This window comes from Nesoenas mayeri, assembly GCF_963082525.1.
Source record: "Nesoenas mayeri genome assembly, chromosome: 20".
Lineage (NCBI taxonomy): Eukaryota > Metazoa > Chordata > Aves > Columbiformes > Columbidae > Nesoenas > Nesoenas mayeri.
This window is the reverse complement of record NC_137569.1, coordinates 2,774,456-2,998,229: the sequence shown is the minus strand read 5'-3', so window position 1 is coordinate 2,998,229 and position 223,774 is coordinate 2,774,456. Positions and strand designations below refer to the sequence as shown.

The 223,774-nt window shown below is 44.0% G+C and overlaps 9 protein-coding genes across 12 annotated transcripts; 6 read left to right on the top strand and 3 right to left on the bottom strand.

Annotated features, from left to right (window-relative positions):
* Positions 1–1,002: 1,002 nt before the first annotated feature.
* On the bottom strand, positions 1,003–26,299 carry TEX14 (testis expressed 14, intercellular bridge forming factor; the record flags this gene model as incomplete). Its single annotated transcript, XM_080356825.1, has 30 exons — positions 1,003–1,036; positions 1,285–1,344; positions 2,549–2,671; positions 3,541–3,636; positions 3,832–3,949; positions 5,477–5,554; positions 6,352–6,423; positions 6,804–6,855; positions 7,696–7,883; positions 8,243–8,367; positions 8,878–8,940; positions 9,989–10,079; positions 10,779–10,872; positions 11,401–11,501; positions 12,073–12,333; positions 12,888–12,967; positions 13,468–13,571; positions 14,290–15,260; positions 15,556–15,706; positions 15,931–16,121; positions 16,930–17,081; positions 17,901–18,079; positions 18,407–18,530; positions 18,955–19,068; positions 19,174–19,304; positions 19,767–19,848; positions 20,535–20,671; positions 20,954–21,119; positions 21,433–21,547; positions 26,164–26,299. 30 exons carry the CDS (start codon positions 26,297–26,299, stop codon positions 1,003–1,005), a joined length of 4,389 nt encoding a protein of 1,462 aa, XP_080212951.1.
* A 1,035-nt stretch (positions 26,300–27,334) lies between these two features.
* Positions 27,335–44,764, top strand: RAD51C (RAD51 paralog C). The gene is made up of 9 exons (XM_080357029.1): positions 27,335–27,466; positions 28,731–28,989; positions 29,246–29,412; positions 30,381–30,514; positions 32,937–33,068; positions 35,320–35,386; positions 38,424–38,484; positions 40,913–40,973; positions 44,562–44,764. The coding sequence occupies exons 1-9, from the start codon at positions 27,349–27,351 to the stop codon at positions 44,661–44,663; spliced, it is 1,101 nt and encodes a 366-aa protein (XP_080213155.1). The 5' UTR covers positions 27,335–27,348; the 3' UTR covers positions 44,664–44,764.
* An 8,991-nt stretch (positions 44,765–53,755) lies between these two features.
* On the top strand, positions 53,756–106,525 carry PPM1E (protein phosphatase, Mg2+/Mn2+ dependent 1E; the record flags this gene model as incomplete). The annotated part of the gene is made up of 7 exons (XM_080357278.1): positions 53,756–54,126; positions 98,656–98,774; positions 102,389–102,588; positions 103,883–104,071; positions 104,651–104,794; positions 105,096–105,189; positions 105,450–106,525. 7 exons carry the CDS (start codon positions 53,756–53,758, stop codon positions 106,523–106,525), a joined length of 2,193 nt encoding a protein of 730 aa, XP_080213404.1.
* Positions 106,526–111,143: 4,618 nt separating this feature from the next.
* TRIM37 (tripartite motif containing 37) lies at positions 111,144–134,008 on the bottom strand. Of its 2 annotated transcripts, none has more exons than XM_080356946.1 (25): positions 133,962–134,008; positions 132,304–132,405; positions 130,988–131,028; positions 130,180–130,296; positions 129,471–129,558; positions 128,891–129,013; positions 128,115–128,238; positions 127,166–127,233; positions 126,745–126,869; positions 125,873–125,923; positions 125,388–125,469; positions 123,883–123,959; positions 123,254–123,433; positions 122,417–122,531; positions 121,981–122,187; positions 121,383–121,519; positions 120,575–120,672; positions 119,229–119,432; positions 116,904–117,215; positions 116,595–116,723; positions 115,474–115,666; positions 114,654–114,772; positions 112,919–113,032; positions 112,069–112,153; positions 111,144–111,712 (listed from the first exon to the last, which is right to left on the bottom strand). In XM_080356946.1, the coding sequence occupies exons 1-25, from the start codon at positions 133,980–133,982 to the stop codon at positions 111,706–111,708; spliced, it is 2,919 nt and encodes a 972-aa protein (XP_080213072.1). In that variant the 5' UTR covers positions 133,983–134,008; the 3' UTR covers positions 111,144–111,705. The 2 variants fall into 2 exon arrangements, with proteins under 2 accessions (XP_080213072.1, XP_080213073.1); XM_080356947.1 differs by having other exon boundaries at positions 111,144–111,709.
* A 1,742-nt stretch (positions 134,009–135,750) lies between these two features.
* Positions 135,751–143,893, bottom strand: SKA2 (spindle and kinetochore associated complex subunit 2). Its single transcript, XM_080357338.1, has 7 exons — positions 143,629–143,893; positions 140,562–140,651; positions 139,060–139,236; positions 137,963–138,049; positions 137,715–137,754; positions 136,711–136,843; positions 135,751–136,234 (listed from the first exon to the last, which is right to left on the bottom strand). The coding sequence occupies exons 1-7, from the start codon at positions 143,659–143,661 to the stop codon at positions 136,108–136,110; spliced, it is 687 nt and encodes a 228-aa protein (XP_080213464.1). The 5' UTR covers positions 143,662–143,893; the 3' UTR covers positions 135,751–136,107.
* A 409-nt stretch (positions 143,894–144,302) lies between these two features.
* On the top strand, positions 144,303–148,473 carry PRR11 (proline rich 11; the record flags this gene model as incomplete). The annotated part of the gene is made up of 10 exons (XM_080357028.1): positions 144,303–144,333; positions 144,941–145,055; positions 145,444–145,597; positions 146,123–146,245; positions 146,545–146,805; positions 146,929–147,027; positions 147,503–147,612; positions 147,720–147,779; positions 147,865–147,961; positions 148,405–148,473. Exons 2-10 carry the CDS (start codon positions 144,943–144,945, stop codon positions 148,471–148,473), a joined length of 1,086 nt encoding a protein of 361 aa, XP_080213154.1. The 5' UTR covers positions 144,303–144,333; positions 144,941–144,942.
* A 1,022-nt stretch (positions 148,474–149,495) lies between these two features.
* SMG8 (SMG8 nonsense mediated mRNA decay factor) lies at positions 149,496–154,948 on the top strand. Its single transcript, XM_080357351.1, has 4 exons — positions 149,496–151,169; positions 151,778–151,923; positions 152,271–153,146; positions 154,013–154,948. Exons 1-4 carry the CDS (start codon positions 149,501–149,503, stop codon positions 154,208–154,210), a joined length of 2,889 nt encoding a protein of 962 aa, XP_080213477.1. The 5' UTR covers positions 149,496–149,500; the 3' UTR covers positions 154,211–154,948.
* Positions 154,949–155,825: 877 nt separating this feature from the next.
* On the top strand, positions 155,826–168,200 carry GDPD1 (glycerophosphodiester phosphodiesterase domain containing 1; the record flags this gene model as incomplete). Its single annotated transcript, XM_080357277.1, has 10 exons — positions 155,826–155,961; positions 160,121–160,163; positions 163,305–163,440; positions 164,074–164,119; positions 164,432–164,550; positions 165,178–165,267; positions 165,832–165,965; positions 166,593–166,652; positions 167,489–167,540; positions 168,078–168,200. 10 exons carry the CDS (start codon positions 155,826–155,828, stop codon positions 168,198–168,200), a joined length of 939 nt encoding a protein of 312 aa, XP_080213403.1.
* Positions 168,201–174,723: 6,523 nt separating this feature from the next.
* On the top strand, positions 174,724–209,180 carry YPEL2 (yippee like 2). 3 transcript variants are annotated; one of them, XM_080356909.1, is made up of 6 exons: positions 174,769–174,834; positions 179,549–179,771; positions 186,643–186,955; positions 201,768–201,811; positions 202,596–202,704; positions 203,853–209,180. In XM_080356909.1, exons 3-6 carry the CDS (start codon positions 186,839–186,841, stop codon positions 203,940–203,942), a joined length of 360 nt encoding a protein of 119 aa, XP_080213035.1. In that variant the 5' UTR covers positions 174,769–174,834; positions 179,549–179,771; positions 186,643–186,838; the 3' UTR covers positions 203,943–209,180. The 3 variants fall into 3 exon arrangements, with proteins under 3 accessions (XP_080213034.1, XP_080213035.1, XP_080213036.1); XM_080356910.1 differs by lacking the exon at positions 179,549–179,771 and adding an exon at positions 184,059–184,191 and having other exon boundaries at positions 174,777–174,834; XM_080356908.1 differs by lacking the exon at positions 179,549–179,771 and having other exon boundaries at positions 174,724–174,834.
* Positions 209,181–223,774: the final 14,594 nt, after the last annotated feature.

Genomic DNA, 223,774 nt, shown 5'->3' with positions numbered 1-223,774 from the left:
ACCAGAAAAATAACCACATAGCACAATAACCTTGAAAACTTTTATTAGTATCATTAAACTGAATTAACTAACAGTTACAGACAGGTGGAATTTCCCTTCACGTGGTTAACACCCAGCTGTACAAAGGCACTAAAATCAGTGTCTGTTAAATAGGGACAAGGACAAACTTCACACCTCCTGCACCTGAGCAGTATCTATCACAAGAAAAGTTAAATGTGAAATTGCTGTGCCCATCCAGATCCTGACCCAAAGCTCAATTATATCCACATACTTTGGTTTTTGTTTTGGATGCGGCTGACCAAAAGTGTGGTTTAAATGAACAACAGGTATCTTTGTAATACTAATGAGGTTTTCTCACATTCTTGTCTAATGCTGGCAGGGAATTTATTGCTGCACTTGCAATCTCTGGAGAACACTGTCTTTTTCTCATTAGCTTTCTGCACAGCAATTAATCCCCTTAATCAGTCAAATCAGTTCAACACTAGATCACAAAAGCACTAAGAAAAGAGAAAACAAGAAATTACCTTGTTAAATTTAATGAGCAAGGAAAAACAGACACTACATGGGCTGTCGCAGCGCTCTGCACTCCAGCATGGAAAAATTTAACAAGAGCCTGAGCAGAAACCGCAGCCCACAGAATTACAATCATTTTGTCTGTAACACTGAAAACTGCATAACGCAACAGAGCAAGAAATTATTTTGCTTATGAAAGCGTGCATGCGCAGAACAAAACCCCACCGGCCAGTGTCGTATCCAGCAAACAGTTCAATTCTGCAACATTACTGATGCTGCCTTCACACGCAATGATGGTGTAAAACCAGTTCAGACTGTGTGACAGAGTCAGTCATTGGATTTTCTTCCGTACTCGCTGCTGCAGTCCAAGGAAATCTGAGCATCACAATTTTTACGTGGTCAGAAAGGGCTGCAATCCACAGGCTGCATATACTGTAGAAGCAGCAGTAAGCAGGTGCTGCATTAGAACTTATTCACTATCCATGTTAATCAGGCAGGAGAGCTCTGGTCCAAAACAATTATCCTGCAGGGTAAAAAGAAGGAAGAAAAATGATACATTTGTTGTTGTGGTGGTTTTGTTGTTGTTGTTTTCTTTTCTCATCTCTTTTTTTTTTCTTCTATCAAACTACGAGTTGAAGGGAACAGGATTTCATATCAATTTCATATCACCCCTTTTGCCTCCCGAGGATGCAAAACAACAATGTATCTCACACAGCCAGAGAATACACACATTTCTGCCAAAAGCCCAATATAATTCACCGAGAGGCTCACCTGAACGGTGAAGATGAAGTCAGCTGTTTCTGTAAGTGAGATTTCTGATCTTCAGGATGCCTGTCTAAAGAAACACGTAAATTCAGCTCAGAACCAAGAAGAACATATCCAGCCACTCAGCACTTCAAAGGGAAACCTCTGGTTTTGTCGGCGTGTTGAACCAGGCACCACAGACCTCTCTGATAGATCATGATGTTGCACCGGTAATCAGAGATCACTCTGTTTTCAAAATCTGAAACCCAATCCCTACCAGCCCAGTTCTTCCAACATCTGACAGAAAGCAGGGTCATACATGCTAACGCTGTGCAAATAACAAGCACGACGTTACCTCCGGATTTCTCGGTTTAAAAGTTACCATCAACATTTCCAAAAGTAACTAGTGATTTGGGATGCTTCAAACTCCGGGTGCCTTTCTGGAAAAGTGAAACGTGTTGCAGAGCTGACTGCTGCACGAGTGTTAAAAACCCACCACACTGATGATCAGTTTCTTTTAAGACATCCTGTGCTCCACACTGAGAAATCAAAGCTTCTCTCCAGAAAGGCAAGGCTGCTGCCTTTTTCTTTGCAGAAAAAAATGCCAGTTGATATTTTTTGCATAGCACTAAATGCACATTAACTTAATAGAAGCATGTCAGCCTTCTTCCTGTAACAAGAAGCATCTTTAATGGAGAAATGCTGAAAACTGCAACCTTTTACTTTAGCTGTGGAATACCAGTCAGCTTTGACAGTTCCTAATGGAGATCTGGACTTTTATCTCAAGCCTTCCTCCTAACTTCTAATTCCTATTAGCGGAAAGCCAGGGGGAATGAAACCAGAAGACAGATGTTTAAGGGATTTGATGGCACTAGCACACACAAATCACAGGTACGCATCAAACCTCACTGATAGTAACCAAAGTCCTTACAGTGTGAAGCATTTCGGTGCCTCAGCCAGAGAGGTTGAGCACTGATCATGACACAGACACGGTATTATCAGTTGTCTTTTCGGTGCTTTTGAGTAGAGGAAATTGCACTCTCACTGTGAGAGAGGCACTCTGCAGCTCCAGCAAACGGTGCACAAAGCCATCAGTCTCCACTCACCAAAATTATTAGAAAAGAGTTTAAGACTAGAGCAGTTTCTTCTCCTTTCAAAGCACAGGGTAGAAACAGTACCCAGATGGCAGAAATCAAGAAAAGCAAAAAACTAGTCTGTGCGAGCCTGACAAATTCAGTGCTAACAATAAGATAAAGGTGATACTGCCCAGCACAGCACCCAGCAGCTTTACAGATGGAGAGGACCTTCTGAACTCCCTGTGCAGCTTTCCGGCGCTCCGCCTCGTGCCCCGGCTCCACCTTCCTCTGCTCCCTTCTTCCTTCTAGCATCTTCTGGATCTCGCTGGCTTGCAGCCCTGAATGACAGAGTTTTGTGTATCACCCCATTTTTTGTGTTTTCTGTTAGACAGGATGAATACCGAGCACTAAACCAGGAGCCTCTGGAGATATCAGACACCTTTCTGTTTTTACCCTGACCTATAATGGGCATCTTTCCCGTCCAACCCCCAAACCGCCTCTTCCCTCCAAGACTGCAGATGTGCTTTAGCTTTACATCCATACGGAGACTCCAACGGTTCTGTACATTAACGGCATTAAATGCAGCCTGACTATGAGTGTGAATGGGCTTTGGATTGAGCCATTTATGAACGTGGCGGTTCATACACTGCAGGAATTGGTTTGTCCTGTTGGCAAGATCCTCCCAGTTATCGTAACATTTGCCTTCTGTGTTCAATGGAGAAAAAAATCCTGATGCCCAACACAATAATATCTTGTGTTCCTTAGTAAGATGCACGTTAGGAATTACTTAGGACTGGCATTTACTGTGGAGTTGTTCAGAGTCACTAGGCTCTGATCATTGGTTGTAAGAGGAAAAAATTATTTGGGCTATTAATCTTTTCCTTAAAGTGACGTATATATGAATTCTGCCATTTTCTTCATTTCCTCCTATATGGCCATGACAATATAACCATCTTCCCAAACTCTTCTTTGAAGTCTTTGCTAAAGAGCTTTCAGGATTCTGTTTTTATAACACACATTCTTCTCTATCTCAAAAAACCCACCATTCCAGTTTAGCTGGAGAGTTCACATTGATGTCTCCAGGCAAGTCCTCTGACACAGTCCTGCCTCAAGAGTGGCAGCACATTTTCTGACAAGTCCTGCATAGGTCTGTACACAGAATATAAACAAAACAAACTAATGAACAAAGCAGAAATGATCAGCTAACCCAAGAGTGTGTCCCTGAGGTTGTTCTTGGATATCCTCATCTCCAGGAACTGAGCGGAGCATTCGTTCTAAAACATCATCAAGAGTGGAGTGAGCCCTGTTAAATAAAAGATTTCAAATACATGCTGGCAAGTTTAATACTAAACATTTAAAAATAAAACAGTCATATTATCAGGGTTCTTAAAAAGTTTGGCTTACTGTAGGCACTGAATCCTGTTAAAATATACTGGAACCATTATTCTAAATATTTGTAAATCAAAGCCAAACATGCCTTTTTGTACTTTTTTCATACCTTTCTGTTTCCTCTGCTAGATGAAATGACTCCTTTGTCCATAAACTCTCATTTCTCTTCTCATTTCTCTCAGATTCTTTTTTTGACTCTCTGTCTTCCATTTGCATTTGATTGGGAACTATTGACATAAACACAAAGATTTTAATACGAAAGTTATGAGGGAAGATATTAAAGAAATTAAAATGTGCTTTTATTTACTGCGCTTGGGAAACTTCCAGTTGTTCACTTCTCAATTATTCTTTCCTCCGTAATCTGATTCTCTGCCAGTTAAGCAAATTCACATTATCTACAGTCAAAGGTGGCCAGTAGCAAGACCTAGATAAATATTTTACTGTTACACATTTTTAGATTCACAGGACCGAACAGTTTGCTTCACACTGAAATGAAAAATTCATGTGGAAATTAATCTTTAATCTCTCCCCTTACAATCCCAGATATGGGAGAAAAATCAAAAGAAAACCTGTGGATGTTCGCTTTGTTACTCTACTTAGCAAAATCCAATGATATTCCCCCTCCAAGACTTATCTCGCTAAGTTCTGTTCCCTACATCATGTGAATATATTCAGCCACCTTCTGCTAAGCTATGATAAGCAGGAAGCAGTAGGCTGTCACAAAAATGGAGTCTGAAATAGCTGTACTTTATGCAAATACAACAAAACCACAGCGACGGAACAGCCAGCAATACAGGCTGCTGCATTCCCAACCACCTAAAAACAAGATACTCCTATGAATAAACTCACAGTAGTTTCTGTCCTTTGGGTAACAATTTTAAATGGGAAAAGATCTAACAAAGCTGTAGGATTAACACAAACAAGTGCCAGTATCATATTCCCAAGTCATTCTGCTATTTAGCTTTTTTACAGACTAACTCATGTTCTGCCTTTTTAAAAAAATCTTTCTTTTTTAAAACTGCACTTTGGTTTCTGACTCACTGGAAACAATTGCAAAGCTGATAAAGATTTACATTTTCTGTTCTTCTGACATTACTTGCTGTACACCTAAAAATTATTCCCACTTATTACTATTTGCAGTTTCAGAAGCACAAAGATTCACTACCGCTATCTTTGGTATCTTTGTAAGAGAACACGAAATATCTACTGCGTACCCCAGCGGATGCTCTTTTCTTACACCATGAAATCAGAGGCATTATTTCGTTACGGTGAAAAGAAACATGAGCCACTAATGAGCACCAGCCACTTTCTCAACTGAACCACCTTCCCAGAATGGAAACTTCAGCTCTGTTTTCCATCAGCTACCCACCATCCACACTGCTGTGGGTTTTGTCACTTAGGTTTGCACACAGCATACATGACAGCGGCATAATACAAGTAGAGGATTAATTCTGATGGTTCGGACCTGCAAGCCCTCCAGAGCAGATCCCTGTAGACTTTAGACAGTGAGTACACAACCAGCAAACACTGGTGCAGGGGGTACTATGTGCAAAACCACGGCACATAACCTTACCAAGAAAGGGAGAATCCTGTCAAACTTCTGCTGAACCACAAATACCAAAAAAAAAACCAACAAAAAAATGAAGTTTATAATATAACCGAACAAACAGTGATAAGTATTCAGAGTTATTTTGCAGCAATGCGAAAGTAATTTTCTATTTGCGATCTCTATGGTAGGACTATGATTAACTAACCATTTATTTGCACCCCGCAGTCATACATTTCCGTCTCTTTAAAGTCTCGAGCGATGGATTCTTGCTGCTTTAAATATTCTGTTAAAAACAGAATATTTCCTTATTGATCTGAATATTCTTTCTAAATTGACTCTATACAATCTGAAATACCATATTACTTTATCCATCTAAATTCAGATGAAAACCTTTACATAATCTATAATTGGTTCATATAGTACATCCTACAAATTGTCTCTGGCCATTATTTATTCACTTGATGCCAGTGTCCGCATGTCCTTGTTTTGGTGAATGAGGAAATAGAAAGATCAGAATAAGAACACAGAACCTACATACATTTAATTATCCCAGCCCCTGGTGTTAGTTAGGAAGAGTTTATAGCTGAATAACCAAAGGAAATTCTTCTGTAATACACACACCAGTAAAAATAACGCAGCATTTTTACACAGTGTTCTGTCTGAAGATGTATGTGATTACAAAAAGAAACATAAATCACTGGGACTAAACTCTGCAAAAATACCTAAGGGATGTGGCCGCCTGGCTTGCATTTGTTTTAATGGAGAATGCGCGTTGCTCTGGGACACCTTTGCAAAATTCAGTCTACACAAAGTTCACCGCAGTGTTAAATGCCATCTGTGCTCGATGGGTTAGCGGCTGGCAGCAGCAGCAGCTACCCATTACGTGCAATGCAGAAACTTCCAGGACTAACTCAAATAATTGCCAGTTATTTAAGCTGTTGATGCCTAACTTCCTAATCATTGACTTGACTGCAACTAATTTGGAAGCTCTTGGGTATTTTAGCAGTGGATGATTTGGGAGAAATCCTGACTGAACGCAGCTGGCAAGCCTCATACCATTGTGGGTGAAGTGCCTCTTACCAATTTCATCCAGCAGCTCTTGGGCTGGTGGAGGCAGCTCATCAGTGCAGTGCTTGGATGCCTGCGAGAGCGCTGGGATAGAAAAAAATAAAGTCTAGTTAATTAGCAGTGATTAATCCTTAATAACTGTGATATAGACTTATATTATGACAGCATCTTGCTGACATTTTTCATTTATCAACCTGCACGAGCAGGCTCGTTCATGTTTTATCAAATATCCTTAAATGATTTCATAACGGAGAAATCATTTAGAGCTAGACTTTCACAGTCAGTTCTCACTCTTGTGTTGCAAAGCCAGTAATATTTACACTTCAGATGTAGGCGGATGAGAGCTCAGAGTTCTTAGTCTGCAGGTACAAACACAAAATCTTTAACAGCAAAATTTATTTTCAAATCTATTTGTCCATTTATTGATTATTCTATTCAGGCTGCGTCTGGGTTAAGAGACTTACCAGATGCCTTCCTGGTGCTTCTCAAGGTTGGAGCAACTACTGGCAACCCCTCCTGTGTAAGACCATGAAACACGAGAAGGTAAATTGAAGAACTGCTGGTCTTCGATCCTCCCCTTCAACATACTAAATCCCAAATAAGGTAAGGCCTTGATTAAAGCCTTAGTTGACCATTAAGTTTTTAAATAAGCTCTTCCATCAGTTCAGAATATGAAAACAGGGGTAGCATCCAGGTAAGCCAGATGTATCAAAAATTCTGCTTAGGCATCTTTTAGCCACCCATAAGATACCGTCAGCGATGAAATCTTTATCCAGTTCAACACTCTGTACGGACAATTGGACAGGAATTCTCTGAAACTACAGTTCCAACATCCCATTCTCTGTTTCGAATCTTTATTATTAAAGCCAGGCACACTTATTTACCCCAAATCAAGAATTTATATTCACAGGCAAGTCCTCACTGTCCTCAAAATGGAAACAGGTACTTCATGCACTTAACCCTAGGGAAAGATTTTAGACAAGAAAGTGACAAAATAAATATCTCCACAGAGCCAGTCAAGGCAGTGCTGCGCTCTTAATGAGCTTAATGAACTCCAACCGCCTGCTACGCAAGCAGAAAGCCACAGACCTGACCTAATGACAATGAACACAGTCACTACTGTTCTGGTTGCACAAACTCTAACTTAATCTTTAAATGACAACTCCGTCAATGAATAACAATAAGAAAGGCATAAAGGCTACTATTTTATATATCATTATCTGAAAAGGTCACTAAAGTGACCTTGGAAATTGTTAACTCCAAAGAGAGAGGATTTTTTGATAACAGTTGATAACATTGTGCCACATCTGTGCAGAAAAAGGACAAACTGGCATAAGGTAAATTTTCTAGACTTACTGGCTTATTCAATTCAGATGAGCAAACTCCTGAAGCAGAGGAGAGTTCAGTGTTCCTTTCTTCTTCATAGGCTGTAGCAAATGTCCTGGATGCTGCAGAGGAAAGTTCTGGAGAACCACAAAAGGAATAATCTGAAGCTACTTCATGGAGGTGTTTGCGTTTCTCAAAGGCTATTGGAATTTTTCCTTCTAGGAAAAAAAATAAGTACATTTACTTTTCTATATTGGTGACATTTCAAGAGAAGCAGAAATAAAAATTCTTGTATTTAACAGGCATCTGCACAAGGAACTCTGAGAAACGACTGTCCATACATGATCTCTAAGCAGAAGTCCAACCTGACTACCTAGTTCTACCTCAGACATTATTTATGCAAAACCTGGCCAACTGAGAAACTTTGATTACTTTATTGCACCAAATTACTGAAAGTACGAAGCAAATGATAATTCATTGCTCTTAAACAACAGTAAATTCAACGAACATTGAGATCAATTTATCAACACTCAAAATATACTGATTACTTATTACACGATCTGTCCTCCCGGGGTACCTGAGCTGAGCGGGGTGCTGACGCTCGGTGCGCGACTCACTCGGGGCGTTTTACAATCCGTATCTCCGTAGTAGTTCTCCTGCTCGTAGGGGATACTCGACAAATCCTGAATGTCTGTCACTGATCTGAAGCATTGAAAGATGTTCTGACAGTTAGAACAGCCACTGCTTATACTTGGGAATCACTAAATTCTGCTATTTTCAGATTCTTTGAAGTTTCATTGTGTTCAGTCTTATCTAGTTTTCCAAAAGGGAGATATTCCATTGCAAAACTCACAGAATTCTTGGAAGTCTAAAGATCGCTATCTTCAATGATGTTGCAGAGACACAAAAGGTTAATTATTTACTTTCCCTTCCTTTACAGGATTCATTTTAATAATTCTCCTATAAATGCAGTCTCAGGAAACTGCCCCCGGAAAAGGCACGAACTTCAAATGTGAGCCACACTGCAGAAAACTCTCTTTTATACCAATCTCCCAACTTATCACAAGAAAATATTCCTTCGATACTTCAGATAGTTCTCCCTGTCTCTGCTTTGGTCTGTCCCATCTTCCTGCTTTGCATCAACACAAAACTTTTACAACAATAATAACCAACTTGCTGAAGTTTTGCTATAAAATGGTCTGTGGCTCTTACACATCTTTTTCTTTGCGATCTTCCCGCGGCTCCCACAGTGTCCCTTCTTGTGCTGCTTCAATACTGCAGTGGGGGAAGAAAGGTCACATTCATTGATGCTCTCAGAGAATTATGAAGATAAATGTATTTAGTTTCCTCTCTCTCTAAAAGTTTAAAGGACTACCTTCCCTTGGGGGCAGACTGCAGCTCATAAAAACCTTTTGCATAAAACCTTAGAAGATGGAGCGTGCTAGGAGAAAAAGAGTGAAGAGCGCAACCAAAACCATTACCTTTTACAGTAAAGCCGAGTATTTACACACTTGCTCCCTGCCTCTGGTAACTCAGTTCCTCCAGAGAGGGAGGGAGCGCAGCACTGACAGTGGTACCAGCAGCTCTCGCTCCCACGCTTGGGAAACGTGAAGAAAGGCTGGAGTACACACAGAAAGCTGAGCTACAAGCTGGGGGCTCTTCAGACCCCCAAAAATCACGGTCAGGAGACCTGTAGGGCGAGGACTGTTCCTCTAAGCAGAAGCACCCCATGCAGCAGGAGCTGGTGATGCCAGACAACATCTCTGCACTCTAGTAGAATATTAAATTGACAAAAATATTGGATATAAATGCCTCATGTTTGACAGATGAGACTGTAAATCTCCAAGCACAGGCTAATGTTACCTCCAGGGAAGATAAGATGTGGTGAGCGTACTCACATCGCACTGATCCCACGGGAGGGGACAAGGCATGGGCTCCATGCCACTTGAGCTCCAAACCCAAAGCACAACAAAACTAAATCAGACGACTGAAGCCTTAATTTGAATTATCTCTGCTCTGTTTAAGACCGTAGTTTAACAGTGTAAAAGGAACTGTAATAGATACATGACTTATGTTTCCTATTTGAGCTCCCTCGTTAAGCAAAAAAAATAAAAATACTGAATGCTGTAAAAAACAAAACTCATGAGACTTGTGAAAGCCCTTTTAGTATTTTCTTGGCAAGGAACTAGGATATGTAGATAATAATTAAAAACCACCATTGGCATCTTATTTGAATATTAGATATATAAGCATAATTAATAAAGAGAACACACTTTGTAAACTAATTTATGCTTGAAGTAACAATGCAAATAAGACTATCTACCTTGCTACAGGCACATGGATAAGTTGATTCAGTCCTTGTGTGTTATTGCCAGAGTTCTGTGCTGTTGTGCTGCAGAATAGCATTTTTTCTCCTGAATACAAATAACAAATGTTCCCTGTTATTGGGTTTTGCAAGTGCAAAAGAAAATGACACAACTCATTGAACAGGAAATTGCAACTTTATTAAATTTTTTAGTTCTTGTGACCTTTGTTGTTGTCAAGAGACAAATGTGTTCTAAAGATGAATTTTCATAAACATATCACAGCTGCCAGACAGTCAACCACTGAAGCACTGGGGAATATGGCAACGTTTACAAATCTGAGCTGAGGAAACAGGCTAGAGAAACAGCGATGATCCTTCCATCATTCTGCACACAATGTCAGCTCTTACAGTCTTTAAGCTCAAGACCCTTCTAGCAATAATGTATAAATAATGAGTAATGTGTAAATACAACTGTAATTCAGTTTCCCACACCATAGAAAGTTGCATAAAAACATTAAACTTAGCCCTAGGGTGTAAAACCAGAAGACTGCAAACAAGTTTCGTTTTTTTTAACTGAAACACAGCAAGTACACAATCACTGTTCTCAACAATATTTCAGTGATTGCGATGCCCATACCTCATCTTCCAAAGTCCTGAACTCTCACTAAAATAATGAGGAATAAGAGATCAAGTGACACTGAAGAATCAAGCTCCAGCCTTCTGACAGGAGTGCTGCTGACAAAATACAGCGGAACAAGACTCTGTCTCCCTGAGTCAAAAGTACCTTCAGAAGAAAGAGCACATTTACCTGAACCCTGAACACCTGATCCTGCATCTTCAGGGAACTGTTTCTGTAAAAATCCTTCACAAGCTTCCTCTAATTTGCCCTGAGCATTCAAGGTCTGAAGGGGGGAAAAAGGGAGCAAATTCAGTTTCTCGCAGGCAAGTTGTGGAGGGCAGGACGACTCTCAGAGGATGATGCTCACAATAATCAGAACGGACAGACAAACTTTTCAAGAGCTTATCAGCAAACAGCATGGATTGGATTTAATAGTCCATACAATAGTTTTGAAATCTTCAAGAAATGAAGATTGTTCTGAGACAATTGAGTACTAAAATTGATAGAGCTGTGAAGAAAAAGCTGAGATTATATACATTTTACTCAATGATGTTAAACAATACCGCAGTGAATCAAAATTGTATTTAATTCGATCACTCTAAGTTTCAACCTACCTCCTGCTCCTTACGTTATTTTGATGGTTTATAGAACCAAACCAAAAAAAAGGGGAAGCAGAAGGAGGGAATGTTAGTCAGATCATAACTAAAAAGATCAGCTGCCTTGGTGGTTCGGTGTACAACACGGAGATGCCAGGCTGAACTGGTTTACAGATAACTAGCGGCAACTACATTTCTTGGATTACTTTACATACTCTGGATGGATTCTCAAGTTGATGAGGAAAGACTGAATTCTCATGACTGACTATTCCAGACTCTGCTTGTTCATCTTGTGATGGTGACTGGCAGCTTCTCCCTACGATGCCAGAATGGAACAAAATTATTAGGCAAAAAATAATAAGTGAGTGATCTGAACCACCGATGTAGCATCAGTGAGAGCAGACAGTAAAACAACAGTGTCTGTCAGGAATATTGAGAAATAATGACATTTAAATGCTCACATTGTTAATCTAGGCATGTGAAGCATTCCTGGTTCCTTTATCTGTAACTATTACAAAAGCACTACCCACTATGCTGCTACAGAAAGAACATCTCTGTAGTCCGGCTGAAAGAAATAAAGTGTGAAAGCATACTCCTGGATTGGAAAGTTTTGGGCCTCCCATGCTGATACACAGGAATCAAGGATGATGAAGGGTCTCCGAGCTCACTGGACATTACCTCCACCTATTAACATGCAATACTCATCCTAGTCTATTATTTATGTTCACCTATGACTGAGTGATTGACCTTCTCCGGGTACAAGATTCTGGAAGATAAAATTGAAAATTATTGTAACAATAAAACAAAACAATCCGTGAAGCTGAAATCTGCTGGGAAACGGAGAGACACAGAAATAGAAGAAATTATTTTTTGGTTCTCATCCTTACCTCCAGGACTTCTGAATGCAGACTCCAGATCACTCTCCTCGTATTCAGATATATCCTCACTGCCCAGATCCCAAAGCTCAACATTATCACCTGTCTGCCATCTATAGCTTTGTTGGTGTTGACTTTTTTGGACCCTGACATGTTGAAAGGCTTCCTTTATACTCTCTGCTTCACTCTCGGATGTACATTCACCAGCTGGATAGGGAGAGCTGAGCTCTAGTTGTCCTGAGGCCACTCTTCTGGCCATTTGCTTTACCTCAGCTACACAAAAAGAATACAATTACCAATTCAGACAACAGAAACTGGACCTTCAAACCATTCCTGAGTTTCACTGTGTTTGCAGACTTGGAAATGCTGAAGTTACACCCTGTAAACTCCTTTATCATGAAAAGAGCTAAACACTTCCTTCTATTTTAAGGAAAGCTAAGAACCTGCATAAATTAGTACGGTCTTTACATGAATAATTGTTGTTAGTTCGCATTCTCCGTTATTCATGGCTGTACTGCCATCCACTGGTCATTGCTATACTAGCCTTTTTAAATTAATATGCTGCTCCTCCCTTATATCCTCCAGAACAAGGCCAGAAATTCCCTGGATTTTATAACCAACCCATCTCACTGCGGTTGTGATTATTCCATGCTCTGAATGTGCAAGACACAGGATCCTACTCATTTGGTTTTCATCCAAGAACTGTCTAATAGAGCTTCAGAAACTCAGCCTTACAGACCCTTCATAGGCTACAAAGTATGTTAAGTTTTAATGCACTGCAGTAAGACTCACTAACGTTAATGCTGAGTTAACACAGACGTACTCACTCCTCCATTCCGATTGCATCAGCCTTCCCTCCTCACTTATTTTTGTACTGTAAATTTCAGATCTTGATTTCGGACAGTACCTATAAGAAACCATTATGAGATCCATCAAACTCTGTTAATGCACAAGTGTATCATGTTAGGTATTCCCCAGTCAGTAAAAGACCAGAAGTTGTTATAATGCTAATTAAAAGGCTGAGAGCACACATTCTCTAAGAACCTAAGACAAGCAGGAAATTGGGCTACCGGAAGCTCAGAAAGCACAGACAGATATTTAAATCTATTACAGATCAACCAACCAAGCTGTAAACTAAAATCTAGATTTCAAAAGCTGTCAACTGCCTCCACATGACCTATCTGTATAAACACTGGCAGACAAAGAACACTAAGTAATTTGTTTTATTCAGGTCAGTAAGATCAATGGACAACTGAATATACTCAGAACTTCAGATATGGATAACAACAACCCAGTTCCAATCCAGAGTTTGTTCACAGGACCATCTAAACCCAGCTCCAGCATCTGACATATTTATATCCTAACCTACTAGAATTAACTCTTGAGAATACACTCAAAACTCACCACTTCTCTTCTTCACCTCCACTCACTGCAGAATGTGAATCACCTCCTCTCTGACACTGCAAGTTGAACTTTTTTTTGCATCTTCCAGATACGCGTGGGAGTAAATGCTGAAATGAGTCCAACAAGCCATGATTCAGCACACATTTGGCATTCTGGTAATTACTAGCTGAGTTGTCTATGAGATACACTAAGAACTGGGTCATGCAAACTTTAGCCCTAGGTTATATTTCAGTAGCACTGCTTGTGAGGAAGCATGACAACTCCAGGCCTTAGCCTAGGAAAAGCTCTGCCCTGGATTTATAGCAGGTTTCGCATGTATGTAGGCAGAATATCATAACACGTAGTTCCCGGGAGAATGAGCTGATCTAAATGACTCAAGGTTATTCCCACAGCAAATCAGTACATTAATTTCTTTCTCTTTGGGCTAAGCATGTCAGCAACTTATATTTAATAATGATCTGGAAGCCCTTACTAATGACAGCTTAGACCTCCACAACTAAGCATGCAAACATGTAATAAAAAACCAAAATCTTTCTCTGCTCATCCCTTTCCCTGACAGTCCCATCTCCATTTTAGTACAGGATTTTATTCCCTCCTGAGCCACAGGACCAGTATTTTGCTGGGGGGGCAGTGCGGAGAAAGAATAAATAATACTATCGCACTGCTGAGCTGACAATTTTAATTCCTATATACAATGCATATGGTATGCACGTGTATTTTGAAAGACAGATTCATCCCTCCTCTTGGACACCATCCAGAACTACGTCTCTCTACCTGCTAAGGAACACAGATGTGATGAACACAGTCACCTGCTCAACACTTTACCTCATGGTCTAGGCTCACTTGATCATCCAGGCTTTTCACCACACTGAAACTGAGATCATGATGGTTGTTTTCATTATTACTCGTCCTCATCTCATGAAAACACTTCCACTTTTCCTTTTTTATTGCCTCCATCTCCTTTGCTGCCTCTGAAGCAGCCTGGAAACTGTCCGCACACAGTGTTCCTTGCACCTGACGTGTTACCAGTGGTGGAATATAGACACTTGATGGTGGCCTTATAGCCTTCCATAAAACAGTATTGACTCCAGAAAAAGGGTTATTCGTATTTTGGGAAGCATCATCAGATCTGTTCCAGTGTCTGTCTTGAACAATTTGGTTAGAAAGCTGATTCATTCCAATTTCCTGGAGTAGCTTCTTTTGCTTTTCAGTGGCCTCTAATTTGTCCAGTTTCTCCTCTGTTCTGCGCAGGGAATCTGCTGCCTGCTGCACCATGCTTTGCATTATCTTTAAATCGAGGACACATTTGCTGATGTATTGCTCATTTTGGGACAGACTACTCATTCTTCTCACCTGAGCCAGCGTGCACAGGTCAGAGATCTCACTTATCCTCTCCTCCTCTTCCGTAGCGTACTCTGTACCCGACGCCAAAAACTCATCTTCCTCATCAAGTGGCTTTTCCTCACCGTGCACTCCAGACAATGCACAGAGGTCTCTGAGAGCAGCCTCATCTTCTTCCTTTCGCTGCCCTTTTTCACCCTTTAGAGTTTCACCCAATCCAGCTCCTTCTTCCAGGAAGTCTTTGTGAAGTTCTGGAAAACTGGCAAAGATTTCATTGATTTCAAAGCTACAGAGGCTGTCATCCACATCACTGACACTGAGGGTCACTGGGAGTTCAGAAGCTACATCAGGACTCTTGTTGTGTGCAACTGGCTGTGGACTGGTTGGTGCCTCATGGTCCACTACAGCACTATTCTCCTCCGGAAAATTAGAGTGTCTTGGGGCAGCAGAGCTGTCTGAAAGATTTAAGTGTTAAGCTATTTCTCCAAATGTCCATCAAACACACTATTTTCACACACTTAGGAGTTAATGTCTGATAGAGGTTACATGAGCATTTAACACCTCTGCTGAAAACAGCGTGCCTGAACTTAAAATATTAATCAGACTTACAGTCTTGAGTTTACATCAGCAATTAGGGTGGTAGCTGGAATCCAAAGCTAAGTGCTCACATTTAATTATTTATATTAGACCTTTTTGGAGTGAGGAGCTTGTTAAGTGAAGGACAGTGATATCTTGCTAAAAGAAACTCACCGGCCTTGGTTATCTCTTCTCCCTGCAGTTCTTGTGTTCTCTTCTGATAGCTAAAAGCTGATGTCAAACAGATGTTCACATCTGCAAAAACAGTAGGCCCTTGTGCTTTTGAGAGTCTGTCAGCGTGACCAGTTTGAAACTTAGTTAAGTCCTGTAATACAAAAAAAATGCTATAAAAGACAACTATAGTAGCAGTTCTATGTCTCTGCGTTCTTTTTTAAGATGGTTTGCCTGCATGATCAGGAAAGGATACTCGGTGCTCAGATTACACACAAAAAAGCCTCCCACCCAGATTTAAGTAGAAGAACTTGAATTTGAATGAACACAGAACTCTGCCATTTTAAATACATGAAAGGCTACAATCCCGCAGGTCACCTTTAAGTCATTTTTCAGTATATACTGAATATCCTGAAGTTTCACAGAACGGTTCTTCTGTTTAGGTTCCAGCCCTGAGTTTATGATATTGTAATAGGGCATAGGAAGCCTGACGTCTGTTTCTAACCGTTGTCCTGAAATTATGAGCTGTTCAATAGATGAGTCTTCAAGACCTTTCCAGGGAGGCGTCTCTGCAAGACATAAATATAGACTTTATGTCACAAGCTGTATATCAATGTTAATGAAAGTAGAAAAGAAGATGAAAGAATCAGAGATACTGAAGCATTATTGTTCTTGTCTGCACAGTCCCTAATTTACAACTACTGTCATGAACCAAACATGCACTCAATCCAGTCTGCCATCTCCTACTTATCTTATTTCAGCCACGGACGCTTTAATGAGAGCTGACAGCAATCTCTAGAGGACAGTTACACTGGAACCCATGCTCTGGATCCTTCATTACCTATGAGCTAATAGAGGGCTTAATTTTTAGGGTAATTGTTTATCCCATTTCACTGCCAAAATAGCCAAAGTCAATACGTAACATACATAACATTGTCTGTAAGAACTTACAGATAATGTATTGTTATTGTTATCTTAGTGATCAAGAAGACTAAAGCTGCGCAGGCTTGTTTTACACAACTCAAAGACTTAACTGAAAGTTTTGCTGTGCTTGTGTGAAAAGATAACCAGCAGAAAAACACTGGACACAAGATGGTATCTCGCTAATACCAACCATTAATCTCATCATTTAGTTATGCAGTTTTAAGTCTTCTGATTACATTTTGCAAAAGTAACTGGTAGTCTTTGCTACTGCCACTAACATTTGTGGTTTTTTGCCTGGAGGTTCCTTGTCCAAGTTAAGTCTGTACGAGCCATCACAGCAAGGTCTGATCCAGTCACAGAGACGAATTAAACAGACATGTGGGGGCTTAGGGTCTGCACTGAAAACAGTCAGTGGGATATTCTAGTGACAAAAGCCTAAACCTAAAGATATACCTGTCAAGGCCTCCTGCACTACCGTACAGAAGCTATAAATATCCGATTTGACCGTGACAACTTTTTCAAGGATTACTTCAGGAGAGCACCACTTATACAGCTGCACTGGGACAGGAATACGTGTCAGATCACTGTGTTCTCCATGATCTTTGCTGTATAAAGGGAAAAAAGTTGTAAATTGGGACATACAGCACACTCAACTAGCATGTATATATTCTGGAATTAGACATTTGAGTTTGTTCTATCTGCTTTTGGTTTAAATAACTAAAAGGTCCAGAGTACACCTGAAAATAAAAATGGGTAATATTTTCACACCAATGAATGTGTTTTGGCACACTGCAGCAAAGACCTGGCGAAAGTAACACCTCCGTTAACAAATTTACACTCAAAAAGAAATGGGAGAAAGCCAAAAGTTTCCCAATGGGAATTTTACAAACAAACCCTTAGCTCTGGCCAGCGCACTCTGACCATGGACACAATACAAGACAGTGCCACCTAGCCTGTCAACGTTTATTTTGCAATGTATACTTACATCCAGAAGGTGGAATCTTCAACCATTTCAGGTAAGCCTCCATAAGCCCAAGTTTAGTGTAACAAGAGGAGACTTAAGTTATTTCCAACGCAGCAGCAGAATTAGTGACTCAAAAAGGAATTTCACCTCTGTTCTGTAAATTAGGTTCTGTTTCTCTATGATGGTATTTTTATACTCTGCTAAAGACCTGCTTCTCTTACTAGTTTCTATTTTCAGATACTTATTACACATAAACTACGTCCACCTGAAATATGCCATACTGCCTGTGGCAAAGGTAACGGACCTGAGCAGGAATAATTTGGAGTTCTTTACTCCTGTAATGGTTGTCTGACTCAGAGACAGGAGACCTCAGTCATTAAGAGAGGCATTTCAGCAGTGTTAGCACTAAATCTGACTTTGTGTTTGTCCCTTTCGCAGAAACAGTGAGGAGGTTTCTTACCTCTCTATCATGTATTCCAAGTTGCACAACTTTGCCTCACCAGAAGAAACAATTTGAATGGCATAGGAGCTAAGTGAACGGTGGATAAACCCACGGGAGTGTAGAAAACGCAGAGCGTCACTAATTTGAAGCAGCACGTGTAAAATCGTCTCCATGTGCAGTACTGGGAACTCTGTACGCTGAAAAATAAACCAAACAGAAGTACCACATTCATATTGAAGGTCTTTAAGGCTTGATGCAGGGAAAAACTATTATTGTACAGAATAAGGTAAAGAAAGCAAACATGAAACGTACTGTAGTAAAAGTCAGACAAATTGCGCTTGCTAAATAACGTTTGTTCTCAAAATCAAATCAACTAATAATACCTTAAAAAATAATTCAAAGATAGACTATGCCAATATTCACTCTGAAGCAGAATGAACTCTTAGAATTTCTTGCCTTTGACTGCAGTTCCTCTGATAAATTAGACAGATGTATGCTATTTAAAAAACAAGTATTCCAATTACCCTTTCATGAAGGATGCTGTAGAGAGAACCAAAGTTAACCCTTTCATATACTAAACGGGTTTTCTCCAAATCACTGGACAGACAAACAGACATCAACTGTAGCAAATGAGGATGACGGAGTTTACTGCAAAGCAAGAGGAAAAAGCATTGTAAGGTAAATCTGAGACTAAAAGTCCTGGCCTTTTAGGCGTTTTTATCAATATGTGAGCACTTCTAACTTCTCAGTAAATTCCCAAGACTTTAAAACAACTGTAGATGAGGAGGCATTAAGGAAACAGCACTTACTGTCAGACTAGGAGAATCTATAAATAAGCCATCCAAGAAATACTCAATGAAGCATTAATCCAGACATACAAGAAGCGAGTATCATCTTCTGCTGTTTTATCCACTGGGGAGCAAATGGAGTGGGAAGAGAAAGGAGGAGACACAGAGACCTGTATTTCTCGTTTGGAGCTCAACAGTCCTCCCGAGCCTCAGCACATCTCCTCACATCACTGGAGACACCCAGACCCCAGGAGCACTTGTAGCTACTGCACATTCTTTCTTACCTACTATGCTCCTGCTCTGCAATGAGAAGATCAGCCAAGCGGAGCTTACTACAGTTCTGGTGGGGCTCAAAGCTGAGTTCCTTCACTGTAACTCTGCTGCCTCCCCACATTAAGCTACAAGAAAAAGAAAAGGAATTTGTATGAGATGCTTTCTGCAGTACTTTTTCCAGTTGTGGGATTACTTACAAATAAAAAAAAAATCCCTTTGATTCCACTTACTTTGTCATCATCATGTACGGTCCAACATGGTAAGAAAATGTTGGTTCATCATCTGCCTGAACCACATCTTTTTCGCCAATAATGGGGAGAGATGCCAAGTACCCCGGATGCCCGCTGCCTGCAAGGTAAAACTGAAACACCACCAGGGTGTAACCAACAGGAACATGAACAGTTCCCAAGATGTGTCACATCTGCCACAAGCCCATGGAAAACTCAAGTGCAATCACTGCGATGGGAGCATCAGCCAAAGTATCAAAATGAAAGGTTAAGAAAGCTATATAAAAGCTTAACTTTCTAGTGAAGCTGAAACAGGGAGAGCAGAAACAGTCATTAACATCTCCCACAGATGACGTTTCACATGATAGCTTATAGTTTATATTGCCTGTTCCAAAACAGCTTCCTTTGAGAGGGCCCACTAACAACTAAAGGCCCCAATATTTGTGCTTTCCACAGTTTTTTCCCCACCATTCTGATAGAAATAAGAGTGCACTAAAAATGAAAAATAACACAGGTGGGGTAATTACTGTGAAGAATATGTGACTCTGAAAAACTGTCCTGATATTATCAGGACACCACCATCCATAGCATCTTACCTTCCCGAAACCAAAGCTGAAAATGTTCTTGGCTGCATTAGCTCCACCTTTTAGAAATCTATCCAGAGGACTGTCAGCATTCCTAAGCATCAAAAACATAAACAGTAACTAATATGCCAAGGCTTTAAGTAAAATACAAAAGAGACAGAGAAAAATGCAGAAATTCTGTAACCACCATGTATTTAAAACGTAGCATTTGAGTGATGCCACACAGTGTAATGCAGATGCTGAAATTCCAACTCATTAAACTTTTACGTACACTGTTGTGATACGCATTTATTTAAAGCAAGATACCAAATTTATATATATATATATATATATATATGCAGGCATCCTGCGTCTCTTTTTATTCACAAGTACATATTTTTCTTAACAAGTATCTGACATAAAAGCTCTTGAAATGGTTGGAAACACATCCCCAAAAGATTTACAGTGGCCTTAAAAGATCAAGAAACAAACTACTTCATGTTACTGTCATTTTAATACTACTAAAATCCAGGATTTCACATTGCTGGTTTCAAGAGTATACAGATAATATACAGATATATACAATATAATATACATATATATAATATCTTAATATACAGATATCTACAACTATCAAGTTTCTGTGTGGAACTCTAAGCACAGAAATAAGAAGTATCATCATTCCTAGGAGCGGTTTTAAATCTGATATTGTCAAAAAGACACAAGAACATGTTAAGATAAGAGAATAGGGAAGCAGAAGTCTTTGTAGGTCAATCCCTCAGTGCTTGAGAACATTCTTACCCCTGAACCAGCCCCCCAAACCTGGAGGGGCTGCAGACCAGCGCCTTTGATGAGCCAGCCTTCCGGAGCAGATCAGCGGGGAAGTTTTGAACGGCAGCCTGCATGTGCAGCGTACAACGCTGGATGAATTCCAGCATCTAGAGAGGAGGTGGAAGGGAAAAACAACAACAACAACAACTTCAGAACTGTAAGATCCACCATTTAAAATGAATAGATCACAACTACTGAAAAATAATTCATTACTTGCACTATTTAAATAGGCATTGCAAGAAATGGATATATGGAAAAGCTTGAAGAAAATAAATTACATTAAAATGTAAGAGAAAAAGCCAGGAGTTTCTCCCTGGAATGTTGGAGTTTCTTCACTTTAAGATGCGAGCATATACCAATCACTTATTCAACACACGTTACACACGTACCTGCGCACTGCTTTCTTTTCCAGCTGACATCGCCCAGCACTGCGGATTTCTTCCATCTTTATCGTGTACTCTCAGATCACCCCCTTCATCCAATAACTTGCTAAGAATCCACTGATTTCCTGAGAAAGCAGCTGCATGGACCGGGGTGCTTCCATCGTGACAGCGACTGAGGAACAGTAAAGCAGAAATGTTTCAAGCTACCCCTCCTGCACTCCGCCAGCTGTGTTTCTGGGGGAGAAAGCAGCGCCCCTGGAATGTCTGTGTATATCTATGTACACCCAAACAACAACACAGAACACGAAATAAGGAAAATTAGGCACCTACTGACCTCTGAGCATCTTTGTCTAAAACAGCAACAAGCATCTTAAGCACTTCTGTGTTTGTATATAGAGAATATTGTGTACTACATTGACTAAAACCACTTGAAGATTACAGATTAGTCTCACTTTAAGAATAAAAAAGTTATTTTTCTACTTAACTGATTAGCATCAGAGCCATAATCCAACAGCACATCCACTATTTTACCAAGACCCAGCAACGCAGCAGTGAAGAGAGAAGTTTGGCCCATGGAATTTACAGCATCAACAAAAACACCTACAAGGAAACAAATTATTATGAGAGTGTTTATTCCCCACCATCCTGAATAAAAGACAGTGGATTGTTAAGAGCAAAACTGACTGTCATATTAACTCCGAAATACTGGAAATATGAAAACATAATGATATTAACAGAAACTGCAAAAAGAAACATATGGTCCTCCAGATGTCTTTCTACATGCAGCATTGTTCCACAAGGTTTATACATCAAGGATCTATAAATATCACAGACAAAGTATTAAACTGGATAAGCACAGATAACACGAGGGCTGCGTTAATAAGAAACTAATTTATTCTAAAGTAGTAATTAAGAGATAAATAACTTGTTGCTACAACCATTGCTATTTAGTAGAATTAATGTAATTTTCTGCAACTAAAACGAAAAAAATAGAAGTGCCCTAAAAGGAATGTGGATCCAGATCCACAACAAGTGTTAGAAACAAATGCTTATTCAAGGCTCATCTGTTTTTAGAACCGCATTAAAAAAAGGGGGGCACAAACCACTCAGCTCGTGTTCTCTCCCTCCCGGCTCCCACCAGGAGAACCGGGAACGGTCATCAATGGCGAGCGGCTCCTGCCCAAGCAGCACCGCTCGCCCGCTTCGCGCTCAGAAGAGAACACCTCGCTCCTCCTCGTGGCTTGTGACGCCGATCACGTTAGATCACTCTCCTCTAGTGACCAACTACAGAAATGATCCCTGAAAGTATAGTCTTAACCCCACAACGCCGCCGCGCCCGGCCCCACCGACACGCACCGCCCTGTAGCACATGGAGACCCCCACACAACCACCCGCCGGAACCCATGACGAGCCCCCCGCGTGTTGCCACCGAGCCCCCACTCCTGGGGAACCGCGGCCCGTGACCCCAGTGCCGCTCCGCGCCCCACTGTTTCTCCCCATGATGCCACACGCGGGACACGCTCCCTCATTTGCATGGAGTAGCGCAGAGGCCCAATCAGACGCTCGCGGCTCCGCCCCCGCGACACGTGACGCCGTAGCCGCGCCCAAACTGGCCCGGGGCCGCACGGAAAACGTTCGGCGCTGGGGGAACACACACCGAGATTGGGCTGGACAGCTGCAATGGCAACCCGCTCGTGTCCCGAGGCAGACGGGGGACGCTGGTGGCAGCGCAGCACGGCACTCCCAGTCTCGGGTGACTGCAGCTCTCTCAGCTACTGCTGAATGTCATCGCTCAAATGGTGACTTCTGGAGGCCAAAAAGACTCCAGGTCCCAGGGACTGCAGAGCCACGGATGTTAGAGCTAATACAAAAGCCTACACGTTCTTCAAAGTCACCCGGAGACTGTGAAAAACCTCCTTCTGACTATTGTTAAGAAAATCTCATTTCCTAACTAGCTTACCTATTAGTTTTATTAAATTGTATGAACTTTCCTAGGATATGTAATGGCATTCTGCATTGTCGTGGTGGAGTGGGCATGACTGAAGGATCCCAGCTCATTGCAAGAAGGATAGCCCCCACTCTGAAGATAATTACCTGTTTCTCAGAGTCTTAAAATCTGTCCAGGAAGAACAGAAGATGCTCCTGGACCACCAAGATGAGGCCAGGACCCCGGCCTCCCTAACACTTCGGTGAAACACGCCCCCATTATTTGGCATCATAGGTAAAGAACTGCAGCAAGACCGATGCCAGGGACACCCAGATCCAGAAAGAAACAAATGGATAATGACACCATAGAATTATATTTGCTTTGCAAAATAGTTTTGTGTGTGTTAAGCAGTGATTGGTCAAACCACCTCGTACATGAAGGCCTGACAGATGTAAGAACCATGTGGAAAACAGCATCTGGGGTGCCCCAGTTTGAACGAGACACCTCATGTGCATGAATAGAGGATTACTCTTGTAATTCTACACTTTGCATAACAGCTTCTCGCCTTGGATGGCACGGACCACTTGCAAAGTTTTCATGGCACAGACAACAACTGTCTCAGCCCGTGCTCCCTCTGCTCTGCACCACCAGATAAGAGGCCCAGGCACCAACACCAGGCAGTACTGCATGGCTCCCGCTGGTGCTCTGAAGGGGATGATGCATCGGGTTTGTCACTGTGCCATACAGAACTGACAGCTTGAGAACACCATTGCGTGCCTTGTGCGCCCAGGTACCAACAAACTGTCAAAGCGCTCTCGGCATTGAACAATCCACGGAACACAGACATTAACACCTAAACCTGCCCGGCTGATTGCCTGCCCTGCCCCACCCGTGGAAAGCCCACGCTGCCACTGCAATCAAAATTCTACCGAAGGGCTTGAGACACAGTAACCAGCTGAGCGTTCCACTAGGAGCTGCTGTTCACACGCTCATAGATAACCGCAGCTTGCAGAGAACACTCCACTCCTTCCACACCAAATCATCTGTTTTTAGAACCACTCAAATAAAAAAAGAGGCACAAACCACTCAGCTCGTGTTCTCTCCCTCCCGGCTCCCACCAGGAGAGCCGGGAACGGTCATCAATGGCGAGCGGCTCCTGCCCAAGCAGCACCGCTCGCCCGCTTCACGCTCAGAAGAGAACACCTCGCTCCTCCTCGTGGCTTGTGACGCCGATCACGTTAGATCACTCTCCTCTAGTGACCAACTACAGAAATGATCCCTGAAAGTATAGTCTTAACCTCACACCGCCGCCGCGCCCGGCCCCACCGACATGCACCGCCCTGGAGGACACGGAGACCCCCACACAACCACCCGCCGGAACCCTTAACGAGCCCCCCGCATGTTGCCACCGAGCCCCACTCCTGGGGAACCGCGGCCCGTGCCCCCAGTGCCGCTCCGCGCCCCACTGTTTCTCCCCATGGTGCCACACGCGGGGCATGCCCCCTCATTTGCATGGAGTAGAGCAGACGCCCAATCAGAAGCACCGTTCAGCCACGCATGCGCGCGGGCACCGCCCGCTCCCCACCGCGCTACGCACCAAGGGGCCGTGTCGCCTGATTGCGGCTTCGGGCAACGCTTCGGTCGCACTGCCCGGGCACCCCTTGCAGTCACCCCACAAACCGCCCTCTGCACCCCGCTCCCTCAGCCACCAGGCGCAGGCCGCGTCCGGGGCGCTGTGGCACGAGTGACACACCGCCAACGGAAGCGCACACACGGCTTCGGGCGGGGCTGGGGCGGCCCCGAAGCCGCTCTCACCCGCTGCTCCACGCTAAGAGCGAGCGGCTACCGCCTGACCCTCTCCAATGAGCGACACTCGCATCTCCAAAGCCACCCGACTTTTTAGGGACAGCGTGACATGATGGGGAAGGCAGCAGGGTCTCCCTGGCCCCAACAAGCTCTCCACCCCTTTCCGGCAGTACTAGAACGCCTTCGCAGCGCCCGCACAGCCCGACAGCGACCCCCGAATCTGCTGCAGCAGAACATCGGAACCCTCCTCGGCGGGCAGAAAGCGCCTCGCAGGTCAGGTCGAACCGTCAGCTACCAGTTAAAACATTCATCTGTTTTTAGAACCGCATTAAAAATAGGGGGGCACAAACCACTCAGCTCGTGTTCTCTCCCTCCCGGCTCCCACCAGGAGAGCCGGGAACGGTCATCAATGGCAAGCGGCTCCTGCCCAAGCAGCACCGCTCGCCCGCTTCGCGCTCAGAAGAGAACACCTCGCTCCTCCTCGTGGCTTGTGACGCCGATCACGTTAGATCACTCTCCTCTAGTGACCAACTACAGAAATGATCCCTGAAAGTATAGTCTTAACCTCACACCGCCGCCGCGCCCGGCCCCACCGACACGCACCGCCCTGCAGCACACGGAGACCCCCACACACCCACTCGCCGGAACCCTTAACGAGCCCCCCGCGTGTTGCCACCGAGCCCCCACTCCTGGGGAACCGCGGCCCGTGCCCCCAGTGCCGCTCCGCGCCCCACTGTTTCTCCCCATGATGCCACACGGGGGACACGCCCCCTCATTTGCATGGAGCAGGGCAGAGACCCAATCAGACGCGCCGCCCTCACGCACGCAGGCGCGGCCCCGCCCCACGCAGGGAGGCCGCCCCGCCCCGAGCCGCCAGCGCCGCCCGCAGCGGCTCCAGCGGGGTCCAGCGCCCGCCCGTGCGCCGGAACCGGCACCGCATCTCCGCACGCAGCGCCCGGGCAGCGCCCCGCTGCACAGCCAGGCACCGGTGCGATAGAGACGTCACATCTCCGGGAACAGCACCTGCTACTGACGTTCTCCGTAGTCAAAATGAAATAGAACTGCATCAAATACTGGGATTCATTTACAGTTTCCTGTTCCCATGTAGTTAAAACCCTAGGTGCCAAAAATACCAGTATCTAAACCATACCCTAAGCATTTTGCAATCAGAATTAAGTTAAAATTCCATTTAAATAATGTATTTCTAAGGTAGACTTTCAGGCCTTTAGTGTTACCTCATTTCCTTATGAGCATCTTACAACTAAGAGCTTGGTTTTCAATTTACTTATTTTCATACATTATTTTTTGATTCGATGATTAGTGCCACTTACCAGGAAAGGCCATCTATAATACACTTTGTATACATATTTCACTCACAACTGAATTGTACAGATAGGACACTATTTTTTTTTTAACCACAAATATAAACATGTAGGAAAAGCTAAAACGCTCCTGCCAGCACTTGTTCACACTTCGCTTTTACCTTTCTTCAGCAGTTTCTTCACTTTCACATAGTTTCCTTGCCTGACATACTCGTGCAGTTCAGCTTCCACAGAGTCGCCTCTGACACTTCCAAGCTGGACTGGGCAGGGAACTGGAAGAGGCAGCGCATGAGCCATCTTCTTTCCTCAACAAAATAAGGAAAAAAGTGGAAATCTAATGACACTGTGAAATATCATAGCTCAGAGAACTTCTTTTTGACTGCAAAAACTACACTTCAGTAGCTGACACAATCAGTTATGGCTGTTTCCTCCAGATTAACCCCAAAAAGGAGGGCGACTGCAACCTCTCCCCCTACTTGAGGAAGGTCTGGGTGCAAGGAGCCATTGGAGGAGGAATGTTGTTTATACAAAACTGAGGACCTGGTGCCTGACCCCAGCTTGGGGGAAGGACTGAGAGACATCACACTATGAATACTTAACGTAAAACAAAGTCTGTTCGAATTAGTCCCAGAATGCAACCTGATTACTGTATTAAAAAAAAATTAATCTAGTGGGGAGGGTAACCAAATAGCCAGGAATCCATATTTTAAATAAATCAATAAGGATGGAGGGGTTGTTAGAATTAGATGAATGAGATGGGTAAACCCTCAGGTACCCAACCGATGGGGAACAGAGGAATTTGCATCTGGGATTTGAGGGGGGGATATAAGCAGGGGCTTTTTGCCCTATTCCATGTACCTCCCTTTAGGTAGGGCACCCAGTTTTGCAAAATTGTTAATAAAATACGCTTCGCTGAGAGACCCTGCCTGTTATTACACTGGCAAGGTGACCGTTTCCTAAAGGGGGATCACAGAACCACCCAAACACCTGCTGGGTGTGCAGGCCTCTCTGGCTGGACGAAGGCCAGACAAAGCCAGCACCGCTCCCGGGCCACAGGAGTCACTCCAGCTGCCCTTTGGCTGTTTCTGCCCCCTTCTCACGACCGGTGCCCCCCCCTCACACACCGCCGGTCCCCGCCGGTCCCCGCCGGTCCCCGCCGCCTCACCCGCCTCAGCGCCGCCGCCTCCGCAACGGCCGCGCCACGTGCCCGCCCCCTCCCCTCCCGCCTAGATGCGCAGCCAGTGATTGGCCCCTCAGCGTCACGTGGCTCCCGGCCGGCGCGCGCTGTGGGGGCGGTCCCATGCCCGCGGCGGGGAGCGGCCTATGGCGGCCTCGGCGGCCCCGGGATGCAGCGGGACGTGGGCGGGCTCCCCCTGGCCCCCGCGCTGCGGGCCCGGCTCGTCGCCGCCGGCTTCCAGACGGCGCAGGAGCTGCTGGAGACCGGCCCCTGCGGGCTGAGCAAAGGTACCGGCGGGGGAACGGGCGCCCCCGCTGCCCGGCGGTTCTTGGTCCCTCCGCGGAGCGGCCGGGGGGCTCGGTGGCGCGGGCGGGTGAGCAGGGATCGCAGGGATCGCAGGGATCGCTTGCTTCCATGGTTGGTGCACGTTAAGCAGCTCGGGCAGATGAGGTGCTTGGTCCACGGTGAAGTGGCGGCTCCTCTCAGTGAGGCCTTGAGTGAGGGCAGAGAAATGGGCAAAGTTAATATTGGATTACTGCAAACAAACAGAGATAGAAGATCTTACACCGAGTGATAGATGTAAAGGGTACAGAAAAGGAAGAACCAGAGGATTCTGTCTCTCTCATGCCTTTCTTTCCCCAAGGGTACGTGCTTTAAACAAAATAAACTTAAATGTAGTCAGAAAGTTGCCTTTTTCACAAAGCTGTTATGATTCTGTAAGAACCCCTATGGAAATGAGGAAATGTACAAACATGAGGAGTAACAACATAAAATCAAATCAGTACCAATTCATTTTTCTCCTTCCAGTTGTTACCTGCATTATTTAAAAGCTGATAACTACTTGCAAACAGGCTAAACCTGCCAGTCTTGCTGTGGTTATGTACACTAGACCAAACTCTATTTGCTTTTAAAATTTGCACAGACATCGTAAGAATAAAAATTATTTCTATTAACTGTGCTAATCTGTGCTAATAGTTTTGCATTGAAGATCGCAGTGAAGTAGCCAGATCTGACAGACGGATACGTGTAATAAAGATGAACACACAGGTATTGGCAGGTACCTCGTCTCTGTTGTGAGGTCTGTGTGTCAGACCCAGAAATGATGCACAAGGTGCTCAGCCCTGCAACACCCTGAGAATTCAGAGCACGATCAGCAGGTGTCACTGTCAGAGTCTGCAACCCGACTGCTTTTATGGGACATTATTTGCTTCAAATGAGTTTATATGATAGTACATTCAGTGCAGAATAAGTGAATTACTCTGCTGGATCTCATACCTGTCTGTGAACAACAGGTTTTAATTTCTATTTGCAGGTAGCTAACTGTCACCTGAATTCTGAACGCGGGGCATTGTTGCTCTCTTTTGAAAACCACATCATTAATTCCAGAGGTGTTGGCAAGCTGTGTGCATCCTTATACTAAAAGGATTCATATTTTTGTGTTACACTGCAGAATGATCAGGTTTCTGACAAAACAAGTTGAATTATCCCTACGTAAATAATTCTGTGTTTAAAAAAATTAAGATAGTGTTTTCGTAATTCTGACTCTTCTAGAAATTGGAATCTCCAAAGAAGAGGCGCTGGAAGCGTTACAGGTGGTGAGGCAGGCGTGTCAGGGGGATGCAGCGAGGACGACGGGGGGACCAGGCACCACCAGGAACTGCACAGCGCTGGAACTGCTGGAGGAAGAGCAGGCCCAGGGCTTCATCATCACCTTCTGCTCAGCACTAGACAACATCCTGGGAGGCGGCGTGCAGCTGACAAAAATCACCGAGATCTGCGGAGCTCCTGGTGTTGGGAAGACACAGCTGTGGTATTTTATTTTGAGATTACTTCTGTGCAACTGCTGATCACTTTTCCTTGTTTAATTTAACTATAAGGATAGTTCATTTTCTTGTTGTCATGACTGCAATCTGATTCTTATACAGCATTATAAGTCTGATCACGATAATGGTGGTACTGCTTCCCGCTCCAGGTATTCCCCAGCAGAAAGGTCACTTTAGGAGTGAGCTGGAAGGGGAGAGCTCTGGGATATAAGTACTTTCTCTCTTTTCCGTTTCCCATGGCAGTATGCAGTTGGCTGTAGACGTACAGATCCCAGAGTGTTTTGGGGGCGTCGCTGGAGAAGCCGTGTTCATTGACACCGAAGGAAGTTTTATGGTGGACAGAGCAGCGGATATCGCAGCTGCCTGCGTGCAGCATTGCCAGCTCATTGCCCACGCTCAGCAAGAAGAAGGTACGTTGCCAAGTCCTTTTTTTCTGCCTTGTACGCTGGGATTTGAGTTGAACCAGTGTCTCTTAGGCTGCAGTTTTACCATTTGAGGGTTTGAGCAGCCGTGCTGGCTTAAGGGGTTCTTGCTGCCAACCTTTTATTTCCACCTGTATGTATTATACCCTGAAGTGCATCAGTACGTGGAGCCATGCTGCAGACTGAGCTGAACTACTTTAAGAATAATTCTTTTTCTACATGATAATTTCTGGGTTTTAGGTATGTGGGTTATTTGGCTCTTTTGTTGTTGTTGTTGTTTAGCACATTAATGATGAAATTTACAGCAAAACCCAAAGACAACTCTGTCAGCAAAACTGAGGGGTAATGTGCAGCAATGCAGGGACAAGAAGAGCAGCTGCAGAATTTCTTAAGACAGTGTTGCTACTGAAGCCCCATATTGTAGAACCATAGCTGGAATTTGGCTCCTTCATAAGGCCAATATAGCCAGGTTGTAGTTAATGAAGGTTTTATTCTATAAGTCATTGGTGTGTTGGGTATACTGACACAACTTTTTTGGAGTATTTTATGCGGCAAAGTTCTGTTTGAAAAGAGGTAAAAGGACACCATATTAAATGAGCTACTGCCTGCGCATTAAACAATGGATGATTAATAGTCACTATTCTCCTCTGGCAGTGCTCTGGCTTGAAAATAATTTACTAGGAAAGTTATTTTTTCAGAAAGAATGTTTTCATTTTTGGAGCGCTCCCTTGGAGCCTCCGGTGTACCTGTGTGCAAATGCTGAGATCGCATCTGCTCACCACCACCTTGACTTTCAAGCCAGATGGAAAGTACGTTTCCCACACTCTTTACCTGGACTGTTTCTGGGGGTTTTGCTGTTGCTATATGTGGAAGGCGTAGTTTGATAGAATGATCAAAGTCACAGTATGCTAGTACAGACGTCTGACTCATTTACTCATCTATTTATTTGTTCTCAGATCATCTAAAAGCTTTGGAGACTTTCTCTCTGGAAAGTATCCTTTCTCACATATATTACTTCCGTTGTCGTGACTACATAGAGCTGCTTGCACAGGTTTACCTCCTCCCAGACTTTCTTTCAGAGCATTCCAAGGTAAGGGTTATTGCAGACTTAGCAGACGATACCACTTGTCTTCACACTAAAGATTTTCAGGGATGTTCATCTGTTATAGTAACATGAGTAACACTTTGGTACCTCATCAGCTTGACTGTAATGTATTGGCTGATGCCAGAGTACAAATGTAAAGCTTGATTGCTTTTTCATTCCCATCCCGATTACTCTTGAGAGTCATTTGCTTTTGCTACGACTGCTGCTCGCATCCTGGATTTTCACTTTGAGGCAAAGATACTGGATCTGTGTTGCCACATGTTGCTACATTTCTGTGAGCACTGAGTTGTGAATCCACACGAAACTGCCTTAGAAAAGAGTCTCTGAGCCAGGTGTGCATGTGTTGACCGTCATGCAGGGGGATCAGAAAGGCTTAGTGCTGTTTTTCGGTCCTAGAAGATCCCTGAGGACCAGAAGCATCCTGCACCATGTTGGCATCCAGAAAGTGACTCTTCTTCTTCCCAATACATCTGTTGCTACAAGCAACCAGAGCCTGCAGCTTGACTCTCGGGTGGACCACAGCCAAAAAGTTTCCTAATACCCAGTGTCTCAGTGAAATGCTATTGTAAGGCAGATTTTCACCACCTCCCTTCCAGATTTCTAGATTATGCACAGCAGATCACTCCCCAGCAAGATTTGGGGAAGACGACTTGTGCCTCATTCTAGCAGAGCACAAATCAGTGTTGTTTAGTTAGATTGTCTCTCGCATATCATTCCCATTTTTGGAAGCTGTTATGTTCTTGAAAGCGCAGATGGGAGCTTTACTTTTGCTTAGCGTAGTCTGGTATTTCCCTTTCTCTGCCAGGTCCTAACGGTGCCCTGTTGTGTTTGCTCTTGTGGAAAGTACATGGCTTCATTAGCACAGTTACACTGGGCTGCAGTTCTCTGGTACCATCTGTGCCGATTTATCTGTGCTTGGCCTGGAGCCTGAAGCGCTGAAGGTTGCAGGAGAACCATAAGACCTTCTGGTGATTCCTTGGATGGGCTGTCAGTGACTTGACAGATGCTCATTGCAGTCCCGCTCTCGTTAAAATGAGTCTGGGCCCCCTGCGCAGAGCTGGAGCTGGGGCTGGGACCACAGGAAACCTCCAGGTTTTAGGGGTTTTGTAGAGAGTGTTATTTGGAAATATGAATTAGTTTGAGGCCTTGTTAATAACATGAGAAAGACCAATAATATGAAAAAGACTATGTTAGAAAATACTCTTGTCATAATAAACATAATTAAGGTCTAGTAGAGACAGACATGGAGAAGGCAAATGTTTCCAAGTTTTCTCTGTACAGCCTACTTTTGAATACTTTAAATCTACTTGTTTGCAGTTTTGTAAGTGCAACTGAGAGAAAATAAACTAAACTGCATCCTACCAGGACATGTTAATCTGATAGGCAAGTTATATAACTATATATACATTCCTTTGTAGCATGACTCGTGTTTATACTGTTACGCTGATTGTTCTGAAAGTCAAAAAGAACTTGTAGACACCTAGGAGCTGAGTGACATCCAAACATGTGAACACTGGAAGAATATCCATCTCCCTTCTGTATTTCAGACAAATACAACCAACAATCAAATCAAAACAGCTACAACAAATGAAGTTGGAATAAATCAAAATCTCAGACTAATATTTATATAGTGTCTTGAGGGTGATGGGCCAGCAGAGCATTGTGCTCTAGCTTCAGCTAATGAATGCTACCAATGAAATAATTCAGCAAAGCAAACATCTTCAGGCAAGATAGATACTCAGCTCCTTGCACAGCGCGTGGAATACCTTTAAGCGTCTGTTAAAATCTGTGTTTCTAAGATAGATCACTGATACGAGCCTTAGAATCAGATGGGTTGTCAGTGACTGCAGGCAGCATGCATTCTAGTTTTGATTTGCATTTCATTTTTTGAGGGAGAAGGTGAAATAGTGGAGCATTGATTGAAGTACAATTCTGATGTTTAACAACTTATTTTTTTCTGCAAGGCTTTAAGTCCAGCTTTGTTATTTTCTATTCAGTACCAGGTTCTTCAGGGTGAAGTCAGCGAAGGAAGCGAGCGAGGTCTGAAACAGGCGGAAGGGCAGCTCTGTGCTGAGTTAACTAATGCAGAGCTTAGTGCAGCGCTTTGTTTAAGCTGGTGCAGCTACAGCCTGAGCTCCTATCCATGCGTAATGCAGAACTGCACTTGGTGTATTAGCCTGTTTGGAGCTGGAGGCTCTTTTCCCTGCACTTGTGTGAAATACTGGTTATCTCTGATATATAGAGATAGACAATAGGTGTTATACTGTTGTGCACATCCGAGTATGAAATAAAATATTGCCGTTGCCTTACGTAAAACATTCCAATGTGCTTAAAAAGACATCTTACTGCTTTTTGTCTCTGGTTTGCGGGATAGTAATGGTAGTTTTTTGTTTTGTTCCATGTCGAGGTCCGACTGGTGGTAGTTGATGGAATTGCATTTCCTTTTCGCCATGACTTCGAGGACCTCTCACTTCGGACGAGGCTCTTGAACGGTCTGGCACAGCAGCTGATCATCGTAGCAAATGATCATAAATCAGCGGTAAGCCTGGGGAAGGTTTAAATCACAAAAGGTGCAAAGAATTACATGTGATTTGTGATTGTGAACAGCAAAATACAACTTCAAGAATGTCCCCTATGTTCATGTTTGCCAGTTTGGTCAGTAAATACAGATGGATCACGCAGGCAAAACTGTTTAGGTGGAAAATTCCTAGATTTGCCAAAATAAGTAAAATTTGCATTAAAAGCATCCTGTAGATCCTAATTAAATGGTAGCATATCAATTTGTTGTGCTGTTTCACATCATCTTTAATTATTTGCTCGGACAAGCAATGCTCCCTTGGCGACTTCTACCTACAAAGCGCATGCATTAAAATACATCAGAGTACGTTGCAGTTCCAACGTAATTTTCCACTCCTCATTTGAAAATAAACTACTGTCTTAGCAGAGGAACTGTTCTTAGGGAGAAAAACCACTTTATCTGCTAGTTTGGCTTGCTCTTCTGGCATCCATGGAAACCCAGGGCTCCCTTCCTGGGCATTGTTTCCATGTCATTTACGCCAATATGGAGGCCAGCAAATCTTGAGCCGCGCAGCCAGCAGATGGCACTCGGAAGCTACTTCTGTTCCAGGAATTGTTTGGGCAAGTCTTTTCCAGCCCAGAAAAGCATTGTTCGGGAATTAGAGCTTACACAGGTTCAAAATGGTGCTTGTGCCTGTCACCGTTTCCAGGTGACTTGTAACCTTGTCACCCGCAACCCGCTCAATAGGCTTTTGTTCGTAAGTGCTAAAAACAAACCTCGCCTTGCGCTTCCTCTGACGGGGAAGGGAAGGGAAGGGAAGGGAAGGGAAGGGAAGGGAAGGGAAGGGAAGGGAAGGGAAGGGAAGGGAAGGGAAGGGAAGGGAAGGGAAGGGGCGCAGCTTGATGTGCCGCCCAGGTCGGGCGATGGGTTTGCACCCTCTGCCCTTGCCCTGACATGGGTTATGAAGCTTCTTCCTGCTGGTGTGGACACCAAGGGAGATGAATGTTCTACAGCTGCTTGATTTGCACAGCCTCCCGTTTACCAAGTGCTTTCCCTCTGAAACTGGGTACCTGGTGACCTTGAGCAGGAGCAGTTGTCATTGTACAGTCTATTTTTTTTCTCTGATCAAGGGAACCATATAAAACTTATTTCTATTGAACAAGTGAGGAGCTTAGTACAAACACTTGCTAAATACTTGTGATCAGTCACAGAGCTTCAGAAATTAACTCAGAGTGGCCCTCCTGTTCGTTTTTGAGTTAGTTCCAGTCTAAATTCAGCTCGTGTGCCAGAGATTGCTTGTTGGGTGGATGCTGGGTGGTCTGGAAGCTCTCATATGGTAGGAAATACATTCCTTTAGTTTCTAAACCCTGGCTGGGTTGTGCTGGGATACCCAGACCAGCCCCTCTCTAGCAGGGTGATGGGGAGCCTATTTGGGGCTGTTATCATCCATTTATGATTAGTTACTTCTCTAAAATACACGATGTATGTCTTGGGGCTTTCAGCTCTGTAAAGTTTTGCTGTGTTCAGTGGAACTGCTCGCTTTAACACACTTCTCTTAACTGTTCAAGCAAGAATCATACAAGCATGTCAAACAATGAAAACCCCCAGGGTGTAAGATAGGTACATTTTTTTTAATTTTTCATTTTTAATGAACTTGACAATTAATATTCCTGGCTCTTTTCTGTCTCACCCACCCCCACTTCTACCAGGGATCTAACCTAGACTGTCTGTGAACCTCCTACGAGTGATTCGTGCTGCGAAAACACTCCCCCGCTCTGTCTGTTCACTTTCATTCTGCTTTGTATTGTACCCACTTGTGCATTTTTAGACTAAAAGGTGCAGAAATTCTGTTAATCACTGGGCTCATGCTTGGAGCAGCACCACCAAGTTCATTTATGCCTCAGTGGCTGGAATCTCTCTCTTCCTAGAGGGCTAGTACAAGTCATGAGCATCCATCTCATTACAGATCCAAACAGTTCTTAGCACAGATACGGTGGGATATACAAGTTATGCAGAGTTTGCATCCCTTGGGAAGGAAGAAATGTAGGTTTCTTGAAAGTCTTGAGTGAAGGAAATCTACCTGCCATGCAAACTGAAAATACATTTTGCAAGGTTATCTTATTTTGGTTTGGTTCTTGGGAAAAGATGAGGCAGTTCTACAGATTCTTTTGTTAACGTAAAAGCTTCATTACAGTAAGCAAGAGTTTTGCCTGAGTAACTACTGATAAAAGCCTTTGAAAAATCCCTCTCTTGCTTCTGTTTCCTCTTCTAGGTAGTTCTGACAAACCAAATGACAACGAGGTTTGGACAAAGCCAGTCCATGTTGGTACCTGCTTTAGGTAGGTGTTTAGCTGGTGAGTGGAAAACTGAGTTAATCTTCCAATCTGTGATTTCCTTTCTTTTGGCATCATGTACAAAGAAAATGGAATTGTTTGTTGAGCCCATCAGACCCATCTGGAACTGCCAGCATTGTGGAACTCTGCCGCATCCTATGTGCTGGCTGAGCTGTTGATGTGATTGTCTTCCAATCTGTTTCTGCTAAAAGCAGACCAGGTATACTTCAGCTTTTTAAATAATAAGTAAACCTCTGATAAATCAGGTAATTTACACTGAAACTGGCTCATCAATGATCGTGCAAAAAATGTAGGGATGGACTTGGGTGCAGTAAAGCTCTAGCGGGAATGTGGTGATGAACAGGTTAAAGCACTAAGAGGAGAACGCAGCCTAACAATTGCACACCTCAAACTAAGCTGTGATTTCCTAAGCTCCCTGAGAATTCACTGCCTCTCCAAACAGTTCTAATTGTTTATTTTGCTATTGCACTTGAATGCATTCCGGTAACAATTTGCAAAGGTGTTTTCATGTTTGCTGCATAGCTGGAACTCTCCGCCTGGTGCTCTCTATAGTAATGATGTAGAGGGAGGTTCTGCATGTGATCCTCAGCCACACAGTGACTTTAAGTGGTTTTTTGCTCCATTTTTTTCCTAAAATGACCAGAATACCCCACATAGACTCTTCTCCTGCAGTCACAGTGGAAAATAGAACAGTTCTTCTTCATTTTGACAAATGAAGAAAAAGCACAGCGTTTAAATCTTATTTCAGGTTGTAACTTTGTAGTATTTTATGATGTACTTAAAGGGCACAAGTTCTCTGCTTCAATTTCTGTGCACTAAGTAATGATTCCCTTGTTCTGGAGGGGACAGTACAAAGGCAGAGATGTTCTCGGTGTCCGTACAGCACTGAACCATTTGGCACAGATGTAAGATAAAATGAACAATACTGACCAGCTCCTCCAAGACTGTGAAGAATGTGGAATTTTGAGCTGTGCATGCAGATAAAGACCCAGCTTCCAGTATTTGACCCTTTTTGTCATTTTTGCCTCTTGCTCTCTGATGTATCATTTTTGGCAGCCTTTCTGGCTACAAACTCCATTAAAGATAATAGATTCTGTCTTTTTTCAATGGCCAGTGTTGTTTGAGAGCTGTTGTGTTTATTGAGTCATAGGGACAGTAAAGAATGTGAAGACATTCAGAGTAGGTTATAATTCAAAGATATCACGTATTGTCTTGCACATATTTTCTTTTACAAACATTTAGCTTGGCATAACCTCATATTGACCATAAACTGATTGTGAGTCTCACCAGAATGTGTGTAACCACACAGTACTGTTAAACTGAGTCCTGTGTACTCCTGCAAAAATGAAACTTGGTACCAGTTGGTAAAATATTTAAGCTAAGAGATATTCCCCTGATCCTAAACCGCGATATCTCAAGTTGAGCATTTCAGAGTGGTACAAAGATGTGAATTTACTCCATAGACTCGGTGCAAGTATTGAGCTGCTGGATTCCAAGGTGATTTTTATGACCCTCTCTAAAGGGATGCTATTTCAACAGTCCCATCGTAAAAGCTAAAGCAGCTCCTACTCCTGCATGGCTGGTTGTAGCCAAAGGAACTATTGAGGGAGGCATCGGCAGCAAAACCCCAAGAAAAATCAATCCTGTTGCCTCCCCTAAATATATATTCTTTTTCCCCATTGATTGGTAAGCCTTAGAAACAGTCTGCTCTAAGATTTCAGAAGAGCATTAATCTCTAAACTCGTATTTAGCTTCCAAGCAGAAGGGAAGTTCTTATTTATGAAAAAAAAAGCACAGATGCTGCAAGGTATTAAGCCAAGAGCTTTATGAAGGGGACAGCTTTCTTTCCCTCTAGTGATAGCTAAGCTGGATGTTCCTAGACATTTCTACTGGATATATTTAGAAAGAAGGTCAAATATTAATCTACAGCCAGTTTAACACAGAAATATCTTATTTTACAGTAGCATTTTTCTCTCATATTAGATACAGTTGGAAACATTCTGGTGTGGAATTTGTACCCATTGTAAAATGCGTTTTGATCTCTGTCTCGGAACCGTGTCTGATAGCCAAAATCTTTAATCTCAGCTTGGATATCGTGGAGCAAGCTCTGGCAAGATGCCGAGAGGGTCTAGGTCTTCATTACAGTTGAATCATTGTTTTCTTTCTCCGTGCTGTAATGAATACCAGAGCACATGGGGCACGTGGGGCTGACCTGATGGAGACCAGCAAGTCAGCGATTCCGAGGTCACAGGGCTGCGCGCAGGTGAGCGGGAGAGCCTTGCAGCGCTTCACCAAAACGACTGTTTTAAAGTGCAATCCATCTCTGGAGTCTCCTGGGAGAAACAGAGGAAAACATCCAATAAAACTGTCTATAAATGGACTGAGCTTGTGGTCAGGTGTGAACTGAAACAGTAGTTTCCTCTGAAACAGGATGACAATCCAAACTTCTCTTCCTCCCACCACACTCCCCACCGCTTGCTTGCGGTTGTGTTCTTTTGCATCTTGCTGTCAGAAGCAGCAGACTGCTTCAGGGGCCATTAATACTTTAATAATCATTTACTTTCTCCCAAAGCTTACGTCCCAGAGGGAGCGATGTTTGCTCATAATTATGCCTGAGAGACAGAATATCGCATTTTTGAAGTAGGATTTAGACATACTCGCTAGACTTCTTCAGTAGTAATTAGAGCAATTGTTTCTTCATGCTGCCTCTTTTTGCAAGATTTGTCTGTATTTGTCCTTTATTGGCCATCTATAAAATCTCTCTATAAATATGGAAGTATTGCATCAAGCTTTCTATAAAACATGGTGAGCACAGAGGTTATTCCTTGTCTCTGTATATTTAATAATCTAGTTGTGAAATCCTTGCACGTATAAAAAAGATGTAGTTCATTACTGCGAGAAGGGTGTATATGTTTTAATCATGGGGTTTTTTTGGAAGACTGGTCTAATTTCAGTTCAGTTTACTGATGATGCTGCTATTACAGGAGATAAATAAAATAGCCTGTCATTTTGTGTCACGCAGGAGAAAGCTGGGGACATGCTGCTACTGTCCGTTTAATCTTGCATTGGGACAACAGTCAGAGGTAAGAGAAAAGGCAGGCAAGGGAGGTATGTAATAATAATGACAAATGTGACATTTGAGAGTCTTTTCCACACTGGCTTTTGTGGCCTGGTAGGTATTTGAATGTGACTCCTGGCCATGTCCCAGGCTGCTGAGGCTCAAGAGCTTTCTAGTTCAGCCTAAGACAGCGTTGGCCCAACTGTCAGGCTCATCCTCCGCACCACGGTCAGCTTGCTGTGCTGCTGTCCGTGCTTTCTGACAAGACACCGTGTCTCATCAAAACAGAACATCCTAACGGCAGTTGCTCAGACACAAAAGTTTAGGATCTGGTGGCTGAGTTGAATTTTTTTGTTGTTATCTGCAGTTTGTAAGCAGGGAGAGGAATTTCTGTGCTTCAGACTTTTAGGCCCCAGGCAGTACAAAGCCAAAGATGCTGAAGAAGGCTTTGCACCTACCCAGGGGTGCTGGGGAGGATGGACCACGGGCCTGCTGAGCCGCGGTGGCAGCGTTTGGACCTTTTGGCTTTTAAACGCAGCAGGATGGTTCTGCAAAAGCGGACAGCTATGCAGAAACCAAGTGCCAGTGAGCTGCAGGGAGGGAGGAGGAGAGCTGCATGGCCTCCAGTGCAGAGCTGACCTGTGGAAGATGGTTTTTAAAAGGCCAAAGGAATGAGGATGACCTTTCTAAAACCTGTGTCTGTTGCGATGAGATCTGTTTCCTGGCCTTTCTCCCCTCTTCAGGATATTGCAAGCTCATTTTGCTTTCCCGGTCAGTTAAATTTGTCTTGTATATAGTATCACAATGCAGCAATTTGAGATTAAGAAGCCTTGCTTCAATTCCCTAATCTTCTGCAAACAACGAATAAAAATGCCACTAGAATGTTGTGCATAGTTTTACTTGTTAAACTTGAACGAGAAACGCAGTGTCGCTTCCTCGTGGAGTTTTGCTTTAAATTCTGAGTTTGAAGGCAATGCAGAATGATTACAGCAGGCTTTTTAATTTGGAATTAAATTAACATCACTGATTAGTTAACAGCCTTTATAAGAGAGAAGTTGCATCAACATGATTGCAGAGTGAACAAAAGTTAATTTTATATATCAAAAGTAAAGAGCTTTTTTCTTCTTCTGCAGCACAGCCAGGAAGGCTGCAGATACAGGTTGCAGAGAGCAAGCCAAGGACAGACAAATGTGGTTTATTTACTGTTCTAAATATGCAGCTAATACAGGGTGGGGCCTGCAGAAGCACAGCAATTCCAGTTACAACTGCCTATCTGTGAAAAGCAGAAGTAGCTACATTCTGTTGCATTTTAACACAAACTACCTGATGATCCATTGTGATTTTGTTCTTGGTTTTATATTAAGTTACTGAGACACAAAGATGACCATTTGAGAATCCATTTGCCTTTTGGCCATATATGATACCTGTCTCTTAATACTGTTGCAAATGTCAGAGTTTAATTATAAGGGTTCTCGTTGCTGTGAGGAAGGATCCTGTTGAGTCAGAGGCACACAGCAGAGCTCCAGCTGAGCGCTTGGAAAAGCACGGCTCCTGCACCTTCAGATTCAAGCTGTTTTGTGGAGTATAACACCGCTTAAATGTTCCGAGGAATTCCCTGTGCAGCTAATACAAAGTGGCAGTGTTCCTCAGGCTGTAATTACGTGCTCTCTAATAGAATGGTACCTCAGGGAGGTGAAAAACCCCCCGAAATAAATAACAGGACCTTTGGCAGGGTGTCTTGATACAGAGAGTGAAACGCTTTCTATACCAGCTTTACGTAAGTTTTGGGGGTGTTTTCAGCCCTGGGACTGGCTGAGAAAGCCCTTGCTTTGAGGAGCTTTGCAATTTTCTCTCTAGATCATGCAAGCATCTCTTGGGCTGTGCGCTGTGTAAGTACAAATCAGGATGCATTGCTTAGAGTCTAAATACACAAAATCGAAGTGTTAGAGAAGCACAAGGGAAATGATTTTCTCAAGGTGATGCTGTATGTCAGTGGCAAGGTCAGGCTTAGAAATGGAGCGTCTTATTCTCATTCTCCATTCGCTAGGTTGTATTGACAGGCTTGTGAAATCCCTAGAAAAAACCTCCCTAGAAGTATTTGAATTCTTGAGGGTGTCTCCCAACTTTGAGAGGTCAGTGAACAAATGATTGGTAAATGCAGCAGGAAAGAGTTGTGCTCAAACCCCTTTTTTGTTTGCATTTTAAGAAAATGGCATTTGGAATTAACTCATAATTAATATTATTCCAAAAACGTGACTACTATGATGAAATAAGGCTAATTAATCAGTCACTCATTTGGCATCCACGGTTTAAATGACCTATATGACAGTATATAAGAATTGGACTCGTCACCTGCCCCATGACTGGGGGAAAACTTGGTTTGGTCATTTGATGACTTGCAATTTTTATTATTGTATTCACTAATCATAATTATCTGGTTTTTGTTTAACCAGGTTGGCAACGTTGTACAAGTCGCCGAGTCAGAAGGAGTCAACCATACCCTACTGCATTACAGTTAGTATTTCTTTTGGGATGGAAATGCAGCGATGGGGGAAAATTGTTACCCATAAAAGAATTTTCAGACACATGAACAAATCTAAGAATGATGTTCGCTTTCTTAGTGTTGCCTTTCAGTTGCCTTCTGACGGTGACCAGTAATACTGCCATGTCTTCAGGTTGATGAGTATTTTGCACCTTTTCCCTTTAGAAAAATGACCCAGCATGTTAGTCTTAGAGTGAAAGCATTTTGATTTCCAGATCACATTTACAGCCAGCCTGTTCCCGTCTGTTCTTGTGTCAGTATTGCTGATTTTATCTGCCCTTGATGTTAAGTTTTGGCCTAAGTGCAATTACAGAGAACAATCGTGCTCTCTGAACCTTCATTTTGGGAGACTGGAACAAGCTGTTTTCTCCCTTGGCAGGTAGGTGGTTGTTTCCCCAGTTGCTCCTCTCTGCATCTGCTCCAGTTGAGTTTATCTTTTTAGGACAAGGGTGACCAGAATCGTATGTGGTATTCCAGAGGTCTCAGTAGTGCTATGTGCTGTACATATTTCCACATCTCTGCTTTAAGTGCATTGCCTGATGTAACTGAGGTTGTATTTATCTCTTTCATAGCTCCGTCCTACCAGTGACCCTACGACCAGCCGATCTGTAGAGATTTTTCTCCTCTGTCTGTATCATATGAAGAGCTTTCAGCTTATGGCTGGAGTTCTTATTCATCCCGAGTTAAATCCTGTGATTATTTTCTTTCGTGGAGTGCTCAGATACACATTAATGAGAATGCATACTGCCTAAGCTGTATTTAGGTTTTAAAAAAACCCCACCGCTCGACTCGTATCTTCACATATCAGATACATAGGTACATGCCACAACTATTTGCTATGTGTCCTCATGGAAACACGTTGCCATAGCATTTCCTGCAGATTTTAATGTTGCCCTAAGATGAGGCCTTCGAGCTATCAAACATAAATCACTTTTTTTTTAACTCTGGATGTATTCACCTGGACAGAAGAAATACTGCAAATATACATATAGTTCTTAACTCTGTAAAGACTGGAAGGGTAAGTGTGATGATGTCCCAAGGTTGTTTGGCTCATGTGATGTGAGTGCGCGGCCCTTACCAGCTGACAAACAGATGGATTTTGTCTTAGACAGTTCAATTGCCTTTTTCTTTCAGTTTTATATGCATTATAAACCAGCTATGCTCTCTTCTGTGTGAATGCACACAATCTTGACATACAGTTGAGAGTGTATCCTAATCAAAGATTTGTTAAAACTTAAGATTATTCCTGTGTTTTTTCTCTTAATCCTGTTGAGCTGCTTCAGCAGATGGTTTCTGTAAGTAAAAAAATAATGTATTCTCCATTTCTTTCATGAAATTCAGGTCTGACGGTAACAGTCTGCTGTTATCATTTCTCATTCCCATCTCCGTAGTTAAGCTGGAAGATGTAAATACACATTCAGTGTTTCCAAATCTGATCTAGCACATCTATGTATAACCAGCACACAGAAAATTATAATTAAAAAAATAATAATAAATTCCTGAAGCCTAGATCCTCGAAGATGTTTAGGCTTATGCAGATTAGATGCTTTAGTACCATTGACAAAGCAGCTGCTCCGTGCCTGTAAGCTGAGGGAGAAGTGTGTAACTTAGTGACCGAGCTCTAGTTCCTTCTCAGCGTGTCCTTCCCATCATGCTGGCAAGTTGGCAAGTTGGTCACCGCTCTGGGCAAGCGTGGAAGCTGTGGAACACCTATCAAATTAAGTGGAGTTTCTTTCACAGGATTCATTCTTAAGTGCAGAGTATAGAAATGTAAATTGATTTATGCACAAGGGAGTAAGTAGATCATCCAATCCACCTACATTTCCCAGGTAACATGACCTGATTATTTAATCATGAAACACAGAGACCCAGGACCTATATTCTGGGTAGGAATTGTCAGTATTTCCCTGAGCTGTGAAGGGTCTGCCAGACCAGGAGTGAGAATACGGCTCAAGTAATAAAGCCATCTACCTTTGTCAATCTTGATGCAGTCTGTAAATGCCAGAAGGTTAAAGAACAATTCAAAATGACTGCAGACTATCTCAACTTTGTACGTCCTTGGCTCCATTAGCCACGTTCTTGCCATCTAAAAACCAGTAACAACTTCACAAATATACACAAAACTCTTGGATTTTTCAAGGCGCTATGCCCAGAAGGTACGTGCCTTTAAATGCAAAACATCCATACTAAGCAGCCTACTTTATGGTGTTCTGGCCTTTATAACCATTGGAATGCTTTCACTGGGAGTCTAGCATGCTGGATTAAGTGGATTCTTGGCTACAGATCCACCTTTGTGCCTGAGGGGAATGGCAGAGATTAGATGCAAGCAGCAGTGAAACACTAAACTTAAAGATACCCCATTATGCTATTTAGAATAACACTTGAGTTGCTTATAATAGCAGAGGGACTGCACAAATTCTGCCCTTGTGGCACCTCTTGCTGTTTGTTCCTTTGAAAACAGCAGGCTGCGTGAGGTGAGGCATTGAGAAACAGAAATATAGAAATGGGAGACTTACACAAACCATTCGGACTGGCTTGTGTTTTGGTTTGGGTTGATCTTGGTGTGGGGGACACTGGCATTTTAGAAGAGTCAGGTCTGATGGTAATTCTACCTGCTTTTTCACTCTGCACCAGCCTAAAATGTCAGCTTTCCCGAAATGCTCTCATCCCCACGCTGTCTCTACCTGAGCAGTTCGGATCCCCAAAGCAATTTTTCAGATTAAACCCTTTTCCTCCCGAAGTCGTCACTGAGCTGGCAGCGCTCCCTGCACAGCGTTTGTCTGGAGATGGGAAGACAGTTGCAGGCTTCACGTAACATCTCAGCATTTCCATCTGCATCGGTGACACTGATTTTCCAGATCTTTCATATTTTAAAGTCTTTTAAAATCATTTAATTGCGACCTAAGGTAACAGAAAATAGGAATGGTACTAAGGCAAAGAGATCACTTCAAGCTCTCTGCGTAGCAGCATCTAGTTTTCACTTCAACATTTATTAATAGTTTTTGGCAGCTAAAGGTTCTCATCCCATTGTGTCCCATAAATTACTATGCTGGGGCAGTCTTTGCAGTCTAGAGACCAATTCAGATATGCTGCTGTCTTACAATGTCTCATTGATGTTTTCAGTTCATTAAGTAGCTACATAAAAATATCCGAGGTTGTAGAAGTGCAGAGTTTTGTTTCTGAAAATGATTGAGGCAATTAATCCAGTCATTGTGCTTCTGCGGGAGCTTGAAAAAGGGCTGGAGGCTTTGGCTTTTAATTTATTTAAATAGGCAACATAATTTAGAGAGAAGCAGTGCTTCATAGTCATAGGAGTTGTTAGTGATAAAATGAAGAGGGAACCTGGTTGGTGAAAATGAAGTATCTTTAAAAAACAGACACAGTTATTAGTTGTCATGTGTGTTGAAAATCATGCAGTTCTGAGCTTGGCCTGGTCTATCAACGTTCTGTGGCCGCTCATCTAAAATAAATGACAGCATTATACCTGATCTTCTGGGAAGCAGTTACCCACGCAGTATATCCATAAAGTGTTATCACATGATGTTGCTTATATGTTACAGTCTCATGGTTTCCGAGATGTGCAGCTTCCAGCTGTCACTCAAAATGCAGAAGATACTGAAATGAACCCTCGCAAACGGCCACGGCGAGAAGAGGAAAAGTAACAGCGATTCCAAAGTTGAAGGTTAAAACATGTGTGGTGCCTGAGAACAGTTGCATAGTGAACATGCAACCAAAGGCAGCCTGAGAGACTCTCATCTAAACTCCTGCCCTGGGTATTATTTTAACATTAAGACTGCAATATGCAAATTTCCTTTGTGTATGGCATAATTTTACTTTTATAATAAAATTCTATGTTTTCTATAACAAGGGGTTTCAGGGTTTTTTTGGGAGATGGAGAATACAACTACTTTGGGGAAAAAAAAATGAAATGCAAGCGTCTAATACATTACATTAATGATACATGTCTTGATCAATCATCTGGTTTTGTGTGTATCTGAATTTTAACAAGGTTTCCTGCAGCAATCTGCTCACATGCCTCAGAGCGGGGCAGAAGGCAGTGGAGCTGCTGATGGATGCTCTAAGATAAATAGAAACCTAAATGCTGTGCCAGACCGGGGCATCAGCCCTTACCTGCTGCAAAGTCCTTGATCAAGGACAACCGAAGCCGCGGGTTCAACTTCTCATTTATCTTATGGTAACAACAGAGAGGAAAGACTAGATCTGAAGGGCAAAAGATTTAATCCAGCACGGTAATGTCTTAGTAAGACTATTTTACCATCGCTTGAGCTTGAACCAAACTGCTGCACAGCCCTCGGCCTCCATGTTCTTTTCATAGCAAAGGATTCAGAATGAAGATGCTGTAATTAGGATCTGTTTTGTTTGTTGCTTTAATAAAGAAGAAACCCAGGTTTCTTAGGCACCAGCAATATATTAGCAGCTCCAGAATCTAAACCAAATGAAAGAATGAATGTACACTGAAAATAAAGCAGGGATTTGTCCTCTTTTTATTAAGAGAAAACAAATCAATAAGATTATTAGAGGAGAAGAAAGGTACCGCAGTACAAAATAGTAATTACTTCAATTATGCGAAGTATTTGTCTGTACACATGCACACATACAACCCCTTTCTGGCATAGCGCTGGATAATGTTATAGCTGAGGAAACTCAGCCAGCAGGCTAAATGGAGAACTCAAGTTGTGGGAGTCACTATCTTCAATTTTTAATTTAGTAACACTAAACTGACTTTGCTTTGAAACAAAATTCTGTGCTGCATCTGAGTCACAAAACTTCTTTATTCAAAAAGCTGCAAAAAAAGTGGCAGTGATTTTTTTTGGATCATTATAGTGTTTAGATATAAATTACATAATAAAATATTAAAAGGAAAAGTATTCCATTGCTATGCAGCAAACTGGGCTGTGTGAAAACTTAAAAACTGTGAGTCAGGGAGAAGCGAGGGTGACATAGAGAAAGAACGGCGGCAGGATTGTGACTCAGACAAACATTTCAATGCAGGAGACACAGGCAAACAAAAGGATCCTACCGCATGTGATGTCAGCAAACGCTCCGCTTGGGAACGGCGGCTTCCTACGTATTGCAGCGCAAGAGGAGGGGGAGCCAGCGCGGTGCACATGCCTACGTAGCCACAAGGAAAACCATCCGTTAGGAGTGTTGTAACAATATTTTAAGAAGCACTGCTGGTTACAACTGATAGCTATTTAACACGTTTGGTATTTATGGAAAAATCCGTTTCTCTCCATTTATTGTGTTGTGATTGAATATCCTCAACACGCGCTTCTGTGTGTGAGGAGAGTAAGGATGTGTCTCCAATACTATTGATTTCAGTTGACAGGGGTTTTTTATTTTGTTGGTAGTAGAGTAGCACCCAGAAGCCCCAGCTGAGATGCTGATCTTGTTATACCAAGATAAATCGTTTTGTCTGAGTAAATACTAGATCTTCCAGTATTCCAGGCATCATTATCAAAATAAAAAAATTGCAGAGTTACTGGTTAACAGTGGGAGTTACAAAACATGCAAAGGAAGCATTGGAGCCTCTCTATGCTGAGATTTTCATTCTTTGGTTTTCATATTGAAGCTATTATAAAAATCAGCTCTGCAGACCAGAACTACAGAGAAGAATCTGTTGGCGGAGGCAAAATTAGATGAAATGAGGCAGATTTTGTTCTATCTGCTGGAGAGAAGGAAGCTGTTCCAGGCTTAGAATTGCATATAAAGAAAGAATTTGACCGTTGCCTCACCAATAAATCTTCCATGACAAGTTGATATTTTCTTACATGCCCCTAGAATTCTCTTGCTTGTCACAGCATCACTGTGCAACAGTGAGTGGCATGAGAGAACTTCATGACTGCACAAAAAGGTTCTAACTAGCCAATGTCATGGCACTGAATCAAAAATAAAACAGGTTATTTGATTTGCTTTTTAAGTCCCAGTTTTCTGAAAGGCAAAAGCTTTAACTATCATGCTGAGTTTTGAATGATTCCATTTTGTAGGGATGACATTTACTTGTGGTGTAGGAACCTACTTCATCACTGCAACAAGAATAAGAGTTTCTACCACAGGGCTTGGCAACAGGAAAACACTGTGGTCACACTGTACTCCTTCTCAAGCCCAAATCCTGCTTTGAAATTCTAGTTTGGACAGAGAAAATAACAATTTATTTCTTCCTGATTTTATGTGTTCTGCACCTCTTTCCCTTATGAAACCCTGAGAAATGAACTAGCTACCAAAGAGAATAAAATTAAGAAAATATGAAGAATAAATAGCTCATCTGAAGGTGAGAATGTGTAGCCAAGTTCAAACAGTCTCATGTTGAAATCAATTACGAACTGGTTGACTAAGGTGGAAGGAGACTCAGCTGCTAATCTGAATGCTGAATGCACTGCTGAGAAAAGTACATTTAAAATATAACAGCTATTTTTCTGTTGAATTTCAGCTACTGTTCCTTTAGTTATTTGGGGGGACTGAAATTAAATTTATTCTAAGGCATTTAATGGATGAACAAAGGCGAAGTCCCTACCGCCTGCCTTTTTAACCCCACCCTTTTCCTGGACAAAAGATATGCAAGTTGAAGGACAAGTCATTGTGTTCCAGCTTCTCAGAAGAGATTGTCTTTACCACGCTTGGGATCACAGTTATTTAGAAAGGCACATTAAGCTGTATTATACTGTTTTAACACATTCTAATCCTGTATGAAATATATTTGATTAAGTTTTGAAGTACGGTTTGATGCTTTCTTGCCCAAAGACAGAGTACCTGGAGGGATATGGAATAAATAGAGTGCTTACATTGCAGTAACAACAGAGTACATACGGGAAATAATACTCTTTGTACAGGATGAGAAACAGGGATGGTAACTGGTGATTCCCAACCAGTTTGAGCCCACAGCCCGGCTGCAGGGGAGCGTGAGGCAGGGGGTGCCGGAGCTGGCAGCGTCCTGGGGCCATGGACCAGCCTGTCCCGTCCTCCTCCGCACCAGTCGCCCCGCGCTGCAGAACCAGAGCCAGCTGGTACCTGCTCCTGGGCTTCCCCTCTCCCCAGGCCACGTATTCAACATCGTGTGGCTTCCAGCCACAGCGTCATTTGGGATGACTGGGGACAGGGGAGTTGGCTTCCCTCGGTGAGGGCGAGACTTCTGTGTTCATGTTCTAGACTCAAGAATGAAATCAGCGGGAACTGGCCCCCTTCCCAGCGCTGAATTTCACCCACAAATGCACCCTCTGTTAAACTGTAAGATACTGTCTTGCTTCCTGCAAGCAATAAATATTCGTACAATATGCACTATCGATTTATTAGAGAGTTTAAGCTCTGCACAGTTAACTACATCTATAGAAATAATAAATGGTATTATAAGCAATAGCTCAGTCACTACATAAGCAGTAAAAAGGTTAGATTGTATGCTGAAAGGATGCATAGAAAAGCATGTATTTTACTAAGTCATTCTTCAAGAATTATAACTAATACTGTTCATTTTGTTACAAAAATAACTTACCATTTATTTAAATGGAGCCAGAGAAGAATCAGGACATTAAAAGAAAAAAAATCACATTTCAGCTTCAGACAATGGGAAGACGGAATGTTTAAAATGTAAAATATCTAGTCATGTATAAAGGAAAGTAAAGAGGGAACTCTACAGACCTCAATAAATGGTTCTAATTTGATCTAGGTGCTTTTCTCAAAGCCTCCCAACACACTGTTTGAATACTTGCTCAGTTTGGCGTCTCACATTGCATTCTTTTGGAGTTTAAAATTTCTGATGTATACTTCTAATACTCTAATTTATTTAGTGTGAACCACCACCATTTTAGCAACATGGTTACAACTACACTTGCTTAGTGATTCTTTCCATATTGTGACTGGAACAGAGTATCACAGAGTCAGGTATCTATTCTACAGTGAGATGATGAACAAGTCATTTAAAGTAAGTCTGTGGAAGAACCAACATAATTTTTTAAATCCCACTAAGCACCTGCCTTAAACTTTGCTCTCATTTTAGGCTGAACTTCACCCTCCACTCCAAAAAGGCAGAATATGCACAGACCGTTAAATCCCTAGAACAGATTATAAATAGGATTTAAGTGGTATGGCATTTTGTATTGCCTCCTCTGAGCAGAAGTGAGCTTCAGACTCAGGAATTCCAGTAGTGCTCTATTCTCACAGCATGGTACTGTGGGACGTCAGCCTCTGATGAAATGTGTTGCAAAAATGGAAAGTACAGAGGAAGGGCCTGGCACGGAACCACTGCCTGCAGGCTCTGTCGGCTGCTGATATCCAGGAGGTCTGCGCCCCTCATCTCCGCTTAGCAGCAAAAGGAAATTATGATAATGAAGAGTGACTGATTGCTGAAGTGGATCAACCTTAACAAGAAGATATTGGATCCTGATGTGCTCCTGCCTGCAGGATGATCTCACGGTTTGACAAAATCCAGGCCACGCTACCAAGCATTCTGTGGTCAGTGCGTTTTGCTGCGGCAATCCCGTGGGCGCTCATCTATGGTCACACTTCAAACAGTCAATCAAAGGTTTTATGACGTAACAAATTTGGTATTAGTCTTTGCCTTTGTTAATGGGAAACAAGGCACATTGTGCTATATCTGCTTCGACACTGTTCCAGACCTGTTTAGTCATGGCAAAGGGCTTGGCTTTTCGTTATTCTTTCTTCCATATACTTTTCTCCAACAGATTTCCAAATCTAACTAAATAGGCACGGACTAATACCCCGTTTCTCACTACTACTATACAAAGGACCCCCTTTCCTAAAATGGGATCTGAATGGAAGGATGAAAAGTGGAATTTTCCATTGGAATGGGATTGGAAATTTCCATGACAGCTTTGGAAGTGGGATTCAAGCCTGAAATGCTGTGTTTTGCAGCGGATATGGATATTTCAGAATCACCTTCGACTATTAAACTGGAAAAGCTGATTTGACCTCAGAAACTTAAAAGAAAAAAAAGTGAGAGAAAGAAATAGAGATAAGTACTTCAGTACTTATGAATATCCTAATACAGTACTTATTACAGTAAAGGAGCCAGAAAAACAGTGGTAACAGGAGTTACTGGGTTTTTTAAACCCGCAGTTCAACACAGATTGAACCTAGGAAAATGAACTGGAGCTCAAAGCAGCTCGTCACCAAGAGCCTTCTCCCTGTATTCCTTTCGAATTCTTCCTGTCTTTACTCTTAACCAATTTAAATTATTTTAGTGAATTGAACAATAGAGTTTGAAGAGCTATAAAAAGACTTATACATATTCACATTCACAAGGTGACCGATATTGATCATATGAATACATATCAAGAATTTGAATCTCTTCCAGCAGCATCTTGCAAGCATCATTTCATATATCATCCCATGTACAACAGTCCATTCAACAGTAGATGTGCCTTCAAAATGAGAACAGCCAAAGGCTTGGAAATACTTGTTTTTCTGGTGGTTTCATGTGGCCAGGAAAACAGACTATAGCTTCCAAAATTACTTCTGATTTACTGCAAAAGCCCTACTTTTTTTAAGTATTACTTTGGAAAGGCAATTTATTTACCATTGCATTTTCCCATTATATCCTTTTGTACGGTGTTAAAGTGTATACCATAGATTTATTAAATACTGTCAAAGCGTTCTTAATGCCTCTTCAGTTTTTCTACTTGTCAGTGTACAGGAATCACTTCCAAAGGTTACAAAAAAAATAAAAAGGACTTCTTTTTGCACTCCATACAATTCAGGTCACCTCCCCACGGCCTGCTCAAATCCTGCTTATTTCTCACCAGTAAAATAAGAAAGAGGAAGACACCATTTTAAGGCTAAAATTAAACAGATTTCTTCCAACGTAACAGTGTAAGACCTTCTTTTAAAAAAATGCAACATGATGAAGCTGCAAAGGACACAAACATCTGTATTTCCTTATCAAGTCAGGTGCAAGTCCTATCCTCTGATAATATGTTGCAAATCAATTACTTCAGACTTGAAATGTTATTAATTGTGCATTTATTCCATCCACCTAACCTCATCACACAGGAACCACTCATACTGCTGCTGCCCGGCAAGCCAGGGTGCACCGAGCCATTCTAAATTTAGCTTCCAGAGTTACCAAACACTAAAAACATTTCTTAATTGTACCAAACACGCCTCTCATAGATTAGTGCTTTACTTGATAATGCACTGTATTCTGAGCGTCCTTTTCTGGGCAGCAGTAGCAGCGTGGCTGCCTTGTGCGGTAATTGCCCACCTCGGTGTCTGCGCAGAGCGAAGCGATAGCAGGTTCCTGGCTGCCCAACTCAGCCACACCACCCACAGCTGCCATATGTTCCACACCGCGGGTTAATAAGAATGGTTTTTCACCTTCCCTCCCAGAAACAAATGTCAGCATGGCGCTGAGCCATAAGCTCTTTATTTAATATTGAAGCAAAACAATGCTAACTTGACCACAGTGCCAAAACTTGACAAAGTATCCTGAGTACAAAGTTCTACTCCATTTCATTTTAATTAGTGTCCTCTGCAATTAGACAAATGATGAAAAGCACATGGGGACTGCCAAGATGAATCAAGGACATCTGGTAACTTTAACATTTCAACATGATACAGATAGGTATTACTCTCAAATATTCTTCGTGCTGTTTGAAACAACTAAAAAAAATATACAATTAACAAGAATTTAAGAAAAATACTATTAAATGCTTTTGAACCTCTTCTTGGATAGCTTTAATTGCTGTTTGTCATGCAACATGAATCTGATCATACATCTTGTAGAACTAGCTGATATTTCCCTAAGACATACTATAATATGAATTTTTAGAATTGACATCATAATACACTAAGATTATCTGGATTACAGTTTCTTAGAAACCACAACTGCCTCTGAACTACTAGTGAAAAACAACTAACCATGCATTTAAAAGGGCTTTTTTGATACTTGCATTGATATGCATTCTCTTGAGGCTTGTGACTCACTGATGATGCAGTATCCAGAAACCTAGAAAAAAACAAAAACAAAATCCAGCAATGACATCAGCAGCTGCAACTGTGGGCTCTCTCTTCATAAAGAACTATGATGTTTTTTACCCCTCAAACCCACAGGGCATTCCTAAATAAATGAATGTTAAATTGAAAAATATATCAATGGTATGCTGAAAAAAAATGCTAAGAGGTATCTTTCAGGAGAAGCTATGCAATTTTCTGTAACTTTAGTAGCTTTTGGCTGTGAAAGACTAAGACTAACTGTGACAATCACATTTTTAACTCTCATGGCTTTTACATATTCACAAGATTGCAATATGATCAGTCAATGCAGTTGCCGGAAATATTCTAAAATTAGTTAGGTTCTGAAATAACAATTCACCAAACAGAAGACAGATTTACAGCAGCACCTGACATGCAGAGGTAATTACTCCAATGCAGAGAACAACAGGTTACAGCAAGCTCCTGTCCTTGTTATAATCCATTACAATTTGAGAATATTTTTGCATACGAGGCTCATGATTTGGCCATTTTTCAAGGTATATCTGACATTAAGGATATCATTCCCTCCCATGTGTACAAACTATTTTAAATGTGTGACAATTATACCTGTTCGCTGATGGCATTTATGGATCTGACAGCTCTGAAAATAGCTTTTCAGCAGCAAGGAATCAAACAAGGCAAAACGCCTTTCACAAAAGAAAGACATTTATTAAACAGCAGTGGAATACCATAGATAGAATCATTTAGGTTAGAAAAGACCCTTAAGATCATCAAGTCCAACTGTTACCTGGCACTGCCAAGTCCTCCACTGAACCACGTCCCTCAGAACAACACCTACACAGTATTTGTATAGTTATAACCACTGACTGGCTATAACTTTTACATTTTAGTCAGTGTTTTATCTTCAGCCACTTATGAACTCTGCTGTGCCAGGACATCGAATGTGCAGGCATCATAGAACGTATCATTGATAAACCCACTTGGCTATACATATGCCAATCTTGCACATAAACTGGTGTTCGGATTTTTGTTGGGAATGGGTAAATCTGACCCCCAAGCTCTCCTGGGAACACGGGGAGTATTTGGGCGGTTGGGGGGCGCGGGCCCCACACGGACCCGCCACAGGGTCACCAGAGGGGACACTTTCACCGAAATACCAGCCGTTTCCCTCACGCTGACCCACTCTGGTTTTAAAACCGCCGTTCAGAGGCTGCTCCGGGCAGCCGGCCCGGGGCTGCCGATGCCCCCACACCGGGGGGTGAGGCCGGGCCGCCCCCGGCCCCGCTTACCCTGCGGCCCCGTCCTGGCTGCGAGCCCGCGGAGGCGACACCGGCGCCGGAAACGATGAGCGCAGGGAAATCCTGAGGCAGAGATTAGGTAACAGGGAACGCGCTCTCAGGTTTCCTTCGGGTTCCTGTGAGGAACCTACGCGTCTGGCTGCCTTCGCATGACTCATCGCAACGGCGCGGCTGTCAGCGCGCCTGCCCCCCCTCCACCTGCCTCCCCCGGGCCGCTCTCCGCCCGCTCGGCCTCCCGCCCTTTCCCGCCCCCTCAGGCCGCGGCCCCTCGGCCCCCTCAGGGCGGCCCCGCTCCCGCCGCGGAGCCGCGCACCCCTCGTCCCCCCCCCCCCCCCCCCCCCCGCCTCCACCCGCGGCGTGCGCGCCCCCGCGGGTCCGGCTCGGGAGCGCGCGCGCAGGCGGGCGGGCAGGAGGCGGCTGCCGGCGGCGGGCAGGGAGCTCTCTGCGGGCGCAGTGCTGATCCGCCGGCGGGCGGCCGGGAATGCGAAGCAATGGCCGCGGGCGGCTCGGGCAGCGGCAGCGGCGGCACCAGCGCGGAGGAGAAGAGCTACCGCCGCTTCCTCGAGCTGTTCTTGGGCGAGTTCCGCGGGCCCTTCGGGGCAGAGCCGGAGCCGGCGCCGGCTCCCCCCCCAACTGACAACGCCACGGCCCCCGCTGACGAGGACCCCGGGGCAGAGGGAGAAGCGGGAACGGCCGCCGAGGCGGAGGAGGGAGAGGGCGACGCCGGCGACCCTCAGCCGCCTGCCCCACCGCCGCCTCCCCCGCCGCTGCCCCCGCTGCCCCGGCCGCTCTCGGAGTACATCACGGAGGAGGAGGTGGAGGGCGAGTGCCTGGACCTCTGCCTGCAGCAGCTCTACAAGTAGTGAGTGCCGGGCTGAGGGGAGAGGGAGCCCCCGGCGCGCTGAGGGGAGGTCGCGGGGCTGAGGGGAGAACCCCCGGGGCAGGGTGTGGGGCTGAGGGGGTCCCCTCAGTGTGTGGGGCTGAGAGGATCCCTCTGTGTGTGGGGACTCTCCATGTGGGGCTGAGAGGATCCCCTCAGTGTGTGGGGACCCTTCATGTGGAGCTCTGTGTGTGGGAAGGCATGAGGCGGTGGAGCCCCCATGCTGGGGGTGTGGGGCTGAGGGAGACCCGCCATGCTGGGGGGCGAGGGGAAGGTCCCCGAGGCAAAGAGTTACGGACTTGGGTGGTGCTGAGTTGCTCAGGATCAAAGCTCTGTCCGGTTCCCCCCTGTCCAAAAGACGCCTCTGCTCTCTGACCCTCCTTCCCTCTCGCCGGGACAGGGAGCGAAGAGGCGAAGGGAACAGACAAGGGAAAGCCACGACCATCCATCTGGAGAGCAGCTTGCTTGGGGAGGGAGGGTGGCGGGGAAATGTCTCACGCTTTGGTGCCAAAGCAGGAAGGGGGGTTGCCTGTGGTTGATTGTACTGAGGCTTGAAGTCGAAATGTTCCCTGCATGCGGGTTTGTAAATGGGGAAACCTCTGCCAAGAAAGAAGGAAGGAGGTAGAACAAGGGGGCAAGGAAAGAGAGGCAGTCCGCCTCCTTCCCCCCTCCAAAATTAAAAAAGAAATCACATTGAGAAAACCACACCGTGCATTTACAGATCAGGGAGAAAAGAGAAGTAGGAAGAAAGCCTTAGGAGAAAGCTATCCATAATCATGGGGCTTTTTCTACCGTCAGCTGGGGAAAGCCAGCTCTCCTCTGTTCTGTACGGAGGCAGTTTCCAGATCTGTGCTTTCTAAAGGCTGGTGCATAAAAAGGAAACAGATGGGATCTATTCCCAGTGTGAAGTCTGTGGACTGAAACCTAAAGATCGGTTACCAGTGCCTTGCATTGTGCTCAGCTTTGGCTTTGAAGGCTCGAAATAGAAATGGTTGTTAGTGGCATTTCTTTAGGAACCTTTTCAAACTGATGCCACAGGAGGAGACAAATGAACCTGTGAAAATATGCACAGCACACCGGAGAGCTTTCTGCCATTGAGCTGGTAATTGTAACGAGAGGTGTTACTCGGTCACAAAATAAATAAATAAAGAACCAGGTTTTACAACTGCATGGTCTGTTTCTATTCAATTCTCATCTGCCCTCTGCATTTGTGGATGATAGGAACAACACAATGATAGCTGCAGAGGACAAAGCTCTCCTATTCACATACGCTCACCCTGACACCTTTGGAAAGTCTTTCTCTGGAACACAGCAGCACATTCATACAATGTGATAGAGAGAAGAGGGGCAAGTCCCTTTTACGTATTTGGTACATGTTTTTTGTTGGGTTTTTTTAATTATTTTTTTAAGACTTGTGAAATGAAAAGTCAGATTAGTTCGAAGAAAGTTTTAGACATAGAGAAGATTATAGTATTTTTTTAAAGTGTATCTATGAAATGATTTTGAACTTCAATTCCACCACCCCCCTTCTTTCTCTGAGTGTCCCCATGCCAGGCAGACTTAGATTCCTCTGTTTCTGAGGCCCATATTCATGGATGAAATTATTAAGCAAAAAAAGACCTTTTGAGAAGATTCTTTATGTAGGAATAACTCTTGCCTTGCCAGGTTATGGGGTTTTGTGTTTTGTTTCATTTTCCTGGCCTTTGTATAAATCTTTTTGATGGCTACTGAATGAAGCATCTCCTTTGGCTTTGTTTATGATGAAGTCAATGCAGGCTTCCTCCTATAGGCACCCACATTATGAAGCAAAAAGCAATATCTGCCTCAAAATTAAGGGAACGGGGGATCGTGTTATACAAAAATTATTTTCCAAAGGCTTCAGTATTTTGACAATGTATAGGAAATACATTTTCAGATAGTTAATTAATATTTTTAACGGAAGATTGGTAGACGTTGGCTTATATCTGTCTAGCTAAGATAACTGCAAAATGTAATTCTTTAAAACATTTAAAGATATTATAAGACAAACCTAATAACTTAATACAGAGAACTAAACAGAAATAGCTTTTTCTTGAGTGATGATGGAATCTGAGGTAAGTGCAACCACACAAAACTGTTTTTCAGGTAAAGTATTGTATTTTGGTACACAGTCCAGTCACCAGAGAAACTTCAAACTGTCACAAGAGTATAAAGCAGGCAAAAGTAGAACATCTTCCCCCATTACAGCCAAGGGTTCAACTAGTCAGATGATGCCACAGATGGGAAACTTCACGGATATGAGTAAAGCTACTCTTGTGCCAAATGGTTGTTATAGTGTTAAAAAGAAAAAAGGCACATGGAAACTCATGTGAAGGGGAATATTTTATTGGTATGTCATTAGCAAGAAAGACTATTGTGAAGGCATGTTTTCCGTAACTGTAACTATATATTAGTCAAATGACTGGTTTGCATTATATGTAGCATGAGGATAAAACCCATTACTGTGAAAAATCCAACAGCTGTTTGCTGGCTATTTTAAGCACACTGCTTTAGTTCTTTTTGAGGGAAGTAAGACCATCTCAGAAATGAGAACATATTGCCAATCATGAAAAGTATAATAGTTTTCTGTCACTGTGTAGAACAGTACCAAAGAGCTCCTATTTAGGCGATTTTCCTGCTCTTTTCCAAAAGACTCATATTCCCCTTTGAGTTTTCCAGTTCCCTGTTTCTTTCTAGACACAGCACATGCTTGGAAAATTAGGTTAATGTAATCTTTATATCTGTCTAAATGCCACAAAATGTGTACTGTGTGCTTTCTTAGTGGTGCTCAACAGAATGAAACTGCCTGGCAGGAGGTATGTTAGATGAAGAAAAAAAGTCAAGAAAGAATAACATTTTAGGAATTGCATCGGAACATTGGTTGATAGCGTGAAAGTACATTTTGTGATTATCTTCTAGAACATCTTAATCAAGAGAAAGTGATATGATTTATAGGTTCTATGTCGAAACAAATATACTAAGGACTTAATCTTACATCTGCTAAATATGAGACCCCCATTGCTTGCTTCCATTGATTCAGGAGTAGATCTCATTTCTCGTTTATTTTAAAGGAAGAAGTTACTAACTTGATGTAACAAAGTTATGTATCATGCTCTGATCTTTTCCTCTTCCCACTGATGCTTCTATTAAATCTAATGGATTTAAAAAGCTGGTTCTTGACAAGACATCTGAAAAACTCATCAACAAAGATGTGGTTGCTGAGAGAAGGCCAGACTGAGTTAAACAGTGCAACCTTACAACTTGTGTTGCTAGGAAGAACAACTTTATCTTGCTCTTACATTTTTTTCCTGTACAAATGAAGTAATTTGAAAAATTCTGCCTGCTGTCTCCATCCCTGATGAGTGAAGAGACTGTGTTTTCTCTCTTTAAAAAGCAGATGTAGATGATTTTAACTTGCTTTCTTAACTCCCATCACATGAAAGCTGGCATTGTCATCGCTATCTGTAAGGTGAAATTTCTATCGTATGCTACATTGACTTTCTTAACATCATATTAAATGAACTGTTTTACTCTTTTACAGTTTGTCTTTTAACACCTGTTCTATTGATTACAATCTCAAAGCCCTTTTAGAAAATGTAATTAATTAATTGCCATCTCTAATACTAGTCCTATGGACCAACAGAAAATAAATACCATCCTTTTAAAGATGGTACTTGTTTCCTCTTTTGTGAGGTTTTACAATGGAAATGATGAAAATACTGGCCTATGTTCAAAATAAATGGCTGGAGTAGATATTAGTTGGGGAATTTTCTAATGGTTGATGAGGAGGTTTGACAGAGACCGTTAAATTTCCCACCTCTAACTGATGATTTTGTTTTTCACCTCAGCTTGCTCCTGGGTGGTCTGTGGTATGGCCTGAGGGAGGGGAAGGGAGGCAAGGTGCGTTGTAGCTGTGTTAATGTTTCACTGGTGCCCCCTCTAAAATCAGGAATCTCTTCCTGAGGGTAGTTGTTGAGCTACAGAACAAGTGACAACCCCACAGTTCACACCATCTATCAACAGTGACAGCCAATGATAGGACATGGGGTAATGGGTTCAAACTGGAACACAAAAGGTTCCACTTAAATTTGAGAAGAAACTTCTTCCCAGTGAGGGTGATAGAGCCTCAACAGGCTGCCCAGGCGGGTTGTGGAGTCTCCTACTCTGGAGACATTCAAAACCCGCCTGGACACCTTCCTGTGTAACCTCATCTGGGTGTTCCTGCTCCATGCGGGGATTGCACTGGATGAGCTTTTGAGGTCCCTTCCAATCCCTGACATTCTGGGATTCTGTGATCTGATAGAAGTGTATGGAGAAAGTTGAGAGAACTTTGGTATTGTTGTTAATGCCTTACTACTCTTTAAAAGACCCTACTATGACATTCAGTCCATATATTGGATGATGGTGATGTTGCAGCATACAGAGACGGGCACATTTCATACAGTTCAGACTGGAAGTCATCATATTCTGCAAATAGGTGGTATTTAGTGACAGTCACTTTCAAAACACAGCTAATGGTCTACACAGTGAGAGTTTCTTTAAGTTGGTTTTAAGGAATCTTCAGCTCATGCTCCCACGCATTTGAAAATACTGAATCAAATCAGATATTTTTATACTCCTTTAAAAAAAAAAAAAAGAGTATCAGCTAAAATGAGCTATTTAAATTTCAGATTTACATTTGTAATGGTTAACATATATGGTGACATTTCAAAACTTACTAATTTATTATTAAAAGGGTGCTGAGTTTTTCAAGTGCAATGGTGACTATACTTGGAAGTTGCTTTATATAGTATTGAAAAAATTGATTCTTAGTGAACAGATTATAGGAATATATGCATTCCAGTGCTTTTATTTCAATGAATGTTGCGAGTATTACAACAAATTGACTTGAGTAAGGCATTTGACACAGTCTCCCACAGCATCCTTACAGCTAAACTGAGGGAGTGCGGTCTGGATGAGCGGGTAGTGAGGTGACTGTGAACTGGCTGAAGGGAAGAAGCCAGAAAGTCGTGGTCAATGAGGCACAGTCCAGTTGAGGCCTGTATCTAGTGCAGTGCTCAGGGGTCAGTGCTGAGGCCGGTGTTATTCAATATATTCATCAACGTTTTGGACAAGGGAATAGAGTGCACTATCAGCAAGTTGGCTGATGACACCAATCTGGGAGGAGTGGCTGACACGCCAGAGGCTGTGCTGCCATCAGAGACCTGGACAGGCTGGAGAGTTGGGCAGGGAAAAATTTAATGAAATATAACAAGGGCAAGTGTAGAGTCTTGTATCTGGGTAGGAACAACCCCAGGTTCCAGTATCAATTGGGGAATGACCTATTAGAGAGCAGCGCAGGGGAAAGCGACCTGGGGGTCCTGGTGGACAGCAGGATGACCATGAGCCAGCACTGGGCCCTTGTGGCCAGGAAGGCCAATGGTACCTGGGGTCGATTAGAAGGGGGGCGGTCAGTAGGTCAGAGAGGTTCTCCTGCCCCTCTACTCTGCCCTGGTGAGACCACATCTGCTTACATGATCCCATTAAAAGCAAAAGCAACAGGGCATGTAGTACACAGATAATGACAGTACTGTTTATTCCTATATTTGATGTCACTCTGAAATAATCTCTGTCTGTTCTGCATAATTTTCTTTCTTCATGTTGTTTTGTGTGTGTTGGTTTTGGGTTTGTTTCCTCCTAGGAAGAATTTGCAGTGGCTGGGAAAGATATGTGATAAATGAGATGAAATGGAGTTAGCGCTTTAAAACATTAGATGTTCTTTGAGCCAGGCTGCAAGACTGTCTTATGCAATGCAACCGTGATTACGTAAGGCAAATGGTTATAAAAATAAAGATGTCCTGGGCAATATGTGTCCATGACATGTTAGTAACCTATGACATGCTACTAAACTGTAACTGGTCATTGCTGCATATTATAACGTAGGTCCTCATCTTTGGTGTAGCTGAAATCAACCACTAAACAAATATTCTAGATTTCTTTTGTTACAACATATTAGTCATTAGATAAAATGAATGCAGATTTTGGACTTGTTTTACAGAAATGTTTCTGCTGTGTCTTTGTACTTCATTAGGAAGAAACAACATTACCCACCTTTAATAAGACACTTTATAAAGAAGTAATCATCAGAGTCATAAATTAGAACTGCAAGGGAAATAGCTGCCCTTGGGTACTTCAATAATTAATACAGAAGTTAAACGAGTTAACTAGATTGCAGGATTACCTCTGTTTGTGTTTATATTGGATGGAAAACAGCTAAAGGCAACTAATGATTGAGTAACTGAACCAACATTTAAGCTGTAGTACTGCTCACCAGTTCTGAACTCTGCATGCAATCCATTGAAAAGTTTGATATTTTTTGTTGGTAGAACAGGATTAAAAAGTTGTCTGCTAAACTTTGCTCATGGGAAAATGCGCTTGGAGCACACTAGTCTGAATTGGGAAACATTTGCACTTTCTTGTAGCTATGATTACAATAAAAGGAATATTTGAATAATTGGGTAAAATTGTGGATAGCTCCTTAATTTTCTCAGAGGATGTGATTTTGAAGCTATTTTTGCTGGACTTCTATGGTCCAGTAAAGTCTGTTAAATTGCACCAATACTTTTCCAAGGTTAGTTTCTTTTGCTCTTCATTTACAATACAGAATTTGAGTACTTTCTCTCATTTGAGCATATGATTTTTTCATAGGCTCTGTACTTCCATCATGATGTAACTAAAAATAGAAGCAGCGTATAAAAATAGGCCTTGGCATTTTAACTTCTTGGCACTGTCTCTAGGGCTGTTCCTTTCACCTCAGGCTATGACCTTCTTAGGGAGGTTCAAAGATCTGAAATGCATGTGGTAAGTTATTCCTCATTAGTGTTGTGAACACTGCACTCTGCATGTTATATTAATTAGCTTCTCAAATGATTCTTTTACTTTCAGTTCTAACTTGAAGTTATGGAAGGCTGAAACCCCCGTGCTCTAGTTGAGAATTGAACAAATAGTTATGTGTTTTCTTTTTCTGTGGAGAAAAGCTGTTTCCAGGAGCATCTGGCAGAGGATGGTTCAGGCTGCAGGGCTGGAGAGGAGAAATAAGCCTGTAGTGAGTAACAGGATCCTCTTCCCCAGTGCATTGTTCATTGGAGAATGAATTTTAAGTGGTTTAAACTTTCCTCATTGGTGCTAACCTTCGGTTTGACTGATTATGCATGACCCAAATGATTGTATAGAATACTTAAAGTCTTGCTAATTATCATTGTGTACTAATTTTAGAATAACATTTTTGGATATTAGATGCTTATGTTTTTGGTGTCATCAGTAAACTTGCTGATAGTACACTCTATTCCCTCGTCCAAATTGTTGATGAATATATTGAATAATATCGGCCCCAGCACTGCCCCCTGAGGCACTGCACTGGATACAGGACTCCAACTGGACTGTGCCCCATTGACCATGACTCTCTGGCTTCTTCCCTTCAGCCAGTTGGCAGGCTACCTCACTACCCGATCATGTTTGAAAGCTATTTCGTTTAATTTATTGTCCTCTGAAAGCTGATGAAGTAATGCAATTTCTGTGTCCATGCTGCGTCTGTGCATCTTAACAGGAATAAAGACAAAGGTTATAACAGCTCGAGAAATGTTATACTAAGAAACATGTGTTTGTATGTATATATATATATACTTACCTGTCTAAGCTCTCTTAAACACCAAATTTTGGTCAGGCCCTTTATGAACAAAAAATATCTGGCCAGGCAAAAATTGGGAGGAGGAAGGGAGTTCCAGGCTGTCTTACAGTCTCATCCTCTTTATTTTGGAGGGGAGAAAAATATTAAATCTGGAAGTAACACCTTGCGGGGGGGAGTGGGGGGTATTTCTTGTTTTTAATTCTGAGAAAATTGCTGTCTGAACTAGAGATAACAAAAACATCTGTTGAGGAAGTACAGAAAGAAAAAGGAAAGCGCTTTGAGGAAGTCTGCTTTGTAATTATAAAGATGTGAAAAACAGCTAATCAGTTAGCATGAAATAATGAAACAGAAAGAGGAAGAAAATTAAATAATATCGCAGCCTGAGTGACCCACCCATGTTCTTTCAATTAATTTTTAGAGAATCATTGTCAGTCTGTGCAATGGGTCTGCAAAACATAGAAACTCATCAAAGTTTTTTGATACCCCCATTTTCTTGTGGCAGACTTCCTAACCAGAAAGCTGGTTGTGCACAACCCCATTTCTACTTGCTTTGACTTTGGTACAGGATACCAGGACCTACATCGTTACCATCAATTAGAGAAAGAGCCCATACTTTCTGAGGCTCTTGCTTTCATGTGGGTTTGCTATTAATATCTTGTTACCAGTTACAGATGCTTTTCAGGGAGCTCTTTCAGGTTTCACTCAAAGTTTTTTGGAAAGACTGATAAAATAATTCAGCTGTCTCCTTTCAGTGATGGAAAAGGGCTGACACCATTCGATTTTGCCTGTGGCCATTTAGTACACAGAAAAGAAAACATTCAGGGGTGTTAAATGAGGAAGAAAAACCTTCTTTTAAAGGGTTGTTTCTATGCGGGTGTGAAACCTGAAATTTCTATAGGCTGAGGAAAGAAAGAAATTAGGTTTGTTAAAATTAACAAGCAAATAATAGCATAAGATCCTATAGCATTTTTAATACTAGGTGCCAGCAGAATGTTATCCTCATTTTCCAGTATGCTCACTACTGCAAAAAATTAAAAATGCCAAATCTTCACATTATTCCGGTAGCCTTGTTGTGTGTTCTGTAATGGGATCTTGTGGGATTTTGCATCAATAGGCATCTGAGAGTTGTGTTAGTACTTGAATAAGGATACAGAGAGTTTGCTGGAAAAATACTGCTGCAAAACCGATCTTGTGCGGATAGTCAAGAAAACGCAACAAGTAAATCTGTGAGATATGGTACCAGAAGCGGTACCGTAGAATTGTACCCAGCTAAAGTGTATTCCTAGACCCTGGAAATACAGCCTACAGGAACTTGCGTTTACTTTTCTTAGTTGTTTTTGGTGACAAAACCATGTTTTCCACTGGAGCAGTAGGGAACACAAGTTGCTAGTGCAAGGTTAAGTGCCACAATAAAAATGATTGCAGTCTAGAATAGCTGCTCTTGTAGTAATGCTGGTGGCAACAATAAACATGGAAAGTTTCAGGAAAATGCCAAGCTAGACAAGGCATATGGAGGTTAATTGGTATCTTCTGCATGTCAAAAGCTTCCAAGTTATGTCAAAGGAAGTATGGGCTAAATAAAAAGGCACAGGATATGACCGTCAAAATTTTCTACTTTTGAATCCAAGAATAAACGAACACATCCTGTAGTTTCATAAATGCTTACGTTTCAGAACTGTGTTAATTAATTTGCCGTATATTTATCCTTCGCTTCTTAGTTACCTGCTAACCTCACACCTAATGGGCTGTGTTTAAACATCTGAGTAAAACGTTGATTGAACCTGATAACCTGATCAGTTCCATTTAAAGTCTGGACAGCTGAAATCAATGAAAGCTAGAGGACTGGTGCCCCGTCTCCCTCTCCAAGATGAAAATCTGTATATTCTTTTTGATTCCTTGATGAAAGCTGCACAGTTTTTCTGAACCATATTTTTTTATTTATTCAATAATATAATTGTTAAAAATAGCTGTAGTGCAACAGCTTTAATATTATTATGGATTTACAGAATTGCAGTCTTTCTTAGGTTTCACCGCTCTCTTTTACCAGTGTTGAATGTTTCTTCCTTGACAAAGAAAGTCTGGCAAGGTGAAGAAGGGGTCCAAATGTTTTTGTTCAACCGATGTTTCTGTGTTCAAACCAGTTATAGATGCTTTTATACTTCCAGGAGCAGTTTGACAAGATACATTTATCATTCTCTATCAGTCTCTCCTGTTTTATAAAGGGGAAATAAGAATTTATCATTGTCTAGAAGTCTCATAAAAACCAGAAGTGCATTGACATAGCGAGCTGCCCAAGAATCTGGTGTTAATGAACTTTGGTTGCTGCTTGTTAGAGATTGTGAGGAGGACAATGTAGTTAGATTCAAAGGTCAATGACTGCAACTAATCTACTAATTCCATCCCCTAAAATACATCAGTTTGGATGGAATTGGTAATTAGTGGATTTGTTCTTTCTCGTACATAAGAGATCTGGTACTCTTGCTGCCAGCAGAATTTAAGTGTGGAGTGCTATGTTGACTTTATATCACAAAAAGGAATTTGCTTGTAACTCCCCAAATTCCATGTTTCAGCCTACGTGCTTGGACATCCCCTAAAATAAAGCATTTCACAAGTGTTCTTTTGTTCCACAGATTCATCGGTTCTTTCCACCTCCCAGGTCCAAATAGAGTTTACACGGCTGTTGTGTGAATACAGTTAATAGTATGAGGATGATGCTACTCTGTAGTTGCTTGCAAAGGTTAATTATTAATTTGTTAGAGTTGTAATCCAAGAAAAACAAAAATACATGCATGATAAAGCAATATCTTTTTAAAACAGCACTGGTAGCTAGATATATGGCTGATTAATTTTACTGTAACTTTTACTGTTGCTTTCCATACATAGATAGAAAACCATCGCCGTACTATCAATGAAAACAGAGACTACTAGTGTTAGTATGGGTAGAAAATACAAGCTGCCAGGCTCAGGTCAAGGGTGACACGATAAAGAAATTTTACAGTGAGGTGTCTAAAATTCCTCCCCTTATCATGACACTGGTGGGAACAACAAACCGGGAAAGTTGCTGAAAAATGGCACCATAGACAAAGCGCTTTAGGAAGTGTTGCCCTTGATATCATGCTTGAAAATATCTTTCAGTTAATTTTATTTCTGCAAACTATTGGCCAAGCCATGATGTTCAATAAAAAAATAAAGCACACAGACACACAGATCCTGTCAATGGCAGCTTTTACCTATACCCAAGAAAGTAAACAAGCTTGCCCATGCTCACCAGTAAGATAAAATTAGTTTCCTTAGTTAAAAATAACATGCTTGTAAGCATAGTAAAAATATAAAATCAGTCAATTGATATGTTAGTGTGTGTGTGTATGGAAGTTGTTGTGCTGATTTGTTCAGAATCAGGCAAGCAGGAAAACTCTGACAAAGGATAGAATTTTCCTTTAGGTCGTGTTGCAGAGAATGCTGTGGGGATGGAAATAAACTTCACCTGCTCTGATTTATATCACTGGAGGATACAGGAGGGAATAAAGAGCCAGAGGTGATTTCTCAGTCAGGAGTTAGGCCTTACCACCTGCAGGGAATAGACTCAGTGAAGTATATGAGGCATCTTATTGAATGCTTGTTTATATAAAATGCTATATAGCAATAGTCACAGAATCACAGAATGTGCACCTCTTCTAGTTGGCTCCTCCACCCTTTGCATCAGAAAGTTACCCTGGTTTTTACTGTGTGCTTAAACTTTGCCAAATTTGATCCTGTGATAACACTGAGCTGTCATCTCCCTCTTTCTGAAAAATACCTAAACTTGAAGAAATCTGGGTGGTATATAATCCTAAATAGCCACATTGAATATAAATTCTTCCTATCAGTTATATCTCTATTTGTATGAATAAGTTTCATTCAAGCCCTATTGATCACAATTAACAGTTGAAATCAGAAACTGACTTTGATTAGCTCAAGGAACTGCAGTGGGTTGTACTCACTTTCTGTTAATGAACGTGCCGATCAGGTTCAGTTAGAATCCAAAAGTGCAGCAGGAAGACTGTATCCCAATATTTTAATGTGACAGCTACCAAGGGAATTACTTTTTGAAGCAGAATAAGGGAAACTGGAAATGTTGAGGGGGTGGATGCAGACAGATATGACAGGATTCAAAGAACCTGGGGTTCCTGACGGCGTAGGCCTTCAGAGACCACCCACTGAGCTTTGGCAGGTGATAATCTAGGAAATTATAATAGTCTTATTTTAAATGAATCTGTTGAGATATTTGATCTGAGATCTTCATTACACATACAGGAATGCTTTTGCTGCTAGAGCTCTGTTATTTTACCAGCTTACACTGAAGACAAGAGATTTCAGAATGGATTTTGTAATGAGGCAGCATCCAGTTAAGTAAGAGTATGATCAAATTCTGCAGAAGCTGGCGTCATGATGCCCCTGTGAAAGAAGAAAGTTCAATCAACTTGGATCTACTTCTACTGACTGATGCTGGCATGTGTCCGCGTACTCTGCATGTGCGTGCCTATGTGGGTAATTATATTGTAAAAATCTGGCATGCAGAAGAATCATTGAGACTAAAGATCTAAAGCTTTAATCCCCCCTCCACTGTAATGTTTCTACAGAAACATCTTCCAGCAGAATAACTCTGTGCACATGATGGAAATTACTGTTTGTAAACATTTAAAATGAGGTGTCTGCATTGTACTACAGAGCCTCATGCCTTTGTCGCAAAGCCACAGACAGATTTTCGTCTTACAGCTAACCAGATTAAGCGTTCTGGCTAGATCTCTGTATGCTCTTACAAAAGCATTCCATCTTCTCCCCCTCCCAGCCCCAGCATGCCTGATCAGTTCTTTTGAATCTGAAATATAAAGTAGTATGTATGTAACTGGGGAAAGAAATGGAATATATTTATTGGTGGCGAGGGAGTTCAGCCTCTAGTGGGGCAAACTGCGATGTGCATAATGAGGTTCATGGCATACAATTTAGTGCATTGCAAAGGAATTCATGTCAGAGTGTGGCTCTGATAGGACTTATCAAAAAGTACATGCTACTTATCTATCTTTGGCAGAGAACTCTAACTCCATTTAACTGTCAGTGCATCTATAATCTTTCCAAGCCTGGAATTGTTGATAGAGTGCCAAATATCTTGGATTATGTATTGTCAGAAAGAGTAAGATCTGTGATTGTAACACCAAACAAAGCAAATGTAGCTATTAAATGAAATAAAGCTGGGCTTTTAATACGGCATGACATAAGCCCAGATTTTTTTTTTCATTTGGTAACATGAGCCATTTCAGTATTGTATTGGAGATAAGATAGGAGGATAAAGATTTTGGGGATTATAGCTACCTATCTACAGATAAATAGCACTGACAAAACTAGCTTTTTTTGGTTATTTTTGCATGATGGAAGTCTTAATTTACACACTGGTAAAATGTTCTGGTCAGATAATACCTTTGTGGCATTATGAACATGGTATTAAAATACATTGGCGATGAGACAATGTTATAGCATTCAGCAATGAAAAAATAATGTCAAATAGGACAAAATAGCCCAGTGCTGTGAATGGTGTAATCAGCAAGTTGGCTATTTTAATTCTAACTCTCCATATCTCCAATCAACATCTGTCTGCTTGCAATTGTGTCTTTAAAAGCATATATACACAGACACGTGCATACACAGGCTCTGTAAATAAATATATTTTAATTTAATCTTAATTTATATTAAAAAATATGAAATATATTTTAATTTTAATCTCTCTTTGATAGAGACTGTTGTTTCTCTCTTAAAACGGAAGTCCTGTGTTAATTCTCATAACATTTGCTGCCAACTGCAGCACCAGTTTTCCTGACAGCATCTTCCCAATGCAAATCTAGTGGAGAAAGGGGTTAGCTCAGGGGGTTTTCAGTTTCTGGTTGTTGTTCCTGTGCCCCATTCCCAAGTCAGTGCTCATCTAAAATTGCACATGGCTGGCAGTTCCACTGGTGATTTACATGGTAGTGACAGTCGCATGTGAAGGACCAGATCAATGCCACCGATTCCTGTCATTTTGGTTCCTTGCCAAATGAGTAGATACTCATCACCTTCAGCTCTCTTGCTAGAGCTGCCATTGACTTTTGACATTCTTACTGTGAAGGCAACAGCACTTATATCCTTACCTAAATGTACCTATACCTTATATCCTTACCTAGCTGTTAACAGGAACATTTAAAGCGGATTAATAACTCTTATCCCCTACCCAAACAACAACAAAAAAACCCCACTCTTGACTTTTTTTTTTCTGCACCTGTAACAAAGCCCTTGGTCAAATAGCTCCTACAAGCCTACATTTTGCTTCATTTCCTTTCAACTCAAGGGTTGTAGCAGTTAAATCTAGTAAAATAAATGTTGATTGATGGGGTTTATTTATCATGCCAAGTTAATGAGGCATCCTAAATATATTTTTGAATGTGTAAAATCCATTGGGGGTAATTGCTACTGTTGGATAAAAACAGCAGTGTCGTCTTGATTCACTTGCCTTGGAGTCAGGAACTAGCTGAGCGAGTCACTGTTGATTCAGAGTTTTTCAACCTGCAGTGGTGCAAACAGATTCTTTTTCTAAATTCTCGGGAGAAGAAACGTGACAAAGCAAGCCTGTCTGGTTTTTGAGTTTATTCCCAGAGATGCAATAAAACAGAGGAACTGGATCCAGAATTTCAAGAAGCAAAATAAATTCACACTCCCATTTCTCTTCTGCTGACATTGCGTACAGGGTCTTGACTGAGAGTACTTTGATGGCTCATCCGCGTCCTTGCTTTATTTACCCGTGTTTCCTACAGAAGTGGTTTCTGTTCTAAAGAAAAAGAAAAGGGTTAAACGTAAATGTTCTACTGTGTATTGATAACAAAACAGTGATCTTGATCTCTGCACAATGTGCAGGTCTGCAGGCAGCAGTTAGAAAATGTCTGCCAGTTTAGAAACGTTTGTCATAATACGGGGAATGACAAAGACAATTGATAGGCTGGGATTCCTTTCACATGGGCTGCTCGTTTGCCTCTTAACTAGATTCTTCCTCATTAGTCCAAAAAGTGCAGGTTAAAGAATGTGGTCAAAATGTGATCGTTGTGCTCTGTGTGTTGCTGTCCACCTCCAGGAAATTTGAGCCAAATGAGTGAATATGGACTCTATTAATTATCAATATTATTTGTGCAGGGAGAAGCAAATTAACCTTTACTTGCAAAAACACCTCACTAGAATATCTATGTATTCAATCAGTGAAAGGCTTGTTATTCGTGTTAATATCGTAGCGTGCCTTGCAAAGTTCAGGAGAATAATATTTTAACGTCATATTCCTTTGGATATGATGATCATACTAGTTAAAATTTCCTGTAAATTGAAATGTTATTTTTAAGGTCATTGTTCTTTATGCATAAGAATGGAAAGAACATGATGCATTTGAAATGGAAAAGAGCATTGCTATGGAAGATGTCAGCATAAATTGTTCCTCTCATGTATACGGAGCTTCTGATGTCAAAGGTAAATGTTTGGGTGTTAAACACCTTGGAATTTCTTTAGCTATAGTCAGTGTTCTCTCTGTTGTCTTCTGAGCATCAGCTTGTCTGATTTGGTACTCAGTTATGAGAACCTGACGCCAACATTTATCATTTTCCTGCTTGAGTACCGCGGTTGGACTTAAATGATCTCAATAGGTCCCTTCTAACCTAAACCGTTTGATGAATCTGTTCTATGACTCTGTGAACAGGAGAGCGAGGAGCAGAACCAGTGCAAGTGGCAACACCCTGACTTGCCAGAGGAAATTTTCCTGGTTTTCTTCGTCTTCCGTTCAGGTTTTAAATTACCATTTTTCTTGGGAAGTTTGCAGATGCTCTTCTGACCCAGTCAATTCAGAGTCCCCCGTTTTATATGTGAATTTAGGAAATGTCATTTAAAAGAAGGTGTATATAGCACTGTTTAACTTTTAAATGCTTAATGGATCAAAATAATGAAAATAAATTGCTCCTGCATTAAGTATAGGAGAATGTCCATGAATTTTAAACAACTGGCCTCAATTATCCTTCCTGCTGTGGTGCTTTCATTCAGATAAGCCTGCAGCAAAGCACTTGGCCTAAAGATGCTCGTATGCTGTGGTCTCTCCATGGAAACCGTCTTAAACCATAGAAAACAATTCAGTTTTAAAAAGGCTGAATCTCCTTTCCATTTTGCTCCTAAAATAACTTTTATTTCAGCCTCACACGCACAGATTGCAAGTTAACCAGGCCAAGGCTGAAGGATATTCTCAGAACCACTTTAAGGAGAAAGTTGGGGACATCAGTGTGGCTGTTATGCCATTGCATTTCAACCATGGGTGTTATCTTGAAGAGTGGTCTATTCCTCCACCACTGAATTTTAATGTCATGGCCCTTTTGGAAAGCTGAGGATTATGAGCTTTACTAATCTCACATTGTAGAATCCTGCTGCTCGTTAACCGTTTGCATTTTTTTCCAGATGCAGAAATTACAGTTAAAGTTCCCTTTTCAAGCTTTTTTGGCAGCTGCTGGTCTGGTTAATGTGAACAACCTTGTTTGTATTTCCCCGTTCTCTCCAGACAAAAACAAATTCTCTGAAACGCATAGGAAAGAATCACCATTTTTGTTTGGTCATAATTAGCCTGAATATTAGGCCCAGCAGACAGATTTAATAGCTATTAAAATTAAATTTGTATTATAAGTTGCCTCGGAACTGAATACCAGTTCATTTCTAATCCTTTTTTCCTCTGTAGCTCTCGCACAGAAAATTTTCCTTGAAAGAACATTGTACATAAGAAAACAAACCAAAACATTCTGTCCATATGTCAGGGAAACCCAGCAAAGTATATTTTGCAAACATGACAGCTTGATCCAAAAGACATTAAAAAAGTCTTTCCTGATTTAGTGAGTTTAGGTAGTGAGCACTGTTGCGAACAAATTAGAATTGTACTGATATGCTGATGACATACAAAATCCCCACTGTTCACAGGGTGGGGATCTGGGACAAAAAGATAAGTCAAGACTTTCCTGAACGAACGCCAAATCCTTTGTGAACTGTCTGAAATGCCGCTACTGAAATGACCGGATTATGTTGATTCCTTATCACTAAGAGAAACAGCAAATGCTATACAATTGTTCCAGTCATGTTGCCATGACATGACCTTTTTTGGGTAAATTGTGATCTCCTTTTGGAATCGGAATTACTTTTATCTTAATTTTCAAGGCTCCACCTTATTTTAGTCATTTTGTTTCCTCTTTCTTTGTGGCCTGTGCTCTACCAGCTCCTTGCAGTCTGATGTCTCTTTGTGCAGCAATCCATCTGTTCACCTTTCAGACCTTCTGTGCCCACTATATTTTCTCTGATCTGGAATGATATTCTGTTTTCCTCTCGTCCTTTAGCTCTTTCTTCAAGATTAATGTTTCCGTCAGCCTTCTACTGCTGACTCATTCCTGATCTCTTAACTGACTTGCTCCCACAAACTGAAATAAGTCAACCTGTGAAAATAATTTACTTGGTAGAGAGAATGACCAAGAAAATATCTGGATAATTAAGTAACATCTTATCATTTCCCTTGCTGTTCCATGTCTGTCAGGCGTCCTCACCATGAAGCTTAAAGATTTACCCTATTTTGTGTGTATTCTTGTGTGTGTCCAGCCATGGGCCTGTGGGACCAAGGCAGACACTGAATTTGCTCTTTTAGAGGTGATTGTCGCTTGTTCAGAAGCTGCACAGCTACTTTCCTTCCTGACAATTCTGCTCATTTTTCTAGTGTTTTTCATCCATGAGCTTTCAAACTCATAATTTATGTCCCTGACTGTCCCGACTCATTTTTTGTTGCTTTATGGGGAAAAATGGGATTCTGCAGTTGATTGATTTACCAAAGCAAGCCTGTAATAAAGCTGGGCACAAGCCTGGGCTCTCTTGATTTCCTATTCTTGCCACTATAATTTCTTCCTTTGCCAAGCAAAGGCACAGCAAATAAAATTCCAAAGGGTTTTGTGGTTTTGGTTACACAAATGTTAGCATCATTTTTGTCTTGTAGGAATATTGTCTCTCTAGTTACTCTGAGATACTTAGAATCTCTCAGGAAAATTAAACATGTTTCTTCCTGTTTTTCTTCCTCATCTGCTTTCATGTTTCTGTAACTTCGGGTAGATACTTGAGACCGCCAGCCAAATTTGGAAACTGTTGCTGTGAATCTAAAGTACGTGTTGGATCTGGAATAAAAGTGATGAGTTATAGGTTGGTGAATAAGAGCGGGTACTTGATGCTTTGGTTCTGTTGTCCAGGTGTCTGGATATCAAAACCACATGCAGGGTTGCAGCTGATGCCGTGTGGGTGCAGAGTGGTTTCTGCCCTTCGGGGCTGCAGGATGAGGAAAAGTGATTTATCTTCACTTAGTAGTTTTTTCTCTGTCGTTAGCAACTGAAAACTTCCTCCTGCCCAGTGCTGTAATAATGGAAGACAGAAGCCAACATGTTCAATTGCTGGTAGTTACTGTAGCTGCTGCTACAGCCGTCTGGAAGGAGAGATTTCAAGTGTGCGGCAGAAGAACGAGCAGGAGATGGTGGAGCTGTGGGGAGCCAGAGAAACGGTGTCTGACTTGAGGCACTAAAATGTCTTGTAGTATCCCTGCTCCTGAGATGCACCAGCCTGTGAATGGGCCGCTGAGGAGGTAAGAGGAAACCTGTGCAGCCTGACCTGCACTTTGGATTAGTATTTCATTTTCCAGGACTGCCAAAGCAGTGCTTTTCGCACGCCCTAAAATGTAAAACAAATTGGAAATATTTCAGAATTGTGAGTATACACAGTCTAATCCGTTTAATTGCTGTCTGACAATATGAAATCAGTTCTGAATGTATATCATTCAGTAAAATAATAATTACCATAGCAACACACACTACATCTGAAACATAGCTCTTCCCTACAAAAGCCCAGAAACAGAAAGCCTGAACTCTTCACACAGCTCTAAGAGCAATTAGTGAGGTTTCTTCCCTTTTTTCAAATCACTGTATTTGAAAGAGGCCGACAGATGTCAAAAGGTAAACAACAATCAAATGTTGTTTCTTGTACTTCATCCTTAATGAGGGATAAATCAGTATATTATATCTTCTATGGCAGAAATTGTGACTGATTTTGTGCAGTGAAGATAAAAGCGCAGTAGAGACAGGGTATCAACAGAGATATTCAATCATCTTGGTGCTCCTTAAGTCCTACTTACACTTGGCCCAAAGGAAAAGATGTTGTGTGACCGTTTTCCCCAGGGTTTTTTGTTGCAATTCTCCTTCTCGTGTCTCAGAACTGGCAGTAAAGCTCCTGACCAGGCAGCCACCAACACTTTCAACAGGGTCTTCCATGGCAGGTTAGAATTTTAAACTCTATTTCTTGAAATACAGTGGGTCAAATAGAGATGGAACAATATTTTATTCTGTCACTTTCCTGTTTGTAAATATATAGAGACTTGGTTTTGTGTGTGTGTCGCTGAAGAATATCAGCAAAGTACAGGGTGGCTTTTTGTGGGTGTCCTCACAGAATGAGGGAAAATACTTCATTTTGAAAAAAAAATCACACAAATCTTCCTTTACCTGGATTTTTTTTCCTCAAAATGTCCTATTTGATCCTGATAAGATCTGTGTTTCTTTTTCCAAGTTTTACTACTCTGTGAAGAACCTTATTGAGTTTGCCAGGTATTTGGAACTAAAGGTGTGTGCAAGTGCATGGAATCAGCAAGCCAAAGTTAATCCTCATAGTTTAGTGCAGTTCAGTCACTTTCTATAATTACGATGGTAGCATCTCTGAATATTGCTTGATTTTGTTTATGCGTGTACGTGTGCGTATACATGAAGAGTGTCGTGTTTTTCTTAATGGCTGCTGTTGCTGTGAGTTCACAGTTCTCAGTCAAAAGATGTGCAAAGGACTAGGGACTACGAGATAATATAAATGTTTATATTCTATTCTGCATGTTCAGCGAAGCTTCATATCAAACAACAACCAATTTTCAATTTTTCTCTAGATAAATGCAGAATTTTGTCCCTTTTCACCCCTCTGATGACTTAAAACAGCAAGTGTCTGAAGCTATTGCATTTTCAGCAAACTTGGTCTTTGTGTGTGTGAAAATACCACTTAGATAGCTCTGCCTGCCTTTTTTTTTTCCCCTAATCTTTGTCCTATTTATGGTTTTGTTACAGCAGATTTCAAATTTTTATCTGTGTTTCTGTAAGGAAGAATTTGTAGTTTTCAGTTGCTTAGATCCACAGCAGCAACAAAATCCTCTGGAAGGACTTTTTCCAGGAAGCAATAACATGTTTATATTTGCAGTTTAAATTGCTTCTTTATTCACTTTTTTTCCCCCTAGCCTGTGCTTTCTGTGTTTCCATAACAACAGAAAAACTCTTTCTATAGGGCCTTAGTATTTTTTTCAGCAAAATACTTGTTTTGTTTCCCCTTCTTTTATCTCTTTTTTTGGGCTGATATCGAAATGAGTACAAATTGGAACCAACAGTGGGAAAACCAGTCCTCTTTTCTCTTGGTAAGGTTTTCATAGGTCAACATTGCTTCTGACTTGCTGTAATCAAATACGTTTTTTCCGGGGAATGTGCCCACAATCTTCACATTTTCCACAGGTTTTTTTTTTCTGATTATTCTGTAGGAATATATCATAGCAACTCCGTCTCCAGCCAGAGAGCACCGAGCGGAGTTGCCAGCACCTCCTGAGCTTTGGCAGGAGCCGATGGCTTCAGATTCTGCTCCTTAAGTCGTGTTCTGAACAGGCGGGTTGGCCAAGCCTTGGCACTGGTGGCAGACTGCAGCGGATGCACCTTTTGGCAGTGCTTTCTGATTAAACGGCCTTAATTTTATTATTTTAACCACACTTGTCAGTTTGAAAGCATTAATTTAATTGTGTGTGTGTATATATATCTCTGGAGAGGTTACTTGTGACACAAAGTATAAACCAGAGAAGTTTCATGACTTTTCACTGATTTTTTTTTTTTTTTTCTCTAAGCTATCCTCTATTGCTATTTCTGCTTTAAATTTATTTAAACCTTATGTTTATTAAATGTCATTAAATTAATGTTTTTCTTCTATCTCATAGTGTCTGGTTTGCACCATATCCTTAATAAGAAAAAAAAGCGGTTAATAAGCATACACTTACCAGTTGGAAAGCCACTTTGGAAAACTGTGTTGATAAGGATGTATTTTCTCTGATGTTTGTGCATAGCTCTGGCTTTTTATTTTTTAAATATTCCTCATAAAATTATCACAACGTTAAACCGAAGGTATTTATAGTAGCTAAAAGAGCTTTGTACTAACAGATTTTTGTGGGTACCAATTCTAATACGTGAACAGATGGTAGCACCTGCATAGTTAAAGATGTATGTGTCTCTTTGTGGAAAAAAAACAAGTCCTATTTTGTTTCTTAAGATCGATTGCTGAGAGTTTACTTCCAGAAAACATTGCAGCAGCCTCAGTAAACACGAACGCTAGACAGAATCCACGTATTGGAAAAAGCTCTTCCTGTTGTCCTCGACCCCTCTCGCCAGGTTTAATTCTAAGGAGGCCTTAGCTTTCCTAGTTGCCTCCCTACACCCTCTGACAACAGCCTTAGATTCTCCCCAAGGGGCCAGCCCCTCCTTCCATGATCTATAAACTCTCCTCTTCCACTTGAGCATCCCCAGCAGTTCCCTGTTTAACCACGCAGGTCTCCTGGCTCCCTTCCTTGACTTCCTACGTGTCGGGATGCTCTGATCTTGTGCCTGGTAGAAGCAGCCCCTGAACACTAACCAGCTATCTTGGGCCCCTTTACCTTCAAGCAGCAGAAAAGGCTGGTTATTTGGGAAGGTGAGTTGGGAAGACGTGTGCTGCATACGGAGGTCACCACAAAGAAAGGCCAGTTCGTTTTCTGTCCGCTTTGTTCTCATTTTGTGTGTCAGAGCTGTAAACCACACTGTCAAGCTGCAAGTGGATTGAGGTCTTGGTTTAACAGGATGCTTTGAATGTTCCACTGGATGCAGGTCTTATTTCTGGTGGTGTTTCAATGTTTCCTTTCAGTTTCACAAAATTCATTGTAGTTGTTATTGAAGACCTCTCCCCTGGGCTTTGGAACTGATCATTATTCCTTACTCCATTTTGTTTTCCACTTTCACTAGCTTCAGTAAGTATCTCGAGATGAGGATTAAAAAGATGGGTTGGAGGTCACATCATCCTCACCAACTTGTAATTATGTCCCTATTATCTCTAAAATCAAGACTGATCTTATTAAGTAAGGAGATTTCCCTCCCACTCCCTTGGGCACGCTAACCTGATTAACACAAGGTCATTCTCAAATTCTGTAAGTTGCTTGAACTACTTGTTTTTTGGCATATCCTAACAAATACGTTGCTTTCCATCCTGTGCAAGTAGGCTGCCCAACATGTCACATTTCTGAGGTCTGTATATTCTGCTGTGTATGTTGGCCGCATATCTTGAAGATCAACACAGTACGCTGCCATCTCCAGTTTTATTGGTGGCCCTTCAGATTAACCTTCGCATGGATCATGAATCCTGGAGCAGGAGTGCTCTGCTTTGTCCTGGCTGCGTTCCAAGGCAGTTTTATTCTCCATGTTATTTTTCTTTATTCCCTTACTAACAACAGCAAAGCATCTGGGTACATTCATCAGTCTTAGAGTTCAGAGAGTGAGTTAGCTACCGGGGCATCCTGGCAGACGTCTCAGGACAATTTCAGGACATTGGATTTCATTTATTTCGGATCTCTGCTCTTAATTTTTTTGTTTTCTTGCTCTTTATAGAGAATTGCGGTTAAACCACTGCCTTGGGCCATCTGGTCTCTACTTTCTGTGCTGCTTCATGCATTGTATATTAAGCATCATGGAAATCACTGTTAAGTTCAATACTGTGTCCAGTTCTCCAGCTTACAGCTTAAATACAGGCTCCAGTAGGTCTGCACAAAAGGCCACCCATCAAAGCATGGAATTCTGTCCAAGGGAAGAACAGAAACACAAGGCATGTTCTTTGATATTCCTGGGTAATGGAACACTCCTCTGGAAGCTCTCCGATAAATTCAGCTTAGAAAGTGTCCGCAAAACTGTTGTCCACCACTGCTCTCTAAATCTTCTTGGGATCCAAGTCATACGCAGTAAGCTTTTTCAGAATGTCGTAGTACACTTAAACATGTTGGGCAATCAGCTGGGAAGGAAATTATTAAGAAAAAAATAAGACTGGTTTTGCCTTTTGTGTTGCTAACTGTTGCCTTAAACCGTAGGCGTCAGTGTGAATGTGAAATGTCCCAGGCGAAAGCACTGGCAATTTACCTGTCTCCACATGACATTAGTAATTATTGATCAGCAGATGCAATACGAACAATTCTGTGCTGTTTTAGAAATGATGTAGGCGTTGGATGCATTTACAGTAATTACGTATTTACAGCTAAAACCAGAACTGAGAGAAAAAAGATACAGGACCCTGTTCACAAAATGTCATGCCCTCCTCTTTCATGCCTGGGAAATAAAGCAAATATTCTTCTTGTCATCCACGTGCACCAGGCACATATGCAGTTATTACCTTCATATAATGGACGCGCTGCACATTTCCAACATCCCACTGGAGTCTGTTTGCTATTTTTCGCCTGTGATTTCAGTTTAAAAGTAACAGATATTTTTGGAAATAGCGGGAGAGAATTTTTCGGGAATGCACGTAGCCTTTTGTGACTCCTCATACTCTGGGAGACTTTGCACCACTGGGGCCTGGTCTCTGCCTGCGGGTTTCAGCAGGCTCTGCACAGCCCTGCTGTTTATGCGAGAAGTGGTTTCTAATAAGCATTAAGATATAATTCATTCTTTCCTAATCCTCATGGGGAATGAACAATTCACTTCAGTAATTCATTATAATGATATTATATTCTAAATGATGGCGCAATAATAATAAATACATTGCTGCACAGCATAAAGGGGAGGTTTGAAATAAAATTGTCTTCTCTAGATGTCAATTTTGTGTTGCCTAGTTGTCTGATCTCCGTTTTATGTATGATTGTGACCAGAGCTCCTAATTGCCATTTCCAGCCTTACAGCTAGCTGTGATTTGGGGACAAAATTACACATGGCCTAATTCTGCAAGGTGCTGAGATAGCTCAGCTCTTTGTCTTGTTTTGGAGAAATTGGCAGGTTCATCATTGGTTTTATTTGCTGTTTTTATTGTATGAGAAACTTTTGTAGAGGAAGATGAGAATAGTTCGCTGTTACATTTTTACAGGTATTTGGGCATCAGAGCTGGATGCTCTGGAAAATCAGCAAATTGCAAGTCAGGTTGTTGGTGCTCTCCTGTATTGGTAAATTTTAGACAAATTTAGAGTACGAAGGTGGTGTCTCCTGAACTCAAAGATCTCATTTCTGAAGACTTGTTGTACCCGTGTTGTTCCAGTGCCGGACCTGCGAGGAGGAGGAGGAGGAAGGTGTGTGTGTGTGTGTGCATGGGGGCAGTGGGACTCTCTCACTGCTTCTAATCAGATTGTTGCTCATTTTACAGTTTTGCCCTGTAATATGTGTTTTATACCAGAGATTATTCAGCTCTTGAGCCCGCTGGACTCTGACATTTTCATTATATTAAAAGCTTATGCAAAGACAGCAAATGAAACACCTTTTCTTATGAGTGAAAGTCAGACAGACAAATCCAGCTGTTGCATGTAAAAATAGCTACAGATGTCCTCAACAGGATAAAGGTTTTCACATGTTGTTATAGTAACAGAAATTCAGTAAACTTTAAGATTAGATGTTGTCTATTCTTTCTAAATTTCCATTAAAAGAAGCATCCCAAATAATTTGCTTTTTTAAAAGAAGCACTCAGATTTAATAGGAAGAAATTGTTGAGTGTTTACAGGCTGTATCTACCGCTATTGCAAGATAGAAACCATAATGTAACATTTTTTAATAAGTGCTCTAGTGTCAGCTTGAAATATGCTTCATGTTACCCAAATGGCATTTCGTAGATTTCTTCATGTGGGACATGTCTTACATTATACATGAATTGTTAACACGCACACACATTAAATTGTATAATCACATTTTTCATGGAAATAGTTGTATTGCGGCTGAAAGTCTGGAAGTACGAGGAGGAATTTATGCACACAGAATCACAGAATGTGTCAAATGCCTCACTCAAGTCAAGGTAGACCACGTCCACCGCTCTGCCATCATCCATCCATCTTGTTATGTCCTCAAAGCAGATGCTTTGTTTTTCAGGACTAGTATTCTGACTTGAAAACATAAATATTTCCCATACAATTAATGGATTTCTTTAGCACATGTCAAATCAGCTCATTCTCTATTTTGCAGCTGCTTTTGCATTGAGAGCAATTTGCATTCTGGGTATTGCCCCACGGTTCCTTTCCCTAAATGCAGGGGATTGATGTATGTGGCAACAAGACTAATATTTCATTAGAAGAGCTTATCGTTCTGAGTGCTGCTTGTTTTGATATGGCTTAGGCTCTGTCTCCCTTTTTTTGCCCTACATTTCTTCGTGTTTTGTTATCTGTCCTAATTTCATAATAATATAAACAGTATTTAAATAGAAATTTACCCCCCAAACTGTGGAACTTCACGTCGGGAAGACCCAAATTAAGTGCAGAGGGGTAATAGTTAAACATGAAAATAATTTTCCAGCAGACCTGTTCTCAGCTATGCCAAATGTTATTTCTCCAGAATTTTTACTGTCTCCTACCTTGCACATCGAGTCTTTCATGAACAGCATGGAATTTTATTTTAGATCTAGTTCACATGAGGATAGTCCATCAGAGACATCCTCCCTGGCATGTAATTAAAGCAGTGTCCTATCTGCAAAGGAATCCTATCCTATCTGAAGAACGGACCTGATTGTATAAAATAATTCTGCAACTTGGGAAGGACTTTGCCAGATTCAGTTCAGGAACACACAGTCCCCCCCTCACTCAATGACCTTTTGCATTGGTTTCCTCATTCCCTGCTTTTATTAGCAGATAATAGTCCAGTTTACAACTACTGGTAAATATTCCCATGAAAACAGTCAATAAGTCAGCATTAAAATCCACTTAGAATTAAATATTAGATGTAGTTTCAGTTAATGCCGTCATATTCATTCAGTGGGACTTTGCCCAGTGCTTAGTAAACAAATCCAAACAAATGGATGTGAGAGCTTTCCGAGTGCAACTCTTCTGGGTTGCCTGCCAGCCTTTCCATTATTCATAAGCAAGATTTTTTTAATAAGTTGACCTGTTTAATGATAAAAATGCCTGTGAGTATAATTAAATTGAATTCTGTGCTTAAAGTGACCCTCTGATTCATGGGCATTTGCAGCGGAAAGAACAAAAATAAAATTAAAGCCTTATTGAAAGGTACATTAATTAAGTCTCTGGGTTCTGATTATCACCAGCTGGGATGAGAACAGTGGATAGGCCAAGAATATCATTTCTTTACAGACAGATGTAAAAAGGTTGGTTCTTCACAGTCTTGCATCTTTTTACAGCCAGAAAACGAGCAAACTTGACTGAGGAACAACCCGAAAATGTTATCGCCGGTGTAAACGCCTGGTAGATTTTGCTTCGGGAGAGAGTTGGTTTCTCTTTCCCTGGGTGTTAAATGGAAACGCGAGACAAAGCAGGGTCTGGGCCAGAGAAAAAGATGCATCTTCCCCAGGAAGTCAATATATTACTTGGTGCCTGTTTTGACTGATTAAGTAACTAATCTGATTCTAAAGCAACGCCTTTCTATTGCTTTGGACTAAGGGCCTGATTACAATTCTTAATTAGTTCCCTAAACTCCCATTGATTTCAGTGAGAGTCAGGACACACCAATATCTTTGTGATCAAGCTCTACATTCCGTAGCCAGAAGACACGGTTATGTAGGGCAGGCGCTGGAGGGGCACACGGCATCGCACGCTGTTACTGCGGGTTACGTTATGAGGTTAATTAATAAGGGCTGTGCTCTGGAGATGCTGCGTCTCTTGAATTACCCTCCTTCCTTTTCAGGAAAAGAGCTGAGGGAAATTTCGCGTGGTTTTAATAGAATAGAAAACCCACAGAAAATAGGGCTGAAAAGCAGCTCAGGAGGTCACATAGTCCATCCTTCTGCCTCAAGGTAGAACGAGCTAAATCGAAATCCTACCCTGAGAGGTGCTTCTCTGACCTCGTCTCTAGATTCCAGGCAGCGGAGATCCCGCAGCCTCCTTGTGCAGGTTATTCCAGTTCTTGGTGGTTTTAGTTACAGGTGGGAAGTTTTTCTTACCACCCAATCTGAACTTCTGTAATTTTTTTCTGATATTGTTTGTCTCTTCCTCATTAACTCAGAAAACAATATAGTGTCTTCATCTGCCTCATTGTTTCACATGCAAATTATAATGTTTACTTATGCATCATCATTTATTCATGGGTAACGTTTTCCAAACTTTTGATCATTCTCATTGCTCTCCAATTGCTGCCCTCTGACATTTGTGGGTTTAAAATAAGGCCTTTATTTGTAGGGTAATACGTGATGCCTGAGTGTTCGCAGGCTGGAATTCACTGGAGGGCTGTGCTGGCACAGCACCGGGGCCCAGCAGTGCACTGGGGCGTGCATTCCCTCCCCAACCATCTGCCGCTTTTTATTACAGCCTCCAAATCCTTCATACTTTGATCTTACATTTTTCTCTTAAAATCTGAATGTCTTCTTAAAAAATTTCTTCCCCAAAGGGAGGTTAAATGATAACCAGTAAAAATGTTGCAGTGGCTAAAAGAATGCCCCTTGCAAAGGAGTTGTCTTGATGTGAAAATCGTTTGAATTTTGTTCTGCCAGCTTCGATCTGTTCTTTCAGGAAACTCTTTTCAACAGCGTTCTCGTGCGTGCTCCTTGCTATTTCTGCTTCTATCTCGGATCTCTTACGCACAGAAACTGATTGTGGAGCACTGGGGTTTTTTTGTGCCAAAAGAGCAAATGGATGATGCTTTTAAATCTCTTCTGCATTTGCCAAGCTGAGAATCCTGATATCTTCTGGTGAGTGGCTTAGGTTTCACCTAGGTCTAAGTTACTAAGGTTTGAATTTACTGGCCATAATGGGAAAAACTTGTGAGTACTTATTGACTGTTCCACTGTATGATGATGAACTATATCAAGTCTAGCAGAACTTTTAAATAAATTACACAATTCTAATGTTTTTTCTTTTTATATGGAGTTATATTAACTGCTTAGTGTGGCTGCGATATATGCACCGTCCCCTTTAAGAGAGGTAAAATCAGGTTATCAAGAATGGCATGTAGTGGTATTTAAAATTTATGTGACAATGATAGAATGGGCTTATGTATGTTTTATTTGTTTAAAAGCGAGGCAAAATCGTAACTTAGAGTTTACTTATTATGCATGAACAACCTTGAAATATTGTGCTAATGGTATAAAGGAGAGGGCAGTGGAATGGCTTGAAGAACATATTCCGAAGTTAAATTATGCATTTTGCCCAGACCGAGCGCTGTGTCTGTCTGGGGGCTGGTGGAAGTTCCACTGGAAGACCCAATCCCATCCATGCAGGGCAGCGGACTCAGGCTAAGAGCCTTTTTCTGTCTCAAATTTATGTAAATTTAAGTGTCTCCCTGAGTACTCCCACTTACTAAGGGTTTCATCAGGAAACAACATAATATTAAATACATGTAGTGAGAAATAAGCTTACCTTTTTTTTTTTTTAATTGGTTTCTGCTTCAGATTCCTTAAAATACTACACTTAACAGGCATTTTATTTCCAACAGTGAAACTTTGAAGCAAATACATATAGACTGGATATTGGAACATGCCGTAGGACAGCCAGGACTTTTTTTTTCCCCTCTAATTTCTGACCATTTGACATTTCTTGTCTTTTTCTGCACCTTCACATCACAACAGTCCCTTTTGGAGGAAATCGTTTGTCCTGGAACCACGTCCCAACAATGTTGGGAGGTCGTCTCCATTAATCATCAGCTCGTCAGACGTGGGCAACGCCAAGTAGAGGTGTGAGCGGAGGAGTTTGTGTTGCCTGTGCCTGAACTTTGGGGTGGGAGGTGGGAGAGGAAAAGGTAACGATAGAGAGAATAGAGAGGAGCAAAAGTCCGATTATTCCTACTGTCTTGGTCCCATATTGCAGGGTGGGGGGGGATGCAGGAGCTTCTGCAGTCCTGACAATGTTACCGTTTCTTATCAGTCTTCCTCCCTGTTTTCCTTTAATGAATTTTGGAGAGCAGCTGCAATGAAAGAGAAATTCTTTCTAATTTGGAAGTAAAATATATCAGCATGTCAATCTCCCTTATGAATGAAATGCCTGAGACATTTGCATGATAAGAAAGATGTCTTTAATTATTGTAGTAGCAAGCATGCAAATTAATCTCAATCATTCTATTAATTTTTTTTCTTTCTTTCTTTCTTTGGTAAGGTTTTGCAGATATCTAAACCTGAAGAGTTACTCAGACATGTCTTATTGTACGCTTTTATTCTCTTCCTTGCAAACCTTTCATAACCGCTACTAAACGTCGGTGAAAAGCTTTGATCACTGAGGTGTTAAAATCAGTAAGATTTGCTATTGTTTTCAATTGAGATCACATTAAACTCAACACAGGCACTAAAATGGGCATGTATACTCCTCCTTTTCCAGCCTAAACCAAGTTTGCTAGCGAAACAGACATTTTCTTTCTAACAAGATTGGATCTCTATTTAAGAAATTGCTATAAATGTTAATATTTGGTTGCAGTTTTTCCATTTTCCTTCTTGCCAAGCAGATTGGGGCCACGCATTTTGCAGGAGGGAGAATTCTGCCGGAATCTCCTTTGTTCCTTTCTGCGGTTCCTGCGGGAGAGGGGGCGTAGCAGCAATGGAAACTCCCCCATCAAACATGGAAACCCCTTTCCCTCATGCCCAGGACTGTGATTGTTTCCTCTGATGCCGCCTAGTGAAGATTAATGACATTTTCATCGTTTTGCTTAAGAAAATAGGGGAAGATGAGAGAAATGAAGCATTAAACCGAAGTTAGAATGTAGCCCCCTGGATCAGAAAGCTTAAGAAAATAGGTGATTTCCCCTTCCGTGTTGTCTAGATTCAGCTCACTTTTTTCCTGAGATCACGGTGACTCACAGCTAAGAGGCAAAGAGGCTCATGAAGAATTGTGTGGTGCTGCATTGTTCTTGACAAGCTATGCTGAACACCAAGAATTAATATATAGCTAGAAAGAGGGAACCGGGGCGGTTTTCCTTATCGGATTTTTCCAAGCTGCTGCCATGGGCCGTCCCTGTGGGGACGAGTGGGACCTGTCTTGGTTCTGAACGGCAGCGCCAGGTAGATTCTTCTGGGCATTGTTTTCCCTTTCTTTGTTTTGTGGTTACTTGAACTTCTATCTCTATTTTATTGTCATAAGCGTTTTCTTTTACTGCCCTCTAGACCCTATGGAAGTGTATCAGTGCTAAGGCTTGAACCTTGCTATAATTTGCTTGGGAATGAATAGATATTCTTGCTGTCTTTTATACCGATAAAAATCTATAAATCAAATGCATGGTTTCAGCAAAAAAGTGGCGTGGCTGATGGTTATGTAACCAGCCTTGATCAAAAAGAACAGGTTGAATATTAGAAAACACGGAGTTTTGATGAAAGGGTGAGATTTTTGTCACCAGTCCATTATTGTTTTATAACAAAGCTGTAACATATTGTACTTGTTTCATTTCCCTGATCCCTGAGGCGTTCATATTGCTGCCTTTGCATTCCTCCTTATTTCATATTGCTACACTTTATTAATCTAATTTGAATTAGCATTTTAGTTTTGAAATAGAAAAGCAGAGCTAATGAATAGATGTCTAACCATTATAGATGGTGTAGGACTCAACATACCTTTTCTTCTTCCTACCCCAATCCACAAAAAGGGCTGCAAAGCTGACCCTGGCAACTCCAGGCCTGTCAGCCTGACCTCGGTGCCTGGCAGGGTTATGGAGCAGATCATCCTGAATGCAATCACACAGCACCTTCAGGATGGACACGGGATCAGACCCAGCCAGCATGGGTTTAGGAGGGGCAGGTCCTGTCTGACCAACCTGATCTCCTTTTATGATCAGGTGATCCACCTGGTGGATGAGGGGAAGGCTGTAGATGTGGTCTGTCTAGACTTCAGCAAAGCCTTTGATACTGTCTTCCATAATTTACTCCTGCAAAAGCTGGTAGCCCGTGGCTTGGGCAAGTGCACTCTGCTGGGTTAAGAACCGGCTCGAGGGCCTGGCCTAGAGAGTGCTGGTGAATGGGGCTGCATGCAGCTGGCGGCCAGTCACTAGTGCTGTCCCCCAGGGTTGTTTTTATTCCCCTCATACTAAAGGGAATAGTTGAGTTTGATTATGCAGGGTGCTTCATTTGCATGGCTGGGAATTTTTAGTGTCTTCAGTTCGTGCCAAATCAAGCCCCTAACTTTTCATTCTCAGTAACTTCAGGAAAGATTTGGATCTAGATTACTCTTTCATACCCCCCTGTAGTTTTCCATCTGCTTGTTACAGTACTTTTTAGCATAAGACTTTAGAACAATATCTGTGACCCCAGGGATGAAGTAGGATTCTTCCTATATTCTCTGTATATTGCGGCAGCAACTGCTCATGGTCCATCCCACGGCCAGCGCTGATATTCTGGTTTGTGACCCCGTCTTGTCCCACTAACCTGAGACAGAGAAGTGAGAAAGTCACAAAGTGCTGTGGAACTGAAACAGGAGACAGATGAGTTCACTGGAGTAAATACCATCATATTTTATTAGGTAGTCTTAATTTCGTAATAGAGTGTCCTTTCCCAGCACCTTCCATCCAAGGATTAAAATATAGTTTCCAGGTATTAATGAATTAAATTTCACAGTACTCTTCTAAAGTTGTAAGGCAATAAACCTATTTGACATCTGGATGGATGGATGGGTAGAGATTAAATGATTTACTGGCAGAAGTGTCATTTGTCAGATGCAGAACTGGGAGCAGTGCTCAGTCTCCTATCACGTTACATCTCCCAATTTACCGCCGCTGTGTTATTACGACTTAAATTTTGTTTTAACAGCAACTTTTCCTGTGTTATCTCTGAGCTCAGCTGGTGTTCCTAATAATTTTTTTTTCTTGGTATATTATTTTTCAATCTTACCATTCGCAGTTGTGTCTTTCACGTTGACTCCATGCATCATTAAAAAGCTCGCTCGTGTAGGTGCACCACCTGGGTTTGTATTTGAAAACTCTCTGCCCTTGAGGCAATTTTTGTGCTGCCTGACTGTACTTCTGATAGATCCAATTGCCTGCTAGTAGCACAGCTACCTCCAACAAAAAGAATTCATTGCTCTATTTCAGTGTGGATTTAGAATACAGATCTTGTTTTCTTTCTTTACATTTGGTGCGTTGTTGACAGTTAAAAATCCTCGCTCTCTCATGGCTCTTCTCATGGTCTGTCCAAGCTCCTTCACAGAATTCTCCATTTCTACTAAGAAAACATACTTGTATTTAATCTCTGCTTGATTGCCTCCTCCTGAATTTGTTCTTTTGTGATTACATAATTACTATTCTAGTTTACTGCTACCCTTGGTCCAGAACCGTGCCTTTCAGAGGCCTCTTTCCTTCATTTTTCATGGCCATTATCACTGGTACAGTTAGTACCAGCCGTGTGTTTTGGGGGCAGAATTGATCGCATTTGTTATTTTCGAAATATTACCAGGCTCAGTGTTTTAACGATGGCTTTTTGGGTTAGCTACCAGGCTTTTGTGTGACCTTTGATCTTCTACCTCTTTTCATTATCCTCCCTCTTTCCTTTTCCCAAGGAGTCTGTGGTGGTTGTTCATATTTAAGCACACATGTATATATATGTATTTTGCCTACAGATGTTGAGTTTTTCCTTTGAGTCAGTGTCTCAGTTTAATGCTAAAGAATGGTGAGAGAAGGATGATGTAGATTGGGGGATGAGATACCAAGGTAGTCTGATGATTCTAACCATTCTCATCATTATTGCAAATACAATCATAGGTGTAGAAAATCAAGATGATATTCACATTATTCTAGTTAAATTTTAGCTTGGAGAACTTCAATTCCCATATAGAATCCTGCTGTTTTTTAATACATGGTCCATTTTTTGCTGTTGCATAATGTTTCTATCCATGGTTAGCAATTCGCTGGTGTTCATCCAAGGTAGCTTGTATGTCAGTGCTTGGTAGAAGTAATCATTTATTTTTAGATTCGAAATCATTTGGGGATATATAAAGCACTGTAGATATAGAAGACAATAATTTGTCTCCAAAAGTTCCTTATTTTTTATTAATGTTTTGATTTCATATTCTTTCTGTCTGCATATCACTGGCTCCTTGAATATGCATTAGTGTGTAATTGATAGTGAGACTCCTCAGTAACTCCCTTACCTGCCTATGGCTGTGACTCTGCTCCGTTGGAAGCAGCTTTATCCCACTCATCGCCGGCTGACTCAGTCCTCACTCCTCTATTATTTACAATCCTGCGTCACAGAGCTTCAGACAAGTTCTGTGCTGTTTGAGGAACATGTCTTCTCATCCCAGTAAGTTTTTGCCAGCTCCTGAATTAACTTCCAGATGATGTTGCTTGTTTGCATTTGTTTATCTTCCATAGAAATAAAGAAACCCTAAGTTTTACGCATGTATGTATTACATGATTCCATGTTCTGCTGTATGTTTGACTATACGCTGCGTGGATTTAAGTCTGGGCACTGGGCAAAAGAGAGACAATACACAGGTCTTCATCCCTCTTCCACCTTTATTTTACTCGGGCTTGTGTTGTCTACAGGCTGTTGAGTGCTGCCTCCTTTCTTGAGGTATTGTGTAACAGATTCTTCCTTATATTTAGAGCTCGTCTGTCTTCTGAAGAGATCAGGGGTTTAATAATAAACTTACAGGAACAGATCACAATCTTCGGGGGGGGGGGGGCAGTTAGAGAGGAAGAGGAGGTGTTGGGTTATTCTTCCATGAGCTGAATGGTTGGGGGCAGCGTTATTGCCTCTCAGGTGGGTGAACTGAATCTGCTAATCCACCGTTACTCATACAAAATAAAATGGAGCAAATAAGATTTTTAGAAAAAATCTTGATTATTTTGCATAAACAAAGCCCCAGATTTTTGGTGAATGGGCAGGCAGAATTTGCGTTGTTTTGAGAAGTTCATGGCAGAGAAACAACGTCTATAATCTTGCGAGATTACTTTGTAATGTCACAGCTGTAAGAGGTGACAGCTCTTATTTTCAGTTGACCTTATAACAGTGATTGGAATGTGTACACAGGTTTGGTTTTAAACAGTGCTGGAAATAATTTCAGGACATGTTTTCCAAGTTTTAAATAATTCACTGTACCTTTCAGGATGGGAGAAGAGGCTACAGCACTGCAGACTTGTTCAAACCCCTCAGCTTGTTCCGAATCAATTCATACAGCCTTTGTGCGCAGAAAGAGCTATATATAGCTGCACACTGCAGGCGAGCCGTACAGTACGCAGGCTCAGGACCAGCTTTACCCACCGCCAAAGCCACAGTCTTCATTTTTGGAGCGTGGTCACCCCTGTGACACATGGCGGCTTCAATACAACAGTCCCAGGAAAAACAGAGCGCAGATTTTTAAATGAGCCCCTGAACTGGTGGAGGGGGAACTGAGTGCAGGGATCCCCATCACTTGAGCCCGTGGGACAGTTTGGATCCTCATTACTACAACCTAACACAATGGAACCGGGTTCAGATGCCTTAACAACCTGACATGGCCTGGAAGTGGGATTTCGCCACCCTGTTTCTTTAGTATTTGGTCAGATTGGGTTTTTTGAATTGTTTGGGGTTTTTTTGCCTCTCCAGGTTTTCTTTTTTTACTTTTACTCCTTAGAGATGCTACAGTTTGCAGCATTTCCTGTCGTAAATAGATCCACATAGAAAGCGGAAGGTGAACTATAAAAGGAAAACTGTTTGGTTTAAGCTTATGTTGCTACAACTACTCCCCCAGTTCTTCTCTCGGCAGCACTGGAGTGTAAATCTCTCCTTGTCATTTGTGGGCACGGTTCTCCCTGTGCAGTGACTGTGGATGGTGAGGATCCCCGGTGCAGAACCCTGTGATATCAATACCAGGTGGGAGAGCAAGACCTTCCCCCAGATTTCCACCCAGACATAGCTCAGCAGAGGCACATTATCCCAACAGTCAATCAAGAAAGAGCACAAACGCAACCACTGTGTTCAACATAATTTGTCAAGTATTGTCAGGATAATTTCCATCCTGTTGGTTCTTTTTTGTGTTCAGTGTTTCATGAAGCGATCTCTTACAAAAGAGACACAGAGGAGAGACAGGACTTGGGATTTCAGTGTTCCACCCTTGAATGTGAAGGTGGATTTGCTGTTGTAAAGTGGAGACCTCTGTGCTTTATTCCCAGCTGAAAGGAGGAGGGATTGTAGGCAAAGGAGAAGAGAAACACAGAGTTCAACACTATGAGATGCTTTGAGATCATTAACTGGAAGGTATAAAGCCATGCTAAATAACATCTAAATAAGTAAGCTCTGGTTAATAATACTAAATAGCAGTTTGAATGTGACCTGTTCAATCAAATCAAAGTCTATGCCTTTTTTTTTAATTTATTTTTTAATAATGGACTGTATTTAGGAGACGCTCTCTTACCTGCTTTCATGAATGTGATTATTGAAGATGGATAGTAGTAGGTTTGGCTGTTGTCTCTTTAGGAAATCTTTTAAACCAGGATTGGAAGCAGAATATTTTATAGTCTGTGGAAAAACGTCCAAAGGCTGCCATTGTGTCATTCAGGCAAGAGCAACTGAAAGCCCTAATGCATTTTATCTGCCGTTCTGTTCCTCAACACTATAAATAATTCAGATCTGTTGGCTTAACTACTACTGGCAACTGTTATTTATTAAGAATGACTGAAATAACCATGTGGCTCAGTAGAACAGAATGCATTGGGGACTTTAATGTGAAACAGAATAGCTAAAACATTTTGATTGTCCTGTAAAGAAAAAACCTAAACCCCTAAACCCGCCAGTGTTGTTTGCGCTTCTGCAAAGGACAAGTGACAGTGGGAATTAGGATTTGATCTTTCCAGAGTGAGTTAAGGTTTATTCCTTTGAAAGAGCACAAGCCCTGATCTTACAGCCCCATTTACCCACCGGTGTCTTGTTCTGTCTGCATCAATGTCAGTGATTTTGAAATTGAGTTTCCAATGAAATCTTCATTTGCCCCACTGTGTAGTGTTTGAATCTACTTGTGTGTTTGTCTGTAAAATTATTTTTAAAGGTACTGTGTACTCTTTTGTGTTTGTTTTGATTTGATTATCTCGCATGTCCTGCTCAAGACAAACAGGTAAAAGAGCAGCAGCGTTTTCCCGTGATCAGGACAAGCGAATTGTTGTTCTCTCATTCCATTCCTGGTTTAGGGTTAATTAATAATATCTGGCCCTTCTTGGGACTGTTCATCATTAGAGCTGCAATTGCTTTCCAAAGGTCAGTATCATTATCCCTATTTTGCAGACAAGACCTGAAGTTGTCGGAAGGGGTAAGAGCAGGCGGGTATTGCTGCAGCAGAACCGGAACGTTGCTGCGGAGCGGCAGAGACTTGGCTGTTCATCATAAGATGTATTGCTGTGTAACACCAGAACGCTTTTGCAAGTCAACTGATTATAAATGGTGCATTTGGAATAAATTTTGTATCACAAAAGAGTTGACATCCAGGACTCAGATGACTAATTATCTAATCTTACATCTGGCATAAACACCCAAGCCATTTGTATGATGAACTGCGTTTCACAAGAGCGAGAGAACATTCTCTGCTGACTCAGTGGTCATAAATCTTCTGGCATGTGTTTTGCCTTATATTTTGTATTTGTTCGATGGGTTGAAAGAAGTGATCAAATGTCTTTTGAAAATCTTGGCCTGCAGCTTTTATTTTTTCTCCTTTACATGAAAACAAATATTACAGTACAAGCACAATTATTGGGGAACTAGCTCTGCGTGGTCACTGAACGCTGCTCATCTGAACAGGCCCTGTCGATTCATTGTCTTCACCCCTTGTAAAATAAGTCATTTTACATTTCTTTGCCTCAATGACGATCTGCAGTAGAGCTATAAATGAAAAGAGTGGTATGTGCGGCTGTGCAGCATTTTGTTTCATTTGTTTGAAATTAAGTCATTAACTATAACACCACAATACATTTTTCTTTTTGACTAGTAATCGGAGGACTTTGGCATGTTAATCTGATCTGAAATAGAACAGATGCTCTGCATTGGGCGATTCTTATTTAACTTCTATTTCTAAACACATCAAATTTGTATGGTATATCTCTTCAGGTTAAGGGAAGCATCAATGGAAGTTTATTTTCAACAGAGAGGAAAAATAGGAGATGCATCAGTAAGTAAATGATATGTCTGAACTTTTAGGGCAAACACGTGCCCGCTGTAACACAGCTTTCTGCAACATGAACTTTTCTACATAGCGTGTCATTAATATTTTGTAGTAAGAGAAGTCATCAAGAACTCCAACCAGAACATAAAATACCTGAAATAAAAAGAATATATGTAAGTATCTTCAGAGCAAGTTTGGGCACACATTGATTTTAGACAGCATCTCATTCTGGCTTGACAAAGTACAGGATTTATAAATTAAATTTTATGTATACTGGGTATGGTTTTATGCTGATGTTGGCACACTTTCAGATGTAAAATTAAATTACTTTTTCCAATAAGGCAGCATAGATTGAAGCATGGATTCCTTTCTTTGCTAATGGACCTAGTAGAAAGATATTGAATTATGCTGACTTCCAAATTGACTGAGAGCCAAAGAGAGAAAAATCAATGACATTTTTAATGTCCTGGAGAGCTTTTAAACGGGCCACACTCACCATGAGGTAACTGGTGTTGACATTGGGTTTCCAGTTAAGAAATGTATTTCCTCAGGTCAGCGTGCACCTTGTGGGCTCCGTTACCGCTCCAGACACGGAGATGCTAATTAAGCAGTGACAGGTTTTTGGAATGGCAGCCGGAAGGCTCTGGTTCCAAGGTACGCGAGTCACTCGGGCGCAGAGTGTTTCTGTTGGAACAGAGAACGCACCCGGTAAACGTGCAGGGTAACCCTGTAAAACAATAGCAACAAAACCAGAAGGATCTTTCATCTCAGTATATATGTATGGATTATTCCAATAAATTTTCTTTATTTTGATTAACTAATGAGAGGGTAAATACAATTTTTCTTTCTTTTTACTATGTGCTTGCTTTTTCATAGGTGAGCCCTAGAGATTTAAGCTTTATAACAAATGTCCATCAAATAGGTGGCTTGCTAGTATTTTTAAAACTTTATAATAACATTTTTATAATTTTGTAAAACGCATTTTATAGCAGCAACTAAAATTTAATAAAAAACTATCCAGTCCCTCAGAATCTTGCCACTTGGGTAGAAAAGGTTCTGATTTAGATGGGGGAGACTCCTATAAAGATACATCCTCAAGGTCTCACTATTGTAACTGAAGTTGATGGATTCTGGTCCATTTCTATAATAAAATGGTTTCCTTTCGCATTCCTTCTGAGTCCAGGTTTACCTTTAATAACAGATGGATATAATACGGCTGTGAAGGACTCCAGTCCTGGAATATGATTGTCAACAGCAAACTTTGTGTCTTCAATTCTCTGATGTAATGAAGAAAACTATCACACAGTCACTTCTGGGAATTCAATTTCTTGCAGTAATTTGGCTTTCAGCTGCTGGAAGATTCATCTTGAGTTTTTAAGGGTTGTTCATGTTACAGCAGACGACTCCTGTCATTTTAAAAGCAGCTTTAATGCGGGTGGCATCAGCTCCACAGAGATTGAAATATAAGTAACCTCAGAACTGCCATATTGTGAGAATGAGTTAGAGAATCATAGAATTAGGTTTCAAAGATAATATACAGACAATCTGTTCAGCCGAACAGCTCTGCAGAAGCTGTTTTATGTAGTTTGGATTCTTCACAATTCACCCCTTCAGTGTCAATTGTGTTTTAGTGGCAGTCATTAAATCACAAATGCTTGTGAGTGGTTTGTGGTCAGCAACCATTTATTTTTGAAGTGTACACTGGCCTTCACAGCATTGTACCACATCAAAGAGACTAAGGCCACCTTTGTATTTTGTTTTGCTTACATGTTGTTGGTTCTGTCTCGTGCTATGTGCACTCGCCCCTCCAGAGGAAGGGAGCAGTGACTTGCTACCCAGCCGAAAATGAATTGGAGGCCTCAGTCTAATTTGTGTGTTGAAGACTGTATGTTTAAACTCAAGGCTTTCCCTTCATGACCTGTATTGTCAGGTGAAATTCGAGTAGCATCAATTCCAAAAGTCTGGTTGGTCAGGGAATCCAGGCTTTGCTGCTTGGTTGGGTTCCTCCTGCTGATAAGCTTAAACCTGCAGGCCAGTTCCAATGGAACTCAACAGATGTGCTGAGGCCCCTGAGGACCTGTCAGTGGTCTGAAAACGGGCGGCAGGATGGGTGAGAATGGGGTGGGCTGGTCCAGCGGGGTATTTTCACCTCTCTTAGTCAGAGCTGCCAAGTGTGAGCTCCATAAAAGGTTTTATTCTGTTTTATGAGACAGACTTTCAATGATGGCCAATAAGTTGAGAACTTGTATTATTCACTGTCAGCAAAATCTCCAAGCCTAATGAGAACTTGAAGAGGGAAATTATTGTTCTTATGGAATTAATTCTATTCTCATTCACTGTATTTATCTGTGGAGCCTTTAGGACATTTCTGAGCTTGTAGTCTCTGTAAATGCTTTGACAAGTAAGATACAGCTATTAAAAAATACATACAGTGATAAATAATGTTGAGGCATCTTAATCCAGCTGTTGAAGATGTTTTCTGACGAGCAGTTCACCTCTGTATTATTTTTTAAATGTCCAGTTAAGATAGACTCAACTGCAGGAAAACGTCTATATAAACTTGATCATACTTACTAGAATATGGCTGTGAGCACAATGCAAAAGGTTAAATATTTGGTAAAAAAGCGATACCACCACAGTGTCTGTATAGAATGAGGACATGGTAAACACATTGGAAAGAGCGTATTTTTGTAATGGTTGTATATTATATTTGTGTTGCTTACAACTGTCACCACAAGGACAGAATCACTTTGGATGTGACCAGGCAGCTGTCTCTGGGAAGCCTATAGATAGCAGCTTCCTTGTGTAGCACATTTTCAGCTCCTTCAAACGCATTTATCAAGCATCTTTACTGTCTCAACACTGCCAGCTCAAATGACTTCTCAAGGAGCTCTGGTTATGCAATCTTTTAAAAGGTGCATTGTTTTTTCTATTTGTTTCTTTTCTGCGTGTGTGCTGGGTTTTTTTTTAGTAACTCACTGCAGCAGCTAAAATCTAGTGCAAGGTTTTGCCACGTGCCAGGGAAATAAACATACTTGGTTTGTCCACCGTGAGCCGGCTTTGAATGCACATCAAAAGTTTCTCCAGCTGTGCAAAGCCACAGAAGAGCCCGGTCAGAGCGGAGCCCTGAGCGATGCTCTGTGGGCGAGGGGACCCTGCAGAGACTGGGGCTGAAATAGCATCTGCTCGGCATAATTACAAGATACATCTGTAATAATTTGGGGGTCTAAGGGCTGCTTAACAACATATTCCTCCCTGAGTCCTGTCTGACTCAGGGGGTAGACGAACCAAAGCCCCTGGGCTGGCACCCCCGTCCTTCTGGGTGGCCACCGAAACAGGATGGGGGTAAACGGCCCAGGGATCTTGCCAAAGAATTTCTCTGCTCGTTAGTACTGCAGTTCACAGCATGGGAACTCTCAATAATAAAGACTTTAAAGGCTTCTTCAAAGAGCTTCCAGGCTGTATCAGAAGCTCCATCTGGAAGAAGTCTCAGGAGGCTTTGGAGTGTTTTGTAAATACAGGCTGGGGACAAATGAGGTTTTTCTTCAACTGAATCTTGCAAAACTTGCTTTCTAACAAGAACTTGCAACAGGCCACATGAACGCAGGAGTGTTTACCAAACTGCATCCCTTGTGTAATGTCTTTTGGAAAGGGTGCAGTTAGCTTGTCATCCCTACTAAGTCTTTTACTAACACAGTAAATTATAGGCCTTATGGGAATGTGCTGTGCTTGGTTCTTTTCAGGTCATGTTCTTGGCCCTGCATTGCTGTGTGAAACTATATATGATGCTTTATACTGTTTGCCTGTGGATTTGTTTTGTGTTTCAGCAGATTGAATAGCATTTCTATTTAAATCGTGTTTCATTCTAACTAAAACAATTGCCGTTCTGCAGCGTCAGGGAATTCTTGAGGTAATAGGAACACTGTGTTTTGTGATTTACTGACCAGTTTGGCCTTTGAAAGGCACCAGCACACTTCAGCCCATTTTTCGTGCTTTGTTTGGGTTGGTGATGCCTCACCAGTCACACCAGACCACAGCAGCATTAACTCTTCTCACACTGGTGCCGCTTGATTGTATATTTTGGTGATGGGCAGTAACGCGCCTGTAGCATCATGTTCCCATCAGCAGTGCTAGTGCTCCGGGAACACCAGCATTACCGAGTTTTAAGAACTTGGTGTCTTTTTTTTTGTGGTTTTCCCCTTTTGAGATGTATCAACTTTTCTAAAAATGTGTTTACTTCGTGCAGTTGTTGCTGGCCCTGAGTTGGCTGCCTGCATCAGACTGAACCTGCCTGGCTAGAGCTCGTCAAGTGTGAAAGCTCCATAAATCTTGTATAGGTTGAAAACATCTCCCACTATCATCTTGATATTTTTCCCTTCACTTGTGCCCTTATCTAGAAATCTCATAGTATTTTACAAATGCTGAATTAAGCCTTCTACGGCATTCCTCCTCCTCCTCTCCCCCAGGAAATGACATTATCATCCCTGGTTTGTAGAGGAGGAATCAAAGGTCTGAGTGGCAAAGTGACGCGTCCAAGGTCGGCCGCCGAATTAGTGGCACAGCTATGAATAGACAGAGGCATTCGAGCTCTTGGCTCTCCGCTGAACAAGATTGTGCCCTCCCAGTTTCAGTTTGTCATAACTTAATGACTAATAACATTTGAGCATCTAGACTGTGGCAGAAGAATTTGAGCGGCCGGCAGGCAGGTAATCCTCATTACAGCGGGACGCAGCGCGCCTCGGTGTCCCCGTACATCCTCTCTGCTGCTGCTTGTTTTGTGTCAAAGATGCAAGAACGGGTGAGAACCACCAGCAGGGGCTTTGCTGTTTAGTGGGATGCCGTAGGTGATCACTGGACTGTTTGCTTTTGTGATAGAAACAACAATCCTAGACCCGATTCTCCATTTGTCTTGATGTAACAATAATGAAGTGTCCTGGTAGTGGTTTGACTTCAACGTCTGATCTATTTAAAAAGAAGTAAAACAACCTCCAGCGCAGTCTGCTGTTCCTTGAAGGGGAGAAGTAATTCAACTAAAGTCCTCTCAGGAGCCGAGTAAGAGAAGTAGATGTTGAGTTGTGCTAATCAGGAAGAGGAAATCATCTGTCTGCATCTGGTCACTTCCCTGCTTACATGGCATAGTCCTCTAATGGCTACATAAGAAGCTTTGTGATGAACAAATGTCGAGGGCAATTAATTCTTCGGCAAGCAGCAGTTATTATTAGGACAAAGAGTGGCCAGACATAGAAGGAAAGCCTTCAGCTGATTTATTTCCTCTACCTTTTCCATCAAAAGTGATGAGCCACTCAAACCCCAACGGTGAACTTTCACGCAATACGAATTTTAAATTTGCCATCTCTTTTTTTTTAGTAGCAGACCTTATATTAGATCTAAAGCACAGAGGAATAGCTCAGAGAAAATGTTTGGAAAACCTTCCCCGCTTTAATGCTATCAGGAAGGAGTAGAGTTGTGTGTTAAGCTGGTAACATAATAGTACGTGGGCTGAGCTAAGCCCACTTCAGACTGTTTTTCTCAAACTTAATTGATGGAAACGGCCCACTTTTAGGCTTGATTTATTACCTTAGCAGAGTTATTCCAGGATTGCCGCAATGCAACTGTGGGTGTTCTGAGCGCACCCACGCTGCCAGAGAATCAGGAAGGATGTACTTAAAATCCTCTAATTTATCTAATAACATCTTTAGCGGCTTTTTGTGTAGGTTTAGCATTGTAATGGAAATGCGCGCTCTGGCTGAATAAAGAGCTGTGGTGGAAACCGCTAGCGCTGGCTGCAGGGACCTGGGAGTAACATTTGGAGCTGATTGGGGACATACCCTGACCAGCTCTAAAGGCACCTGTCAATTTTGCAATTGGCTAAAATAATATCTACAATTTCAGGTGTGAATGTTCCTGGCTGTGGCTCTTCATAGACAGGGGGTTCCCAGCCCCGGCTGAGCGGAGGTTCCTTGTGTCTGGGTTATTTTTCCCCTGCTGTTTGGGTCTAAAATCTCTATTTTAGCAACTTTGTTGCCTCAGTTCTTAACCAGGTTCCCTCTTTGCCCATTAGTAGATGTTCCTGCGACTGGTGTTCCTGTTCCAAGCGACTGATGTCCGCCTTGTGTCTGTAAATGCGTTCAGCGCGGATTCTTCTGCTGCACCTTATTTAGGCTGAGCCTTCCTCTTTCTCTGCAGTTTTTCAGAACGTTGCTAACCACTGGCATAATTATTCTATCCCAGGCATCGCAGCCTCTCACTGTCGTCGTAACATGGAAATTGCATGTAGCATGAACAGTAACCAGTATCACTGCTCTGGAGGGTTGGAGCTAATAATAGACATGAAAAACCTGCTCTTTGTGAGCTAAATAAAGGCAGTCAAGATGAGATGAAAACCACCTTCTACACGTGCCAGAAGCAGAAGAGGTCCCGGGGTGTTTCCCTCTCCCCACCGCGCTTTGCTGTGTGTAAATGGGATCAGAGGTGCCGTGTTGTGCGGGCAGAGGCAGCCCTGGGATTTCCTGATATGCTGAATAGTAAATAATAAAGGTCAGAGGACTTACTTTGCGTACATTTTCTTAATCTGTTACATACTCCTGGACTAGCAGATACAAAATTCTGTCACTTATGGACAGTTTCTGGGACTGAAATGAGCTGGGAGGTCTCTGCGGGGTCCTGCAATGGACACGTCTTGGTGCAGGACATTGATACCCCCAATGAGAACTATGGAAATGGGAATTTCAGGCTGTGTCAGCAAGAGACACCTGGAGAAGTTAAGGCAGACCGGTGGGAAATACAAAGTTATGCATAAATTAAGAGGTATTAGACTCCTCTTGAATGAGATAATGTACAATAAAGTGGCCTTGGATTGCTATAGATTAATTAACCTTGGGAGATACCAGGTTTAATTAAGCTACAGTGAGTTAAAGCCACTTTGCTCTCGATAGAGATCATTCATCAGGGAGCTTTTTAACCTTATGCACATCAACTTCGTAGCTCCTGTGAGTTTGCCTTGACTTTTGGTGTCCCTTGGTGAGGTTTTGGACACTTGGAAATCTGAGAATTTCTCTTATCTTTTGGAATCCTGACTCTAATTCTTAGTAGAAACTATTGGGCTTTAGATAAAAATCCATAATGCACATGTAGAAAGCATGCACTAAGCAAGGGCTGCATGATGGAGTCTGCAGGGGGGTCCAGGTCTGATTTGAAAAGCATTTAAATAGAGGTTATCGAATGGAACATTAAAGCTTAAGAACAGGGAACATAAGAGTGAAACGGGGTTACTGGAATCTGTATGGTGGGTTTGAGGTCTTGCTGCAGGGTTGTGGTGCCGTCTAGCAAAGAATAATTGGAAGTCTGACAAATCCTGGTTCAAGTTCCTGTTGGTTTATAGAAGAGTATTGTTATGTATTTCCCTGACTACAAGTTATCTTGCTAAATCAGATGAAAATATCTTTTTGTGAGTTTATTTTTGCGTTTTTTTTTTCTTTTCCAGTAACTGCCCTTCATTTTTGGCGGCTGCTTTGGCGAGAGCAACATCAGATGAAGTCCTGCAGAGCGACCTTTCGGCACACTACTTACCAAAGCACGTGGACAACGCAGACGGGATCATACGTAAGTACATCTGCGCATGGCAATGTACAATTTACATGGCGCGGATCTTTCGTTTCCACTGCACACTGGAACACTTTGCAGATAATTCAGAGACTTTTAAAGTCAGCACTGGCTTCAGTGATCCATCTAGTCTGACCACTTGAACAGTACGAGATTTTCCTCAAATTAATGTATTTTACCAGCTACCTAATTGAGGTTGCACTAGGTTTCTTGCAAAGGAATATCCCATATTGATGAAGAATTCACCACCACTCCTGATAGAGCTAGTGGCTAATTTTAATCAAAGCTTCCTCATCTTTGAATCCGTCTAGTTTCAATTTTTGCTATTTGTATTCTTTCTCTATTTTTAAATGCCTTTCTCTGGTTGTATTTGAGTCTTTTATTGAATTTTTCTCCTTAAGACCAGATGGAAATCACTCCTTTATTTAAGAGCACCTTAATAAGACTGTATCTGGTGGCCCTGAATTTCTTTATAAGCACTTTAGGCTTTGTAGTCCTGAGAAAAAGAACATGCTATGGGTTCCCTTTCTGTAGGTACTGCTGCCTCCTCCTACTGAGCAGGTAAATGGAATAGATTTGTCATTGTTCTGGCTGAGCAGCCTTCATTCATTTCAAATTGAGATCTCTGAGACTTGCATAAATATTTGACAGTCTCCAAGGAAATGTTGACTCAGCCTCCACACAGAATATCTGAAGAGTTGAACGAAAAAGAAAATAAGCATAAACCGCAAAACTCTCACACCTACAGAAACTGACATTTAAATATATCTAAATCTGTAATACACAGATGCAAACATAGATTGATACATGTATGGGCTATAGCAGGCACTAAAAATATGACTCCAGATGCAGCGTGTTGAGGTAAATTGTCATAATTAAGGTACTTGACAATAAAATACGCCTTTAGAGATGCAATATGAAGTGTTAAAATATGAAGATAAAGAGGGAGAAGATCTTCTGGACAGTAGTAAATCACTAGTTTCATATGAATACCACAATTCCTAATAATATACCATAAGTGAAAATGTTTGAAAATGAGCATTAGCTCCAGCCATGCAAGGTTTGGCTAAGAAAACCACAACAAAACCAGGGGGATTCATGCGCGGCTGAAGGAGATTTCATTGCAAAAGGTCAGCAGTTCCATTCGAGCTGACTTTCCTGGCAGGAATCCTTTGAGAAACGCGGGCTGGTTCCGCCGTGACCGCCAGTGCCCGACCTGCTACCACAGGGAGATTTTGTGCTCTGAAAGAAAATAAAGGGAACTGCAGCAGGTGATGAAAATGGGATTTCTACATCCTGAAAGTTTTGTGCTCAGAGTTCACAGTTTCTCCAAATGGTGTTTGGACTGCTGCAGAATGCAAAACCAAGCTCCATTTAGCCGCCTGGTCTTGATACCCAGTTCTATGTCAGTTTTTCATATGAATCCATAAAGATTTTTACTCTGTATAATATAAGGAGACATTTACCCGATTTGCCTCAAGTTTGAATTTGCTAGAAGAAAAAAACTGATTCCAGATGTCCTTAGTGACATATTTCAGTCTGAGCAGCGCAACATGACAAATGACATCGCAGGCTTGGGACTGGTAACAACAGCTCTTGGTGCGCTGGTGGAAAGGAAATCAGAAGCTTCATGGAAGAAGAATGCGAATCTTAGGAATGCAAAAATATGGGCCTGATATATTCAGAGTGACTGGAGTTCTTAGATTAAGGAAACCCTTGGTCATTGGCTTGATAACGTGTCTACAAACCCGGCTACTGATCCCTGTTGTCACACTGTCCATGTTTTCAAGAAAGGTCTTCAAATGTAGGTGCTAAAAAGCAGAACCTGGTGACTGGTGTTCTCTCTACCCTGATATTTGTTCTAAAGTCAGTTGTCTTTGGGAGCAACAACACACGAGTTGTATTTCCCACTAGCTGTGTTACAATTAAGTGCAACTTCCAATGCTGGGGATTTGGGAGCAGCAGGAGGGAAATGAGATGCTCGGTGACACACCACGATGACAGCTGAGTCAGCTCTGCCTCAGCGCTGCAGCATTAACAATTGATGAGTAATCTACAGCTGTGAGGGGGTGGTTTGACTGTTGTTACGAGCCTTTCTCCTGTTTTACCCCCAGGAGCAATTATTGGTGATGCTGACACTCCGCGTACTCCCCGCTGGGGATGGGTGGTGGGTGTCCCAGCGCAGCCATGGGTTTTACTCCGTCAGAGTGATGCTTTGAAGTGTGACAGCCACGTGACAGCCACGTGACACGGATTGTGCACCGTCCCCCTTCACACGTGTCCGCTGGGACAAAAAAAAAATGGAAGAACAATTCAGTGGGGTTCACTTCTGAAAATGTAATTTGGACGTGTCCCCTCTTTAAATATATTACCCAACAAAAAGAATCCTGGTGTTGCCAGTGGGAGAGTGGAAGTGTTGCGGGAATGGTACCCGTTGCTGTGGCAGTGGTGGGATGACCCAATGGTTTGATTTCCAGCACTTGTTTTTGAAGCTATGTGATCAGGAGGCTGGGGCTCCTTCTTTCCATTGTGTATATAGCTGATTTCCAGCTAAACTGCTGCTCTTGCAGATCAAGCTGTAACCAACTCATAATCAGCAGAGCCAAGGATCCTGCTCCCTGATCCCGATACCCCATATCTTATGTAGATCTAGTACAGAAATTAGTAAATACTGCTTTTAAGTTCTTCACAGAATTTCTGTGAACCGCGAGATGCTGTAACTCTCCCCTCTGCTCCCTGTACTTGAGCCGTTCCTCCTCCAGGAATGAGTGATGCTCGTGGATTGCTGCTGTTTAGCTTTGAACATCTCTGGCTTTGGTGAATGATCATGTACAAAGAGATTTTGATGTGTTCAGCTCTTATGTTTTCTTCCTGTTTTCCTCCCCTGAACTTCAGAACAATTGTCAAGTGCCTTAGTTTTTACATTTTAAAATGACTATTTATCAGGAGTAACAGTTCAGCATTTTCTTCAATTTAAGACCTTTATGGTTTTCTCATTTGATCACACAATTTCTTTGACACGCAGTCCAGTCAGGAATCTGGAAATAATGTTGTGAAATTAAGAAGGTACCTGAATGTGTACACTACTGAATGTGCACACCTCCAAAACAACTTCAAGTAACACTCTTAATTTCTGTAGGTTATTTGCCACCGTATTTCCTCATTGCTGCAAAGAAGTGTTGTTTGGAATAGACATTTTGGTCTAAAACCAGCACGATGTCATTGCAGTGGGTTGTGGTTTTGGTACATGATGCTACACGCCGTGGCAACATCCCTGTCAGAGCTGCTGTGACACAGAGTGACATAGGGCAGCACATACCGGGGGAAAAGTACTTGGTTTTCATATTTCCTGATGCTGCAAATGAGTTCCCTAAAGGCACGGGGGAACGTTTAAGTTAAAAAGACAAACAAACAACGAGCTGCTCACTGATGAATGCTGATTATGGCGAGTTCGGCTTCCTCCTTCATGTGTCAGAGCCCAGGATTTCCCTGCTGATGCCCATTTCAACTGCTTGGCTAAAATGGTTTTGTTTCATCTTTGTAATGTATGCAAGAAAAAAATTCTTACTTAATAACGCTCTCAGCCTTTCATTTGTGGTTTTTGCCGTCCCCAGAGATCGAGACAGTGAAGCTGGCCCGCTTAGTGTTCAGCAAACTGCACGAGATCTGCAGCAACTGGGTGAAAGACTTTCCGCTGCAGCCGAAGCCCCACCGCTACTACGAGACATCCATCCACGCCATCAAGAACATGCGCAGGAAGATGGAAGACAAGCACGTCTGCATCCCAGACTTCAACATGCTCTTCAACCTTGAGGTAAAAAGAGATCGGGTGGCAAACAAATGCATATGCCCAATACAGTTTCCATTCTTGGGGAACTAGGCAGTTTTTTACTGTGTAAATGAAAGCTGTAGCTGTGAGGGACCAGAGGATTGACTGCCAGGAGGCAAAACACTAAAACACACCCAAAAAAAACACCACACAAAAACCACCACCACAACCAAACCCAAACTTGTGCTGTTCACAAGAATCTAGCGACACAAATACTTTGGTGGGACTGGGCCCAGACTTCCTTCCATTAATTTCCTTATGTGGCCATTGGTCAAATATTCATGCTCGTTCTTCCTTCATATATAAATCTGGACACTGAAAAACAGCAATTAGAAGAAAGTGGCAAGAATTTTACCTTTAGGATCACATTGCTGCATAATTAATTCTTTGTTACATCCTGTCACTTTAATAACCATCTTCTGCCCCATCCACGTTCTTGCCTTTAAACTATATTAATGCAAACAGAGATAGATGTTTCCTCTGCCTGTCAGTTCTCAGCTTTCTTATTCCAACGTGTGTTGGAGCCCATTACTTACAGATTACAATGTACAAATATTCCAGTCATTGAGCTGCTGTCAAGGTTGAATTGGCGCTGACAGGGGGTTGGTGTGTTCTGTGTGAGAACAGACACAGGAGCTGATCACTCTTGGTTCAGCATTGTTTCTCTGAACAGATAAGGGGAAGCTGAGAAAACTGCCTTGAAAATGAGTGATTTTGCTGTATTTGACTTGTGAATGTAATCACAATTATCTGATGAGAGACTACATAGAGTGTTTTTTTAAAAAACAGGCATCTAAGGTGACATGGAATGGATTTTTAAAAAGAGAATGAAAGCAGGGGCTGGCTGGCTTCACATCTTAACTGTACTGGCATTTTATCCCTGGTGGATTCCAGACTTGATGTAGACTCCATGCAAACCGTATTGGATGTTCTCGCTCTGTGGTTTTGCAGTCACAAAAACTCCTGCACAGTTTGATAGGAATGGCACTTCCTATTTGAGTTGAGTGACTGAACTGTAACAAATGGGACATAAGCAGCACTGAGCGCGCTACACGGGTGATTCTTGCAGGATGTCTCCTGCAGTTTGCAGCTGGAATTCGCCAGCAATGAGGTGAAAATTTCCCATTGATGCAAGTGAAGATGGTCTGAGTGGTTTGTTTTTCCAAGTGCAATTTAATGAGGACACCACAAATCTCAAGTTCAAAAGTTTACCACAATCCAATGAGCTGTTTGCATTGCTTTCTCCTGAGTGCTTTTCTCCATGTGTTTCCATTGACAGGACCAAGAGGAACAAGCTTATTTTGCAGTGTTTGATGGCCACGGGGGAGTGGACGCTGCCATCTACGCCTCCATCCATCTCCACGTGAACATGGTGCACCAGGAGATGTTCCAGCAGGACCCGGCAGAAGCCCTGTGCCGAGCTTTCCGCGTGACCGACGAGCGCTTTGTCCAGAAGGCAGCCCGAGAGGTGACTGAGTTACCTGGCCCTGACTCCGACAGAGTTAATCTGTGCATTGTGTCCTGGTCAGCAGGGCTGCTCCGAGCGCTGTGCCCTCAGCACAGAGCTGTCCGTGTGAGCCCACAGAGCTGGTGCTTCGTGTTCCGTAAAGATGTTGCCCTCAGCTTCTCACAGTGTCCAGTTCATTTAGCAGGATGCTGCTGCTGTTCTTGTGTTTACCTGCCAACTCAGTTTAGTCCTTGGGGTGGCTTTTTTTCCCTCATCTCTACAACACACATTGTTCTTAGCTCCAGAAAGCAAGAATAAATGGATAACTCGCCCCTAGACCTCCTAAACTTATGGAAGGGCTGAGTTAAGTGCAGGGAACTCAAGATGTTTACAAATAAACCTCCCTCCAAATTCATTAACATCACGCGTTTCTATCAGCAGATAGGAAGTGGGCACAGGAACGCACTAGAACAGCAGCGCAGTGCCACAGCCCCGCTTCCAAAAAGTCACGGGGCACAACTGATCACTTGCATTCAGCCACTTTGAAATGGTTCTTATTTGCTTATTGAAAGCTGGTGGTGTTTTTTTCACCCTTTCCAGAGTCTGCGCTGTGGAACCACCGGCGTGGTGACTTTCATCCGAGGAAATATGCTGCACGTGGCTTGGCTGGGGGACTCCCAGGTGATGCTCGTGAGAAGAGGCCAAGCCGTGGAGCTGATGAAACCCCACAAACCAGATCGAGAGGTGAGAACGGCCTGTTTTCAATACCCCCGGGCAGCGTTCAGCACCGAGGCCGACGGGTATCAGCGCTATGTGAGACGCTGGGACGCTGAGCGTTGCTTTGCCAAGGTCTCTTGGAGCGGCAGCGTGTGTTCCAGTTCTCTCGGTTGGTTTGGAAGTTGGTGTGGATTTGTGTGCAAATCTTTTGTTCTCATCTCCCCACGCCGTGTTTGTGAAAACCCCAGATATTTTTGGGAGCGTTCAGAGTGCGGTGGCAGCACCAGGTGCTCTGTCCAAACAACTCTTGCGTTGTCTCGCTGTTTAGGACGAGAAGAAGCGCATTGAGGCACTCGGTGGCTGTGTGGTCTGGTTTGGAGCCTGGAGGGTGAACGGGAGCCTGTCAGTCTCCAGAGCTATTGGTAAGAATGGGCTTTCTCAGGTTTCCTATTCTTTTTAATTAAAACTTCAGTTTTCTAGTGATCAGAACTTGAAATACAGCTGAAGGTACACCTGTGAGCAGTGACCTTTTTTTTCCTCTACAGTTTGAGGGAAAAATTTCCAAATCATTTCTTGAACTTGGGGTCAGGGTCATTGGCTCCACGCTGTGTTAATAAAAGGGCTTCCAGATGCTCTGGCTGCAGCCCCCGGTCTTGTGTACCTGTGTGTTGTTTTTCCACAGGGGATGCTGAGCACAAGCCATATATCTGTGGGGACGCAGACTCTGCCTCCACTGTACTCGATGGCTCTGAAGACTACCTCATTTTAGCCTGCGACGGCTTCTACGACACCGTCAATCCCGATGAGGCGGTCAAAGTGGTGGCTGACCATCTAAAGGAGAACAACGGCGACAGCAGCATGGTAGCACATAAATTAGTGGCATCGGCTCGGGACGCCGGTTCCAGCGACAACATTACTGTCATCGTGGTGTTTCTCAGGGACATGAACGCCGCAGTCAGTGTGAGCGAGGAGTCGGACTGGACGGAGAACTCTTTTCAAGGTGGGCAAGAAGACGGCGGGGAAGATAAAGAAAACCACGGAGACTGCAAACGGCCATGGCCCCAGCACCAGTGCTCAGCACCTGCAGACCTCGGGTACGAGGGGCGCGTGGATTCCTTCACCGACAGAACTAGCTTAAGCATAGGCTCCAGCGTTAACCCCTTTGATGATCAAGGCTATTTAGACCTGACAAAACCAGAAACTAGTCCTAGTACACCGATGAGTGCCAAATATCTGCCACCAATTCAAGGGTTTAGTCCTGGCATACCAAAGAGCGTGAATTCCATCAGCGGCTTAACAGTGAAGAATGAATCACCAGAGCGCAGCATGTCATCGATGTGCGGACGGAGCGATCCCAGGGAGTACAACGCTCCGCTTAGTTTGGGCGCTGCAGGGCAGAGCACCTACAGGGTGAAGGGTTTGTGCCCCGTCTTCTTTGGGCTGGAAGAGGAACTCTTCAAATCCTCGGGAAGACGAGCCGCGTTCTTTCGCTTGCGGCTTTGCAACGGGAAGAGGCGACGAGGAGCCGGGCTCAAACCAAAGTTTCACACGTCGCTCTGGGCTCGCGAGCCTTCCCACCTAGAAAGATGGAGCGCGTCCGTCCCAGCGCGGGGCCGTGGCAGCACGAGGCTGCCGGCGCGGCGCTCCCCGTGGTGGCGGCTGGCTCGGCAGAGCGCGTGCAGGGAGAGCGTGTTTTTGATGCGAAGGCAAAGTAATTGTATACCAGATTCATACCTTCATCAACGCTGTAAAATGTAACCGTCTCCCTCGTGTTCCTCCGTCAGACTCACAAAACAGACATTCCCAAAACAAAACTGGCATCATCAGAAAGCGAAAAAAAAAAGGTGGGCATTTCCGAACTGTACTCCAGTCCCCTGCAAAGCTCAAACCGTGTGTAAATAGGTCTAAGAATTACTAATAACAAACGTAGTTGTTTCAGTCTCAATCAGTTTGCTGGTGGTGCCACCCTGAGCAACGCCACAGCCACCCGCACACACCCGTGTCCAGTCACATTCACTAGTGAAAGCCGAGCAGCTGGTTCACGTCATTAGACGCAATTAGGGAACGGTCGTTAACAGCGCAGAGAGCTGAACCTGCCTGAGGGGCGGCTGTGGAGCAATATGTGCAGAAAGACTCCGGTTTAGAACTGCCAAATCTTTTTCGAGTGGGGGGGAAGTTGCTGTAGAAGTGAAGGTGTGGGGGGCTTTTTGTGTTCTGCTTTCTGTTTCTTTCAGGCGAGCGTAAAGACGATTAGAAAATTACATCCACTGTTGCAGGTAAAAGACTAAAAGCCATACAGGGTTTTACCAGGTAACCTGGGAACGGACAAACTAAGCTCCTGCTACTCTGTTCTCAGACTCCGATTGAGGTACAGACTTATAATTTACCTTTTTTTTTCTTTTTTCATGTAACATAAAATGTGGAATATGAAGAAAACTTGTTTTTTCTAGTTTTTAAAAAAATTATTTCGTATGGTGAGACGTGCAGTGTAGGGAATTTCGTATCTTTCTGGTGCTTTTAGTGGCACTTTTCTCATTTGTCCGTTTAGGAAACTGTTCTCAATTACTTTTAATTGAACATGATTGTGCTTAATACTTTGAGCCAACCTCTTTCCACCGTAACTTCATCTCAGGTCTTAAAAGAAACCAGTCAGTGGAGATGGTCAGTAATGACACCACTGTCACTCAGCCCGTCAAACCAGAGAATCGCTTGCGAGAGATAATGAGCAACTTGATGAGCTGTTTGGTTTTGGTAAAGATTTATAGATGGCAAAGGCATAATTGAGTATAAAGCTGCTGCATCTGTGAGCAGTTCAGGTTTAGTGAGAGAGGAAAATTCACTGACAAGCCAGAGCTTTGCTTTGCTCAAACCTGGGTTCAGAAAGGAAAGCAGGAGGTGCCCGTTGCCCTTATTTTCTTGAGCAGAACCTTATTTATCGAAGTGGGAAACACGCAGGACTCAGCAGCTCTTCCCGGCGCTGGGTGCTGTGGAACCCTGGGGGCCGCGGTTCGTTGGGACATGAGGAAGCAGACGGTTCCGTCAGCTCCGCTAGATACGCATCCTGTTACTATTCTTCGTTACACTGAGACGTTTGGAAGAGTCTGAATAAAGTCTTCATAGGCATTCATTGTACAATTCATATCATGTTAGCAGTAACAATTTAATAACGGTATTAGCATTTAGCTAGACTTGCAGAGTATTTTAATATTAAGTAGTCAGGAGATTATTCAACACGACAAGATGGTGAGGTTTGAATTCTGCCAATTTCCGCTGCTTCTATCTTTGATGCACTATTTTAAAAGCAATCTGACGAATAGCAAAAGGCTTCGTGAGTAACCAGGAGTTGGAGCGTGGCTTTAGATTCCTTTGATCTTTTTCAGGCTTTTTTTTTTTAATCTTACGGGATCATTGGCTCTTATCTGTCATCTTATTAAGCCTTAGCTGTTGTCAACGTTCTCTTTAGCTGCAGCATATGTTCCAAGTCAGATTTACTGAGGAAATTTGAGAAACCGTGAAACGGTAAAATATGCAACTCCGCGGCATCTCTGCGGTGCCTTTGTTTTAAATTATTCACAGTAATAATGACGCATTGAAAGTCCATCTTAGAGCTGACTGTGCTTCGGAGAGAAAGGTGGCGTAAGTGCAATTCCGCGTGTGAGTAAAGGAGAACGGAGAAGCGTGACGGATGATGAACTTCTTCCCGGTCTGCAGGACGAGCACTGGACGGCACGCGTGCTGTTTGGGGAAGGATCGAGCTTTTTAGGTGTGGATTCATAAACAAGAATTCTGCGACTCATCCCATTTATCTTGCTAGGAGAAAAATCAATCTGCCATCGTAGTTGCAGTGTGGTCAGGTAAAACCATTGTATCGATAGCGAGTGTTCATTTCTTCACTAACTGCATATTTATAGAGTAGATAGGAATCATTTTTAAGGTAAGTAAGTCCTTTAAAGTTCTATAATATTACAAGTAGTGGTTATTGGTCTGATATATGCTGCTCTTGATTCTACACACTAGACAAACAGCAGTGCTTTGTGAAATGCAGTGTTTTAATGCCACTGGTGATAGGAAGTAGTTCTCTTCAGTTCAGAATCCTGTGCCCTTATTTGCTGCTTGCTAACGTAAGCAATAATCCCTCTCTAACGGTATCTACGTGTTCTGTATTCATACTTTGTCTATCTGGTGACAATGTAAAAATAGTAGGCTAATATAAAAGTATCTAACTGTATTTATTAACTGTTGATGCTGAGATTCAGTCTGTGACCTGTGTTTTGTATTTTTATTGTGTATCTTAGTGGTGGTGAAATTTGTATAACGAATCTTTCCAATAAAGAGCTGAAGTATCCCTTTTCCGCGTTAACACAACCCGCATCAGTTTCAGTTGACGTGTTAACCGTGTTTGCAGGACTAGGAGGTAGGTAGTGAAAACATTGATTTGATTTGTGTTTAACCTGTGTTGGTTTTGGGACGCGGGCTCCAGGCTGTTTGTCTGAAGCCGCTCAAAACGTGCTCGTAAGCTCTTCACTGTGAGTACTGGCGGGATTGGCGCAATCCCCACGCTGGTAGTTTCCTGTGTACACTTTGTAAATGTGCAACTCTGAGGAATGTCTGCGGTGCAGAGAGCAGTATAGCACCAGACCAGGGAGCTCTTACCCATTTCGATTTGCACTAAAGGTGGGTGGAAACGCATGTATATAACTTTTCTTTAACCTAGAAGTGCCATCGATTGTCCTTGCAAGTTAAAACCATTCAGTATTTTATTTCGATTGCATTGTAACGCCGAAGGACAATTAACTTACGCCACATTTATAGTGGTACGTCGTCATAGAACCTCCGCTCTGTTTTTGGAACACTGTGTGTCAGCGAGAAACACGTTGTCCTATGGGCAGATGAGGCACAATGAGTTCTGTGTTTAGAGACATGGCTGCTGTAGTTCAGGTCCACTATCTCCTCACTAAACCCTCCTGACCCTGGCAATGTTCTGCGGGGAAAAACAAAAAAATAGAGAAAGATTGGTCTAAATTAGGGGCTGTTTTAGCACAATTTATTCACTCGGCACTAGTCACATAAACAAAGCCATGGGAGGGGATACTGCAGCTTTGTTCATGCCTGTAATTTAGGGCAATCTTTCTTTAACTCATGTCCTCTTTGCAACAGGAACACAACTTTCTACCCTTGTATCATGTGCAATAAGTAATAACAAAGCATTAACCCGGCCTCTGACTGAAACACCCGTCTCCTTTGCCAGCCCTCGCTAACCAGGCGATTGCACTGTACTTGCCAGCATTAAAGCTAAAGAGAAAACACCCCCTTAGGCTCTAGTACAACTGTTGTATGTCGTGATTGCATCTCCTTAGGTTTTTTTTCTCTCTCCTTCACTCTAGAAGACAGAACATGGACAGGGGCCAAGGGCACCGGGTGCAGGGAACCAGCACGGGGTCACCGCTGCACCGGGTGCTCCCGCACCCCTGTCCGTGTTATCTCATTCATGGAACTAACTGTTCTTTATGAAGTAAATAGATTAAAGTGAACCATTTAACAGCATTGGGAACTTTCCATTTGCAATCTTGTTCTACAGTTCACGTATATGTTTAGTTATAACCATGTATTAGTCATCCATATTTTATTTATGAAAGCTGTTTATACAGAAAAAAACTGTTTAAGTTTTACCAATATCTTAATAAAACAGTAATTTAAACCACACTTCAGAAAGCCTGTTTATTTAATGTAGCAACCAGCATCTGAACTAAGTGTCTTTAGTGTGGTGAGGGCAGATTTCCTCTAAGCCTTCCCAGCCTGTTTCCTACCTCTTGTTTAAACCCCAGCTGTAGATCAACCAGTTCTCCGTGAGGTGAGCAAAGCAGGATGGCACCAGCTCCACAACCCATCTCAGGGCTCAGCAAAATGATTTCCTTCAGCCTGGGCCACTTATCAAGAGTAAAGCATCTGTAAGTGCTGGAGAGGCAGAGCCCGGTGATTACTGCTAATTGAGCTGGGTACAATAATCACCACGCAGTCCTGCAAACAGCAAACACAACACGCTGTCCTCAGGTGCTCAGCAGCCAGGACAATCTGCACAAGGCAGCTCACAGCTGCAGCTCCTGCCTTGCCCTAAGAAATACCAAAACTTACTATGGATCTCCCTCAATTCCTATTTGAATATACAAGATTTAAACATTTGGGCTGGCTTTAAAAATCCCAGATGGATTTAAGTGCTTTTCCTTGAATAACTGAGGAAAGAAGTGACAGGTGCATAGCAGGAAAAAGTTCTTACAGTGACGTTGTGCTACAGAGCACACCCAGACTTCCCCACAAAAGCACCTAGAACTTCACACCAGGTTTCAACATCCATTTTATTAACAAAGTGCAAACAGTTTTAAAGGATGAGTTGTACAGCGCTTCCACTGCGGCACATTCACACAGAAAGAACGTGAGCACAGCCGCTGGGACAAGAACAGCTCTCGGTTACCATTACTCATGCTTTGTCGCTAACCGGTTATTCAGCTTCACAAGTAGTTTATAGCAGCTCAAAAAGAGTGAAGGGTTTGGCAGCGTGTTCCACACCACAGAATGAGGAGAATAACTTGTGCAGCAGCTGCCTCACCGCAACTCTCACCGCACAGCATCTGCAGGACTCAGCAGCCTCACACAGCTGGTTAAAACAAGGACATTCACACGTTCAGGGTTATTCCAGTGACACAATAAGACATCCTGGAACGACACTACAGCACCTTGTGGACACCTTTTCAGCACAGCCGGCAGAGCCAGCGGGAATGCAGCCTTTAGTGTGAGGCCCTCACAGGTCATTGTGCCCCAGGAACAGGTTTAAGACGACTGTAACAGAACCCCAGGAGAGGAGGTGACAGATGGGTGTGCGCACAGCCACAAACAGCAGCTCCAGTGAACCACCGCAGGTCTTCAGGCCCCAAGCCCCATCTCTATCTGCTCCAAAGAGAGGCAGCTGTCATCAAAACACCCAACTGGGAGAAGTTTAAGGCTTCAAATAAATACAACTTTAAGAGTCAAAAGCTCACACCAGGTACTTAAACCCACTCAGTTTTCTGCTGAAGATGACACAAGCGCTAACCCCAGCCAGTCCTCCCTCTGTGCTGTGTCATTTTTCAAGCCTGTGTGCCCCACGGAAGAGCCGGGGGGCTGAGCTGCCTGCAGTGAGCACACAAACCCGCCTCTCTGCTCGCGGCAAGGTGAACGAGGCCTCATTTCCACAGTGGCACGGGAACGGCGCATCCCCGAGGCCACAGCCACCGCACAGGCCAGCCAAGGCAAACAGCTGCACTCACCTGGTGCTGTCTTCTCCAGTAACGAAGCTGAGATCATCAGAACCGACTTGATCACCCTCTGGGAAGGCTGAGCACCGCTCGGAGGCTGAAAACAGAACAAGCAATCGAACACAGCAAGTTAACGGTCCTCCACCTGCAAGACCTGCTGTGTTGTACTTCACCCTTAACATACCGGTACACGATGTGCTTGACACAGAGCTAAGACTGCCCCAGGGTTTGAGGTTGAAGGTATCTTTAAGTCAAGCACAGATACAGGCAATGTTTTGATCCTTCTGATGAGCTATGAGGTTTTAGTGCTGCTGCAGACACACAGCACAGAAGCAAACTCCAGTTACCAAGCTGAGTCATTAGGCCACACCGCTAATGCAGCGTTGGATGCTTATTCCGACCAAAAGTCACCTTCACCGAGCCTCAGCTGTCACCTCCCAGCTTTTAACTTGATCAGAAGGTTAAAGGTTTTTCAGAGAAATAGAGGATGAGTTTTTGAAACTCCACTGAAGCACTCGAAGCACGTTCCTGCCAATTAAGATGCAAATCTGTGTGTAAGGCAGCAGTTGCCTCCCTGGAATCAGCCCACTTACCACCATCTCACACACAGGGAGCTCCGATTCAGAACTAGAGCTACGGGTTTTCCAACGCTTCCCTGAGAGACTCACCTAAACTGACTTCTCAAGGCTAGAAACAGTTCCCCCTCCTGTTTTGATCTGGTTTTTAACAAGGATCCCAAGAGAGGAGTTCCAAATCTTATCAGTGCTTGCTTGAGCTTTAATACGAACACCTCCAGAGCACGAGCAGCGACCTCTGCTTCCGCAGGCGCGTGGGGAGGGGGGGCTCACACCGGCACTTGTACCTTCGCTCGAGGACGGGACGCAGAAGCCGTGGTTAAACCCCTCTGCGGCGGAGGCAGCGTCCTCCTGCTCTTCGTTTTCTGTGTCACATTCAATGTCACTGTCGCTGCTCATTCCTGGGAGGAGATGAAGGACATGCTTCTGACACACCCCAGCCGCAAAGAAACCCCAACAGGCAAAACACACAAGGCACAAGTGACGGCAGTAAGATCTGTGCAGCTAAAGCGGGCAGTTTTCACATGGAAGAGTTACCAATATCAAATACCAAGAGCTGGCAGGAGAATGGGAGAAGCAGCACATTCAGAGCTAAATGTATTTACCAAAGCACTGAGGAATTTGACAGGGCAGCAGGGACCAGCTTTGCAAACAGCCTCATTTTGCTGAGCAGCTTAGCTCTGGAGGACACTTCCAAAATGTCACCGGCTGAGCTCGGGGTCCAGAGCTGCGCCCGCCTGCCAGCTGCTCCATCTACCTCAACCACGGGGACAAAGTTTGGTGGGTTTCTTTAACAGTTCTGAGGCAGTATGACCCGCTGAGCACAGGTACCTACAAGCAGCAACTCCATTCAAACTCACACACAAACATGCTTTTCCTACAACGAACAGCCGTAGCTGTTGATCAAAGCAGCCGCTTTTGTTTTGCCAGACCTCTAGTGCTCACTGACAGCGGTCAAAACTCTCCCTGTTGCAGGTGACAAACAGGGTTTGTTCTGTTCTTTTACTTAAGAGCTGACACTCATTGCTAACAAAAAGCAAGTAGCGAAGGGAGATGCCAACTCCACTGTAGTTTTTCCACTGAAAGGAAAAATATTGTAATATTTGTTTCCTGGGGTTTTTAACAATGAAGTATTTCGGGTTTTAAAACATTTTCCTATTAGGCTCTCTGCTATAATAGGAGAACAGCAGGAGCACATCACGATCACGCTGCAGTGACTAAGAGCAGACATTGAGTTTTGTCACTGAGAGACCTTCAGTAAATGCCAACTCCCACACAATATTGCACACTGCAGATAGAGATGGTTGCTGGCACCTTAATATAGGCTTTGCGCTACGATTCAGTCATTGAAATTCAAATTAGTGCAGGGGTGGAAGGCAGGAGAGTTTTAGCAAGATAAGAAAAAACTCTTCTACGTGGACTTTCAAAGAAAAAAAGACAGTATTTTTTTTCCAGCGTGGAAAAGATGCAGGAAGGGAGGGGGAAAGTTTCCTCCAAGTCTCTAAGGAAACTGGCTTACGCACCACAACACCCGACACGAATGAAACGTTGGAGAGATTCTATGTGGACGTGGAGGTAGTTACCAGTGTGGTTTGTCCCTGAAGGCAGAAGACTTAAAAGCCAAGGTCCCTGGCTACTGTTTTAATTAGGTAAGAAATTATTTCCAAGGCCATGCAACTCAACAGCAAAGCAAAGACCTGGAGACATACCCAGAGGTACAAAAAGCAACCGGGAGTCCAGAGAAATAGACGACACCAGCGTTATCTGCTGGGTGTTCGCGTTCCTGCCGCACCGTAACATCTGTTTCTCCCCAGACAGCAGCCACACAGATGTTCTCTCCTCGGTCAGGTTTCTACTACAGCTGCCAAGTGTTATAGCCAAGTTCAACAGCCATGAAAATGGGGTTTGTTGCTTGGGTTTTATTCCCTCTTTTTGCCTCCCATTCAAGGTGTTTCCTCACAGGAAGGGATCGTCACTACAGTGTTGTCACATTGCGTCTGCCCTCTACAACATCCCATTTACCTTCTTCTGGCCCTGCAGAAGCACCTTCAGAAATCATCCCCTGCAGGTCGGCAGCTTCCGAGTTGTTTTCCAGACCACCTGCCTGGGCTCCTTCTGTATGACACCCTTTAGAATTTGATCTTAAAGAAATCAGGAGAAATACAAAAACCACGTTAGAAATTCAGCTTTAATCCAGCTACGGAAACAAATCCTTTTAGTGCCACATTTAGTTTTTACTCATTGCTTAAGACTCTTGCATATCCACTTAAACTTCCAGATTTGATTGACTGAGAAATATTTAAAAGCTAAAAAAAATAAACCTGGAAGAGTTTATGGTATTTTCCAAAAAATGGCGACTCTTGCCATTTAGGAAAAACAAAAACCAAAGCAACAAAAAGCCCAGAAAAGCCAGCCCTGAGTATTCTGTTGCACTTCGCTTAGTCAGCCCACAGGGAGTTATTATGAAACTGCTGAAAAGTAGAGTCCCAGGTAAAAACATGGTCTTAAATGAAGAAATCCAAAGTGGTAACTGTAAGTGAGAGGATATTTTGCAAGGACTAGTGGGAAAACAGCCTGGGCCTGCCTTTCAAATCCAAGTGTCAGACTAAATCCACAGCTGATCAAAAGAAAGAAAAAACACTTCAAAAAAAAGACAACTTGTAAACTAGTTATAAAACCAGAAATTGATATCCAGAGGGAACAGCAGCAAGCAAGTCAACTTCAAAGCAATTTCTTTTCCATGCTACAAGCACCTAGTTTTAGTAGATTATGGTAGTTTTTCTTTCTAGATCAAGGGGAGGTAGGGGAAGAGATAATAAGAGGGGGAAAATAAAACCTTTACCCTAGAGCAACAACTTTCCTGGTCTTCTCCACAGCAGTTAAGCCACTTAAGCCAGAAACGCCCACATCGGAATCTGAACTTTCACAAGGTCTTTCCTCCGGCTTCGGGAGCACCTCGGAGGCGCTGCCGCTCGCCAGGGGCCGCGGAGGATGAGGGTGATGCCGACCGCTCAGCTTTGAGCTTCCCAAGCCTCCTGAGAAAAGAGAGAGAGAAACTGGAAGCACATCCAGCCTTATTTCAGCAGATTAAACATCCGGTTGTTTTACATCACCAGTTTGGTTATAAACACGTGTGGGTACAAGCCACCTTCCCCACTCTCACTCCTAAATCATTTTCAAGTCCATGTATGGGCAACATACACCATTTGACACCTGCTCTCTAACACACAGACTGCAGGATGTACAGAGTGCTCCTTCCCCACCTCGTGTGGTGAAATGTTCTTTTCCAGTACCACACACACCCTCCTCACTGCTATTTTTCCCAGCTATAGACACAAACCCATTTGCTTCTACTCTTGGACAAGGGTGGAACTGGGCACAAAAGTCAGTTACACCATGTAATGACTCCATGGTATTTTCCAGTTTCTCACCCAAGCTTTCTATATCATTATTTTATTATCAATGTATATCATTATCAATGCTTTCAGCATTATAAGAAAACAACTGTCATACCCCATTCCTTCTCCAAACACAAGAGGCACAATCCCCATTCCTGCCCTACGTATTTTGTTTCATGACCCTTAAGAAAGTGCATCATAAATCTCAGTATCATACAATTTTTTCATCACAAGTCTCCAGAGTTTCCTTGAACTCCCATTAAGTCAAATCACAATTTCAACCTGGGTCGGTACTTTTTGATCTGTGATTTTCACTGTCAAGTTAACTCCTGAAACATCTGCAGTGAGACCAGCAGTGACACGTAACACATTTATGTTCCGATAAGTCAACAGCGTGGCATTGTCTCACAGCGGATCAGCTGAGGGTCTGCACCCCTACAATAACATCAACTGGGTTGGAAAAAGGATCCACTCAAGTTTGAGCAAAACTTCAGTTGCCAAGTAAAAAGATTTCCTGAAAAGCTTTTGTACAACAGATATCCCAGATAGAGGTGACCTTGTTTACCTTCAGAGGTTTGCCCATCGCCCTTTAAACGAAGGTTGCTCTCCCCGCAGTCCATAGCTCTTCGTAAGGACAGACTCCCTGCTGCTCCAGAGCGAATGGGTTTGGGTGAATTACTTTTCTTACTTGCAGCTGCAAAAATATTCAAAGACTCAGAGGCAGTGCAGGTTTTACATTTCTAGATTCTTACAGCTGAATTTGAGTACAAGTAACTATAAAAGGTCTATTTCCAGGTGACTGGATTTACAAACCACCTACACAACTGACATCTGGAAGAGTGACGTTTAAATCCCCCCTTTTCTAGGCACTTACAATTCCTTATGTAACAACTGGTCACTGAAGACTTGGTCAGCAGTTCCATTCCTATTTCTTGCAGTTTGCTGCAGCTTTCTGTTCCGCAGGCAGCTAAAGCACCTTGTTCAATGGAGAAGAAGCTGGGCTGCCCATCACAGGAGCCGGCGTTGCTGCTTCTCACTTCTGACAGCTGGTTTTTGACATCAGACATTTTGCTTCGAACTTCGGCCATCTGAGTTTTAAGTCTTTTCAGCATCTTGAGGTCGGGCGGCACGCGCCACATCGCCTGGTGTCTCCGCTGCTCTCGCTCTTTTAGAGAATAAGATGATGCTTTACCAAAGGAAAAGTTAAAGAACACAACAGGTAAGTAAAACTGTTCTCAAAAACAGACTAATATTTTTAACAGCTGTAAGAATTCTACCTGTATGTTATAAAAACAAGGGAGAGACACATCTTCTGTACTGGTGTGGCACTGTAACATTGAGGTTGCAAGCACTGCACAGCTACTGGGATAGCAGATTTTCACTCTTTGCCATGGAAGAACCCCAAAACCAGCTCACTGGAAGAGCCAAAGCTCCCAGTACTACTGCATGAATTCAGGTGACACCTGAGCTACTGCTCTATATCGCCAGACAAGCTGCAGGTCACAAGCCTGCTTGCCAGTTTAAGTCAATTTTGTTACAAGTTTTTACAAAATTTGTTGAGTGCGTGTATAAGATTCTCATCCCACCAACGTACCATGTTACCATATAGAGCTCAAAGAAATCTGCAACTAGGGAAGGAATTCCCCCAACACCAGAGGATCAGGTTGAGGAGCCAATACCTGCATAAACCCACATGCTGCTCAGCCAGAATTAGAACAATTTTGATGTCTAGTTGAAGCCTTAGAAATTCTGTAAGTGTTTTGTTGCAAATTCAGCTGTTCAAAACCATAAAGCCCAGCGGCTCTTAGAAACCTTCACCTTAGGAGGTGAAGTCTGGCAAACTCCCAATGAAACAGCAGCTTTCCCTTCGCTGACTGACTTGAATAAGCTCCAGAAACAGTCAGACCTTGAGGGAACCTCCACAAAACAGGTAATTTCAGCTGCGTGACCAGTAGCTAAAGCTGATCAGGAAGCCATTCAGCACAACGGGAGAGCTTAATCTTGCTCGGGTAGCCCAGCACAAAGCGCAAAACCCTCTCTCAAGGTCCTTTTGTCATGTGCTGCCTCCCCTTTTCATACTTACGGAAGCGGCTTCCAGTTTTGGAAATACAGATTACATTCAACTGAAAGTTCTGTTTATGTGACTACATTTCAAAAGCTAATTGCAAAGGAACAAATAGTTTGAGCTAGCTTTTAGATCCAATAACACCAATGTCATCGCTGCAGCAAAAGCAAGTATTTATTTGCAGCAAGCAGACCATTATTTCTCTTCTATTAAGTCACTAAATGGTTGTTTCAGAATGACCTGAAATAAGATGTTGCAGTAGCCAGCCAGCTAGCTCCAAATAAGTGCCAATCATGGTAAATGTATTATTGAGGTTTGATTTAATTTTAATTCTTCACTAATAAAACAAGAGAAACGAGCAACCTTCAGTAATAGCCATGGGTGCCAGAACGGCCAACTATTTGCTCTTCTGCACATGAAGTTAATTGTTGTTTTCGGTTGAAGGGTCCTAACTGAACCACAAATACTCTTTGAAGTCTTCAATTATTTAAATGCCATCACTATTTTTGGCTGCTGACATTTTGATCCATTTTTCTCCCACAAGTGCTTACATGAGCTTTTCCAGCCTAATACACACATTTTTCTAGTTCCGTTTTAAATCCTTTTTTCATAGAAAGGTAAACTCCAGGAGTTATTATTGTTAGTATCTGCTGTGCTCCTTATAGTCTCAGCCACCAAGTGTACGAACTGTGTGAAGTGTGAGGTGTAACTGCTTCCCCAGCAGGGAGGTGGTGGTTTTGTCTTTCAGTGCTCACCCCTTCTAGAAAAGGGCCTTTCTTCACCTCCCATAGTTGTGGTGAAAAGAAATCGCACGAACTGCATCTCTATAAGGTTTGTACACAACGCAGACAGCCAGTTCAGTCACATCCCCCAGAAAAGGACAAGAAGACCCTCCTCGATACACATTTCTGTTCTCAGCTGAGTCATCTGGCACTCGCAAGCTGAGGTCAACCATTAAGACTCCGAATGCGTCAGCACAGGCAGGAAGATGCAGCACACAAGGACATGGAGTTCAGCTGTCAGTGAAATGTGCTGCTTGTCACTTCTTTTCCCCCTCCCCTCCTCCAACCTGCTTCTAACTCCAGAGACATTTCCAGGTTGGAATTAAATAATTTGATATGCATATACAGTTACCTCTGTTCTGCAGAAGAGAGGCAGGTGGACGTGGCTGAAGGCCCCAAAGGTTTTCCATACCATTTCTGTCTTTTAGATCCAACAAGTGGATTAAAATCAAGGGATCTATATCTAGTAAACTGCTACTGGCTGTTGAGCCCAGAGCACTTCCTCCCCGCCTTGAAGGTCGTCCACTCGCGCTGGTGTAGCTGTGGCCACTGGTACCTAAGGAAGAAGTACAGAGAAAGAACGTGCATATACATGACAAAGGTGATGCATTGTTCCCTGTAAAAACAAAAAGAGTTCTAGAAGAAGATTAGGAATGAAAACATTCCAGGAAACTTAACACATCAGTTATTATTTCATGGATTTATGGGTAGACTAGAAAACAAATCAATACAAAGAGCATTTATTCTGAAGAAATGCACATAAACTCTCTAGGTGTGTGTCTCCCTCCTCCTGCTTAGATTAAGGGGGGATCTTCAGCTGAGTTCTGCTCTGTGTTACGATGCTCCCATTACATAGTGGCCAAGGCACTCAAAAGATGAAGAGAGTCTTCAGACAAAATAGTTAGATCTGCGAGATTAAAATGGGATAGTTTAATAGAGCTCCCACCACAGACAGGTGACACTACTAACATTCATACCAGAAAACAGGGCGAGCAGGTAAATGCAAGAAGCTTGAGTGAAGAGATTGTGTCAGCTTTTACAAGTGTGGTTAAAAATTACTTTATAAGAGCTCCTAAATAAGTGTTGTTTCTACAGCCCCTGTGTAAATACCACTTCAGTGAAGGTCACTTCTGACATCTTTGCCATAAATATACTTATATCCAATATACATGTATTTTTCTTTCAGAATCTTACTAACCTATAGCTAATTTGGGCTATAATAATCTCCAGGGTGCAAGAAGTCTCAGAGCGCCTTTCCATTATTGCATTTAAAAATGTATTTCTGCTTGACTTGTAGGGATTCTTTACTTCATTCCCTCCACACACTTCAGGTTTTACAGTGCACTAAAACCTAAGTGAATGCGTCACGCATTCAGACGTCACACAGACGTCAGTAAGAATTCCTTGTTGGTCTGCTTTTAATCGGAATGGAAGGGGTTTCAAAGAGGCAGAAAAGCATCTCTCTAAACTTACGTATCATTTTCAAACAAGCACATTCAGAAGATCACACTTTATTTTATTGAACCTCCGAAACGTTTCTGCTACACTGCAATAATCAGTACAAACCACATGATGCAGCATTTCCCAAAATAGAAATGCCTGCAGAACACGCAGCTTGGCGTTGCTTCCAAAAAGAACAGGGGACGGAATCCAACAGCACTTTGCGTACATGGGGATTCTGAAGGCTGTTTTTCATACCTGAGGCTCCAGGAGCAGCAGCAGCTGCGGCATCATCCATGAGATCTCCTTCTTCCAACTCCATATTGCTGCTGTATTCCACGTCATTTTCTCCAGACCTTAGGAGATGATTGGGGTGCAAAAAGGAGAATACAGTTATTAGCTTGTGTCAGCTCTTGTTAAGCATTATGGCACACACCTTGAAAACAACATGAAGCACTATAAATAGCATATTCTGCGTTCCAAACAACACAAACTGAACAAATCAAAGTGTGTTAATTAAATGACTGACTAACCAGGAGTCCAAAAGTGTCATACATATCTAGACTGTAAAATCTGATCCTGCAAACTTCTATATTTGTATGTGTTACAACACATCCTCATGTTTTAACAAAGATTCTAGGATTTGACACTATCATCTCAGTTAAAAACCTTAAATTCTCTAGTTTAAGCAACTGTCCTTATTATCACTCTCCTACTACCACGACGACAACATTCTTAATACCAAACCTCTCTTTCGTTACAGTGCAGAAACAGATTTCTTAATAGTGTTTTGGGAAAGAACCTTCACAGACTATCACTTGTCAAAAACAGGATACAACACTACAATACATTAAGAGTTCAGAAAGATAGGAACTAGCTGGCTGAAAATTCAATGTTTAGTATTAACTATATCAGTTCGTGTTGTTTCCAGTACAGAAAACATGCCTTACATCGCACTGGAATCCCCCACACCACAACTGAATAGCAAATGAATCAGTTTGCACTGGAATTAGGATGATTACCCTGGGAGACAGAGTGATGATCTGAAAGTGATTAAGTTACTTACATAGTTTCTTCATCGATATCATTTTCTTCAGTGTTACTAGTTGCTGTTGAACTAGCTGAAGAGCTGCTCCCATCCAGGTGGTTCACCTCGTCTTCTCCAGCAAGATCTATATCCAAGTCACCATCAGAGAGCTCGTGCTACAAGAAAAACAGAACAACTCTTTATAAAATAAACACTTCAATTGCACTTCAACGCATTCAAGAAAAGTTATGAAGAGAAACTCTTCCTCCCCGGAGTATCACACCATCATACAAGAGTTAGGAGGGTCTCAAAGCATAATAAAAGCTGGTAACAAACACAGAGAAGTTGGATTTTTCAGACGCAACTTGAAAACATTTTTGTTGTAGGATGTATTACAGAACCACAGAATGTCAGAGATTGGAAGGGACCTCAAAGCTCATCCAATGCAATCCCCCCATGGAGCAGGAACACCCAGATGAGGTTACACAGGAAGGCGTCCAGGCAGGTTTTGAACGTCTCCAGAACAGGAGACTCCACAACCCATCTGGGCAGACTGTTCCAGTGTCTGTCCCGTTTCTACTGCTACCCTATCATAAAAAGTTACATAAACAAAGAGGCAGGAAAAAAATAATCCTACGTTAAAGTCTTCATGCTTCTCTTCATCCTCTTCCTTGTTATCTCGTACCAGTCCTGGAGCAGCAACATTCTCAAGCAGTGCTTCAGTGCTTTGTCCAGATTTCTTTGATCTTGTTTCTGGACCATCGTCATTCTGGGGACTAAGATGAGTGTCTGGAGGTGAAATGCCTCGTGATTTCTGAGTCCGGGAAAGTTCAATCGCAAGCCTCTTAAATATTAGAAGGATACACAAAAGTATACATAGAAGACGACAATGGAGCATCATCACCAAATCAAGTAAGTTTGTTAACTTGCATATATACTATTTTAATAATGCTAATATGAAACTACCAGTAAGTAACCCAAATAAACACAGTTATCAAACACAAACACTAATCTAAACCAGGTAATCGCTGGTCAGTAAAAAGTGATTTTACATAAATATACATCACACTTACTTCTTTAAGGTTATTTATTTGTTGGATGTAACTTGTCTGAGCTGCTTCCAGTTGAGCAATGTACCAGTGTTGATCTCGACACTTCTGGAAAAAGGTCGGTGAGCGCACTTGGAACCTTCAAAGGAACATTTGAAAAGGTGGGGGGTTTTGGCTTTTTTGGCTGGTTGATTGGTTTTGTGGTTTGTTTTCCCCTCCACCCCCCCCCAAAATCCAAAAAGCCCCACATAAGAACATCATACAACCTGAACTCTAGTGATGGAATAAACTTAGACATCATGTACTTCTATATTCAATATCCCAAATGCACTGAATGACAACAGTAAGTATCTGTAGGAGAGGTAGTTGTCTTCACAGCCAACAGTAACAAAATCAACACACTACAAAGCATTTAACAGGAGCAAGAGTATGACTGTCCAGAGAGCATTTCAAGTAGATGGATAAAGCTTTATGTTTTGTCAGAGCATGGCAATTCCCATTGATGAATTAGTCTTTATATTACAGACGTCCTTCATTCCCAAAGTTTTCCAATGCTCACTATAACTGTTTCTAAAGAGAGGTAAAAAACACCCTGTTCCTTTAATTCAGTTACTTACAGATCTCCAACCCAGGCTTATTAGTGTCAAGCATCGCTACTTCTCAAAGAAAGACATACTTCAAGTTTCTACAACTCCCTTCAGCACATTTTCTTTAAAGCTGATGACAGTGAAATCTATTTGTGACAAAACATGTCACCATTATTTTAAATCCAACTCCTTAATTATTTCCTATTTCAGCAGTAGGTGTGATACTTTGTGAAACGATAGCGGAAAAGAACCCCTATTGAGTTGTCTTCCTTACCTTAGGATCACGGTGTCGTTTTGCCGGTTTAGGTAGCCTTCATTGGCCAGCAAGTCCAAACGGAAGAATCTGTTGTAACCCCAGCACTCACCAACTTCAAAATCAGAGGCAAACTCCCGAATTATGTTTTTAGTGGGATCGTTGGTGGACTGATGAACCATTTCCACACGGTACTCATACCTACGCAGGGGAAGATCCCAGGTATTAACACCAAAACAAAGATGTCAGAATTGCTGAACATGTCAAGTTTAACAGAACTGCGATTCCTGGGAGGCTTGCCTGCCCAGCTGAAGGGGCGATTCAGTGTTAAAATTTGGTTGAAAACAGTACAAGGGGGAAGAAAGTAGTAGTAAGGAGGGCTAAACCAATACTAGGAGACAGATACTCTTACTGGTTGTTTTGCCAGCTTGCTTTCTATATTGAGAAAGCCACTGAGTAATAACTTTAAAATATTATCTTTGGGCACAATTCAAAGCTCAATGGACAACAGAAGCCTCACTGTTCTTTTCACAAGGGCTCTGCATCAGTCCCTGGCAACGCTACAGAACCTGAGGTCATTCTTTGCAAACCTCTGCAGATGCTTTGCCAACAGAGAAAAGAACAGCTGCTCTTACTACAGGCTTGCTTACTTGGATGTCTCTGGCAACCCAGCTGAGAGCTCCAAGAACACAGAGAGGTAGTAGCCCCGTACTACTCCATTTCCGTCCTTGAAACAAACAGAGAGATAAATTAACTTTTAAAAAGTGAAAAGCAGTTGTCTACTTTGTATGCTGCAGTGTTTTTATTCTCCTGTGACCTACAACTCTTAGTGTAACTTTAATCAAGGGGAATCTGCATGTGGAAGCACATATGCAATCTAATATCAGTATCTCAGATATAAATCTCAAAATAGAGCTTTAATTACTGTAACATTTTCGGGATTCAATGAAGTGAGAGACTGAATAGACAAACACTTGTCAGTGTATCAGAAAAAAACATTTATTTAACATATAAAAAAGCTGAAAAATCTACTTAGTTTATTGCAGTCCAATTCTTCTCGAATTCTCAACATGAAAACAGCTCAGGTTAAACATTAGTTCTGAAATATTTTACGTACAGCTGCATTGCAAAGCCACTTCATTTTTCAAAGAAGTGCAATTTCTTTAGAAAAAACAACATGCAACATTAAAAAGTTAGGTCAGTTAACTCAGAAACAATATTAGAACCACAATAAATCAAGGAAAAATACGGCAAAACCTCCATCACACTCACCCTCATCAAGGATGAAGAATGGCTCAACTTGAACCCTCTAGGTTGAAGAAACATTCCAACTTACCATTTAAAATATAATTTTTAATGCCTTCTGACAGCAAACCTCATGTAGTCAATTCTGAATTTACGAAACTCTGAGAACATACACAGGGTTCACCTCTGCACTGCAAGAACACAATTCTGTGCATACGTGGGCTTAAGAGATTAACCCAGTTCTCTGAAGATGCCTTGTAAATCACTAACAAACTCGTACGGCACCACTAAACGTGGATTTCTCCAAACACAGCTGTAGTAGCAGCCAGAGCTTCCTGGAAGCACTGACCAGACTAGTGGACTGCAAAAAGATCCCACAGTGTGGGTTGGTGTTCCAACAGGGACAACTATATTGCTTCAGAAAGCAGAGTATTCAGCCCACTGAAAGGACATTACACACATTTTAATGTCAGCATTTGAGAACTGGATGCACAGCAAACCAGATTTCCCTTCAACTACTACTTTGTCCTACTCGCAGCTTCCCAAATAAGGATTATTTATGAACATAAATATTGCAGGTTATCCTGTACCTCAGTTCTGCAAGAAACATCTGCAAAACCCACTCAGACAGACGAAAAGGGTAAACATATCTATTAAAGTTCCTACGCCATATTGCTAATACCCATTTTTAATTGCTTTTAAATTAACCGGATTAACTATACTGAGAATGTTTGTGCTAGCTACCTGGAGGCAGAGAGGGAATACTCTAGTGGTTGGTGACCAACTCTACAACCTTATTGTTGCTTTTTACATACAATATGAAACTGAGATCTCCTTACAAGAGAAACCTATGGATGCTGGTTAAATGTTTTGGGTGGGATAACAACTCTAGTTGAAAAATATAACTCACTGGATAAACTTTTAATCTCCAGCAAAGTCCTGACACTTGAAGAGGTGGACTGTAAACAGGATCTGCTCGCTGCCGCAGTGTACTGTTGAGAAAGGAGAAAAAACACTTGCTACTGGGACAAAACAAAACCCTCCGTGAAATATTAAGCTTCATATCCACTTGCACTCTTACACTCTAGAACCTTCTTGCTGCACACAGTGTGTAGCAGAATGAGACCTAAGCAAAATGTTCAATGTACACACAAATGTGTGTATATATATATACAAATATAAAAAAAATTGCCTTTATCATGGTAAATCTTTTTAGCGAACAGTTTAGCTAATTGTTCACCTGATAAACAAGAGATTTTGATTTAATTTCTACAGCTTAGTTCATATCTTAACAGTTTTCTGTAGAAACTATTCTGTGTTTTAAAGAATATTATTTGTGTGCAGAAGAAAGAAAAAGCTTCCCAATATTTTCAGTAATTTCAGATATATTCTTACCTGAAGTTTTCCAAGACAAATGTAGTTGAGTCATAGGCTGGAACCAATTCACTGGGGAGGGGCAGGAGAATATATATGTATTAGTTGAAAAACATGACATTAAAAATCTCAAGTTTTGGAATCTTCAGAAGGATTTAAGGTGATTTAGGTCACCAGAGCCACTGAAATTCACTAGGACTACACTTTTTATGAAGAATTGTGTTCTGAAGTGATTTTGGCTATATATTCTGAATTAAGGTGACCTGCAGGGGTGTCTCATGAGAGCCTTGCAATTATATACTGAGTGACCCAATAATAAAAGAAAAAGGACAAATCAGCAAACTAAGTGTAAAAAAGAACAGAAATTGTGAGCTGGAACCCACTGTCCCAGCTCCCCAGCAAGGACTACAGACATCAAATAAGCTCTGCTGGAACAGAAACGCCTACTTGCCCCATAGGTTACAAAGGAGAGTAAGTTAAGCAGTTTATAATTTTCAGTGTGTGTGGACCCAAATTCAGAGATATCAAGTTTAACACAGAAAACAGGCACAATCATGTTACCCCCCAGATTACCATTGCTCATATCGCTGAGCAGTATAACTACCCTTCACTATCGATGGGTATCAGACAAGCTCTCCAGCAACCCATCCAGCAGCCACCTGCTCTTTAAACCCACACATTAAACCACAGCAGTTCCCTCCCGTCCCAGTTCTACAAGGGAGTGACACACATAAGAACCGATCGACCTCCACGACTCACTGGAACATCCTCCTCCTGTCATACACTAGTACAGTAAAATGGGAAAGAGATACCCTCCTCTAAGTTACTTCAAATATTCTTTAACAAGATGGCTTTCAAGTTCATGTACCACAGGAAGGAAATGCAATGCTCACCTCGTGAAGTCTGGGGGGACAGGAGTAGTGACAAATGAGGCCATAGGCTTCCGATGCACCTGCTGGAACATCATTAGGATCTCTGAACTTTTGGATATCAGTTCACTCTTACTGCATGATCGTAACTATATGGGGAAAAAAAAGGAGAAAGAAAAAAACCCATATGTCATGAGTAGAAACCACAGCTTTTGACCACTTTTATATGATTTTGCTATTAATCTCTGTACTCGTTTTGCAAGCAACAGAACACCTTTTGTTATATCTGGAAGATACACTTCAAGAGGAAATTCTGCAACTTAAATGAAAAGAGACTCTCAAGAAGCAGCTCTATCCAGCTTAAAATAAATTAATTAAATAATAAGAAAGGCCAGCTGAGGAGGGAATCTATGGAACACAACATTTCTGCTCCTTCCGTAATCACCTGATGTTCCACTTCTTGAAGCAGGGATTCCAGAAGTTCCGTTTCTTGGGTAAGCGATGTCTTCTGACCTGTTTAAAGACAGGAATGTATGTTTCAAGAAGATATAGTCACTGGATTTTTAATAACTTGAGCTTTTTTTTTTTTTTAATTTAACCTGGAATCTGCTCAAAAACCTCCTGAAGTAAAAGCTTTCTAAATATACCAAGGTTGATTGAGAAAGCATTTTAAAAGCAAGCCTACGTTTTTAATTAGAGCTGTAGTGAAGAACTCACTTGAGGTTAAGACAGTAATGAAACATTCTTTGTGTCCCAGAAATGGCAGGTTTGTTTTGGGGTGCTTTTTTGGACAAAAAGGAGGTTTGACTTCACTGAATTTGCTCTCTTCCAGACAAGCCTCTCTCTTGTATTAGCTGACACTTTTCTCCTAACCTCCACCATTTGTCTTGACTTTCATGTTCAAGTGTTTTCTTCACCAAAGAACAAACCAGGTTTAAATGTGTTTGTGCATTTCAACTAGTATGAAGACCATGACAATAAACAAATAAACCTAAGTCACATATGCCTGTTTTCTGTCATGGGGATTTGCTTTGTCTCCATCACACATTACATACCTGAAGAGTGTTTGGCAGTTATTAAAAAAGAGGTGTTACACAGATAAAATGCTAACCTGTCCATCCAAATGATTAAAGACATTCTACCACAGCTTTAAGGCTGATCTTTAATCAGTACACATAAAAACAGATCTTGTGACTGATTATTGTATTCAATATAGGTACAACGTACAAATCGCAGATTTAACTTATAAAGTACTGACATGAGTTTGAAGAGGAACATAACCAGGTCACATCTAACAACTTAGAAGTATATCACAGTAACTAAATAATTAACTAAAATCTCTGTTGTAGGTAAAAGCTTTCTCTCAGCACTTAATAGAGGAAGAAAATACCTACCCATTAATGTTATAAGCTTATTCTTCAGCTGAGTGTCTAACCGGGCAATCATCATCTCCACTGCATTCCTGATTTCCCGAACTCGTTCATCCTTCGCGCTCCGCACGGCCTCCACATTCCTCTCCTAAAACAGCAGTCAGGAAAAAGACACAAAACCCAAGCCTTCACACTTCTGCATGTTTCACTCATTTACATGTTGACTCTGCTCTCTCAGATGTCAGAAACGCCTTGGCCTCCCTAGAGTCACCTCCAGCCCTACTTTTCTATGAGAACAAAAAGAAACAAACCCAAAACCTGGTCTTATTGAAGCTTGCAAGTTTAGAATAAGAAAACAGGAATGCGTTTAGATGAGCTGTGTTCCAGGCTATTCCTGCTGCCTGTTCTGAGTACCTCACCGTGCCCTCTGGTGGGTGACCAAAGGTTAACAGTCAAGTTGAGCAACGTTTTCTCATCACATAGAGATCTGGCATATGTGGATTCTTTAGTATCAAAATTTGTAGTTAGAACTACCAGTTTCTCTTCCATAACTTGAACTCACATCTTTCTCTACCTGGCAACTACAAAACTGAGTATTTAGAATATGTTGATCTTTCCACACTGCATAAAAAAAGACTCTCTATGGGATAATCCCATTATCTTCACAGAAGCAACAGCTTCTGAACAGCTACTGAAAAGATCCTGAGGATATGAAATGGCACTGTTTCCACTTCCCAGTTATCCTTTGACAATGGCCACAAGACAGGAAAACTTATCATCACTTTGGACTGATTTCTTACCACTTCTTGCACCAAACTGATCAATTCCATGAGCCTCCTCCTAAGCTTTGCCACTTCTTCATTTACTTTTGTGACATGCTGCTCATAGATTTCTGCCAGTGGCTTAAAAGTGTGTCCTCCATGCTGTTAAAATAAAGAAAAAGGAGAGGGGACAAATAATAGAGTACCTCATTTTAACTTTATCCCACTCCTATTAAATTACTGAAAGAGAGGGGAAGAAAGCCTCCTAGTGTATCACTCATCTTGGAAAAGTTCCAAAGCAGATTGTATGTAGGAAGTCTGTCTTTCACTTCCCTTCATAAGAAGTCATGAATTTGGCTTTCATACCATCAAAGCTTCCTGTCAAGAGCTACTTGGAGTTTTAACAGTCCTCCAAAAATAAACTACTTCATTCACTGTGCAACTAAGAAAGCAAATAAAGACAGAGGACTTGGGGTTTTTCTTTATAGTATTTGTGTGGCTACTCAATGGCCATAACAATAGTTCATAGCATTTCTAGTTCTTCAAACTGCTGCCAAACATCGTGCTTGTGGTCTCTTATTGTAATACACCACATGCATATAAGCAAGTCTCTTCTTACCATTCCTCCCCAAAGCGCACACTGGTGGCAGATACACTTCTTACAGGTCCAGCAGAAAACACTAAGCTTTTCATGATGATTTTCACACCTTAAACAAAAAATACATGTATCATCAACAGAAATACCTATGAACTTTCTGCAAACCCAATTTAACATTTTCACTTGTTTTGCCACCCAATACTGAGAGAAAAACACAAAACATCAGCACAGTTTTGCAAGAATATTTACATATAATGAAAACCTTTTGTAAAATAAAGGTTGCTCTTAGTATTCTCTCAGGAAGTACTTCACAGAGAGAAAGTACATTACTAAAATTGGATTTCTACCCAGAAAATAAAGGCTATCATCAATGAATCACACTTCAAATTATCAAAGTTAATACTTCACATTATCAAAATCATATGTAGGGTCACTAAGAAGGGCTAAGAGCCTTTCCAAGTATTACTACCCTTCACGTTTCCCACATCTCTCATTTTAACTATATTGAGTCAAACTAGAAATTGCAGTAGTTTTCTAGGCAAAGACACTGAAGAGCTTTCTCATTCCATCAAGTATTACAGAAATGAACTCTGACTTCTAGTCAGACAGTGAGTACGACTCAGCTTTTAACTAAAAGTTATCAATTTGTTCCTTGATTTTAACGACGAGCTGGAGTTAAATGCCCATTCCTATACAGCAAACTGCAAAATGCAAAGAACGCTCCATTTACTTGTCTTTTTCATTTTCTTCGTGCTTTGTGAGATTGCACAGTTGAAGCGTATCAAGCTGTTGTGTGACCTCTTCTGCCCAACGACAGTTCACGAGCTCTCGTAGCTGCAGCGGGGCTCTGCAAGAAGCATTGCTACAGTTAGAGCAAGAACTCAGCTTGGGGGAAGCTCAAAGAGAAGCACTGCAGTGAATTCAGTTCAGCAATTCTACACTACTGGAAAAGTCACAGGCAAAAAGGGGCTGCGAGGAGGAGGGAACCACAATGAACCACCCCACACTGACACACAGAATAGCTACATGGGGAACCCAAGAATTATTTCCAGATTTCTTCTGGGTAACATTCAGCAAATAATTATGTTTCTCAGCGCCTTCTCAACTTCTCCCATTATTCAGCTATCCCCATTGTAGTGCTTCAATTACCCCCTTTGTAAAATGTAGATATATTTACCTCCATTCACATTTCAGTCTAAAAACTGAAGTTTCTGATCTCTGACTCTGACAAGAAGAATATAAAGAGTTCTAAGGGGGACACCATCTAATTACTCATTACATCAACTATATGCACTGAAAACAGCAGTGTGATAAGGGAAGAACAAAGATTTTGCTTAGCTTCTCACAAAGCTAGAACATACTTTAGAATAAGTATTATAGCAGGGTAAATTTTTAATGTAACAGCAGGTACATCTCAAAAAAAAAAAAAGAAAATCCAGCTTAAAAATTTAGTAAAACCTGCATTGAAAAAAGACCGCTCATAAGAGCACAGTACACCCAATTCCTGGTAATTATTTCTGATATTAAAAATACCTTACCTACAATGAGGGCACTGAGCTCTTTGTTCAGTGAGCCAACGCTACGAAGGAAAAAGGAAAGACATTTTTAAAGAGACTGTAAGAAAAAACTGCAAGTCATTCTATCATTAATTAGGAGTTACTTCTTTTTATTACAGTCTGCCTATATTTTTCCTTTTTTTACAGATTTGTAATTTAACCGTTCAACCACTTAGTCACAGCAGAAGCTGCTATTTGTATCTTAGTAACAAAGCAACCACTTTTCTTTAGGTGTCAAAGACACTTCAGTTAAAATAGTATACAGAGAATTTTGAGGTATGAAGTATTCCATTAGAAACCACACACCTGGCACAGACTCCCACAGTTATAGACTAAAAAGCACGTTTCGGCAAAAGAAAGTGCAAGATACAGCAAGCATATTTTTGGAGTCTAAATTATTAGCCTTCAAGGTAACTTATTTCTTCCTCTCAAGCTATTTCTATGCAAGTTAAGATACTTGCAGTTCGATGATCAAATCCAGAAGGACCCTTTGAAAGTTTCTCTTCTATTAAGCTCCAAAGACAAGTAGCTGAGGAAAAAACTTCATCTGCCCACTAGAGCTGACAAGTGTAAAAGCTCAGCAGTTGAAGGGCTTTATTCGTCAGCGCACTGCTACATTTAACCATTCCCAGGAATAATCTCTCACCGCCCAACAACAAGATGTCATCTAACATTCTTGGCATGTAACACAAATCCTTCACCTATAGTTCTTGTCAGAGCTAAAGATGATTGCCTGTTCCAATTTCTGGAAACACCACCAGAGGTCTAACACGTAACAGCATCTGAACTGATGCAATTGAAGCATTATCCGTTGGTAACTATGACCTTGATAAATTAATTGAGGTACTCTGAATGCTGCTTCAGCCAGCTGTACCAGAATCCCTTGAGATCACATATGATCACACCATGCTGGTTTGGTGAGTGTTTTAAAACATCTCCAAGATGGCACAAGGTGATGTTATAACCTTCCAGTGTTCCATACTGACAGATGCAAAGTACAGGCATCGCTGACTCTCAAAAGATGCTAAAAAAGGGATCGTTACATGTCTGTTTCTGAAAAGCAATTATTCCAGAGAGCCTCTATAATTAGCACTACTGAATGCAATGCATAGCCTGCCTGCTTTTTCCTCAGAACGTCGTAAAAGATTTTGAAAGGGAAACTAAAGAGCACAGAGCAGGAAAAAGGAATCCTTGGAAGACCAAGAAAAGGGGTAAGAAAGAAGCAAGAACGCATTCATAAGAGCAGTAGTTTTTAAATTCATATGTTTGCAAGAATAAACTATAATAAGCAAACTCACCCGAATACAACTGAAACAGCACAGCTTGGAGCAATGAGGACACAGACGTGCATCACGCAACTTCTCCATACAAATAAAACATCGGAATACTTCGGCAATGCTCTGCAGAAGGTAAATTATCGCTATTGTTAAGTCACATACTTCAAACATATCAGAGTTGCATTTATTTTCCAGGCAGAGTGCCAGGTTTCACAAATGCAGTCCCATTCCAAACAGCCATGGATAGTGCATCTCAGAGCAAGCCCCTGAGTCAAACACCACGGCTCTCCTCCTCACTTGCTCCTGCATACACCAGCTCTTAGCATCCATTTTACAACACTATTCTTCTACAAGGAATAGCTTCTTTGTTTGGTTTATCTTTTTGCAAGCGGGCCTTTCTGTACCCAAAATACCATTCCCACTTGTGTTCACATGGGATTGAACCGTTGCCAGAAGAAACTGCTGCACCTGCAGATTCTGAACCCACGGGTTGCAATGCAATGACAATAAACTAATCCAAATGCATGGTAAGTACATGTGTGCATTATACAGAATGCTAACGAGAAGGGTTGAACTGGACATTTTTTTATGTTTCTAAGACTTTCATTTAAGGCCTACCATTAGCACTAGCTTCACAATTTCTATGCTCTCTCACACCCTATTTAATCAACCCCTTGGGCAATAAAAATGTAATTTAACATATTGTTTTACTATATCCATTTGAAGAGAGAAATCATTTGTTCTAGAATACATCCCTCTCATCTCTCTCCATTCTTAAAATGAGAAAGGTATACTGAAATGCCAAACAATGTTTGCTTTCCACATTGACAGATTTTTCAATGATAAATAAGTTTTACATTGTGTGTTATACAGGAGTTAGACCCCTTCTGGCTTTAACTATGGAACTTCAAAAGATTCTTCAGATAGGCTAATGCTTTTCTCTACAGAATTAAAATTATAATATGAGGTATATCTTCCATTCACAGATACCACAGTATCTCACATACATCAGTGTCTTCTTTATTGGTTGCAAACCATTCAAATGCAACACATACATTTACAGGAAGTTATCACACAAGGTATTTTATGATATTTTAAGATATTCTTCTCGTTTGGCTGCTGTTGAAGCTGCCCAGGTCACACAGAGCCAGCTCCCAGTGTCCTGCCCTCACACACGCCAAGGGTGGTTCTGTCAGCCCGGGGCTCCAGAGCAGCCACCTCCGATGCTCCACCAGTTTATCTAACCCTAACTATGTAAAATAACTGCGTGTCACCTAGAAACGCCACCTCTTCACCCCCCGCTCCCTCTTCACCCAGCTCGGCAGCGCCCGGCCCTGCGCATCCCTGCCCCCCGCAGAGCTGCAGCTGTTTTCCGCCTCCCGGGCCGCCCACCGCTCGGTGCCGCTTCTGCCTCTTTCCCCTCACGGGAGCGATGGGGACCTGCCGAGGGCCAGCCGCCAGCCCTCCCCTGACCCGTGAACAGGCCGGGATGGCCCGTCCCCAGCTCCCGCTGCAGAGGCCCGGCCCCACCGCTCGCCATCCCCCGCAGAGAAGGTGCAGCCGCCCGCCCGGCTGCCCCGCGGCCTGGGGGAGCAGCCCCGGGGGGCAGCGCTGCCCCCGCACCGCCCTTCCCGCCTTCCCTCCGAGCGCGCGAGCGCAACGGCCGCCCAGCCGCTCACCTCCACGCTCTGCTCGTCCATGGTCGCGGTTCCAACGGCGGGGGAGCCTCTCCCCGGCCCCTCTCCCTACCAGGTGAAAAGCGAAGGCACCGGGGCTGCAGGTGCCGCTGGTGAGAGGCTGCGCCCCGGCCTCCGATGTGTTCGCGGGGAGCGGGCCGGCTCCTCCCCCCGCGACCCCGCCCTGCGGCCGCTCAGGGCGGGCGGAGCCTAACGGCCGCAGCGCGCTGCGCATGCGCGACGCGGCCCGGCCCGCCCTCCGCGCCGCCAGGGGGCGGAGCCTCTCCTCAAGCACGGCGGCTCGTCAGCGCCGGGACCCGGTAACGGTCAGGGGGCCGGTGGAGTTCCTCAGTGAGGGGACCCGGTAACGGTCAGGGGGCCAGTGGAGTTCCTCAGTGAGGGGACCCGGTAACGGTCAGGGGGCCGGTGGAGTTCCTCAGTGAGGGGACCCGGTAGCGGTCAGGGGCCGGTGGAGTTCCTCAGTGAGGGGACCCGGTAACGGTCAGGGGACCGGTGGAGTTCCTCAGTGAGGGGACACGGTAACGGTCAGGGGGCCGGTGGAGTTCCTCAGTGAGGGGACCCGGTAACGGTCAGGAGACCGGTGGAGTTCCTCAGTGAGGGGACACGGTAACGGTCAGGGGGCCGGTGGAGTTCCTCAGTGAGGGGACCCGGTAACGGTCAGGGGGCCGGTGGAGTTCCTCAGTGAGGGGACCCGGTAGCGGCTCAAGGGAAGCGCAGGGCTCGGGCCGGGTGCTCACCGCGGTCAGCGGCGGCTCCCGCCATCGCTGCGGCAGCATCGCGCAGACGGACGTGAGAGACGCGGCCGCTTTCTGACAGGAATTTCCAACGGTTGGGTTGTCAAACTGGGCTCTCCGGAGCCCCAGCTGTGCGCTCGGTTCCTCGGTGCCCGTGACAGATTTCAGGGGTGAGTGCCAGCGAGACAGCGCTGAACAAAATGCAGCTGCGGGGCTGGATTTCCACAGCTCACAAGGCCACTGTCTGCAGGGCTGCACTTGAATTACACACAGCGCAACCGTACGTGCAGTTGTTGGCCCACTAACAGGTACCTGTAATTGTTTTAGGCAGGTTTCACTGATAAATTAAATCTTCAGCTCTGCTGAAGGTAGAGTAAGGGGTGAGTCTGGTATTGAAAGTGATTGATTTGATTAAGTCTAAATATTAAATCAGTTTGTGATTACCTTGTAGGTAAAAGGGCCCCCTCAGCAGCAGACATCATAAAATCAAGTTATCCCTCTCCTTTTCTCCCCTTTCTTCTGCAATAGTCAACCTGTATTCCCAACAAACTCTAAACAGACCAACCAGTTCATTGATGCAGTTCAGAAATGAGCATTTCCCAGCCTGAGGGCACTAATTTAAATTCCTCTCCTTTGACAGCCATCACTTTTCATAAAAAACTGTAGGAACTTAATAAACTTCAGATATCTCTCAAACTGGGCCAAAATAAACATAAAAACATTAAACATTTTTTAAAAAAAATCCCTTTTTTACTATGTTTGACCAAACATTGCAACAGAGGTTGTGAATTCTTTATCCCTGGAGCTGATAGGATACCCTGCTCTGAGTTGGGAGGGACAATCTCCAGAGGTCCCTTTCAACCTCAGCTATTTTGCGAGTCTGCAATTTTACTGAACTGTGAAAAATACCCAAGATGGTTCACATCAAAGGCAAATGGAAAAGGTCAGGGCCCAGGTTCAGGGTCAGGGCAGGGCTCAGGGTCAGGAGTCACATATAAGCATAATAAATCTATGGCCTTCGCTTTCATCATTTATTCAGGAATGTAAGTACAATTAAGTTGTTTGGGGTATTGGTCTTAAAAACCCACTCAGGAATGTAAGCAAGAATATGGAAGTGTCACATGGCTAACAGTACTCTTTAAAGTAACCAAAAAAACAAGAAAAAGGGCATTGACTGTAGTTCTGTAAATATCCAAGATAAAATAACAATCTCAAAGTTTTTTAACTCTCCAGTTTTAAGTATTATAAATAGAATTTGGACACAAAACCACTAACAGCTTTCCAACAGTGGACTTAAAACTCCAAGAGACCAGAGAAATAACTTGCTTGTTAATAATCCAGGACCTATGACTAAAACGCTTGTGTGTCAAATTAGAATGGACTTGAGCTTTCGTTTACACAATTAATTTAACATTTCCTTGCTTGTCAAGTTCCACAATAGCAAGTTCTTTCAAGATTTGTATTCTTGAGTCCGTGGCTTTCATATTCATCTTGTTCATCTGCAAAATACTCAGTGCTGCTCTGTAAGACAAAAGCAAACTACTTAGCAAAACAGGGTATCAAACATCAATCAGGTCTGGCAGAAAAAGGCTAAAAAGCACATACTGTTTAACGAATTATTTTTGTGACTGCCCTGTAATTCTCATGCTTATTCAGGTTTTCATCAACTTCTCATTGCTACTTCAAATTGAGAACTGTCATTTGCTAATCCACATGAAATCAACATGAAAAAAATCTGTTTCAGAAGAACTGACATTCAGTTTTGAAAACTATCAAATCATACAAGCTATTTCTATACTGATTAATTTAGGGGGGTTTGCATGATGGCCTAACACTTTGGAGTATGTACGTAACTAAGAATGGTGTAGGCGAGCAAAATCAATTTAAGAAGTTATAATACAGCAGCAAATGGTTAACTAGCTGGTTTTGTTTAATTTGAAAACACTGAATTTCTTTGCAGCTTATAGAATTCTTATTAATGAATGGCTTTGTCTTACCTGTTCTTATTTACAACAAAGTGGTTAAATAACTCCCTGTAGAAATTGTTCAAGTCTGCTAATTTAACAGTACTTCTGACACTCCTTGGTACAGTCAAAAGTATTTCCTCGGTCAGTGGTTTGAATTGTGACTCTATGAAATGAGACAGAAGGTATTTGTTTCTTCAGAAATGAGGCCAAAGATAGAAAGTGTTTTCATTACTCTTCAGAAATCTCCTAAATGAGTCTAAAGGAAGATTTTCCAGCAGGAGGAAGGAGAGGAGGAAGATACCCCTTCCAAACTATCACTGCATCTGCAGATATTTAATTTGAGATCTGGTGTAGATTAATAAATTGGGTCAGTTACTTGTTTTTTTTTCTTTTTTTTAAGAACTAGGAAAATTCCTTTCTCTAAGTAGCATAAATGGATTAAACAAGACCTATTTCTATGGTAAGACTAGTACACCATTTCTTCCAGTTCATAAACACAACGGTATCCACTTCAATCCCACCAAAAGAAGAAAAACTCCCAGAGACATGGGAACTATCTGTGGAATATAACTAAGAGCTCACTTGCTTATATTAAAGTCTAAATTCTTCACATAAATGCAGAGGTTACTAGTGCTTGGGAGTGAAAACACTGAATATACTGTGCATCAGAGGCTCGATTATTTTAAGTAAAAGAGCTCAGAAACCATAGCCAGGTCTCAGCCTGTTCCGACTTTGCCCCTGTTGTACTGGGGGTAAAACAGCCCCTCTTTGTCAGGTAACATTATTTACAATATCTGCCTTTTTCCAAAAGGATAATAGTTTAATTACTTCCTGAATTCTAGAGAGTAACTTGATATGTTTAAATATCACAGAACTGTTAGAGTTCAATATTAGAGATGGAAGTCGTAGGAGAGACTGATACTAGTCACAAAGGTTACTTACAGGATGCAGGGCGGGAGATCAGTCAAGTTGTTTTTTACCACAAAAATCCCAACAAAAACAAACAGTGGGAAGACTATTCTTTCAGCACTTACCTTCAGATGAGCCAGGAATTGTAGATCCTGAACAAAATGCCTAAAAATAAACACGAGAGAATGTCAGGATTTGTTAGGATTAATTAGTATACAAGAAACATGAAAAGTTTGGTAGAAACTTCAGTCCCATTTCTGAAGAACTCCATGCATTTGAGAAGGACTAAGTGACAAAACCAGCCCTTCTGACGTCAGTGGAGCTGCTCGGGATTAACGGTTTCTGGAATCCTGACACTATGTGGCCTAATTACCTCGTCCGCTGGCGATTCCATTTCTTTAGCAGTTTGGCAGGTTAGCTGCTGTGCTGCAGCCTGCTCTTCTTCTGACAGAGGGAAGCGCTAGAAAAAAAGGCAAACAGATAACTCTGATACTTCCAGCTCCTAGGGTGATGATATTTACAGAAGAACTCAATGTTTGTGCAGCCCTCTTCTCATGGAAACTAATAGTAGACTCCTACTTTCCTTCAAATAAAAGCAAATTTACAAGCTCAGTATTTCTAAAAAGATCCAACCATAATAATCCTTTAACATCAGTACTATAAATGACTCAATGAAAGTAAGATAAACTAAATAAAAAGAAGTATTTCACATAATGACTTAATTTCTCTGTAACAGTTTAATCCATCTTTGGTTTAGGAAATACTCAAAGGAGAAGAAAATCTTTATCTAAATAGTCTAAATATAACTCAAGAGACAAGTATTCCACTTTAGCCAAATCCAAATATGAAATTATTCTTGGCAGCATATCCTTGGAACACAGAAAGTATTTTTCCTTTCTGTGACATGTAACTACTGTCTTTTAAATCATTTTACAGAACATTTTATCTGTAAAGACTTAACAGGAACTTGGCTGGAGCTGCTGACAGATTAAACACGATCTTGGGTCGCTGTCATTAGAACATTAGTGAGAGCTCAGATCTGGGAATGTGGTTTAGTCCCACCAGCTCTGGCTCTGCCACTAGACTATCAATTAGCTTTTAAATCATCTTATTTGTAAAAGGACAAAATTAATGCTTTCACAGCCTCTTCAAAACTGTAATGAAGCAGTGTCTGAAAACCACTTACAAAAATGTGTTGTTTGTTGGATTTTTTTAATAGATAGACATTATCACAGAATGTCAGGGATTGGAAGGGACCTGGAAAGCTCATCCAGTGCAATCCCGCCATGGAGCGTGATACTGAGAAAAACTTATTTCTCCAATCTTGCAAATATTTCCTCAGGTAAATGGTCTTCTAAGAGTCTGCACATATAACAGTTTCCAATGGAACTACTCACATCTACCTAAAGTTTACACAAATGCGTGTTCATTTACAGGGTGAGACCTGAGTGGTTAAAATTAAACTACTACCTCGAGGTCAGTATGTTGCTGTAAGGCCTGAACCATCTTCATTGTGTTCTCGAGAGCAGCGCGGATGCCCTTCATGGATTCTCTCTGCTCCGCGGAAACTTTTTCCAGCTGCATATATAGCGTTTTATAACGAGATTTCACCACCGAGAGCTTTTCCAAGAGAGCAACTGGATTCTCCTATGTAGAAATTAAAAGTTCGTTTCATTTAAGAAGAGAAAATTAATGTGGCGACATACCAATTAAAAGTGCAGGCATTAGAGACACTAAAATATAACATGACATAACCCTTTGCAATGAAAAGTGTGGCTGTGAGCGTCTGTTTCATCTATACATTTAATTTTTCATAAGCAAACATGATAGTGCTAATAAAACAGCACAAGTCTGTGGTTCGACAACAAAAACAGGAGGATGAATTTATAGTGTTGGTGAATTTTAATGGCTTTTCTGAGTTGGAAAGGTTAGGGACTTTGAAGGAAAAAGATGATTTTTCCACTATATGTCACATTATACATGGAGAAGGGAGCTTATTTATAAAATCCTTTACATGCTGCCATTTATTATTTTCATCTTCCTCTCATCTCTCTCTCCCAAATCTGAATTTAGTCATTGCTTATTATCAAGTTTATATTGAAGCAAGGATGCATTTTAGCTCAGATTGGAATCTGTCTCATGAATTTGGGTGTTAACACAACTACTTATCTGTCAAAGCAAAACCTGGGAAAATTTCACTATACCAAGAAATCAAGGAAGTTTTGTTGGTTCACAGAATCCCAGAATGTCAGGGGTTGGAAGGGCCCTGGAAAGCTCATCCAGTGCAATCCCCCCATGGAGCAGGAACACCCAGATGAGGTTACACAGGAAGGTGTCCAGGCGGGTTGGAATGTCTGCAGAGAAGGAGACTCCACAACCCCCCTGGGCAGCCTGGGCCAGTGTCTGTCACCCTCACTGAGAAGAAGTTTCTTCTCAAATTTAAGTGGAACCTTTTGTGTTCCAGTTTGAACCCATTACCCCTTGTCCTATCATTGGTTGTCACTGAGAAGAGCCTGGCTCCATCCTCCTGACACTCACTCTTTATAGATCTGTAAACATGAATGAGGTCACCCTCAGTGTCCTTTTGTCCAGCGCCAGAGCCCCAGCTCCCTCAGCCTTTCCTCACACGGGAGATGCTCCACTCCCTTCAGCATCTTTGTTGCCCTGCGCTGGACTCTCTCCAGCAGTTCCCTGTCCTGCTGGAACTGAGGGGCTACAACTGGACACAATATTCCAGGTGTGGTCTCCCCAGGGCAGAGCAGAGGGGAAGGAGAATCTTCCCCCTGGTTGCTGCACTGAATTCAAACTCAGCCAGTTATGCTGATATATGATACAAGAAATACTTTACAATAAAAACCTAACGACGAGATAAAAGAACAGGCACATACATTTTAGGATTAAAGAAAAACACCCATTTATCAACCAACTTCATGCAAAATGCAATAAAATTGATTAATTTAATCTCAAAATACCTCTTCTGCTGGATTATCAGGAAGACTTTTCATTATTTCAAATTCCAGTCTGTGTTGAATATAATCCAGATCAGATTCTGCCTTCTGGAACTAAAATATTTAAGATCAGCCACAGTGTATTAAAAAACAAAAACTGCAGCCAACCCCCAACCATTCGCCTTTCCTGTGTTTCAATGAAGCAGAAACCTCTGGTTTAAAGGTTCATGTTTTATAAAAATAAGTTTCTATTCCTCCGATCTGGCCCATTAGCTGATGTTTGCCAATTGTGCTGACAAACTTCAGCCTGAAAAACAGCAATAAACTTTCAGACTTCATATAACCATTTCCCTCTCACGTGTAAGAATTACACACACACACTTGCAAATTTACCAGATTTCCCAAATTGTTCTCTTCGCATCTTGCCGTTAGTATCTTTTTCGTGCAGCTCCCCAAAATCCATAATAACATTTCCATCTTTTCCTATATTACATGGCCTTGCAATGCCAAAACTCTCAAGTTGTTAAGCAGTACAGCAAAGAGATAAGTCATAGCAATAGAAAAGAACATGCATATTTGTTAAGCTGATCTTCACTGAATGCAGGAGATGTTTGATTTTTTTCTTCTGAAATATTAACATATTTTTTGTCATTTTTTAGAGCTTTCCCTTGGTTAGTTGCTTTTCTTTTCAAACATGAGAAGATCGGCAACACTCAGTTATTTACACAGCAGAGATAATGAATAAGTGTTCAGGATCCAAGCATATCAGAGATTTTATTATTAATTATGTTAGGAATGCATTCTCTCAGATGGTTATAATACCCAGAATACATTTTATTATTCCCCAATAAACCAGCCTGACAAATAGATAACTCAATTGATGACATCACATTTCTTTCCTTGGGATAAATAAGCCACCAGAGAACTGTCTAATTGCCTTGTAAAACACTCTGCTGATAGCATTATTACTTAATTAGTTTTAGTCTGCAATTTTAATATCTATTAAGGACTTCTGCTGTAAAGAAAGGCAGTTTTCCCAGTTCACAAAATCCTCACGAATCTCTTACCGTAATGGTTTGGGATTTTACAGTCGCAAAAGAGACTATGATGAAAGCAAATTAAAAATGCTCGTAAGTGTGGTTTTCACTATTTATATTGAGATTAACCCTGAAGTAATCATTACAACTTTGTTAAGGATCGAAATAAGTAGCTAAAGTGATAAACTTCAGGAATGTTTGGATGTCACCTGTGGTCAATGTTCAATATTGATAATCTGAGATTTACAGAATGACAATAAGCTGCTAATACCATACTACCACTGTGATTCGAGACATTAAAAATTGAATGTCAAACTGAATACTTATCTATTTCAAAGCACGTTTATAAGTACTGCTGTATATTCCTCCGTTACAATCCATTTTTCCTTTGTTTTATAAATATTTATTTCTTGCTGTATTTCATGAAACATACACCCGCAAAAATCTCACCTTAGTGTAACAGATTAGGTCCGTTTGTATGATGAGTATCGCACAACAATCCCACAGAAAATGCAGGTTGTGAAATGTATATTTATAATTTACTCACGGGCTTAGAAGAAAGTGTTTGAAACTGAGCCAAGCGACCATGGCTGGGTTTCTGCTTTCGGATGCTTTGACAATACTATTGCACTGCTAGCTGGGAAGTACAGTAGTGCAATAAAGTCAGAGCATTCGTTAGCAGCAAGAATTCTGCACAGTAATCAATACACTCAAAATATGTATTGGAAAATAAGTTGAATCAGATAGTGGTTTCTGTGGATTATGGAGAACTGGCTCAGGTTAATATTCACCAAGTCCTAATACACACACAAGAACTAACAAATTACAAGACATGATAATTATTCATAATGGAGTGGAGAGAGATGATCGCTAACGCACACAGAGCAACAACCCGAGTCAGCTCCATCCCATCACGTTTCCCTAGAACACACGGTAGGAAATCAGGATGATACACACTGATCTTTCCTCTTTGTAGGGGATTTTTCGCTAAGGAAACGCAGAGTCGATGGATTTGTCATTCAAAGCCCAGTCAACACTTCTTGGCAAGTAACTAGAAGACGAGTGCAAAAAACTAAATTAGAGGTAATCCCATTTTACAGTTGTTTTGGAAATCGCGTTAGCTCTTAGACATACAATAGCGACTTTTGACTAGAAGAATAATAATAATAACGTCGATAGCATTGCTGGCCAATGCCCTTTTAACATTGCACTGCTTTTTGTGCATGATCACCAGTAGTACAACATAAAAAGGGCACTGGACAGACACCACTCGAGGAAAATTTAGGTGCACTGTGCTGAAAATGCGGCGACAGAAGTTGATTAAACTGCAGTGAACGAAGCACCCCCGGCTCATCCGGCAGTGGATCCACTTTATCCATCCCGCCACCTCCACCCCCCCGCGCTGCCGGCGCGAATGAAACAGCCCAACTGGCCTCCCCTCCCCGCACACCCCCGCGGGGAAGATGGGCCAGCCCAGGTGAGAGCTCCACCTTCACCCCCTGCTGAGAGAAAATGGACTAGTCCGGGAGCGCTCTGCTCTAACACCGCCCCCCCCACGGCAACGGGGAAATGAAAAGGACCGGTCCGGTCCGGTCCGGCCGCGCCCTCAACGGCCCCGTTTCCGCCGCCATGGAGGGCGGTAAACGCGCCCGGGACCGCGCGGAACCCGCCCCCTTCTCCCCCCCCAGGTGAGAGGGAAATGGCCGGGCCCTGCCCCCGCGCTGAGGGGGTGAATGGAGCGGCACCAGCAAGCCCCGCCCCTCCGGGGGGGTGGGGGGGAACAGAATGGACCGGCCCGGCCGAACTCGCCTGACCCGACCGGCGGGCGGCGGTCGCCCCGTCCTGGGCTGCGCGGGCTCCGCTCAGGGCCCGGATGGGGCGCGGGCGCGGCTGGAGGCGCGGAGGGAAGGCGGCCGCTCGCCCCTCGCTTCCCCAGCCGCGCCCTCCTTTCCCTCCCTCAGGCGGCAGCCCCGTGCCCTCCGCGGCGCTCCCGCCGCCGGACCCCGGCCCGGCCGCCCCTCAGCGCGGCCGCCGCCCGCGCCGCCCGGACTCACCATGGTCTCGAGCCTGGTAACCGCCGTCTCCATGTTGAATAGTTGACATTCCTCAGGCGGCGGCGGGGAGATACCCACCCCCCGCTCCGCAGGATGGGAGAGTCGGCCGCCCCCATTGGGCAGCTGTCACTCGCTGCTCGTTTCCCATTGGCTGGCCGCTGACAGAGCGCGCTCGCCATTGGGTCGAGAAGAATGTAAACCCTTTCCGAGGTAGGGGGGAGACCATTGGTTGGTAGAACAGCAGCAGTCAGTGATTGGCTGAGTGGGGGAGCGCCGCGAGCCGCCATTGGTCCAGAGTGGAATCTAGCGGTGATTGGCTGGAGTAGGAAGCGCAACGCCGCAATTGGCGGGAAGGGGAGCGGCGGTTGAGCTGCGCTCCCTCTCCGGCGGGGCGGGGGGGCGCCGGTCACCTCCTCCGGTTCCCTCCGGTGCGTCGTTGCTCTCCCGCTTTTCAACACCATTGGCCTTTTCCCATGTCCTGCAGCTGCTGGGCGGGGCTGAAAAACCTTTCACCCAATGGCGGGGCGGATCTCCTCAGCGAGCCCGAGGGCGGGGCGGAACAGCGCCGGGCCCGCCATTGGCTCTTCGCATCTGTCCAATCAGCGCGCGGCTAGCACGGGCGGCGGCCGGGACGGCAGAGAGCGGCGCTCCCATTGGCTGCGCGCGGCGCGGGGAGCGGTTTGAATCGGCGGCGCCGGGCGGGAGGTGAGCGGGGCTGAGGGGAAGCGGGGGGGGAAGAAGGCTCTGGGTCCCTCGGGACACCCCCACCGTGTCCCCGGTCCCCCCCCTCTCCCCGTCCCCCCCCCCCCCCTCTCCCCCGTGTCCCCGGTCCCCCCGGGACACCCCCGCCCCGTCCCGCCGCCCCAGCCGTGTGAGGAGCCGGCCGCTCCTCGGTGCGGGTGGGCGGGGTTGAGGGGCGGTCGTTGAGGTAACGCTTGAGCCTCCGGTTTTAGGGGAGCCCAGGGCCCTTCCTGTGGTTTCTTCGTGTCTTTTGCCTCGATTCGCAAGTGTAACTTCCCCAAAACGCAGCGTTTGTCGCTTCAGGATAAAGAAAAGCTGTCAATACAAGCCCATCTGCAGTGGTGCTTTTTACACTGTTGGCTCCTCTCGGGTACAAACACAACCCGGCGGGTCTCAGGAACTTAAGGGTCTATTTTTTATCAGTTGTGTGTATTGCTTGTAGCAAGACAACTGTGAATAACTCGTGATGGGTTGTTGAGATGCAGCCCACGTTCTTCACTATGTAGCTCTGTCCTCACGTGAAGGCGGGTATATTCACATACATTAATTTTAAATTTGTGTTTTTTAACAGTAATGGCAAAGTATAAGAAACGCCGACGAAAACACAGAGCCAGAGCAAAATTTGTGCTTGAGAAAAAAATAGAAGCTGCAAAGCCCCAGGAGGACTCAGTTTGTCCTTCTCCTTGGTAAGATGCTCAGTTTGAACTTTTCTTTTTAACCCCATTTTTGGGTCCCGATAGTTCATGGAACTGAGGTAATGGGGTGGTGCTCGGCACCCATCCACATCCTAGCATGGATGAGTTATTTTATCTTGTATATCTTCTAGTACTGTATCATTAACTTTAACATATAAGAAAAGCAATTTGGACAAAAATGTATTGCAAATATAATATTTTTCTCCCCCCTTTATCAAAGCGTATCTCACTCTTTCCTGGTCTCTGTGCTCGTGTTTGCACTGTAATCACCTGCTGCTGTTGGTACTTGTGATTTCCAGGTGGTTGGTGACAGTTAACGTTTTTAAAGGTTGAAATGATAAATACAATTATGGCCTCATTGGGAAATGTTCTGCCCCAGGTCAGCAGGTGATCTTCCTCTGAACGCATCGTCTGTCCCAGGCCATCTGTCCTCACTCTGGTCATTGGCCTTGCCCAGTGTCAAAAATGTGGTAAAACCCTTTACGACAACAGCATCGTTGTTATACTGTTGGTGCCAGAACACGGTTGCACAGGTAACTTTTCTACTTCTCTATTTTTCGCCAACTATTGAGTTTGTTCTTAGTGCTCAGGGCAGGATATACAGTCAGACTCGAGAACTAAGCTGTAGATTTAGTTATGTCTATTGAAACATCTAAAGTATATTTTATGTTTACTGTTGAAGGAATAAATACGATAAGAGTGTGAAGGCGTCTGTGGACATTAAATCCATATGTGCATTTGTAGGGTTTTTAATTGAAATATCAGGAGGATTTGCAGTGACACAGGGTGCAGTTTTTCTTTAATAGCCGAGTGATTGTGTGAGCTTTTCAGGTCAAATGTGAATTATACTTTAGAATTCCTAGATGAAGCTAAAGTGTTTTTGGAGAAGGTCACCCAAGGAACTATATGTTGAAATTCTGTATCTTCACATTGTGTATCTTCACTGTTCACTGCAAGGTGAAGACTTTGTGATAGAACTTTCAGTGGTAATCGTAGCCCTGTCTCTGGAAACATAACTGGGTTGTCAAAATGCTTATCTGGTTTATTTTTATGCTTAGAGTTTTAAGGTGGTTAAAGACACCATATTTCCGTCACAAATCTACTTAAGGGAGCTGAATGCGTTCAGAGAGCAGCTGGAAAAGTTGGAAACTGAATTTTCCAGACTACAAGGGACACTCCAGGTGAGTCTCAGTCTCAGCGGGGCAGGGGAGTGTTGGCTTGTGTAAGCACGTGGGAAACTGTGGTCAGTGCAGGTGAACTGAAATCTTAAGAGCTTCTCATGGGGCATTGTGTCACTTCTTGGCATTCAGCATTTTGGATAAACTGTGGTTACTTCATGGTTTGAGTGAACTGGTTTGCTGGTGAGTCTCATAAGAGGCTTTTTATGTCTCTCTGGATCAATTGAAGTCAGAACCTCTGTTCTCTGGAGTTATCTCTGCCAGTAGATGTAATATTCTCTTACTTATTTGTTTTCTTTCAGACAAATGGAATTGCAGCCTTGTCTTCAGAAAATTCCCTTTGTCAAAAGTGTAATAAACCGGTTCTGGGTGTTCCTGTACAAACACCGATGGGCCCATCACCAGTCTCCGGGCCTTCTGCACCGCAACAGCAGCCTGTATCTGCGCCCCCACCTGTATCTGCGCCCCCGCCACCTCCTCCGCCTCCACCACCACTGCCCCCACCAAAACTGCCCCCAGCACCTCTCCTCTTCAAACGGGGCAACGGCTCCAAAGCACCCCTGGTAGGCACTGAGGACGTTCCTCTATTTCTTCATTCGTGTCTGAGTGTTTTGGACCTGGTTTCATCAGGAAGGTGCGTCTTTGTGAATGCTCTGTCACTTGCCAATCCTCATTTTTGTTTTCAGGCCCCAGCACCAAAAAAAGACGGGCCGATGCAGATCACTCTCAAAGATCTCCTGAATGTAAAACTGAAGAAGACAGGCAGCAACCTGAGAACAGACAAGGTAAACTGGAGGATGGATGGATAAATGGGTGATGATGCATCAAGGCAAACGCCACCCTGTAACCCCTGTATTTCCTGGAACACTTATCTTAGCCCCGCTAAACATTTTTCACTAAATTAATCCTTCTCTTCCAAAAACCCAGTGATCACCTTAAGTAATCCTAATTCTGCACCTGGATATTTGAAGCGAAGAAATTCAGTGACTTAATTCCCATCTTGTCGGGCGTGCAGGATAGTTCTCATTTCACATTAAGGGCATGTAGCTCTCATGTAGCTTCCTGTCTGTGCGTTATCTATAGATGTTGGGCTTTCTTGTGCCCAGCTGAAATCTCGTTTGCAAAAGTCTGGGGGTTTTTAATAAATCTGTTCTTTATCCAAGGCACATTCAAAAAGCATAAAAGTCAAAAACCACAGAAATCTTTTGGAGTATAAATATTAAAAGTTTATTTGTAGTAACACTTCTTTTCTGACTCTAGGCAGAATCACCAGTGAAGGCACGCAGGGCGTTAATTACAGTCTCAGATTTACAGAGTGTTACTCTGAGGCCTAAATCCAAGCCATCAGCTCACGTTACAAACTCTTTAATGTAAGATATGTTCTCCCTTTCTTTGTTACTATATTTTCTGTTTGAAACAGTGATTAACATTGCTTACACAGTGCAAAACATTTTAATAATTTCTTTTATTCTGTCAGTACCCCTCCTAAAAACCAGTTAGATCTTCGAAAACATCTGAAGAAAGTCAATATACAGAGGTAAGTTTTTTTCTATTCTCTTGTTTTCTTTTCCTAGAAAAAGCAGAGAACTAACCATAGTTCCCCATGTTTGCAATCCTTTCAGAAGTCCCGGTGGCACTCCACTCAACAGCAAAGAAAACATTGAATGTGGCTCTGGGTTGACACCAATAATGACACAGGCACTGCGGCGCAAATTTCAGGCAAGTTGTGGTGTTGCTCGTTTTGAAACTATAACGTGGCTTTAAAATCCGTGGGATTTCATCCTGATCTTTTTCCCTATGGTGCAATGCCATTTGTGTGTGTTACACTTTACAGTCTCTCCGTAATTCATACCCAAAAGTGCCCATAAATAAGGCCAATTGTTTTAGTGATTCCCGTTTTAATGGTAAGGAAAGCGCAGAATGGAAATGCCGTTGCCTGGCTTTCAGCAGGTTGTTTGACAATGGTAAGAAGAAAAGTTGCTTTTTCGATGGGACTTCTAGTGCCTCACAAAATCTGATGGTTACTAATGCCTTTTATTTTAAGGATTTGCTGTGTCGGTTTCCTTTTATGTTGTCCGTTAAGAATTACACTATATTTTAGCTCAGTCATAATTAGTACTAAGTTCATCTTCCAGGATCTGACCCCTTTCTTATTTTGACAGATGGCTCACCCAAGGAGCCCCTCGCCCGCCCGGTTCAGCGCCGCAAACAGCTTCGATGAACAAAAGTAGGTTTATGGAACAATGTCTTTTTCACTCATGGTCAGGAAGCCGCTTGAATCCCATTTTTATCTCGCTCAGGCATATGTATTTTTAATTAAATCTAGTGCGTATGAGAACGGGAAATTATTTAGCAGATTTCTGCTTTTTAAAGGCACCATCTATTTAATGAGTCTCAATCTGGTTGCATCTTATCTGTTAATGGCAAAAAAACCATGAACTTTCTGAAGTATTTGCTACCTGGCTGCTGCTGGAGTGTGGACTATTTTGTTCCCAGCACTGATGCTGCTTCTGGTATAAATATGTATTTGCTGAAATTTGGTATAAATATGTATTTACTGAAATTCTGTTTTGTTTTATCCTTTTTTTAACAAGAAAGATCTTGATGGTAATTACACAGATTCAAAGAAAATAAGTGGTTTCGCACCATAACACTATTGAAGTGAGAGGCTACGAGTTTCCACAGCAACTCAGTGATGTGGGTAAGAACGTAAGAAGCAATTGCCACGTGTCCTCGCTTCGGGCTGGTGGCACATCGCACTGCCCAGCTCGAAGCCGAGGACACAAACGGCTCCCTCAGGGTCAAGTTCAGCTGCAGCGGAGGACAGGGCAACAGGGACCCGTTTTCTCCAACCGCTGGAGCCTTTTTCCAGAGAGATGATGCTGGACATGAGTTGGCAGAGCCATGACCCGCCATCCTGGTGAGGTCTGTCAGGGCGCTGCCCTCCCATCCTGCGCCAATTTTGGGGGAATCCCGGCACCCTGGCCGCAGGATTCCTGCAGTTGATGCTGTGCTGTCCATACTCAGCCGTTACACCGCGGCATCGCTGCTGGCTCATCGCAGCGTGGTGCCGCAGCTGTCCCTTGCAGCCCTGCTCCCTCCGGCTGTGTCTGCGCCGCCCCCGGTCCCGCCTGGCGCCGGCTGGGCTCGAACCCGCAGCCTCGGGCACGGTCGCATCCCCTCCCGCTTGGCTCGCACGGCGCATGCGCGGGGGCGCTACCGCTTCCGTGCGCCGGCGGAGCGAGGCGCGGCCCGGCCATGCCGTTCCCGGCGGCGCCGCCCGGAGGGGCCGCGGTGGGGCCCATGGGGCTGCGGGAGCTGCTGCTGAGCGCCACGGCCGCCGCCGAGGCGGGGGGAGGCGGCGATGAGGAGGTGTGCGTAGTGGGGATCTTCGGGAAGACGGCGCTGCAGCTGTGCTCGGAGAAGGAGGCCCTGGTGAGCACCGTGTGCGACCGACAGGTCTTCCCGCTCTTCCCGGAGGAGGAGGACCCCGAGCTGGCGGACGGAGACCCGGGGGAGGAGTTTGACCTGGCGAGCAAGGACTACAACCACCTGGAGGCCTATTACAGCCAGGAGAACCGGGTGCTGTACCTGGTGCTCACGTCCATCTGTGACACATCGCAGCTGCTGCGGGCCTGCGGGGACCTGGCCAAGGCGGAGAGCAGGGAGAACCGGCCCGGGGGGCCGGGGCCGCTGCCGCACGCCGAGGCTCATGAGTTCTGGAAGCACCAGGAGAAGCTGCACTGCCTGAGCCTCCTCTACCTCTTCTCCGTCTGCCACATTCTGCTGCTGGTGCACCCCACCTGCTCCTTCGACATCACCTACGACCGCGTCTTCAGGGCGCTGGACGGGCTGCGGCAGAAGGTCCTGCCCACCCTGAAAGCCGCCATCAAAGACTGCCCGGTCGGCAAGGAGTGGAAGCTCAACTGCAGGCCGTGCCCTCCACGCCTCCTCTTCCTCTTCCAGCTCAACGGGGCGCTGAAACTGGATCCCGTCCCAAGCAGGGGCCAGGACCCCTGCGGTCACCTGGACAAGCCGCCCCCCAAGAAGCACTCCCCCAAGAGGAGGCTGCAGCACGCTCTGGAGGATCAGATCTACCGCATCTTCCGCAAGAGCAGGGTCCTGACCAACCAGAGCATCAACTGCCTGTTCACCGTGCCCGCTAACCAGGCCTTTGTGTACATCGTGGCCCAGGATGGAGACGATCCGGTGGCCATGCTCCTCGAGCAACTCAGGAACAACTGCACCATGAGGGAGACTGACTCGCTGCTGGCCCCCACGCTGTCAGGACCCAGGAGGTATCAGATGATGCGGCACGGCCGGCAGCAGCTGTCCTTCCATGCGGAGAGCAGCAGCAGCAGCTCCAGCTCCTCTGGGCAGCTTGTGGACTGCACCCTCAAGGAGTTCTTGTGGCAGCACGTGGAGTTGGTGCTCAGCAAGAAGGGCTTCGATGACAGTGTGGGGAGGAACCCACAGCCCTCTCACTTCGAGCTCCCGACCTACCAGAAGTGGGTGGCCACAGCTTTAAAACTGTACGAAGTAACCATTGACGCCAAAGATGACGACCCGAACTCTCTCACTGGGGAACTGAGCTCAAAAATCATGAGCAGCATCAAGGTCTTGGAAAGCTATTTAGATATTGACACCAAGTTCTCAGAAAACCGTTGCCAGAAAGCTCTTCCCATGGCCCACAGCGCCTATCAGTCCAACCTGCCCCACAATTACACCATGACCGTCCATAAGAACCAGCTGGCACAGGCCTTGCGTGTGTACAGCCAGCACGCCCGCGGACCGGCGTTCCACAAGTACGCCATGCAGCTGAACGAGGACTGCTACAAGTTCTGGAGCAACGGGCACCAGCTGTGCGAAGAGCGAAGTTTAACCGACCAGCACTGCGTGCACAAGTTCCATCTGCTCCCAAAAGCAGGTAAAGGAGCTCGGTGGTTATTTGGTTTCATGCTTTAATTTTGTATCTGCTTTAAAACGGCTCGTTTTAGGCTGAGAATACAGACTCTTGCGTGTTTATGGAAGATGAAACGTTGGCAGCTTTAAAGCTTCGTCTTTGTACAGTGGGGTTAATTGTAGCAGAGCTGTTGTGCAGGTTTCATTGATGTTGATGTTAGGAGCGAGTCCACTTTTAGTAGTAACTGTGCTTTTAGTTGTAACTGATTCCATCTTGCTAATCAGAGACATTACACTGGAGTCCTAACAAGAGATGTGTAGGAGAATAGAAGTTCTCTAGGAAGTATAAGTGGTGTTGTCCCCCCCTTTTTGTTTTTTCTGATAGCAGGCAGAACTATTATGCCTTTTAGGAAGGGATTGTAAAAACAAATAAGATTCAGTTTAGTGGTATAACCTACACTGGAACTTCCTACGGAAAGTCAGAAAGGGAGGGGGGTTGCTTGACAAATTGGCATTGCTGGCAAATAATTTTGCATATGTATAGAGCAAGGAGGAAGCAGTGGATGAAGGGAATTAAAGAGTCTCTGGCAGTGGTGAGCAATTTGTTTAGGGTTTGATTGCTTTTGCTTTTAGGGGAAAAGCCGGAAGCAGACAGAAATCCCCCAGTTCTGTACCACAACAGCCGAGCTCGTTCCACTGGTGCCTGTAACTGTGGAAGGAAACAAGCTCCTCGGGATGATCCCTTTGATATCAAAGCAGCTAATTATGACTTTTACCAGGTAACTCTTACATCTCTATTTTTGCTTCAAGCAGTGCTTTTGCTTCATCAACAGGTCTGTATTCTGAAGTGACTAGAAGTAAGTTTCTTCTTGACCTTCTCAAGTTGTAAACTTTGCACGATGGGCTGACCAGTGTGGGCAATTCCAGTGCGTGCATGTGGATCATCCGCATTTCAAGTGCGTTGGTTAATGTGGATTTAAAGTCCATCCTGTCTGTGGGCTGTACTCCCATCGCTGCTTTGGTTCTCAAACCTCTTGAATCTTAATTGTAGCTGCTGAATGTGACGATTCTGAACTATCTCATCTCAGAGATGGAAGATGAAAGTTAACTGTTTTCTTTCTCATAGCTGCTGGAAGAAAAATGCTGTGGGAAACTGGAGCACATCAACTTTCCCATATTTCAGCCAAGCACGCCTGATCCAGCACCTGCGCGGGACGAGTCATCGCCTGCTCCTCCGGAAGGCGAGATCGAGAAACTGAAAGAAAAAGAACCTCAGACCCAGGGAGAGAGCACAGGCCTGAGCTTGGCCCTCAGCCTGGGCCAGTCCACGGGCAGCCTGGGCACTTACCCGCCGGATGCCCAGGGTGGAGGGGACAACGCAGAAAGTCACGGGCAGAGCGGAGACTCCAAAAGCGAGAAAAGGCCAAGCCTGGTAGACCGTCAGGCGTCCACTGTCGAGTACCTCCCTGGGATGCTCCATTCTAATTGCCCCAAAGGCCTTTTGCCCAAATTCTCCAGTTGGTCACTGGTTAAGCTGGGGCCTGCTAAGGCTTACAACTTCCACACAGGTTTAGATCAGCAAGGCTTTATCCCGGGAACAAACTATTTAATGCCTTGGGACATTGTCATCAGGACAAGAACTGAAGATGAAGGAGACTTGGATACCAGTTCCTGGCCTGCACCCAACAAAGCCGTTCCTGGCAAAAGAAGCGCGGTTGTGATGGGAAGAGGAAGACGGAGAGACGACATAGCTCGAGCTTTTGTAGGATTTGAATATGAAGATGCACGTGGTCGGAGGTTCATGTGTTCAGGGCCTGATAAAGTGATGAAAGTGATGGGAGGGGGGCCGAAGGAATCCGCCATCAAAGCCCTCAACTCTGACATGCCGCTGTACATCCTGTCCTCGACTCAGGGACGGGGACTGAAGCCACATTACGCTCAGTTCATGAGGCTCTTCGTGGTGGTTCCTGATGCTCCGCTGCAGATCACGTTGACGCCCCAGGTAAGAAACGGGAGAGGGAACCTGGTCACTGCAGAGACAGGTTCGGTTGTCGCAAGATTAATTGCAGGACTGGAAAGCACAAGGGTGATGGGCAAAGGGTGGCAGACGAGTGCTACGAAAACCACTTTCCGACTCAAATGATTTCCATCAGGTTCTCTAAGGCAGCAGTTGCCAAAAGTATCTCTTTTATAAACAGCTGGGTCTTTTTAAATTTCCAGATTGACTTATGCCAGCTTTATACTTTACCTAAAGTAAGTTTTAAAAAATATCAAGGATGAATTCATAGCATTCCATACAGTAATAATTGCTTCTTTTTTAAAAGATGAGTAATGACTGCGTAAGAATGAATTCATCATTTTTAATGTCGTAGGGAAAAGCAGTGACTCATTGCTGAGATCAATTATTATTTGTTACCCTTTGAATTCAGGAGGTGAAAAGGTGGGTTGTTTTTTTTAATTTGAGATTTTTTTTTTTCCCATTTTCAAGTGTTATTAAAAAATGGAGAAGCAGCTCCATTTACAATCCTTCCAAATCTAGATCGGTTTAAAGTGAGGTTACAGCTCAGGGATACCCGTGCTACGGTGTTGAAATCCACTGTTAACGCAGCATTTACTGCTGCCCGAGAGGCTCGTGTTTGTGCCTCAGATCTCTGTGGTAGGAGCTGATATGTAGCCTTAAATTCAGCATCTTCACTGTGATGAAACTGGAAATGTATGGATGTCTCAATAGTGGGTGTGCTGAAGTGGGTAAGCTATCTGGAGGAAAAGCTTCATAGACTTCCTTGGATTTAATTTGCTCTTAAGTTTGGGGGGTTTTTTAATTCTAATGATGTTTGATTATCTCCTCATATTTCCTTTTGTTCTCAGGTTCAGCCAGGGCCACCACCTTGTCCTGTATTTTACCCTGAGAAGCAAGAAATAACGCTTCCATCTGACGGACTGTGGGTGCTTCGGTTTCCGTACGCGTACGTGACAGAACGCGGACCCTGCTTTCCTCCCAAAGAAAGCCAACAATTAATGAGTTACAAAGTTCTCCGAGGAATACTAAAAGCAATTACACAATAAGAATTATTTGGGTAGATTTTAGTTTAAAAATACTATGGTCAATCCAAATCATGGATTTTGATGCATGTCTGTTAGCAAACAGCTGTCAGGGCGATCTGTATTTCACTGAAATAGTCAGATTGAAAATAAGGTCTGATATCAAAGCAGATAAAGGAATCCAGGAGACACGTAAATTTTCTGTTTATTAAATTTGTATTTGTAAAAAATAAAAGCTGGCTATCACAATATACTGAGCCTGTATTACGAGGTGTTTTGATGATAGTGCTTTTCCCCATTGTATCTTCCTACATACATATTTCAGAATATTTAAAAAATTAGCATTGTCTGAAATCAGGAGTTTCCTTTGTCATACTGAGGCAATGGTGGGCAGAATCTTTTATTCTAAATAAGGTATTTTTATGGAAACAACAGACGCATTTAAGTGGCATGTGGGAAATTGTGTCTTCGCTCTTGTCTTAAAACAAAAGGCATTGCGGTTCTGATTTGTAGATTTGTATTAACACCATGGCCAGAAACTGTGCTTATCTACATCAAGTTGAAATATTTTACTGCATTTGTATTCACGGATGAGATTTTGTTAAAAGGCTGACTTGTATTTTGGAATGACAGATCTCTTTGGAAACTAAACCTGCTGGTAAATTTGTGGAAAACATAGAGCTGTATAAGCTTGTTCATTATAAGCAGCTTAATTGTCAGTATAGCTTGACTTGTAGTGATTAAACAGACTTTTGGTTGCTAAAAGAACAGTTTTGACCCAATTTGCATTACTAAAATTGGATTTCTGTGCAGCAGATAAAGGCTATCATCAATTAATCAAGCTCCAAATTCTCCAGGTTAATACTTCATGTTATCAAAATCACATGTACGGTCACTAAGAAGGTGTAAGAGCCTTTCCAAGTATTACTACCCTTCATGTTTCCCAGATCTCTCATTTTGAATATATTGAGTAAAACTAGAAATTGCAGTAGTTTTCTAGGCAGACACTGAAGAGCTTTCTCATTCCATCAAGTATTACAGAAATGAACTCTGACTTTCAGTCAGACAGTGAGCACAATTCAGCTTTTAACTAAAAGTTATCAGTTTGTTCCTCGATTTTAACGATGAACTGAAATTAAAAGCCTGCTTATATACGGCAAAATGCTCTGTTAGAATACAGCAATTCTACTCCATGACAGGATTTGAGACCTGTTTTCTGTTCATTCCCGATGAGCTGGGTGTGGAAACCACCTCCCTGCCTGTGAGCAGACACCGTCTCCCCCTGCGCGCCTTAATGAATTCACATTTACCAAGCACTTAGCGACTCCCGCCTGCAATCGATAAAATGAAAAGCACTACAAAGAACGGCCGTGCTATGGGGAAAGCGAAGCGGGGAAATTAGAGCGTGTAAACGGAATGGCTCGCGTTTGTGAAGGGCTTCAAGTGGTCGAGCCCCTGAGGGGAGGGCGCTTGGCGGGAAGGGCAGGGCAGGGGGTCCCGCGCGCCTGCGCAGTGCCGCTGCCGCCGGGGGAGGCGATGCGGCTGCGCGGCCGCAGCGGCTCCCGCAGCGCCGGGGCCGGGCAAGGGGTGGGAGGGAACGGGCCGGGAGAGGAGCGGGGCAGCCGGCGAGAGGTGCAGGATGTCGGCGACGCTTTACCTGCTCTCTACGTTGGGTGGATACGTCTTGACTTCGGCTCTTCTCCTCAAGTGTCCGGGGCTGCTCCACCGGCCCAAGCGGCAGCGCTTCCGCTGCCGGCACATCTCCCACCGCGGCGGTGAGTGAGGGGCTGCGGGGGGGGGGCTGTTCCCGCCGCTTCCCGCCCTTCCCTCCCTCCCCTCAGGCGGGCGAGGGCTGCGGCCGCTCCCCGGGGGCTGCAGCCCGACCCGGCTGCGGGCGCTGAGCGGCTCCGGGGCCCCGCGGGGCCGCTTCCCCGCGCCCTCAGGTCGCCCCCGGCCCCGCAGCGCTGTTCGGAGGCTGTTGCGGGGCTGCTGCGCGGGGTTCGCAACGGGCTCCCTTTAAATCTTCCTCCCGCAACCTAATTTTAGGTGCCACCTGCTGACCGGTGCTTGATTTCAACGCCGAATTAATCGCTGAACTCAAAACGCGTCGGTCGGAACCAGCTTGTTGGCCGCGGGTTTCGCCTCTCAGACACATTTGTGTTTTCTTCTTAATGACTCCGAGTTACGGCGTTTCTCTTCCGAATGAGAAAACTGACTGTTGCTTAGGTCAGGGACAAAAGATCAGTCTTCTTGCCTTTTAACTGCTTACCCTCTTTCCCCAAAAATAAGCCCTAGCAGGATTTTTCAGGATTTTTTAGGATGCTTGAAATATAAGCCCTACTCCAAAAATAAGCCCTAGTTACAGCTCATTTACAAAGTCAATTTAAATAGTGTCCAGACAGCTATACATGTAAAAAAAGTAATAAGCTTTGGAGCAAAAATTACTATAAGATCCTGTCTTATGTTTGGGGAAACAGGGTATTTGCTTTGCTTTCTGGTTGCAGAATAAATGCGATTTGCTGGGATTCTCTTCTTGCTCCCTTTGCTGTTGGAGGCGGTTAAAGGTAAAACCCGTCCCGTTTTGAGACCCTTCTGCCAAGGCCTCTTTGTTGGGCTGGTTGCTTCTATCTAAAGTAGCTAAAAGACGCCTTTAAAGTTTCTTCTACATTTTCCAAAGCACTGGGAGGAAAAAAAATACAGCAAATGGTATTTTCCTGTTCTGTGAAGGTCAATTTTTTGCTTTCCCTGCTGCCTCCTTCAGTTCATGGAAATAGTTGGGTTTCTAGTAAATGTTTTTTCCAGAATTCTATGGAAGGTACGTCCGATGCTGAGTTTAAACAGTTTTCAATGTTGTGTTTAGTGCCAGCTTGTGCGGTGTTTGATCGTAGTTCTACCCAATGGTCCTTAACTACTACTGCTGCCTTGAATCATTAAAATATAAAAGCTAGACCTGATCTCTTGTAGATTTTTATTACTTGCATTTCTTTCATTTCATTTATATGACAGATTAAGTTTCTCTATAGTCTCAAGTATAACATAAAACGCACCTTTTGGTTTGTAATGTGTACATTAGCTGTTTCCTGGTAGGTTTGTGGTTTCAATCAGCCAACAAGGGTTCACATTTTGCTTGTCACCTGTTTGTCCATTAACTCACAAGCTATTAAACGCTTGCAGGTGACTTCATTGGAACTTGGTGTGATCTCCTTGATCTTTTCTTCTCTCTTCCTTGCGTGATAGCCGTAGTTGGGATACACGGCCCTGAGCCCGATTGCAGGTGTTGCGCTAAGCGCCAAGAGCGCAACAGGAAGCCTGACTCAATGGGAAGATCAGTCTGTAGGTGGTGAGAGCCAAAGCCTACGTGTCTTTTAATTGCTCCGCGTGTACTGCAAAATACACCTGCGGTACAAGTACAGCCCTTAGCATCTCAGCAGCTTTTTGCTCATTGGGTACTATGAGACCCAAGATCACTTAACTCTTTGCTCTCTACAGTGTTTACCTTGTAAATTAAATTCCTAGGGGACTTCAGTTCTCATCAGGCTTTAGTCATGCTGTAGCTTTAGATGTGAGGTCAGGTTTCCTGTTGCATTACTCCTATTAACTTTGGAGATCAAGATAACACTTGTTTGGCTTTTTCCTCTCTGAGATGAAGCCTTGTGTGTGAAGTTTTTTAATTCTGACGCTTCTTCATGCAATAATTTTCTTATCCCTTTATAGCTTGTCAGTGGAAGCATCCCTGAATTATTTCTTCACTTCCATATAATTTTAAAGTTGATCCTTTCCGAGATCAATAATTAAGCCTTGATACTGTTGTCTGAGCAATTCCAGCACCCTCAGCTTCTCACCATATACAAGAATCTCTCATCCATTCAAATTCACAGCCCTTTTCTGGACTTGTTCCAGCAGATCCGTGGCTGTCTTGTACTTTGGAGCCTAGAGTTGGATGTGACTCTCCAGGTGTGGAGTAAAAGGGAGCGATCACCTCCCTGCACGTGCTGGCAATGTTTGTCCTAGCGCACTTCTTGGCCTATATCCGAGGGAAAAGTCCAAATCAACAACTTGTAAGGGTCATCTCCTTGAGCCAGTGCTTGACATTGACTCCCGCTTGTCCCGTGGTGGGGCTTTCAAAGTCAGAGTGTGCGATCACAATCATTCTGGCTCTCAGGATGCTGGGGAAGGCAATTTCTGCACAGGAAACACGTGTAATTCACAACGCAAATGGACAATAAATGAATCTGTAGGTGCATTTACTTAAAATGTCAGAAACCCTTCAGTCAGCCCAGCCTTTTCGTTTTTAAGGAGGAAAAATGAGTGAGTACATCAAATTGCTTGCTTGTTGTAGTTCCCTTTCCTGAGTGTGGTTTGTGAAAGCCGCGTTGCTGATTTAGAATTCCTATTTCAGCTGATCTCTCAATTTTTTCTTTCCTCATTTCCCCAAAACACTACGAGTCAGGCATTTTGTTACCTGCTGGTTTGACTTTGCCATACCTACCTCTCTGACATGTTTTGTTTTAATTTTGGAAATATCTCCCCCGGAATGTTAGGATACTGTTGTTTTGTTCACATATTGAAGACTGACTCAGGTTCTTTCCCCCCCACTTCCTTATCATTCAGGATGTTTGGGCTGTGTTGTCACAACTGATAAGTTATCTAAACCCTCAATTTTGATTGCGGTTAATTTATAACTAATCATGCAGGTCCTGTGAAGCGTTTTGCCATCTGTAAAGCAATCATCAGAAGTCTTTAATGAGATTCTTATGCTCTCCTCTATTCCTTGTTTGCTTTTGACATTCAGCCTATTTTTAGTTCTGCCATCAAATTCCATAAAATATTGGTGAATGTCTAATAACAGGAGCTGCTGTGGACTCCCTGTGCTGCTTTCCCTTAAACCACGCGGATTTTGTCATTATCATTCTAAGTCAGTTAAGTCTTTTGTTTTGTAAACTTACCAAAGCAAGCTAACCTGATAGCAACAATTATAAACTGCGACTTGTGTGTGCAGAGAATTGCGTTGCTTTAATTAAGTAATTAAACAGAGACTTGGATAAGTATGTACTGGTAAGGTGGTGGTAATAGGCAAGGCCTTAATTGAAGCTTTTATAATTGTTGTTTACAAAGTCTGTCATTCATCACTGGCAAAGAGTCATTAAAATTTGCATAGATATCCTCATCAGTACCTGTTTCTTCCTGAAGTTGTTTTGGTTTTCAGTATCCAATATTGCCTGTTTTCCGGGGGAGGGAGATGGCACAACCTTTTCCAATCCCTAACCAGGCTGATTTCTGTGCAGAGAATGATGGCTTAAGAGCTTCAGAGTTTACTCTTGCCCAAGAGAAAATGTAATTGGCCTATCCTTTCATTTCTGAACTGGAGTTGCTGTGTCTCATTCCTTGTGGATGAGAACTCCTCCTGCGAGCAGCACAAACCTCTATTGACAGATTTGAGCTGTATCCTTGCACTGGAAAAAGAGATTGTCACCTCTTTGAGCATCAACTGGGTTGTGTGTTTAGGGAATGTCAGCTTTAGAGTCTCGGGCAATTTTTAATTTAATTGTATTTTGTTGTTGCTGTGGGTTGTGTTTTTCTTGCCGCCTTTACTGGTATTACTGCTCTAACTCTGAAGCAGACATTTGTATATACTGTTCCCATGTCTGTGGATTGTATTGTCATAGCCAAATACAACACCTTTAAGGCAAAACAGGGCACCCAGCCTCTGGTAAAATAAAGACTTTGTTTTGTGTATTCAAAGTGCTATACAAATCCCTTGAGTCTCCCCGCTAGGTTAGCAGCAACAGGGATTTCTGACTCTAGCTTCATACTCATTCATCCAAATATTTCCTCAAAATATGTAAATTTTTTAATCCTTTTGTTGTTGTTGTTGTTTCCATGGGGATTAAGGGGGAGGAAAGGATTTTGTACACGTTTTTGTTGGTTTTGTAGGTGCTGGAGAGAACTTGGAGAACACGATGGCAGCCTTTCACCAGTGAGTACAAACTGATGATCCCTAAAGCAGGGGTGTTGTCGGTGGTGGTGGTGGGTGGAACAACGGAGGCAGACAGGAATTCCATCGGTTGTTTGGAGCACAGCGGCCTGTTTCTGGAAGGCATCTCTCCTTGGGATGACTTCCGTGGATTGCTAAACATCGCTCCAATTTAAACACAGGGCAATCAGGATACCACAAACCCTGATTTGTACACAGTAATGTAGGAGACCAGAAATAAAACTCCTGAGGCCTGATTCTTTCTGTGCTAGCTGATAAAACATGAAACAATACTGCTTCCATGTTTAATGGTGATTACTTCCATTAATTTGTTTATCATTATGAAGCTCTTTCTCATAACTAATACCATACAGTGTTTTTTTGATGTTTCTCAAAAGGTATTTCAGATCGTAGCCTGTACCAATATGCCGATTAGCACACCAGGCTGGATTTCAGGGAGGCTGAGTCTGTTAACAGCTATTCTGTCTGTAAACAATTATCTTAGATATTGCACAGTTTCATGGTGCTAAGTCCCCTCCTCTACGCAGAAGCTTAATAATTTGTCTCCTTGAATAATTGTGACTGAAATCCTAATGTTAACTGACTTCTGATACACCGTCTGTGAAGCTATTAAAAACGTTTGTGTTATGTTTTTCCCTTCATACACATACTTCATTTGCACAGTGCATGAAAGCCTCTTATCTAGGGGTTTAAAATTGAGTTGGTACTGGAAAGCCTTTTAAGCCTCCGGGTTTTAGCGGTGAATTCTAACGCGGTTCTCAAAGGCATTTGAAAAAGCAGCATATCTGAAACTCCAGCTGCCGATAAGCAGTGACCAAATTATGGAGGTTTCTCTTTGTTTCGTTGGGGTTTTTAATTTGCCTTGTGCTAAGCAGCCTCATCGCTTTGCACATTTCCTTGCAGGCTGAGCAGTGCCAGCTTTCCAACCAAACGGCGCTATTCAAAGTACTGCAGTATTTTCTATCTCCATGGAAGCTTAGCATAGTTTGGTGTGTTCTGTGTGCTTTTTTCTTCCTTTCCTGCTGGCCTCTCTTTTTCCAAGTCTGGTAACACACTTTCTGGAAAGCGCTGCTTCTTTTTTTAACCATTTCTTAATTTTAATTTGATATCATCCTGGTTTTATATGCAGAGGGCTCCTACAAAGAAAGTTTTACCATAACCTGTTTTCATTTCATTCCCTACTAAGCTGCAGTACTTAAAGGGCTGGGCTAGGAAACAAAGAATGTTTTATGATAATACAGACCTGTCCCTTTGATTTTGCTTTGTTGACAGTAACCCAAGTATTGACAAGAAAATAGTTCTGTTTATGCTCTTTAGCAGTGATTGGAGAATATTTAACACTGTTGCATGATAATGAAGGAATTGTTCTAGTAATATACAAACTAAGTGTAGGGAAGGGGGAAGGCCTTATTAGTAATTTCAAGTTCTATACTAGCTTAACTTACAGATATTCTGGAAAGCAATTGCAAGCTTTTCATACCAAAGACAGTATTTTTTTTGTTGGTTTGCATTATAAAATGCCTAATAGATTGGGGGTGGGGGGGAGCTGTAATAATGTTATACTGTATTTAAATGCTTCTGTGGTGTTTTTAGATTTTAAAATAATTGATTTTAAGCTGAAAGAGAAACTCACAGTATTTTGAAGTATTTGGGGATCTGGCATAAAAGATGCCATAAGAATTTAATTATGAGTTTAATTGCCCTTAATACAGCCATGTACTTTAGGACTGTAAAGTCCTGCTAAGTACTAAAACTCTCCAGATGTTTTCTTATTGTATTTCCTTCTCTCTTGTGAACACACTCTGTTTAGGGAGGAAGCTTTAAACACTTTAGTTACAGCAATACAATTACATAGTCAACTTAGTACTTACAGACTTGCTACATTGGGCTACATTAGATCTTGCCTAATGAAACTTAGTTTCCAAGGTGAGGCTTTTCTGACCTGTTTCCTGGCATGATCTTTTACTTGAAAACAATTGAACAGGAGCAAAGAGCTTGGTCACCCGATTGTGCAGCTATGAGTCTGCTTCACAGCTGGAGTTGTGGGACAGGTGGATCTGAATCCAACACGTTCTTCTGAGTCTGGGCTCTGAATCTGGAGCAATGGCCACTTGATGTGTTATTGCAGAGCTGCAGGACAAACTGATTTCCAGCTGAAAAAAATCAGCGCTTTCAGGAAGCTTATTTAGCAGCAAGCTGCTAGTAAGAGCCTGGCAAATTCTCAAATTCGTTAACAAGACAAGTTGTTGTTCTTGGTTTTCCATGCAGCATCAGTCCTGATTTTCTTAAGCAGTAATATTTCTAATAAATTTTGCTGGTTAAATTATAATATGTGGTGCTAGATGGAAACATCTTCTACGAATTTGGCAAGCCCCCTGCAGCATATTGAAGATGCTTTTCCTCCGGAGGAAGAATTACATAGAATGAGCTGTGTGTCTTCCATGTGTAATAGGATTTTGTTCCTCTCCTAATTCTTAATTAGCAGCACTGGAAAACAGTTAACAAATTGGTTTTAATTTGACAACCCCCTTCTTGATCATTATCCCAGCTGGACCAGAAATTGTGTTAAACACTTATGGGAGTGTGTTCTAGGTTGGGGATTTTTGTTTGGTTATTGCATTTGTGAATGGTATGGCACGGCTGTGCTTAATAAAGCCCTTTTCTGAAGGGAAAGCCCATTACTGAAGTTGCAGAGGTTTGGGTCTGCTATAGGCTGAGCTCACAGACATTCCAGGTTTGTTTGGGGGATAAAAAGAACACCCCAATGTTTTGAAGGAAGAGTTGGGGCTCCAGGCTGGGACTTCTCCCTGTCTGCTGGAATGAAACCTTCCACATATCTTTTCTAATGAAATGAGCAATTCACTTCTTGTTGGAGTGAAGCTTTATATTTCTGTTCTGGTGTGTGGTTTCTTGCACTTATTTTTCATTACTATTATTACAACTTCCCCCTTTCTTTTACTTCTTCTATGAGCTAAGCTTCTATTGAGTGGATTTGGGATTGGATTAGAACTTTCCAAAGCAGGTACCTCCAGTGGGATTAGTTTAATTGAATGACATATATGCATTAGGTTTGGACCTGTGCAAAATACACATGTGGTTCAGGGCAGAATTCTTTGCTTCCAGTGCAGTGAATATAGGGACAGACATGCTGGAGCTGGATTGTCACCTGACGAAAGACGAGCAAGTGGTTGTGTCCCACGATGAGAACCTGAAGAGATCAACAGGAGTTGATGTCAACATATCCGACCTCAAATACTCCGTAAGTTGAAGAAACAATGTTAGTGCTGTTGTATGATGTTTAAAAACGAGTTGGCAGAGTGGCTGGGGTGGGCAGGAAGGTTGTGTGTGTGTGTCTGGTGCCCCAAATCGAAGGAGAGGATTCATCTTGTCTGACTTAAAATAGCATGGTGAAGGGAGAAAAACCAGGACGTTTCCAGAGGATGATGAACTCCATCCGATAGCAGGTTGGATGAGCAGCTCTCTGTGATGGCAAAGGAAGCTCAGGAAACAGGTTCCTCCTCGTGTGACCAGCTCTTGATGGGAAGACCAGGAGATGGATCCCACCTGCACGAACAGCTTTAAAAGCCTGTTTTACAGAACCAGCTTCCCAGCTGATATTTAAGTGGAATTCTCAGAATTTTTAGGCATCTGGAAGTGTTTTGCCTTATTCAGCTACAGGCAAGACAAGCCTAAGAATGCCAGATAGTTCAAGTAAGAATGAACGAAGTGCTTTGAAATCACTTTTTAGGCAAGAAATATTTTAAAACATATGATTTTTGTATTTAAAGCTAATGTACATGGCTTATGAATTACAGTTTTTGGTCATTTTTGAGAAAAGTCATTATTATCTCACTGCATTTGAATTAATGTTCCATTTCCCTTTATTTTTAAGGAACTTCCACCATATCTCTGCAAGCTGGAGGTCACATTTCAGAAAGGTAAGTCTTTTGTCTTTTGCTGTTTGAATTTACAGTAGCTAATTTTCCATTATTGTAGTGTGGCAGTTTCTTATTTTGGCCAAGGGAGTAGAAAAGTGGATTTGCTTATATAGGTACCTTGATAAGAGAAGCTTTACAAGGGAAATATAATCCTAGCTCTAGAAACCACTTTTTTTTCATGCCAGTTGGCAGTGACTAAGTTTAGGATTGTGGGACTGTGATTTGAATGAAGCATACAGACTAAAACTGAGTTAATTAGAAATGTTTATTAGAAATGGTCACAGCAGCGTCAATGTTCTTTTTTTCCCCCAGAATCTCAGAGCGAGGGCAAAGACAACCGGATTCCGCTCCTGAAAGAGGTGTTTGAGGCCTTCCCGCAAACTCCCGTCAACATTGACATCAAAGTGAACAACAACGTGTTGATCAAAAAGGTACGTGAAAATCTAGACTGAACTAAGAACAAATGTCATGTAATGATGTTGAAATTCCAACCGTTTCTTGGAGCTGGTAGCGGTCTGTAACACTAAAATTTTCATTCTTGGACTGCTTCACCCTTTGTGTTAGATCTTGCTCCATGGCTGAGGTTAATACAGAAGCCAGAGAAGTGATAGTGCAAGATATTCACAAGCAGCTCTCTACTGACCCTTTATCTTGCCATGAAACCGATGCTACGGTGCTAGAGACGTGTTTTTATATTTCATGTGAAGATTTGCCTACTAAAGCAGCATAAAACATGATGTCAGTGCAAAGATAATTGTTTGTTGCAGCTAAGGAAATCTGCTTTCCATCAGATACTGTTTCACCACCTAGCTTTCTTAAATTATTTAGAGTATTTTTGGAGATATAATGTTTTTTCCCTTTATCTGTTGACTTGAACACTTGTTTCTTCCCAGTCAAATCGGCATGATCATCTTAAGATGGGAGAGAGTATAGAAGAACTATTTGTTGTTTAATGACTTATATAGTTGAAAAGTAGCAAGTAGAGTTTCTGTGAAATAATTCTGCATGTAATTTTCAATGAATACATGTTAGACTTTTGGGTTTTGTTCATATTGCAGGTTTCAGAGCTGGTGAGTCAGTATAAGCGAGAGCATTTGACGGTGTGGGGGAATGCCAGCTACGAGGTGGTATCAAAGTGTTTCAAGGAGGTAAGAATGGGTCCAGCTAAACTTCTTGTTTGCTTGTTACTGTGTGGAGACAAAAACGTACAGAAAAGCACCCTGTAAATCAAGATCTAGCCAGTTACACCACGCTTGTAGGTGCAAAGAGAAATCTTGCACTTAGATGATATTCTGCTTACTACACTGTTACAATAGGTCGGGCACAGTTAACACCCTTACACTCTGCATTAAATTACTTGAGGAGTTAAGCTTAATCATGTTTTATTCTTGTTCTGTAAAATATAGGGTGTTATGATTTTATGCCAGGAACTCTCAGAGCCTGTTATGCACATCATTCATCTGGTACAAAAGCTGTTTTTCTAAGGATTGCTTGTTGTGTGTTTCTTTTTATGAGAAGAACGGATGTGGCCACTAGTTGACACACAGCTATATGGGTATAAAGCTGGTTTACAGCTATAGGTTCTATAAATCAGGGGCAGCCTAATCTTCGGGTGCAAGTGCTAAACTTTAAACGCTATGAATAGATTTAATTGCAACAGACTCAACAATCTCCCAAGATAATTTGGACTCTTTCTTTCCTGGTTCCTGCAGAACGCTGACATTCCCATAATCTTCTGCGTGCAACGTGTCCTCCTGCTTCTTGGCCTGTTCTACACAGGTCTGCTGCCCTTCGTTCCTTTCAAGGAAGAGTTCTTGGAAATCCCCATGCCTTCAATCATCCTCAAGTGAGTGAGAGTGGGTCGGTGGGTGAATGATAATGGCAGCTTGAGCATTGGTTCACTCAGTACCCTTGGGCCAAGGAGCCTGTTTTGTTAGTTTAGGCACTTTTATATATCCCTAAGAGAAAGCTGCGCAAACCTCTGTGTTTAATCCATCTCTAGCCAGCTCTGAGTTACTCAGTTGTAAGTGCCTGTGTACACCAGAGTTTCCTGTTTACAGCATCTCCTGTAAATATCGCCTTCCTGCAGCTGCCTACACAAGGCAGCTCGTGCTGATGCCATACATGTGTGTGGCAGTGCTGCACAAATAACACTCTTGCACTTTCTCCCTATTTCTCAAGAAATTAGTCTGATTAAGACCAAGAGGCAATCAGTAATAGGGTGGATATGAGATTTTATGTGCTCTGTGTTTCTCGTACTTCACTCAAAATGCTGCTGCACACCCATCTCTGCTGCGTCTCTAATGGAGCACTTTTCTCCTGTGTAACCCAATTCTAAGTCACCGTCTTGGTGAAATTACTGCTCTAATTTGAGAAGCTGCATGATTAATTCTTCATGTTCCTTTTGCAGGAGCATCTCAAGTAGTGCTTTAATCTATGCTCCGGTAATTTTTTGTTTTCTTTTCCTCAACAGGCTGAAAGAACCACAGAAGATGACAAGAAGCCAGAAATTTATAATCTGGCTAGCTGACACGTAAGATTTTAATCTTATTACATTTTTATTTATATTTTGCCTATATATTAACAGTTGGCTCAAGCAACTAAGGCTAGCTATTGCTATAGCTACTTCTGTAAATTATAGCTATGTAATTTTTTTCAGTTTCTTCTAGCGTTTTTGTCAGCACAGCATAACTCACACTCAGATCGTATGTAGGTGTTCCTGTATGCACTGAAATGTGTTGAGGTGCAGTAACGTGGGCATTATTCCAATTTAGTCTGTTTAGTTGCTATCATTAAGTGTGTTGAACTAATTAGCATGCAGGTAGATTCAGAATGTGGCTTTCACATTTCATGGGATTGTGACTTTGATAATGTCAGAGGAGAAAGCGTTTGGTTTGCATGTAACACTTTGCATTTATAGAATATCCGTGCTTTAGAGGAAACTTAGTCATACGCTTGCAGAGGTTGAACATGATCACAGTAAATCTTCTGGCTCTTGCCTCTGACATCTGACAGTTTGATTTCTTGAGTGGCCAGTAGAATCTGGGTATGTTTTGGTGCAAAGGATGAAATCTGTTCTGAAAGCAAAGGGATTGATTCATTAGACGTGGTTCAGGGTACCTGTACCGTGGAGGAATCATCTGCCAGATTTGATCATCAGAAGAGTTGATACAAATATCTGTAGCTAATGCACATTTTTGGGTATCTACGTTAGTCAGTCTTGAGCTGCTTGAGCTATAATTAGGTTTCTAATTGTGGAAAATATTGAATCGAAATGCTCTGTGGAAAATTTATTACAGAACATCAACAGGCATTGAAAATTTCATATATACTTCAAGTTCTTGAATAACGTCTTTCTACTTTCCACAGATTGCTAATGCGAAAAGCACTTTTTGACCACCTCACTGCTCGGGGCATTCAGGTACGGTGTGGCAAGGTGCTTTTAACCTAGTGAGAATTTGAGCCAGACCGGTACAGCCTTATGATGCATTTGTGTTCTCCCCAACACGTTTTGTTGCGTTCCTGAGACTGTAAGTTGCTTTTTGGTTCCTGAGCAGTAGCTTATACTGTTAGTTTTGCAGTTCTGTAGTTGCAAAGGAAGACCTGTATGCTTGGAAAAAATCTTTTTAAATCTCTTTGGGATTCATTGTTTTTCCTACTTCACACTTAAGCCTAAAATCTGCTGAACTGTTTACCCGTTTGGGGCTTTTCAGATATTTCCAAAAGTCAAAATATTATTTTGTGAAGTAATGAAATGGGGTCAGAGTCACCACTAGAAAATGCCGCCTTGAAGGAGGCAAGGGGGAAGAAGTTGGGTATGTTTGTGGGCATCACAGTGTAATCATTTTCAATATATGCAGCATCATCTCTATCACATTAAACAATTTAGGTCAAAAGTCACCTTTTGAAAAACGTGAGTATTTCCTGTAATAACTTGTCTTTCTATCCCATCTCACAGGTGTATATTTGGGTACTGAATGAAGAACAAGAATACAAGAGGGCGTTTGATCTGGGAGCAACTGGAGTGATGACAGACTATCCAACTAAGCTTAAGGAGTTTTTACACAATTATCCAGCATAAAGGAAGAAAACAAAGGAAGTTCTCACAGAATCGATTGTGAGCCAAGGATTTTCTTCATTTAAAAAAAAAAAAGAGCAGCATACGCAGATCATTTTGTTTGAAAGATGTAATTGGATGATCTATTACCTTGTTGTCAAGTTGCTACCTAATGTAAAGGTTGTCTATTTATTTTATAACTTTAATTACATAGTTTACATATGTAAATAGGTCGTTTAGCAACGGCACACTTCACAAATAGTGAAGACTAGGATGGACGTTGCAGGCTAGGGTACCTGTAGATGCTCAGCATTATTTTACCTGTCACAAGTGTTCCTAAGCAGATGTCAAGACAAGTCAGTTATTCCAGTTATATTGTAGTGGGCAGAAGCTGAATAACTTCTGAAAGTGTGCCCTGTGTGTACGCACTTCTTGTGTTGCTTTTAGTTTTCAGACAAGTTGTAGGGCAAAAAAGCAAAACAACGCACAGAAGTAGAAACCAGAATCTGGCTAGCCAGATACTTCTGGGAAGTGTAGGCAGTAAAGGTGATCACTTTTTAACCAAAATTAACTCATTTGGTCAGTAGAGATTTACTCCATTATTCTTACTGATAAGAATGTTGAGCTTGAGTTGCAACCCTATTTAGACCCCTTTCTGATGTGATGGAAATACTGCGACTTGTTGGTCAAGGTCTAAATAGTGTATTTAAGCCAGGTTTTGGGGTTGCCGCTGAGTTCCACTGCACAGGTCTGGATTTGCCCCTGGCTCTGACCTGCCTGTCAGGCTTCCAGAAGGGAAGATTGCACTTATTATAGATTACACTTACTTTGAAATAGTTTCTTCACAAAGGAAGCCAGTGTTCTAGAAGTCTTTTGCACATTTGTAGTTCTGACATCTGTCAGCTTGATGAATGAGAAGTTGGTTTTAGGGTGAGGGACCAAGGAAGACTAAGTTTGGTCTAGTTTTGTTCCTATTAAACAGATTCACTCAAAAGCAAATTTATATGCACATATAAAAAGATCAAGTGTCAGTCTATAATGTATGTAAATTTTAGGCTTTTTCTCTCCACAAAAGTACATTAAATAGTCATTAAGTTTATAGACATGGAAGTAACTTTACTGGCAAAAGCCAGGAAACCCCAGGTATGGTGGAATGGGGTTAGATGGAAGGTATTTCTGGAAGCTTCTGTGCTGTTCTGTCATCATGAACAGGTGTTATGTGTGTGTCAAACAGATTTGAGCCTGCGAGGCCGGCGTGTTTTGGTGTTGTCAGGATGGTAGACGTTTTCAGAAGGAATTTAACTACTGTAGCTTAATTACACACGGTGACATGTATAGAGCTCAGTCATTTAATCATCAGATACTGCTGGAACAAAACTATTGTTTAGTGATAGTATCTACTTTTTTAAGGAGCTTTATGGGAAAATGATGGATCTTAATAATTAATATAGTACCCAGATGCAAGAGGATATTTACTGCAAGGTATACTCAGTGCTGTAAAAGCTTTTAAAGTAGGTTTTTTCCCTTGCCAGCTCAGATTTGGAAGGGCTCGTTTCCCTCCGCTGTGCTGCACTTGGAATCCTGGAGCATCTTTGCTGTTTCACGGTGTCCATCAGTGTTAGGACATCCAGTCCATCTGGATGGATGATGTTTGTTTCTGCATTATAATTCCTTCCCAAGGAACATTTCTACATGGATGAAGTAGAAGAAACTACTTCATTTAATGATTTAAGTGGATATGTGATGATGGTGGCAAATGAGTTAATGATGTCCTAAATATTTGCCTGGTTAAGATGGCTGTAGATTCAATTTCCTCTTAATTTCATCAGGCTTGCTGTTCATCGAATGGAAGAGAGGAAAATGTAACTTCCTAACTGTTCATAGGAAAAGGAATGGAATTATTTATTGTGTACTGAGCTTCTTGTTCCCTTTCAGACCGGTTGTGTCTGCTCAGATAGCTGCTAATAATCGTAGTCATAGTTCTGCCTGCTTTCCAGTAGTCACAGAATAGTTATCAAATGGGCTCATATGCAGCTCAGTAGCTAAATGAAAGATTTCCACCCATTCTCTTAATTTGGTTGACGAGGCAGTGTGTAGCTCCATGTAGCTTTTAGGCAGGGTGGCTTCCTTCAACTCAATTTTATTGCTATCACATTTCCAACATGCCCTCCTTTATTAAGATGCAAATACCATCATGGTTTTAGAGAACACTCACCTGTTAAAGCTTTATTTTGGGTAGGAAAAGCTAAGTTTTAAAATACTGGTCTTTATTTCTGGACTTGATCTCTCAAGGGACAGGTGATGACTTAGTTTCTCTCTCAGGTTTCCCTTATCACTGCATAAATGATTCTGCTTTATTCTTATATTGAATGACAAAACACAGTTATAGAAATTACAAACTTCATTTCAGTTTTGTTTTAAATCTTTTTCCTCTTTAGCAGTGGTGTTGGAAACTTCTCCCTTCGAAGATGCTCAACGTGTTTTTTAACCACTAGTCTTCCAACATCTGATGTAGCTTTTGACTGTGCTATTTATATGTGACCTCTCTTTGATAAGTCTGCTACTTAATATCTGAAATTGGAATGAATCAAGTTACATGGGAGGGAGGGGTTCGGTGCCAGAAAAGCTGCTGAATTGATTCAGTCACGGATTTGGCCTTTAGTACAAGAGCCAAAGTCTCTCGAGACAGATCACGTTGCGTGGATGAGGCCATGATCCGAGCACCAATGCACAGGGCGTAGGCCATGATAACTGTTTGTAACAGAATAATATGGAATTGAGGTAACTGTAGAATGTTTGTTCTATCAAATCATTGTTTTGAATATTCCAGAACTTGCTGTGTGATTTTTAAACCACTTGTACAAAAAAGCATTTGTTGAGAACTTGCACAGCTGTCCAGGAGGATGTTCAGTTAATCTCTCTCCAAGGAGAGATTATTTTCAGGTACTTTTAACTCTGTATATTGTTTAACACTTACTGTGTTCTCAATCCTGTTGCAAAATATTTTATGTATGGAGGATGATGCATGTATTCCATGCGCTTTTAATTTGCAGAAAGTCTTGTGGACCTCTCTGGCTCCAAATCTACAAAGTGATTTTTTTTCTTGTAAAGAAAGATTCACACTCTTGAAACGTGACACATTAAAACATCTTTGCTCATAAAAGATCTAAAACTAAATCCTTATTGTGACTTCTTTGCCTAGAAACATGATTTCTGGGGTGATTATAGTGTAGTAAACGTTGTCTTTGACAGTCCACAGGTGTCTGTGTCTGCCCTGGGGACAGCAAACCACCCATGTTTAGCGTATATTCGTATTGACACGTATTGTTTTGTTGTCCCGTGTTGCACGATGATTTGATATAAATATGACGCTCTGATACCTACGTTCCTTTCCTCATGATAAGCAGGTTAACGTTTCCTCTAGTCCTAGAGGTAAATTTCCAGCCAGGATTGCCACTAAATTACACTTGACCTTAAAACCTAGTATTCAATGTAATTTTAAAGCCTTAAGGCTTCATATTAGCCAAGAGAGGTGAAGCAAGGTTTTGTATGTAACATTATTTAGTAACTTTTCAAGGTTTTTGGCAGGCTGATGAGAGGATTTCCCTGATTGCTCCGGGCGGTATTTTATTTCTTACTACACATTCTAAAAGGTTAGTAAACCACAACAGGGAATTGGGAAGCATTAATGAATATTCAGATATCTTTTAGCACATGGAGTATTTGTGATCACTTCAGGTTGTGCAACGTATATATCTGCAGTATTAAGACTTGGTACTCAGAATGTTTTGAACTAAGAATATTTGGAACGCTCTTGCTCCAAAGTAAGAAGGCTCAAGGTGCAGCTGTTTTCATATATTTTTCAGGATATACTTTTCCATATTGAGCGAGATCACTGGTGCTGGTTGGGATCTCAGAGATCCTGGTTTGTCCCTGGAATTTCCTGCGTGTGTGGAGGATGGATCGTTTCCCCGGTTGAAAAAGCAGGGGAAATAAAAGCCACCAAACCTTCCCAAAAGCAGAATGTCAACTGGAAGCCTGTTCTCCTGCCTCTTGCCGGAGGAGGCCGCCACAGCCCCGCTCATTTCTGCTCATTTTCAGCAGGAATCTGCTCCGTCCCTCCACACAAACCCTTCCCAGCAGGGAGAGCTGGTGGGGACACTGCACTGCAGGGCTGCATTAAAGTAAAGCTTGTTCAGTTACAGATAGTGAGGTTTTGCCATGGTTCTGGGACTAGATAAGCTGGACTAGCCTAGTTCCTCATTATAAGATGCAGAATATTGCAATGGGAAGTCAGGTGAGCAATTGGCACGCTCCGGATTTACAGCTTCGCGAAATCTTTGTGATTCAGGGAAAAAGAAGTGCAGGGGACACTTGCATTTTGTTATTGGACCAAAAATAGCGATGCTGCAAGTTGGGGGGGAAAACCTACTGCTGTTAATAGGTGAAAACACCTTTCTATAGTCTGACATTACCCCAGTAAAGGTATTAATGATGCTAATAAGCCGTGCTCCCAAAGTTTGCAGCCAAACTCCATAACGCAGAATTGGATGTGAAAATGGGACTCCAAGCTTGCATGAGAAAGTAACCAGGACCCAGGTACAATTTTATTGATCCAAACCAAGTGAAATTCTGCTCATGAAGCACTGTTACCCTAAAAGCTTCCAGTTTTCTTAAGTCATAGGGATTAGCACATAATTTAAAGGGGAAAATTGGGCTTTTTTATTGTCTTATTTTTCTATGACCTCAGAGCTATGTGAACCCCTAAATTTCCATTATGGTGCTGAATTTGAGTGTATTTAGTGGTTATTAACTAGCACAGTGCTTGGATATTTGTTAATGGCAGATTTTAATTGTACTTGGTAGTACCACTAGCTTATGGGGAAAAAGGGTAATTTTGCATTTTAAAATTTGGTCTGTAGAATCCCTTTGCTATCTGGTGTGTGTTTTAGCGATGCGACCAGAGGGCTGTATTTTACTTGTGTGGAAGAAAAAGACATTTAGTTTATATCACAAGGTAAGTGGTTATTTTTCTACCCATGTGTAATTTTAAAAAGTCACAACGAATAGAAATATTACCTTGTATCACCCCTTATTTCCTGTGTATTAGAGTCCATATGTTTGACATATAGAACAGATCACTGCCCTTCCAGTTACCATGAATTACCAATTACTAGCAAATTGCTTAAAATATTCCTGAGAATTTGCTACAGCAGCAGAATATTAGAACAAGAATAAACTTGTAAAGCAAGCATCGTTCAGCCAATATGATATGTGACTTTTATCCCTAGATATGAGAAAAGGACCAATATAAAATGTTATTAAATCTGTACTTTATCCCACGATGAGCTCACATTACCAGCCCTCGCAAGCCCGTGTGCCCCACGTGTGGAAATCGTGCCATGAGAAGCCTTTGAATCAGCTTGCACGCTGTTTGTCTCTTAATTACGGTGTTTTGAGGTAATTGCATTTCATTTTTGCCCTTGTGCTTTTTCTGGTTTAGCTATGTGTGTGTGCTGCCACATGCATATATATCGATATGTGCATGTATGTAGTGAGTATAAGATTGCCAAGATCATGGTAAGCAATAGGATGAAGCTAATGGAGATTTCCAGGAGAAATACGTAATATCTTCATTGACAATTAGTCTTCATGTTAATTATGATGCTATGGCGTGTTTCAGAAGTCGGGTTAATATTGGTGGAAGCTCATTTGCCAGCTGGGGGCTGTCTGTGGAGAGAGAGAGAGCTGGGGGGAGAGTCCAGACCTCTGTTTGCTTAATGAGGACTAATTACCCAGGCATTTCAAGCCTGAAATGAGATGGTGGTTCCCCTTGTCCCCCAGCCCAGGGTTTCCCAGCGCATCCCCCTTGTTCTGGGTGCGGGGTGAGCATCTGTAGTTAAAACACCTAAAAACTGCAATGCCTCCTGACAAATTTTCAGGGTTTATGAGTTACTTTTCGGGGAAAAGCGGTCATTTAGGAAAACGTTGCCCGTGTCAGTTTCCCCGGTGCCGCGGGCCGGAGCCCCGGCGCGCTGCGGCAGGTTTGGTGCAGTATCCCCCGCGCAGGCAAACGCTGCTTTTTTTCACGCGTGTACAGAGCATCCAGCGGCCGCTGCTGCTACCCGGGGAACGCCGGTGCCGCACCGGCCCTGGGGTCCCGACGTCGCCGGTCCCCCCACCCGCGGTCGCGGCGCCTTTAAGAGGAACCGCATCTGTTTGTTATTCCCCCCCCCGCTCGCCCCACGCCGGCAGCGCCAGCACCGCTCCCATTGGCTGCCACCGCCCCAGCGCCGCTCCCATTGGCTGCGGCCGCCCCAGCTGCTGTCTGCGCGAGGCAGCGGCAAGGAGGGCGGGGGGACGATGCGTGCGTCTGTGTGTGCGCGGCGCGGGGGGGGCGGGAGCGCCCAGGCCGGCTTCGCACTTTGATTGGTTGCGAAAAAATGGGCTGCGGCTGGTCGTAGCCAATCGCCGGGGTGTTGCTATGTGCCAGCGGGCGGTGACTGGTTAGCGGGGGTGCCGCTCAAATCTGGTAGGCTTGCGGGGAGCGCCTATAAGGGGAGGGAGCCGGCAGGAGGGGGAGGGCGCTGCGGGGCTCCCCGTTTCGCGTCGCTCCGTCTGCGCTGGGGACGCGCTGGAGGCGGCCGCGCCGCGGACAGTGAGTGCGGCGGGGGGTGAGGGCCGGGCGGCCGGGCCGGGGGCGGCGGGGCCGGGGTGAGGCCGCCGCGCGGAGCTGCGCCACATCCGCGTCCCCCCCCGCCTCCCGCAGTGGGGCAGCGGGGGCGGCTGCGCGGAGCGGGGGGGGCGCTCCCCCGGGGTCTCCTGAGGGGAGCGGGCCGGGGCGCTGCGGGGCCGGCAGCGGGTGCGCTGGGCTGCCGCTGCGGGGCCGGGAGGGGGCAACAGGTCTGGGCCCGGGAGCGTGTCCAAGGGGCAGCCGGGGCGAGCGGAGGGAGCTGCGGGCAGGGGTGCCCGCCGGAGGAGGAGGAGGAGCGGGCACTTCCCACCGACCGTCTCGCTGTGGCGAGTAAATGCACAATAACAACCTGAGCCCCCGGTGGGCTCCGCGCCGGACACGAAGCCGTGCGGGGGGCTGGCGGCTCCGGGCGGGGTTCAGCATCTCCCCCGGCGCTGCGGGCGCCTCCTGGGCCGCTGTGAGCAGGGAGAAGCCGCTGCTGCTGCTCTATTTACCAACAGTGCTGCCGAGCCCCTGGAGAGCAGGCCTTGCCCGGCCGCTCGGTGCCGCACGGGTGACATCACGCCTGCTGTGGCCAAGCGGCGGCTGCGGGACACCGGGACACCGGCGGCCCGGGGGATGCTCGGCGGGCGGTTTCCTCACGGAGAGCCAGCTGGGGTAGCTTGGCTGGGCTGTGGTGGTGCTCTGGTCCCTGGTTAAGGGTGCAGCAGGTTCCTCTTCTGCACAGCGTGTGCTGAGGTCCAGGGTCAGAAGGTGCAATTCATGTCAAGGGTCCTTTTGCCTTTTGCTTCTCCACGGAAACTCCTGGGTTGGATGCAGAAAAGCCAGGCAAGTTTTGAGAAGTAGCCATGGAGTGAGCTGTGGGTCATAGCTTCAGATTTTAATGCTGATTTTTTTTTTTTTTTTTGAAGCCAAAAGCATTTGAAATGTTTCAATTCAAAACGTGGTTGTAATGGTGTAGGAAAAAGAAGTTGAATCATCACCCCTTTCCCCCACAATTTGCTAAAGTGAATCCGTCCCCGCTCTTTTTCTGGCCTCTGTCCTAGAACAGGAGGAGGACGGCCCAGCGAAGGGTGTTCTGAGCTGCAGACGGTGGGGAAGGGTGGGCTGGTTCCCCTGCCCTCCTGACACGGCCTCCCCAGGCCCCGCTGCCTGCTCCAAATCAGGATTTTCTGCTAATGCGTTTACAGTTACTTAAAGCTTATGCTGGGGAGCACAGAGACGCCTTTGCTGAGTTAGGCGGTTGTAAACAAGCCGATACTGAAGGAGCTCTACTTCTAATCCATGAGAGGATTCTGCCTGCAGAGGATGTATTTTGTGACTTCATTCTTGCAGAGCACTCGCGTCAGTGTTTTGTTTTAAGATCTTATCGAGTTGGGATCCACACCTCTCGTTTCTTGTAAACATTGTGTGACATGTAACGGCAGTGGTTGAACAGCGAATTGAGATGTTCTCCTTTTCTCACCAGATCCCTAGTTCTTGTTTCCTGCTAAAAGTGAGCCTGTGCTTTGAAGTGAAAGTTGGGAATGCTGTAGGGAGGGCAGAGATGTTGTTTTCATCTCGTGAAGATGTCAACTGCCTATTTTTTTTTAAGCTTTCTTTGCAGGTGTCTCTTTCATGGTGCCAGGATTGGAATAACTGGCAAAAGTGTGTTGATCATCATGCTCCCCTGTGTCCTCTGGATCACCAGATTTTGAATGAGTGATTTCCTTTCTTTGCTGTTTGTGGGTAGTTGTGTCAGGGCTGTCTTGAGGAAGCCAGCATCAGTACCTGTAAATCCACATTCCCTCAAAGGCTCCTTGACTCACGCATTGAATACCTGTTGCTGAGAGAGAATTTAATTAAGGAACTGGTCACTCTGGTGTAGGTCCTGGCTGGCAGTTCAGATCAAGTGTTGTACTACATGCTGCAAGGATTACAGAGGAGTAAACACCATTTATTTTGTGTTCTTGCATCATGGCCTTGCCTTCGACTGTGCGCGTGGAGGCCTCTTGAAGAAACACCAACAAAGCCGGGCTTTTGTTGGTCAGTAACTGGCAAACCTTTGCTTGAACCTGAGCAGGGTCTTCGTTAGAGGTTGGTTCTGAAGGGCTGGAGCAGTGGGGATCACAGAGCAGAGCCTGGAATGGAGAAACGGCCAGTTCAGCTCTCTTAGCTGCTTTGAAGCCATGATGTTCAAGGCAGATTGGGATATCTGGGTGTATTTATCACTTTGTAACCAGAGCAAAATATACTGTTGCCTTTTTCTTTTCCCGTCCTTGATAGAGCTGTAAGTTGGTCCTTTAGGATGTTCCCTCTTTCCCATGGTTGCTAATTCAGAGCTCTTGTCTTCTGGATCTAATTACAGTCACTAAAAACTGAGAATAGGTTTCCTTTTCCTTCCAGAAGCCAAGGCGAGTCCACAGAAGAGATGGACTACTGTGACTTGGGGATTTTTCGGTTCTTTAGAAGAGATCTTTAGCTGGTGAATCAGCACATCTGTTGGTGGGGTGATGCCGATTGAGCATCTGGACCTCTTTTTTCCCCAAACAAAGATGTTTTATAGTTTGTCTTCTTTGTGGGGGGGGAGAAAATGCAGTTTTGCGGGTGTGCTGCTGCTCCGGAGCTCTGGACCCTGGGCCTGAATCATGTTCCCTGTTGCCCCCATCAGCCCCTGCTCTTCATCCTGCACAAAACCCAGCAGTCAGTTCTATGTTTTGTGCTGTGTCTAATTTGCCATTTTGTTCCTCGTTTGTCAGGGCAAGTCGTTGTCTTGCAGGACATAATAAGCTGATTATTTGTGTGTTCTGACTTCGCAGCCCTCGACTCGATAGCCACGTCTGCCAGGCCTGTCTGGGAGTGTTTTTTACCCGCCGACACGGGATGTGTCGGACGTCGGGAGCAGCTTCGTCTCCGGAAGCGTCACCGGACTGGCCAAGCCACTTAAGGCTGCAGGAAATAACATAATTAATGAGACTTAGTTCTCCCGCATCTTGTACCTGACAATCTCAAAGCACTTGACAATGCTAATTAAAGCTAATCACACTCCTGTGTTTTTAGTAAATAGCTATTATCCCTGCTTCACTCTTGCTTTAACAAATGATAGTGCCAGGCAATGTGAGTCACTGGAAGTTATGGGAATCCAACCTGTAACAGCTGCTTTCCGGTCTCTTTGCGCTTATGTGTCTGAGCAGAGATCGTTTGTTTTACACCTGTTCAAGTGTCAGGACAGTGTGTTAAAAGGTGCGATGTTTTGCTGCCTCGCCAAAATACGTGGCGCTTTTTTCTTCCTGCTATTGTGACTCGTAAAGAACTAAACTCCCTAGGTCAAGCGAGGTCTATTAAAAGCTTCAAAAGCCGAGGACGCTTTGAATTTGCCCTTCAGAGAACTTTTTGATGGGCTGAGAGAGGGGGCAGAGCAGTGTCAGCGCTGCTCTCTCGCTTCTCCTGTTTCACGTTGGCGGTGGCTTCACTGCGAGGACAGAAATGCAGCGCGGTGTCGCCTGCGTGTTCACGGCTCGGCCACGGAACTCGACGTTTCGGTGATGAAATACTCCTGAAGGGTGGCTTGAGCAGTATGTTATTAAAAACAGATTGTCCAGCATCACACACAAAAAAGATGGAGTTAATAATTAACTGTGGAGAGGGGGGGGAAAAAAACTCTTTAACGAGAATCCCGGGAGCTCCCAGCTGAAGAGCTGCGAGAGGTGAGTCAGTTCACATACCTTGGCAGGAACCGCAGGTTCGTGGGGAAATCCAGGAGGAACTAATGACAGAAACTGGCAGGGTAGCAGCTGACTGGCCGTCTTACACTAGATTTAGTTATAAAGGAACTGTCGTGTGAAGACTCGAGCTATAAATCTTCACCTGACTTTGCCTCCTTGACATACGAGTTGCTGCTCTGTCAATGGAAATGAAAGCTAGAAGGAAGATGGAGAGTTAGTACCTCATTAATATAGTAACCGTTGCATAAAAAGTGTTACTGGCAGAGGTCGGTCAGAAGTCAACATCTTATCCTTGGCTTTGCTCAGAAAAAGAGACTGATGTAGATAAATAAAGCAACTCTCGTGTGACAGCCGCACTTGTGCGTGGTGTGAGGTTGGGTGAGGGGAAGAACCCTCTGAGCAGATGGAAACCTCCAGGATTTGACCAGGGGAGCCTGCAAACAGTGAGTCATGACAGGCAGATGTGGCAGATCCTTCGTGCAGCTGCAAATGACTTTGAGGATGTTGGGAGGATGCTTACAAGAGATAATGTTCTCACCGTGTTCCCTGTCAGCACCCAGCTGTTATCAGGGAAACAGGTGATCCATCCAGCAGACCAAATGAATTAAATCTAGTCATGCCTGCGTTTGCCAAAATGGAATGTAATAAAACAATCTAAGGAGCACAAAGGTAACGATAAGAGATGATTTGGATAGCTAGACTGTTCTACAATTAAAACAAACGAGGAAGAGAAGTTAGGAAGGTACAGAGTGTTTGCATTTTGTCAGTAATTGCTCAGCTGGGGGGACAGAGCTTTTCCCTGATGTCTTTTGTTCAGCTTGGAACTAGAATAGCAAGACAAGGCTCATCTTCATTTGTAGAACCCTGTATATACATAATATTGGCAAAATCTGGTGTCCTTGATGTGTGGCTCTGGGCACAAACATCAGGTTGGATGTGCTGCTTTCTCAGGTCGGATGTGTTGCTTTCTTCAGCAGGAAGATGGGTATGAGCTGAAGAGCTGATTGAGCCATTGCTGTTGTTTCACTCGAGTGCATCGTATCCACTCGGCCAATGCAGCTGAAGGACTGTGAGCCCGTCGCTGGGGATGCTGGCTGGAGGTTTCCTGAAACGTAAAGGAGGAAATTAAGCCATTTGTGCTTTAAATTAATTCAGCTCGCAGTCCTTGTTTATTTGTGGCGAAAGCTGGATTTGCTGGTAGGAACAATTTCATGTTTTCCCTGGCTGACTGTGATGCTTTGCTGCTCAGATGTTTCCTCCTGCACTGGGTAACGTGTGCTGGCATCTGTTGCGACTGATGTGGATGGTACCTGCGCGGTGAAGGTGGGCAGCCTGCAGCGCCAGCGCTCGCCGTGCCGCTCCTGATCAGCAGCGCAGGCTCCTCTGCGTTGCAAAGATATGGCTGCCAGGCAACTCGGGGGGAGTGGGAAGCAGATTCAGCCGGAGGTGTCAGTCCCTCCTTGCAGAGCCAAATCCTGCAGTCGCTGTTCATGCGGTTTGGTAGAAAGACCCAGAAAAGATAAAAAATGTTGGAGCCAGCCCTGTGAGATGATGCCTGTTCCGGCTGCTTTGTGCCTTCTGAGATGAAATTGTAAAGGGAAGAATTTGATTAAAATTTCCAGAATGATTTCCTTTTCCCTGCGTCCCAGTGGTGTCTGGTGCGTCTGAGCGGATTGTTTTGAAATCTTTGTTCTGAAATGCGGGGAGAGGCGAGTTAGCGGTTCTGACGCTGAACGGTCCGAGTCCAGCCGTAGGTCTGTAAATAAATTCAGAAAGGTGTCATGGTCGTCTGATCTCTGTAGTCTGCAGCCAGGAGAGAAGCATCTCTGCCCTGTTTTCCTTGAGCTGTTTTAACCTGATCTTTGCTTTCTGGTCCGTCGTGCGCTGTGGTTCAAGACAAGCAGCTCTTGCTGTGGATACAGGAGTCGCCTGGACTCGCTGCTCAGCTCGTGGTTGCACTTGAGAACCTGAAAATGCACCGATGTGGGTGTTACCTCTTTAAAAAAACGAGTGAAACTTTTAAATTTGATTTAATCTCCAAATTGGCAGAAGGTAAAGCAACTGTGTGAAGAACAGTTGTTTTAAAATCACTTTGGTTTTACTAAGTTACGGATTAATGGTGTATACAGTGACAGAGCTAGATGGACTTAAACCCAAAGTGAGTCTTAAAGATTTGCTCTTTGTTCCTTTTAAGTTTCAGCTCGTTTTATGTGCCTTCCACATCATCTCCATGGACAGTCTCTCTATTGGAGAGAGACCAGGAAGGTGGATGTAGGGCTGCTGAGTCTATTTTTGATGGCAAGATTGTTGATAGACCGACATATTGCCTATTTCTAAAAAAGAAAACAAAAATACAGCACCTTTAAAACGTGATTATAATAATCGCAGTGGCAGTTTTAATGTTGATGCTGTTCAGCAGAACAGTAACTCAGTGTTTTTCCAGGCTGGGGTATGTGGAGCGCGGCAGGTGCAGCACGGTTGGCGTCCCTGTCCCTCATTCACTATGGCCAGACAGTCTCCAATTGCTTTTTGCTGAATCCCTCTGTTTTTTTTTAATGCCCTCTAGTGGTTACCTGGCAGTTGTCTGCAATATTGTTTGCCATCACAATTGCCTTTTGCATCCATCTATCCTTCCAGATCCTTTTTCCCAGAGTCATTAGATGCTTCCCGGCACCGAAGGGCATTGTCCCCAGTGCGTGCAGAGAGAACCAGCACCGCAGAAACAAAGTGGCTTGGTAGGAGATATCCAGAGGAATAAAAGGGGTTAAATATCTTTCCAGTTGGAGGCTATCTAAATGAGAAACCTGCTCCATACTATTGTTTGTATTGTGGTTGTGTCCATATATCTGATAAAAGTGCAGAGGCGGCATTAGAGAAGGACACGGTTCATGTGTCAGTAGTGACTTGTGTTGATTGCACTGAGCTGCGTGCCGTGTCATCTCATCAAGTGTTGGAAATTGGTGCATTTCAGAACCTGATACAGAAGGAGTAAAGATACGTCATGTACACCCACATCTTATTTAAACTCCGTTCTTGGCTTTCCCTTGTGTTCCGCGTTTAAATTCAGAATGGTCATCCTTTCTTTTGGGGCCTTTCACAATGTACATCCCACCCTCCTGCCCTCAGATAATCTGGCTCAATCTTTTCCAGAGCTGCCTCCAAGCAGGGTCTTTTCTTGCAATACCACAAAGCTCCTTCACTGGAGCCTCAGCACCTGGAATTCTGAAACTAACTTTTATTCCGTTGGGAAGACCGGCAAAACTGGGCATTAAACCCAGGCTCTAGTCGCAGCTTAGAGACCAGCCTTCCCCTTTGGAACCGCAGTGTGTTAAGTAATGTTTAGGCAGCTTCCAGGTCAAGAAAACCCTGCTGAGTAAATGTGTTTAACCCAAGCATTTTCTCAGAATCGTACTAAGACCCTACAGCACAGGCGGCTGCTGCAATAGTTTGTGACCTCGTAGAAATGGAAGACTCTCCAAACCCCATTCCGCTTGTTCTTTCATTGCATTTGGCATACGTACATCTCTGATTCTTTCTATATTAATGAGAAGAAACACCAAAGAAGGAAGGCTGGGTTTCCAAAGATATGGACTTCTTTAAGACCTACTACAGGCAGCTTTCTGTAGCATTTGCTATGTTTTAATAAATACTTAAATGGACTAAAGTTTATCTTAAAAATCAAATAATCCATGAAACAAGCCCTCAGACCCAACAAACCTGTTGTTTGCCCTGCCAGAAGGAACAGGAACATTTGCATCTGAGCTGCACTGCACATGGCTTTTATGCAAAATTAGGCTTCTCTGTGGTGGTTTTTGTTCTCTGCCATTGTGCCATATGGACTCGTACAAGCAGTAGCCTTGTCTGGCAAGCGTTTGGCACGGACTTGGCATTTCTCGGTTTTGCGTTTCCTGAATCATTAACAGCTTCATGTTGCACAGGTGGAGGGTGAAGGCTGAACCAAAAAGTTGTTGGAACTGCACAATGCGTGTCCTGGTTTTTCCTTTGTGGAGGTGGCGTCTGCTTCAAAGGGAGCGGGGCAGCCCTGGCACACAGTGCGCGCAGCCAATTCTCCCCCCGATAACCACAACAAATGATGCTGAGAAGCTTTTTCCCCTAGAACTCTTTCCTTTTCTCTAGACCAGTTTTCTGACTTCCTGTGAACTAATTGATACGCAGAGATTTCTGTTCCATCCTGAGTGCATCCATCCCAGAGATAAATTTCTCTTGAAGAAGGACAAAAGGCAAAATACTGGTTTATGTTGCTGGTGACAGATACTTATCTCTCTCTAACAGTGCTGAGCGTGCTGATAAAGTAATCAAAGCTCATCGTTCTGATAAACCAGAGGCACAGCCTAAAATCAGCCCCCTGCCTTTGTTCTGCGGTAGAATGAATGCACCATTAGCTGTTAAATGTAGTTTAATTCAAAGGTGTTTGCTACTAGGCCAGAAAAAAACAAAATTAAAAATAGGGTTTTGCGTTGCTGAGAGCCACAGATCCAATCTAATACATTTTGAGATAATATTTGAGACAGAAATGGGTTTTACAAGCTGCTAGCTGTGCTTATAGGATGTAAGAAAGTATTTGCTATTGTTTTTCCCTCTCCTGTACTATGATGAGGACAGAACTTTTGTGAGATAGTGCACAAGTGACCAGGCTGTTGGGCTGAATGCTGTATGAAGGTGGTGCCTTTATAAAGCGTGGCTGCCATATAGGAGCTTATCCGAAGGGTTTTTTCATGGTAGTTTCTTACTGAGGTTTCCCACCAAGATCTTAACTGGCAAATCTTCATTCTCACGCCTGCTTTAAGCAGAGAGATCCGTTTGATTTGCCTTCTCAGCACAGTACTGAGAACAGGAATCGCAATTAATCTTAATCTGGGCTCTGATATCATCTCACTTTAATATTGTGTTTTTGTCTGCTTCGAAAAGGTCAAATGTTTTTGTTGATGTTAAATGTGTTAGGAGGTCAAATACATGAATGCTCACGAAATGCTTTTGCAGAAAGCTGCATGCAGCAGATAATTTGTGTGTGTGTTCATTTCTCTGTTACATAAACGCAGCTGTAGGATTTCCTGGTTTACTCGTTGTTCTGGTGCTCAGGAGGCCTGGACGGAGGGGTCGGCAAACAACAAATAAGGGGATTGCTCTTATATTATTCTGGTTGGATACCGTTTGTGTCTGTGTTCGGCTCTGATGCCTGTGGGCTGCTTTCTCCAGCCATTCTGCTGCAGCACTAGGCAGCTGATCAGAAAAATAAGTGTTTGGCACAGCAGGATGGGAGGGAAGGAGTAAAACTGGTGGTGGGTATGTTCACCTGTCTGTGCTAAAGAAAAGGAGAGACGGGGGATTGCAGCATTTCATTGCAAATCAGTGGAATCCGAGGTTTAGGCACAATCTGTTTTCTCATTCAGAATGGGGTGAGGTGATTGCCAGCCCTCGCGCTTTCCTCCAGATGGTCTGTCCAACGTAATCTGTTCCTTCCAGACAGCGCCTTGGAATCCAATTGCGTTTGGCCCCAGAAAGAGCACACTCAGTCTCCCGCTTCCGTGCGCTTGGAGGACAAGGCACATGGCTCACAAATTCCAGGTTCCCAGTTCTGTGGCGGCTGGGATATAAGGTATCGGCTGCTGAATTCGGGGCTTGGCATTTGGGGATGGTTCTGTTGTCTTGTGAGTGTAGAGGCTGGTGTGTGGTCAGTTCAGCAGTGTGAGGATCTGTTGCTTTTACTTACATCTAGTCAGCAGAAAATAAGGACGGATTCTGCTTTGATTTGCATCTTGTTTGTGCCCCGTTGCAAACTTAAGGTTCAGTCATCAAAGTCCTTGTCGCTGTGGAGGGGAAAACAATGCTGTCTAATGCAAAACTGTTATAACCTGAAATTATAATACCTCAGTTTTGACAACATTGCACGTGGAGGACTCGGGCAGGATACAGGTGAAGACTGCCTGATTTCTCTTATTTCTCAGATTAGTGCAAAAGATAAATCTTGCTGATGCCCAGAGATGCAGCTGTGTAGCAAATAGCACACAGGCAGTCTGCTCAGTTACAGGTTGGCCACATGAATTCCTGGCAAGAGCCTTTTTGACTGTACAAGAGGAGATTTAGATCCTAACCATCTGCTAAGTGAGCAGTTCTGTGTCAGGATGGGTCGTCCAAAGCTCTCACTGTAACTATAATTGGGAAAGGTTAATCTGTTTACTTAGTGTTTGTGAAGAGCTTTAAGGATGAAAAGTGCTACGTAAGTGCTGACTATTATGATCATGATAGATATGCTTTATCAGCAGTTTGCAGGATGAGTAAGTCTTTTTCTTCTTTCCCATTTGAGTGTAAGGGACCTGCCCTCTGGAGAGCAGAAGAAAAATATTTCAAAAAAAAGGGGAAAATGGGTATCCTGTTGTTGACTGGTGCCTGTACCCTGTTGAGCACTGTGCACGGTTGTAATATCATGGACCTTATCACCAAATGATGCCCATGGGAGCCTGTGCCAACCTTCCCGTGTAGAGTTTGGAGGATCTGTTCACTGGGCAGCTTGTGGACCGTGTTCCTGGCTCTCAGGGGTGGACCAGCAGGTGATGCTCTCAGAAGCGCTAAAGAACTTGGGTGCCTTGAATCTTCTTTTTCAGTGATGCTGAGAAGACTTAAGGAGCAGAATATTGAAGACGAGTGTTTCCGTAATGGTGCTTTACCTACGTGATGAGGGGTTTTTTGCACATCTCGCTGTCTGACGGTGAGGCTTTCCAGCAGGGAGCTATTTTAGCAATGTAGCAGCACACTGACCTGGGCTGGCTTTATTCTAACCTAGAAGATTATCAGCTGTGATTCAGGCAAGTTACGCACGCTGGCTCAGAGACCAGCTCTTAAGCTCTTGTACTTTTCTGTTTTGTCCACTTCAGAAATCCCCATTGCAGGTCAGCTGTGGGGGGTTTATTTCTTGTTTCTCGTGGTCTTTTTGGGGTAACGTTGTTCCAGTATTTGATGCACAGAGTGCAGACTCAGAAACTGAACAGAATCACATGTTTTATGGCAAGGAAAATCCTCCTGGGAGGAGCAGCCAGAGTTCGTGATTAATTTCTAGAGCATGCATGCACGCCATGTTTCGGGGAGGGAGGGGAGCTGCCTCCTTTACCCTTTATGCTTCTTCCATCCTCAGAAGGAACACTTGTAGCTGGTACGGCTTAGAGATGTGGGATCTGAAAAACTGATTTCTGCCAACAAAAAGAGGCCCAGACTTGAGCTGCCTTGCAGGTTCTGTCAGTTGATGTCAGATTGTAAAATGGTGTTTCCATCCTCAATAGGATTCTTAACTGTCTCTTGCTATCAAGAATAGTCTTTGGAGGCTGATCCTCGCTTTGACTGCTGTCAGATGTTCCGAGTTTAAAAAAAAAAAAGATAATAAATGCTAGAGTGTGGTTTATAGAGTAGCTTCTACATTTGGAGCCTGCCAGGAGTTCTAAAGGAGAGCGTAATGCAGTAAAGCTCCATTTCCCATGTGGAAACTGGGGCAGAATGGAGAGAACAACTGGTTTGGTGGCTCGTGCGCTTTTCTGGTGGCTGAGGAGACCCAGGTCATGGTTTTCCCACAGGTTTCTGGGCTGTCCCGTCAGCGGGTCACGCTGGGTGGCAGCCGGCAGGGCTGGCTGGGGGTCCCGGTTTTCTCCCGGTCCAGCAGGACCCAGCTTCTCCAAGCGCTGGTGCGGAGATGGGCCTCGGTGCGTGCGGCTCTGCAGGGGCGTTTGGGACAGACTAAGCTTGGTGAAAATAGTATTTTTAGCATCTTTGTGGCTCCGTAGTCACTTGCAAATCCATTAACTGCTGAAAGAACAGAGATTGCGGTGGGAAGATGGTAGATAACAGAAGCAGGGAGATGTGAGGGCAGTCGGCGAATCAGTGGTGGAGCTGTGAATGAAACTCTGTCCTCTTTGATCCAAGCTGCAGACATCACACCCATCTCCTGGCTGCTCTGACTCTTCCCTGCTCTCTCCATCAAAGGCTGGATCGTTCCGTGGGCTCAGAGACCATTTTGTGAGCTGAGTGTTCTGTCTCTGTTCTTTTTTTTTTTTGAACTTAGGTTTGTGCGAATTCCCCCGTTCCCTCTGCCCGAATCTCTTCCTCTGAAGCGGTCACCAGCGTGTGGAGCCTGCCCCACACCCGTCACCTGCCAAACCACGGCCTTTACCTGCGTGTTCCGCTGTTTCCCGTGCGACCCGTCCTGCGGGAGCGCCTCCTGGGCCACCCCCGAGTTCACGCAGCGCTCCGTGGCTCCAATGGTGAAGATGACAAGGTCCAAGACTTTCCAGGCGTATCTGCCTTCGTGCCACAGGACCTACAGCTGCATCCACTGCCGGGCTCATCTCGCCAACCACGATGAGCTCATTTCCAAGGTACGTGCGTGGCCTCGCCCGCAGGTGCTGGGCGGGCGCCTCCTCCCCGGGGAGCGGAAGGCGCGTTCGCCCTCGCTGCGGGTCACTTGGTGTGGCCTGAACCGGTACCGCTGTTTATTTTTGCTTGGAAAATTGGCTGGCAGCCTGAACGGCCTATTTGCAAGCTGCTGGTTTTGTTTTAAGTGATTCCCGCTGCCCTTACTTATTTTTTCAAAGCTTTGGGGTGGACTAGATGGTCTCCAGAGGTCCCTTCCAAGCCCAACCATTCTGCGATCTTGAAAATAGCTGTAGGGGACAGTTTTCCACCTTTGGGCCTCTAGAGCGCTTACAGTTGGTCCATCTCTCCCATGATACTGCCTCCTCCCTCTCATTTCCAGTTGTAAAACTGCACTACCTGATGGCCAGGACTGTGTGAATTACCTTCCTGATACTTCTTGTTCGTGTACGTGCTTTTCAGCACAGCCAAAGGGTTGTTGCATGGTTGTGATTTGGAGGTGAAGTGTTTGGAGATGTTCTCTTTGCTGAACTCAGAGCTGCACCAAACAACTACACTAAAGCCCCTAGTGAAGGGGAGGTTCTCTGATGCTTCTACCAAAATACAAGATAACTTTCCAAAGACTGAGAGTTGTTGCTCAAACCCTCATATTGTTGCCATTCTACTAACAAGACTTTGCAGTGGAAAAGCAAGGGGTGGATAGTGGGCTGTGCTCGGAGCTGGGGTGGGTTGAAGTATTCTGTCCTGTCTTCTGATCTGTTGATCACAAGGGAAAAGGGCTTGAGGATAAGCTAAATTAAAAGCTTTCAGAGCTGGTAGGTCAGGGGCCTTTACAGAAGCAGCAGGCCAGTAAGAGGATCTCTTTCTGAAGTGTGAAAACTAAACGTTCTCGAGTGTCTGTTGGAGCCTGCAGTGCCTGGCTGTGGTCAGGCATCAAGTTTCCAGGTTCTGGCTGCCTCGGCAATCAACTATTTAATAAAGTTCATTCAGTTTGTAAAGTTTGTGTTAGGAAAAGCAGACACACCGTAAGATTTATTAGCTGAGAGGCAATAGTGCTGTGAGCTCTGTGTGAGTGTGCACAACTTAAACCAGTTCAGCTTCTCAGAGCAGCCTTGAGGGAAAGGCCGGGGTTGGAAGGGACAGAGGTGCCCTGCCCGTTGGAACCGGTGTGCTGCTTCCCCTTCCTGTTGGCATGGGAAAGACTGGAATGTGTCACCTTGCACCAAGGGTGTCTGTCCTTCCAAGCTTGACATCTGAGCAGCTCTGCGTGTCCTTTGGGATTCTCCGTGCTGGGTGCTCAGATGTCTCCTCTCCCATCAGAGGCCACCTCCATCCTTTCTCTCTCGGTTGTTGCGTGGGCCAGGTTGATCCGCACCTCCATGGTGTCTCCATGCCAAACAATTGAATTTAAATATTCTGGTACGAATAATGCTGATTGCGGACTGCTACAATTTTGGTTTTTCCAATTTGTGAATAGACAGGCTTCCTATTAGGACTCACTTGTGAGTCATTCTGGGCCTGGTGAGGGTTCCCCTTGCTCTGGTACAGTTGCAGTTGTTCTAGCAGAGCTGTCCCTGGGGACCGTCAAGCCTCGGGCTCTTCAAGAGGAGGAGTTTGTACAGTTCCTCAACAGAAAGAAGGTTTGAAATGTAAATGGCAACAGCAGCCTGAATGTGAAATATGTTGAACCCCTCAGACCTGCTACGTGACTCCTGTGCTCAGTTGAGATATCTGTAAAGTGGGGTAGTCACTCCCCTGCCTTTCTGTTGGGAGTTGTTACCAGCTGGATTCTCTGTTGGAATACGATACGGTTTACTGTGCAAAGAAGACTTGTTTTACTTATTGCTTTTATGGTGGGTTAGAATTTGCACTCTGCTTTTTTGTCTTTCTGACGCGGCTGGTCCCCAGCCGGGGCAAACACAAGCATGTGCGCGCCCGGTGCTTTCACCTCTGACATTTCCTTCCCCAACTTGCTCCACGTCCACGATCGATGGCGTCCCCTGCGCGGTACAGCCAGCTTTGCAGGTGAGCAGCTTCCAGCAGGGCAATGCCAGCGCTGCAGGCTGCTCCGAATTGGAGCTTCCAGCCATCGAGGCATGAAGTAACTGCCCAAGAATGCTGACTGCTAAAATGTGGACACGGGAGGGAAGGTATGAAAGCGCAATATGAGGCTGTGTGCATTGAATCATGGAAGTATTAACTACGGTGTGCTACGGTGCTTGTATCTGCTCGTTCTGAAAGTTCATTGTAGACCGCGATGTAAATTTGTAATAGCGTTGGGACCACGTTGCTAGTGGGCAATGCAGCTTGGATGTAAAAGGTTTAGGGGTTTAGGTTTTATTTTTCATAGTTCTAAACCCTGTAAGATACATTATTTGTAGAACTGAAAAACTTTCTAAAACAAGTAATTGTGCAATCATAATTTGTACAACTGAGAACAGAAGGGCAGTCCCTGCCTCAAGGGGTTTCCGATATGTGTAGAAACTTTTCCCAGGCAAACTTAAATAGTCATCTTTTTATCTGTTTGAGTTAGATTTTAAACGTCTCCCTGAGGCCTTCTGCAGTTCTTTCATCACAGCCTGGTATTAGCATCTGAGACCCAGGCAGTGCAATTGCCATGCTTGGTTTGCGTGTGAAAATGTGGCAAATGGAAGGAAGAAACAAGCACCGTGAGGACTGGGGAGGGAGGGGAAGATTTTGTCGGACTGGAGTGTTTCTCAGACTGAAGCGTATCCCGTCTTGAACCTGACTATGACACTTTAATCGGAACAGCCCAAATGACACCATCTTTGGAAGAGTTCCCCAGAAAACAAGCTTTTATGTAACAGCAGGGTGTTGGTGGTTTGGCGTGATGAAGTTAATTCCTCTGTTCCTTTTGCCCCAAGTTGCGCAGAGACCACATGAGAGCCATGAGCTTTTAGCTCCTTTGGATACACACGAGTCGCAGCATTGGCTCGTGCCGTTGGCTGGAACACGAGCTGGAGCTGAATCCCAGTATTGTTCTATGGCAGTCAATACTTTATTTCCTCTTCATCTCCAAGTTTCCCCCTTAGCCCTTCAGCACCAGCGTTAACTTACTCTGACTTCAAAGTGTTTTGCCGGGACCACGTATCCAAAACCTCTTTGACAAATACGCCTTGGCAGGACAGTTTTTGCTCTCTTTTCTGCTTAAGGAAAACCTTGTGCATTAAAACAAGTGGAAGGTTTCTCAATAAGCTATTGCTATTTAAAGAAAATAATCGATGCAGAGGCTTTTAAGAAGATCCGAAGCTGTTACATGAAGCCGGTTACTAAAATGTTGCCTTCTTACTTGGCCTTTTATCTTCTGCAACTGACGGGAGAAAGTGGTTTGGTATGTCTGATTTGTAATAAGATCTAAATTGTGGGTTAGATCGTCTGGCCAAGAAGGGCCTTATAGACTTAGGAAATACAAGGTGATAAGATAGATTGGGTGGAGTAAGTAACTAGTTTCCTTTTATACGTTCCTTTGGTGTCTGGGTTAGCATGAGTGGAGGTTCTTGTTCCCTTGTAGCGAAGCATCATTTAAAAATCTCTGCCAAATTTAGTACATTCTCTTGTTTCATTGCTTTTTCCAATGCCTGAGTGGACCGAGACTTGGGGAACTCCGCCTTGCCCTGCAACAGATTCATCTGTGACCTTGAGTAAGTCCCTTCATCTCTTTGTTCCTCCTTTCCCCACCTGTACAATTGAAATGCTGCTGGTTTGTCCAGTCTGCTTGGAAGATAAAGCTTTGGAGCAGGTACTGTCTGCTCTTAGGAATTAGTACAGTGTGTCCTAATCCTCTTTGGCTTTACTGTAAAAACAAAAACACCATGCCAGGCGACTGTGGTTCAAAAGCGTATTCCAATGCCTTCCAATTGCCAAAAAAATAAGTGAAAGATACTTGTTACGTTTATCTTTCCCAGACACAGCATTCCCATGGCTTTTAGAATGTTCGAGAAACATCTATATTTGATAATTAATGGTGGCAGAACTTCTCTAGGAAGGAGATGGAGGGGCTCTTCTTGGGAAATGGGCCTTCCGCATCACTTTCTAGTGGGGCCTGGGGGAGCAGCCAACATAAAATAGACATTTACCAGTGTAAATGACATCTTAAAGTGGCAGATGTGATGCTGGTTTCTGCCTACTCTGTGCTCTTCACATCCTTCATCAGCCTTTTCTATTTGAATTCATATGTACCTGGTCCACAGTAAAAACCAGAGTGGAGCAAGAGCAGAAAGATACAGGCCAAACAGAGCCGTGGTGGTGTCTTTCTTGCTGGCTTTTTCTTAGCTATGTGAACAGTAATTCAGCAGAAATGTCCCCGATTATGGAAATATGTAGGGAATGTCTTGTGGGCTCCTGCAGTTTCTTTTTTTCCATGAATTACTGTGATCCAACTGCTCAGCATTATGCGGTGCTGTGTCCTCTGAAGTTAGCCTGAGGCTTGCTGAGGAGGTTTAATGTTTCCCTTTGATGTCTTCACGGGACCCTTAGTGAACATGAAATCCTTCGACACAAAAGGCTGCAGCTCCTCCAGCATGGAGAATTTGGAGAAAAACAGAGAACGTGTGTGTGCCTGAATTTCTCAACTGGGGTTGGATTGTTGGCTGGGGAGCCCATAGAAGATCTTCGCATGATCTCAGGTGGGAGTTGCAAGACTTGCAGGCAAATGTGGCTCCTGGTCATCGCGACCTCGTTGCTTCCCTGGCGAACAGGCTGCTGGAGCCTCTCGCTGAGCTTCACAGCATCAAACTTTGCTCCGTGTTGCAACTGGGGGATCTTACAAGGATTTGGAGCTTTGGTGCTGGCTTTCGGGTCAATAAGTTGTGGATTAATTCAGCTGCGCTGAGGCGTTTGGTGCAACGTGCATAGGTGAAGTAAGCAGCAATCGTTGGGCTTTTTGGTGTTTGCTTTTGTGTGTCTTTTTGGTTTTTGTTTTCTTCTGAGTCCATAGCCAAGGCAGCGCGTGATGTTCTCAGTGCTTCGCTCCTCACGAACCAGCTGAAATGTTAATGTCAGTTCCCCTTGAAGACATGGAGGCATTTGCTGGGTGGGGGGAACGTGCACTCAAGCCAAAACGATCCTAAAATTACAATGTGGTGGTTTCAAAACTTTAATCTGATGGAAAGGGGTATTTAGTAAGTGTCCAAGGCTGGTCAAATGAAAATAATGGTGTGTGGGGTGAGGTGAGTATTTCCTTTCCCTGGGTAAAGTTCTCTACTATTTTTCATTACGCGGGGTTTCCTCTTGCTTAAAAAGTAGATCTTGAGTTTGAGTTTAAGTTCCCACCTTCATGGCGATGAACTCGTAAGGCCAAGAGCAGCTATCACACCATTCATCGTGATTGCAGCACGTCCTTCAGAAAAAGCATTTGGGCTTGATTTGAAGACTTCAAGAGGGAAAATTCAGTGCTCCTCTTGGTCGTTTTTTCCAGTGGTTAATCATCCTTACTGTTAAAAAAACCTGGCGATTTGAGTTTAGGTTTGTCTGGCTTGTGCTTCCCATCATTGGCCATTATTTTCTTTCTTTTGCTACAGAAATAGATCTGTAGTACCTACTGTTTCTCCCTATGAAAGGTTGTGGTACACAGTAACCAAGGTTACTCTTGATCACTTTTTTTGATAGGCTAAATAGATTCGGCTTTGTTATGGCGCAATGTCATTTTTTTCCACTTCTATATCATTTTTATGGTTCTCTTCTACCTCTTTAGCATTTCAACATCTTTTTAGGAATGGGAACAGGGCTGTTCTCATTGTTCCAGGCTCAGACTCAGCAGTAACATCTTCACAGCATAAACATTTCGTAATTGTATTAGTCCTACTGGCTCAGCACAGTGAGCCTCTGTTCATTTATTTGCTCTTAGCTCTTTATGCACCAGGTTTATCGATTTTATGCACATTTCTAGAAGCTGTCCAGTAGCTTTTGGATCCTGCTTTTCAGCTCTTGTTCCTTAATGAATTGTCACTTGTAGATATTATTCAGAGCTTGCTTTTAATTGCAAGTATTGCTAGAGTTGAAGCTGTAAGTGACAAACAGCAAAGCAGTTCTGTGATAAGTCGTTGGGAGTTGTTTAGCTTCCCATTGTCGCTGCTGTGAACTTGGGTCAAGGTATCTTGTATTTCTTGCCTTTAAAATGAAATGAGAGGACTTCAGTTCTCAGTAGAACAATGTGTCATCAAAGTTGTTGAATAGGAACCTTTTCTGTAGCATTTTGACCAGGAGAATTGAGCGTTGATGAGGCGAAGATGAACTCCTGCAATCAAACCCATCCCCAGGACCTTTGCTGGGCTGTGGTTTGAGTGCTTCTCATCAGCTCTGAGCAGCCTTATTTGAGGGGGAATAAACAAATAAAAATGCCCTTTGCAGGAAAAAGTCAGGATATGAAATCTGAGCTGTGTGCTGAGTATTTGTAATACCTATTCCATAGTGCGGCTGCCTACATTAGATCTTTCTGTCCTGTGTAATTGCGTCCTCTGGGGCTCACCCTACAAGTTCCCGGGCTCCCTCCATTCCTACTGTCTGTAATAGGATCTGAAGACAGTCAGGATGTGGTTGTTTAATAGAAAAAGCCCAAGGTAATTTGTACATCCTTGTATAATTGTGTTTATACAGCAATTAATTGCTGTGTGATTTTAAACTATTTCATTCTGTTCCAAAAAAGAAGGAAAAAGGTCATAATTCAAAATGGTTTAGAATTCCCTGTCAAGGAGGAGGGACGGGGTAAATATGGATTTTTCTAATCCATCACTTTCTTTGTGGAAATAACTCTCATCTGCTGCTTCCTCTGCCTTAGAATTGATGACCTGGGCATAAATAAAATACTGTTCCCATTTATTATCCAGGGAACTGCCAGGGACAAAGGACAGTGAATCATCAGGGGTTTTGCTGCAAATCCTGAACAACTGGAGCACGGAGCTGATGGGCTCTGAGCCTTCCTGGGTCCATTGGGTGACTCAGTTGGCAGAGGAGGTGCCAGCAGGCTCAGAGCCTTGCTGATGGGGTTGAGCTTTCCATGCACACGTGTGCTTTTAATCTGATTTATAGCGGTGAGAACAAGCCCAGGAAAAACGCAGGTATGAGCCTCACAACTCTGAGACCTGTGGTTTAATGTGCATTTTAGTCGGGGGCTCACATGAGCGCCCATCCACAGTAACGATATGAATTTCAGTACCAAACGCTTGTTTTATAGCGGGCACGAACATTCAGAATACAGGCGACAGACTGAAGAACAAAGGATAACTTTTGATGAACCTTCTCAGCAATAAGGTGAATGTACAGCAGCTTCATCTCACCGCAGTGGATCTTACCCAGGGCCAGAGAGGAGCTGCTGCCTGGTCCAGATCTGCTGCTGCTGAAAAGCAAGTCTGCTCTCATTGTCAGCATTGCTGCTATTTTGAGCCGAGCGGCTGTATTAATGGAAAACAGCGTTCCACTGATACATGGGCAGCTGCTATTATGCTGCTAATTCAATAACTTGTTGCATTAGCAGTTTCCATTTCCCATCCCAGTTCTGTTTTCTGTTTATCTCTAAAACCCATGCGGTAGCAATAATTAATGTGGAAAGAAAGGGCTTTACCCTCCCCCCCGCCACCCCTTTTTAAAATGATTTGATTGTTGGATGCTTTGAGCCGGTATCAACCCACGGGAAGACAGCAGCGCTCAAAAACGGGGGCAAGTTTTGAAGCACAACAGTGGCAGCAACCAGAGACCATCAGCAGCGCAAGAGATGCCCCAAAATATTGTGAAGTTTTAATAAATTTGATTTATTTATTTTTTTTTTTTTTAATTTGCCTTCAGTTGTTTGTGCCTTTAGTGTTCGCATTTTGAAATTTCACTTTGAAACACATTTTAAAATAAATAAAAGCGGAGTCCAGCAGCCCAGGGCTTTGCTGGGTAGGCTGGATAGCCCAGGGCTCACCATAACATGATGAGGTTTAACAGCGTCGCATTTGAACCGAGTCTAAGTCTGGAGGGGAGCCTGCCAGGCACGTCAGTGGGACAAGAGGACAGAGAAGGTTGTAGCTACATTTTGAATTTTGTCATGCTTTACACAGCTTTGCTTCAGGCTCTGGCTTAGCAACATGGAAAACTTTGCTTTCCTGCACTTGAGGGAAAACAAACCCCTCGATTTTTAGGCAATCTTTATTAGTTGCAAAACCTCCAGAGAGATCTCTCTTCTGCAACTGCAATGTAAAATTTCCCTTTGAAAGAAATCTGCTGCTCTCCCCTCGGGTGGTAATGGACAGTCGTACTGACACATGAATTAATAACTGGGAATTTGCTCCGGGATCCTGACCCATTTAAATCCCTTTGTGCAGCCTGTGTGCCCGAGAGCGACGCGGCCCCGGCCGTGTCACCTTCGCCTGTGCTGACGTGCGTTCGGGAGCCGCTCTGATGAACGGGACGCAGCGGCATTCCACAGTTCTCATGGGATCAGGTGTCTGTAGCATCCCGCGTGTTGTTCATCTTCCTGATAACGCTGCGGAATTTGCGCCAAGCGTCATCTTTTGGTTCAAGATGCATTTTCCTCAGTGTTTTTGAGATTCTTGTGAACAGTCCTGATTTTTTTTTCTTAGTTTCAATTCCTAGAAAAATGGAAAGAAGACAGAATCTCTGTTTTTAAAAAAATAAATCAAACAAAACTGGCTTAATTTGCCTGGATTTTGAGCCAAGCTGAGTATTTTGAGGCTCGGGGGCTGGTGTGGGGCACTGCAACACTTGTATTTCGGAGCACAGCACAGTCTGTGATGTGAAAGCTCTTGCAGGTTCAAGTAGATCTGAAAGTGGCTTCAGCTGGTGACCTTCTTTCAGTCTTTTTGGAGCTTCTGCCCTTCAGTCCTGCTGCCCATGGCATGGGCGGGTCAAGGACTTAGACCCAGCATATGGGCACGCAACAGGAATCGATGCTTCCCCCAAAAGGTGGATGGAGCAGAAGCGTGAGGTTCTGCAGTCGCTGGTAATCATTGCATTGACCTTTTCCTTGCCAGCATCAGAGAATTTATTTCCCGGGAGGTGATGGCAGCGGGGTGACCCGCTGGTGGTTTTGTGGGTGTGTGTTCAGACCTTTGCATTTTCGGGCCGTGGTGTCTCCCCACCCGTCCTGTGCGGTAAAGGGCTGAGTTGGTTCCCGTTAGGACAAAAGGCTCATACCCGCAACACCCTCGTCCCTGCTCCTGTCGGGCCTGGAGGCAACAAAGGGGTTGAACAAACACTTGCTGTTGCCAGGAGGCAGAATTAAAAATTGTAGTAGCATCTCCCATCAGAATAAAACATAAATAAATGCGGTAACATCTTTCATCTTTGCAGTCTGTGCGCCTTCCTTCTCACATAACCTGAGACACAAACACGCTGTAAAACTGCTCAGATGTGGCTGTTTTTAGGATGAAACATGGCAGACTTGTAGTTGTTTGCTGTTATTCGCACAGCAATGTAAACTGCTGGGGAATAAGGCTGTGCTGAATTAATTGAATTACTGCAGAGATGTGTTTGGTCTACTAATTCCGTATCGACTTTGGGCTTTAAGTAGCATTAGGGACCCATGTTAAAACCCAATTAAAACTCGGGAACGCAGTTTGAACAGGGTAAGGTCACATCCGTGCGCGAGGTGGAATAATGTAACCGGTTCCCTTGACACGAGTCTGTATCGCGCATAATCGGAGCAAAATTGAATCTCAGTTTAATCTGATCATTGACTGTCGCTTCTATGGGGAAGAACAAGGTGGAATTAATGAACCCTGAGGAGGTCTCTGTAGTCTGTGCGGATACAGGGACCAAGTAATTGAACTCGTGCTCCCTTGGGAAATACTTGAACACGATGCAAGTAGAGGGTTGAAATGGCTCTTTTGCAGCCCCCAGAATCTGCAACGTGTATTTTCGTAGTTAAATTCTCCCAACTTTCCACTGCGCCGTGACTGATGAGTAACCTCCTCTTAGTATCACCAGGCATAGCAGTTCCTCTGAACACATTGCAGGACTTATCTTTTTAATCAAATCATTGCTGACGTAATTAATCGGGTTTGTGAGGTGCTATTAAGGCAGAGCATCCTGTGCGATGTTGGGTTTTAGGTGAGATAGCAGCCGATAGGAGCTGGGATTGAGTGCTCAAGGGAGCAGGAGGAATGTGAGGACAGCCCGTGTTTTGGAGCACGTCTTTATATGCAAACTCCACTTGGGTTGACATCATGCATTGGTCATAAAGGTCTCTTCCTATTCAGGTTGTGTTATAGGTGTTTAAGGGTTGTATTAGACATTTAAAGGTTAAATCGGCAGCAAGAATAGATAAATCTTACAGTCAGTGTTGTGCAAATGACGGTAGTAACTTAAAAGCAGAAGTTGTACGTGTAGGTGGGAAGTGATAACAGGGCTGTCTTGGAGTAGATCGTTGGATGATTTTTTCTTGCATGGACTTCAGTGCTGCTTAAACCTGGGAGCTCATAAAACTATTTCTCTTACTGACTGAACGGCTCCATCCCAGGGGGGATATCGCAAGTGCAGAAAATGTCCTTTTTTGCAGAGTCCAGATGGCTGTGCTCATTTGGCTTCCCCCAATGCTGCCGTTTCCCATCGCCTGGGATGTGCCGACGGTGTCGCTCTCCGGCGCTGCCTTTGGGCTCTCGATCCCGTTTGCATCCTTGCAGCGAGAATTATTTGTGGCTTTGGAGAGCGTAGCACGGAGGGGCACACTCTGTTCCTTCTTCCTCTTGTACCTCTTTGGAACCAGTTGCCTTTTCATTTTTGCTTTATTGGTTTGTTAAAAGGCTGCCAGCTGGATATAGGTAAGCGGGGGTTTTCTCTGCTGCAGTCTGCAGAGAACAAGCATCAGTACGGAGCCATTTAGTCCTGGCAACTGCTTCCTATTTTTCCAGATGATTCCAGCCAGCTCTTTTTGTGTTGAGCCTATTGTCAAACGCTGTCACAAAGACTTGGGGTATTAATCCTCTCATCTGTTCCGCGTGCGGAACTGCTGAGTGGGCTGTGCGGTGAATGAGACGCTGTAGGTACGAGGGAGAAGGGGCAGGGAGTGGAGGCGTATTTGGAGCACATTCAGAATTCGTGCCTTTCCCTGGCTGTGCTGAATAAATGTAAAAATTTCCTTCTGTGTCTCCACCAGTAAAGGGAACGTGCAAGTGTCTGATGGGGTGGGAAGGCAGGTGGAACAGGGTGGAGCGATGGAGGGGATGAGCTCTTCTCTGCCTGCGTCTTGTGGTTGTCCGTGTGCTATTTGTCTAAAAAAGAACGCTCTGAAGGAGTTGTGCATCTCACTCGGAGCAAACAGAACGGCAGATTCAGCACTTCACACTGACGCCGGCATATAACAAATGGGCTGAACCGAACTGACAGCTGCCAAGGTCACGGGTGTGCAGTATAAGGATTCAGCTCTGGGTCTCAGCTGAGCCCATCTCCGGCGAGCAGAACGGCTCTGCCGCGGCGGAGCTGGCGCGTCCCAGTCGCTGGCTGCGTGTCCCACGTCCTGCTGTGGCAGATCTGGTTTCACAGCGCCCGTGGAGCCCAGCTCCCTGTCCCACAGACCGTCTCTTGCCGGAGCTGCAGTTCTGCACTGTGCTGCTTTGCCAGCAAGTTGAGTTTGGGAACGTCCTACTCCGAACAGCTCGTGTCTGCCCCATACCGTGATGATTAGGTAGTCTGTGTGATTGCCCTTTAAACTGGATCCATGATCACGCTACAAGGAGAATAAGAATTATTTCCTTCAAACCCACCCGCCCCCCACCAAGTCTTTGTAACAATAATGATTTCACAGATGTAATTTGGAATCGGCACAGCTGAGGGGGCCGTAATGAGCGTCTGTAGATGGGGTGATAGGAACTTCTAAAACCAGAGCAGCTGCCAAAGGCATCTTAACATGGAGCTTCTGCTGTAGCGAGGGGCAGCTTGGCAGGCGAGGATCCGCAGCCCAGCGCCTGATCCAGCCTGGTGCTTTCCCACCTCACTCCCTGCAGCTTTTACGTGTCCCTGAGTGGAGCACCCAGGAGCGGGGAAGGTTTTTGAACGTGAGTACTCAGGAGGAATAAGCTGTTGTGCATGTGTTTTTTTGGGAGGGAGGGAGAGGTTTGTCACTGGCATGTACAGATGTGTTTCCAGCCAGACATTGAGCGTTTGCAGTGCAGAGAAAAATATGTCCTTGGGCTTTCAGTGGGAAACAACAACAAAAAGTCCTTTCCATTTCTTTCAGCTGGGAAGGGATGCCAGGAGCTGTTGTTTCAGAGAATAAGAAGCTTGGATTTATGAGCGTACGTGTAAGATACGCCTTTGAATGCGTATCGTGAAAATCTACACTGAGAAAATGTATAGCATACAAAGTAGGTGACTGTCACTGTTCAGTGAAAACCAAGCGTGTCATGGAAATATCTTTGTGTGTTTCTTAAAAAAAGGAGCATCTGTTTGTATATAAATATATGTGTTCCTTCTGATTTCATAGTGCCCAGTACAGCATGTGCCAGTTTTTCTGGAGCCTCAGAAGAGAAGGAACATCTCCAGAAAATGCTGAGGTTACAACACCCAGATAAAACCTGCCTGTGCTACCTTTATAACGATACAGGCGGGTTAGTCTCACAGAGAGCAAATGCACTGGTGAACTAGGGATGCTTGCCAGGCTTCTCTTGCTGCTTCTTCTATGATCTGCCAAATCATTAGCTGGCTGGAGGGTGAATTAAGACAGGCAGCAGCCCTGAAAGCCGAGCAGTGGTATGTTGAAAAGCTCTGCTTGGGCAAGGGATAATTAATGTGATTTTATAGGGTTTTTTTTGGTGGTGACCACCCTTAGATACCCTGAAGTGCTGGGAGGACGGGCACCTCTCAAAGGATGCTGCTGTCCCCTGGGAGCGGGCTGGAATGTGTCCTGTGAGCCCGAAACACAAAGCTGATGGCTTTGGTTTTGCTGTTTATTAAAGACAGGCCTTTGTACAGCGGTAATGGAAAATCCTATTTCTGTACCAATAAAAACTTTGCTCCCATGGTTGTTGTTATTGGCAAACTTAGTCACTTTGGTGTTTATGGAAAAGTATTTACAGGGCAGGACTGGGTGGTGAGCAAGCTTCATCTGCTTTCATTTTGCTCTGATGGCGCACATGTTGCTGGGGGAACCTTCTCTTTCATCCCTCCACCCCATCCCCTGTCTGTGCTCCAGGCCCGTGTCCCTCTGGTGCAGCTGGACAGCCCGTGTCCCTGCAGTTTGCTACAGCAAGGTAGAGCCTGGCCTAGCTCTGGCTTAGACTCTTGTTAAGGCCTGGGGGGGCTCAGCTTTGTGTGGGTTCCTGCTTTACCACAGGGGACACTGGAACAATGCAGCATGTGTTTCGTAGCGCTCGGGCTACGCCGAGTTGGCGCGTGGGGTATCAGCCAGCTGACAGCAACAATAATAAAGGACTTGAGTGCTGCAGAAGGATTAAAAGAAGCTTCTCTAATAAATGCAATTACACAAACATGCTTGAGCCATGTGTCCTATTTAATTCCTGCCCAAGAAAAGAGGCATTCCTCAGGGCATTGCTTTTGTCTGAGTGAAAGAGATATCCCAGTGCCTCCGGTGTCCTCTCTGAATCCAGAGTGGCTCTTCTGTGCTGTGGGTGGCAACTGATGTTGGGCTTGGGGTTGCTCTGAAGAGCAGCTATTGCTCCAGAACCGAGTGGGTTCTCGGCCAGGCGGAGCCCTTGCTGCCAGCCAGACCTCACAGGCAGCGTTGTGTTTGCCCACAGAGGTGCCTCTGCTCCGCGGAAAGGGGCCGATTGCGGATGTTCTTGCAATTGGGGATCTTCCAGCGGGCCCTGGCCACAACTGGTGATGATCTGCTGTGGTTTTGCTGCTGCATCGTTCTCCCTTGTCCGTGTTCATTTCTGTCCCATTGTATCTCATCCCTTATCGCTGTCTACAACTACCTGAAAGGAGGTTGGAGCATAGAGGGGGTTGGTCTCTTCTCCCAAGTAGCAAGTGATAAGACATGAGGAAATGGCCTCAAATTACACCAGGGGAGGTTTAGATTGAATATTAGGAAAAAATTCTTCATGGAAAGTGTTGTCAGGTATTGGAACAGGCTGCCCAGGGCGGTGGTGGAGTCACCATCCCTGGAGGGGTTTAAAAGACCCTTAGACAAGGTTCTTAGGGACATGCTTTAGTGGTAGAGTTAGGTTATGGTTGGACTTGATGACCCTGAGGGTCTCTTCCAACTGAAATGATTCTACGTTTAGATCGAGTCCTGAAGATGTCCCTGGTGTCAGTGGGGATATGAAGGCTTGCACACAGCTCAGCAAGGTTGAAGTCTTTTGTAAAATCACTAGAGTAGAGGTTGTATTTGTGTGCACAGCGCCTTGCACAAATAGGGCCGATCTCTCCGTTTGGTTCAGCATCCATCTGCGCGGTCGTCCGAAGGGGAATTCACACACAGCGGTGTTTAAAAACTGCGGCAGCGTGATGGGAAGCCTCCGCGAGATTGCAACAAGGCCATAAACAGAACCGAAAGGGTAAAAATAGACATTGCTGGGATACGAGAGGGAAAACAGCTTCACTCTTGAAAAGCACGTTGGGCTTGTCCAGCACCGCAGTGCTGGTGATACCAGGTGAGTTCCCAGTGGGCGGCCGGTGCCGTTTGTGACATGGGTGCTGGACCAGACTCTGCTCTTCAGCGCTCATCCCCTGACATTGCACTCCCTGCTCGTTCCATCTCAGAGTCTGTATCGATGTGCGTTTCTCAGGCCCTGGCCAACAGTTGCTATAATTACCGTTAATGCAGTTGTGGAGGGCAGGTCCTGGTTTAGCCTTTTTTCCATCAACTAGCCAACTGAATTTTGTTTTCTTGCCTTTCAGTCCTTTCAAGGAAGCCAAGGACGAGCATACCTCTTCAACTCAGTGTGAGTATAAACTCGGACGTGTCATCTCTGCATCTCATAGGATAAAATTAACAAAGCCCTCATGAAGAAGCAAACAAAAGGATAATCTTCTTTTAGGAAACCTCTGCCTGAGACTTGGGAGCTTGCTGAAAATGTTTGGAGAATGAGGCAGGAAGCAGCACTGATTCATATTTGATTTTGTGTTGAGGTTTCAGATAAGCAGCTTAGGAAAAGGTGGGTTTTTTGATTGAGAAATAAGAGCTAAGAGATGAGTCATTCTCTTCTCAGAGCGGGGAGTTGGACCAAAGAGTCAAAGTTTTGTAAATGTGGAGAATGAATAATATCTATATACACATTTACTTTTTAGAGCTAGCATAAAAATTGAGTATCATTTTCCCAATAACTGAGAGCAGTTTTGCTGAGATCACTGCTGGGATGTCTTTCAGAAGAACTGCTGATTTCAGTTACATTTTTCACGTTTCTATTTGGGACAGTAAAAGTACCGTTTTATCCATTTCAAAATGAAATTCTTTCTCAAATGCATAATCGGTGCAATTTACCAGAAGGTTATTAATCTTCTGCCCAAAGCTTTATAGAATTTTGAGCCACATAAAAATTCTATTTTACCTTTTCATTGTGTTCTGGAACTGCAAGAGACCTTTGTTTCAGGCCCAGCTGTGGTTCTCAGCATGCTGAACCTCTTGCTTGTGTTTTTAAATACTGCAATAAAATCGCTGTCAGCTTCATTGCAGCGTCTCGATGTGGAAAGACACACTAATAGGGAGCATCTCTCCTTTTTCCCCAGAGTTAATGTGGGTTGTGGCCCTGCAGAGGAGCGGGTGTTATTAACAGGATTACATGCGGTTGCAGATATTTACTGTGAAAACTGCAAAACCACACTGGGTTGGAAATATGTGAGTATCAGTATAATTTGCTTTTCCTGTGGACATCTTTGCTCCAGCCCTTTCCAAAGGTGTGTGCATGGTAACGGGGGCTCGTGGAAAGACCATTAACTGGGAACCGGCGATGCGGGTTCTGGTCTGTAACCGTGTCATTTTTCCTTCCTGCATTTCCATTTTCCCTCCTGTATTGTGTTTGTTGCATCTATTAAGAGCAGGAGCTTTGCAGCTAATTTTCTTACTAAGAATATATACACTGCAGGCCTGGTTTTGCTTGGACGTCCCTTAGCGGTACTTAACACGAGGATAACATCAGTCAGTCTTTGTGGTTCATATTGTCTTTTTTCCCAGCCAATATCAGAATAACAGAACAATCCATATATTGTTAATCCTGTGTCCTTCCCACTGGAAATGCTCTTGAACATGAGTTTTATCTGTTTGCTGTCTGTTGTTCTTTGTAAATTCAATTGCCTTCAAATAAAGGCTTACGCTACATCCTAATTTCTGCTTCAGGAGGCACGCAGTGTACTTGTTTGTCAAAACATTTTGGCCAGTGTCTGTACAAAACATATATTGTATCTGTGGCCTCTGGACAGAAATATTCTTTAATAAGTCAGTTGGAAGGCTATAAAAAGTAAAGCATCAAAAATTGATGTGGTAGGAATTCGTGCAGAAACACAGCATGGATCTCACAAATGGAGAAGGACACCAAGTACGTAAATTGAGGTTATTGTAAGACAAAATACAAAATTTCGTCAACACAGCAGTGAGCCCAAGCCTCTGTGACAACAGAACTACGTTGTCTCAGGTGCGTTTGGTGCGCACAGATAATGCACACCTGAGCCGAACCGAACTGTGCAGCCTCAGGAGCCAGAGTCCCACCTGCTCAGGGATCCCATGGATTTCCTCGCCTAGTTCCGCAGCGTTGAAGCACCGTGTGTTTCCGCAGCTGCGAGCACACGTCTGTCTGTAAAGACGGCTGGAAACAGGATTGGAGACTCTTCCAACATTAATTTTCCTGAAAGCCAAGAGGGGAACCTGCCATTTGACTGTTGTGCTCTGTAGACAAGACTTGTACCAGCATTCCTGGATCTGATCTGTAACAGCGACTTTACATTCAGATACCGGCTTGATCTCATTCTTTCTCCCTTTTCTTTTTTTAGGAACACGCTTTTGAAAGCAGCCAGAAGTATAAAGAAGGCAAATACATCATTGAACTAGCTCACATGATCAAGGATAATGGCTGGGATTGAACGGAAAGAGCCCAGCCCTACCAGCGTGTAAGAGAATGCCATCCAACCGAACATTATATCCAAGAGTGAGAGAGTGACTGAACGCTTGGTTCCATGCATTTAGAGGCTCTGCAATTTGGGAGCATCTTCACACCCTTCTCCATCTTTATTGGTGACTGGCCTCTAAATTTCTGTCTCTCTGTCTCTTTGCTTTGTATCTGTTTGTGAGTTGACCCTGGCTGCTTCTCTCTGTGTTCTGGCGTTGGCTAAGAGAATGCACCGAACGCCCGACAGCCATTCCATGTTGACGAATGTTTAAGTACAAACTGAAGTTGGCTCTGTGGTGGCGTTTTATCAGAAGGTCTCGGTGCGGGAGGAAGACCTGAGTTTTGGGCAGGAGAAGGTGATAGGGGGTGGGGAGCGGGCCCCGAGGGGAGTCATCGGAAGTTGAAATTCTTCTCCTTTAAGTCCTGGTTAACCAAGGCTTGAAACTATCTACTTGTCTAAATGGACAGAAAAATACCTCACGGCTGCGTTCTCTCCGAATCGTAAAACCGCTGCTCCGTCGCTGGAGCTTCAGTCTAATCCGGCTGAGCACAAGCCACAACCAGTTCCCCCCGCGAGCTGATCGCAGTTGTGTGTTTCGTTTGCCATTTGTGAACTTGTTGTTTGGAGGGGGAGGACCCGAATGCTGGGGAGATTCCCCGGCTCTCCTTTTCCTCGCCGTTTCAGGGTCGGTAGGTGGGCTGAACATCCCGACAGAGCACAGCTGTGGGGAGCATCCTCACCGCTGCAGAAACCAAATCCTGGCTGCTGAGCCCCTCAGAGAGGAGGAGAAAACTGCTTAGGGCGCAAGGGGTTGGAGCTGCAGCTTAGAAGACGTGACGGGGGGAAATAAAGGCACGTGCTAGGCAAGAAAGAGGAAATCACATAGAGAAGGATGGGGACAAACTTAGTCACACAGGGTGCCCCTTGATTTCCTGGTCTCCGCTGAGCATCCTTGGGGGTCTTTTACCAACCCCTGTCAAGTGCATGTAGGAAAATGCTGTTACAGAATCTCGGAGCTGACGGGAATGGTGCGAGAGCGGGGAGCGGAGGAGCCCGGCACTTGTAGCAGTGTTGCACAGGTGGATATTTCAAGCCATGAGGTATCCTCCCCAAAACCTTCCCCCTTGTTTCCCCGCTCCGAGGAGCCTGTTGCAGGCACAGGGGGACGGGAAAGAAAAGAAACTAAACATCTTCCCCCTACCCCTGAAATTGTCCATGCCCTGGCGTTTAAAGGGGAGGAGGGGTAGATGTGGGTGTCGTAACTGCAAGGAACAAGTCCTTCCCATTTTAATTTTTTAGTTTTAATTAACGTGGACCTTCCCGAGGTGGTTGGTGGGGAAGGGACCCGGTATGTGAGAGGGGAGCTGTGTTAGGCATCAATGACAATGTGAAGTTTGCTCTGCAACAGTCCAGCCAGTATCTGGTGCATAACTCCAAGACTATTTAACCGAATTAGTTTTTATCTCTCTGAGTGAGTTTTCTTTTTGTTCGTGGAATTCTTTCAAGTAGGTTAATCCACTGGGGGAAATCTGTCTTAATCCAGAAGGAAAGAGTATTGTGCAGGGGTTTGTAGCTCCTTATGAAACCGACGCTGTTGTCACCCCCACCCACCACGCTCTCAGTGGGCTGTGGGGATCAGGACAGAGCTGCCGGTCAGAAAGTCATTTCATATTAAATAAGGGGGTGTGAGCAGAGACGCTGCATATGGATCAGGGTGGACTTTACCTGATGGGTCCTTGTGCTGAAACCCAGACCTGATGGCCCATCTCAGCAAAGGCTGTTTCTTCTCTTCAACCCATCACCTGCATTCCCTTCAGTGAAAAAAATCTAATAGAAATCAAAATTCTGCAGTACACACCACCTTGTTGACTTTGGCACTGGCCTGGTCCCATTTTCCTGTTTTTGGTTGTTGAGCCACAACGATTTATGAGGTTTTAGCTAGTGGGAAATAATCTGTGTTCTTCGGAGAGCTCTTCAGTCTCCCCAGGTACGAAGCCTTAGGGGGATCTGTTTGGAGCTGAGAGAAGCAAAAGATCACCCCAAATCATTCATGTTTGAGGGTGAGAAAAAGAGCACACATGGGCTCGTGGTTTTATGTTGGTATTTAGAGTCATCACCCATTAAAAAGCTATAAAATGATAGGCCTGTCTAGAGGAGTGCTCTGAGAAACAAGAACCCTTGCTGCAGAGCGCTACCAGGTGTAAAGGTTTTTATCCATGTATTTGGGACAAGAAAGGACGATGATCCATCAGATCAGGCTGGTTTTAACTGTTCACAAGGGTTATGCTTTTAATGGCAACCAGTCTAAGCTTGAATACAGCGAGATCTTAATCTGGTTTTAATTGGTGTTGTCCCATCAGCATCCACAGATTCACGCTTGCTGAGAATCTCACCTCAAGCCCCGATACAATAAAAATATGTGCCTGTGAACATCCCCAATACCCAGAGAATTATCCATAGAGAGACTTTAATGCACTGTCCAGGGACATAAAGAAAAATGGGCTCGTGAGGCTCATTGGCGTTTGTTCTCCGCTGCGTGTCCATTAAATACAAAGCGCTTCTTATTCCGCTGCTAACTCATCTGTCACTTGCTGCATCGAGACACGCGGCAGTTTTGGGAGCCGGTGGCCCCGCGGGTAATGGGATCAGTATGTTGTGCCACCACAGGATCGATGGCTCCTACAGTGATGTATTCAGAGCATAACCAAAGAACCTCGCTCCCGCATCCCTCCAGTGCTGCTTTCCCCGCTGACACCCTTGAGGAAACACCAACCGCAGTGAGTTCTGCTGCTTTATTCTTTTGATGTGGCATTTAGTCTGGCGAGCTGCGTTATCCTGGAGTTTACATCACCCCCATCTCCCCCAAAGCTCAGGCTTGACTAAGTCTTTCAATTGTTTTGCTCTGGTGGATTATCTGGTGTGAAATCCTGATCCCTGTAATAAATATTCAGATGATAATATATACAAAACGTGAAAAAAAAAAATTATCTTGTGAAATATACTTTTGTAAATACTATTTAATTTTTTTTAATAATATATTTGGTGCTGTTTTCTCAGAGCCCCCTCCCTCCCCCCCCGAGAGCACGTTTTTGTTGTTTATAAATGATACTGTTTCCTTCTGTATTTGTTTGAAAATATGTTTAAAGGGAAACAAATATCATAGTATTCGTTGTCCTCTGAAGTTGATCCGCTTTTCCTCTGGATGTGGCAGGAGGGGAATCGCTCCGGCTTCCAGCCCGTAGAATTGGTGTCCGGGGCGGGCGGTCCCGGACTGGGGACAGCTTTGGTGGCAGGTTGGGGACAGCAGTGGTCCCGGGTTGGGGACAGCAGTGGTGGTAGGTTGGGGACAGCAGCAGTCCCAGGTTGGGGACAGCAGCGGTCCCGGGTTGGGGACAGCAGTGGTGCCAGGTTGGGGACAGCAGTGGTGGTAGGTTGGGACAGCAGCGGTCCCGGGTTGGGGACAGCAGTGGTGGCAGGTTGGGGACAGCAGCAGTCCCAGCTTGGGGACAGCAGCGGTCCCGAGTTGGGGACAGCAGCAGTGACGGCTTGGGGACAGCAGTGGTGCCAGGTTGGGTACAGCAGCGGTCCCAGGTTGGGGACAGCATTGGTGCCAGCTTGGGGACAGCAGTGGTGGCAGCTTGGGGACAGCATTGGTGGCAGGTTGGGGACAGCAGCCTGTGGTCCCCACGTGTGGGACATGAGGTGGCTCTGCACACTTGGGGAGGGCGCCAGGGGCTGGAATGACTTGTGAAACACCTTTATTTAGCGCCCGAGGACCCGTGTGAGATCCCCCGACGAGTCCCCCCAAACCAGTGGGTCCCACCTGGGCTCAGCTTCCCCGGGGAGATCTGGTTTGGGGGATCCAGGCCTGAGATCTTGTCTTGCACCAGAATTGGCTGGAGTGAGGTAGATGTTGAGGTTCAGAAAACAGGATTGAGCACAAGCTGCAGCCTCCGAGTCACTGGGAGGCAGCAGGGATGGAGGATGGAGGTTTCTATCTAGCCATTGTTTTTAAAACATAAGTCTTTGGACAGGGATCCTGCTTTTCTTTGGGGTTTTTTGTTGTTTGGTTGTGTTTTGGTTTGGTTTTATTTCCTTTTTAAACCAGGCTGCTCCATAACCGGTTAGAGTACAAGTTTACCTCTGGGGCGGTCAAGTTCATTTGTTCCCTGTTTTCCTTTCTGTCTTTAACGTCCCCTTTTCCCCCTTTATACATTTTTAATTCATTGAGTCTCGTTCATCCCAAAGTTGGACCAACAGCACAAACCACTGGACCGCGTTTTGCTGAGCAAGGAGCTGTTTTCAGTGCTGAAGAACTGTCGCACGCTCTTTAATTCTCCGTTTTTGGTGCACACGGTTTAGAGACATACAGAAAACAAAACCTCGGGATGAAGTCTCTTGTTCTCGTGATGATCAAGTGAGAGTTTTCTCTGTATGCGTTTGTGCGTTCGTCATGCATTTCACTGCACGGCCGCGTGGCGGGGGGAGCATCGCGTTTCCATGGGAACCCGTGCTTGGGTGACGAGGTGACACCCAAAGTGACACCCAAAGCGACACCCAAAGCGACACCCAAAGCGGGGGGTGAGCAGGGTGGCAGAACCGGAGCTCGGCTGGGTGGGAAGGAGCCTCTTCTCCTCTTGTCCCAGGTGAGACGCCTCGCGAGTTTAATGCTCGGAAACAATGACGCTAGACAGAGATTTTGCAGAATCCTGTTTAAAAAGAGTGAGCAGAAGAGGGGAAACAAAATCATCTTGAATCCAGAAAACAAACCAACATATTTAAACGCAAGCAGAATGGCATTGTGTAAGGTACAACCACAAATAAGCTATTCTCGTAGTTACGAACTCTATGTATCCTTTGTTTTGTTTTTCGTAAGGAAATGGGAACGCTTTCCCCACTGACAAAACCGAAGGACGATATTTCCGATACCAGCCTGTCTATTGATGCTCTTGTGTTTACAAACTGTGTATACTTTTATTTCTTTGATCTTGTTTTAATTTTATTTTATTTTTTGGCATATTCTTTCAGGTTGTTTGCTTCGGTAATAAATGCAATCGTTTGTTTTGAAAGAATTGGTTTTCACCTTTTCATGTGTTTGTACATTGTAAATAGTTCTTCAGTATTAGAGGGAGGCGTATTGTTTGTCATATTTACAATATGTGTTGGTGCTCATTTGAGAAAATAAAATTTTCAAGTACTAAAACGGCTGGTCCGTGTCTCTGTTTGAATCGCTTACGCTCCATGCAAATTGGAGGCAGCAAAACTTGGTTAAGAAATGTTGCATTTACCTCGAGAATAGCCACATTATCCTCTTTTCCATAGTCACGGGCAAGAATCTCATCAGGCAGCGCAAACGGCACCAAGTCGAGGATTTAGTACAACAGCAAACCCCAAATAGACCAAGAGATGGTGCTGACCCACCCGACACCATCATCCCCTAAATCAGAGCAGCGAGGGAAGCACATTGGTGAGGAATTACCTGATTTTAAGGTATTTTTCAAGCAGTAACAATAGCAAGAAACGCATGAAATAAAATCCCATCATTCTCATCGACTCATTTCCCTGTGGATGAAGGGTTTGTCAGCACCGTTACGTAGCAGCGCCCACATGGATAGAATGAGGCTGGAGATTCCCAGAGGTCAGAAAACCCGCTGGGGTTTGCAGGTTTAGGGTGTTGGTGGAACTCGGTGTGTAGCTCTGTGTGTTGTGAAGTCGTCGCGTGGTGACTGTAGGAGGTACCTGCACACAGTTAAACCGCGGTATTGCTTGAGCCGTCTGGGTGTTTGCAAGTCCAACGTCTGTTTTAGAAGTTCAGCAAACGGCATTTTCCCGGGTTCAATCCGCACTGGTCCTGAAGCAAAGAAAATCAGAGCGTGGGCAGCGGATCCTGTGCTTTGCGGTGATTCTGGGTGAGCTGTGTGACCCTCTCCAACCCACCCTGCGCCCTGTCCCCGTGCCCCGCAGGTCACCGTGCCGCCTCAGTGCCCTTAATTCCCCACGTGTCTGAAAAAGCAACTTAACCCTCTTTGGAGAGGATGTGATGGTGCCGGCTGCTAAAGAGCTCAGGCCAGACCCAGAAAAGCTGCACCTGAGCGGCCGGAGATGAGGAGGAGCTTGTGGTTGGCAGGGGAGGAAGACGCGACCGTGAACGTGCCCGTAGTGTGGGCAAACAGGTTCAGCCCATGGGACACTCCGTGGAATTAATTGCTTGCCCGACAGGCTCAAGGTGTAATTTGGTTTCACCAAAACCTTAATTTGCCGCGGTGCTGGGTGTGTGCTGGGGAGGCTGCTGCGGCATCCGTGAGAGACGGGAGGAGGGGAGCGGGCGCTGCCTCCGCCCTGCGCGGCAGGAAGGTCTCGGGGGTGATGGCATCTCCGAAAAATGCGAGGCGGGTGCCTGGAGAGGAGCACGGGCTGGCGGGCGGCTCCTGGGGCTGTGACCCCGCCGGGCTGGTTCCTGCAGACCCGCGGTGCCGCTGAACACCAGCAGCAGCTGCCGAGTCGCTCAAAGAGCCCGAAGGTTTTAACCCCATTTCCATGCTGTGGTGTCAAGACCAGCAATCCCTCCGTTACGAGGGTCCTGCCCAAGCGCCTGCGTCCCTATAGGGAAGTTTTCCCCGCAGGAAAAAGGCGGCGTGCTCAGTATTTCCCATCCCGAGCACCCCAGTGAGAGCAGGGGGGACCACTCAGGGGTTTCTCTTGGCAACAGTCCCAGGAAGAGCCTCTGACCCCGTGTCAGCCCTTGGGCTCCGTTAGGATGGAAGTGGAGAAGAGCCAGAACGGGACGTGGCCTCGGGCTGTGCCTACACCAAAAGTGTGGAGGAAACTCCTCGGTGGGGACGTGGTGGGGAACTCGGGGTGTCCCTGCTGCCGGGGCGAGGGGAGTCGCAGGGAACAGCTGCTATATTTGTGATATGGGGCAGCTCTCTCACTGGCTTCCATTAGGTGTATTATTAAACTGCAATTAGAGCGCGAGCAAGCCAAAGCGATCTATTAATATCCCGGTGCAAATAAGCTGACTCAGACAGCAGCAGACGTGGGCTCCGGCGAGCGGCTGCGGCTTCGCTGCTGCAAACTTGGCCCACGGATCTGAAGGGGTGGAGGGAGGGGGGATGGATGGATGGATGGATGGGTGGGTGGGTGGATGGATGGATAGATGGGTGGGTGGATGGATGGATGGATGGATGGATGGGTGGATGGATGGATGGATGGATGCTGGTGCACGAAACCCCTTCTCGTTCCCACAGAGGTGCCACCACACGAGGTGACGGTGCCGCGGGAGCCACCGTGACCTTTACCCGCAGCCAGAGGACAGGCTATAAAGAGCAACAGTACGCAGCATGGGGCAGCTCCCAGGGCTCCTCTCAGATCCGACCAGTCACAATGAGGTTTTTTTTTTCAAAAGATGATCACGAAGCTATAAATACAGCAGCACCGGTGGCCTTTGATCCCGGTTCCAGAGCAATTTGACACCACTTTGCTCCTCGGCCCTTTTTTTGGGGACACAGGAGCTGAGGATGGTTGCTGCTGGTCACTCTTCCATTGGTTCATTCCTTTTCCTCCTTTCTCGCTCGGGGTTCAGCCCCACAGACGCGCCTGGTTCCCCCCACGCTGCCTCTCCCACGGGGACAGCAGCTCCGACCGAGCTGGGGATTTTCTTGCTGACAGGCAGGATTTACAGTAGCACTTTCAGGCTGCCAAACACACGGTTATTTTTACCCGGCTCCAGCCCGGTGTATAAATAGTGTCAAGGCTGTTCCCCGTTGCTGGCCGGTCTGGCTGAGCAACATCCCTGGGATGTGGGGTGAAGGAGATGTCACCCCAAGGGTGGGCACAGAGCTGCCCGTTGTCCAAGCCATGCTGGGGGTGGCCACATCAATCCAACATAAATCTGTGCAGGAGACACATCTGTCAGTCAGGTCACCCCAAGTTTGTCGGGGGGATCATCCCCACAAGGGAAGGTGCTGGGGGGCTCGGGGGTGACAGACATCACCGACTCGCCTTCTATGAAAAAGAAAAACATGGAGATTTTGCAGTCTGCCCTGTGATTTATGGCTGGGGCCGGAGCAGCCGGCTCCCGGCAGGGGCTGCCCTGCAGAGGACATTTCTGCAGACGGTTTGTTCTCCACGTATGGAAACTTGTGATGAGGTGAAGTAAAACGCTGGGGGAAAAGAAAATAAAATACTTTAGCAGGAGGCCGCCCTTGGCTCATGGAAACGTGCCCCTCGGTGAAGGGTTTCTGTGCGAGCGCTTGGATGCTTTACAGAAATAACAGAAAGCTATAGGAGTGCGCTTTTATGTAGCTCTGCTTCCTCGTGAAAGCCAGACGGGTGTTTTCTTTTCCACTTGGACAAGGATTTTCCCATAATTGTGCTATTTTTATGAAGGTTTCAGGACAGAAATCAAGGGCCTCTCCTAGACCGGTGTTGGAGGAGCTGAAACGTTGGAGGATTCAGCCTGTGACGCAGGTTCCCTGTCTTTGCCAAGTGGCTTCGCTAGCAGATGTCTCATCCAGTCGAAATGGGGTTTTGCTCCATCCTTAACCTCCCAGGGATGGTTTTTTTTGGGGTTTCCTGCCCGGAGGCAAAGTGCCTGCAGTGCTGATGCTGCACAGACCAGGGTGCCCATGGGGAAAGCACCAGAGCCTTCGTGGTGCAAAACTCACACTCAGAGGGCACAAAAATAAACACCCCACCAAGTCAACATGAATTTCCAACCGCCAGCCAAGGGGCCTTTATCTCCCAGGTTGCAGCTCGTCAGCACCCGAATTGCTGCTGATGAGATAAAGCCGCAGCACAGGGTAATGAAGCACCAGCTGATGGTGGAGATAGTGGTGAGGGATCAGGTGTCCCCATCACAAAGACCTTCCCCTGACCCCCGGGTTTTACTGATTTCTGGAGAAACAAGGACATACTTCTGCTGGGAGGGAGATCTATCTTGAGTGTTGGTGTTGCTCAGGTCCCGGCTTTGCGGCTCAAGCTCATCTCCCAAGGCCGGGTTTTGTGGAAGGTCAGTGCTGCTGCACAGGGACTGAGAGAAGGAGCTGGGGGGAGCAGGTTTTATGGAGCAGGAGCTGAACCGGCTGAAGGGATGAGTCCCTCTTGTCTCTAATCTGAGCTCGGTTTTCCTTCCGAACGTGCTATTTGAGCTGTTTATTGAGCTGCTGTGGCTCCTTGCGCCCGGTTATCAGGGCTGCGGGAGGAGGTTGTCACCTGGTAATGGGGGTTGTTAATGTGGATCCTCTTTGCAGGCTTATAAAGGTGAATTTAATCTTTTAAACACTGATGCCTGGTGGGGACGAGCTGGCAGCTGCCGGCAGCTGGATGGCTCCGCTGCCAGCGCCCCAAGCTATTAGCAAAGCTGCAATAATGTCCTTTATTTAATTGTAGCCACGTCATACGCGACATTTCTGGATGTGACTGGTCGCACGTCCTTTCCTCACCCGGTTCGTTCTGACGGGTGCCTGCGGAAATCACGGGCTCTTGATTTGCAGCACGGGTTTTTGGCAGCTCTTTGCTCTGGGGCTCTCCAAATAAAAAGCCCACACCAAACCACCCTTGTTGGTGATGCTGGATGATGCAGAGACGGCTTGTTTTGGATTAATTGCCCACTAGCAAGAAAAGCTATTTTGAAGCAGAGGCTGGGAATGTTTGAGCTAATCCCAGGTGAAAGCTGATTAAGGGCTGGGTGCTTTGGGAGATCTGGAGCAGGTCCTGGTGGCGCGGGGAACGCGGCCGCCGTGTCCCCGCCTGCTCCAGCCCGGCCAAACCACCGCCTGGCAATGATTAACAGCAGGCAAAGCTCAGCCCTGTGTTTCCCAAGGTGTCAGAGGGGATTTCATTGCACAAACTCTCGCCAAAGTCCGTGGAGCTTAAGCCTGACCTTTGGCAGCTTTTGGCAGGTGGGAGCCGGGGAGAGAAGATCTCAGTGCTCGTCTCCAGGCTGATGAGCAAAGGTGTCGCAGAGGCACCTTTGTGCTCCAGCTACATGTTACCCAACTTGGCAGCTACAGGTTGCCTGAATCAGCAAGGTGGCAGCAAGTGCCTTTGCCCTGTCTGTGTCTGAGGAAAATACTTAGATTTTCGCCCTATTTTCAGGGCCTGGTCGATGTGTTTCCGCAGGAGATGTGAGCCCCAGCGGGGGCAGCTCTGCTGTACCATTCAGACACCCCACATGGGCAAAGCCCCTGCCCGGGAGCGAAGGGCAGAGGCTCCAGGTGGGATCTGGAGGATGCACCAGCTGCGGAACTCTGTGCAGACTCGGCTCTCCCTGGGGAAGCTGCTCCACGGCTCGTTCCCATGGGTCTGTCCCCTCCGCTTTGGGGATGCGATGTGTGGCACCCGCATCCCTCCAGCATCGCGGCGTCCGGCACGGGAGGGGGGCACAAAGGTCTTTGCAGGAACAGCAAATTTTGGGTCAGCCACTTTCAAGGATTCAGAGCAGCGAGTCTTAAAGAAAGCCCTGGGGGTCTCCCCAGCATGCAGAGTGACCCCCCCGCCATGGGAAGAGCTTTGCAGACCAGCACTAACCCCCAATAGGCTGCAATTTGGGCCCTCCTGACTTAAATATTTGCTTTTTATCTAGCTTGCCCTTGCCAAGCGGCCGCACAGCCCCAACCCAACAGCAGCCCCTTGTCCCAGCTTGCGGCTTCGCAAAAACACGGCCCAGCAAACAGGCGCCGGGTCTTGTGCATCGCAGTGCACGAAACCGCAGAGCTTCCTATATGTATAAATGCTGAATTCTTCACCTATATTGTGCCTGGCACAGCCGAACGCCGCTGAGCATCTCCTCCAGCTGGGTAAATATTAAGCAGGCTGGAGCTTGACTGCAGGCAGCGCTTCGGCAAACAGCATTAGGTGTAAACACAATGTAATTTCCTTTCCAGAAAAATATTTACTTACCTCTCTGGTCACTCTTGAATTGAAAACACAGTTGGTGCAGCTGCTAAGGAATTGCTTAGATCTGATTTTTCTTCTTTTTTCCCCAGCTCTTCAAGCAGTTTTGGGCTCTGGGGACACGCGTTGGCTCCATGCGGAGCTGCTGCAGCTCCACAGTAGCAGCATTATGGTGAAGTCTGAGGCGTTTTTAAAGCCCCTATTTCAGGTGTTTATGTGCTGGTGCATATACATCACACCTTGGACTATGACTCCTTGTACCTTTTCAAAGGCTTTCAGCATTCTAAATATTGCTGAGGCTGAGACCTCGCTGCACAAAGAGCCCCAAAGTGCCCCCGGCTCCCTCCTGCGAGCCCATCTAGCCCCAAACCCCCCACCCCAAATTGAGCTGCTGCGTGGGGCGCGCCGAGCCCTGCGCTTGTCCCAGGAATTAAGGGAGTTTTCCTCCCTGCACCAAAGCAAAATCCCAGGCGACTTCTGCATGTAAATTGTTGCATGTGTGTATTTGCATAGATCTGAATGTGGTAGATAAGCGGGGAGCGATGTTTCTACTGAATGATGCTCAACCACCCCCTGATGCCCATGGGCAGTGAGGAACTGCAGCAAGAGCCCAGCCCGGGCTCCTCTCCTCATGTTATTGATGTTATCTCACTCTAATGGTGCCAGCGCAATGTTTTCTGAGGATGTGGAGAAATCCCGCATCCCTGTGGTGTGGGGTCAGCCCGGGCGAGCGGTGCTCGGGGAGCCCGGGTGTTCAGGTATGGAGCATCCTTTGCTCCTTTAAACGTGGTTTGGGTTTTGCTTGTTTGTTCATTTTCAGGAGTTAGTTTGCCATCTTCCAAAGAGACCGAAAAAACTTAAGTAGTTAAGTAGCCCGCTCCAATCCGTGTTTTTCTTCCCACTAAAAGCAAAGAGTAATCTTATTTTTAAAAATAAGCCTGGTCTGCAATCTGGGACACAAGGGGGTTAAGCCACATCCCTTTCAGGAGCAGCTTTAGCCCTGTGGCCTCCGGCTTGCAGGGCTCTGGAATGCACCCAAAGTTGGGTGCTGGGGTCTCAGGATGCTGCAGGGGAGCACAACTGCGGCCCCGGGGCTGAGCTGAACCCTCCAGCACTGACGTGGCTATTTCTATCCAGATTAAAGGGAAATTAAAATTAATCCTCAGAATCCAGGGAGATCGCTGGGGTTTAGCATATTTTCCCTGATCACTCGTTATTTTTAGTACATGCTTTTTATTTTTAGCTTCTTGCAAAGGCAGCAGGTACTCGAAATCCCCTCCCTGTCCCAGCGTCCTCATCACCCGAGCAGGAGAAAGATGGGGGGAAGGACGTGGTCCCCGAGCTTGGGCAGGAGGAGGATGGGGGCACAGGGCTCTGCAGAGGAAACACATACACTGAGATATTTTCATCCTCACCTCAATTTAAAACCCACGGACCCGCCAGGTCTCAGCTGAGCTGTTCTGCACTCGCAGCAGCACAGAGCTCGGCCCCGTCTCCCTCCCTTCTCATACCATAATGCTCTTTCTTAAATCATTTTGCTGCGTCACATCTTTGCTTCCTGCGTTTGCATTTTGTTAGTGAGGAAAAAAAAACTCGCTAAAGAGATGGGGAAAAAAACCCTTTCTATTTTCCTCCATCAATGCCTGCCTGCAATGGGGGGGAGTTCCGTGGGGTGTGGGGAGAGCCAGGCCCAGCAAATCTGGGGGCAAGAACCACAAGAACTTGTATTTTTTGTTGACTTTCTGGGTCTTTGCATTTGCTTGCAAAAAAATCCCGACTGTTATCGGTGAAAATAATACTGACCGGGGCTGTCTGAGCAGGATGCTCAGCGTCCTTTAGAATAAATCTTTGCTGCGGTCGGTCTCTCAGCGTCCCGTAAACTGGAACAAAAAAGCGAGGTTAATGTTTAATCAGGCACGTTGTTTCCTTGGGATGACAGCAACCTCGCGCGGTGTTTGACGCTAGAGCGGATCACGGCAACCCCAGGGCTGATGTTTATGCTCACGAGGTTTGCGGAGGCGGGAGGTGCTCGCGGGGCTGCGTTGGTCTTGGTGTGAGATGGGAGCAGGTGAAGCCGCCTGCCAAAAGATGCAGATCCTCTCCCCACCACATCCAGCGGGGCAAAAAGGCAGCGAGGCGGCACACGAGGGCTGCGCGTCGCTGGCGTCCTGCGGCAGGAGGAACGCGCGGATGTTGGGGCTTGACCGAGCTGGGTCCCGGGCACGGGGCTGTGCGGGGTCTTAATTAAATCACTTCCAGCCAGATTGGGTAACGAGCCCTGCAGCAACATGCACCGCTTCAAAATGCTGCTTATAACCCACTGCTGCTCTCTGTTAAAGGAATAAATCAGGGAGACCCTGTGGGGATCAGCGGGTGCTCAGGGTTGCTCCCAATGACCAGCGGCCGCTTCACCATTGCCGGGGGTGGAGGGGAAAGCAATGGGTTTGCCAAAAGCTGCAGGATGTGGCTGAGCAAGAGAATCTGCTGGAAGCTGAACACAGAGCATCGTTTTTGTGGGGTGGCAGCCAAACTGTTCGTATTTTGCAGAGTGTCCCTGTACGTTTGTATTTGCGAGCGGGGCGTCTTTCCACGGGCTGGTGCAGCTGCTTTGGGATCCAGTGGCAGAGAGAGCTGGAGATGCTCCGGAGCACAAACCGAACCCGGCTCTGCAGAGCTCCGCTGTGTTTGTGTCCCAGAAACAGGCTCCATCCCCTCTCCCTGCGTAACATGGGCTGCATGTGACCTGCCCTGCGGTCCTGGCCACTGATTTTATTGTATCTCTGGATAGCGATTGCTTCAGCAGGTCACGGTCTGCGGGTGACGCCGGAGTCCTGCGCTGGCAAAGGGAGAGTTACACAACGGTGCTGATGGCAACGCCATCGTCCCCCGGGGCTGTGACGGGGAGTCCTTGGGCTTTGCTCAGACACAGTGTGGTGTGTGGGGACAGCTGGTGGCATCGCAGAGATGGCTGGTGGCATCGCAGGGACCTCCTCCTGCAGCGCGAGGGGCGCCCCGGGCTCCTCTTGCCAAACGCGCCGTACCCTCGGGTTTCGGGCGGTGTGAAAGATTGATTTCTTGATTAAAGTTTAACACGCGGTATAATTAAGGAAATCCTCCTGGTTCAGAAAGTCATTAGGAGACGATTAATTGGGCTGAGGCCGGGAGTCGCCTCCTGTGCAGGAGCAGATGCTGCTGCACCCACGTCTCCCAACCACGGCAGCGGCAGATGTGGGTGCAGCTCAAACTCTGCAAACCCAGCCCAGCGAGCAGCGTTTGAGATCCTCTCAGTCACTGTTCACACTCCTTCCAATAGCAGCTTAAGGCCTTTCACTTCAAAGCATTTAATGAAATAAAACAGTTATGCTCTAGCTGCAGAGTCGCAGGAAGGCAGGGCTGGCAGATCCCACCCTGCAGTGGGATCCGTGTCCATCCCACCACCTCTCAGACACCCCAACACGATTCCAACCACCTCATGTTGTTTCTTTTCCCTGATAACCTCTCCCGTTCTTGCACTTGTTTTATTTGTGGCGCTAAGAGCAGAGGCAGCAGCTCCGTGGTCTCCTCGTTGGCTTGTGGAGAGATGTCAGGTCGACATGGACATCTGAAGCTCACACCAGGAACTGGTGTTTGCAGCTCAAACTGATTTTATTCTTGAAATGTTAATTGGATAGTAAATTGTATATCTGTCAAATAGATTGGGTGAAAAGATCGATTCACATTAGGTGGAGGAGACCATGTTTCAAGACAGAAAGAATGAATTAGGTAAGATCAGTGATTCAGCTTGTCAGTGTGCACCGGTGCGAGTTATTAACACGCATCAGACGTGTCTGAGCTTTGCATAGGAGAATTATCACGGATGGAGGAAGTTTTGTTTGCACAGATGCTTTAGTGTGTTGTTTGTAAGGAGTTTAGCTATGCTCAACTTTGAGCTTTAGGTTAGTTTAGGCCCAATATTTGAGTATTGAATGGGAGGGAAAAAAGTCATTCTGCAGTTTAGGTGGTTTTATACAGTGGGTTTAAATGGGCTTAACGAGCTGTGTGAGATCACCCCTCTCCAAGTACCTCCCCAGATCAGTTGTTAGTCAACTAGCAATAAGTCTCCTTCATTTAGTGTTGTGTTATAAATCCCAGCGCTCAGTTTAAGCAGCGAGTCCATGCCCGACTGGCCATTGTCCTTGCTAGTAATGGACTCAAGCTGCAAAATTTGGATTTGAAGCTCAGGGCTGTTTGGATTTAGGGTTTTAGCTTGCCCGTTATAGAAATAAGAAACAGATGGGATTTGCAGACCTGGGTTGGACTCCACGCTTCTCTTAAGGTCAGTGTTGTTTAAGTAAACTCAGATTTTAAGTCAGATTCATTTCAGTCTGTTCCTGCACTAATGGTAGAATCCTTAAAACAATAAGTATGTTCTGTGTATCTCAGAAAGAAATATTACCGCTTGTTCCACAAGTGAAGCAAAATCAGTGGCAACTGGGAGCATTTGTAGTCAGGGCCAGGAGGGTCCTTAACATGCATTTATACATCAAAGTTCCCATATTTTTAGAACTTTATAGCTGAGGACTGTGCAATATTCCTTTTTCATGTAATAAAGGTTCTGCGAGACACATGGAAGGGCAGGGCTTGATATTCTTAGCAATTTACACAAAAAGAGCATCTTGCCTCAATGTGTTGTAGCCTCTGCTCCTTAGGCAGCTCAATTCCGAGTGAAGCTGCGGCTTCGGCACCTTTTTCAATCACGTTCAGGTACCTTCCGTTCGGAACCATCACTTCAGCTGAACAGATTACTAAATTTAGGAGTGAAATAACAGGCTCAAATTGCATTTTGCAGAAGGTCAGATTAGAGTATCTAATGGTCCTGCCTGGCTTTCGAATCCAAATGCCATTTATAATGAGCCCGCTGAGCATCTCACGGTCTGCGGTGGTGTACGACTGGGTGTGTTTTGCCTTTGTGTGTTGCTCAGCAGCAACAACACAGAAATTCTGCCCTTCCTTGGAAAGGAGAATTTCCAGGAGGGCTTTCACTTGTTCCTGATCACTTGTGGAGTTGGTTTTAGCTGGCAAAAGATTTACAGAGGCGTAGCGTTGAGGATTTGTGGACAGGTGTTGCCTCGAATGCTCTGCAATTAATATCCACACCAATAGATCGGCAAATCATGGGCAAAATAAATCAGCTGCTGTTCGCAGGGTGTCTATTCAACAGGCCTGTGGCTTTTGTCACGGATGCACAAAATTATGAGATGTAATGAGAAAACAGTTTGCTGTTGGTTGAGCCTGTCAGAGCAGCTGAGACAAGGGCAATGCCTGGGGACACAGCAGCCGCGATGCTGCGGGGAGCGAAGAGCGACGGAGGGCAAATGTTCAGTCTATAAAGCCTTCCAGCCTAATGTACGATTAGAGGAAGGAAAATGGACTGCGCATTAAAATTCATGAAGGAGCGCAATTTGAGATCCATGAATAACAGGGCCACAATTATGCAGGACCGCGGATTTGGGTTTGGGTTTGTTTTGTCCAGAGCTGGTAGAAGAAATGGAGCTGTGAGCAGGACGTGTGTCCTGCCGCATGCTCTGCCCTTGTTGCTGGATGCTGTGGGTGATACAGAACAGTTCAACACGGGGACAAGCGGTAATTGGGAAGCGCAACCTCTGGTTTGTAGATTCGCAGACAAGATACACGAGTTGTTTTTGGTGGTGTGTTTGACAGGCCCGTCGCCTTGTCCCTGTGTTTCAAGGTTGACGGTTGGGTCTCGACAGAACTCTTAACTCGGGGACGTGGCACTTGGGCGTCTTGTGCTTTGAACACCTTCTGTGCCATGTGTAACCTTGGTCAAGTCACTTAACCTCCTGCAGCCCAGTTTCCCCATGAAACATTAAATCAGAACTAGCGTGGCCAGCAGGACCGCGGCTTAAGCACCGTGCATCTCAGGTCTGTCAAAACAAGGAAATCAGCCGGTAATCACAGGTGAGATTCGGCTGCAGCGCACGGTGACGGCTACGGGAAGGGGAGGAGGAAAACAGGTGTCTCCAGTTCATCACCATCTAATGCTGGCAGAGCAGCGAGGAGATCTGGCTTTTCCTAATGACTTATCATGAGACGAGCTCATGCCAGGGGTCAATTCTGCGCCCTGCGCTCTCCTCCACGAGGACAGAGGCTGGGAAAGCAGTCAGCTGCTTTTATTTGATGGTCTTAATATAGAACAAAAGTGTAGTGTTTTGTCCTAGATATAACACTTGGGGAAATAAAACTACTTTGGGTGGTAGGAGGTGCTGTCACATACCAGCGGACAGTTCCAGGATAATCTAGGATTTCTGCGTATTTTACAGTCATAGAAACATATCTAAATCACCGTCATGGTGCACTCTAATGGGAACGTTGAGCCTAAAGTGAATTATTGATTATTTTCCACATTTGATAAGGAAGTCAGAAGAGAAATTGATGTCTAATACGCAGAAATAGATTAGAAGCCTCCCGTGGGTTGTAACAGAAACGCAGGTGTGAGAAGATCTTAAAACAGCCATCAGCTTTCATTAGGCAGCTACAAAAAGCCTTGAATTAGTGAAATACTTCAGGTGGAGATCTGGTCCACGCCTGGTGGATTTTGTTCCCCGGTTGCTCTCGGTGGTGGGTGTGTGTGGAACAGCCCATAATGACCCGCCTGCCTTCCTCCTCTTAGGTGAACATGGGAAGCAAATGTTCCAATGTAACAGGAAAACCTCAGGCTGTTTGAAGATGGAGGTATTCTCCAACCCACCCTACCCCAGTCTCCGGGGAGACCGTTCCCACGCCATTCTGCATTTATAGCTCTGTACAGATAATTTCACTGATCCAAACGCTGCTCGGAGGATTTGCTGTAAAAGCTTTTTTTAAAGCCACAGAGGGTGCACGTCCTTGGTAGCGGCTTTGTACGAGCGTCACTGAATTGTTTCCAGTGTTCAGCTCCTCACCTGTCTGGTTCATGTGTGCGGGCTGACAGATGGACGGACGGACGGATGGATCGTGCTCTGTGTGAGAAGGCGAACAGCTGAGCCAAAGCCTAATCCTTCCTCGAGCCCGCGACCTTTTTATTCACACTGGCACCTGGCAGGAGCACCAATCATTCATGTGTGTGGAAACAGCTGCAGGTCTGACACTGGAGTTATATTTAAAAAGGGTGATGCAGGCGTACGTGTGCGGGTGGTAAATTAACAAAATCAATTGCTGGCCCGTCATAGACCAACTTTAAAGACAAAAGAAAACAGGCTTTTAAGAGCTCAGGCTTGCAGTGAGTCAGCCGGGTCTGTTCTACTAAACACTATCAGGTTTGTGCAGACTCGCTGGGCACCGCGACCTGAACCCATCACTGTGACTCACAGTGGGTCAGGTCTGTGGCCATGTGAAGATCAAACCCCATGCCCAGCACGCTCGGGAAGGGCTCAGGGTGATGGTTCCACACAAGCCATGTGGCCAGCGGCAAGTGGGAGAGGGGTTTCTGTAGCCACATCAGCCCTTGTGCCACCGGGGCTGAGCCAGGTCTGGCTGAGGAGCTTCTACACCAGCTTCTACCATGCTGGTGGTTGCAGCAGGATGTGCCCTCGGGGTCCATTGACACCGCAAATCCTTTCCCAGCATAGAAATACGGGTATTATATTCTGGTCGAGCAATTCCCAGCCTGGACCGGGCCACACGCTGTCCCTTGCCACCTGCTGAAGAAAACAAGCTGGGCCAGAAGCGCCGATCGCTGCCAGCGCTGTTTCCTGCAGCCTTTTTTAACCAAAACCTGTGAACGCCGTTCTGAGTCACCCGGCTGCCCTGGCAGAACACAGCACTGTAGAAATTGTTGTTTTCCATGGAGCTAAACACAAGGCAAATCTTTTCATTATGTAGGAGAAAGCCTAAGGCTTCTGATTCCACCTTCAAAAAGAAGCAGTTTTTAAGAAGCGGAGCAAAATTTGAAATAAAACTTGTCAATTTGTAAATATTTTGTAGCAGGGCGCTGTGAGGTGGCAGATGGAGATGTAAAAGGGTTTTGTTTATTTGCTGTGTCTAACACCTTCTTTCTACAGCGCTCATCCTCTGGTTTAAGAATAAGGCTTTTTCAATAATGACTCGCAGACAGTGCCACAAATATCTGGCTCTCAGGAAAACTGCTGGTTGTCTGACAGGAGAGCAGCTCGTGGTGAACATCAGTTTATTGTGCTGAAGCTACAACTTGAGGATCTTTCTTCCAGAAAGCGGCTCTACTTAGAGATTCCAGGCACAAGGCAATTATCTGTCTTCACTCGCTCAATGTAATTAATGGACGTGGTTTTCTCCACGGGTAGCGAGGGATGGCGCGTTCATTGTGGAAGGGGCTGCTTTGTCCAGAGCGAGGAGAAGAAAATACCCCAGGATGCGAGGGCTTTCCTCTGGGAAGATGGATGAACCTGCAGCGTACAGGTAGGGACTGGAATATCCCGCAGCTCCTGCTACATCGCTGCTCATCCGAAAAGAGAAAACACTCTGCTCAGAAGGGAAAAAAGATGCCTTTAAGAATAATTCAGTACAGGAAGCTGGCAGGGCTCTATCACCTCCCAGAATTTGGAGTTTTTATGCAAAGCTGAACCTTAGGAAAAGAGCAATTTTGGTCTTTCTGGCTCACCTGAAGGAAACGGGGCTGCCCTGTGCAACGCGGCTGCCGAGGGAGCAGCTGCAAGGGTGGAAACACGTTTTGAGAGTTACTGGAGCAGGGAGTTGTGCTGGGCTCGCTGATCCTTCCCCCAGCTCTGCCTTTGATTTGTGGTGTGTGCAGACCCCTTAATTCGTTTCTGTTTTCCCCATCTGTGAAACTGAGATAAGATCACAAGGGAATTGTCGAGTGTGACTCATTAATGTTTATTAGACAGAGGAAAATCCTTAAATGAATGGCGCTGTATTCCAGGAGGACAAAGTTCAAG

Bases quoted from the DNA above. Each gene is read 5' to 3' on its own strand.
- TRIM37 (XM_080356946.1), bottom strand. From the start codon at position 133,982: ATGGACGAGCAGAGCGTGGAG. The intron at 122,532-123,253 runs GTAAGGAAGACA...GTTCCTTTGAAG, and splicing joins AACGACACCGTGATCCTAAG to GTTCCAAGTGCGCTCACCGA. The intron at 117,216-119,228 runs GTAACTGTATAT...CCTTTGGTAAAG, and splicing joins CTCTCTTCTGCAGAACAGAG to CATCATCTTATTCTCTAAAA.
- RAD51C (XM_080357029.1), top strand. From the start codon at position 27,349: ATGCAGCGGGACGTGGGCGGGCTCCCCCTGGCCCCCGCGCTGCGGGCC. The intron at 30,515-32,936 runs GTAAGGGTTATT...TTCCATGTCGAG, and splicing joins TTCTTTCAGAGCATTCCAAG to GTCCGACTGGTGGTAGTTGA. The intron at 33,069-35,319 runs GTAAGCCTGGGG...TTCCTCTTCTAG, and splicing joins CAAATGATCATAAATCAGCG to GTAGTTCTGACAAACCAAAT.
- YPEL2 (XM_080356908.1), top strand. From the start codon at position 186,839: ATGGTGAAGATGACAAGGTCCAAGACTTTCCAGGCGTATCTGCCTTCG. The intron at 186,956-201,767 runs GTACGTGCGTGG...CTTGCCTTTCAG, and splicing joins ACGATGAGCTCATTTCCAAG to TCCTTTCAAGGAAGCCAAGG. The intron at 202,705-203,852 runs GTGAGTATCAGT...TTCTTTTTTTAG, and splicing joins CCACACTGGGTTGGAAATAT to GAACACGCTTTTGAAAGCAG.
- SKA2 (XM_080357338.1), bottom strand. From the start codon at position 143,661: ATGGAGACGGCGGTTACCAGGCTCGAGACCATG. The intron at 140,652-143,628 runs GTGAGTCCGGGC...TAAATATTTTAG, and splicing joins TTACCAGGCTCGAGACCATG to TTCCAGAAGGCAGAATCTGA. The intron at 136,235-136,710 runs GTAAGACAAAGC...TTTGTCTTACAG, and splicing joins TTTGTTGTAAATAAGAACAG to AGCAGCACTGAGTATTTTGC.
- SMG8 (XM_080357351.1), top strand. From the start codon at position 149,501: ATGCCGTTCCCGGCGGCGCCGCCCGGAGGGGCCGCGGTGGGGCCCATG. The intron at 151,170-151,777 runs GTAAAGGAGCTC...TTTTGCTTTTAG, and splicing joins CCATCTGCTCCCAAAAGCAG to GGGAAAAGCCGGAAGCAGAC. The intron at 153,147-154,012 runs GTAAGAAACGGG...TTTTGTTCTCAG, and splicing joins AGATCACGTTGACGCCCCAG to GTTCAGCCAGGGCCACCACC.